Source organism: Colossoma macropomum, unplaced genomic scaffold (assembly GCF_904425465.1).
Source record: "Colossoma macropomum unplaced genomic scaffold, Colossoma_macropomum, whole genome shotgun sequence".
NCBI lineage: Eukaryota > Metazoa > Chordata > Actinopteri > Characiformes > Serrasalmidae > Colossoma > Colossoma macropomum.
Genome location: NW_023495870.1, coordinates 276247 through 564604, shown reverse-complemented (window position 1 = coordinate 564604; position 288358 = coordinate 276247). Strand labels below are relative to the sequence as shown.

General features: G+C 37.7%; 13 protein-coding genes and 1 long non-coding RNA gene across 21 annotated transcripts; 8 read left to right on the top strand and 6 right to left on the bottom strand.

Annotated features, from left to right (window-relative positions):
- Nucleotides 1-58512: 58512 nt before the first annotated feature.
- On the bottom strand, nucleotides 58513-67944 carry LOC118803171. 2 transcript variants are annotated; one of them, XR_005006834.1, is made up of 5 exons: nucleotides 67681-67944; nucleotides 63450-67240; nucleotides 62376-62441; nucleotides 61867-61942; nucleotides 58513-59282 (listed from the first exon to the last, which is right to left on the bottom strand). It is a non-coding gene; the product is annotated as an uncharacterized LOC118803171 (long non-coding RNA). The 2 variants fall into 2 exon arrangements; XR_005006833.1 differs by having other exon boundaries at nucleotides 63450-67944.
- Nucleotides 67945-68276: 332 nt separating this feature from the next.
- On the top strand, nucleotides 68277-91027 carry snx9a (sorting nexin 9a). Of its 2 annotated transcripts, XM_036563693.1 has the most exons (18): nucleotides 68279-68525; nucleotides 72835-72921; nucleotides 73504-73578; nucleotides 75326-75409; nucleotides 76875-76956; nucleotides 78505-78646; nucleotides 80694-80775; nucleotides 80869-80994; nucleotides 81083-81200; nucleotides 81887-82017; nucleotides 82963-83066; nucleotides 83163-83266; nucleotides 83708-83785; nucleotides 83983-84059; nucleotides 85238-85327; nucleotides 86731-86845; nucleotides 87540-87631; nucleotides 89498-91027. In XM_036563693.1, the coding sequence occupies exons 1-18, from the start codon at nucleotides 68514-68516 to the stop codon at nucleotides 89543-89545; spliced, it is 1647 nt and encodes a 548-aa protein (XP_036419586.1). In that variant the 5' UTR covers nucleotides 68279-68513; the 3' UTR covers nucleotides 89546-91027. The 2 variants fall into 2 exon arrangements, with proteins under 2 accessions (XP_036419587.1, XP_036419586.1); XM_036563694.1 differs by lacking the exon at nucleotides 75326-75409 and having other exon boundaries at nucleotides 68277-68525.
- A 1561-nt stretch (nucleotides 91028-92588) lies between these two features.
- On the bottom strand, nucleotides 92589-102560 carry LOC118803176 (angiopoietin-related protein 7). Its single transcript, XM_036563701.1, has 6 exons — nucleotides 102168-102560; nucleotides 99279-99513; nucleotides 98836-98973; nucleotides 94311-94527; nucleotides 93867-94062; nucleotides 92589-92824 (listed from the first exon to the last, which is right to left on the bottom strand). The coding sequence occupies exons 1-6, from the start codon at nucleotides 102558-102560 to the stop codon at nucleotides 92678-92680; spliced, it is 1326 nt and encodes a 441-aa protein (XP_036419594.1). The 3' UTR covers nucleotides 92589-92677.
- Nucleotides 102561-106857: 4297 nt separating this feature from the next.
- pomca (proopiomelanocortin a) lies at nucleotides 106858-109329 on the top strand. Its single transcript, XM_036563704.1, has 3 exons — nucleotides 106858-106949; nucleotides 107172-107319; nucleotides 108358-109329. Exons 2-3 carry the CDS (start codon nucleotides 107182-107184, stop codon nucleotides 108892-108894), a joined length of 675 nt encoding a protein of 224 aa, XP_036419597.1. The 5' UTR covers nucleotides 106858-106949; nucleotides 107172-107181; the 3' UTR covers nucleotides 108895-109329.
- efr3ba (EFR3 homolog Ba (S. cerevisiae)) lies at nucleotides 109035-145834 on the bottom strand. Its single transcript, XM_036563703.1, is given in 23 exon segments — nucleotides 109035-112159; nucleotides 114148-114197; nucleotides 114343-114449; nucleotides 114569-114617; nucleotides 114976-115067; nucleotides 115297-115424; nucleotides 116096-116163; nucleotides 117314-117442; nucleotides 117870-118107; nucleotides 118392-118564; nucleotides 118719-118770; nucleotides 122986-123097; nucleotides 123268-123429; nucleotides 123713-123848; nucleotides 125700-125778; nucleotides 126300-126327; nucleotides 126330-126424; nucleotides 128261-128410; nucleotides 128973-129094; nucleotides 134290-134440; nucleotides 134906-135033; nucleotides 136888-136964; nucleotides 145515-145834. Coding segments are annotated over 23 exon segments (2433 nt in total). The 5' UTR covers nucleotides 145522-145834; the 3' UTR covers nucleotides 109035-112059.
- Nucleotides 145835-147633: 1799 nt separating this feature from the next.
- On the top strand, nucleotides 147634-156228 carry dnajc27 (DnaJ (Hsp40) homolog, subfamily C, member 27). Its single transcript, XM_036563698.1, has 7 exons — nucleotides 147634-148255; nucleotides 148512-148594; nucleotides 148942-149011; nucleotides 149380-149544; nucleotides 150421-150543; nucleotides 150957-151117; nucleotides 153273-156228. The coding sequence occupies exons 1-7, from the start codon at nucleotides 148169-148171 to the stop codon at nucleotides 153403-153405; spliced, it is 822 nt and encodes a 273-aa protein (XP_036419591.1). The 5' UTR covers nucleotides 147634-148168; the 3' UTR covers nucleotides 153406-156228.
- A 320-nt stretch (nucleotides 156229-156548) lies between these two features.
- On the top strand, nucleotides 156549-176703 carry si:ch211-132f19.7 (adenylate cyclase type 8). 2 transcript variants are annotated; one of them, XM_036563695.1, is made up of 19 exons: nucleotides 156549-157995; nucleotides 158323-159225; nucleotides 160162-160311; nucleotides 161984-162114; nucleotides 162237-162348; nucleotides 163016-163143; nucleotides 164677-164835; nucleotides 165934-166165; nucleotides 166574-166762; nucleotides 167603-167703; nucleotides 167999-168200; nucleotides 168437-168535; nucleotides 172414-172586; nucleotides 172855-172936; nucleotides 173291-173449; nucleotides 173704-173850; nucleotides 173968-174060; nucleotides 174248-174362; nucleotides 175770-176176. In XM_036563695.1, the coding sequence occupies exons 2-19, from the start codon at nucleotides 158338-158340 to the stop codon at nucleotides 176174-176176; spliced, it is 3567 nt and encodes a 1188-aa protein (XP_036419588.1). In that variant the 5' UTR covers nucleotides 156549-157995; nucleotides 158323-158337. The 2 variants fall into 2 exon arrangements, with proteins under 2 accessions (XP_036419588.1, XP_036419589.1); XM_036563696.1 differs by lacking the exon at nucleotides 156549-157995 and having other exon boundaries at nucleotides 158338-159225; nucleotides 175770-176703.
- Nucleotides 176704-184222: 7519 nt separating this feature from the next.
- On the top strand, nucleotides 184223-211155 carry xdh (xanthine dehydrogenase). 2 transcript variants are annotated; one of them, XM_036563692.1, is made up of 36 exons: nucleotides 184223-184400; nucleotides 184616-184673; nucleotides 185490-185586; nucleotides 185811-185919; nucleotides 186159-186285; nucleotides 186430-186491; nucleotides 187617-187691; nucleotides 188094-188189; nucleotides 189233-189374; nucleotides 190091-190183; nucleotides 190530-190681; nucleotides 191370-191463; nucleotides 191795-191904; nucleotides 192110-192294; nucleotides 192417-192579; nucleotides 193343-193432; nucleotides 193549-193718; nucleotides 194555-194678; nucleotides 195740-195862; nucleotides 200697-200793; nucleotides 201726-201850; nucleotides 202195-202328; nucleotides 202952-203039; nucleotides 203252-203338; nucleotides 203537-203728; nucleotides 204725-204870; nucleotides 205058-205139; nucleotides 205236-205331; nucleotides 206275-206403; nucleotides 206979-207053; nucleotides 207475-207527; nucleotides 207652-207766; nucleotides 207980-208045; nucleotides 208129-208317; nucleotides 208472-208639; nucleotides 209394-211155. In XM_036563692.1, exons 1-36 carry the CDS (start codon nucleotides 184341-184343, stop codon nucleotides 209442-209444), a joined length of 4023 nt encoding a protein of 1340 aa, XP_036419585.1. In that variant the 5' UTR covers nucleotides 184223-184340; the 3' UTR covers nucleotides 209445-211155. The 2 variants fall into 2 exon arrangements, with proteins under 2 accessions (XP_036419585.1, XP_036419584.1); XM_036563691.1 differs by having other exon boundaries at nucleotides 184224-184400; nucleotides 187614-187691.
- A 1328-nt stretch (nucleotides 211156-212483) lies between these two features.
- LOC118803175 (adenosine receptor A1-like) lies at nucleotides 212484-213981 on the bottom strand. The gene has a single exon (XM_036563700.1). The coding sequence runs from the start codon at nucleotides 213979-213981 to the stop codon at nucleotides 212974-212976; it is 1008 nt and encodes a 335-aa protein (XP_036419593.1). The 3' UTR covers nucleotides 212484-212973.
- Nucleotides 213982-224963: 10982 nt separating this feature from the next.
- Nucleotides 224964-238072, top strand: LOC118803189 (protein lin-9 homolog). Of its 2 annotated transcripts, none has more exons than XM_036563716.1 (15): nucleotides 224964-225175; nucleotides 225932-225964; nucleotides 226053-226108; nucleotides 226198-226308; nucleotides 228338-228462; nucleotides 228546-228671; nucleotides 231204-231364; nucleotides 232382-232515; nucleotides 232697-232816; nucleotides 233345-233419; nucleotides 235271-235351; nucleotides 235521-235646; nucleotides 236301-236483; nucleotides 237550-237647; nucleotides 237772-238072. In XM_036563716.1, exons 1-15 carry the CDS (start codon nucleotides 225145-225147, stop codon nucleotides 237875-237877), a joined length of 1566 nt encoding a protein of 521 aa, XP_036419609.1. In that variant the 5' UTR covers nucleotides 224964-225144; the 3' UTR covers nucleotides 237878-238072. The 2 variants fall into 2 exon arrangements, with proteins under 2 accessions (XP_036419609.1, XP_036419610.1); XM_036563717.1 differs by having other exon boundaries at nucleotides 237602-237647; nucleotides 237772-237839.
- Nucleotides 238073-238945: 873 nt separating this feature from the next.
- zgc:162964 (uncharacterized protein LOC560569 homolog) lies at nucleotides 238946-248294 on the top strand. The gene is made up of 8 exons (XM_036563702.1): nucleotides 238946-239461; nucleotides 239848-239989; nucleotides 240257-240397; nucleotides 241100-241258; nucleotides 241965-242127; nucleotides 244390-244567; nucleotides 244897-245172; nucleotides 246017-248294. Exons 1-8 carry the CDS (start codon nucleotides 239260-239262, stop codon nucleotides 246235-246237), a joined length of 1482 nt encoding a protein of 493 aa, XP_036419595.1. The 5' UTR covers nucleotides 238946-239259; the 3' UTR covers nucleotides 246238-248294.
- A 563-nt stretch (nucleotides 248295-248857) lies between these two features.
- On the bottom strand, nucleotides 248858-269994 carry LOC118803174 (epithelial cell-transforming sequence 2 oncogene-like). Its single transcript, XM_036563699.1, has 21 exons — nucleotides 269643-269994; nucleotides 267007-267119; nucleotides 266734-266896; nucleotides 264530-264782; nucleotides 264261-264388; nucleotides 262982-263103; nucleotides 262755-262839; nucleotides 262269-262437; nucleotides 261638-261766; nucleotides 260438-260530; nucleotides 260137-260313; nucleotides 259858-259961; nucleotides 258108-258242; nucleotides 256744-256949; nucleotides 256328-256475; nucleotides 254780-254853; nucleotides 254529-254685; nucleotides 253222-253287; nucleotides 252973-253061; nucleotides 251684-251856; nucleotides 248858-249027 (listed from the first exon to the last, which is right to left on the bottom strand). Exons 1-21 carry the CDS (start codon nucleotides 269823-269825, stop codon nucleotides 248858-248860), a joined length of 2937 nt encoding a protein of 978 aa, XP_036419592.1. The 5' UTR covers nucleotides 269826-269994.
- A 2542-nt stretch (nucleotides 269995-272536) lies between these two features.
- ccdc28a (coiled-coil domain containing 28A) lies at nucleotides 272537-276285 on the bottom strand. Of its 2 annotated transcripts, none has more exons than XM_036563721.1 (6): nucleotides 276132-276285; nucleotides 275551-275726; nucleotides 274416-274579; nucleotides 274152-274306; nucleotides 273511-273533; nucleotides 272537-273340 (listed from the first exon to the last, which is right to left on the bottom strand). In XM_036563721.1, the coding sequence occupies exons 2-6, from the start codon at nucleotides 275718-275720 to the stop codon at nucleotides 273286-273288; spliced, it is 567 nt and encodes a 188-aa protein (XP_036419614.1). In that variant the 5' UTR covers nucleotides 275721-275726; nucleotides 276132-276285; the 3' UTR covers nucleotides 272537-273285. The 2 variants fall into 2 exon arrangements, with proteins under 2 accessions (XP_036419614.1, XP_036419613.1); XM_036563720.1 differs by having other exon boundaries at nucleotides 276137-276285.
- A 1032-nt stretch (nucleotides 276286-277317) lies between these two features.
- snap23.1 (synaptosome associated protein 23.1) lies at nucleotides 277318-286906 on the top strand. 2 transcript variants are annotated; one of them, XM_036563711.1, is made up of 9 exons: nucleotides 277318-277432; nucleotides 277629-277667; nucleotides 279297-279411; nucleotides 282202-282243; nucleotides 282426-282474; nucleotides 282631-282748; nucleotides 283657-283824; nucleotides 284651-284795; nucleotides 285969-286906. In XM_036563711.1, exons 2-9 carry the CDS (start codon nucleotides 277657-277659, stop codon nucleotides 286029-286031), a joined length of 711 nt encoding a protein of 236 aa, XP_036419604.1. In that variant the 5' UTR covers nucleotides 277318-277432; nucleotides 277629-277656; the 3' UTR covers nucleotides 286032-286906. The 2 variants fall into 2 exon arrangements, with proteins under 2 accessions (XP_036419604.1, XP_036419605.1); XM_036563712.1 differs by lacking the exon at nucleotides 277629-277667.
- Nucleotides 286907-288358: the final 1452 nt, after the last annotated feature.

The window sequence follows — 288358 nt, the reverse complement described above, 5'->3', positions numbered from 1 at the left end:
GGCCTGCTGGTGGGTCCTGGCCATTTAAGGAGTTAAAAGTAAGGTAAACTAAGCAGGCTACCTGTGATAATGACACTATGAGCTTGTTATCTTCTCCAGGCTGCAGTTCTCACCTTGATTAACCCCTTAAAATCCCAGGCTTATTATACACTAAGGTTTATTAAAGCAATAAGCCACGTGTTCCCTTCCTTATGATAAAATCACAGTAACGTATGGTCTCGAGTGGCTTATTGCTTTTGTAAAACGGCAGCCAACATGAAATATGATAAAATACCCAACTGAGAAAATAATTTGGGTTATTATTAATAATAATCAATATAAACAAGTATTCCGCTAAGAAATGTAGTTCCTTTAGAGTATGGTATCGATGCCATGCAACCACGGACCCCTGAATGAGGAGAACGTCCGGTCATCCATCGCTGTAAACTGTGCTCATTTCATGAATTTTTAAACTTTTTGTCATATAACAATAAACACATTATAACACAGCACTGTTTAATGCAAAAACGTTTGCTTCATAAGTATTCATTGGTCACCAAATTACCACAGCTAGTCTTATTTAGCACCAATCCAGCCCACTAGCACACTATTTAGGGAATACAGAGCCATTTGGAATTCAGCCTGGGTTTAACGCTACTTCTGACTGAAACGCGGACATTTGAAGCATGTAATCTATTCAAGCGACATTTTATTAAGACTTTTACATTGATGTTTTACCATAAGTGCTTTAATTCAAGCCTGTGATATTAATCTAATGAGTTGTTTAGCCTGTTAGCTAGCTGTCCAGCCAAGTTCTAGTTAGGAACCTAAGTTGCCAGCCCCTAAGTTTAAACAAAAAACAGGTTCTTACTTTATCAATATACTGAGTGGTCCATGCGAGCAGCATGAGAATCAAAGATTATTCCATTAACATCACAAAGTTTTTTTTTCATGCTGTGGCGCAGTAATACACTGCCTGAGCTATTCTTAGGTTATAGAAGTGTGTAATAAAACTTTAGGTCTGCCAATGGGGCCTGGCCATTTAAGGTAGTTAGTAGCTAGCCACCCAGTTAAGTAGGTCCAGCCAGGCCTTGTATCAGTGGGTCTTTTCGTTTAGACGCATATTTTGCGCAAAACACCACTACAGCAGCATGCAGATCCCGAGTTGAAAAATGTTCGACGATAAATTCTGCACATCAAGTGGCACTTTTCAGGAGAAAGCGGTCAATGAAGAGGATAGGTGAAACTGAATGGAAGATTACACAGGTGTGGCATTCCAGGTTAAAGTTGCTAATATTCACAAGGGCTGATTTGCCCTTGCAATTAGCCCTAAACGCAATAGGTGCTAATTGATTGAATATGACATGTTATATGGTCTAATTTCCTGCCAATAGAGATCTGCCCCAATCTGCCTTCTCTGCTTTGCAAAACTTGTCACAAATGGATTTCTTGTGGTTCAGACACTCTCTATTGGCTGTATTATAAGTATACGCTGTATGTTGTCGGCAGATTTCTTAAATGGGTAAATATTTGGTGATGTGCTGTAAATTTGGCTCCTTAGCCTTTTTGGTTGAATGAAATAACAGCTTTCTATTACCTCAAATGTAATTGGTCTGGCACAGGCCCAGATCATCCCATTTGTTTTATGAGTGAGTAACTGGTGGCCCAAGCCACTAGGGGGTCCATGTGAGAAATTATGACAAAATTAACAAAAGGACTGCTTTAACCCCTTTAAAATCCCAGGTTTATTACATGATAAAACTTATTATTCAGTAAATACATGGCCTACAATGCAAACGAGTTATTCTCATAGAACTATGTCGTAAAACTTTATTCAAACACTCTTCCCCTGCCTTTATGTAAAAAAAAAAAATCATTGAAAAAAAAAATCAGCTCTTGTCATTGTATTACAACCAATCAAATTCCTGCTGCAACTGTTCCACTATCGACCATTACCTCAGTCAAGCTTTTATTTATTTATTTTTTTAGCAACAAGCCAGCTGCAGACATATTTTGAATTTGAAGCTAGTTGAAGATGTGCCTGGGGTCCTGCAAAAGTGACACCCTATCTGAGGGTAAAGAATGCCAATGACTAAAGAAAAATTAGAGTTAAAAGAAAAGTTTCTGCGTAAATTACAGCAGTGGTCAGTGAACGAGTGAACTGTCTGCTTCTGCACATAAAGGTTAGATACAAAAGATTCATAAATATTTTTTGTGCCTGCTATGGCTGTAGGCTTTATCTTAGGATGCTTGATGGCTTAGGTTTTTAAGTTCTAAACATTTGAGTTTTTATTATGTGTCATCTTTACTGGGGTAAATATTGTGCTTCTCAAGAATGGATGCATGCTTTATAGAAGAGTGCTACATTGATGGTTTTTATGTAATCCTGTTTTCTTGATGTCTTCATAATCTCACTATTGTTTAGTTTTGTGCCACCATATAAGGTTTGATCTGCATGCATGCACATCTGGAGGCAGAAAGGGTTTTGGATCTAACTTGAAATTAATGGTAGTTAATGTATTTCTTGCTTTTTAGCATTTTTCACAAAACAAGGACATCTTAGTAATCTTTCATCATATACAATAATAAAGCCATGAGCCGATCTAAAAGGCAGCATTGGCTGAAGGCCATAAAACACACTGACTTGACAAATGAAATAACTAATAATTCTTGTTTATGCAGTGCTCACTTCAAATCAGGTGTATTTTCAAATTCTTTTCAGCATTTAAAAGGACAACAAAGCCCCCTGTCTTTATAATAACTATATGAGACCTTGTTGCACAGCAGTCTAGCATCTGGCTCAACATCTGAATGTTGCATGTTCCAATCATGTCCAGGTCATATAATTCTTTCTATTTAGCAAAACTGTGTGATCTGTGTCTTAACTGATGCCCATGACACTTAACTTTTGTTTTGGCCATGTACTCCAACTGGCTATAAACACCATCTTCTTTCAGCTTTAATTAGAGGGTGTTTACATCAAAATGGAGTAAACGGCGTAGGACTTACAACCATTTAATGCATAGCCTCCGCATTTTTAGGGACTCAAAAGTAATTGAACAAATAACAAAAATAAATTACATTGTCATTTTAAATACTTTATCGCAAATCTTTTACAGTCAGTGACTGCCTGAAGTCTGGAATCCACAGATCTCACCAGCCAATGGGTTTCTTCCCTAGTGATGATCTGCAGTTGTCTTCAGTTTCTGCTTGTTCTTGTGGCGTTTTACCTCCAGTAAATAAAATATGTGATCAACTGGATTGAAGTCAGCTGACGGACTTAGCCACTGCAGAACATTCCCCTTCGTGGCCTTAAAAAATTACTGGATTGCTTTTGTCAATGTCCAAATGTTTATGGACCTGACTGTATCATGAGAAATTACAGAGAAAAGTACCTACAGCTCTTTTTGAAGTATGTTCAATATGCCTTCTGCAGCAGTCTGTCTGTGTGTTTGAAAAGGTATGTTAAAAGCAAGAAACTCTGTAATTAATTCATGAAAGTGGTCATTTGAGTTTTGGTGTCCTTAAACTATAGTATGTTTAAGTTTTCATGAAATTGATTCATTTGCAATAATCAGTCAGAAGTACTACAGATTTTGCATGTTTTTATTCTTTCAACTTCAGCAAATAAAAGGGCAAAGACCCTGAAATAAAGAAAAGTCAAGCTTTTACGAAAAACTATCAACCTTTCAGTTCTTGACTTAAATAAAAAAACTCCAGTATTATATTATGTTCATGTATTTATCAGTTGATTACAAAATCATAAGGTATACTTCAATAACACAATTTAGCAAATGCTGTAATTCACAATTTAGTAGACGGCTCACTTTCTTTTAAATTTTTGTTACGTGTTAGCTTGTACTCGCACAACAGCTTGCTCTTCTAACTCACAAGAATGTAAATAAACTTATTTTGGATATATTTGACAATTTTAATATTGCCAGTGTAGCATTATGTGCTGTGCGTGTGTGTATACAGATAGCAAGTTGCATTGATAGCCCGAAAGTGGATATTGCTTTAAATAGTATGATACTGATGCCGGTCTTTCATGATTATGCCATACTTCTTGGATGTAGCCACTAAACAAGTAGTTATATGGATGTACAGAGTGATAAACCATGAGATTTCCACAGACAAGGAAATCCAACTCCTGATGCACTGCTACAAACTATTTTAAATTATTTAACTTAAGGGAGAGAATACATGGTGTTTTTCTGAAGGCTGAAATACACAATCCATTTTCTTGGCGGTTTACACTACATTCTTTTTGCAGAAACATTGAGCAAAACACATTCACTCGGGCTGACATGCACAATGTAACAGGAAGAAGCACAGTCAGAAGCAGCCTTCAAGAACTGCAGTTTGAACTCTCACATTTTTCTGCCTTCAGAAAAGGACAATAGGCTTGTTTGACTTAATGCCAGCCTGCGCAGAATGATCACCACTCAGATTCATGCGGTGCATTCCAGTTTATCTCGGTCTGTATGGTTAGACATTCCACCAACTAGAGGTATAGACTCAAGTCATATGACTTGGACTCGAGTCAGACTCAAGTCATGCATTTGATGACTTTGGATCTGATGTGAGACTTGACTGTCTTGTCTTGGGACTTGACTGGGGACTCAAGTGTGAAGACTTACTTGTTACTTGAAACTTTGTTCCCACCTCTGCCAACAACAATGCAGACACAAACTGTATTGAATACAGTCAAACCCAGATTATCCTATAATGTTTTATTTTTGCAAATAATAAACAATATTTGTACAATTTTTAAAATAAGGTTTGGTTAAATGTTTGTATTGTAACAAATTTTTGTGTTAAAAAATCTGCAGCCCACAGGTTGAAAACCACTGTTGTATATGTTTAAATTAAATTTTTTGTTTAAGGATATAATTGGTCTTTCCAGGAGGGCTTAACTGTGTAATATTTGTTTGTTGATGTTCATTGGTTCCAAAATTCAAGCAACACCTGAGGGCAGATTAGAATGTTATCACTACTATGTTTCCATTTAGTAGTATAAAAGGATGTAGTTCATGTAGTTTAGTTTTTTGTTCATTTGTCTTTAGGTGGTGAGCTTCTTCCATTCACAATGCAAAGTTGTACAAAAACATATATATAATATATATAATATAAAATATAATATTGCTGCTCTCAGAAGAAAACCTTGCATCTCCAAAATGAGAACTTTACAGGAGAAGGAAAACACCTGCTTTACTTTTAATGTAAGTCAATGAAACCAGACCTTTTTCCAAGTCATTTTGGGCCATTTCTTTTGGTCTATTCTTCATCAAATTTGCACACAATGTATCTATTTGCATTTTTATTTACATAGCTCTATAGCTTTATAAAGCTTTTAATTGCCTGTTTACAATTTTAAAACTGTACTGTTCTGGTTGTACCATTTGACTTACTGGTTGTGCCACCTGACTTTTCAGTCTAATTTAAAATTAAACAGGCTTCTACCTTTGTCCTTGAACTTGAGTTTATATTTATATTTTATTCAAATAAATAAACATTATTATAATAATTACATTACATTCTAACTGTGGCTCAAAAATCACGTTTTTTTTCCCAAAATTTGTGAAAGGGCATTTCACTATGAGGGTCACCTTGGGTCTTCTTTATGATGCAATACCCTGGCCCTTCTTTCGTAAAAGCATGTCAAAATAAAAGTTTTTGCCACCTGATGTTTAAGGAAGTTAAATATTTTTAAAGTTGCCTTATTTTGCAACATGGCTTTTATTTTAGTGTTTTGAAACGTAAAATCATGCCAAACTATTTTATTTTGAATTTTATTTAACAAAATTACCTTTTTTACTTACATGTTTAATTAATCAACATGTATGGGTGGACAGTTGCACCACCTAACATTTTCACACTTTTGGAGCCAAAAAGAATCAAATCAAAAGAAGCACATTTCCAACACTTCACGTCTTGGCTGATCGTATTGCGGTGAGCAGAAAACTGTGTGGCCTAAATTTAATTTTCAGACTAACTTTAACATAAAAATATTTTGGGTACATTTTTCAACCTTAATAATAATCAAGATATGTTGCTTAAAAATGTTCCTTAAAAATCTTTTATCTTTTATCAAAACGTCTATCAAAATTAATGTTTTCCACAAATGTAGAAATAAACTGAAGGAAATAATAATAAATGTAGGTATTTAAATGAAGGTGTATAAATGTGGGTGTTTAATTGTAGACAACAGTTTAGAATATAGTTTAGGCTGGGAGAGACAGAGCAAAGTATAGTGCTCTGTCTAGTGAGAGACAGAACAAATATATCTTTTATTATTTGCAAGTTGCATCACATGTTTATACTGATCTGACAGTCAATAAAAACAGTTGCCTGCTTTCTACTACTAAAAAACACAACACTGTGGACTGATAAATGCTCTCAGGTTTGCAGTTCAATCTGCAGCCCTCCATTTAAAACTGGCTTTAGGAGTGCTGGAAAAGAAAGAGAAGTTTCTAGGATTAAACTCAAGTGCTTCTCAGACTGCCAAGAAAATTCTCATTAGCAAAGAGTTTATATTAGATTATTGAAGAACATACAAACGCCCTGGATAGATCATCATGTGGTAACATAGTGTAGGTGCTGTGCAATGTTAAAACTGATATATGTCCATAATTTTATTGATTTGTTCAGCAAATTGAATCATTCCTGGACAACAAAACCAGGTAGTATATATAATCTAGACTTAGGTTGGTAGGTATAATCTGGAATATAAATTGTTCATGGGGAAAATATCCATTTATATCACATGTCACTTATTAAAGTGTTAAGCTGTAGACTTCTGTCTGGTCTGGTCTCTGGTGTAGTCACACACAAAAGCACACATATGCACTTATTTGCTAACACGAAACACCTGCACTGTAGGAGCACCTGGCGAGGGGAGCAGAAAGGGGGCCGCACCTTGTCTCATCATGTCTTATTGTTGGACAGAAGAGCTAGATAAGGGGAGAAAGAGGGAAGAGAGATAGAGAGAAACCACCTGTCCTCCTTCATTGCTCCCACTCCTTCAGCCTCCCTCGAAGTGATTTCGCCAGGTCTCCAACACTAATCTAATTATGCTGCTAAAAAGAAAGACAGAGAGTGAAGAGGAGCCTTAGTGTGTTCTAATTAAGGCAGTGCCAGAGGTTGGAGACAATGTGAGCAGGTTTGAGTGAGAGAGAGAGAGAACAGGACACACAGAGAGCGAGGTAGGGAGAGAGAGAGCTAGAGAGAGAGAGAGAGAGAGAGAAAGAGAGAGACAGAGTGAGAGAGAGAAAGAGTTTTGTTCCCACTTAAGGCAAGGCTATTGTGATATGTAGGACATCTAAAGGGAGTGGGGAAAAAGCCTAACCATCAGCAATCTGATGTTAAGGTCATGCAATGAGCGTGTGTGTGTGTGAATGTGCTGAAGAGAATGCATCTGAGAGAGAGAGAGAAATGGATAGAAAGTGCATTTGCACTAGGGCTATATGAATCATAAGTTTCTCCAAAGAGGTAGTGGCAGGGAGCAGTCTTTATGAGCAAGGTCGCAGTTCAGTGACGCGCCTCAGGACCTGCCCAAGCCTGCTGCTCTTAAGCAGCCTGGCCGCATTGTTCTCTCTCTGCCACGGAGGTTCTCTACGTCCAGCCGATTAGCCACTCCACGACCGTCCTTCACTGCAGCCTCACACACTGTTTACTGCAAGGGAGACCTTTGGTGGAGAGACAGATTGTTCACTTTGAAAGAGTCCTCTAGCCGGCCCGCAGCTCCATTTGTGCATGAGAGTCCTCCAGTCCTTCAGAAGACTCCCACACACAGCGCTCTCCACCAGTATACACTGAGAGAGGAGGGTTTGACTGAACAAATATATTGTTGTGTTGTTCCAGCATTGTTCGTGGCTAGTGACAAAGTAAAGCAACTGTATGGTGTTTAAAAGTCTTTTGGCTAAGTTTTGTTTTGAAAATTCAGACTTGCTATCTATTGGCTATCAAATCTGAACAGCACCACCCTTTCCTTCACTCTCTCTCTCTCTGTATGTATCAAGTGGTTGAAAATATAAAAACAGTGGGCTACTTTTAGGACCTCTCCTTCTTTTCATTTTTCACACTCAAAAATCTAGTAGGCAGTCTCTTGCGCCAGTCCGTCTCAGATGAGCATTAGCCCAGAGAAGTCAGCAGCGTTTCTAGATGTTAAAGAAATATGGCGTCTACTTTGCACAGTGGCATCTTAACTCCGAAGTATTCCCTAGCCCATGTGGTTATATTCAGAAGCATGCTGATTTTTAACCCAGTGCTGTCTGATATGTTGAAGGTCATGGGCATTCAGTATTGGTTTTTGGCCTTGCCCTTTACGCACATAGATTTGTCAAGATTTCCTGACATGTTTAATATTATGCACCATGTGTGTAATTAAATACCTGAAATTCTTGCAAATGCTGGTTATGGAATGTTATTCTTAAATTGTTAGATAATTGATACATTTTTTTGGTAAAATGGGCTTGACCCAGCCTTTCTCTCTCTGTGTTTCATGGATGCTCCTTTTATGCCGAAGCATGATTGCATCACCTGTTTGTGAACTTTTCACAATATTTCTAGCCTTCAACTGCCCCTGTTCCAACTTTTTTGGAACATTTCAGAATGCATGTATATTTACACAAAATAATGAAGCTCAAAAGATAAAACAGTATACTCTTTTCACTTAAATAATAATCAAAGTGAATTCATAAATCATTGCTTTCAGGTTTTGTTTGCAATATCTACTGTCCCAACCTGGGTTTGTAGAAGCAACAATACACTGATAATGTTTCCAACTGTACAGTTATCACACATACATTTTTGTCCTAAACTTTATTTATTTGTACATACATCTATGACATATAAAATTAATCTTCAGATAAAAATAAACAGTGTTCTGTGTCAATCAGGGGTATCATTCTGGGATTTGCGAACTCTGGCAGGTAGTTAATATAACACTTTTTCAAACTATTCATGTATTTTAATGAATTGAACATTTAGTTCAACAAATCACTGATTCAGAAGTCAAGTTTATTTATATCTCCTTCATGTATAATGAGATTCCATTCAGCGTGTGAGTCGCTACTTCTAGTTGTTCAACTTTATTGAAAAAAAAAGTAAAAAAAAATGTGTTTATAAGCCAGTCATTCAGACATTGCTTCTATATAGTACATATTGATATAGTTACTTCTTTCAGGGCATAAAATACAGTACAGAAATGACCTCCCCTAGGCTTCTATTGTGTGAATTATGTATTAATAATTTATTGTACTTACTCATAATATACTAAGATAAAATCATTACATTATTTACCATTAGCTTGATTACTAGCAGGATTCTCTGGAGGGACTGGGAGGGGTAGGGCCAAGTTCTCAAAGACTGTTGGCTTGCTTCCTTCCTATCTACAATGATAAAAAAGGTGAAATCAGAATAATTAGCCCGAATACAGAACAGAATTTTATCTTTCTAATTCTTTTAGAAAATGTAGACAGATTGTTCCATCGCCAACATCTATAAACCTCAAACACTCTTCCTGTACATACACAAAGTGTCTATAGTAGTACGCTATGCTGGCCATAAACCTTGAGATTTTGTCACTTTCATTCTGACTGGCTTTCAGTGATGTCTCTACATTAGGGGGCAGTGGGGCCCCACCAAATGTCACTGTGGAGCAGTGCATGACATGATCAATACTTCCGTATAACAACTTATATATATATATGATTTTCTTCATAACTAACATTGTTGCATGTTTATTACATAAGACAATCGGGCTGTCCAATATATTGCAAATGTCTTCCTGTAGGCTACCTATTTCTCCTAGCAGTTTTCGTTTGATGAGTGCCCTCAGCATTCGTCTAACCAAGTGAGCGGTTTAAAAAACACTGCGCATGTTCAACACGCTTTCGATAACTAGCCGTGGGGCACGATCATGTTGGCCCCATGCTGAGAGCAGCCAATAAAAAGTCATACATTTACATACGTCCAGATGTTTAGTAACGCCGTTTATGGTATGGGCGTTGCCACGCAACTACCCATTGTTCCTCATCAGTTATGGTAGCCATTCATAATAGCAAAACAATATAATGACTCAAGTCAAAAACATAATAAAAGTTAACTTAGGTACCCTGCCATTAGAGCAGATATTAGAGATTAAATGTTTGGGACACACCAGCCAGAGGATTTTAACATCATTCAGTTATGGAAAGGACAAAACTGCTCTTCAATCCAGAGTGGTTCAAGAGAAAAACATGGCTAACTGTGAGTGTAGCTAAATACACACTTCTGCTTTCCTTGCCTGCCCTTGCTATGCTATCATTAGAATTCATTCATGGATTGGTGGAGAGAAAAGTTTTTGCCAGGTTTGCCCAGATGAAACATCGTCATGCATCTTTTCGAGCTGTGAACATCACTCACTGGTGAGTCATTCTGCATTATTACAAGATGTGTTACTCCTAATGGCCTTAAAGTGTGTTTCCCTGCTCTGATGTGTTGCTTTGGATATGTAGTTGCAGACCACAGTGATCGTATACTGCTAGATAACCTTGGATTTGTAATGCGATGCTGTATAACAAGGTTTTGTGAGATCTAGTGTTGTGATCATATCACTCATATTCCTGCCTCCACTTTCACTAACTCCTGCACCTAATTACGTTACTTTGTATGGCGGTCAAAAAGCTTTCCTGTCAATGTAGGCAGTTCTTGGGCATCTTAAGCAAATAAATTCACCCTGATGTCCCTGATGACAGGCTTGTAAAACTAGGTGACCACCTCTCCCTCATTGCCAAGTCAACCTCAAAAATCAAGGATTTGTCCCATATGCAGAAATAAGACAATATTATGAATCTCATAGATCTTGGGGCAAAAGTTTAAATAATACTTTTCAGACCTGAAATGATTAAACCACAAGGGAAAGATATTTGTGCTCTTTTGTGCGCATCACTGAAAAATAACAAACTCACACCAGCAGGATCTCACAAATGCACATATGTGACTGTGAATTTAAGTAGAAGCATATATGAAGACATAGGCTGAACAGCTCACCAGACAGCTAATGGACTCCTCTAAAGTAAAGAATATGACACTTGAATGTCTGTTGCTACCTTCAAATGCTTCAAATTTTCATGTATAAGTAGAGCTGGCTTATGTAGTACTAAAACCAAGTACTACAAATCCCTATTTAACTCTGTTCTTCAATGGTCAGGGCCCCCACAAGACCACCACCGAGCAGTTATTATTTAGGTGGTGGATCATTCTCAGCACTCCAGTGACACTGATGTGATGGTGGCATATTAGTGTGTGTTGTGCTCATATGAATGGATCAGACACAGCAGTGCTACTGGAGTTTTTAAACACTGCTGGACTGAGAATAAACCACCAATGAAAAATATCCACCAAGCAGCATCCTGTGGGCAGTATCCTGTGACCACTGATGAAGGACTAGATGAGCAATTGTCTCTGACTTTACGTCTACAAGGTGGACCAGCAAGGTAGGAGTGTCTAATGGAGTGGACAGTGAGTGGACGCAGTGTTTAAAAACTCCAGCAGCACTACTATATTTGATCCACTTGTGCCAGCACAACACACACTAACACTCTACCACCAAGTCGGTGTCACTGCTGAGAATGACACACCACCCAAATAATACCTGCTCTGTGGTGGACCTATAGGGGTTGTGAATGTAAAGGGTGAAAAGGGTCCAGCAAAGTATGCAGAGAAACAGTTGGACAACAGTCTGTAATTGTAGAAATACAAAGTGCACCTATGTGGTAGGTGGAGCTGGTAAAAGTGTAGATACAAGGACTTAATGAACACTAGTTAGAAGTTCTACCATGGGCAATTGTTTCTAATGGGTTTAAAAGAGACACATTGTGGATAATAACACATTTATATATCCTTTATATATCCTTTTTTTCTTTTACAGCAACTTTAATTTTAGCTATTAGACCTAGCTACCACAACCACAGATAAAATTAATGTAACATTGACTAACATATAATTTAGCCTCAGATAAAGTGATATGTACTGTCTACACAATCTCTTATGGTGTAGCTACTGCACACCAAATACTTTGTATTGAACATATTTTTCATACTGTAACATGTAAAATCTCTGCTAAGCGCATTAAAAGGCACCATTACTCGAAACAACTCACTGATTTAAGGGTTAGGCAATATGGCAAAACATTATATCACGATACTGCAAAAAATAGTCATGATACACTATATGTCATGATCTGATAAGTTGGAATGGACAAAAAGGAGCCAACTCTAAAAAAAATTATCAAAAACTACAGTATGAATACAATGATTTTTATTCAAAATTTCACACACTGGACATTCCACATACGGCACTAAATACTGTTAAACAGTGTACTCTCTGTGTAATGGAGCATGCAGTTAGTCAGTGCTCTTTGTGTACTGACAATATCCACAACATATTCAGAAAAGCTTATTGTGGCTTATTGTGACATAATGTTTCACGATAATGATAAATATCATCATATTGCCCAGACCTACAACAACTACGTCAAATCCCTCCTCTGTGGTCCCTCAGAATCTTTTCACGCTAGTGTAAGACACAGACCTCCACAGGCCCTAGGTCACATGTTATGACCCATTAGTTTGCTTCACATGGCATGGCTGGCGCAGTTAGCTGACAGGTGCCAATGGCTGAGTTGCTGGTAGGACACTAGAGGGGCTGCGCATGTTGGAGCTGGGCTAGCCCTTGGCAGCCAGTGTCCAAGCCAAGCACCCTGCTCTACCAAAACAAGGCAGGAGGAGATGATACCACTAAAGTGCTCTTGTCAAAAGAGCTAAACATCAGAGTGGCAAGACAACAGAGAAACTGGGGAAAAATACCTACATGAGCCTTCTTGCTTGCTAATGGCCACATCCTGGCCTAAGATTGAATACTGGAATTACTCACTATTAGAAGGTTACACTAACATTCAGCAACATAGTTTTGAACTCTAAATCTTGTAAACAAAATGGGAACATGCTAAATCTCTTTTTTAGAGCATGAATGCATGCTAAGCTTTGTTAAGGTCAAGACTTCCTCTGTTACTGATGTTCCTGTACCAGCTGTAGCATGTGCAGTCCATGGACTGACCTCTGTGTCACTGAATCCAATTACAAAGCGAGTGTTTTTGCCTACCTAAAAACTGTCTACAGTTTCAGCACATCAGCAGCTCCTCACTGTTACACACTGACCGTGAGAGATTTTTCAGGTTTAAGTGTCTTTCAGGTGTTTTATGTGATTTCTTAAAAAAGCTGTTTTTTGCAGTAGATGAAACTTAAAAGATATGTGAAAGATATGTGGTTTCAGCACATCAGCAGCTCCTCACTGTTACACACTGACCGTGAGAGATTTTTCAGGTTTAAGTGTCTTTCAGGTGTTTTATGTGATTTCTTAAAAAAGCTGTTTTTTGCAGTAGATGAAACTTAAAAGATAGGTGAAAGATATGTGGCATCAACTGCTTGTTCAAAGCTTTAGACTATTTTCAAAGGTCTTTAAGGTCAACATCATAACCAGTTATACAATCTTTGTGCATAATCATGCTTAAACCTGAACATGCTGACACACACTGCATACATCATCTCAATGGCTGGTCCAAACATTAACACACTGTGTTAAAAAAAATGCTAATTGCTGTTTTAGCTTAAAAAAAGTAACTTGACTGCCAGTGTATTAACAGAACGATGATTGTTGTCTTACATTCAAAATGTGTGCGTAATTAAATTATTAAATTAAAAAAAAAAAGTCATTCAGAGTGGTTTGATGCGAACTGTGTCATTTTAGGTAAACTTGCAAAGTAACAATCATTAAGCGTGGTGGTGATAAGTACAAGACATCCAAAGCTTTTAATAACTCTGAAAGCTAAACAATGCTACTACATGAAATGCTTATACACAGCCTGATACCTGAGATTGTTTTAAAACACAGTTTGTGAAATTTTGGCTTACAATATCTTTTTAAGCCATTTGTGTTGGAGAGGTATTTACAAGGTCTTACAAGGCAAACCGTACCCAAAGAGAACATATATATTGTTTGGATTTAACACTATTTTACCATTATCAACATTACATATAACAACACAAAAGACACATGTAGGTCATTAGTCATTTTGGATGGCAATAAAATGTATTTATATACCTTGCAATCCCTGGATCTTTTTACCATCACTGCAAAAAACATGTAATTTAAAAAAGTTTCTGAGTGACTGTTTTACATGTCAGTGATTTAATTATGCATATATTTTACGAAATCAGTGGAATTCGTCTTTAACTAGTTATTTGAAGTTTAATGAAATGTTATGGCCTCCAGGTTACTTACGTTTTTAAGTTAAACACCAAATCATTTTTACAGTGAAGTTTATGACATACAGTACTTAGTTTAGTCAAGAACATTATTATAATTGTTACAAGTCTGCCCTGAAATCACTGTACAGACTCTGCTTATTACCATCCTGGGAGTCACATATCCAGCATCTACTGCGCACATTCACATTCACAAGCCACTGACCAAAAAAGATTATACCGCAAAGGATTCAGTGTAAATTTAAAAATGTGTGTTTTTCTTGCCATGAATCAATATGGACTTGGCAGTTGTGTGAGTGTGTGTTCTCCAGTCGTCCTCTGCCGATGATGATTGTTAAGTTGGCCCACGATGTGGTACTAAGCACCTATTCAAATAGTACAGCCTCTGGCTCTGGGCCACATTCAAATGTATGAGCAGTCTTCTGCAGTTGTGCACAGGTCCAAGTCTATTTCAAATAGTGTCCAATAAGGCAACATGCATCAAAGGTTAAAACTATTCAAAAATGTCTGAAAAACATTTTCCTTTCACTCATTTTCAATTTGGAGTCTAAGGAGTACCTTCCTTAAAAAAGGTGTTCTTTTTAAAAACCAAGTCAAAAATACTGTCCTCCCACAGCTTTTTAATTAAGATGGTGGAAATTAAGATAACTTTTCCCCCCATTCCTCAAAGCAGTCATTATGATTGTCTTTTGTAGGCCTTGAAATTTGTTTAGGCAAGGATCTTGGCTTTATTACAATATTTCCCAGCGTCTTTCAAGTGAAGAGTGTTTTGATGACGTGCTTTCACCCTATGTGCGACTCTTTTGAGAGCATTCTTTGCTTGCTAATGAGAGAGTCTCCCTTTCATTAGAACACAGCTTTCATTAGTTAAATGCCTGCTCCTTGGGGACGCAAGATTTTAATTACCAAGAGGCTGTTCATAATTCTGATTGCTTTGAGAGACATGCCTGGAATATTCATTTGCCATTCTTGTAGTTTTAAGAAGAACTTCATTGCTAGCTTCTCAAAGGGTAATTTACAAGAAGACTTCAAGGCTGTGCTGGGTATTTTATATGTATGCAGGTGTGTATGTGTGTATGCATGTAAGACCTCAGATTACTGCCAAATATTCCTTTATAGAGAAAAAACTCTTTTTGAGTAACATTTTATTTTTGCAAATGTATTGTATGTAAAAACCAGACAAGAGCTTCATTGCATTCCTGTTTTATTGGCATATGCTGTAATTTTGTAGCTACTGTGATAACCTGACTGTGTTAATTATATACTTAAGTAAAGTATATGGTAGAAGTCAAATCTTATTGTGAGATTCCCCATAAATCAAGCAAAAAAAATCCATTCTGCTTTGTATTAGCAAGCAGCCAATTAGTCCCAGAACATGAGTATCATGCACTGCCAGGAGTTGATGATTATCTACTCCAACATGATGTCCACTGTCTCTAGGCAGCACCAAAAAAGCAGGAAAGTGACTCCTAGCACTTAGCTTGTGATGCTAATTGCTTGTCTGGATCAGGGTGGGACAAAAGGGTGAAAGTGCGTTAAGGCGAGGAGAGCGGCGACAGGTCGTGTTAGTGCGCTGACAGCTGACTGGGCAGCCTGGAGGAGAGCGGCGGAACGAGTCTCCAATCTGCCGCTTCTCTCTGCTCTTCTAGCCAGAGCCCTCTCACAGGGAGCAAACATGATTCTGAGATGTGACCACACATGGTCAAACTGTAACCTCGTTGTCCTACTTATTTTCAATATGGAAGTAAGGCATCAGTCACAAACAGGATTTCATGTTGTCACATGCCTAAGCCTTCTGCTACTGATCTAGGGGAAGCACAATCTTGAAAATACAGATGCCCAAAAGTGCTTTTTGGGGCAATGCCATAGACAAACTATACTTTTGGGTCCCTAAAGAGCCTCACAGCTCAATGAGCTTTTTTGGTCCAGACCTGACTCTTTTTAAAGATCTAGCTTAAAGGGCTCATATCGTGGAAATGACTTTTCCTTGTTTTTTTTTAAAAAAAAAGAGTTTGATGTAGTATGCAATGCTCTGGTAAGGTTTCATAATGTACCATTTACTCAACAGGCCATACAGGCCGTATATAGGAACTAAGCTGCAGAAGGAAATGGCACGTTCTGAATGCATTGTTTTTGCAATGTCACGAATTTCAGTGCATTTGCATGTATCTGTCTATTCAGCCTACAGCAGTTCAACCCTGACCAGTCACACTGAGGTAATAAGAAGAGTTTAAGCTCAGAAATAGGCACAATACAGGGCACCCTGTCACAGCAGAGGTCATTTATATATACCAGTCTTAAAGGCACAGTAACAAAAACAGCCTTTTAAACTCTAAGGAATAAAGAGTGGTTGGAAACTGAATTGCTTGTGGTTTATAAAGCTGCACTAACATTATAAGTGGACCTCAGGGGAAAAAAATTTAAATGCCAAAAAAATGTAGAATGTGGGCCATTAACATGTAAAGAACTATATAACCACATTGTAGGTAGGTTTGTAGGTTCTATACCCATCCTAGACAAGAACCATTTAGGAGCTTCTCATTTTAAAAATGACCTTGGAATTGTGAAAGGCGCTGTATAAATGTAACTTATTATTATTATAAATGCGTAAGGATTTTAATAAGATTGGCCACACACACACAGAGAGATACACTAGAACACTAAAATGCCTCTCAATATGGCATCTACTATTCTCTACTATTAGTACTACTATCTACTATTATCATCTTAACAGACGTCTTTATTCAAATAATATGGCTTTTAGCTAGAAACACAAGGGCGCTTTGAATGATTATCGCAGGCGTGTTTATAATGCCTAGTAGCCATCAGCCTCTGACTCTGACAACATGTAAATACTTGAAAGGGAAGATAAAAAGAGGAAGAAACAAACTGACAGGCATGGTCGTTACAGCTGAATGGAGGGGGAAGGGAAGAAAAGGAAACCCCAAGTGTGGATGTTGGGTTTTGAGGGAATCCGCTAAGTGATTTTCTAGGCTATTACACATGCTGCATGGAGGGTATGGCGCCGTTCCCAGAGACAGTTAAGACTGCTCCAGGCTAGTTCTGCCTCGTTTTAAGGAGGAAGAAACATGACTCTGTAAATGTTTGCGTTTGACTGTCTACTTCTGGCAAAAAACTAAAGCTTCTCTGAGGAGTTATAGCAAATCAAGTAAGACATTTTTGAGGGTGTTTGTGCTGTGCAGCAGTTTGTGTTCTGGTTAAGAAATTAATGTAGAACATATGGGGTATGAACACCGGCCTTTTCCATTCACAGTAGTTGTGTCCACAGTAACTAACTGCAGGCTGCAGCTGAAGACTGGGCGTATAGAGGAGTGGGCACTGACCCTCTTAGGCCTCTTGCCCTAGCAGATGGAGGAGAAGGCAGAGTGGGCACGACGAGCTGGCACTGCACAAGCTGGCACCACTGGAAAGTGCCAAAGCGGAGCAGGAAGCCAAGATGTGTACCCTTTGTCTGTCTTCATAAACACTCATCCCCCTCCCGTCCAAAGAGTGACATTGTTTTCCTTGCCTCAGGCAAACCTTTTTCATTTGGGGACAATGGCTGGATTTAGGAGAAAGCAGTAGATTTTCAGATTTTGGGTTTAAATAGGATTTTGAAACAAGATTGCAAAAACCAAAACGTACAGCCTGGAATGAATGAATGCTCAGACAAATGCTTGTGAAACACTCAGCAGTGACCATCACACCACGAAGGTACATACAAAAAATATTAAAGGTCAAATTTGAAAGTTAGGTATGCCCATACACACCCACTCATTACTTTCATTTGATTCTTTTTTAAAATTTATATATTTATTTTCTTTGTTTGTTTGGTTGAGTTGTTTCACAGACTTTCCACTGTGTCAAACATATGTAAAGCATATGCTCAGCAAATACAATGCAAGTCCCAGTGCAACCGGCACTCCACTTCACAACACAACTAGCACTGAAAGAAAGAAAAAGAGAGAAGGTGGGAAAGAGAGGAGGGACTGCTTTTTTTCCAGGGCGTGCCAGCTCCTTTGGAGGGAGATCCTTGCCAGGCCACCTGTCTGTGTGAGTGCCAGCTGTACGCTTGTGTGTGCTGAGGAGTGTCACAAACGCGCCGCGCTTCCAGCAGCACGTTAGCCGCAGTTGGCACTTCTTCTCCCATGCGAAAGAAGAAGAGGCGCGAATCAGATGAATCCGTTCTTGCCGGGGGCAGCGAAGGTTGGGCGCTCGTCTGCCTTTTTTTCTTTTTTTTTCTCCTTGATTCTTCCCTCCGCTGGGCTTCGGGTTCGAGAGAAGGAATGCCAGTGGTAGGTAGAGACACCTGGTGCAGCCTTCGAGCTCACGCGGGCCTGTGGAGGAGGAGCAAGAGGAGAAAAGAAGGCCTTGGAAAGACTCAGCATTGTTCTTAAGCGCCTTCCTTCTGCTCAGTCCACCTTAAATGAGGAGTGTTCAGATGGTGAACGCTTGCCCAATTCTTTCTCTACTCTTTGCCACTGTCCTCCTTGCAAATTAGTCCAAATATTTAAATAAAGAAGGCCAGGCGAAGAAACCGAGCATAAGTGGGTCCAGTTGACAAAGCTTCTGCACGTGGGATTTAAATGGCGAGCTTTCAATAAAGCTTTTCTGATGCTTTTCTCGAGAAGCTCAAGCTGTTTTTTTTTCTCCTCTTTGGACAGAAACCCACACTTTGAAGTTGCCAATGCTTTGTTAAAGAGATAAACAAAATCTATATATTGTTGGATTGGAGGCAACGTCAGTGTTGCCATCCCAAAGACAAGGCAGCCTCCAAAAAATGTAATAATGTAACGGAAAAATAGAATACATTATCAGGCATTAGACACTGTAACTCCCCACCCCATCCCTGTTAGATATCCTTACCAGTCTGCCGCGAGGCCTGCTGCACTCATATGGGCAAATTAGCGACAATCACCTCCCCTCCCAGAGGAATTTGAGTAGTCAAGATAATTGAGGCAACATTTGCCAACAACTCTGACACAACCTGACATTTCCAGGGAAGGTAAATGGCTACGGCACATCTCGGGGAAGGAGAGGCACACTGATGAAAAGCCATTATGGGCACAATAATTGGCTAAATGGCCATCAAAGTTAAGAGTAAGATGGATGGCAGTGGGTATCGACCAAACAAATATTGGTAGGGCTTTTTAACACATGCACAAGTGTGAAAGATTTAATTGTTCTTTAAAATTGAAATAATGAGGTGGTTCATTTTCAAATGATATACATGCGATACTTGAAAAAAAATCATGTTTGACAATTTACATTAAGTGATAAAAATAATTCTATAATTAGACCAATTAGAGAGCAAAGTTAATCAGTCCGCTAATGTAATCTTGTACATTTTCAGAATGAAATCCTTCTGAATACTAGAAGTTTGAAGGAACATGGTGTCTTTGTACACAACTACAACCCTGTAAGTGCTGAAGCTGGTAAAATATATGCCATTTACACTGTACACATGCATTCAGCATAATGTTGCTATATTGTATGCTGTGCTTTTAGACTTGTGAAGAGTCACAAAATGATCAGCCATACTTCATGTATCTGCATCTCCTGGTGTGAAAATGGTGATGCAAATATTTCACACATTCCTGTGATGCAAAAATAAAGGGTGAATGTGTTTACAGAACAGTTGTTCATCATTTTCCCATGCTGACACACCCTCATTTATCCTTTTTAAATAGCTAAAAACATGTTATCTTTTCAGAAGGCTCACACTTTGCACACATTGATTAGAATGAGAACCTAGCTCATGTTTTAGCCCACTTGATTTTGTTCCATGAGCCAACAGGAAACACTGAAAAGACAGATTATTATTATATCAATATTATGTTATTATATGATATTATTATATTATTATATTGTATCAATATGGCCATTCCTTTCAAATAAACACACAAAATACAGTCTGTTAACATGCTATCTGGGCTATTGCCTACAGAGCAACATTTTATTTTGGTGGTCCCCTATAGATGATTTACAGATACTTAAATTATTAACTTTCTACTAGGTTTATTATCAACACCTTTATGGTAAATGTTAGGTTTAGGAGTGGGTGTAGGTCTTGTGTCGAAGTTAAGTTTAGTAGGGTTAGGATTCGATATAACGGAATCCATCACATTTAGCTTTGGGTTCAATTGCATTTAATAGATACTTAGTTAGTTAGTTAGGCTACGCATCTAAAAGCATCCATCAAAGTAAAGTGTAACCCTTTTTGGGTTAAACACTGCAGAAAGTCTTCTTCTCCCAGTGTTATAAGATGATAATGAAAAACTGTGAAGAAACTTTTTGTCTCAATCAGTCATTTGCTATGCATTCAGGTATTCCTAATGACTATACACTGAGGAAACTATAAGACACAATGTTAAAGCTCCTCTTATGAACATAAGATCTACAGAATTTATTAAGATACACTGAGTCACAAATTTAACGGTGAAAAACTATAAAGTATAGCAGAAATAAAATTTCTTTAAGTATGCATTCTTTTTTTTAAAGATGTTAGGAATCAGAAGAGCTTATTTTGTAATGGTGTAAATAACAATTTGCAGCTATTAATGGTTCTCAATAAGAATAAGAAATAAAGTTGTTAAAAAAAAACAATTATTGTCATTATGTACATCTTGATTACCGAGTAAAAACTGGATGCAAAGTAACAAAAGATATGATCGAGATGGCACGTGCACTCAGACAGAATGTTTAATAAGTTCCTTTCCTTCTTTCTTTGTTTATAAAATATAATAGATATGCTATGTTAAAAGAAGAGAAGAGGCCTTGAAGAAAGAAATCAAAATAAACAGCTGTCTCTTTCGCTCTCTTTCTGTCTGACACTCTCTTTCACTTTCTTTCTATCTGTCTCTTGCTCTCTCTCTTCCCCATGTTCTCTTTCACTATCTCTCCCTCACGCTCTCTCTCTCTCTCTCTTTCTCTCTCTCTCTCTCTCTCTCTCTCTCTCTCTCTTTCTCTCTCTCTCTCTCTCTCTCTCTCCCCCTCTCTCTCTCTCCTTTTTTCCCATGGTTTGCTTTTGTAAAGGTGAAACTGAGCCCTGGAGTCTGTCAGGTTTCGTTGTTGCGCGCTCTCCCAAGGTGAAAGGACGTGCCTCCCCTGGCCCGGCGCCGGTGGGTCCCTGCATCTCGCACAACCATTTAGGGAGGCGGGACGGACAGTGAGAGTGACAAGGAGGTCAGCTCTGCGGCTGCTGGCTCTAGCAGATGGCCCTCGGTGTGGGTTTTTTGTTTTTCCTTCCCCCTCTCTCTCTCGCTCTTTTTTCCAGAGGAATGGGCTGAGAATACAATGGCCTGAAGTGAGTAAGCGAGTGAGTGAGCAAGTGAGTGAGCTGGCCGGGTGGGGCGGTGGGGAGGGGGGGTCCACACAGGTCAGGGTGTGGGGTTGAAACTCTCGGTACCTCAGGGAGGGCACTGACAGCTCTTTTCCAGCCAAGGTTACTAAAGACTCCATCAGCTCCTGTTCTGCAACCTCTACCCAAAGGGAGAATAATAACCTGGCCTACTATGCAACATTTAGGACTTCCTAATGCATTACATTATGTGAACTTGATTTAAATGATGTCACACATTTCCATTCAATCACACTGAGTAGTGTCAGTAATTAGGAACTTTGTTACTGCAGCATAAAAAGCAACTGCAAATAAAATATAATTAAGTCAAAATATAATGAATACAAAACATTTTCAGTTTATAAGTCAAACAACCCATTGGGTGCATCTTTTTTGAGTGTATGTTCCCATGCCTGTTGTGTACTGGTTTCCCCTTAGCATTTCTTTTCTTATAATATATATTTTTTGCTCATACTGAATGGAATAGACCAGGTATTTAACACCTACCCTCTTACAAATAAAGGTGCCAATTTGGGTACTTTAGAGAGATGCCATAGAAGAACCACTTTTGCTTCCTAAAAAACATCTCATTTGATGGTTCTTTAAAGAACCATTTGTATGAGATATGCTGGTATGAAGAACCTTTTCGAAGTTGTAAGAACCTATATATAATATTAAGTTCTATATCTATAATAAGTTTTTCCTACAACACTATGCCCAGCCCAAGTACATATCTAATGCATGTCTAGATCTAATGCATTGTGTATCCAATGCTTTGTTTTAATTCTCAATGAGTTTCACTCGTATGTTGGCTAGCCTGATAGAAGTGATAAGACAGGTGCAGACGTGTGGGACTTTCTGGGGAAATGGTTAGGGTGTGTCTCTCTTCCAAACATCTGTGCACATCTCCTGCTGTGAAACAACAAACAATGGAGGTGAGCCTTAAGTCAACAAAATGACATGCCCTAAGGCAAATTAACATCCAATATTTACATGCTGTTGACACAAAGGCATTGACCATAAACAAAGAGAAATTGTCTCTGTTTGAACTGAAGAGATCTAATTTTTGACTGCTTATCAAAGGCCCATGTTTCAGTGCCTTCAATGTTCCTCTTTTTGGAAAAGGAGTTGAAGTCTTTGTGCAAAGCAGTCACCTCCATTAATTCAGACAGTGCGACTAAGTTGGAAGCCTTGAGAACAGAAAATTCACAAACACTGCAGGCTGGTTCTTGGACATGGACTAAACCTAGGTTAGGATTAAATTGCAATACCAGTGGTGTTTTTCCAAAGGGTCAGTTTCAAGGACAAGGATTGCCTAGTCGTGAACTACATAAAATACATAATGGAGATTCTCCATTGAAAGGAAAATGTAATCCAGGACTAGATTTAATCCCTGACCAAGAAACTGACCTTAAATGTTATGTTCAGCTTAGGCTTAATTTGGGTCTGCATCCATATATTTTGCGTAATTCTACTTTGGGGCACTTTGTGTTGCTAATGATAATAATAATAATAATAATAATAATAATAATTGCATGTGAGATCCAATCACGTCATAACCCTACTACTCTGATTTGAAATGGGAAGTCTTTCCTCATTCCTCATTGTTAGAAGTAGGCTTTTAGAGAGTGGCACTGCATATTAAAGGAAGCTCTCTGTAATTGAAAGGGGGAAATGGGAGAAGTGTCTATGAAGTGGTTCTTCTGATGGCTGTTTAGCTCCTCTTCTTTCGTGTGTGAAGGGGTTCCCCTTTGCCCTTTCAAGACTATGGAGATGAATAAGGAGAACCCGTGTTCTTCCCTGAGAACTTGCGTGGGTTTGACACTTCTCCAAAGCTGACCTCCAACCATAGTTCAACATCACCTTTCACTACAAGCATCAAAGAAGCAGGTAGAATAATTTGATGCAAAACTCAGAAGAACAGGTGTCATTATGAAAATGCTGCTCAATATTTCTATGTCTATGACTGCCATTGCTTGCAATTGACCACATGAACACGGATAAACAGCCATGTACTCTAGACTTACCACAGGGAAAAGGTTTAGTTACATGTTAAGTACAGCCTGGCTGGTCCAGCTGGGGATTGCAAAAAGAGCAATCATTATTGCAATGAAATACAGTATCTCACTGAGGGTACAATAACAAAGCCTCTCAAGGGAGCAAAGTCTGAAACACACACACAACACACACACATACTCCTGTATTTTACTACCACATCTGCCTTTGTACACTAAGGTACTATGTCCCATTCCTGGCCTGCTTCCCCCTATTCTTAATAAACAAGGAGGAGGCCTACACACACACACACACACACACACACATGCACATGAGCACACACGCATACACACCTTCACACATAGTTGCACTCCCAGAGGAGAAGATTCACTAAAGCTTAACAATGTGAGGGCACGTTACACGGAAAGATGGGTTGAAGTGTAATGAGCGTGTCCCTTTAGAGAGAGAGGGGGAGAGAGAGAAGGCAAGTGTAACTACATCCCTCAGAAAGGGCTCAGGTGTGGGCTGCCTGCACGGCTGCTGCATCCGCACAGACTCTCTCTCTCACACACACACACACACCGCCTTTGAAATCTGAGGCCCGTCCTCTCCACGAATCTTCTCTCGTAATCCTCTGAGCACTTTTGCTGAGGTAAACTTAATACAGGTTTGTGTTAATGCAGAAGTTGCAGTTATGGCCAGAAACATATGTTGTGTATGTATTTTTATTCTAATTATTTCTCATTGCAAGTACAGAAATTACATGAGAATTGCCGATTATAAACTTTCAATCAACATCACATTTTTGTTTGTTCATAGAAATGGAGATGGAGAAATTTTATTCTTATGAGACATTGTTCGTTATACATCTTGTTTTATGTCTTTACATTTTTGCCACATTTCTGTACTTTCTTCACATTGAAAAAAACAGAAAAAAGTCAGAAATGCAGACTCAAAGATGTTGATACAGAACATCTATTGAATCCAACTGCAATTTGCAGTATAACTTACCATGTAAGCAAATACGTAATTATGTAATGACATTTTAAATATATTGTATAGCAAAAGAGAATTAATCTCAAATTATAAGGGTTAAAAGTGAGGCAAAAGAGTTTATCTTCTCTCAAAAATGAGATCTGTGATAGAAGCCCATAATGAAGCCACAGCAGGCCTCTAATCTACCCCACAGGTCAAATATAATGAACCACTTCATTGTCGTCACCCACATCTTTAAGAAACAGAAAAATAACTATTAAAAAAACATAAATCTGGTACACAGAAATGCACTCAATGCTAATAGCATGCTTTTCTTTTGCAGCCAGCCTCCCTGCTCTTCACGTGAACATAAGTGGTCAGGCAGCTTAACAATGGTGACACACACCGTTAATATACCTTCATGCAGCCGCCCCGAAAGAACGGAGCTGCTCATCATGTGCTCTCCCCTCAGAGACACACAAAGAAACTCGCCAAAGTGGCAGGACAAGAATAAAAGGAAGAGAAAGACTGAAAAAAAGCACTGTCCCCGTGATCCCTGCTGCCCCTGGTGCCGCTCTGAAGTTTCTGTTTGGCTGAAAACATATTGTTCCAACTGCTTGTTATTTAAAGACTTGCTACAAAAGGGGAGCGCTGCTTGTTTTTTGGCACCAGCTCACAAATCTGTCAGTGGAAATAAAGTTGTTGGTGGAATATCTCTCTCTCTCTCTTTCTCTTTCTCTCTCTCTCTTTCTCTTTCTCTCTGTCTCTGTCTCTCTCTCACTATCTGTCTATCTATCTATCTATCTATCTATCTATCTCTCTATCTATCTATCTATCTATCACTGAAAAACACAGAAGATGTCTAATCTAACGTGTGAGAAAATGTTGCTGAGTTGATAAGAGGCCCAATTAGGGGCCAAGCAGGTGGGGCACTAACTGCCCCCTTGGGAGAGGGCAGGGCTGGGGAGGGGTCGCCACACTATGTGGGTAAGAGATCGAAATCCCACCCAGCTGAAATGGAAAGACTAAAGTGGAAAAATCATCATCAGACAAGGTTTCCAGGGACATTCTTAAAAATAAAGGTTAAATAGTTCTTGGTTTGCACGGTTCTAGGGGAAAGACTAATTTGTAGAGAACGTCTACATTATAAAATTCCCTCTCACTCTCATATCTCTTTTACAATTTTTTTTTCTTTAAAAAGTAATAAAAATGTTTGTTGGGAAGACAAAAGCACCTTTATTTTTAAGAGTGGTTAATGCTGATCTAGCAACACTTAATAAAACAGCCTTTTAAAAGTTTTCTTTACAAATCCAGGCTCCCTCAAGGGAACAGCACACACATTTTAGTAACTCTGTTCTCACGAACAGTTTGCCACACACTTTTTCTTTTGTATAACACTTGCTTATGGTCTGTTATTTCTTTATTGCTATATAATGTCCATTTGGAACATAATGTGCAAGTAGAAGAAGCATTTAAAGGTGATGAAATGTCAAGTTCAAGCAATAAATTGCCAAAACCTCCCTATACTTTGTCAATATGTGATCAATATGATAATATTCACCAATGTTATATAATAAATGAAGGACTTATTAATAATAGTCACAATAAAGAATTGACCCATTAGAAATTATGACTGATACTCTTTTCAACCAAACACAGTCATCTCTAAACATTCCTTCCCTTTGACAGTACTCCTCAAAATAAAGCTACAGTGATGGCAGTAAATTAGTCAGAATTATTAGACTAAGAAATGGTGGAAAGGTGTTAGTGAGGAATGTATAAAGAATGTGTAATGCCTGCCACCAATATTTAAAATATTTAATATAATGTCTAATGATAAATAATGTTACAGAAACATGTCAAGTTCAGTAAACTAACTAGTTATCTTTTCTTCACTTCTGATCAAATTAATTAAACAGGTCTGTACTCTGCTCGCATTTGTTACTGTGTGTAAAGATTAACATAAATGCACCGTATATATGCACTTTTTATTGTTTCATGAAAATTTGCTGAAAAACTTGATGAAAAAGATGCAAAAGATGATGAGTCCTCCTCAGCATCTACTGTTGCTCTGACTAGCTCCAGTGTTAGTTTAAGCATTAGCTCATCTGAAGGGGTAGTTTCCATTGCTAAAACCTTCTTCATATTAGACATGATAACCAGAGGTAGGTAGAGTAGCCCAAAGCCATACTCAAGAAGAAGTATTTCTTTAGTGAAATAATGACTCAAACAAAAGTAAACATACTTTTCCAAAAAAACAATTTGAGTAGAACTACAAAAGTAGCAGGTCAAAAAACTACTCATGTACTACTGAGTAACTAATAGAACTGTAGTGGAACTTATTATTATATCCAGCATCTATTAGCAACTAAAGTAAGTTTCTCTATTCTTTTTGATACACTTTCCATCTGAAATAAAAGGCAAAGCTGAAAAGTCTGAGGTATTGCGCATCACAAAGCATGACAGATGCTGTCACCAAAGTAACACAAAAAGGAGCTAGTAACTAAATGTTAATGACTAAAATGTAACTGAGTACAAAACAGAGTCCTTTCCTCAAAAACATACTTGAGGAGGAGTAAAAGTATTCTTAAAAAAGTTTCAGTGCTTGTGTATATGCAACTAGTAAGTGTACTTGTTACCACCCACCTCTGATGAAAACATATCGCTTTAACACTAAGTGATTTCCCTGGCTTGATTAATGTAAATATGGTTTCCAGAATCCATTTTTGTTTGCTGTAAATTGGCCTACGAGTCCATTTTGTCAGTTCTCAAACATATATCTGCACTGAACATCTTGTAAAACCAGATATAAAACCAAAAATTGTTTAAAATGTTTCTGTGTACATTTGTACATTTATATCGCTGAACCTTCTATTCTGTTAAGACAAGTGCAATGGATGTTTCCCAGGAGCGTGAACTGAAAGTTTGAAGAATATAGCAATATGCTCACTAAAGTAGATGGTAGTTTCTTAGATTTGGTAAATGGTAATTTCTTCTGCTCGTCAATGTAACTTGTTTATAATAGGATACAGCTGCCAAGCAACATAATTCTTTAAGAATCTACACAAGAATTATTTGTTTTTTGATAACTTGACATTCATTTCAATTGATGTATGCGGTCATGTGTGTATTTACTAAATATTGTACACTGGCTCTGAACATGGCTCAGCCAATCAGATTTGAGTACTATAACTGTCTGTTTTATAATACCAATTATATAACAACATCATGATTTAAGTTACATGCTCCAAGTTATTTTGCCTGTTCAAGGCTTTCAGAAGCATTTTGAAGAGGCTTTTCTACATTTTGGAAAATGCGTCATCTTTTCTTGTTTACTCTTCTCCCTTGTCTTGCCAAATGCACCCTACTGCAGACAGCGATAATGGCCCTCCACTCTCTTGTTTAAATTTTTGATCACAGTGTAATCAGTGTGTGTGAATCAGCGCTCCAAACACTGTGAGATAATCAGACATGTACACACAAACACACACACAGTGTCAGGGACATAGGCTACACACACACACACACACACACACTCACACAGCACACAGTGCTGCACAGGAGCCCCCTCACTGAGCTGTCAGGTTTGACAAACAGAAGAAGAGTTGAGCGCAGGTATAGTGTCATTACACAGCCATGACCCAGTGGCCCACATTGCTAGACTTTTATTACTGAACTAATTTTAGTTTTTTTTTAGTTTTACTCTACATACAACACTTCATTAATTAAATGGAAACTGTTACTGAATAGCTAATCACTTTGGTCACATGATCACATAAGCTTGAATTCAACCACTATAAGAAAACAATGTTTAAAAGTGTTTTGCAGCAGTTAAATGGATTTTTTAAACACTTCACTTTTCAATAGATTGCTGGGATGGGTGAAAGGTGTTAATAACCCTCATTTGCAGTCAGACTGTGATATTTAGCAAGCTTTTTTAGCTGTGACTTGTTTTGACAGGTAGAAGCAAAATTAGCTCATGACCAATTTGATGTGACATTCCACCCCACCCTTTCCCTTACGCAGGTTGCACACATTTTATGAGGGTGGTATCCCTCATTCTCCACAGGCCTACAAAACTCTGAGAGGCGAGGAGAGGAGAAGAGTGGCACTTTAAATGGTCCGTAAGTAGTGCGTAAACAGACACAGCACATGTCGCCCCCTCCTGGTAAACGATAGTCACTTCACTGGAAGTTACAAGACAGACACAGAGCCAGCCAGGACCCTGATAAGAAACTATAATTGTATCATCATTGCCATAATGAAACCAGGTAGATCAGAAATAGTAGCTTTGTAGGAGAAGGAAAGAGCACTAAATTTAGGTATAAAGATTTTATTCCAAGAAATTTTGGACTATTTCTATTCATCCGTTAATCATGAAATTCACACAGCGTTAAGGGAAGGTCATTTTCAAATAATGTAATTAAATAAATAAATGAATAGAAACTGGAGTAAAAGGAGTTCAGAGGTTTTGATATAACAGTGATGAGATGCAATATTAATGAATGCAGTGGCTTATTCCTCTGTAGATAGTCTCAGATTAAAAACAATCAACAAAGATTATCACACTAAGCGTATAAAATAAGCATATAAATTAAATTAAACGATTAGACCATGCTGTTACAAAACTATTTTGGGCTGTGGCTATGCTCCTTTTTTGACTATGTCCCCACAGAATCCCAACACAGATAAGTGATTTCAGATAAAAACAGTAATCATTAACAACATGTTGATTTCCAAACATAGGTGTTTCAAGTATTCTACAGGACAGTTTTAGGAAAGGTTTCCTAGAGTCAATCACTCTTCTAGTAAATCAGATAACTAAAGGGACAGGATCAAACACGAACTGTCTGTCAAAGCTTTTTTTCTGACATTCATCCTGAACTTAGACTTCAATTTCCAAACTCAACAGTGATGAACCTGAGATTATCTTTGAAATGCACTTCCAATTAATTTCATGCAAAATGGTGCAGAGCTTTTTATGACACTAAATCCATGAAATGTAGGTGTACATTTTAGGTAGAGTTGATTTAAATGATTTAAATAAAAAATATGGGAAGTTCTTTCTAACTCATTTGAAATATGTATATATATTCTGATCCAAAACATGTGTGCACTATATAGTATTGTGCAAAAGTCAGAGACTGCCTTTCAGTTATTTAATTTCCAAAATGGCCATTAAGTACAAGTGATTCATTTTCAGAATCAGGAATATTAGCCTTAACAACTAAATATAATATCAAAACAGCATTTAGTGTGGCCATCCTTTGCCTTTACTACAACTTTCATTCTTTTCAGGAGACTTGCATGCAGTTTTTCATAGAAAGCTGCAGCATATTTTTTCAAAATTCCCAAGTTCAGTCTTCAACGTTGGTTGCATTTTCTGCTTCTCACAAGCCAAATAATACCAAAAACGTTCTCCAATATTGAGGTCTGGACAGCAACAGCTTCTTTGTTTGAGTTGCAAATTTTCTTCTTTATGGTCGGTTTCCTTTTCTCAGTAATGGCTTCTTGACAGCTACACATCCTTTCAGACACAGACCGTTGAGTTGTCTTCTCACTGTGGAAAGATGTACAGAAATAGCTGTTGATTTTTTTCAGATCTGAAGCAAGAGTGGAGCTTGATTTTCTCCTATCTGTCAAAGATAAAAGCTTTAAGTGCTGTTTATCCAAGGCCACACTGGGACTTCTGTTCTGACTGGCAGTTACATGATGTAGATAAATGTCTTACCTGTGACGACTCAGTGCATCAAAGTAGATGTTTGGCCTTCTGTTTTCACAAAGCCCATTTGTGACATAATCTATGAGACAAAATCTCACTTTGAAATGTCCCCATTTGCATCTGGCAACCACAACTTGAGCTTCAAATTCAAACATGGGCATGCTGATAATGGACTAAAGGCTATAGGCTATATATGAAGCATTAGTAGATACTTGTAGTAGTAGATACTACATTCCTGTGATAATGTTAAAATGTAATGAACTCTTAAAACACTGCCTGTTGCAACAGCCATTACCACATTGGATATTGTAACCTCTTGAAGATGATGTTAGCTTAGAATTTCCACCTTAAATAGTCCGGCAGTTAAATGCTAGCACTCGTACAGACATCTGAACAAAAATAATACACAGTGTGCAAAATACTTGGTATCTGGGGGGTCCCACGATGGCTGGCTACTCCAGTGTTGGCTAACTGCTAACTTACTCACTTTACTTACTACTTCAACAATTCAAACGGTTCAACAATTCTTCTTTTGGAAAGGCTCTTGTATTCACTGTACAAGACTCAGTTACAATAAGCTTAGCAGGGCTGTATCACTTGAGGTGGGGGCTGCTAGTTTAACCTTTAAACTACTACAACATATACACTTAGATGTAACATGTACAGTTTGTCTGAGTGTTTGTGTGCTTATATGTTTATACACTAACTCACAGTAACCAGCCTAAAATACTACCGGCCCACTGGGAATTCTCCCATCTCTCCCAATTACCCACTCTGGCATTATATTTATCTAATGGTAACAGTTTTTGGTGCTCTACCCCATCTTGCATTGTTGCTAGGAGTCCCTTTTTGTCTATATTTTTTATTATTTTTTTAACTCCAATTTGTAATCTCCTGTTTTTCCACTTATTTTCCTTTTACTATTTTTTCTTTTACTTTCCCTTTTGCATGTGGAAATACTTTATGGCTGTTTTGGTCTCTAAGATGTAAGAAAAATAAATAAAAAACGGGGATTTACTAAAGTGGAGTTAAAAAAAAACATTAAAAAATATAGAGAAAATGTGAATCCTAACAACTGTGCAGGACCTTGTATACCAAAACATAAAGGTATCATCTTTAAGAAACAACTCTTGCTTCAGATGTAAAGAAATCCACAGGTGTTTCTGTCCATCCTTCCACTGTGTGAAGACAACTCAACACTATTGGTCTGAAAGGATGTGTAGCTGCCAAGAAGTTGTTACTGAGAAAAAGAAATAGAGGAAAAAGATGAAAAATTGCAAATTAAACAGAGAAGCTGCTTGTTTTCTCAGAACAATGGACTGGCCACCCAAGAGTCCAGACCTTAACATCACTGAACATGTTGAGATTACTTGGAGCAGAAAATACAGTCTACTTCTAAGACAGATCTTTAGAGGTGAGGAAAAACCCCTGCAGATTTCTTTGAAAAAGCAAAGCTCTTAGCAAGACAATTATTATTTTGTTTTGTTGTATTTGTTTCTTAACGCACCTTGACAGGGACACAGGAAGACTTTTTTAAGTCAGAGCTGCTGAAAAAATAGCATATATGTCACATTAACAACGATGTCATGCAAAATGATTTGCCTAGCCTATAACTATGCATAGCTGCATCTCATTGCATCTCAACCTGCAGGTGTTTTAGCCACATGCCCCCAAAGCGACGTACTGTTGTTGGCTCACTGTAATGAAAACAAGACATTGACTTAAACAGTACACAACTATTGCAGATTTTGAAAATTAAGGAATAAAATATAAAATACAAACTCCACTTTGAAACAAGCACATGTGGGTCTTTACTGCACTCAAATTATATTATATTATATTATATTATATTATATTATAAAGTTCAGACTGTTTAATTATTATTGTTATTGTGGTGTCAGAGCACACCTGATTCTGTTTAGTTTGAAAGTAATAGCCTAGTCAGTTCAAGTAATGTCTCTGCATTTATTCATAAGGTTTACTTTTGCTAGGGACTATTATTCTGAAGGGCAGGGCTATGTACGAGCAGTGTTGGGTATGATAGCAAGCTTCAGAAAGCTTAGGTGTAAACAAAGTAGAGCTAACACTTACAGTACAAACCTAAATCTAGCTCTAGAACTGTGTTTTACCTTTCTGTATGCTGTTCCTGTTAAACTTCGTTAAAACTGAATTATGGTCCAGAACCTTCACTCTCCCGACTTTCATGGGGAAATCCCCCATGCTACATTATTATTATTATTACTATTATTTTGAAAAGTTGCCATCCTGAGCACCCCCACGTTTTCTGTGTCCCTGCACCTTGAATACTTTGATAATCAGCACTCTACAGCCTTTTAGGACTGGCTGAGTTATGTTTGTTATGTTTGTAGATGGAACTGAATATAAAAGTGGACTGGCTGCATATCCCTGAGGACTGGATTGAAAACCTCTGGGTTAAAGCACGCACTTTTCTGTTTTTTATGAGGCCAAAATCAATCCTAAAGCAGCACTCTCTCTAAGATGTGTGATAGAAGATCTCACGCTAAGCATCAGTGATCTTAATGGAGTCGCTTGTAGCAGGGTCAATCTGGGGATGAATGCAGACTTAGAATGCCTACCTCAAAGCAGTACAAATCACACCCTAATCCCATCCCTGGAGGCGTTAGGCCTAAACTCTCTTAATCATCTGGTTTTCTCCACAGATTGAGCTTAGCATATGCCTCACAAAGCTATTAGGAGAGGTCTTTTAAGGAGCCGGCAAAACGGCAGCTATTTCACTTTTGTATCTAATCAGTCAGACTGGCAAGGAATGCCACATCAACTGGCAACACCAGTCAGACTTGACAGTGCCTGCTAACGTAATTAATATGTATCAGCATCATTAGTGTTGATTTGACACAGATTGCAGCTTTGGGTTTTTGACTCATGTGCTTCTTTTTCCCTTGACCCGGGATGTCTTCCTAAGACTCTGCCATATGTCTGAAAGTCTTTTATTAAATGATTGCACAGTTTGAGTGAGCTTTAACGCTTAAGGCTGTGTCCTATTTTTCTAAGTGTGCTTTCAGTGTAATAAAATGACATACGTTTGTCTGACACAAAAATCTTCTTAGCTTGAATCCAAAGATTTCTGTATGCTTTTCCCTTCTGCCAAAAGTTATTTTCATCACTGCAAGCAATCCCAGAAGTGCTTCTTTTAGGCGATTGGACAACCCTTTGTCTTCATGTCTCACTGTTAAGCTAGTTTTAGGGAAATTAGGAAAATGTCAGCATGCTCTTTCACTAAGATTCTTCTGCAATTTACAGAGAAATTTGATCAAAGAAAGAGCCCAAGCAGAGGATTTTAAAAATCTGAGTGACAATATTCAATTGGTGAAATGATCTACAATCACTTCATTTCATTTAGATAAAGCAGTCATGACACACAGGTTGTGCGCAGAATTTCAGAGAAAAGTGGCATTGACTTTTGCTAAGCCATGAGACATATATCTTCCATGTCTTCCATTTCGTAATATTTCCATTTAGAAATTACTAAAGACTCTGCAGTCTACTATAAAATTTAGACATAATTATATTTATTCTTTAGTGCTATTAGTTCTTGTCATTTTATGTAGTAGAAAGATCTGACAAAAAGAACCTTTATGAAGAGGTAAAACAGCTGGAAAGAGAAACTAGAACGCAGCAGAAGAGAGAAGGAAAAAAGTCAAGTTGTTGAGGATGAAGGGGAGCAGAGGAAAGAGCATTTTCTGTGGGATGGAGGGAATTGGAGGAGTGAAGGGGTGGAGGAGTTGGAGCCTCAGGTGCGAGTCAGCAGCTCCCTGAGCAGGACAGTGAGCCCATCACGCCGTGTTAGCCCTGGGTAGGTGAACAGACTGTCGCATCGCGTAAAGGAATGGACACTGTTTCCTGTGGTTCTAATGCCAGAACAAAGAGGGGTGTGTGAGAGTGTCAGTGAGAGACAGAAATGAGAGTGAGAGAGGGTGAGAGAGAAAGAGAGAGAGAGGGAGAGAGAGAAAAAGAGAGAGTTCAGCTCGAGCGGACAGATGGAAATTGCCCTGGCGTAGAATCAGAGGGAAGCGGCAACAAAGACCTTTGTCTAGTTGCTTTACAATTCCATGTTTTCACAAACCCATAAGATGACGATCATGCATATTCATTTATTCATTTCCATGCGAACTTTTGGTTTCATCCAGGACTGCAGTACATTTTCAAAAAACCCTTTCATGTTTTAAGAGATGCACTACCTGAGGCAGTCTCAAGCATCTTTTCAATTAAACCTGCAACAAAGTCCTTTTTCTCTGCCTTTTTAGTAAAAGATTCTGCTTTATTTGTTCTAAATCCTAGTTCATGCACAAATATGCATAACAGCCATGAGAAATAATAGGGTTATCATGCTGCCTTCCATATAAATCCTGAAGCAAATGACTTAAATGCTTTGGCTTTACATATTTAATTTGAATGCCGCAGTTGTAAATGCAGACTTATACGAAGTCACATCAGAGGAATGATGTCAGGCATTTTATCATTAAAGAGAGCCAGTTTGCCCCTAGGGTTTTACAATGTAAAGGCAAGTTTGGTGAACACACCAAAACACAACAAGCCATTTCACAATTAGTGATTGTAACAAATGTACTCTCAAAGCTCCATTAAAACTGCCTCTGGGTTTGGGAGCAGTCGTCAATTTAATAGCTTCTGAAATAGTCTCAGTTCCATCAAAACTGAGCAACATGATCACTGATACCTCTTCGTCCATAAAGACAGGGTGGTTTAATGTCTCGCCACTTTGTAGCATACTTGGACATCTGGTTACTGGGACATTTGAGAGTGGAGTTGGATCAGAATAGCAGACCACCTAGTCTTTCTGTCCAAAGTCAAACGAGTACTTATACTAAATTAATACAAGGCATAAAATGGCTGATTTTGCTCTCGTGTACAGCCTTATTCACAAAGTACTGACAGTGAGTCAACAAAGTGAGCTGAAAAAGGCTACTGGCATGGAAACAAAGAAACACCAAATTCATTTTCATTTTCCAGCTGCAACTTACAATGCAGCTGTCAATGTACTTCCTCTTTACAGTGTTTTGTTAGAATTTGAACTCAAATTTAATTGATCATTATTTCAAGCCACATATTATTTTACAGATAGAACTTCTACATTACTAACAAATGAATACATACTGTCAAGCACATTACACAGTTATACCACTGCCGACATTTTGATTTGAAAAAAAGAACAATTGCTAGAAAGATAAACAACGTGGTATTGTTTCTTTTAATTCATATATCAATGTGAGTGGTATATGGAAAGTACTGAACTGTTTTGACAATGAGAACAGCAGGGCAACTCTCTTTCCCTTACATCTCATTCTCTGTACTACTGTAATAAAAAAAAGTGATCATAGGAAACACTGTCCATCCTAAACTACCAAACTGACAGGACAAATCCAAACAGTTTTTCTCTGCACACGGTTCCAGCAGAAGTGAACTGTAATTATTCCTTTGTAGCTAAAAACAGTATCATTAAGAATAATGGCATCATTAAGTACTAGAAGCTATTACTGCGGGCAAATTTGTCGCATTGATAATGAGGCTTCAGACAGGAAATGAAGATACTAATTATGGGATAAAACGCCTACTCAGTTAATTGGAAGCAAAGAGCGAAGTGAAAAGAAATGCATTTGCAGAGAAAGAAAAAAAAACCGTACACGGTAAGTTCTCGACCTTTTCTAGCGGAGAGTGACGGTACACTGTAGATCACAGTATATGATTCAGCCCCATGCAGAGGCAGGCATTAGAGGGTGAGGACCTGATGCTACGCTTTTAGACCAGCTCTAAATACACTGCTGTTCTCAGCAAGACTAATCCACAATCCAAATTATCTTCAATTTTTTTTCTATTCATAGCTAAGGCTAGTTTGCCTGTAGCAATTTCAAGTATAGATTTGCTTGGAACTTTAGTGTCTTCATTCATTCAATCGTCTTCATGTCATTCATTTTGCTTTTTAACAGTTACAACACAGTTGTCTAAAATTTTAAGATTTCTTATTCCAGCCTGGTGATAAAGTCTCCTTATCATAGCCGTTCTTCATAATAACTTACAGCTGATTTTGTAGAGTCCAGTACACCATCTGTATCGTACTCCATGTCTTATGAGGAAGCCTAGCCTGTCCAGTATTCAGGGGCATTACATTCAAATGACACACATTTTTTTTTTTTCTCTAACAAGACTAGATGTACTCTTGTTTATTCAACTCATTGTTGACACCTGCAAAGCTAGAACTGGGCTAACTATAGCACTGTTTTAGCAAATTGGGCCAGTATAGTTTTGGGTGGGTCACTGTGGGCTAATAACATACACCAATGAGCCAAAACATTATGACATTATAATGTTGATTTTCTCTTAACAGTGATAACAATGTCAAGGTCTGGATATGGCAATAGTATTCGCCAGTGGCAGTGGCCTCTTTCAGTCGATAATGGGCCACTGCGCACGTTGTTCAGGAATGGTTTGAGGAGCATGATGAAGAGTTTGCCCATGATAAAGTCTGATACCTGCCCATACATGGACGTATTATAAAGAGTTGGGTGTATATTTCAAAATATATGTAAATGCATGTTGTGTATATTTATGTAAGTATAAAATATTGGGCTTATGTACATAATCAACCATGTATCAAATGTATCTGTATCTATATGATCCATAGATTATGCATATGTATTCACCTACCTATCAGACATATATATATATATATATATGTATACGTCTGATAGGTAGGTGAATACATATGCATAATCTATGGATCATATAGATACAGATACATTTGATACATGGTTGAATACATCCTAGTGCAGTTATAATTGTTACTATGTTATCTGTTTGCTTTTAAATATTACATTATTTAAATGTGTCAGGGAACAGTATGTTAATTTATTTTATGTTTTAATAATTTTATTACAAAGCTTACAATGTGCATGTTTTTAGTGTTTAGTCATGTAGCTATTATACTCATTTTAACTACATTAGAAAGTAACTTCTTAAGACCCACTTATGTAGTTTTTATAAAGATTCTGACTTTCATTAATGTTTTCTTATTTGGAATTTGTTCTTGGTAAAAACAGAATCTACACACACTCAAGAACACAAAGGTGAGAATAATTCTGTGGTTTAAGAACACGGCATGAATCTGATGTAGACGTTTTTCTTAGAATCTTTGTCAAGAACACATTTAAGAAAAACTTAGGAAGACATTGGTGAATAATATTTTCTATTAATATTCTATTATATCACTGCTGTCGGAAGAAAACTTTGTATCTCCATTTTTGGCGTTTTTCAGTTTTTGATATAATTTGAAAATGCCTGTTGCCCTTTACATTGTGTGTAAGTTTCATGAAGAATGGACCAAAGTGACATGGTCTGGTCCCATTGACTTACATTAAAAGTAAAGCATTTTTTCTCCTTTACCTGTAAAGTTGTCATTTTGGAGATACAAAGCTTTTCTTCCGACAACAGCGATAGATTGTCAGACAAATACGTTACGCCTCTATGTTTGTATATGCTGATATATGGCTGAAATATGTTCCATATTTAATTATGGCCAATTTCAAACAAGTTGGTAAATATGTCCCATATAAGTTTATATGTAATAAATCTAAGTTAGGAATATAAGGAAAATCCATACATGCAACTATGTCATATATGTAAAATCCATACACTGCAATATACTGCAAATTTCCATGAGGGTAAGGTGTTGCCCTGGCCCCCAAATTCCCCAGATCACAATTCATGGGATGTGCTGGAAGAAGTCCAATCCACCTCGCAACTTACAGGTCTTAAAGGATCTGCTGGTAATATGTTGGTGTCAGATACCATCGGTCAACTTCAGAAGTCTTGTAGAGCCCATGCTTTGATGGTATGAATGTGATATGAATGTGACAACAGATATCAGTACTTTCAGAATTACTGACAATGCAGCCAACTTCATATGTAAATTATATGAAGATAGACAACAACACAAAAAAGCAAGTGTTGTCCAAAAAAAAAGAAAAACAAAAGCTCCAAAATATGGCATTTAACATCATTTGAGCAGGTAAGCAATGAGGAATGTTGATCAAAATTAAGATAGCACACGTAATTATGTGATGTTTAAAGCTAAGCATTCTCTAGTTTGCATTTTATCACTGACTGATCAGCTTGGTAATCTCAGTTACCAGTAAACAATGAAAAAAAAGAAATTATCCAAATAATTTTTAGCAAAAGTAGTTTAATTTGAAGATTGTGGTTAGCTAGAATTCTGTGCTAAATTAGCTATTTGCTACTGTTTAATGTGTCAATTCATGGTCTGAAAAAGAGTTCCACTCCAGTCTTGACCAAAAAATCCATAGTTTTTGTACCCTATTTTTATGCTTGTTTATTGTATTTATACTGTACTTAAACACATTAATGGAATATACCTATTTCTGTGACAGAGCTCAGGTCTCTTCTTTCCATCTATGTCTCAACCATCCTTCAGGTGAACAGTCCTTCAGGCTATTGTCACAGTTCAAATCACAGGACTCTTGTGTCTCAGCTTGTCTGGCACTCATTATGTCTGTAAGGTCCAGATGTGACATGCACTTGAAGGCGATAGGTTCTAATTATCCTATACATTTTAAAATAAAGGTGCCAAAAAGAGTTTGTTTGAGCAATTTCATAGAAGAACCACTTTTAGTTCCCTAAAGAGCCGTTCAACTGATGGTTCTTTAAAGCATTGGTTCTCAAACTAGTCCTCAGGGATCTCAAACGGTCCACATTCTTGCTCTATGCCTATGTGTAGTTAATTGAAATTGAGCAAAAAAGTGGACTGTCCAGGGGTCCCTGAGGACCGGTTTGAGAGCCACTGCTTTAAAGAATCATTTTTGTAAATGAGATGTATGAGAGTGATGAACTTTTTATAAGTTTATCTCCTTAAAATTCCAGGCTTATTACATCTTAAAGATGTAACACATCCTAAGGAAAACTAGCTGAGTAATTCTTAAGTTACAGAACAGTTCTGCCCAATTAGAGGTTAAAGAACCTCCACAAATTGTAACAGTTCCATATCAATTAAAAGCTTTTCTAGAACCAAGCCCAGAACTTTTTGGGATTTTTTTTTTATTATTGAGAGTTGATTCTGTTTCTACAAGTTTATTAAAAGTGTCTTTTCTTCCATTAAACTGCACAATGTGAAAAAGAGTTACCACTTCAGCCCTGACCAAAAGATATACATTTAGAAGTGCTTTTGTATCCTATTTCTATGCTTGTTCATTGTATGGCTATCAGCAAAACAATAAAGAAGAAGGAAAAGGAACTATATTAATAAAAAGAACTTTTTTCATATGACAGTGATAACATGCAGTATGCATAAAGAGAAACAGGTTACTCTGTTGATAAAAGCAACCAAAAAACAATACATATTTGGTTGTGCATCCTTTTTTATTTTTATTCAGATTTTTGATGTTGATCATTGACCACTGACCATAGACTGTAATGCATTAAAAAACACTTACATCAACCTAAAATGTCCAATATTTCCACAATCAATTTACAACACAGATCTCAAAGGGATATTTAAAGCTGAATTCTGAGCAGACATTATGAAATGCCTGCAACTGTTAGTTATGTTCCAAACTTGCCTCAAACTGCTGCAAAGCATGGCATGTGAAATGGAATGTGAAAGCAAAACGAGAGAAGGTCAGCCAGGAATTCAAATGGAAGACATTTGCAGTTCCAACAAGAATGGGGAGTGTGAGTGCACATCTGAACCTCGGTCCTTGCTGGAATAATTGCGAGAGCACATCTGGTGCACTTTGAAAATGAATTGGCCCAGCACTGCTATGATAATGACGGCACGGTAGTCTAATAATTTAGGGAATGCTGCATTCCAAATGTCATCCTGGGTTGGTCCAACACTTAGTTAGTTCATTTACTTGCACAGAGTTTGAATCCAGTCCCTCAGTAGTGCTGGCAGTGATTTCAATGCATCTACACAAACACAGTGTGAGTTTATTGCTTTATGTGAAAGTGAGTGTAGCATGTGTTCTACATAACTGTTCATAATACCATTGAATGTGTAAATAAACTGTTACTTTATTGATGTGACATTTAACCTATAATTGTATGCCAATTTATTACTGCTTTTGACAATTAACCATTAAAACGTGCAGTTATGGATACAAACAACACAAGCATGGTGCAAGATGCTATTATTTATTTCTCTCTAATATTTTATTATGACTTACAGTTGATAAAAAATTACTGCTGTTCATACAGTCTTTTTCGGCAGAAAAAAATACACGTTTTTGTCATATGTTGTCATTGAAAAAGGTCTGTGTAGATTTGAATAGAATGTAAATTAAATGTAATTCATTGCATGACACTATGCAATTTAACATGCAGCTGTGCAATTAAATTTTAATAGCATATCAAAACAAAAGTAATATCTTTCGAGTTAGTGACATACGTCAGCTCTATGACTCACTTGAAAATGTGCTAAGATCCTTTTTTTAAACGTGTCTATAGCAGGACAGTGCTAGAAACTCTGAGAAATCACAGAACCCTGACGCCTGCCAGTCATGTCCACATTCCTTCAGCCATCCTCCTGAGTCACCATGCCAGTGAGAGGAAGCTAAAGAGGGATCTGTTCTGGCTTGAGGCCTACCACAGGGCCCCTTTCTTTCTTATAGTCTGCCATGGCCTAGTTATGCTGCAGCGACTGCCCTAAAGGCAGCTGCTGTGAGAAGCACCAGTCCCCCATGCCTTGCTTCGCCAGTCTCACAGGCATCTTCTAGCTCGGTCATTAGCCCAGCTACTGCTGCAGGTAATCTTGCAAGAAATCTTGTCAGGCACCTACCTGCCATCCAATTAGACAGCTGCACTCAGCCAGGTCTGTGGGTATGTAAGCAAGAAATGTGTGTGTGTGTGTGCTAATCACGACCCGCGGTGCCACCTGCTGTAGGGAGCTGTAGCCCTGTGTCACGACGCCTTCTCACTGCAACATCTGGTTGAGCCCAAGGCAAGGCGAGAGGAGTAATAGAGCGGAATAAGGAGAGAGAGGAAGAGACAGGACGAGAGAGGTAGGCCCCTAGCAGCAGTGCAGCCTGTGCTGGAACCCCTTCTGTCAGACTGCGCTGGCATTGATGTGCCATTCCCCCCTGTTGCCTTCTCGCTAGTCCATGCAGTAAATTAATACAATTAAGCACAGTTTTTCTCTGGGCCCACGTGGGTATTGTTCTGAATGTGTGCTCACCGAAACCTTAATCCCCCAAAGCTCATGTGTTTTACAAGGAGAGAGCACGATTGAGAGATAGAGAGGGGGGGGGGAGTGTAAGGTTATCCGAGGAGGCCAGCCGTTCGTTTTCAATGTGACACAGATGCGTTCATTTGCGAGATGAGCATTAAGGGCTCACTAATCTATCTGCATTCGTGTACATCTGGCAGACATCAAGCAAGGTAAATTAAACACCAAAGTTGCACTTGCAAACTTAGCAAAACGCTCACGCTTCATGTCGTACAGAGCCGTCCACCGGTGAGCAAAATGAGTCGTTAATTACGGGGGAATTTTCATCTTGACCTTCTCTCTCTTTCTACGGAATCGTTTATATGACATTCTTCCCAAAGTGTGAGCAAAACCATGAGCTGGCGGGAGGTCATCAGAAGCTGTTCTTCTATCAGCATGTGAAATTGACCAGGGGAAATGTTTGTTCCACCTTTGCCGCTTGACGTGAGAAGCTTAAAGCAATCAATGAGGAATAATAGCACCTGAGCTGTTTTTTTCCCGGCTCTGAGTCGATATCATTGGCTGCCGCTCCCTGGGTCCTTAGCAGATGTAAACTATCCCACAGTCAAGCTCACACCAGCCTTAACCTTCATTTGCGCAGTGTGCATTTAAGTATGTCTTTTTCCACCCCGCCAAGAACTATGGAAAGCAATAGTGGTCGACAAAAGACACAGTGTGAGGCACTTAAAGCAAGCGCTCCTTTCCAGGCGTGTGCTACTTCCCCTTTGGCTAAAAGCTGCCAAGACCCTGGAAGTATCAGGAGAAAGTGATGTAAATAAAAGCCCCCCTCCTCAGCCCCCCTTCAACCCTCAAGGCTTCAGCCCAGATCGCGCCACGCTGCTTCTCTGGGCCTATAATAGAGGTGTAATATCACCATCCCAGTGAACACAGGATCATGGAAAGACCTGATGATGCGTCATGAAGAGGCAATGAGAATGGAAAAAGGAAAAACAAAAGCAGGGGCAAATGAATTGGGCTACACACTGCCACACTAAGAGTGGCAAGGGGTCTTCTTAGACAATGTGGTGTTGCAGTGTGGACCGTGGACTGTGTTCGGGGGCTCTCGGTTGGGGAGGATGGTCTTTATGGTCTTTTCTGTCCCCTCCGCCCCTTCCCCGCAGCCTCCCCCTGCCCCTGACAGAGAACAAAAAGGTCAGTTGTACCCTCGGCTGCCTTTGGAGCCCGCTGCGCGCCGTGTTTATCAAGCACGCTAATCTATTCTTGTTACTCTTCACTTCAGAGGCAGGCGCTCATCTGTGCTCCCCCCCCCACACACACACCCCACCCATCCACACACACACAACCCACACCCACACCCCCATCCCCTCCTCACCCGGTCCCCCGGGGGCGGCGCTGATGGCATCTGGCCGGCGTCCAGCCAGCGCGGGAAAGATGGCACGGAGCTGCCATTAAAATCAATTACATGGGTCAATGTTTTTATTAGAGGATTTCTACTCAAACTAACTCATCAGGATGGCAATGCGACGACAGTACTCTACCCCCCCAACCTCTCTATGACCTTTATGCACCCGCCACTAAAGACTCAGAAACAGCCGAGGCCATCGAGGTTACAGTTTTTCTCCTTCTCTTCTTTCTTTCAGTTGTCGTTTATCAGGACGGTAACATTACAAACACACACATACAGGTATGTGATAAGTGTGATCATCAAGCCGTCTTTTGTCATCTACTCTTCTTGTAATATGCTGTTTTGTAGTAACCCTAACCCTAACCCTAAACCTAGTGCCATGCATCTAATTACTACAGATGGCTATATAATGAAACTGCAGAATGAACTGCAGTTATAAAATATATCCTTGCTGTCAAAACAAATCTCCCAAATGTTAACTTTATATGAGAAGGAGTAAAAGATTTTTACTATGTCACCATTTTGGACCATCCAGTTGGTCCACTTGTCATGATATAAGGTAAAGAATAACTGGTGTTTTAAAAGATCTAAAAAAATAAAAACAAAAAAATGGATTTTTTGAGAACATACAGTATATAAGGAAATTTTCTGTGTCTGGTATATTATTCTGTATCTTGATATGAGACAAACAACAGGGCCTTCAATATAAATCGACTACTGCCATTACAGCAACAACTGCTGTCTTTTTTTAAATTCTTTTCAAACGTGGAGAGGCAATTATTAATAGGAGAGTTTGAAGAGGCTTTACTGCCACTTTGGTATTGTGCTGCATACACACAAGTACGTCTGTGAGGTGTGAAACTAAAGAGAGAGGCTCTTTGACCATCAGAACACTCATCAGCCAATTTGTGTTCTGTCCCTCATTAGAGCATACTCCTGCTTCTTTAGTAGCATGGACAGGTAATGGTGAAACCACGGGTCGAATTCAGACCACACACTCATGCTGGCATGTCGAACATAGAGAAGGATCTGCAGATGCTGCAACCAAAATCCATCAAATATTACATGATATTATGGATCTCTTTCCCTGTTTAATGGCTAAATGGATCATTTTTACTGTTATAAAAAGAGAGACATGTATTAAGCAAATATTTAGTCTAGATTTCACTCTTTGCTCTTTTGCAAAAGAAACAACTTTTTGAAAAAATGAACTGAAAATTTCATTGTCAGATTTACTCTGACACTGTTCTATTGACTGTATAAAATAAAATAAGTACTATAATACCTAACTAAGTACTAGACCAGGGTGACAGGTTGATGCCAGAGATCTGAAATTTGTAGGAATCCATTTTCTGCACATACAGATACTCTCATTATTGATGATATCTTTTTTATTATTGTTTATTATAATTTTCTTTCTTCTCTCTCCATACTATTAAAAGCCATTCAGCAATGGTTGTTGGTGATTTGGATGAAAAAAAATATAGCAAATTATTCAAAGTAGCCCCTCATTTGTTTATAAAATGCTTATAAAATTCCAGAATAACACAAAGTTCAAAAATTCTTATGAACTGATCTGAGCACTGTAGTCACACTGATTATTCAGAAAATGTTGAGTGAGGAGGCTCAATCATTAGCATAAGAAATTTAGCATGTAAAATATCATCACTAGTTCTGAAATAGTAATTTTATGTTAGCAAGAAAAATACTCTTATCTTAATGAACGTTGCTATAGTATTTTCACACAAGGTAATGGGCAACAGGTGCTTTTAATAGTAACTAAAACCTTAATTCAATTCAATTTAGGGTATGACAAAAGCATGACAAATAACGCTACATTTGTACTGCGAATGCATGGGCTATAAACTTTGAGAATATTAAAGCGCAGCATCTCTAAGAAAAAAAAATGTTAAGCTAAAATATTAAACATTGCAACATTGCAATCTCTCCCTCTTTCTCACCCCAAACTAAGGATGGCAGGTTGGGGTTAAGGAGCTAAATAATTGACCTGGCTCGGGCCTTGCGGGGGCCGTCAAGGCCGATAGCCGGGGGAGCAGGAGTGCTCCCTCACCCTGCAGAGCTCACCCCACCCGCGTGGTGCGGAAGAGCATGCTTCAAACAGACCCACTCAGAGCCCTGACCTTTCAGAGAGAGCACGCAAGAGAGTGAAACAGAGTGAGAGGGAGGGAGAAGGGCAAGAGAGCCCCAACTGAAAGAGAGTCGAGTGCTTTGCTCCCTACGAGCTTGCTCAGCGGTGACAAAAATCCTGTCAATAACTCAACATGAGAAGTGCCGATAATGGCAGTTTTATACTAAAACCAAAAGCTTCCTCCGAGAGATATCAAAGCAAGCGAGCCACACAAATTTGTTTGTCCCTCTGGCCCTAGTCTCAGCCTCAGATGCTCCGATCACATAAGTACATGGACTGTCTGACTGAATATATTGCAAAGTAAAGATGGCAACAGCATTGTGAATTGAAAACATGAAGTGTGTACTCACTTCCATGCAGTGTTTTTTTGATAGCTAGTCACCAGTAGCAAGCAGTTGCCTGCTCTGCACAGATAATTCTTTCAGAAAAAGATGTAGGTGCTGCATAAGTGGGCATAGTGTTTCCTCACTTCTGTATTGCAAGTTATGAGGAAAACTTGCGAGAGCTCCCCCTACTGTGTGCAAACATCACACAAAAATGATGGCCCATGGTTGGTTGTGTCACATGTCAGTCAAATCGCCCCTTCCATTCAAAGTTGGTGAGTCTTGAGCAACACAACCCACCAGACTCCCATCAGTTGGTCAGAAGTCTTGCTTGTGAGATTACTCGTGTACTTTGTTTGGCACCACCATTGCTCACCTGGCCCTTAAACAGCTCACAGCATATGTGACTTTCACTGCTCTCCACACCTGGCCCCTGACCTGCTCTGTCTCTTTTTTTTCACCCCTCTGAAACAGGTGTTGGCTAAATGATTATAAATTGGCGGCTGAGTAAACATTCATCGTGGATCCATGCAGGGTCGGCGCTAACATAATTAGAACCCAAACATCAGGACAGTGAGGCCTCCCCATCTGTCCATTTTGTTCATCACCATGCAACTTTAAGGAAGCAACGGATGAAAAGATGGGGGGAGACAAGTGCCAGTCTCCAGGTGCTCTCTGCCAAGGTGCTGGACAGCATTCTCAACTTGGAAGAGAAGGCAGCTGGCCTATACCTTGAAGCATCTTGAGGAGGGACACTAATTGTCTGCAAGTGTATGTGTATGTGTGTAAGTGTGTGTGCTGCTATGGTACAGAGGACGTGCAGGGAAATAGTGAGGCCCTGAGGGAAGAGGAGGAGATCCATCTCAAGGACAGACAATGCTCATCCCAACCATGCCTCGCTTCCTCATTTCTCCTCCTCCATGCTTCACCTTGCCTGTGTTCAATTACACTTTGTCAAAAACTTATTTTGGGCCCAGTCTCCCAAAAGTACTCGGCTTTACGAGTGACTTTCACAGCGTAAGGGAATCTAATTCAAAATCATCAGGCCAATTTCAGAGATAAAATCACTTACCTTTTTCAGACAAGGACAATAAAAAACTGGCTGCTGAAAAAAAAAAAATCTCAAATGTATGTTTAATCAACAAGGAGAAAGATTAGTAAATAGTTGCATTAAAGAGGTTTTATCTGCAGATGGCCATTGATGCACTGAGGGCATTTCAGTGTCTGCTTCAATTTGCTTCTCTTGCCAAGCCACCAGTCTTGCTCCCTGCTACCCCTCCTCCCCCCTTTCTCTCATGCAGCAGAAGAAGGTCTTCTGCACTGCTGAGTCTTCATCTAAAACACTCAGGCAGAAAAAAGTTCGGAAATGAACACCAGCCTGACCAGCGGAGGCCTGAAGGTCCACCATCTGCCACGATGCCCGAGTCACCGCGGCCGCCACCTTCAGAACATATGCATCAAAACCCTGGGTGAGGGGGACCGAAGGAGTCGTACAGAAGGGCCAGCAGAAGGCTGGCCCCGGGGCCGAGGGCTGAGACCAAGCAGGCCGACAGAAGAGGAGCTGGTGGCTATCTCTCTCTTTCTCTCTCTCTCTCTCTCTCGTTCTCCAGCTAGGCCCACCAAGGTCGGAGAGGACAGCATGCCGGTAAGGGCCCAGCAGCAGAGAGCTTGGCCTGGCAATGATAGAGAAATGCTCAATCGCAAAGCTCTCTCTCTCTTTCCCCCCTCTGTCAGCAAGGGCCTCAGGCACTCTCCTTAACACAGCACTCACAGAGGGGGAAAAAACACAGGAACTCTTTTATCCCCCCAGCTCTCTCTCCCTCCCTCTCTCTCTCGCTATCCTAACTAGCAGAATGTTGAAGGAGGCACTGGGCAGGCCATGACAGCAGTAGGCCCATTTGTTTGAATTACAAAGGAATTATGCATATGTGCTGTCAACATGATGAACAAATAATCATCCCTCTTTCCTGCCTTGTACTGCTGAATATTTGTCCTTTTCCCTCAGTAAAGGCTATAGAATCACAATGACAGTGGTAGGAAAAAGTTAAGTTTGTTTAAGTTTGTTTAGTTTTTATGAACACTCTAAAACAATGTTTGCAAAAGAAAAAAAAACAAATGTAGGTGACTATAAAGCTACTAAGTAATAATTTCATATAATTTCTCTTTCTCTTTTTATGCCTCTCTCTTTTTGGAGCAGGTGACCGTGGTACTGTTGGAGTGTCTCCTGTGAGACAGATGGGGGTGTGTGGGTGGCAGGGCCGCGGGCAGTCTCTCCTGACTGAAGGGTTAATAGTCCGTCCAGAGGGTAGATCCACCTGCATGTTTTAAGTGCTCAGCCATCCATACTCGGTTGTCATTCAGCATTGATTCTGCTCTTGTTCTGTAATATTTTTTATATTTATAAAATATCTATAAATATATGTGTGTCATATGTATATATGTCATCAGATACATCAAAGGGTTTTTTTTCCTTCCTTAGGAATCCAAATTGGTTTTGAAGCTGTCAAGTAAAGATAAGGCCAGAAAAATCAGAATATATTTTTATTATTATAATTATTTGAATTACTTTAGTTGATACTCGCTTTCAGGATGACAGGATATTCTAGAGGAAGCCTTTTCATATGGTTGCCAGGAATCAAAAATGACTTGATGGCAATTAATAATAACACTCTTAGTTCAATTTCCAATGTTATTGGACAGTGTAGTGGTTAACATGGTTGTTGCCTATATGTGAGAGAGTAGGGTTCAAATCCTACCTCATGGCAGAAAAAGTGTGCATTTTACAACTTAAATACGTATGTGCCAATGTCTTAAAATATATGTACACATATGTAGATTATATAGATGTAATGATATCAATTTGTGCATATATGGCAGATACATATATACAATACAATACAGTACAATATTTGAAAAATGTATGAAAAAGGTAATGTTTGAGAAATATATTTCCTTTGTATATGGGATCACTCCTCTCTAAATCAACAGAAGATGCAAAGTAACTCTCTCTCTTCTCTCTCTCTCCTTTTTTTTCACTTTGCCCTTCACAGTAGTAGAGAGCAGGTGAAAACGTTTGCCCTATGTGGCACTAAATAAATCAGCACAACCTTTGGCTTGCCCTTTGCTCATCCTGCGAACTTTGCCTGACCTTACAAGACATGCTCGGATTAAAGGCTCCTTTCTTCTGGCTCACCAGTAACCCAGCACCTCCACCCCCCCCCCACAAAAGCCACCCCCCCGACTCTGCTGACTTCCCTCCCCTGTAGGCGGGTGAAGTTCAATCCGTCCGTGCTTTTGTTTCATATCCTTAAGATCTCTTGCTTCAAAAGCCCCGCGGCCCACGGCGGCCACCACTGAACACCCCAAGTGGCCACTCAAGACTCACCTCGATCAGCACCGCCGGGACCCCGAAGACCTTCAGCTCCTCGGTGGGGGCACCACCCTCTGCTAGCTACAGGAGGCCCCCTAAGCACCGTGGCCCCCAGGAGCCCAGTAAAGGATATCAAAGACGAAACATCAATGGGAGCCACTTGAAGGATGCGCAACAGAGGTGGAGGAAAGGCCACACCAAAAAGTATGACGTCTGAGCGCACATCAGGAAGCCCGCAGAGAGGTGAGAGGGTGAGATTATTGCTTTTGAAAAGAGAGATGAATGATAAGCGACAATGTTAAGGTTATGGCATTCGGTAAAGTAAAATGTTAAGGTTATGGCATTCTGTAAAGTAAAACATCAATTTAAGGCATGCTTTGTGTCTATAATATATATTACATTTTATGTGTGTTAGCAGTGTAACTGCATTCAAATATATCATTCAGAATGCACATATCCATTTTAAATATATATGAATAGATACAACAACATCACACCAGTGATGTGTTGAGTGAGGAATGAATTCCACCATGATGTGGTGGTACATTTAACATGAGACAGCAGAAGACAGGTAATACAAAAAATACAATAAATACAATAAACTGTACAAAACACCATACAACAAACAATACAATATAATACACTATAGACTGTACAACCATTAGGCACAAAACTGTGGAGACTAGAGAGTAAACTGTGAATAATGGTATAATAAGGTGGGGATCACACTGCAAAAAAGGCTTGTCAAGTGAATGTGATCTTAAATCTTCTCAATATTTCTAATATTTAGAGATATAAGATATCATCAGTTAAAGAAACTAGAAACTATTTTTGCAGTGTACTATGGTACGTGGATTATTTTCAGTGCACACTCATAATAATAATTAATAATAATAATAATTTTATTTATATAGCACTTTTCATGCCGGTGGCAGCTCAAAGTGCTTTACAGACAGGTGATAAAACATAGTTATAGAAGAGATCATTAGTACTTAATTAGAATCAGAAGAAAATGAAGAAGATTAAATTACAAGATAAACACCACGAGACATTCAGTTTTAGTTAAATGCTAATTTAAAGAGATACGTTTTTAGGTGCTTCTTAAAAGTGAGCACTGAGCTTGACTGTCTAATAAAAGGTGCAATTGAGTTCCACAGTTTAGAAGCATAATAACTGAAAGAGGCCTCTCCATGTTTTCTGTCTTTTACAGAGGGCATCTGTAGAAGGCCACTATCTGCAGATCTTAGATTACGTGCCGGAACATAAACAGACAGACACTCTGTGATGTAAGCAGGTGCTCGGTTGAAGACTAGCTTTAAAGACTAGTAGCAGAACCTTGAAATCTATCCTGAATGATACAGGTAGCCAGTGCAGTTCTTTCAAAACGGGAGTGATGTGATCTCTCTTTTTTGTTTTTGTTAGGATGCTGCTGCATTTTGTACAAGTTGTAAGTGATGTGTAGTTTTCTTAGGAAGTCCAGTAAGAAGAGCATTACAGTAGTCAAGTCTGCTTGTAACAAATGCATGAACAAGTTTCTGTGCGTCGCTCTGAGATAGAAAAGGCCGAACTTTAGCGATATTTCTTAAATGATGAAAAGCTACTTTAGTGACCGTGTTTACATGTGGGGTAAAACAGAGCTCAGAGTCTAAGATCACACCCAGGTTTCGTACTTCAGGTTTGGTAGATGAAGCTAAAGAACCAAATTTCTCAAAAATCATTTTTCTCTGAGTTTCTGTACCAACAATCAGTAATTCAGTTCATCACCTAGAGGTAGCATGTACAAAGAGAAAAGCAAATGCCCTAAGACTGAACCTTGGGGGACTCCACAAGAAATGGCAAATCGTTTTGATGAATGATTTTCAAGTGAAACCATGAACTGCCTATTACTTAAATATGATTTAAACCATTCTAAAACTGTGTCTGAGAGGCCGACCCAGTATTCAATATGCTGGAGTAAAATCCTGTGGTCAACAGTATCAAAGGCTGCACTAAGATCTAGTGAAACCAAAATAGAAGGATTTTGTGCATCAGTGCTGAGCCTGAGGTCATTCATAATGCGAATCAATGCTGTCTCTGTACTATGATTAGAACGAAAACCTGACTGAAACGTCTCATATAAATTGTTTGATATTAGATACGTATTTAGTTGTTTGAAAGCAACTTTTTCTAAGACTTTACTTAGAAAAGGTAGATTTGAAATCGGTCTAAAATTATTTAGTATGGAAGGATCCATGCTACTCTTTTTTAGCAGAGGCTTCACTAGGGCAGTTTTGAAAGCATCATAATTAGTAATAGTGATAGAACACTGACAGGGTGTAGTAGGTAGTGTAACAGCTGAAACAGAGAAACGGGCCTGAGGTAGTGTTTTGATCTACTGCACAGGCCCTTGCTGCAAATTTTGATCTGTAGGGAACAATATGTAAATTTTTCTCGTGGTGACACTTTATTTGGATGGTCCCCTATAGATGATCTACAGATACTTATGTTATTAACAAACTTTCTGGTGATACTTTAGTTGATTATCAACACCATTAAAGTTAGGATTAGGATTTGCAGTAGGTGTAGGTTTTGCCTTGAGGTTAGGATTAGGTTTAAGGTTAGAGTTAGATTTAATAGAACTTTTCACACACAATTTCAAGTTCAGTTGCATTTAATTGATATTAGTTTAATCGTAGTTAATGATAGACTGAGCATCTACAAAGCATCTACCGTGGACCAAATAAAGTGTTACCTTCCTGGGAACAACGCTACGTTTGTTACCTCTTTAACATAATTTGACACTCTGCATAAGTCACTCTGGATAAGGGTGTCTGCCAAATGGTATAACTGTAATGTATAATGCATTTGTGAGTCTTGTTCTCCAATAGGCCAATCTCTGTCCTGTTAAACCTGTTAATCTCTGTTAAACAGATTTACCAAGTAAAATATTTCTTTATTCACAGGTTCATTGATTGCAATATGATTTTATTTTAACATTTCTGTACATAGCCTACACAGGACATACGGTGCGTGTAGGGCAAAATTCTGCAGACTAAAATGCTGTAAAAGTTGGGCTTACTTCAGATTTACCCCAAATTTGGGATGGGTTTGTGATCCAAAACTAATTGTCCACCATCAGTACTTGACCACACTAATGCTTTTGTGACCGAATGCAAATAAATCCTAACATTAATATCACAACATCTAGTGTAAAGCCTTCTCAGAAGAGTAGAGGCTGCTAATGCAGGAAACTCCATATTAATATCATTAATGCAGTCAATTAAGTTAGTCTTTATCGATCTGTTTCACAATTGACGTGGTCTTGATTTTGACCAAAAAGCAGATGCTATCCAAATGTTTTTAATTGCACACTTCTTTTGTCGACACCTGTTCATCCAAAATCAAAGGTATTAGTAGGGAGGTTTTCCCCCAACTTTGCTGCAGTAACAGCATCTACTCTTTGGGAAGACTTTACACTACATACATCTCATCCAAATGGTATTTGATGGTGCTCCATCACTTCAGAGAACACGGTGATCATTTCTGTGTTGTGCATATGGGATCACCCATACTCATGTGTCAGTGATGGGTGCACATTAAAGTAGCTGAATCCACTATTTAGAAGGTCTGTCTGCATACGTTTGGACGTAATGCATTTAGCTCAAACATAAAATTAGGTACATTAGTTTCCACAAATGAGTGCTTAGTCACTTACACCCCAACAGCAAAGATTATTTATTGGGTAGGCTTGTGCCTAAGGGGTGAGTGTAAGAGCAATTCAAGAGAAAAACATCGGTTTGTTTGTTTGTTTGTTTGTTTGTTTGTTTAGGATGAGTAATTTTATGGCTGCTCCTCTAGGTAATTCCTTTCAGTAAATACTTTTGTATCACTTCAATAATCGCATCACTTGCTTTAGCGACTAATCATAGAAAAGCAGTGCCAAACAGCTTGCAGGCAAATGCACAAGTCTTCATTCTTAGTGATAATGATTATTTACCATCAGCACTATTTAAACATTACTGTGGAGTACATTTTCTTTCAAAGTAGTTTTGCATTATAGAAGTTTTAATTATATATCTAAACACCTGAGCTGGTACTGTATTACTGCAGAGAAATAAAGCTGTACCTCTTTTTATAAATACTGTCAAGACAAATGGATCTTTGTGTCATTTTTGTGTCAAAATGTAGTGTCATTTTCATGGTCTTTATAAGACATGTTTCAATAGAAGTTTAAGGATTAACTGTAAAAGAGGCTCATGCTTTGCATAGCCCCTGCAAGTAGGATTGCTTTGTTTTGTCGTCTGCAAGCACAAAGCAGAAGATGGCAGCCTCCTTTCATTGCAAAACAAAAGAACAAACAGAATGATAAATGGTTAAAAATGTGGATTACATCTTCCGGCAAGAAGAAGCGATTGTTCTGGTCTAACGCTGCAATCCTCTCAGTGCCTGGTGACGGCCTAGTTTGTCTCAAAAGTTCTCCCCAAGCAACAGCTAGAGGAGTCCGTCCAAGAGCTTGGAAAACAGCTAAAGGATGGGGGGCCTCTGATTACAATCCTTTCCCCCCTGTTCCACTCCAGTGTTCTGGGTCCTTCAGCTAGCTTCCTTTTATTTATTCATTGACTTGTTTATTTATTTTTGTTCATTTCAGCAGCAGAACAAAGAAGATAGCCAGCATTACAGATTAGCGCATACCTTTTCACCTGATTTGGATGTGTTCAGCAGGCTACTCTATCTGACAGAGCCTGCCCATTAATATGAACTGCTTTTGTTCTCCACAGCCTTATGTCCTATTTAACCCAGTGTGCTGGTGGTGTTTGAGGGGAAGGACAGGGTGATCTGCTTGGCTGGGTTTGACACCTCCCTGCAGCGCTGCGGAAGGTTCCGGAGGATCGCTGTAGAAATGCGCTGATGAGCCGATTGCTAACACCTTCAGGGGTGTCAGAGAAAGGATGAGGGGGGCTAGCGAAGAGCTGCTGCTTGCCCTGTAACGGCTCCCTGGAGCGCCTGTTAGCGTTGTGATAACATTGTTAGCCCTGCTGTTTGGGTAAATAAACCAACAGCTCCAAAAATTTGCACGTTGCTCAAACGTTCTCAGAGGCGTTTCTCAAAAAGCAGCTCATGATTTTTGTGAGGGAGAGAAGGGGGGGTGGGGGGTGTTGGGTAAGTGTGAGAGGACCATGTGTTTAAAGAGGGGGCTGATGGCTCCCTCTATACACGCACACTAGAGCCAGGGTGGACTGGCCAAGGCAAGCAGCTTGCTGGAGCCAAGAAAGAAAACATGGCACAATATGCTAGGAAGACTCGAGGTGACAGGAGAGAGGGCTGATAAAGGATGACCCATGAAATCCCATATTTGCAAACAAACACATGGCTGTTTGATAAAGCTTAGAGAAACACGAGTGGCAGAGGGAAGGAAAACAGATATCAGAATCGGGCCTCTCTTCTGCTTGCTCTTGTGATGTGAAGATAAAGCTGATACCATGCTGAAACTTGCAGCCAATGAGGGCAGGCTGCAGTCTTACATGCTGAAACTGACTATTGGTCATTAATTTTGACTGTGTAGAGTGTGTGTGTGTGTGTGGGTGTGTGTGTGTGTGTGTGTTTCCTGTGTAGGTAGGAAACTCAAAGAGAAAAACAGGGCTAGCTTACAGTAGAGTTTTTTTTTACAAAATGTTTCAACTGAAAAGGCAAAAAATGGTTAGGACTAGGTTTAGGGTTAAGATTACTAAAATTGAATAGCATTTTTATATAGTTATATATCGGTAGTTACATACTATTACATAAAACAACATGAAGCCATGTAATCACACTTGCATGCAAAAGTTTGGTTGCCCCAAACGTGGGGTCAAATGACATGTTTGTTGATTGTTCTTAGTGAAAATAAGTACACACCCTCAAGAGAGAGCACACTTCTGTACATTTTAATGTACAATTACTGTTCATTTGCTGAAAGAAATCAAAGTTTATTTTTTCCAATGTTAAACCCATGGAAACAAAAAACAAACAAAAAACAGGCAAACCAATAGAAACTGTGCACTATATTTACAGGAAAATTTCACATCTAAGCTTATTTCCTGTAAAGAATGAGTACACTTACTTTCACTTAGAAAATCAACAAAACATGCAATTTGTCAGGGAGTGTTCAAACTTTTTGCATACAACTATATATACAGTAGAAATCACAATTCAAAAGTTTGGAATCACTGTCACCTAATTAGTAGGAATCTGTAAAAAAAAAAAAGAGGAAAGTTTAGAATTTAGAACTATGAATTGAATTATACAATCCTTAATGACAGAGAAAGCTGTAAAACATTGAGAATAAAGTTATAATAAAGATAATATGCAGAATGCCTTGCAAATGTAAAATTTCAGACAAATAATTTACCAAGAAATTATAATGAAAGAGTAAATGAATGAATGAATGAATGAAGAAAGTGTATTATTTAAAATTTAATTACTTTTTAGTGTTCCCCAAAAACTTTAAATATTAAATAAAACATCTTGAAATACCTTCTGGTGTGTAGCTTATAGTATTTCAATATACACTGCATAATTTAAATTGAATACAGTAATAGCAGATATTAACATGACAAGTCATTACAAATTTTTTAACACTAGGGTATATCAATAATTTGTATAGGACATTACACTGAGCAGTTTTAATGTACAGGCTTACCAAAGCTCAAGTCTCAAGTCTGGCCCAATAAGCTGGGAAGGGCTCCAAATGATGCTAAAGTAAACAATGGGAAATAAATTATTTGATCACAGTTTGCAGCAATTTCCAACAAGGCAGTGTTATCAGTCTGTGCTGTGCTGCTCAGCTATCACTTTGTCAGGCTCAGAGTGTGATGACCTTTTTGTATCGCATCCTCTGTGTAATCTAATGAAAACATTTGCCAAAACAAAGCTTAGAAACAAGTTGAACGATCCAAATCTAAATGATTATTCAAATTCACTTTTAAAAAATGTAAAAACTTACAGAATAGTAACTGGATGTTCGACAGCAGCATTATGTTATGTTAGAGGACAAGAAGAACAATCTCCATCTCTACTAATTCTTGACAGGTTATCTTTCTTTAATGTTTGTCTGGATGTTAAATTACATTATTTTTGTGCAGCCATCAAATAAAAAGAGAACGAAAAGGTCAGCAGAAGAGTCACCTTACAGTAGGCTGGCTAATTACCTAGCGAATATGGCTAGCCTAAGCCTAGCTAACAGTTAGGGACAAATGTTAGATAACAAGTGCTAGCTAGCCAGCTAGTTCATCTACTAGCTCATTAGACAAGGAGGTGTGCGTGTGTGGCATTGAAGTTCAGTGGGACCACCTAAGTGATTTAGCTCCAGGGCCTATTGTAGTCTTAATGCAGTACTGGTCCTGACAAAGTATAAAAACAAAACATGCATGTGAGCATATTTAAGTGTGAAACTTGGTGCTGGCAGTGAGGCTAGGATAAGGCTTTCAGCTTCCTCTGCCTGGCACCTCAGCCAGCATGGCCGCTGCAGCGAGTGGGCGTAAGAGAGTGGCAACATTAGCATTCACTTAGACGCAGGCCACAATTACAGGCTCGCGCATGTGTGTGCGCCTGAATATTCCAGTGGGCCCCTTCAATGTGACCTTGTGCTCTCTCTTGGTAAATCACAAATGAATGCAAGGCACCTGCACCATTTTACACATCAACCTACCTTATGATTTTTTATCATCTTTTTTTTCATGCCATCCTTTTAATCACTTCACATTCAAAAAGAAAAAAAATGCATTCTCTCATCTGACATGAGGACATCTAAAAGGCTAAAAGGCACAGTCTATTTCCTTTTGTTAAGAGTAATGCAATAACAAAGAGGTGTAGAGGTGTTTGCCATCCAAAAGGGCCTCAAAAAAAAAACAGTTGTTTGCCTGCACTGCAATTAAGATCTCTTAAAAGAAGAGGATCAATAGGAAAAGCATTGCCACAACTGCAAGGTGGCATCAAGCGCCTACGATTTGCACAAATAAGCATAAAGAAAAACAACAAACAAACAAATAGTCCATTATCTCCTTTTGAAATCTATAATGTGTAATTTCTTTATCTTCCTGATTATGGTACTTTGTGCTGCTTGAATGGAAAGCCTTGCTACCTCCCCTTTCCTCGTTGTCACCAGACAGAGAGCAGCAACCAGCAGATAGAGAGATTGAATTCTATGTGGTAAAAAAAGAAAAGAAAAAATGAAGGGGTTAGAGATACGAACGAGGCCATAATAACAACCTAGTTGGGACAGTCCTTTTGCTTCGGTTCCATTTTCTCCAGCTGCATCGCACAGCTTCTCTCTGCATGAATGAAGGTGAATCTGCAAGAAACCTCCCACTTATTTTATTTTCAGCTCACTTTCCCATAATTACTCCCCCCCTAAACTGTTTGCACAACAATGCCGCAAAACATCTGCAAAAACAGGTAATTATTGTGTCAAGCCAAACTAATGCATTTTATATGGAGACTATGCTTCACCGGCAGCAATTATAACACATTTCCCTCTTGCGTAGCCCCTCACTCCCACCTCTCTCACCCTCCCCTCCTCTGTCTCTCTCTCTCTCTCTCTCTCACTATTTGTCCCTCTCGTTCTCTCTTTCTCTCTCTCAGAAATGATTACTTGTTGGATAATGCCTGGCATCACATGGAAACATAGAAGTGCTTATTGAAGTGTGTGTGCTTGGATGCATTTGCCACCTTGATAGCTTGCTGAGCAGAAAAGACACACTGGCCAAGCTTGTGCCTAATTCATTACAGATGAATACTTTCGGTTTACAAAATTCAGCATTAGGATAATACTAAGTGCAAAAAAGTTGTTTGTGAAAGAGCTTAACTCATCTACTGCATTCAAGCAATAAACTAGGCTGTAAACATATATTACAGCTTGAATGTGTGGTAGTGTTATTGGTGAAAAATATTATATTATTGTAAGTTTTAGTGCTCCTTCAAGACAACTTTATATTAAACTACACATACAATATTATCAATCCATTGTAAAATCTTTGTGACACAATGTGAAAGTTGATCTGCTCAGGGTGATCTATTCTTTCTCAGAGAAAATACTCAATTCACCCATGCATGCTCCGCACACAAATTTGCTAGCAACTGTTGCGAGATTGGACAAGCTTTACAGAACAATGGCAAAAAACCTAACCAAACTTATGAGAAATTGTACAACTGTCGAAATACAGAATTTTAGAGTGTGTTATATAAGGAAAAAAAAGAAAAAAAAACAATTTTACACAATATCCCCCTTACTTCAAAACATACTCAGTCAGTCAAGTAACAGAACTCCATGTCACCCAGAATGTCTTTGACTTTTACTACTTGTATTGCCTTTTTTTACTAAAGAAGGCATGTTTGGACACTAAACATACCTTGGTTGATCAACTACATTTGGGTTAGAGAGGAATTATATAAATTAGATTATTTTGTGAACCATTCCTTTAATGTCGAATGCTATTTATTTTTTTATGCATGTGAAAGGTGAAGCTGTCAGAACAGATACGTTTTTTGTTGTGTAATCGAGCACAGTGTTAATTTTGATTACTTTCAATTAGTGACAACAACTCACATAAACACACAGACACACACAGGCAGTGTTTACACCTGAGACTACTTCCATGTGCCAGTCGTGTTCTATACCAACGTTCTTTATGTGAATTGACAAATATTTGGCCGCTGTCCAAAAAAGTAAAAAAGTATCTCTGTTTTAACAAATTTATTTGCCCTTTTTATTGTGTAAAAATTCACGATGAATGAACCACTGTAAATGCTCCAAAATTGCTTATAATAAGATCTGTTTACTTTAAATTACATTAAAAGTACAGTTAACATTCCCATTTTGGAGACACTTTTTTTTTCCAATAGCAACGATATATAGCCATTATCACTAAACACATGCAGGTACATTAATAAGTCAGTAATACTCTGTACTGCACTTTTGAGTCTGAATCCAAATGCTATCATGACGGTGACAGACAAAGCAAAATCTATTTCACTTCACCTTCACCAACCTGAATCTGCATGCATAAATTTAGATTTAATAATCAGCCTTCAAATATCACTGCCGACAATGACGACACTATTGTAGTTCATGAATAGTAGTGTTCAACACAGCACTCAGCCTGTGTTCCCGGTGAGAGAGCCATTCGGCGTGTGGCGGAATGCGAGGCAGCCAGGTCCCTGGCGAGCCGTCCCTTTCACCTGGTCAGCGGGGAGGTGGCTGAGCGGGCCAGCATGCCAGTGGGGGGGAGCTCCTCCTGGGGTAAAAAGCAGCTCTAGTTGCCCCCCTGCTATCCGCCGTCGCCCCAGAGCCGAGGGTGGAATTGAGGGGGGAGGCGTCTTCCCCTACTCACAGACCTGCCGTTATCCAATGGTGAACGGTCGGGTGCCAGGGGCCTTATTTCCAAATACAGTCAGCTAATGCCGAGTGCAGAATCAATGCTGTAGTTTGTCTCCCTGCAAGTGGGATCCCATCTCCGCATCTGTCAATGTTGTGCTGGCACCAGTTCATATAATAAAGACACAAATAATAACAATTTATCATTAGTTTTTTCAGGTTTTAGTGAGTATTCTTTTCCATGCCATGCTTTTTCAGTGAAGTATCATATGAATGATTAATATAGGATAAATAAATTGATTAAAAAAGCAGGTGATGCTATTGGCCCAACACCACATTCTCTAGAGGAAACCTGTCCTCTGCAAAATGTTTTAGTGGTCTTTGAAGTTCACTGAGTGGGCAATTGTTGATGCCAACTGTTCAACTGAGAGACTAAGGAGGGCTTTTGTTCCTGCACCAATCAAATTAGGCCCATATTCTGAAAAAAAAACATACACAGAATACAACTACAATGTCACAAAAGAATTATATACATAGTTATTTTGTGACATCACAAAAACATTTAATTCAAAATAACTGATTTTGTCTGTCAACTGCCTACAGCAGTTTAGTCTCACTCTTTGACATTGAAGTTATAAGGAGTGTTTTAGCCTGAACTAGATTTTGAATGAGGCATAATACGAAGCCAACCAAACATTTAATTCCAATGGATAAAGAGAGGCAGGAAAAAAATAAATTATGAACAATTTCTGGCATATAAACCCACACGAATGCCATAAGTGGATTATCTATGTGTCTATCTGTCTATCTGTCTTCATTGAAACATTCAGGGGACACCATTTAGATACAGCCTGAGGTTGATAACAGTAAAATCGGGCAAATAATAGGACTCAACACTGACAAGCACATGTTTGCGTGTTCACAAGCATTTACACACAGTTTGCATTTCAGATCAGCTTGGTTTACATAAGGCATGGCAGGGCTGCTTCATAAAGCACTGCTCACACCATAAGATAAAGATACAACACTGTGTACCTCTGTTGACTCATTGCATACACTCTTCATGGCAGCAGCAGTGGAAAGAGAAATACTGAGAACATCCATTTGATCCTTGGCTCAAGTATAAGCACAGCATAAACACTACAATCTAACCTTGAAAACCTATGATAAACAACACATACTCCTATTTCTCCAGTCTTCTTCCCCTTGAACCAGACCCAGTCTGATAGGACGTGTCTCTTTATGCAGTTCACTGAGCTGTTTGTGTCATAAAATTGAGCTCTCGCAAGCCTCTAGTTCTCTCATCAGTAATTTCAATACTGTCAGTTAAATCAAAGAAGTAGGCTGTGTAGTCTATGTATGCAGTGCTTATCATTCACATGCATGTGTTAAATGAAATACTGATCATTATTTAACATTTCCATTTATAGGTGTGGAATAAAGACTGAATCGAGGCTTCAGATTGAGAGTTTAATAGGTCTTAAACATGATGCACCAAACCAAAAAGTGTAGTTTTGCAAGTATTGAATACATTTGCACAGTTACATTCTAATTCAACATGTGCCTCTGTGCAGTGAAATATATCATTTGTATTTGATATTGTAAACTGAAATTTCTTTTTATTTGAAGTCAATTAGTTTCCCTGAATTTTATTTGTAATCATTGGTGTCTTGTAATTCATATTCATTTTGAGGATTTTTTTTACTCCTCTTTGAAGAGTCTTTAAAATAGTTTTGGACTGTTGCTAAACTGCAGCTTTATGGCTAGGGTAACTCTTCATCTCAAATATTGAACATTAATCAGACCAATAACCATTAAAAGATCAAAAAGGCATCATACAACAAGACTCCAGACATGGACAATCTTGCATGCTTGTTAATGTAGCATAGTGCAGCTCCATACTGTATTTCACAGTTATTGTAGCAATCATCTGAACTGACTTTATTTAGTTCATGTTGCTGGTCATGTTAAAAATTACTTGTTATATCATACAATTTTAAAAGACTAAATTCTTCTTTTCTTGTAATCTTTGATTACAGTGTATTGATTTTTGCATTTTTGGAGTTTTAATTATATCACTATGCACCAGCAGGTGGGTAAAAATAATATTCACTAGTGAATATTCTATATTCACTCCTATAAACGTGTGAATATGCTCAGTTAGCTCAGAGACCCTCCCTGATACCATATTTTACTCAGAAATACGTCACAGCATCACTGTGAGAAAGCAAGGTAATGGCACAAGATACAAACAATAGTATCTCAAAGTATAAACAATGTAAATGTAACTTAAAAAGGTACAACGTGGTCTCAATTGTGTATCTTAAATGCGTTTTAAAGGTACTTCACATTCATGTTTCCACGGCAAAGGTGCATATTGTACCTCTTCCTAGCTCAACTGTTTTTTTAAACAGAAAAATAAAATAAAAAGCCTGGAGTCAAGACATAGCTAGAACACTATTTAAAGAAAGAATTGCAATAGCACCTGCTAACTAAAGGCACTGAAAACAGTACCACCCTAGTGATACCATGTGTACCCAAAAAATACTTCAGAACTTTTTTTGTGCAGAAGTAAAATGCACTATGATTTCCTATTTACATTGACTTTAAACAGTACCTCTATGTGGGTTTTCTTTACTCTCTCTGGCATTCTCTAAAGCATGTAATTTTTTTTTTAAAAATGCAATAGTTTTAACTGTGTTTTCAGCTCTAGCCATTCAGTGTGCTGGCATAATGAACTTACTGTGGATTCAGAGCGAAATCCCAGCATTCCCTTTAAAACAACACACACCGAGCACTCCATTCAAGAGTTCCAGCATCTATTAAATACACAAATATGGAGGTCAGAGGTCAATTAATGCAAAGAATGTTCTACACACAAATTACACGTTAGAGCATTACAGAGGAGGTCAACACAGAGAGAGACTTTGGATATTAATGCACTAATTGCTCTGTTAGTATAATGAAGTGGTGGAGTCTATTTAGTAGCACACAGAGAAACAATGTTAGTCAAAAGACAGCTATAAGATGCCTCAATAAAAGTAGAATGGGTCTTTTACAATCATGCTTAATGCTTGAATGGAGGGGAGAATTAATCAACAACACATAACTCACCATAAATACATAATGTAGAATTATACAGTCTCACCAGATGCCACTGACCACTCAGAGTGGGCGTTCATTTGAAGAGCAAATATCAGTCACCATTGACTTATTATTTTAGAAATACAGGTAGACATAAAATGTACTTACAATGTTTTCCCACAGACCTTATCGTATTTTGATCTTGGGCTGTAATCACTGTCTCAAATGAAATTCCTTGAACAGCCACAGGGAAAAAAAAGCACAGAAATAACTGAACACGTCAAAAGCCCGTTGTTCAAACTGATACAGTAATGGTTACTTCTGTGTTGTTCGTTCACACTACATGAACACTTCACTAAAGCAACCTGTAATCAGTAAATGTTTTAGAAACATGTTAGAGCATTTAATTAACTCACACTGAGGCACACAGCAGGACAGCAGAACGTTAAGGGATTATCGTAAACTGATTTGCTCTGGAAACAGCTAAAGCTGCAACGTTCAGTTCATCGAGTGGAGTGATTTGGTGGCCGTAATCATGGTTTAGTAAATTTAGAACACAGTCACATAAGAACGATGCTCATGGCCTTTGATTGAATTAGACATGCATATTACCAACACAGACAAATCTACAAACAGTACAAAGTAGCATGCAGTCCAAATGTATCATCTGTCATGGAAATATATAGAAAGAAATTAGCCACATATCTTCATCATTTACAATTGTACAGTGCTGTTAATTGTATTATTGCCATTTTGCAATACTATAAGTATTATCATTACTACACTGCAAATAATGGTATACTTTAGTACCAAGATGTGAGCAAATTGACTTATTTTAGAAATATAGCCCCCCCCCCGCCTTTTGTAACAAACTTAATATTTTGCAGTTTCCAGTGTATATTTTTGTCACTCAACCTTGGCAGCTTGGCACACATGGCTACTACATTTTATGTTCATTATGGATAGGTATATGTGTATATTTTTAGTTGTGTACTTTATTATTTTTAGGCTTTATTCTACTCTTTATATATTATTTTAACATTATCTTCAGCATAACAATCTCACTGCACTTTTATAAAGACAAATGTGTTTTGTTCTTTTTTATTCTATTCTACACTGCATTTGAATGCTCCATCTAAATTTTATCATGCTAAGGGCTATATTAAGGGACTGAATCTTTTAGTTCTAGTTGATCCTTCATAGTGGTGGGAACTGCCTGAGCTTCAGGATTAGGAACAATACCTCTATATGAACAGCGTTCTGGACTGTGGGCAACTCGCCACACCGCGACAAGACAACGGCCTTATTTCTGGGTCACAGCTGTCGCCGAACATATGCACACACACACACACACACACACACACACACACTCAAAACACAAATACACACACACAGAAACACACATCATCCTTCGCTCAATATCCACACTTACTGAATGCCCCAAAACCGCCACAGCTCCTGGGAACTACACATCTCTAAAGTGCATGTAGATAATAAAACAAAACATTTATTAAAGACATGAAACGCCAAATATATGTGTCATTTGTGGTAACACATACAGAAAAAAGTCTACTCACAAATGTAGTTGGTGAGACACATGAATTTTCTATTGTGAACTTTATAATGCTGTGACACCATAGAGGCTCTTAAACTGCTTTTTTTTCATTTTCAATTTTCATGTGTATAAAGAACAGCATAATTAAAATTACATTAAAATGTAATTAAAATATCTAATACGTAGTGAATTTGTTGTGAAATATTTTAGTCCAGATCTGATGAAACAATAATAAATAGAAAAGGTTTTACTTCTCACAAAATCTTGAACACTAATAGTAAGTGCAATAAAAAAGTAGTAATTTACATTGTCTTTCCATTTTTATTAAAAAAATTGTCCTGTAAAGTTCATAGAAAAAAAATGTATCATTAGCATTTAGCATCAGAGAGTATCCTCAGTTTGTTTTTAGTCAAAACATCACATTACATTCATTTCAACAAAATGCCAGCCTCTCAGTTACCCATTGGGGTGGTTTGATGTACTTAGGCATTTTTTGAATGCAATCAACTGAGAATGTTTTATTCTGGTTCACCTCCCAGTTATCAAAGGCACATCATTTTGGTAGGAACATAATTGTCTAGTTTGTCATGTTTTGCTTTTGTTGACAAAATGGGCATTAAGCAGTGTAACTATATGAAGGGTAGAATAAAGGTCTCCACCTGCATGTTTTGAAATTCAGTCAAGACCTATACATATCAAGTGGCTCAAAATAAAAGTACTGATCTAGTATCAATCCAACTCCTTCCCTAATCTCATATAATCACATCATATACGTACACAGAATCTTACATTAGATCATTTTAAGTAAATAAAGAACCCAAATAAGCACTCTGACCCTGAGAAGTCTGAGCTCAGAATTTCTGTATATTTAGATGTAGACAATTAAAAACAGAGCGACTATAAAACAAGAGTGATTTTAGTGATCTTGTTAACTCTTCAACATGACATCCAATTGTCTAATCCACAGTTGAAGACATTTTTTGATTGTTGCACTCAAGTCAACCATCTGGACACTGACATCCTTGGCAATGACAACACATTAATTAGCATGCCATGGCCAATTTGCTGATAAAGATCTTGATTAAGATTTGTTCGAGGCCCCTTTCAAGACACACTCCCCTCTGAATGTGAGATTGAGAATCAGTGGAATAATTTGCTGAATTCATGGATTTAGCTTTTGATATCTAAAGTCATTTCAGCTTGAGAGCACTGTTCAACTAACTGTCCATCCTTTATTTTGGATAATTTATTGTGATAATAGAGGTTAAGTGCCACGCTCCATGCTTTATTAATAAACAATATGCAGATAGTTACTGACACATTAAAAACTAGAAACAGTTCATTAAATCAAATTAAAGTGCATACTTCATCTGTTTTTGTGAGCTATTAACACCTCATAAATAAAACATATAACTGATATTTGACTCCACAGTTGTATGGGATATGATTTCCTTCCACAATGGATGCAATAAAACTGTGTTAGGGAGCCCTCTTCTGGACAAATGTTGAAAATGCAACATCAATATTTCTCAAAGTTGTTCCTTTCTTCAATGTATTCATTGTTGTACTCTAACCTGGATACAATATTGCTTGTTTCCAAAGCACAAAGTGTTCCTATTACGTATAGCTTAAAGTATAAAATCAGTGTCACATTTTAGCCTTTAGCAAAGGCAATGGTTCTATTCAGAACCATGGGTTCTATATAAACCCAAAAAGGGTTCTACCATTGTTATGATGTCAAGCTTGTTATAATAACTCTTTTTGGTGCTATATATGTACCACAATGGAAGTGTTTGTTTCAAATATAATAATTAGTTAAAATATATATGCGTATTAATGGGCTCCCATTTTCATTAACTTCAAAAGGAGTTGACAGATTTAATTATTTGACTCAATCACGTACAAAAGCTAAAAAAGCTTTTTACAAATGTTTCTTTAGCTATTTACGTGTACAACTGAAGTGCCAGCAGCTGCCTGTTCTATTCACATAAAAAAGTGCCGTTCATCATTTTTTTTACTCATTATTTTATTATTAGTTATCTTTCCCATATTCAAAATGCTTGAGAAAAAAATAAATAAAATAAAATGGACTCTCATGCATTCTCATACTTACTGAGGGTCTTAAAAAAGAACCACAAATTAATTCTACAATAAGCTGAAGGTTCATTCTCAATTTGGACAGAAGATGAATTTTATCAGACTGGCCTCCTTTTCAAGGCTATGTGGCCTTGCTTTCTGTATAGTTCAAGGGAGACATAAAGAGTAATATCAGTACTTTAATGTACAAATAAATCGCTTCTGCCTCAATGAAATGATCACTTTTCAGGAGAAGGACAAAAAATTCTTAACCTTAAGGAACGTTAACATAGTGAATTTTTTGTAGGAAGAAATCATTTTAGACCATTTTATTGGTCCATTCATCATGAAACGTTTACACAAATGTAAAGAGCAGCTAGAGTTTTCAAATTGTGTTAAAAAATCGAATTATGATATGGCATCATCAAAACATTACTTTTTATGCGCTGTAGTCTTCATTTTGTAAGTGGTCAGTAATGGAGTAACTGACATGGAAAAGTTTGAGAACCCTTTCATAGAGTGATGTCACACAAATACCTGAGGCTTAGAGATGCTAAAAGTACTTCAAATCTAAAATAAAATGACCAAAATTTTTTTTCAAGCGATGCTATAGAAGAACCACTTCTAGTCCTCTAAAGAACCTTCAATTAATAGTTCTTTACAGAACCATTTTTCTGTAAAAGAAATGTGCAAGCTGTTTTAAAGTTTAAAGAACATCCATATTATGTAAATTAAAGTTTTCTGTGTGTGAAGATTGCATGTCCAAGCTAAGAACCACTTATGTTTCAAATGTGTGATGTAATTTGTGCTATGTGTCATATCGCAAAATTATACTGACAGAATCTGAAAGAAAACATCCTGTATTTCTCTTTTTCTCTCTCCCTCTCTGACTTCCATGTCTCCTCACTCATCAGCCGACTGACACGAGAGGGCGTCTCTGTTTGGGTGCTCTCCCTGCTGCTTCTCCTCAGGCGGATGTAGAGGACAGAGAACAGAAGTGGAACACCATCAGTAGTGAGCAGCTGCTGGCACCCTGACCCCTCTCCCCTACACCCCCACCCCACCCACCCACACATACCCAGTGTCTTGCAAATGACCACATAACCTTCACCAAATTGGGAATCCCCCTCGGCTACTGAGGGTGCTCCATCCTAATGGGACAGTAAATCACCAGCGTGCACACAGAGAAAAACAGAAAGACACACAGGCGCATGTACACACTACATGCGCGCGCACACACACACACACACACACACACACCTACTTTCAAATGTTAATGATCACACTCTGTTCTCTCCTTGTATATTTCCATAAAGAGCTCGGAGGCCCCTTCAGAATAGAGCCATATGGACTGTGCAACAGGCCTTGCCTTAACCGACCCCTGAAAGGTTCTGCCAACAACCTAACACAAACTCACACAGACATTACAAAGCGACAGTCAGAAGTCAGGCAGCATTCTGTTGAAGAACAACAGTAAAATATTGTTAAACAGTACCTACAACATAATGGAGAAGGCACATGTGAAGTGAAAAAGTAAACAAAGAATTAATGTTAACATAAAAAAAACTTTACAGTACAATACAAATTGGAAATACAAGTGAATCAATGGGATGTTTAAACTAGATTTGGGTCTTTCCCCACTGACAGCAAAGCATAACCAGTACTTCAGAATATACTGCATGGAAGAATTATCCCTCACATATAGTTAAGCTATTACTGAAACAAATTAGAATTACTTATATCTAGGTCAAAAACTCTTCCCATATTGCAGTACGGAAATATATGCAGTATATGTACGTCTAACACAGTTAAATGTTTTGTGTTTTCCCTAATTTAACACACCTGGACAAGTACACGATGAGCTTGTTAATTAGTTAGTGAGCTGAGTCAGATGTGCTTGATGAGGGAAGACCACTAACGGGCAGCGTGTGGGAGCTCCCAGGACTGTAAGCCGTCTTGAAATGCCCGTCAGTGGGTGTAGTTACTCCTCAAAACCTGTAGATGGCGCCGTTGGCTCGATTGAAGCCCTGGGCTGGACAGACACTCCCTCCTGTGTTTACCTTTCCACACAGGCTGTCCCGAGATGGCACAGTAAACGACAGAATGATCTGTTTGTACAAGCTTCATTTTGCTTAAAATTACAGTCATCGATATGTAACACTTTGTGGACGGATAACCGTAGTTCTAGGCCTGTATTTCACCACAAAGATCCGCCACAATTCCGTAGTAGGCCTGTTTCTCGGTATAATTAGGTTTTTCCAAGAGGCTAATGTTCGCTTTAAGCGTTCAAAAACAGGCCTGTATAACGCATATGGAAACCCAAATAAAAGCGTAGCCGTTTACTTTGAGCAAGATCCCACCGAGGCGTGTAACGTTAACTCTGAGGGAGACACCCAACAAAGTTGTCATACATTTCTTGGCCAATGTGCTGTACTTTTCCGGTTCTGTGCGCGAGAAAGTGGGCGAGACATGTAGATCCATTCAACCTGCTTATAGCAAGGATCCGAAAATTGGATATCGACGCCTGTGTTTATCTAATCAGGTCAGCTGCATAGCTAACGTTGACTTGGAAAAACCGCCTTAGCAAATTAGCCCACATCAAGAAACGCCGTGTTTTCGCTGATGTTGGAGAGAGACTGCTAGATTCAGATATAAGCTAAATAAATGCTTCCACAATGGCAGTCAAGGTAAGTGTGTGTTAACGTCTAAATAATTGTTAACAGTACAAATTAGCCATCTTTCGTTCACTTTCTTACTCTCGAGGACGACACATCTAAACTTTTATCAGAATAACAGTATATTAGTAGGCTATGTGGACGTGGTTTGGGTGGTAGTAACGACTACGAAGTAAAGTGAAGCCGGAGAGATGTGCATCACAAACCGTAATTCCTTGTAAATGCTGTGAACGAATTTATCTAGGTTAGTTTACAACTAGTTGGAGTTGCAGTTGGGGTTCGTTCGTTGTTCTTGTCGATCTTGTAAACATTTAGGAAGCCTTTCCTGGTTCGTTTGAGTCATGTGAAGTAGGTCAGGTTTCCCCCTGGAGCAGTATTCTGTTTAGGTAATGTTTAACAAAGTGTGCCGATATGGGTAGGCCCAGTCTTAACAACAACAGTCATATTGTGAATTGTGACCCAGAGTCATTTCAGTTTTCCCGACATGTATAGTAGCTTGTTGTACCCAACACTTCATAATCCTCCCACTTATAGTATGCGCTCATCATTACATTGGCGTAAATGCACATTCCACTAGAGCCACACATTTTTTGGGAAGAAGGGGGCATATAGAAATATATTTTCAACCCCCTGTTGCTTTCAGCAGTAACAAAACTCATTTTTACAGGAATGGGAAGTGGGCAGTGTTGGGAACATACGCTACAGAACGAATAGAGAACACAACTATCAGCTGTGTAAAACCAGCAATCAGCATTTCCAGTTTAGGAGCACGTCACTGAACTGCTGTTGCAACATTTTGCGCTCAAAACAGAAGTATAAAAAGGCGTTGTAGATGGAAAGTGCTTGTTGAGATCAAGAGAAACCTGTTTGGTGTTTTGGTTATCATTTAGCTATTTGTTTAGGTGTCTTCTTTTTGCTGCAGGGGGAGTGTCATCAGGTGAATGTTTCTGATTTTAGGCCTACTTCATTGGCAGTTCTTATAGTAAAATGAAAACCCATTATTAACAAGTAAGTCTTAAACTGTTTTGACGAGTCAGATGTGCCAGGTATCTTCACTCAGTTTGAAAGAAAATGACCGATTATCAGAAGGATTGCTATGGGGAAAATCCCATAAGATACCAGCACCATTGTTTATGTTATGTTATTTTCTTTATTATTAAAAGCACAATTCCTGCTTTAAATCCACTTCACAAAATTAAACCCAGGGTCCCCTTGGCATTAGGTGAAAAATTAAGGTGAGGTTTATGAAGTCTGCAGAGTTAATGAACAGTTTGTGAAGTCTTGGGGCTGTCAGCTCAATAAATGTTGTATTTTTATATGTAATTTGATTATAAAAAACAAACATCTGTCACTCAAGATGGACAGAATTAGGAATGATAGAAGCCCCACTTAGAACAGTTAGCATTTATTAGAGATTTAATCTGTAAGAATGCAGCTCTTATTGACTTATATATCAGTTTGCTTCATCTCAGTTTCTTTCTGCAAGTCATACTTTTCAGTGGATTGGTTCTCCTTGAGAAATGAATAGAATAGCACTACATACTCACTGTCAGTATATATGTAAGATCTCTTTGTTGGTTTGCAATGACGTATTAAACATGTTGAATAGAATGCTGTTTAGATCTCACTATTGTCCTTTTAAAAACCTGCAAAACAGAACAGGTGACAAAAGTCTTTTCTTGGCTGTAGTGCCAAAAACCATGTATTTTAATACATTGCTGTGATGTCATCACTGATCAGTACTCAAACCTATCAGGGCCCAATTTCCCAAAAGCATCTTAGTGTTAAGATAATCTTAAATGATAGTGTTTAGTATGATGCTTTCACCACCACTTCAGAATCATCTTTGTGCTAAGATGCTTTCTGGAAATCCAGCCCAGATGCTTAAGTCATGTTAGTGGCAAAATATTTTTAATGTCATTTAACATTAGTTTGGAAAAGAAAACTGTCAAATCATTATTTAGGCAAGGAAGTATTGCAGAACATACCCGATGTATTATTAAATAGATGTTTATGCTAATAAAGGCTTTGCTTGTATTTATTTCTTCTAATCAAAACTTGTCTTTAGAACGCACTCACACCCAATAATTTTTTTAAGAATGTCTAATGATTAAAAAAAAAAAGACAAATCAAGACTGCAAAGGTGAAACAGGTACGCCTCTGTGCTTGTCACAATAATTACATATCAGCTGATCATAATTATTTGAGCTCATTGCAATTATTTAAGCTGACCGTGGTTATTTTCCACATTTGTTAACTTTCACGGTCAAGTGTTTACATCTCAACAAAAAATGTGAGTTAGGTGGGTTTTCATGGATTGAGCTGAGGCAAATGCATGTAAATAAAAGATAGCACAGAACACATTTACTGAGTTCATTTACGTCATGGGTCTTATGAAAACAACTTAAGTTTTATCTTCTGACAGGTTATGTAGCACCTTTAGAGGGCAGCATAAATAATGTTTGTTTATTTGATGTTTGTTGGGCAACAGTAAATAATGTTTATTCATTTGAGCTTGACTTGTGTCTTGCGTCAGTTGAAAGTTACTCATCGACAGCTACAAAGCAATATAGCTGATCCGCCAATTTGGCCACTTTTTAGACCTATACTTGCAACTTGTGTAGTTGCATGCAGAGAACAAAAAAGGCAATTGCATTGTTAATTGCAATAATAATTTTGCAAAGTTATTGCAGTAATAATCATTAGCTAAAAGTTTATGATCGTGATAGGCCTACTAGTAATGTAATTTCTTAGGTGACCAGCTCACTAATGTGTGTGCATGCTTTTTAGATATCAATAGGGCTCTATAAATAGCATATTTAATGGTATAAAACAAATGAAACACTAAAGATAAATTCTGCATTTCACAAAAGTCTAGTCACCTTTATTTCTATAGCACATTTAAAATACACCAGTGTTGGCCAAACTGCTGCACGATAATATAAATTAAAATATCCACTACTAACTAATCAAACTACACAATACATTCAACAAGGATAATAGCATGCATGGAAAAACAAATCAAATAAAAACAATAAAACAAAGTAGAAGAGCTACTTTGGAAAGACAAAAGAAACAAAGACAGAACAGATACTGCATAACGTAGTCATTAAAAGAACTCAGATGCAGCTACAAAAAGGCCCAAGCGCCTTTGAACCTCATCTGAGAGCATGGAATGACTGAGGGCAACTGGTTGGAAAATCGTAAGGCTGGCGAGGTGGAATGGAAACAGAGGAGGTCAGACATATAGCTCGGACCCAAGCCATGCAAACCTTTAAAAATGAATAATAAAACTTGAAATTCAATTCTATATTGTACTGGTAACCAGTGAAATGACGCAAGTACATAGGAAATGCTCTCCCTTTTTTTTGATAGCCATCAGGAGCCTCTCAGCTGCATTTTGGACCAGGTGTAGGCATGAAAACCTTGACTGATGGATTCCCAAATACAGCGAGTTGTAGTAGTCAATATGAGAAGAAATAAAAGCATGAACAGCTGTTTCCAGGCCCTTAAAAGACATGCTTTTAGAGGATGCTTTTAATTTTTGCTGTACTTCTAAGTTAAAAGAAGTTACCACTCACAACAGCGTTTATTTGCTTCTCATACTTAAGAGCAGAATCAAAAATAACACCAAGATTTTTTATGGCTATGTACAAAACAAGAAGTAAATGCATGTTCATGTGTGACTGACACAACAGTGTGTAAAACTGTGACGCTGTGAGAATCAGAGTCTTTGTGGACAGTTGTATTCTGTCTGTGCCATAGTTTTGAAATGTTTTAGGTGAATACAATAAGGAAATGAGTCCATATTATACTTTTTTTAGGACCTTTTTTTTTTTTAAGCTTTACATCTCACCCCATAACTGTTTTCTGGAGTGTACATTTTTTTCATACTGTATATACATATATATCTATTAAAATGTACCTTCTTGATAAATAAGCAATGATTATTTCCCAGTTGTGCATAATGATAATGCATATGTAGAAGTCTCTTCTTGCTCTCTGATCTTCTTTTTTTAAAAAAGTTAATTACATGATTATTCACCAGAGTAAATGACTAATTCCTAATATAATGAAACATGACAGCCTTAGCTCTTGGCTAGCAGTTGATAGAAACAAAATTTGATTAGGAGTTGTAAGGAGTTGTTTCTTTTTTGTTGCCGACTTGTGCAACTTGGGGAAAAATGCAAGAAATTAAATAAATTATTATTATCAAAGTAACATGTGATATTAACATAATATTAAAGTAATGTGTAATATGTATGCGTCTTATGCTGTGTGTTTAGTGTATAATAACATGTCGATGCTGTGGTTTGTTCAGGCTCAGGTACTGTATGACTTCACTGCTGAGCCAGGCAACAGTGAACTAAGTATCCGAGAGGGAGAAACACTCACCGTCTTAAATCAGGTGAGGATCAAGAGAGTCAACAGTCCTACACTACAGTGCCCGACATCCGTCACTGTAAACCTCCATCCTGTTTCTTTTTAGCATTTATTTCTGTAGCCTAGTTCTTTGGTTAGGATCTTACACTGGCACTTGTCTGAATACCAAAAAGTGGCAAATTTGTGTTCTTAACGGTCCAGCAGTGTATATTTTCAGGAGCTGTAAACTAAATAAAATTCTAGTTGATTTTCAGCTCAGTAAAAAATGACATACCTGGTATGTGCCAGTTATTTATTATGAGTGACTTTTTCTCCAAAAATGCCTGTGAATTTGGTCATTTCAGGGAAGAAAATGCTGCTTTCACTTCACACTGCTTTCACAGGAACTGATTACAGGAATCCAACTGTACTGTTTTTGATGTTGTAAGGCAGGATGTCACAGTGTTTTATGTATCAACATCTGAATAATTCTGAAGCAAGTTATCAGACTGTTCACAGCGTTGCACTTACTATGACTTGAATAAAGTTTAGCTATTTAGCTTTATATTACGCAGCCCTGTTTACTCTTCTAATATTTTCCTGCTTGGGCAATATTTTCTTTATGTAGAATGTGGGTGGAGGCTGGGTAGAAGCCCAGAACTCTAGAGGACAAACAGGTTTGGTGCCAGAGGATTATATACAGGTAAGAGGACAATACTTACATTTACAGCATTTGGCAGACGCTCTTATCCAGAGCGACTTACAATTTGATCATTTTTACACAGGTAGGCGAAGGTAGTGTTAGGAGTCTTGCCCAGGGACTCTTATTGGTAAAGCGTAGGGTGTTTGCCCAGGCGGGGATTGAACCCCAGCCTACAGCGTGGAAGGCAGAGATGTTACCCACTACGCTATACCAACCACATACTGCCACTATTCTTACCCCTATTAATTTTGTAATAGAGGGAGATTCACTCGAAAGAGGCTCCAAGTATTCTGTTGTAACTCTGTTCGTTAGGAAGAAGCAGTCTGAACCAAAAAAATACGCTACATACCTTGACGTATGTGTAATTGATTGCTTTACATGCGATGCTGTTTTTCTGCAAATCTCCCACAGTGCAAGGCTTTTTCTGATAGACTTTTCCTTTGAGCAGAAGTTGCAAACGAAGGTTAAATGTCGCAGTGGCTGTCCTGCGCCTCATTGCTCCAACGCGGGGGCATCCTGGCTTGTTTGAAGCTCCATATACTGAGGAGCACATTGCTGCAGTCTTAATAGTTGTCTGTTGCACAGTCCTGGTTATGTTATGCACTCACTGTAGCAAAGAATTCCACACTATAGTGGCTGAATTAATGATGGGGACTGACAGTTGTACATTTCTTATATACTTATTAACAAGGCATTTGATGAACATAAAGCTAATTGTTTAAAAAGGTAGTATTAGTAAATAGTTTTATGTTTGCCCAATCTTTGCGGGTGTTTTACCTAATTGAAAAGTAGCAAATATTACCTAGAATAAGTCAAAATGAATCCATGGTGTGCTGAAAATTTTAAGTCAATAAGAAAATTTTTAATCATAAAAGTATTGGTATAATGTTAACTATGTATTTACATCAGTAAAAACAAGAATGAGTTTTGTTTTTGATAACAATGGGCCTCATTCACCAACTATTTAAAAAAAAACTCTTCTTTCTTCTTTCACGCAGATTCTGACATTCACCAATGTTTTCTTATTTGGGATTTAGTCTTAGTTAAGAACAGAATCTAACCACACTCAAGAGCACAAAGGTGCGAACAATTCTGTGATTTAAGAACACACATAAATCTGATGTTGACTTTTTCTTAGGACCTTTTTCAAGAACAAATTTAAGAAAAAAAACTTAGATAGTGGTGAATGAGGCCCAGTGTCTTTGTTTTAAAGACAAAAGTTTTAGGAAAATTTCATCATGATTTAGTTAACTATTTTCTTACTTTCTAGTTTGAGTCAAACCCACAAATTCATTTGCAATTGAACAGGTAGCTGTGGAGAGAAGTTACTGTGATTAGTGGTTGAGAAGGCAGTGGCTATGCACATAGTCCAAGGTTAATTTGAGAAACCAGGAATCATGCTTCATAGTACACATCTGTGGTTAAAATTGGTGCAGTCATACGAGTCAAGCTAGAGCATTCTGGATGTAAGGTTCAGTAAAATAAACTAAAAATAAAATTCAATAAATTAGGCTTCAGGTACTTTTTTTTGGTTTGGAAGACCAGCATGTCCATTTTTTCCGGCTTGAGGCTTGATTGCTTAATGTAGTATGCCAGAATGTCAAGTTACAAGGTCCGCAATTTTATGTTAACTTTACCCACTTAACACTTGTTACGACAACTTTGATAAATATAGGTTATAATTAAAATTGCAACTCTTGAAATTTGAAAAATACACTCTTTAAATGTGACGTTACTGGCTTTGCAGACTAATTCAAGATCGGCAGCTTCTTCAGTGGGATCTTTTAATGATGCCTACAGTGCCACTTCCTACAGCACTGCAGCCCCTCAGGTATATTAAGGCCTCATTTATTACTCATTTGTTTGTTGTTTTAGCATAACATAGTCACCTCAAAGGAAAGTATCATTTGAGTGATTCCGTTTCCAAAACCCTCCAAAAAAAGTCTTTCGTTAGCAGAGCCAGTAAGCATCATTGCCTGATTGTCTGAATTTTGCTGTGGGACCCAGTGGAAATGAAATGTAAAGCAGTAGCATAAATTAGAGTGCAGCCCAGAACAACCTCTTCAGTTCCTCTTTCTAAATTTGTGTGTCCCCTTTTCTGTTACTAGAAGTCTCCATTAATTTAGCTAGCAGTACAATCAGTGGATACTTTATTAGGTACACCTACCTTTTATCTGCACTCACTGTTCAATTTTGCAGGTCCATTTACCATATAGGTACATTTTGTAGTACTACAATTACAGACTGTAGTCCTTCTATTTCTCGGTATAATTTGTTAGTCATTCTTTACCCTACAATGGTCAGGACCCCCCAAAGGACCTTCACTCAGCTGGATATTTGCGTGGCAAGTCATTTTTAGCACTGCAGTGACACTGACATTTGCATTTGATTATGATTTATGCCTTGACAGCAGTGTTCTTAGCTAGAAATATTAAAACATGAACTTAACAGTATTTTGAAGTTGATTAATAATCACACATATGGTAAAGCTCATGCAGTTTTTGCACAATGCAGTTGCTCTGCGGTACAGCGCTTCCTGCTGTGAAAAGTATGTGTTTGCAGAGGATGTTGCAAACAATGTATTTGCAGGACATGTCAAAGAATGCTGCAAATGGGCAAAAGACATATTTAAGGAAGCCACCAGCCATGATTCATTGACTTTAAGGGCGATCCTCACCATCAGAGTGCTTATAATAAACACTTGAGTAACTTTGTGTTCGGGATAAATTGGTATAAATGATTTTAATAGTTGGAGGCAGGAAGGAAGCCAAATGCTTTTGTGTAGTAATGGATCAGTGCTTTAGCTGATTCAAGGTCAAATCTATTGATAAAACAGGCCATTAAGGCTCAGACTGATGGACAGCACAGGAAGGAACTCAAGAGCCTTAAACCTTTTAGGTCCCCAGCACAGCCAGTCTGATTTTATATGTGGAATTATCAATGGGCATGGCAGAGGATTTTAGACTGCCTGGTCTTTGTACCATAGAATAAATCCATTTGCTGCTGACTATTGTTCACCATTTCAAGAGCAGACCATTATTATTGACTTTTATAGAAATGTGTGGTAATGGCTTAATTGAATTTTGGAGTGGATTTTGTATGCTTTATAGTCCTAACTGTAGACTTAAAAGATGTTTGAGAAGTAAATTGTCTACAGTATTTAGTTGCAAGCCAGTCATTACATTTTTTTGATACTACCAAAACATTTCAAATGGGCAAACTATTTGTTGTATCGTGTTTCTGAAAACAGATTGTTTCAGTATATATCAAAATAAATTCATTTAATATTTTTGTAGGGAGTTAATGGCAGTGATGCTTGGGCGGCTCACAGTACTGAGAATTGGGACTCTACTCAACAGCAAGCGCTAGCCTATCAAGGTAAGAAGATAATGCAGAGGAAAGCTTCCATTTCTGCTCTTTATATTGAATGTCAAACAAGGGTATATGCTCCATCCACGTTAGTTGTTTTAGTACATTGTATATCCAACAGAAAAGTATTGAGACAGTGAAGTCAATATTTCTATTTTATGTTCATGCGGTTATATTTCTGGATGGAAAATAGACAAAATCTTTATTGTGAAGTTTTTCAGGCACATGTGGTTTTATTCCTTTAGAATAATGTTACTTTTGTATTCCAACCATCTCATTTAGGTTAGTTTAACAACATTAAGTCTATGACCATCTTACTTTAAGATGGTTTGCTTCTGCACTTTCACTCTTCATACACAGAAGCCTGTGCATTCTTTTCCTTTCAGCTCATGCAGTGCATCCTTTAATTAGTACTTATTAGTACAGCAGATTTTTTTTTTCTTTGTTCATTAACAGTTGTTGTTAAAGTCAGAAACTTTCGATGTCACCGCCCATTCTCAATGCCCTTTACTGGCTGTATGGGATATCGAACCAGTAGTAATTGTCATACTATTTAAATTTTAGGTGCTTTGTTCTTTATTTAGAGAATTTGCATTGTTTTATCTGGAGATGACAGTGATCCAATACAAGGTATCAGTATAGAACAAATATCAGCAGAAAATGCTGGATAGGATATAAGAGAAAAACAAGAATGAATCCAGCGGTCCAGTCCTGTAACAAATCTAGCCTAAAATAGCACACACTCACATTGTGTAATGTGATGTTGATAGCTATGAAGCTCTTCTAATGGGAGAGTAGTTTCAATTAAAAATAGATAATTTCAAGGCTTAGCAGTTTTCAGAGAAAAAATAATTGGAATCAATTGGTAAAGTTTCAATATTGGTATCAGAAAAGAAAAGTAGTGTCAGGCCATCTCTGTGGAATTTGGTTTTCACATTAATAATTGCTGTTATTTTATTTAGTACTAACTTGTTCAGTGCCAATTCAATATCACATTTTTTCTGAAGAAACAGCAAAAGCTTATCTATTTACATTAATTTCTTGATTTATTTCTTCCACCTTAGATTTGATTTTCAAAGGGCATTAATGTTACTATAACATCTTTCTCAACATTGTACAGCTTTCTCAGTCATTTTGCCATCATCTAGGGCTCTTCATCATTCTGGACAAATATAAAATGTCTTGACGTTTTTCTGTGATTGGTTGAAGACTTTGAAGCTATAAAGTACTAGCATCATGAAGCAAACATTTTATACATGTATCTGCAACAATTTTTTTCTGTTATTGAAAACAGTAATTCCAAACTTTTAATCAGTAGTGTACTTAAGATTACTTAACTGCATCTTATTAGCAAAAATCTGTTTTGTGAGGAAATGTTTATTTATGTCTGGGGAGAAGTAATTCCACAGTTATATCACAGAGGATAGACATGAAGAAATGTTTCATAAACGCAGTTTTGCAACATTTAAGTGCTGCAAAGTCTTCATGTGGAGTGTTTATGAACTCCGTTTTGTAGCTTTAATATATTGATTGGTTGGTTATCTTTGTGCATGTAAGGTTCCATTGATGATGATGAGTGGGATGATGAGTCAGATGATGGCAAGTCCACAGGCGGCTACAGTTGGTCACAGAGTGAGGAGGGAGGAGGGACAATGCAGCGCGGCGCAGGCCATCACACTATGAAGATTTCTCTCAACAAGTAGGACATTAATGTGCACCATGGCTGCTTCCCCACCCATAGCAATAGAATTCTGGACAGTTGTTTGTTGACAAAATAGATTTGTTTTAACCAGGGACATGAACATAGCACAATGAATGTTATTGGTTCACTCCAATATGGTGTCCTTCCGTTTAGCAAGATACATCCCTGTATGAGGATTTACAGATCACTGGAAAATGGTATTATTATTTTTTTTATATGATTAATCAGTGAACAACAGGCATAATCTAAAAGACAAGATCAGCTTGTCAGGCTGAGGACATTCAGGGTCAGGGTCAGCACACAGTTACCCCCAAGGGTGCTGGCAGCAAACCCCAAAACTGAAACTCAGCTGGTTGAGAGTTGCAGATAATGGCAAGAGTGTACTATGTGTGGGGAGCATTTGAGCCGTCAAGCCTATGGAAGCTTGTATATTTTTGGAGATATGAGTTTTTTTTCTGACAACAGCCAGATATATATATATATATATATATATATATATATGTATATATATATATATATATATATATATATATTATATATATATATATATATATATATAGGGGTGCGGGAAAAACTCGACTCTTAGATACATCGCGATGTGGACGTGATCGATTCTGAATCGATTCATAAATGTCAAAAATTGATTTTCAAAATATTTAATTTATACCGTAATGTTCACGAAACGCAAAAGGCGGAACTGGAAGTGGGTAAGTGCAGCGCCTGGACAGTCTGTGGCGGCACATGACAAAAAACACAACTGGATGAGTGAGAAATCCGACCGGCTTACTCTGCATTAAAGCCAGGTTAGGTCAGGAGTCACAACCCGAATGTTAAGAAGAGCCATTTTGCCTTTCAACAAAGTCAAACCACCTTGGGAGCCACAACATTTTATGTCCTGTATGTCTCAGTATGTGCTGATGTCCTAGTATGGGCTAAAAATATAAACAAGAGCGCAGATTTACTTTGCTCTTCATTAAGCTTTAGCTATAGCCGCTTTCCTCCCATCTCCGACGAAAAACTTTTCTTCAAAACTAGAAGAGTTTCTTGTAAAATGTCTCAGCATCCAGCTGTTTTACGAGGCTGAAGTCGCTTCTCATTCGCTTCTCGTTCTAATTTTCCCATTCCACCTGAAATTCTGCCTTAGGCACCGAATGTAACTGCTGCGCCATTTAAGGTGGAACAGGAAAATTTGAAAGAGAAGCGAGTTCATTTTCGCAACTTTTTAGAGATAGACAGTCTGTTTGCTACTGGCGAGGCCAGACTTCGGTGCTGTGTGACCTGCTGTCTGCTGTCTGTTCTCAGTCGTTGAGAACCAGGGCTTTCACGCTATGCTGCACACTTTGGAGCTGAGATTCAGCGACCAGTCTCAAAAATACACCCCCCCCCAACACACACACACACACACACTCTCTTTACAACGAGACCAAAACCGTTGTAGTTATAAAATCACTAAAGAAAACGGGCAGGATGGCTGTAACGCGCTGCGTGGACACCCATTACCACTGGATCTTATTTCAGGGTAACAGCGCATTTGATCGCAGATGAGTGGCAGCAGCATCTCTGAATGAGAGTCTTCTAGTTCACTTGCCACATCACTTCCATTTGATTTATTAATAAAAGATATTTTAGATATTTAAAGCAAAGTATTTGTAATGATCCATAATTAATTTACATTATGGATCCTTACAAATACTTTGCTTTAAAACTACCAAGTCCTCAGACAGTAGGAAGATAGAGATCCTGTATAGAGAAAAAAGAGGTATCGAGATGAAGAAATATATAACATAATAAATATTTTAACATTTGTTGTGTGTAGTTATTTAAGAGTCCTTATCAAGATAACATGACAGTGCAGTTTAAATGCATAAATGTTGCTGTAGACACCTGTGTGACACAAATAGCATGTAGCGGATGGTGGTATACCCAGCTCTACTCAAGAGTCTGTATTGCTGAGGCTCTGAATGTGTTGTAGTGTTCTGTTTCTGTGGTACAGTCCTGCAGTGCCATTATGATGCAAATTCTGATTCTCTTAACTCCTTTTTAGAGTCTTTTCCAAGACACCAAATCCTGAAGTGTTTCTACTGACAAAACATATGGTCAAAGAAAATGACAGATTGCCAATATACGTAAGCATTATTATTATTATTATTATTATTATTATTATTATTAGCATCCTTGCTGTCAAAAGTACTGTTCCCTTTTCTCCGTTTGTATGCTAGATGGGTGAGGTGGGTCCAGTTTGGCTATATCCACAAGCTCAGCTTGACTGTGTGGTGGCAGATCCCAAAAAAGGGTCTAAAATGTACGGTCTGAAGAGTTATATTGAGTATCAGATTACACCTAATGTAAGTCGACCCCTTATTTGTCATCTGAGTTTTTTGAAGTTCCATGGTTTATGTTGATTGTAGTAATGTTTTAATTGTATTTTTTCAGAGTACAAACAGACCTGTCAATCACAGATACAAACACTTTGATTGGCTGTATGAGAGACTTATGGAAAAGTTTGGATGTGCTTTCCCCATTCCATGTCTTCCGGATAAGCAAGTCACAGGTCAGTGAAAACCAAAGAGTTCTCAATAGACAGGCCACAAAAACAAATCTTTGTAAAGCTGCTGAATTTCATCTGACATTTACTGTTCATATTGAGGTTGCCAGTAATTCTGGAGAACACTATGATAATATTTGTTAAATTAACGATTTAAAAATAAATGAACTAATCAAATATTATAGTATACTTGATGTGTACTAAAACTATGAACATTTTACATTTTTTCAGTCTTCTAAATGAATGTACAGCATGAATGTAAATATAAAGGAATATCAGAGTAATATTTAACACAAAAGATATTTTGCCTCAATAGCATAAGTATAATTACAATATAAGTTCAAACACAAGTCATTAATGTAACAAGGAAAACCCAACATGTCTTAACTTTGACTTCAGACCGAAAACTGCTTTGCTTTAGGGGATCCTTAATAATTAATATCTTTTATGCCATTTACTAATGATTATCTGCTCATACAGAAGGCTATCATATACATTTCATATGCGTAATAGTGGACAATGTATGCTTTTTAGGGCATGACAGTCATGAAAAACCTGGTTTCAAGGAGATGTGCTCAAACATCTGGCTCATACTGTATATTTGAATAAAAGTGCTTGCATAGTGGTCCTACCAACAGTTTAGACCTATAGTAACTGGCTGGACGATCTGTTTTGTTTTGTTTTTTGTGTAGGTCGTTTTGAAGATGAGTTTATTAAAATGCGAATGGAGCGCCTACAGGGCTGGATGTCTCGTATGTGCAGACACCCTGTAGTTGCAAACAGTGAAGTTTTTCAACTGTTCCTCACTTACGCAGATGAGAAGGTACGTATACCTCCTTAAAGTGCTTTATTTACATATATGAAGACTGTCCTGAATAAATTGAACACTCGAGTATTTGAGAGGGAGACAAACAGAGATAGCAAGCAAGTTTTGTCGATTTCTGTAAGTTATGACCAGCCCTAGGTTTATACAAATCTAGAATAAAACTTTGAAATAACCCGTCCTCAGTTCTCAGTTATGAAAGTGATGTATGTTTGCGTTTCAAAGTTATTTGAGAGAGAAAGTTGGGCAGGATACTTTGCAAAATCTTGTAAATTTGACTATAAATTGGACAGCTATATGATTTTCGGTTAATAACATGTATGTCATTTGCCTATACTAATGCTAAGCTTATTATTTGTGAACATCTCCACTACTGAGGAAACAATCATCCCTCGAAGGAGTTATGCTGAGATTAATAACTTACTCATCACATTGATGTTTTAATGTTCTCAGATTTTAGCAGAGCTCAGTAACACTGAGATTAATAGCTGGCTCATCATTGATTTGTCAGTCTACTCAGGCTTTAGTGGGAACTTCAGTGTTTGTAAACAAGCTGTTTTTTGAGTTCTTTTTTTCAGAGTACATCTTTACATGCTATGCACTGGTTTTAAAATAGTTAATAAACAAGCACTGTGGTGTTAAAGATGATTTGTATTTTTTTAATTAGTTGAAAGTCTAAAAATAGTGTGTGTATTAATGTTTGCATGTTGATAATGGTGTAATATATAACTGATCAAATGACCGTGACTTGCAATGGTAGGTGAAAGTTGTGTTATTGGACATAATGTTATTGCTTGTAATTATCAGCTGTAATAGCAAGATAAGATCAAAAACAATAATTATATTATCCCATTTAATGACAAATAACATATATTGGCCCACAATATTTCATGCACCCCTACTATCAATATTTATCAAGCTGTTATATTTCTTCGCCTCTATTAGGACTGGAAAATAGGCAAACGGAAAGCAGAGAAAGACGAGACAGTGGGAGTAATGGTCTTCTCCACAGTGGATCCTGAGATCCGAGAACTAGATCCTACAGAAGTGTGAGGCAGCTTTTCAATCCTTTACGCATATACTTCACTATATATGGAAACCTTTGAAACATTGTCTAAATGTGGTTCGTCTCTTTTTTCATATAGAGAGCAAAAGTGTGAAACATTTAGCCGTTTTACCAGATCCATGGATGATCGGGTTAAGGACCTTCTTTCTGTTGGCCATCTTCACTGGAAGAGATGTACAGGACGTGAGTTCACATCCTCCTTATGGAGGATGTCAGACATACACGTGTTGTCAGGGTCAATGCCACAGTGTTGATGAATGTTTGTCGTTGCATTCTTATCTGTCCCAGCTGTGGGTTTCAGTAGTGAGCTGGTTGTACTTCAGAGTTAATTCACTGGTAATTCACCAAAAGTGAATTTAATTATGTAAACGAGGTCCTACTAACTGGTTACTTGGCCGTTCAGCTGTGTTCCTTTTTACGCAAAGTAGTCCATCAAGAGCAAGTTCTGCATAGAGCCAGTATCTTAGAGCAGGAAATGTTTAGTTTCTCCAAAAAGAGTAGATACCTTATCGCCATTCTTCCTGTTGCCAGCATGTCTTGATCTAGAGGCCTAGAACCTTCTTTTGGTACTATACCGTAAGAAACTACTTAATTATTCCTTTTTCTTTTGTGTTTATTTTAAAGCCCTACAGAAAGAATACCAGCGGATTGGAAAAGCATTTCAGAACCTGTCTTCAGTTTTCAACACCAGTGGATACCAGGGTAAGAAGCCCGAGCATCTCACTTATTAATGTGAACTTCAGTAAACGAGCACCTTGTGAACTCCTCTATTTTATACTTTCAAGTTTCCATTAAGGATGAAAACCAAAAGTGAATAAGTAACATTCCTTTTCTTCTTTGCTGTCTCTTTCTCCCTCTTCTCCTTTGCCTTCTCCTTCTGCTTCTCCTTCTTATTATAGGGGAAGCGACTCTTACTGAAGCATTAACTGCAACAGGGAAGACATATGAAGAGATAGCAGAGATATGTGCTGGACAGGTATTGGCCTTCAGAATTCTTTTTCTTTAAGGTTACTTACTTTATTTCAACAGTTAATTAACTATTATTATACAACAGTTAGTTCTGGCCATGGAAGCTGATTTGGTTGAGAAGCGTTCTAACCATGCTGTTATTTTGCCATAACAGCACGTTTTTTTCACAAACACTATATCACTCCGCTGAGACGCAGTTGCTAAGCAATGACTTTGACAGCTGTAGGAGACCCTCAAGTGATTTGAACATTTTTACTTCTTACTTTGCGCACAAACAGAAAAGGATACTTTTAAGATTACATTTGACCGACAGCCGATTTGGTCAGACTCTGAAGATGAGACTACACTAAATTCCGAAACTGTCATTACCACGGAGCAAGCTTTTCAGCTTTAGGGCAAATGTCCGCTTTAGAGGGATATGAAATGGCCAAAAAGCCGATTAAAAAGTTAATTTTGATGATCATAAATGGTTCCAAATGTCTCTTGGGCAGTGGGAAAATAACCTAGAACTAGGACCAAAAGTTTACGTGGTTGATTTTTGAATGTGCAGTAGGAAAACACCCTTCTTCATTAAACTCTGAAATTAAATGTGTGGCTGCTGCAGTTTCACCTGCAAAAATGTAAACACACAGAGTCATGAAGTGATTGACCTGGGAAGATCAGTTTAAAAAAATGGTTCTGATTTTCCAATACCTTGGTTAAAAAAATTTCAGGATTAGTATAAAATAGCTAACCATAGCTAACATCAAATAAGGACATTTAAAGATTGCTTGCAACTGAAAGATTACAATTAATTAACAATTAATTAGCAACTCATTAGTCAACAAACAGTTAATAACATTTATAACATTTCTAAGCTTACAACATATTAGTTGTAAGTTATTGTTGGTCACTGTCAATGGCTTGCTTACAGTTAATTAATTGTTAAGAAACGAACTTAAAAATAAAGTGTTACCCGTGATTTGTATCAGTGCTTCCTCTGCTGCCCTCATGTAATATTTTTTGTCTCTCTGCACTTGTCCCTTTTTTTTCTCCTATTGTCTTAAAATAAGATTATTACCATAAAGGTTACTCTAAATTAGCCATGACCATGTCAGTGTATTTAGTCTTGCCTTGAAACTAAAGCCCAGTGGTTTACAAATGAATAAGGGAAATTGTTCTTCTTTTTGTTTTTGGTTTTATCAGCCAAAAAAAGACTTGCACTTCCTGATGGAAACAAACAGTGAATACAAAGGACTGCTTGGCTGCTTCCCTGACATAATAGGAGTCCACAAGGTAGGTATACAGTTTGTAGTTTAATGAATCACAGCTTTTTATATCATATGCACATTATTTTAAGGTTTACTACTTCCTCAGCATGCATGATGTACATACCGTGCAAATTTTTTTGTGCAAATATTTTGTTGTTTTGAATTGTTACCTCTCTGTACCTTTGGAGTCTTATTTGTCTATAAAATACCATTTGTTTTCCTCAGCCACCCTACTCACTGCTACACCATTTTATATCTGTTTCAAGATATAATTTTTCTTCTATTTTTCTGTACTCAAAGCCTTTGCCATTATACTGATACCTTGTTTTCTTTTCCTTTGTCAGCTTATTTTCTCAATTCATTTTTGTTGAAAGCTCTAGGATTCTATATGAATTTAATATTAATTTTCAAACAAAAAAACAACATTGGTCATTTTGATCAAAAGATTCTTGAACTTTCGTGTTTCCTCTGTTAGATTTGGTCTGGATGGGACCATGCTGGAAAAAGCTGACATGAAGTTTTTGTTTGTACCAACAATAATCATTAACATTTTTTAGTTGAGCTTGGGCAAGCTACTAGCTAGCTGGCATTTTGAGCATTTAATTGATTTGTACCATTTCTAATATTTCTCTTCTTTTTTCTCTTTCATCATCTGTTTTATGTGACATTCAAAGACAAAGAGCACAAGGAATCCTAAAGCAAGAGCAAATCCTACATGTCTTGATTGCCATCAAAGTTGTTAATTGCTTTAGAGTGACTCCTGGTTACCCCTTGTTGAGCGTAACTTTACCTCTGTAACCCAATATGTCACACAGGTTCAAAGCCTGACTTGTGCCAGAGAAAGGGAAACAAAATAGCTGCGTTTTTTTCTAGTCTTTTTACCTCTATGTAAATTATGGTTAGAGTTATATTTTTTCAAATCTGTTTTTAGTTTGCAACTAGTAAGATGCTTCTTTAGTTTTTTCTTTATTTTTTTTTCTAATTGCATTTTGATTATGCTTTCTGACTCTAAAGGCAGGCACCAAAGACAAGGGTGACTTATACACGTTCATAGGATGCAACTGCTGCTTAATCTTTAACTAAAGTGGAGGGTTTGGACAAAAAGTACTATAATTACTAAAGGATGAAGCATATAGATGCAGAACATTCAGAAAAAAGCTATTGTTTATTAAACATGGAATATCTTGAAACGGAATTAAATTGCAGTGCTTAAATAAAATGTATGTGAAGATAAGACTTCAAATGTAAGGAGGATAAAGAGTTAAAGGTGTATCATTATTATTATTATTATTATTATTATCATTATTATCATTATTATTATTATCATTATGATTATCATTATTGTGTTTTAAATTAATAAGGCTTACCTTTATTTACCTTTAAATAATATCCACTGAATCCATGAATATGCTCCATGTTTGTCCTTAGGCCGCTATTGAAAAAGTTAAAGAAGCAGATCGTCTCGTGGCAATGAATAAGATCGGACCCCAGGACAAGCACATCATGGCAAAGAATCTGAGTACAATGTCCTATGCACTGCAAGGTAACTCAGTCAGTGTTATTTTCTTTAACCATCACAATGAAGGTTAGAGGATGTATCAAATTGTGTTGTGTAGTATCTTTGCTTCTAAATGGTTCCATTCTTGTCTTAAAGTACATGTTTCTAATGCTGATATTATACAATATTCCTGGCTTTTATTTTTATAGAAACTTTTCAAAAGTTACTAAATGTGCTCAGTGGAGTCAGAAGTTTGTTAGTAATACTTGAATAATGCTGAGGAGCTACATTATACCAGATTTAATTTTCTTTCAGAACTTTCTTTCGTTTTTATGGTGTATTTTTAATTACTTAATGGTGGATTTTTTTTTTTTATTTCACGTCTTTTAATGTTTTTAAAGAATTGTCCGAACCTAGAGTCAAGTGGAATGTTGACTGTGCCTGCTTCTTTTTGTTTTGTTTTTGTTTTTTTTTTTAAGTATTTTTAAATGTTTTACGTGTATGTGCACCGTGAGTGGATTTCCAGTGCTCTATTTTTGTCCACAATGTTTATTTAGAGAATAATATTACATGCATCTTCTACAATGAAATGTCTGTGCATATATGCATGAGTTTGTCTGTTTTTATGTCTGAAAATCTGCATGTGTGGCTGTGTAAATATGTGTGATTGCATCTAATGTGGCTGCCCAGCTATGAGAAATGTAACCCTAGCCTCCTCTTTTGCCATCTGTGTCTTTAGCTGAGATGAACCACTTCCATAGCAACCGTATCTATGACTACAACAGAGTCATGCAACTCTACTTGCAAGAGCAGGTGCAATTCTATGAGACTGTAAGTAACCATTGTTTGTAGCATTTTACTTAGGGCAGAACGGGTTGCAACCTAGGACGAAGATTAACTTAACACATATGTTTTCTCAATAATATTTAAAAGTATTTGGACAAGATAAAAACATAATCTGAAATGTTCAGGCATCTGCACATCTCTGCTACAAATTAAAATGTAAACTTTGTTTCCAGCACCTATTATTTGTAAATAATTCAGCTGAAAATGGCGTGAGTTTGACTTAGTTTAAATGTGTAACTTAAGTGTAACTTAGTGTTAGGTGCCGTTAATTGTAACAGACAGAGAGACTAGTTGTAACAGTCGCTAAAGCATCTTGTACTTCGATGCAGATCATGGTTAATTCAATAGAGCTTTGTGTTGTTTGAACCAGTTTTTGACCCAAGTTCATTTTTTATATGTATCAAAAAAGCATAAACTGAATAAAGCAGGCTGTGTCGAGTGAGGCAAATTTGTTTTTGACTATAAAGTACCACATTTTGCCGGTGTGTTTCGGGTTGTTGTCTTGGTTAAATGTCTGATTTTCTCCCCAGAATCATTTTTTTGACCACTAAGATTAAATTCTATTCTAATATGTCCCTGTACATCACCCTATTCATGTTTCCATCGGAGATGTGTAATGCCCAAGTATCGTTCGCATAGGAGTAGTCTGATGATGCTCTCACCTCCATACTTCACTGATGATATGGTGTTTTAGGAATTACATCCAGTGTGTAGGACGGAGATGATTGCAGCGCAGTTCATTGCTTATTGTTCTTTGTGTAACTGTTGTATGTGCTGTGTTCAGGTCACTCTTCAGTCTTTTTTGACTGACTGTTAGCTTCTCTTTGTTACCTTCATCATGAGTAGGCGAGCGTGTAGTGAAATGTCAAGGGCTGATTAATAGGGGTTTCATGAACTTGCCAATTGCATATTATAAAATGAGTTGTACTGACAGGAATGTTTGAGACCTTTGCTGTGGCTCTGTGGCTTTTTCCATTTAAGTGTAGTTTAATTATATTGTCATTAAGAACTTCAGGAAGCTTGTTTACCTTCACTGTGATTGCTACTGTAATGTAATGCAATCTTACCAGCCAGTCTTTTATAATGAAACCAGTGTATTGTGACACATTCCTGTAACCATTATTAACAATTTCAGTGACTTGTGCCGCAGTAGCCCTTCTGTTCATTTGGACCAGACAGTAAAGCCTTTGTTGCCTTTGAGGTATCGATGAGCATTCGGTGCTCAACACATTGTCGCTGGTCCGGGATTTGTGTCTCCTTGGACCACTGTTGAGAGGTACTCTGCTTACCACTGCTGACCAGGAGCACCCCACAAGCCTTGCTGATTTGGAGATGCTTTGACGCAGTCGTCAGGCCATAACTATTGTCAAAGTTACTCAGGTCTTTACGCCTGCCCATTTTTCCTGTGTCCAACATGTCGACTTTGAGAACCAACTGTTTACTTACCATCTAATATAGCCAAGACCTTGACATGCACCAGTGTTAACAGATAATAATTATTGTTCGCTTCATCTGTGAGATGTTGCAGGTCTTTGTCTGACCAGTGTATATAATTTAATAGCATAATAAAAGTTTTGAATGTATTTTATCCTATTTTTTTAAAACATATCTTTGTTTAAGTTTATGAGTACGTATTTTTATCATATTTATTAGTGGAGTCAAGTGACATTATGTGTGTAAATTTGAAGTGGAAATATGCATTGGAAAACAAAAACAAATCTGTGTCTAAATACTTGTTCCACTGTATTGGTGTATATGGTGTATCAGCAAAGGGTGTTCAAAGCGTAATAAGTATTCAAGAACTCTACATGTGAGATAGTTGTTTATGGATCTTTTCTTCTGTCTGACTAGATTGTGGGGAAGCTGAAGCACGCTCTTAGTCAGTACACGACCTTCTGAGAACACCTGCCATCCCCTCACCCCACTACCAGCAACATCCCACCCTCCCCCTGCAATAAGAGGAACTCATTTTGCCCTCAACTGTGAAGTATGCAACACCTCCATACACATATGGTCATTCTTTTAATTTAATCAGTGTGTTTTTTTTTTTTATAAGGGGGAACTTCGTGTGTTAATGACAGTGAATGATAGTGAAAAGAGTTTTACAGTTATAGTCCAGAGCTATAGTAAACATTAGCCATTAGTTAAGGCTTGTTCCGATCAAGGAAACTGCAAACACATTAGCAGCAAACTGCTTCCCATGAAGCAAGCATTCCAAAGCATATTAACAGGTATCCTGCCATTGCACAGTAAAAAATGTATCTGATGCATTTTTTGTTTATGTATGAATTATACACCAATAACACCACTTTGAAGTCATCTTCCTAACAAAGTTGGGGTTAGGCATATTTCTGCTGCTGAGGCCATCTGCCTTTCTACCCAAATGTGGTGAACTAATGGGAAGTTGACATTTGTTTGCAAATGTACGTGAATGATTGAAACAAAGATCAATTTCAGCATATTGCTAATGTTTTGCTAATGGGTTTATTCTTTTGCTTGTGCAAGTCGTCCTTATACAGTGATTGGACATCCATGTTGTTTGATAAAGATTGGTCTCCAGCTCCTATTCCTCTGCATATCTCTTTAAATTTGTGCCTAATAAGATTTTTACACTGAGCCAGGGCCTTAAACTGTGTGACCAAATGCACGACTGTCTAAACTTTCTTGTATGTTTTAAGTTCAATAAGACATAATACAATTTATTTTAAATCACTATTTCTTAAATGTAATATACTCACTGTGACTTCAGGTTTTTCTATCATTAAACTGTGATAAAGAATATGTATTATATTATACAAAATCACAAATATTTTTAACTAAATCCTCCATAACCCTATATGAAATAAAGTTAAGATGAAAAAGAGTCCCAGTGGATAGAAATGCTCCACATTTTTGATTGGCTACCTCAAGATGACACATCTAACGAGACATTAGTAGGAATTATAGCGATGCAAAATATTGAGATTTTTGTGTTGGTGATGCACCTTAAATATACATTTATTGTGGATTTAATATTGTGAAGAATCTAAGACCCAATCTGAAGAATCTACCCAAACCTAATTAGCTGAAAACATGTTAGCTATTAATCACTGAAGTCAAACAGAACTGGATAAACACAGTATATAGTATTATGAGTATTAAAAAATGTCCAGTGACTGTTTTAATTTACAGATCAGAATTTATAAACATTAATATATTTAGTATCTGTATCTTTCCAGTGTTTATTAAAAAAAAAACTCCCAATAAACATTGTTACAGGTCTGTGTCTGCAGTGACCAGGATTTTTTGAATGATAAAATGTTATAAAATTTGCTATCATTAAGCAAAAATGGAAATGTTCCTTCTATAACCCTTTGTGAAATAAAGTCATATGTATATCTCTCCAAGTATGAAAAGTCCTAGTGATTGAAAATGTTCTACATTTTTTTGGGCTGCCTCATATTGACACAAAGAGTTTTCAGTTTTAATATAAAGACTGTCAAAGAAGGTCCATGCTTTCATACTGTGGTGCAGTTGTCACCAACCCTCCTCCTGGAGATCTTCCTTCTTGCAGGTTTCACCTCCAAACCAAATTCAGCAAAGACTTCTGAAGGCAATACTTATCGCTGGATCAGTGGGGTTGATTTGGAGTTGGAGCTATAGTCTGTAGAAAGGTGGATCTCCAGGAGCAGGGTTGGTGAGCAGTGCTATAGTGAACGACTTCTGCAAGAGTGACCACAAAGAGAGTTAGAGAAATCTGATATCAGAGCTTACCCCTCTCAGACCAGAGAACAGCTTTCGCTTTGCTTCCTGATTGCCCATGGATAGGGAATGCTTGTTCTAGTCACACTCTTTGGGACACTCTCTTTCCACAACTATGAAACAGGAAACACGCCACTGACATCAGAGGAAACGGTATATGGGGAACAAGCTGACTCCGCATGTCACTGTGCCGTGTGTGTGTGTGTGAGTGAGTGGGAGAGAGGGAAAGGGCTCCAGAGGAAGACCCTGAGCAAGAAAATACCAGTCTCAACCTGTGTCTGTTTCCTTTCCTGAAATATCTGCAGCAGGCTCAAGACTGTCTGTTGTTTTATAATATAGGATATTTATGTTCACTTATTGCTATGCCATTATAGTTGCTTGAATTTTGCTTTGGTGTGCTCAGAAGGTAAAAGCAATAGCAAGATCCATCAAAGACAGCGAAACCAATAAAACATTAAAAAAAAAGATAAAATGCTATAAAGTTCAATGTAATGAAAGATCGCTGTGCATTATATGTATATAAAATAAAAGACTTAAGAATATCAGCAGTTATTAATATATGAATCTCTATAACTGAATAGTCTACTTTAATAGTTTTTTTGTAAGTACTACAGAGAAATCAGGTGTTTTTTTTTTTTTAAATCTTTCATTTTATTAATGCATATTTTGTGGTGTCCTAATACTCCACAAGCAAACATATGCAAATAACAGACAATAATAACAAAAATGTAACCATATATCTCTGAATAAGTAATATGCGTCTTTAGAAAAACAAATACATCCATAATCAGGTTATATCTTGTAGCCATTTATCTCTTCCATCCTATTTGTATAGCTCTTCTGTTGTTGGTCCTTTGTGCCTCAGCAATACATATGAAATCAGGCTGTATTAACTAATGAGGTATATTTGTCTATAAAGAAAGATCTGCAGAAGAAACAGATTACACGTCAAATGGAACTTTGTATACAGCGTTTGTTATGTTGAGCACTGAACACGGTTCAGTGCCTGTTTTATCAAAATTACTTGACAGAATTTACAAAAATAAATCTCTTAATAGCAAGAAATTCTAATTTCCAGGCTGGAACTTTACAATTAAAATCTCCCTAATAACACTGCATACAGATGATTATAATTAACATCTGCAGTAATTAGAATTTTGAGTTTTTAGATTAATCTAAAAGTGATAAACACGCACTCGTTGATGTTTCCATCCAGCCATGCAGAATCAATATTCTCTATTGACATCATCACAGGTTGAGTTTCCATGATGTCTTGAGCAACGTCAGTTGTCAAGGAGAAGGACGGGGCTTGAAGGTCCGTGGGCGGATCATCATGCTCACTTTCTTCAGTGAGTAGTAATCCGAATCCTTCCAGGTGTACCACACAATGCCATCTGGTCCTAAAAGATTCTTCCCTTTGGCAGAGTAACGCCCCCCCTGGTGGTCAAGAAAAACATATACACAGAAGTTAGAAGGCCACAGTCGGGACTACTAAGCCCAGTCATGATTACTCTTATTAAAAAATCATTACAAATATTTGATTCAAATTTACATTAAAATGATCATGATAATACCTATTTTTAATTCTCGTTGTATCTCTTACAATAAGAAACAGAGCCTAATCGACACATCCATATATACAGTCATATCCAAAAGTTTGAATAACCAGTCAAATTACAGTTTTGTTGATTTCTGTTAATTTGCTAAATTGAACATTTTGGAAAAAGTAAAACATGACATATTAAATGTGCCATAATCTTAATGCATGCCCATTTTTTTCCCCCCCAATGTACAATGTACAGATTTGTGTTCTCTGTATGGGATGTGTATTTATTTTCACTTAGAAAATCAACAAAATATGTAATTTGGCTAGTAACCTGAACTACAATAAATTTCATCAAATTTAGCAAAGATATCTGAGGTATCTGAGTACCACAATGTGTCTAATCCGCATTACTTCCAACTCAGCTCAGTTATGTAACCATTTCAGATGGGATTGTTGGCTTTTTTCTTTCTTTCTTTCTAATTAAACAGATTTATAGCAGGTTTAAAACTTGACAGCACAAACAGCAAATCTGTTTATTTCGTTTTTACCACTGTATCAGAGAAGATTCTCCAGTACATCATTATTACAGCACAGGAGCTATTCTGCAACTGCCAAACTAGCCCGGTCATCACATTTAAGTACATTCATTTTAAATATAGTTTATAACAGTATAGAAAAATGTGAGCATGTAATTTGACTGTCATTTACACTTCACTAGTGAGCAAGTGAAAAAAAATAGGCGTGTTTTCACACTGGCTATGCTAGACATACAAAACACAAGCCTATTTTTTAAAAAAATTTTTTTATAAAATTACAAATCACACACTTATATTTGACATTGATTTTTAAGAATTTTAAGAAGTATTCGAAGACTAGTTCAGAAATATTTCTCAACACATGTTCGGACCAGCTCTACTTTTACAGATCTCTTACCTTATAATACACGCCATTCAGGTTAGCAAAGAAGCACTGGTGGTACCACCATCCTCCATGGGAGATCTCAGCACAGATGTTGCCTGTATCAGGTGTACTGAAGCTCTGCTTGTCATGGTACCAGCTGAACGAGTCCTCCACTGTTCCACTAAACCCAGATACATGGAGGCGATATTGGTTCTCCTCATCCTCAATCCTGAAGGGATACAACTCAAGCATGTTTGCTGTGGTTTATCTTTCATGATATTGCAAGAAAAGGATTTTTAAGCCCTAGAAAGAATCTCCAAGTAGAAACAGATCATAGAAGAGAAATCCAGCTCTAAGATGCTTACCAGCTCATATCTTTGTCTGTCTAAAAAATTATTTTTCTCTTCAGAAGATAATGTATTTAGGAGGGGGAAGTAGAGGGAAGCTGAGTAAAGATCTGTCAGAGGAAAGCCTCACCTGAAACTTTGGTAGAGAGCATGTTTGTGTTTGCCATTCCAGTCTTCCAGGTTGATGCGTAAGCAGTAATCCCCCTGGCTAGAAATGTCATGAATGTGGTCATTCCCCAACCAGAATTCACCATTCAGGTCTCCAAAGCCATCTCTGTATTCTGTCCACTTGCGATTGAAATTAACCTTGCCGTCCTGTCGACGCTGGAACATGGTCCAGCCACCACCTAATAGTAATGAAGAAACTTCTTTAACAAGGCCGTATGGTTCTTACAATTGTGGGGAAAAGCATATTTTTTAAGATACTTTTTTATGAGTGCTGTTGTCATATTTTGGCCAATCACAATCATAAAGCTCTCCATCATTGTTGAATGTGTGCAGTACAGTCTTATTAACCAATCCCAAGCTCCATCTTGTTTTCTCATCCCTCTAATCAATGCTTAGCAACAGTTGCTATCTGCCATTGCCTAAGCTTTCACTTCTTTATCAGCACACCAGTGTTTGCATTCAAAGCTCCAGCTGCAAACAAAAGATGTACCTGGGGGGCCTGTGAAAGTGAGATCCTGTCCCTGATTGAGAAGAGTATGTCATTTTCTACACATTTACAAAGACAGTTTAAAAAAAAACATTGTGCCTCATTCACCAACCGTTCTTAAGAAGAAAATTCTTCTTAAAACCCACTTATCCAGTTTTCACAAAGATTCTGACATTCACCAATATTTTCTCATTGGGATTTCTTTAGGCACATTCTTTATAGTGGTGAGTGCTGCATTATTGGTTGTGTTTTTGTGAATCTGCTATTCTAGGCGCAGCACAGCATTGGGGGAGTAGGGGGTTAAGTGCCTTGCCCAAAGGCACAACCAGATATACCTAGTCAGTCGTGGGATTTGAACCCACAACCTTCCGGTTGATGGCTCACTTCTCCTACCACTAGGCTATAGCCTGATATTATGATGATGTGGGATATGTGTTTGAGGAAGGCCCTTTCCTGTTTCACCATGGCAGCGTGCCTCTGCAGAAAGCAGACTCCATAAAGAAATGCTTTGCTAAGTTTGGTGTGGAATTTGACTGGAAATTGACTGGCCCGCTAAGATCCCTGACTTCAACCCCATCTAACAACTTTCGGGTAATATGGAATGCGAACTGTGAGCCAGGCCTTATCACCTAATATCAGTGCCAAATATCACAAATGCTCTTGTGGCCTAATAGAAGCGAATCCCCACAGCCATGCCTTTTCAGAAGAGTGGAGGCTATTATGGCGGCAAACGGAGGGCCAACTTCATATTATTGCCCACAGGTTTGGATTGAGATGTTCAACATACACATATGGATGAGATGTTAACATGTGCACATATCAATATGCACTTGCGGTCGTACCACTCTGAGAACGCCCAATCTCATCTGATCTCAAGAAGCTAAACAGGGTCGGGCCTGATTAGTACCTGGATGGGAGACCGCTGGGAATGCTCACCCACTGCTGTAAGACTTGGCCTCTTTACGATTCACCCTGTCTTTCCTTACATAGTAGCTAAAGCCCTAAACAGCACCACTAAAATAGGAGAGGATTTTTTTTAATCTGTCTATTTTATCAAGCAGAATTCTCAGTATCTGGAAAACAGAACATGTAATTTCACTCCACAAAGGAGGTGATGCCTCAGATCTTAATACTTTAAGACCCGTCTCAAAATTGCCATGCTTAGCCAAAGTCTTAGAATTCTTAGTGAATGATCAACTTAAGACATTCTCCATAGAAACTACCTCCACTACTACCTATCTTGTTTTGTTACACAGCAGGTAAAAGTGGTCCAAATCCGATCTTTTTCTTTATATGTGATACAGATGTGTCATCTGTGTGGCAGTGTGAACAGCAAAAAACACATTGGATCTCACATTTTCAATTCCGATTTGCGACGCTTTCATAATGATATTCGATACGTATCCGATATGCAGCAATGCGACTGAACAGCCAGATCGGAATTCATGCAGCTTTTACGCCAATCCAACTTAACATTCGTCATAATTTTGCATTGCTGAGACCTCATAAACATTCTCCTCCGTGTTCGAAGAGATTTAGAAAGAAATGGCTGAATGCGACCGTATGAGTACAAGGCTGCAGCGTCAAAGAACAGTTAAAGGTCTGAAAGCAAAGTTTAAAGAATCCAAGGACACGGGCATAGTACAATCTCTGCTGCTACACTCAGTCGATCTTTTCAGTGTCATCAATAGAAAGAAACATTGTGCAGTTATTTTCATTGATCTCTGTAAAGACGATGATACAATTGGTTATTCCCTACTTTTAAAACGTCTACAAAATATTGGTTTTGACTGCAGTGCTACCAAGTAGATTTTAAATTATCTCTTTCCTAGACAGCAATGTGTAGGACAAGGCAAATCAGAGCTACTACCAGTAACTAAGGTGGTCCCTCAAGGTTTCATCCTCAGACCAGTATTATTTAATATGTATATAAATGGCATTGCCACTTCCATTGTTGATTGTAAACAGTACATTGTAAGTACATTTATATTCTAGCAACACCATTCTATACTGCTTGACTGACTATATTGGTGCTGCAGTGGAAAAATTGCAGTATTCTTTTAAAGCCCTACAATCAGCCTTTTACGATCATAAACTAGACTTAAATTTTGAGAAGTCAATGCTGTTTTCCAAAGCCAAAAAAATCACAACCCTGAAGGGTTCTGACATTGAAAGAATAATAAGTACAAATACCTTGGCAAATGGCTAGACAACAAATGCACTGAAATACCTTCTGAACAAGCTTACACGTAAACTGAGGCAGAAACTTGGCTTTCTGTATCAAAACAAAGTATGTTTTCCAATGTACACATGGAAAAAGATTGTTGCAGCAAAGTTATTATCTACTCCAGGTTATACCACTCTCATTTAAGATTCATTTTTAGTGACAACTAAAATACCCATCACTGTATACTGTATGCCAAGTTTGGCTGGTCATCTCTGGCTGTGCATCAGAAGACACACTGGCTTCTTTTTATCTGTAAAGCGCTTACTGGCCATATGCCATCATACATCACGAAAAATTCTCAGTGTAAATAATGCAATTTATCAGACTTGTTCCAGTGATTGGATCACTCTTCAGGTGCCAAGAGTTTTTACTGAACTGGAAAAATCTGCTTTTAGCTACAGTGCACCAGTGAGCTGGAATTCATGACAGGAATCTCTAAAATTCTGGTCACTGGTGTCACATGAACATTTTTAGCTCTTAGTCTCTAACCACCTGCACTCGGCCTGCCACTGTTTTATTTGATTTTTAGTTAACTTTTAATATGATAGTGGTATGTTTTCATTATTGTTTTACATTTATTATTCTATTTATTTATTTTGTGAAATATGTTGTTTTTGTTGTTTTGTTACAATTTGACCTGTGCAGGGTGTTTCCTGCCTTCTGCCCATTGAGTGCTCAGATAAGCTCCAGTACCCCCCACAACCCAGGAGGATAAGCGGTTTAGATGTGTGCATGTGTGTGTATTACTATTTTATCCCTATTTGATCTGTCATTTATTTTACATGATTTCTGAATTCTGTTTTGGTTTGGCTACATTGTAAATGAGGGTCACCCTCAGTGTACTCTGAGTTTAGATAAAGGTTGATTGATGGATTCATTGATTGATATACACTGTATGGCCAAAAGCATGTGGACACCTGACCATCACACTTATTTAAGTTGAGGGACATCCTGTTCCTATAAAGGAGGCAAGGCAGCAGATCTGGGTAACTACAGACCTCAGATCTCAGAAACCATCATGTTTATCTAAAATTTTTAAATCTTTAGTGAATAGCCAACTCAAATAATTTCTTTATGAGATTTTTGTGCTGTTTAACTTTCAGTCTGGCTTTACAGAATGACATAGCACCACCTCTGCGACCACACTGGTTCTAAATGATCTTCACTTGGCCTTATACATGAACAAGCAAGAAGCACTGTGCTGCCATTTTCATTGATTTAACATAAGCTTTCGACACTGTCAACCACAGCCTTCTTTTGGGATACTCATAAATGACGCAATGCAATGGGCCCAAAATGACCTCTCATACAAAAAACAGTGTGTGGCACTGGGTAACAATTAATCAGATTTAAATCAGATAAATCATTCATTCCTAGATTATTCCATTTCATAATAATAGCTCTTACAGTTGACTGGGGCAGATCTACCAGGGGAGAAATTTCACAAATTGACATGTGGCATCCTATAACAGTGCCATGTTTAAAGTCACTGAGCTCATCAGTATAACCTATCGCAAATGTTTGTTTATGGGGATTGCATGACTATGTGCTTGATTTTATACATCTTTTAGCAATGGGTGCGACTGAAACATCTGAACTCAGTAATTTAAAAAAATTAAAAAACAAGAATAATGAGGATTGTAGATGACATGATGATAGTAGCTGCCTTATAATAATTACCTAAAAATATAGCAGTTTAAATAATATAGAAGTTAATCTCATCATCATAATGACCATAAATGACCATGTTTAAAGAAATAGAAAATAGAATACCATCAGTCTCCATGTCACAGTAGACCTCAACAGGTGTTGATCCTAGTGAAGGTACAACAGTAAAAATCCCAGATCTGTGGACTCCATTGTAGTACAAGGAAGCACAGTCGATTGGGCAGTTTCGTATATGCTGAACCTCTGAAGAGATCAACACGAAATTATACCAAACAATAGTGCACAGCACTAAATACAAAATTAGTTAATACTTGGTCATATTAGCAAAGTATTGTAATGTAATAATAATGAGGAATAACAAGTATAGCAACAGCAACAGCTCCAATCCTTATAATCCTTATAACGCTGACAGTGCAAATCAATATTATGCAACGTCTTCCAGCATGGGTAAGTTTTATCAAATCTGCAGTGACATTTGACTAACATTACGTCTAGTCAGTGACAGTAATTGGTGAAAGGAATTTTCAAAACCAGGGTTTAACACAGACCTGGATGCAGGGTTTCTTGTGCATTGAGGAGTGGACTTGTGCGGACGATGTTGATCATGCAGCCAGGGTTGCGTCGAACACGCTCCACAGACATGGTGAGGTTTCGGATCTGTGTCTGCATGTCATAGATGAGAGAACCATGAATGTGCAACAGTGTGTTGGCTTCTTCATAGATTTGCTCCAAAGCATGGAATCGCTGTTCCAATGAAGAGTTCTGACTGTTCTTCTCTTCATTCTGTCAACAAACATTGATTGACATAATTTAACGCAAACAGGTTATGCTCTTCTATCAGTCAAATTTGGTTCTCAAATTGATGTTACAAAATCTCACAATCCTTAGACAGATCTATGTACACATCACAAGCACCTTCACCTCTTCCCCTCTGCCCCAATGTCCACTTCTACTCAAGTAGGCATTAAAACCATCTCAATTATTGAGGCCAATAAATTGGTGGGGGGAAACCCAGGTCAAATGAATGCAATGTACAAAAACAGAATGCAGTGATCAGGAAATTGTATTGTATGACCTGTATTAAACTGAAAACAGTACAAAAACACAATATTTGATGTTTTACCTATTTAACATTATTGTTTGCTGGAAATATATGCTTATTCCAAATTCAATGCCTGCAACACATTCCAAAAAAGCTGAGACAAGAGCATGTTTATGATGTTACATCACCTTTCCCTTTAACAACATTTAGAGTCTTTAGCTGAGCAGCCTATATGGCCTTTGTTGTTATATTTTGAGCTTAATAAGACACACAGTTTCTTTGGGATTCGGGTTTGGACTGCAAGCAGGCCAGTGTAGCACCCACACTCTCTGATTACGCAGCCATGGCATTGTAATGTGCAGAATAAAATAACTGTGAACATCCCTGAATAAGACAGCGTCTAAAAGGCAGCATATGTTGCTCCAACATGTGTCCAGCGTTAGTGGTGCTTTCACAGATGTCCAAGTTACCTAGTAATACACCTACATACCATGACAGACCCCAACTTTTGAACTTTACGCTGGTACAGTCTGGGTGGCCCTTTACTTCTTTGGCCTGGAGAACACGACATGCATTATGTCCATTTATAACATGAAAGATTTACTCATCAGAACACGTTTCCACTGTGCTTCGGTCCATTTTAGACAAGCTCAAGCCTAAAAAAGTCAGCAGCATTTCTGGATACTTTTGGCATATGACTTCCACTGTGCATAGTACAGTCTTAAATTGCATTTGTGGATGCAGTGATGGACAGTGTTTATTGACAATGTTTTTTTTTGTTTTTTTTTCGGAATTGGGTTTGAGCAACAAGTTTATATACACTGTGTTATTTATCACTTGGTGAAAATAAGCTCCCTCAACCAAAACAGTACAAAATGCTCCAATAACAACAGGGCCAGATGTGCACTTTTCTGGTTCTAGATAACTGGAATTGTTCAGTGATTTCTCTGTCAGACTTAAGAAACTCGTAAGATAAAATCAGCTGTGTGTAAGCAGGTAAATGATCACACTGTGCTGGACACAGGTGTGTATCACACCTGTAGATTAACATAATTTAACTTATTGTTTCTAAGGGAATAATATCAAACCAATGTGAATTTACAGTAGAAATGCTGCAGGTCCTTAAATACAGTGGATTCTGAAAGATACAGGACAAGATTTTGTCAAAGATGTTAAAATGTCAGAGTTTCAGTAATTGGCTGTTGTTGCAGACCATATTGGTAAAGTGTGTGATACTTGTCTCTAATATTGTAGTGTTTCAGGTGGATCTTCCATTTGTTGCGGTTTTGTTAGTGTTTGTTAATTACGTTTTATTTCTTTATTTACAGTTTTTTTTTCACGTTATAACTACCCCAAAAAATACATTTGAATTCATTTTACATGTCTTGTTTTTACCACCATGTTGGTTTTGTATTTCACTTAACTAGTTTATTACATTATGTCATAATTTTAAGATATTTGGTTGCTGCCATCTTTTTAGTCTTATTGACTGGTATAAATGTGTGTAACTGCTGTACTGTGATAATCAGTTTGTGGTATTAATAAACAGTACTACACTGAAAGATATCATGTTTGGTTGTTTTACCATGTAACAGTACATATAAAGGTTTAAACATTTTCTACTGGCAGCTAGCTAGATAGATTTATGGTGTTTGTCTATATCTTTACATGTTGTACTACGTAATGTGGTAAAATGAGGGTCCTCAGACAACTGTGGGTGCACAATAGAGCAAAAATGAGGTGTACATTACAAATACAGGGGTGAGGGGAATAAACTGTACAAACACAGTAATAAACTGCATTTAGAAATGTCAAGGCTTTGTGCCGAGAGCAGCAATGTCTACAGGCCATGTGGTTGTGGTGCAGGTCTCAACCTTAATCCAGTTATTGTTCAGGGTTAAGGAGGCATTAGTGGGGAAACACTGGTGTGTTTGTACTGCAAGCGGAGACTACACACTGTATCTCATGGAAAGCACATTTACTACTTCCCTCTAATGACAGTAGGTTCATGATAAACTATGTAGTATGTGTCCTCAGGTGTATATGTTAGGTACTATACTACTTTCTGTTCACTCAGATCTGTAGCATGCACAAATGTAAGCTTTTACCTTGGTGTCTGTTGAATGCTGAATGGCACACCCTGTAAAAAATAGCTTGTCAAATCAACATAATAATTTTTTCAGCTAAAAAATACATTGAAAGAATCGTTCATTCAAAGTATTTGTTTAGTTTGAATAAAACTGGTTCATTTACTTGTTATCATGTGAAGTAATATTTTTAGGTTGATCTGACGAGCCATTTTTTACAGTGCTTTAAGCTTTGAGAAATTGTGTGCCTGACACAATGTCACATGGAAAACACTCTGAGTGAAATCAGTTGTGTTGTGCTGCCTCACCTGTAACTCCAGAACTTTGATGCGGTGCCTGTGATTCCGTAGCTCTTCCTGAAGCTCTGAGATGGTCTCCTTCAGGTCTTGCATTTGCTGTTTACGCTCTTCATTCTCATGCAGCCAATACGACACCTCGTCTGTGCAGCGAAACATGTCAGGACACCTCTGCTCTTCTAGCTGTGGCAACGTGGCCATCAAGCGACACTGTCCATTGGGCATCACCTCGTTGCTATATTCGCCACACTGCATTAGGCCACTGCTGATGCGGTGTGTGTCAGTTCGGTGTGAGTCTGATTCATTTGAATCTGTTTTCTGAGTGTCTGTGCCATTATCACTGTGAGCTAGTGACTGAGTCCATGCTGCCAGGATTAAGGACTTAAACAGCAGAAATAGCTTCATTCTGCACTAGAGGGGAATTTCTCAAACAGAGGATAAAAGAGTAAGGACCTCATGAGGAACTTGAGTCACTTTGGGCATCTAGTGATACCATCACTTTGGCTGTTTTCAAATATACAGACTTGTCTACATATTATGCAGCTGATGGGCGTGACTGCCAGCTCTGTGTAAAGAAATGGTAAAAGTGTAAATTATTTAAGTTTTTTCCTGTGTTTAAAGCTATTTCTTTCTTTTTTATTGTTTACTCTCCTGTGCTATTCTAATGGACTTGTTATGTTCATTTTTGTCTGTGTGCTTTGTGAAATGCTTGCATATGTGGATCTTACAAATAAAATATGTTGCTATTATTATTTTTTCATTATTATTATTATTATTATTATTATCATTGACTCCTGTGTAAGAAACTGATTAGGAGGCATTCCTAAGGGTCATCCCATAATTCAGGACAGCCTACGTTTCCAGTTTAGTCTTACAATTATCAAGAAGTGAGCTTATAGCTAAAATCCAACCTAGTGGTCACCTGCTCGTATGTCCACCTTGGTCTAGGGTTAGGAAGGGTTCTCGAAAGAAATCAATCATTAATTCGGTTCACAAGCAAAGCAGACAATGGAATTATAGGTAGGTAGTTATTTTTATTTAGGCTATTATTTAAGACTATTATAATCATGAGACAGCATTATTTACCTATGGAAGATCAAATTTGGTTTGATAACACAACAGAATACTTAATTACTTAAGTGCTTAAAAACATAATTATTTAAGAAGTTAATGATCCTCCTGCCTTCATGTGTACTGACTCACACCAGCTGTTGAGAACACTTTCATTGTTCTACATTTGTCATTACTGCTGAAACATATACATGAGGACTGCTTTGAACATGTTTATGTAAACAAAAATCTAGCTTGTTCAGCCCACAATTACTTACAGTTCCTAGCTTTTCACTGTTCCTTAGTAAACTGCCAGTTACTATGAATAAAAAAATATATATTTACACTACAAATACATGCATAATGTATATACAAGGAATTGTAAAACAAGAAATTCACATCACATCATGTGTTATATCTGAGGCACCATATATATATTTAATATTATGCATTTTGATTGTATTTGTGTATGGCTTAAAATTCCACACAATAGATTTAATATTACAAGTTTTTGAATATATTTCTGCATGATTTTAAATGATTTACATTGAGTTTTCGTATGTATTACATATTTCCTGATTTATTATAATGATTTTGCCATGTACAGTACTGTGCAAAAGTTTTAGGCACCTAAGCACCTTATTTAAAACCTTTTATCTTGGTGATAAGTGTGTGTTTGCTTGTAAAATCACCATATACACCGATCAGGCATAACATTATGACCACCATTTCATCAGCTCCACTTACTATATAAGTGCACTTTGTAGTTCTACAATTACAGACTGTAGTCCATCTGTTTCTCTGCATACTTTGTTAGCCCCCTTTTAACATGTTCTTCAGTGGTTAGGACCCCCATGGACCCTCACAGAGCAGGTACTATTTGGGTGGTGGATCATTCTCAGCACTGCAGTAACACTGATGTGGTGGTGGTGTGTTAGTGTGTGTTGCGCTGGTCTGAGTGTATCAGACACAGCAGTGCTGCTGGAGTTTTTAAACACCTCATTGTCACTGCTGGACTGAGAATAGTCCACCAACCAAAAATACCCAGCCAACAGCATCGTGTGGGCAGCATCCTGTGACCACTGATGAAGGACTAGAGGATGACCAACACAAACTGTGCAGCAGCAGATGAGCTATCGTCTCTGACTTTACATCTACAAGGTGGACCGACAAGGTAGGAGTGTCTAATAGAGTGGACAGTGAGTGGACACAGTGTTTAAAAACTCCAGCAGCACTGCTGTGCCTGATCCACTCAGACCAGCACAACACACACTAGCACACCACCACCACGTCAGTGTCACTGCAGTGCTGAGAATGATCCACCACCCAAATAGTACCTGCTCTGTGAGGGTCCATGGGGGTCCTAACCACTGAAGAACAGGGTAAAATGGGGCTAACAAAGTATGCAGTAAAAGAAAGTGCACCTATATAGTAAGTGGAGCTGATAAAATGGACAATGAGCGTAGAAACAAGGAGGTGGTCATAATGTTATGCCTGATTGGTGTATCATTAGAATAAATGCAACTAAATGTTAGTTAATGTTAATTGTATTTGTTGTAATATTGGTGGTTTTCTGAGAAAATAAATACTAACTGACCAGTTAATGAACTTTTATTTAAAAGTATTGTTTGCACAGTATTGTATGATAACATTTTTTCAATAAAAGTTATTAATGTCTAGAATGAATGGTTCACAAAAACTAAAAATCTTAGCTTAGTAGTACTTAGTAGCAGTTTGAAATGAGTAACTCAACCAGACATTGCAACAGTCTCAGTACAATTAACACATTTACTTATATCATTATTTTTAACCATAAACATGTGTGTAAAATTTGCATCAATTCATTCATATATTCCACAATTACACGACAAACCTTCTTCCTAAATGTCAAGGAGGTGAACCAGCAGCTTTATGCTGCAATGACAACTCACTCTCTATCAGTATGTTTCATTATTAAAATAAAATGGTCTAAACACAAGTAAAAAAACACTGAATTAACGCTACCTGCTTTCCAGCCCGAGGAATCTCTTCATCAGTAGAGCAAAACAATGTAAGAAGAGAATACATTTCTCTCTCTGTTTCCCTAACAAAGTAAGCCTGCAGAGTAGGAGAGTGTTATTCAGGGGTGACAGTCATCTTATCCCCATAATCCTCTTTAATAGGATTCGTAGAACAGCACTTGTGCAGCAGGGAAAGTGGGCAGTGAATGGGAAATATAGGTTTATTGTCTTATTTTCCCACACTCTGCATTTAGATTTGTTATTAATTTCCTGTGTCTTCTACTTTTAATTACTGTAAAAGAAATTAAAGCTATTCAATTTTTACCATGTCCTGCTGCAGCAACACCTTACTCTTTCTTTCTGTCTTCATCTTTAACATTTATGCATTATTAATTTAGAATTTGGCTCTTGTTTAAAGTGTGGTGGCTCAAAAAGGCTTTCTCAACAAATCAGTGGTACGCAACTAGAACAAATCTGAATGTTTAGTGAAATATAAGCCTTGTATTTGTAGAAAATGTTCAAAGTGATTGCCCATGGAAGAAGCTGCATGCAGCTCTGTAGGCTGAATGAAAAGTTATGCACTCTGGATGTTTGTCTGGATTTTCTCTTATGGTTCATCACTAAAAGCTTTTCCACTTGATGGACCACTCAAACGTAGCATTTCTTAGGACTTTATGACAAAGCTCCCGATACGAGGAACATGAAAGACCAGCAAGGTCAGAGCTCCAATACAATCATGTTGTTTTTTATAAAGATGCTTCACTCAACGCTCACTGAGTCAGCCAGTAGCCTTGATTACTACAGGCTTATTAATACAGTTGGTGATCTCTAAAGTCGTTGATCTCAAGCTTCTTTTCTTTCTCTCTGTGTTCCCTTTTTCTCTCTTTTACATTGTGTAGATAGAGGTCATACACCTTCAGGGATCCACTAGCACGCTGAATAATCACAATTGTATAAACTGTTTGCACCATTCAAGACATTCAAGACACTATTATAGTTCATACCTTTACCATATGGCTTGAGGATGCCTATTGCATCATGCTCCACATAAATGGATAAATGCCAGTCACTTCTGAATTAAGTTCAATCACATGTAATAATAAAAGCACAGCAATTTAAGGCTGTATCGAAAGTATTTTAAATAAGTTCTATGTAAATGTTAGCACTAACTGACTGCAACACTGATGTAATTCCATCTGAAACTAAACTTCAGCTTAAATATGAAGATTTCCTTTTTCCAATCCATCCTTTTTTCAAATAACTAAGACCCAGATTTAGCACCTGTATGCTGTCAGCCAAACAAAATGACAGACGTCATTGACTGGATATGGAATTTCAACCTTTAATAATTCCAAGCCATGTAAACTGACACTGCTGCCCTTAACATATTACAAAACAGCATCTTGATTTTGTCAGTGACAGCTATCTGATAATCCTCACTTGTCCAGCCGTCAATGCCTGGTGACATTTCGATGTTAGCTGGTAATTTGTCATGCATTATTCTTCTGTAAGGTTCAGGATACGCTGGGTTTTCCTACTATGTTCCATCTTGAGAGCTAGAGAAGAAATTTCGTAGTATTTGTCCTTGAAAGGTGTGTCACTTAGGTGGGCGTATAAAAGAAGAGCAGAGCGATGGTTCAGACATCAGAAATATACAGACTCACACGTGGTCGGACGTCTGTGTGGAGTGGAAGAACCTGGGGAGGAACATTCACAGACACTTCATCATCTTTCTTTGCAACAGGTGAGTAATCTCAAATGCAGAGTTTCCACTTTTGTATGACAAATATTGTCCAACTGCGATGTCTCTGTTTTGTTTAATCATTTTTTGCTTTTTTCTTTTAAAGAAATCACAATTTTGGATTCGATCAGAATCAACACTTATTTTCTCACTTATTCTTTAAGCTCTTACTTCTTGCTTACATGTTACTATTCATATTACCGAAGTTGTTATACTCTCCTGCAGCTCCCCTGTGATGATTAGGGGATTGAGAATGATGTGTCCTGTGTGGCTGTTGGCTCTGGCTGTGCTGTGTGCAAGCAGTGCAGAGGTGAAAGCTCAATGCTGGGAGAACACTCACTGCAGAGACCTCAGCTCTGAACAAAACATCCTGGTGAGTCTCTGCTTCTGCTGATGATTCTTTCCACCACTAGAGTAGCCACCACAAACTTTCAAAGAATATTTGTACAATAGTTAAATGGTTATAAAAAGTTGCTTTATTGTTCATTTAATACATAAACATTGTTAGCTTATTTTCAATAAGTGTAACTATACACATAATATATGCTATATGTTTGTAACCTGTAACTGCAGAACTTATATACCCTACTAAAAATTAAGAAAATGAATGTCACACTTATCATGGAAATCAAGACCTTTCCCAACAATACAGCCAAAAAAATGTATATTTCTTTGCAGCGTTTCTGTAACAGGACTACATACACATAACTTAAGTTTACAATTATTATGACTTAAATAAGATACTGATAAGGTTTTATTTTTAAGATTTGGTTCCTTTCAAGGTTTCGTGCCCTTTATCTTTTCACTTCCATGCTTGGCTTGTTTGCTAGGAGCCTGGATCTGGACTTCTGTAAAATGACTTTGTAACAGTGTCTTTTGTAAAAAAAAACACTAAACAAATATATTTAAATTTGAATTTAATAATGCAAAATAACATTTTCGCCAATAAAGGACACATATATCAACAAATTAATACAAAAAAGATACAAGATTAACTTTTACAACAGTGATAATTTTCCAATATTTGTGCATGTATTGTTTAAAAATGTATAGTGGGGCAAAAAAGATGCCATAGTTTTAGAATGTCTCTGCCAGTCTTCACTGAAAGTAAACCCACAAAAATAAGGATTGTTAAATGGTTCTTGACTTGGATGTGCAGTCAAGTGAGGTTTTTCTATGGTATTATTTCAAAGAACACATTTGTATTATATTTTTGTGTGCATCTCTAAATCTGTTCGTTTGTTTGTTTTGTTGTTTTGTGTTGTTTCTGGGAAACGTTAAACTATGCTAATTCTGTTAGTGTCAGACATGTAAAAACTGACTGCCAAGACATGTTCTACAAGAAACTTGCTGGATTATAGATTATAGATTTATTAGTTTATTGTACTGAGTTACTGTGCTTTCTCCCCAGGACTGCATCAATTTGTGCAAGTCTGATCTGACAGCAGAGTCTCCTCTTTATCCTGGAGATGGCCACCTCCAGCCTTTACTGAACCCCGAACCCAATGAGGTCCCTGCTGCACTGCCCGCTGTCGCCTTCTCGCCCACCCAAGAGGAAGAAGCTCCAGAGTTAGGCCCACTGCATGAAGACAAACGTTCCTACTCAATGGAACACTTCCGCTGGGGTAAGCCTGTTGGCCGCAAGCGCCGGCCCATCAAGGTCTACACCAATGGGGTGGAGGAGGAGTCAGCAGAAGCACTGCCAGCCGAGATGAGGCGTGAGTTGGTCACAAATGAGGCTGACTATCCTCTGGAGGACAGCTCCTTCAGCCAACAGGAGAAGAAAGATGGTTCCTACAAGATGAACCACTTCCGCTGGAGTGGCCCCCCAGCCAGCAAGCGCTATGGTGGCTTCATGAAGTCTTGGGACGAACGCAGTCAGAAGCCTCTGCTTACACTCTTCAAGAACGTCATCAATAAAGATGGACACCAGAAGAAAGATCACTAAGGGTACAGGAGAGGAACAATCACATTAAATGCGTTATATGAGAGAGAGAGAGAGAGAGAGAGAGAGAGAGAGAGAGAGAGAGAGAGAGAGAGAGAGAGTGAGAGAGAGAGAGAGGAAATAGTTTTTATTCACTGCAGATAACTTGCTTTTTTTCCCCTTAAATTCTTTGAAAAGTAGGCATATCAGACAGCAAAAGGTAGATTCAGAAGAAACTGGTGGGGCTTTGTCAACCAATAGCACTTCGTTCTTGTAGCCAGCAGTACATTTACAATGTAATCAACAATAAATACTTACTATTGTACATAGAAATGCTGTGGTGATTAAATGTTGGTCATAGCATTTTTAGGTGAAGCATTTTTATTTTATTTATGAACATGTACGATATTGTAAAATATGAAAATGCTGACCATAAAACAATTATATTTCAAGCACAAATCGACAATCTGATTCTTTGGAGTTGAAAAGATGCCAAAATATTTTACAATATTGACAATGTTTTTAACCACATGCCAGTTGCCAGTAAAATGCCAAACACACAAGCCAAGCCACTAATTTCATAAAATTAACATTTTAATTATTCATATATAGCCTTTACAACATGTATTTACATCAATATATTATACTCTTTAAGGAAACAAGTGTTCTCAAGAATTGTTTGGGACAGGTAATGCCTTTAACAGACAACATGGAACACAGCGAAATTACCCTTCACAGTGATTGAAATGCACTTCCAAATGCCCTGACAAATTAAGACAAAGACAAACAAGACTTTGGGCATGCAGCGATTGAAAAAGGCAAAAATAAAAGTGAACAAATACTTAGTTATACTGATATTTGTCTCATACATGCAAAACCACATTGGTCACCTCACATGTAAACAATTTGCAATATTTCGATTAACTTCACATTATACCCACCATGGACAAAATAGTGTCTGTGGGGAGAAATGTTCTGAATATTTTACTTTTTTAAAAACAATATTTTACAAAAGTAAGTCAATGTGCCACTTCAACAGAAAAGAAATTAATAATAATAATAATAATAATAATAATAATACCAAAAGACATTTAGGAATCATATGCCTTCAACATTTTGGCCAAACAGGTTACACTGACAGTGACAGGAACAGACTGACTGCCCCTTGGAAATTGACTGAACAACCAAAAATACAGTATACATATGTTTCACTATAGGAAAGCAAATTGTCATTTGGGTTAATAAGTGAGAGACATTAAAATTCACAAGTCACAAGTCAAAGTGGACAGTCATTAAACAGAGTGCATTTTGCAGCATACATACACACACAATGCTCAAGTTTGAATTCTGTATTGTGATCCAGGAAAGATAATCTACTATGTTGTAGTACCCTATACACAGTATGTGTACTGACACAGGAAAAAAAATAAAACAATATCAAGGCAAATACTGCACTGCAGGTGTAAAAGCACTAAGTAAGACTACTTTGACATGAATTTTGTTAAACTATGGTGCTAAATTACTTGGTGAACAGGGACGAAGGAAAAGTAATAGCCAGTTTCTGAGCTTATTTTCACACTGCTTTTCAACTTAGCAAAAACCAAAACTGTCATTGGTTACAGAAATAATATAATTTACACACATCCCCTTATTGTTTTTCTGTAGTTTTTGTCAGTATAGTAAAACTACCAGGTACAGTTGATGTCATGGTTCATGTTATCAGCTATCATTCTTTAATCAGTGTGGTTGATCAGAAACCACCAAACCACCAGAGTAACCAAAGAACACACATTTGTTTGGCCATTGGTTTGGCCTTAAGTCTTATTGCTTCTTAATACAAATTTTATTGCAGTGTGTAAAAAACATCGACATTTTAAATATGCATGAAAACATATGTGCCTGCCTACTCGCTGTAATGTGCCTTTTCATACAGTTCAAATAAAACTGACCCTTATTGACACATTGACAAATGTACCACACCTGTGGAAAAGACAAATTAAAACACACACATCTAACATATTACCACACAATAGTTGAATCTTCTTTAAGGCAGTCTCTTGTACAAATACCAACCAACAGCTTCTTCATTTGGTGTTCACGGCACAAGTAACTGCAGGCATACACACTAGAACTGCACTACTGTACCGCCACACCGTGTCTCTACCTGAGGGCAAACTACGAGCTGCCTGAGTCATTCCACATGATCATGGACACATTAACATTAATTTGAACATTTCAAAATTTTAAGAAATAATTACATTTATTATAAAAAAAAATTATCTATTTTGTTTGATGGGGTAGACATGTTGCTTGATGTACCCTGTCAAAGATGCAGAAAAAAACAACCAATTATCAATGCTAAATAAAAACAAAACCTATCAGCCTTTGAACGTACAGGCTTAAATGATTTCACTTAAAGTGCTAATCCATTATTTTCAAGGCTTAACATGGAGTGGATAGCAAAACTCATGGACACAAATAAAGTTTTACATATTTCTTAAAAATGTATGTATTCATATTTAACTACCATATTTTGTGATAATGTGAAAAGGTTACACATTTGGTTATGGCAAAGGTTTGATGGTAATAAATATTAACTTAAATATTTGAGACAGAACTTCAGTGGCTGTCAATGCAGACATGTAAAAATGCCTAAAACTATATATTTATATACAAATGTACATACAAATGGGACCTTTTTATGGAATGACTCAGCTACAGTCACTGCCCTCACTGAATTAGCAAAAGTAAGTGGTATTCTATTACATCAAGTAAATACAACAGCATAATGGAAATATCATCCACAAATCATCATCATCGTCATCATCATCATCATCCTAGCCTATTCTAGCTAGCCACTGAAGTGTCTGTTTCTCTTCTATCACAGTCAAGTGTATTGTCAATGGCTCTCAATGGATACTTATGAAAAAGTTTCAATGCAAGTCATTTCCATTGATTAGTGCATTTCTGTTTCCAGTGCAACCAAACACAGGCACATTCTGTCACATGGCTCGGGATTCATCTTCTTTCTTACTAAAAGCTTCAGGATACTGGACAAACATAACCACACTTGAACAAAAGTAGGCAAAATATATAATTCAGAATAAGAGTTTAGAAGACATCTTCGCCTGGGAAGGGAACACATGATAAAGATGATGAGTAGCGGCATGGGAAGATTTAGACGCAGCTTCAGTACACACAGAGGTCAGGGAACTTCATCTCGTAGACTGGTACAGAGCGACTCTGTCCATGCCCATTCCCGACAGAACCGGATGGACTAGGAGGAGGCCTATTTGTTTGAGCACGTGCACATGGGGGGGTGAAGAAGGAGAGAGGGAGAGGGGTCAATCACATGAAAAATACAATACAAGCTGTGTTCTTGAACTTTAATCACATTTTGTCCATTGTGCTCAAAGTTATATCAATTCAATTCAATTTTGTTTGTATAGCCTATTTACAACAGACACCATTACATAGAAACTTTGTCAAAGTAAATGTCTGAAGGTGCATGGCACATGAGCGGAATGGGAACCTCTTTTTATTTGTATACCACTTTTTACAGTCAATGTCACCAATCTGGGCTCAAATCCCTAAGAGACTGAGGAAGAAACACTAAAAGGAACTTCAAAAGAAAGGGCAACCCATTCTCCTGTGGGCTGCACTAGATAGTGAAATTATGATAAAAGTAGTACAAGTTAAGAGTTACATTGGCGCTGAGGATGTTGCAGAAGAAAGATCCATGAGATAGGGCATGATGAAAAGGGAGCACACAGATTAAACAAGGTTATACCAGCTCTTCTAGTTGCATATGGAAGGAAAGATCTGCAGACAGTTAATCTGTAACCAGATTCAATGTGGTGTACAGGAGGAGTCTGAAACTGATGTTCTCTGTAAAACTTTATAGCTTTAAAGTTAAAGCTAACATGATGGTGAGTCTTGGAGGCACAGTGTGAGCTGATTAAAAGGGTGGAGGTGGTATATACTGAAAGAAGGACTGAGGGTCTTTACAGCATCATTGTGTCAACTTTATCCTGGGTGCCATTACTTTTGTACAAATTTAAGTGTGTCATATAGAAAAATGTGTAATTTCTCATAAAATGACTTCTCCAGACATATCATATTAACACATCCTGTGCAGGGAACTTAAACTGACATTTTTCTGCAAATTTTAATGCACAATTTCTATTTATTTGCTCATTTTAACATATTGGAAAAATGATATCATAAAATATAAATGTGAAATAACTTTTACACAGGCCACATTTTATGCTTTATTTTTCCCAATATCTTACATTCAGCAAACAAACAGTAACTGTATGTACATGTAAGTTATATATATACTAAAAGGTTCTGCTGTCACGTCTTGTACGAACTGACAGACTGAAATGGACTTCATTTCCCAAGCTCCATTGAGAGATCACGTGACTAGGAACTTCCCTTCGGAATCGGAGTCCGATGTGGACTCCATTACCCAAGAGACACATGGGGGTCATGTGACTCCTGACACATTCCCACACACCTGTCAGAGATCTCAGTCTCCTAAGTACTAACTGGAGCCACCTGTGTGCCTAAATCATGTGTTTAGCTAGAGCAGTATTTAAGCCCGGGCTTTAGCTAGTATCAGTGCGAGGTATTGCTTCCCTGAGAACATACTGAGTGTTATTTTGCATTGCATTGCATTGCATTGCATTGCATTGCATTGCATTGCATTGCATTGCATTGCATTGCATTGCATTGCATTGCTCTGTTTTTGACCTTTGCTTACTTTTTGACTCTGCCTTTTGCCTGTTCCCTTTTGTATTGCTGCCTGGTATTTTGGATCTGTGTTTTGACTATTTTTGCCTGCTTTTTTGACCTCGTCTTTTGTCTTGCCCTATTAAGATCACTTTTGTGATCTTTTTGCACTTCTTGGTTTTGACCCACGCCTGTGTTTTGACTACGTTTTTGCCTAGTGTTAGTAAAACCATTCTTGTCAGTTTTATCCGCACGCGTCTGGATTCTGCTGAATGGTTACATCTGCACTGACTGCATTTACTTGTATTAGTAATGTAGTGAACTTCCGATGTGTAAATAATTTCTATATTAATAAAATATATTACAGATTTTAATCTAGTTATTTCCAAAAGTAAACTGAAAGACAAAACAATTTTGATGTAATATTTTATTCATGTTTTTGCTCTCAAATAATGCACATTTGAATCAAGTAATTTAAATGTATAAATTTTTCTGTGTTTAAAGCACTGTGTCTTGCTATTGCACATCTGTTACATTACATACCTGATTGTTATTTCGAAGATTTGGTTGAGTTTACTCTGTAACAGTGAAGCCTACAAGAGATACCGGCAGATGGACACAATAACAGTTATTCAAAATAACTGCTTAAAATAAAGCAAAAAAACACACTTAGAAAATGACTGTGCTATACAAAAAAACTATATATATATATATATATAGTATAGCCTGTGCACTAACCCTGGCCCCACAGTGAGCCGCAATCTCCTCAAATGGAGCTGTCTGAAATCTCTCCACGACCTGCCTCCTGCGCTCCCTCTCCTGCTCCTCCAAACTCACACTGTCTGCTGCACACACACACACACATACGCATGATGCACAAAATGAATACAGGATGTACATAGTTCTCTAACATCTTACATGTGTGGCCCATTATTCTGTGTTATTTTATGTATTATTTACTTACCAATGGCTTGTTTGAGGGTTTCAAACGTGATCTGCTCTGCTGGAGATTTCTGTAAAGACAAAATCTAACATTAGACTAGACCATAATTAGACCTTGATCACTCTTTTATCTGTTAAAACTAGGGCTATCATGTTTTAACCCAAGCAGCCCTAATTTTAACAGATAAGACATATATGTTTTACATTAAAATAATCTCAAGTACTTTGAAAGTGTAGATGGAAAGTAAAGTCTCCTGTGAAATGTAATTGAGTAACTATTCAACTTAAATAATACTTGGGTAAAGGACAAATCTACCAAAATAATACTCAAGTATAGTAACAAAGTACAATTACTTAAGCATTTTCCACCCCTGCACACACACACAGAAAATTACAGGCCTGTGGCTCATCTGAGAGACTCTCTCTCACCTGTTCTTTCTCTGGACTGAGTCTGGACTCTACCTCCAGCTGCAGAGAGATGGTGTCCCCAATACTCTTTCTCTTTGACAGTCTGTCTTCATCTGAATCACAAGGAACAGGCAACACTCTCTTAGAAAATGATACTGTATAGTTTTAGTCTGACTTATCTAGTTACTGAAATTTCTCATTTCCAGATGGTCTAAAGAAAGCTTAGACAAATATGGCAGAATAACACATTCTTTTGCATGCCAACTATACATCACTTTATGGTAGTACACCAAACAAAATGAAAATAAGACTTTAATCCTGAGACTCATCTGAAGGACAAACCTGTGAGCTGTGGGATGTATAGAGTGGCCAGTCTTTCAGAGTTATAGCCGCTTCCACCCAGCGTCTCCGCTATCTTAGCCTGCGAGAACAGCACCTCTCCTTCCACCTTCTCCAACTTCTCTGGAAGCCTAAAAGACCAGAACTAAAATCATCTCACCTCCAAGCACATACAACAATACTGTTATGGCCGGGAAAATTTACATTTCACAAGATAAATGTGTATTTAAGTTTTAGAAGTCACAGTTAACACCAGCAATAAAAAAGCATGGTATAATTTTACTCACAGTTCATGTAAACAAGTAATGAAATTCTGTTGAAAGTGCAAATTGAAAACTTTCAGTCCATATAATGTTTGTGATTGTAGGTAGAAGAGAAGATATTTTATAATGACTTGATGCAAAGTTATTGCTTTGTTTTGTAGAAAGAAAAATCATCACATCTTTACATTTTTGTCAGGTTTTGACATTTCTTATGAACATAATAGCTATTTTAAGGGATTAACAGAGGTGTTTGTATTTGGCAGGAATATTTACTCTATGAGCCCAAAATCACCTGCCAGATCTTTAAGTGACAGATGGACTATCAAGCACAGATTAATGCTGTACAGCAGAGAATGTTACTCCAAACATCAAAGAGCAGGACTTCAGAGGGACTAAGGGTATTGACCTATATAAATTTCCTTCACACTGCAGTTTGTTAGCCTTTTGGGGAAGTGAGGAGTGTATGTAGGAAATAAAAAAGGCTCAAAGTGAAAAGTGTATTGAAAGAGTTAAAGAGCAGTTTTCGACTTCTCTTTTACTTTGGAGTCTCAACAAAGACATCCTCTGGCAACAGGAAAGGAAGCTCTTTCTGTCTTGCTTCAATCACCTGTGGAGAAATAAGAAAGATGACACATTCTCTTAGTTTGTCTCAGAAAATATTATTCTGTCCCTTTAACTCATTAAATGGCCAGGAACGTTCACTCCTCATTCATCAGGTCCTTTCATCAACTGGCTGAATAACTCAGTCAGTTTACACTGCTTTCCATATACATAATGAGCCTGGGAATTTAAGGGGTTAATATTGTACACCAAAGACAATTTTCAGTTAATGTAAGCTTTTATTTACATTATAAAAAAGTCAGGTCAACTTAAAATGATTAGGTAGCTGATTTCACAGCTTTTTTGAGATCTCAAAAAGCAATAAACATGTTGCCTATAAGCAGATCACTCCATCTGCAGGTTAGGACAGTTATAAATTCCCCTATCATATGGTGCCTTTGGGATGGGGTGGGGGTGAGTGCTTCCCATTCTCAGACTTCTGACCATGGACCGCTGTGGCTTCACCAAGATCTGAACTTTTTGTATGTAGAAATGTATGGGCTTTCATAACTCTAGAGTGGTGCAACTGTCTAACTGCATATTCATCAAAAAATTAGTTTGGACCGCCCTTGAAGCCTCAGCATTCTATGTTGAGATGTCTGAGAGTAAGCAGTGCTTACCCCTAGCCTAGGGGCACAGGGGTGACTTGACTGAGATGCAGAAATAAAAAATTAAGTTGGTAGTACATATAGTAGTATATATCATTGGATATAGTAGTAGTATATATACTGTCGGAGGAAAACCTTGTATCTACATTTTTGCCGTTTTTTAGTTTTTGAAATAATTTGAAAATGCCTGTTGCCCTTTACATTGTGTGTAAATTTCATGATGAAAGAAACGGCCCAAAATGACTTGGAAAAATGCCTGGTTCCATTGACTTACATTAAAAGTAGGTTTTTTTCCTTCTCCTGTAAAGTTACCATTTTGGAGGTTTTCTTCCGACAACAGCGATACAGTTCTGTGTTTACCCTGTTCTAATTTCTAATACTGAACATCAGAATCAGATTAAATTAGGCATATTAAATTGGAGACTCCAGACTTTTCTGTGTTGTGGCTCTCCAGGACTGAAGTCTGACACCAAACACTCAGACACTACAGCACAAACGCTGCCTTATTCGAGACACATTTCTGACTATGCTCACTCAGCTCAAACTCACCTCATGGACATGTTGACAGAAGGTGGGCACGGTGGTCAGTTGACTGATGAGGTTCAAATATGCAGCTGAAAGGGCGTGAATGGCACAACGATTATAGACTGGAAGAGACTCGTCAGTCAAAGCCAGGTCCTGAGAAGAGAATGCAGCAGTTCAAATACAGTGTGAAATCACTAACTGACCTTCTGGTTTGGGGATTTAATGAAATTGAATCAGCATTTCTTTTCTGGGATTCTTTATGCATATGCGCTCATTTATACTTATCTAAATACACAATGAATAAGGAGTAAATAAATATTAATACTTCATAAGACATTCTAAGAATGGTGTAAATCTCCAATGTTTTGTCACTGGCTAATAGTCAGTTTCTGATATTCTGAAAAAGAGTTCACATAATGAACACCAGCAGAAACCCTATAAAATTGTAAAAAAAAATCAGATTTCTCTAACAAATTGTATGTGGATAATGAGACCATTAATGGATAATGTTAAGCACTCATGCAATAACCTGTCTTGGAATATTAGGAGATTTCATAAAGATACAAAAATCCAAAAGCACCTGCAGTGCTAGAGCCAGTCGAATCAGGTCCACCACCACCTCCTCATTGGCCAGCTCTACACAGATCAGCCCCAGTAGCATGTAGAGAGACTCGAAGTGCCCCTGGCTGCTGTTCTCCTCTTTAGAGGCCAGGAAGATGTGGCGGTACAGCCTCTGAGCGTGCTTCTTCATGAAGAGATTGTCCTGCCGTGAGCACTTGTCCATTTTCAGCTTCAACACGGAGATGTCAGTTAGCACCCTGTAAACGAACAGACATGAATGAATGAATAAGTAATGCATAATGTTAGGAATTATTTAAATGTATCATATTAATAGCTATAGAACAAAATTAAATAAGTTATTAGTAAAAAAATGGATTCATAAAATTGCTTTCACATCACTGTAACAAATTCATCCTTTAAAACATTACCCTAAACTTCCATTCCTTGATGCAAAAATGCAAGCATTTTTTGGAACTTTGTCAATTTCAAAAGAAAAAACACTCCTAGACTCCTGCAACATATCTCGAATAAACTTGCCGACCTAAGAGAGGAGAACTTTAGCTGGTTGTCATGGCGATCGATGAGGCTGATGAGGATGTCAAGCACGAGTAGACGGATCTCAGCATCCTCCATCAGCGTAAACGACAGCAGAGGATCCAGGAATGAGCTTGGCAGAGCTGTCAGCATGTTTGTAGTCTGGAAACCTGCTGTCACCTGGGAACAAGAAGAAAAAGAGAGACAGGGAGAGAAAGAGAGAGAGACAGAGAGAATTGATCCCCTTGCTGTGCCAATCAAAAATAACTGTTGTCATTGTGGTTAGAATATCTGCATGACACAAATTATAATCTAGTGACAGCAATCAACATACCTGCAGCAGAGATTTCAGCAGCATAATCTGGATCATCCTGCTTCCCTCAAACCTAAAATGAAAAACGACTTTGTTAAATCAAGGCCTATCCCCTATGTTATACAGAAATTTGTCCCACTAGTCACACATGCAACAGAAAAAGCAAAAAGGAGGGAAAATGAAAAAAACATTTACAAATAACAAAAGCAAAGTTGTCAACTTAAAGTATTTCAATTGATAATATAAAAGTATCTTCTAATAATGCCACATCTTTTAAACAGAATCATTTAAATGGCACATTATTTTTGAAATGATGCAAATAATGACTGTAAATTTAACCATGTACCACATATACATATACATACACACACACACACACACACACACACACATATATATATACATATATATATATATAAACACACATGGGTGCTTGAAAGTTCTGCAAAAATTTTACCTAAAAGTTCATCAGACTTTCACAGAATTACTAATAGTAGATAAAGAGAACCAAATTAAGCAAAGGAGACAAAAATATTAGATGTTTCCAGTAACTGTTGATTAGTCCTGCACATTGGCTTGATGGAATTTTAGCCCATTCCTCTGTACAAAACAGCTCCATTGTTATGTTGGTGAGTTTCTTCCCATGAACTGCTTGCTTTAGGTCCCTCCACAAAATTTCTATAGGATTAAGGTAAGGACTTTGACTTGGCCATTCCAAAACATTAACTTTATTCCTCTTTAGCCATTCTTTGGTAGAATGACTTGTGTGCTTAGGGTTGTTGTCTAGCTGTGTGACCCACATCCAGACATTTTCCTTTACAATTTGCTGGTATAATTCAGAGCTCATTGCTCCATCAATATTGGTAAGCCGTCCTGGCCCAGACGCAGCAAAAACTGATGCCCAAGTGCAGGACAAATCAACAGTTACCAGAAACGTTTAGTTGCAGTTATTGCTGCAAAAGTGGGTCACACCAGATACTGAAAGCAAATAAATGACCAGGTCTAATATTTTTGTCTCATTTGTTTAATTTGCATCTCTTTGTCTCCAATAACGTTTTAGATCAAATTTATGCAGAAATATAGAAAATTCTAAAGGGCATATATATATATATATATATATATATATAATATATATATATATATATATAATATATATATATATATACACACACACACACACACATTTTATGAAGTTAACTATTTCAAACTTTATCTGCAAATGTTAATGCATGGTTACTTTAAAAAATAGTAATTGTGGCATGTCTAAAGTTTGGACTCCAGTTGTAAAGTGTCAGACCTTACTTATCATTAGGCCTTAATTGACTCATGAGTAGGAAAAGGTCAACAACTGTCATTAGAAACTGTCAGCTAATGGCAGATATACTGTTCTATGTTCTGCTTTGCACAAATATTATCTGCATGGAAAGGCCATCAGAAGGATGATCACAAAAGTCAACATATGAAAAAAGTGCTGTAGTCTGAAGTAACAAAGGATCTCTTTGCTCACAATTACCAAAGGCATGTCTGGAGAAAAAAAGAAGCAGTATTTGATTAAAAGAACACCTTGCCAACTGTTAAACATGGGGGTGGATCTATAATGTTTTGGGAATTTGCGATAATCAGTGGTACAAGAGACATTGCATAGGTTGATGGAAGAATGAATTTCAATAAATATTAGCAAATTCTGAAAGCAAATGTGACACAGCCAGTCAAGAACCTGAGCTGAAAAGAGACTGGACTCTGCAACAGGAAGGTTATTCAAAACATACCTCAAAATCCACTCTGACCAACTTCAAAATCCGCCCTGACCTACTTTGGAATGACCTGTCAAAGTCCCTTGACTTAAATATTATTGAAAATATGTGGGTAGATTTTAAACATGCTGTGCATGCATGATAGCTCAAGAATATTGCAGAGCTAAAAGCGTTCTGCAGAAGGAGTGGCTGAAAATTCCTAAAGTTCCTGAAAGAATAGAAAGACTTCTAATTGTCTACAAAAAGTGTTTGCAAGTGGTGATCAGCCAAAGGGATTGTTACTAAATCCTGACCTAGAGTGTCCAAACTTCTGTTTTGCATAAAACATAAGGTAACTGTGCATTAACATTTGCATTACATTATTTTTATATAGTCTGCTTCAGAGGTTGTATTTCTCTTCATACCAGTAGGCTGTTTTTCTTTTCATACAAATTTGAAAATGCTAATTAAATAGTGTATTTACTATTGCAATTTCCATGTGAGAGTACATTATTTAAGACATAGTTCAAATTCAAATGCAAAATGTGCATTTGCGTTTGGATTTGTTTGTATAATGGTAGGAAAAACAACAAGGTGCTTCTGACATTTCATTTTCATTGTCTTAATGGTATGACTCTGAATAACAATACCCAATGTGCAATTGCATCTCCTCATCGTTGCGCTCCTCCTCTGACAAAATGAAAATGTATTTGCAACCGTTTGCAATTGCATCTTCACTTCAACAAGGTGTCTCGTTAGTCAAACACTGTGGGTGGGGCGTCGGGAGGATAAACCTGTCCAAAGTGATTTCCTGTTGCTTTGTGTGGAAGTTATTCTTGATTAAGCACAAGCACCAAAGTTAGCGACATTTGTGACTGTCGGGCAATGGCAAACAGGATTGCAAATACATTTTAATTCTGGAAGAGCTGGAGCCGGATGATGAGGAAATGCAATTGCAAATGGGTGATTGATATTCCGTTTTTAATATGTCATACCATAAAGACAATGAAAATAAATATCAAAAGCACGTTGCTTTTCAGTATTTACTTTTTCAGCCATTACACACAGAAATGCAAATGCACATTTTGCATTTTAAATAATGCACACTCACATGGGAAATGCAACTGTAAATACACAATCTAACTAGCATTTTCAAATTTGCATTTTGCAAATTACTGGCATCCCTGGTAAAGATGAATAAAAAGGGTTATATGAAATTCACCTGTTGGTAAATTAGCTTAATGTTACACTGAAAAATGAGACAAATCTGACCTTTAATTAAAGTAAATTTATTCTGAGAAAAAAAAATCTCTCATCAAGAAATAATTATTTTTAACAAAACTTTATGTGCCACAATTATTTGCACCCCTACATTTAGTACTTTGTACAACCTCACTTTGCCAATAAAATAGCACTTAGTCTTTTCCTATAACATCTTAAAAACTTGAAAAATACAGAGAGGATGTTTACCAGATCCTCCAGGGTCCCAGGTCCTTTCTTGTGCACTCTCCTCTTTCGCTCATCCCGCAGGTTTTCTATGGTGTTTAGATCTGGGGACTGAGATGGCCGTGGCAGAAGTTTGATTTTGTGTTCAATAAACCATTTTTGTGTTGATCTGGACATGTGTTATGAATCATTGCCCTGCTGAAAGATCCAATGACGACCTATTTTTAGTTTCTTGGCAGAGGCAGACAGATTTAGATTTAAAATGTCTTGGTATTTCATGGAGTCCATGATGCCTTGTACCCTAATGAGGATCCCAGAAGGAAAAACAGCCACACAACATCACAGACCCTCCACCAGGCTTAACAGTGGGCATCAGGTTCTTTTCAATGTAGTCATGCTTCTTTTTACACCAAACCCACCTTGAGTGTTTGTTGCCAAAAAGCTCAATTTTTGTTTCATCTGACCAAAGAACATGGTTTCAGTCAAAGTCCAGCAAACCTTTGTGGTTAGATGACAGGAAAGGCTTTTCCTGGCATTCCTTACAAATAATCGGTTGGCATGGAGGTGGCGTCTCATGGTAGTTTTGGAGACTTGGTGACCCCAAGAAGCTTTTCTTTTGTAATTCTCCAACAAGGATTCGTGGGGATTTTTTTTGTCTCTCTTTCCATCCTCCTCACAGTGCGTGAGGGCAAAATAAACTTGGGTCCTTGTCCAGGCAAGTTTGTCACAGTTCCAGTTGAACTTTTTAATTACTGCCCTAACTGTAGATATGGGCATTTTCAGACGAGTAACTGATTTTTATAGTAACTGAGTAACTGATATTTATAAATACTTTTTCATTTACATTTTGTTTCTAAGAATTTCTAGAGGTGCTAACATACGTGGCACATGTGGCTTTCTTAAAAATAATTATTTCTTGATGAGGGTTTTTTTTAATCTCAGAATAAATTTGTTTCAATTAAACGTTGGATTTTCCTCATTTCTTCAGTGTGAGATTCTAAATCATTAAATCACTAAAGATGAATCACTAAAGATGAATGTCTTTTAAACACTTTTCTACATGTAACTTTGATTACTTTTTACCAGATTTTTTTTTACTTTTTGCTTACCCTGTGTTGGCAGACCCTAGTGCAGGATACATCCCTGGCACAGGAATCTTGCCCATGATAAATAGCATGACCTCTGAGCGCTGATACGTGGGCAGAGTGTTGGCAAATGATCCTTCAGGCAAAGAGAACGAGCATAGGAACATGCACAGGGGGGCAGGTTAAAAAACAATGTGCTTATGTAGCCCACTCAAACTTTCAGCCAGACTCAAGGATCTTTTTGGAAATCTGTGTGAAAGCTATATCACAGGTGGTCACAATCACAAAACACACATCCATCCTCACCTATGGTCTTGATGACAGCTTCCTGGAGCTGCCTCTCCTCATGCACTTTGATGACCTTGCTTCCTGCACTGGAGCAGGACTCATAAGAGCCAGTGAGCTCGTAGTCTACACTGAGCCGAAGCTGCTTTAGGAGGGTGTTAAACACCTCTAGTACCGTCGGCCCTGCGGAGAACAAAAACCTCCACTAATAGCAGAAACAAACAAAATATATCCCATTCTAATAAACAGAGTCTACAAATATTGTCTATAATAATAATAATAATAATAAAAATTGTGCTAGCCATACTTTAGCAGGAAGTGAATTCCATCTCAGTAAATCAGTAATAACTGGATTAATAACTAAATAAATGAAAGAGGACTGAAGCTTTTATGTTCTGTGGCTTTGTTAGAAGGTTTATTAGTCCCTCTAGTGGCCTAACAGTGCAGAGTCAACCCAGACACACACCAATAGAGCCGCTGGCCTCTATGACTGCTGCTTCAGAGATCACCTCCACTATCCCAGCCCGCACTGTTGCTGAGTTCTTACTGTTGGCATCCAAATGACCAAGCAGCTGCTGGATGACCAGGTGTGAATGCTGAGACTATTAGGAAAAACCAGAGTAATGACTGATTGATTCACTTAAAATAATGATAGAAAACATTAGTTAGTACAACCTGATATGCATGTACAACCCGATTTCCAAAAAAGTTGGGACGCTGTGAAAAATGTAAATAAAAACAAAATGCAATGATGTGCAAATCATTTAAACCATATATTTCATTCAAAGCTTCAAAGACAACATATCAAATGTTGAAACTGAGAAATGTTACTGTTTTTTGAAAAATATATGCCCATTTTGAATTTGGGCATATAAAAAAAGTTGGGACGGGGGCAACAAAAGGCTGGTAAAGTTGTGTAATGCGTAAAAAAACACCTGGTGGTTAAATGGCAACAGGTCAATAACATGATTGGGTATAAAAACAGCATCCCAGAGAGGCTGAGCCTTTTAGAACTAAAGATGAGGAGGGGTTCACCACTCTGTGAAAGACTGTATGATCAAATAGTGCAACAAATCAAGAATAACATTTCTCAACGTAAAATAGCAAAGAACTTTTGTTTTTTATCATCTACAGTACAAAATAACATTAAAAGATTCAGAGAATCTGGAGAAATCTCTGTACGCAAGGGACAAGGCCAAAAACCAGTATTTGCTGGCAATGATCTCTGGGCCCTCAAGGGGCACTGCATTAAAAACAGACATGATTCTGTAGTGGAAATTACTGCACAGGCTCAGAAAAACTTCTGAAAAACAATGTCTATGAAAACAGTTCAGTGCTGCATCCACTAATGCTAATTAAAACTCAAAAAAGAAAGCATATATAAACAGGATCCAGGAATGCCGCCACCCTCTCTGGGCCTGAGCTCATTTAAAATGGACTGAGGGGAAGTGGAAAAGTGTCCTGTGGTCCGACAAATGAAAATTTGAATTTCTTTTCGGAAATCATGGACACTGTGTCCTCCGGGCTAAAAGACCATTCAGCTTGTTATCAGTGCACAGTTCAAAAGCCAGTATTCCTGATGGTATAGTGGTGCATTAGTGCACATGGCATGGGTGACGTGCACATCTATGAAGGCATCATTAATGCTGAATGATATATACTTGTTTTGGCAACATGTGCTGCCCTCCAGGCCACATCTTTTTCAGGGAAGGCCTTGCTTATTTCAGCAAGACAATGGCAAACCACATTCTGCATGTATTACAACAGCATGGCTCTGTATTAAAAGAGTCCAGCTGCTACACTGGCATGCCTGTAGTCCAGACCTGTCATCACTGAAAATATATGGCACATTATAAAATGAAAAATATGACAAAGGAAACTGTTGAGCAGCTGAAATCCTATGTTAAGCAAAAATGGAAAAACATTTCACTTTCATAACTACAGCAGTTGGTCTCCTCAGTTCCCAAATGCTTACGGAGTATTGTTAAAAAAAGAGGTGATGAAACACAGTGGTAAACATGCCCCCGTCCCAACTTTTTTGGAACGTGTTGTTGGCATCAAATTCAAAATGCATATATTTTTCAAAAAACAATAAAATTTCTCAGTTTCAACATTTGATTTGTTGTCTTTGTGCTATTTTTTAAATGATTTGCACATCATTGAATTTTGTTTTTATTTACATTTTGCACAGCGTCCCAACTTTTTTGGAAATAGGGATGTAAAATGTTTGTGACTAACATTTGCACACTAAATTGCATTGATTTGTGGGAAATGATGTCCAAAAGCAGTAGACATGATAACAGTGTCCTGAATCATTTATAACAGATAGGGAGAGCTGATCATGCGAGCTGATCATGCAAACTGTGACATCCTTCTCCACTCCTTGTTCCACTGTGTGTTCTGATGCTGGTTATCTGACACTCGTGCAAAAGAGTCTTAGCTGTAAATGCTACCTGAATAGAGTACATGATGATTTTGAAACAGCGCACAGCGAAGGTTTTTCCCTCCCACAGTGAATGATTATCAAGGTGCCTGGAAACATAAACAAGAGAATTAATGATTAGCCTTGACAAGCAGGAAATGGCAGCTAAAGCAGGTTACTGCACCCTTGCACAGCCATTATTGACACAAAATATTTCTCTCAAAAGCATACAGTACTTCACCTTACAACACTAACTTTGGGCCACCTCGTCCCTTTTGTTTGCACAAAAAAATTGAACGCAGTAAATTTTCATAAGTTTAACATGTATTTTTGTTTGTTTAGTTATTTTAATATAAACATCATTAATGTAAATATACTTAATGTATAGCTTATATTTTCTTTTAAATTTGAATATTTTAACCCAGAACATTACGTTTTTTTCCTTTATAAAGAATAACTAGTATTACTATTACTTACTACCAAGTAACTCGTATTAAATTATGACTCTTCCTAACATTCGTCAATAGGCTACTACTTCACATTTCAAATTTAATGAAAAAGACTTACTAATCGCAAACAGGCAAAAAATGGTCATGCACTCCATGCCACCCTCTTGTGGGAACATACTCACATAAGGACCGGTTTAACAGCATTTTTATGTTGCCATAGGCAGCACGACCAAGCAGCTCTCTGAAACACCTCTCAGTCAGCTCTACTGGACTCTCCTTTTCTTTCTCTGTCTCAGGAGAGGGTGATCTGAAAAAGCCAACACATTCACACACTTATCATCCTATTAGGCTATTCCTGGGAGTTGTATTTCAGGCCTACACTCATAATGAATCCCTTAGCTATAATTATTGCTCTGTGTCACTCTTCAGAGGCTTGTACACAGATGTCTATGAAGCTGCTCTGTGACGATGTCTTTTGTAAAATCTACTACAGAGATAAAATTAAATTAAACTGAATCTATTTCATGCATACAGAAAATTGGCTCACATACTGAGGCCATGACTGACTTTTCCCTGCCTGTATCCATTGACATCGTCAGTGTTCTAGAACAGTATTATCCTCTCCTGGTCCTTCAGGAGACTGCACTGCTCATTTTAGTGTTTGGCCTCTTCTAATGCAGTTGACTTCAGCCCTATTGATGGACTGGTTTTACCTGGGGAAAACTTAACTTATAATTTAACTGATTACTTACAAGATCTCTGATTTTACTCCAGTACAAGTCTCCAGTGTCCGTAGTTTTCACAAGTCTGACAGGTAATAATTCTAAAGCAAGGCTGTCATGACTGATTGATTAATTAAACTTAATAACTCAATTTAAAAAAAATCTTTTGAATCTGATGATGATGATATCATTGCATGATGATAATGCATATTTTAAATTCTCCTGCTGATCTCTCTTACAGAGCCTTATGCACAAACTCATATATGCATTTTTAAAAATTAATTACATCTTTTTGAAGACTTCCTCATCCCGGACTGGGAAAAACTATCCTAGAACAAGGTAAGTAGAATTCAGTGAATAAAAGCTCCTCTTAGTAATTCCACTCTTTTTAACAAATAGATGACCTTGATGTGTCATCTGAGATTTTCAATCACTCGTCATTCTTACGATTTCTTTAGTCTTTCTCAATTCAGAATAAACCTGCTGAGAACTTTTCTCAAGAGCATACTAACCGGTATTCTGGAAGCTAAGAGGATGAATTCTGTACTGTGTCCTTTCCGCCTTAAAAGCACAACAGTTGTATTTCATTTATAAGCATTCCACTAGGAGCTCATTAGCTTAATCAAAGTCATAGTGAGACAGATTTATTAGCAAGTCATTTGGTAATTAACAAGTCAAACATTTGCTCCCAGGTTTTTTTTCCAGGTAAGAGCACATTTTGTTTGCTAAATAATTTTAAAAGTATTCGAATAAAATTAATATTTTTGTACAATCACCGTACACATCTCACTACAAATGAAAACATCAAATTTGGAGGGGTTAATTGTAACAGATGGAGAGGCCAGCTATAATATTTGCTAAAAAAGTCTCATAAATCAAAGCAAAACGCAATTATTTCAGTACAGTTCTATGTTGATGAGCTTTCCAATCTAATTCTTATATATACATACATACATACATACATACATCATCTAAACCGCTTATCCTTCTGGGTCGCGGTGGGGCGCTGGAGCCTATCCCAGCTGTCATTGGGCGGAAGGCAGGATACACCCTGGACAGGTCGCCAGTCCATCGCAGGGCAGACAGACAGACATACACAGTCACACACATTCACACCTAGGGGCAATTTTAGCACGTCCGATCAGCCTGACTGCATGTCTTTGGACTGTGGGAGGAAACCGGAGTACCCGGAGGAAACCCACGCAGACACGGGGAGAACATGCAAACTCCACACAGAAATGACCCTGGTCGCCCGGCCGGGAATCGAACCCAGGCCATTCTTGCTGTGAGGCGACAGCGCTACTCACTGCACCACCGTGCCGCCCTTCTTATATATATAATATATATAATCTATATATATATATATATGTGTGTGTGTGTGTGTGTGTGTGTGTGTGTGTGTGTGTGTGTGTGAGTGTTACCTCTCTGTAATCTCTTCCTGCTGTAGATTGAACAGTAATGATGGCACAATCTTGTCCATGTGCTGTGGATCCCAGATGTTTGCCTGTAACTCATCATTCACCGTCTTCCTCACCACACCCTGCAGACCTCTGATTCCTGCCATGCGAATCCTTACACACATGCACACAGACACACGCACACACATACAAGCAGAAGGTAGATTTAAAGGCTACCTTTGCATAGGCATATTTTTCATACTCTCCCATGCTGCATTTTATTTGTCAAATACGGTCTTATAAATTGCAACTGAAACATAAATTATCATATGAAGATTACTTCTCACTGTTATGTACTAAGGTATAATTGAATTTCACTGAATTCAGCATTGGTAGATTATTCAGTGATTAATATACTCAAAATATTCAGCATTCTATAGTATGGTATGGCCTGCCTTGGGAATAATGGGAAGAAGGACTGAGCAAAGGAATAATGACTAGAGGACAATTAGCACTTTGTGAATGACATCATTATGCTTATTCCATATTAAGGCTTATTATTCAGTAACCGCAGGGACCTCAATGCAAACTGGCTGAGCTATTCTTAGGTTATAGAAGTGTATAAAAAAACTTTGGGCCTGCCAGCAGGTCTTGGCCATTTAAGGGGTTAAATTGGGCATTCATAAATTATTGTATATGTTCTGAGGTTTTGGTGAAGTGCTTCTTTAACACCCACTTGGTGCGAATATCTGGATCTTCGTAACTGGAGTGGCACATCTCACTGAAGCGGGAAACAAAGAAGTCATAGCTCCGGTGGTAAGACGGCGTGTCCTCTTCAATATTGGCAAACTTCACAAACTTTACAAATAAAGAAACAAACCAAAATCATCTACCAAGCAGAAACATTTCATGATGTTACACAGGGCTGAATTCATTAGGCACACCAGTGTTGATCAGATTTTGAACATGCTCTGGAGCAGTGGAAACACATTGGTCTAGGACCCTTTGTTCCAGTGAAGGGAATTCTTAATGCTACAGCATACCAAGACAATTTTGGACAATTTTAAGCTTCCAACTTCGTGGGAACAGTTTGGGGAAGGCCTTTTTCCATTCCAGCATAACCGTGCCCATAAAGGCATGGTTGGGTGACTTTAGTGTGGAAGAACTTGACTGGCCTGCACAGAGCCCTGACCTCAACCCTATCAAACACCTTTGGGGTGAACTAGAACAGAGATTGCGATGCAGGCCCTCTCGTCCAACATTAGTGTCTGATCTCACCACACAAATGCTCTTCTGGATTAATGGGCAAAAATTTTCACAGTATAGACACAATATATGTTGAAACTGAGAAATGTTACTGTTCTTTTAAAAATATATGCCCATTTTAAAATTAATGCTAGCAACACTTTCCAAAAATGTTGTGACGGGGCAAAAAACACTGGTAAAGTTGTGTAATGCTAAAATGCTAAAAAAAAACACCTGCTGGATACTTGACTAGTTATTGCTTTGTATGACAAACACACAAACATGGAAAACAATGTCCACAACCACTCCTGTTCCCTTGACTTGTATCAAACACTCATAAAGGCATAAGACAGTGTATTTAGAGTTCAATGCATTCCAGAGGCCTGAGGGGGGATGTATACATAGAGTGTGTGCGAAGAATGAATGATAAGGAAACATACATACTGTAATGATAGAAATTAACAATAAAAAAAGTGCTGAATCACACGTGAAGTCCTCACATGTTTTTCTTAAAGTGTGTACAGTGCCTTTCATATTCATAGGAAATGCAGTTTTAATCACTGGCCCATCTGGCCTAGATCTGGGAAAAGTAATCTCTCTTTAATCTTTAAGCCCTTATATTCCAGTCCCCATGGATAAGCAACAGTGCCAGCTTTAACAGATGTGATCACGCTATATATACACCCTCAGACCAAAGCAATGTGGACATGAACTTACTTAGGCCAGCACAGCACAGTTTACATTTTGCTGAAAAATGAGCCACCTTTTTTGTTTCTTTATTTATACAACCCCATTTCCAAAACAGCTGGGATTCTGAATGCAGAATGTAAATAACAACAGAATGCAATGTTATGCAAATCATGTAAACCATATTTTTAAAGGAAAATACTACAAATACAACATATCAAACGTTGAAACTGAGAAATGTTATTGTTTTTAAAAAAATATATGCCCATTTTGAATCTGATGCCAAAAACACACTCCAAAAAAGTTGGGACGGGGGCATGTTTACCACTGTGTTTTATCACCTCTTGTTTTAACAACACTCTGTAAGTGTTTCGGAACTTACAATTGCTGTAGTGTTGAAAGTGATTCTTGTTTGACATAGGATTTAAGCTACTCATCAGTTTGGGGTCTCCTTTGTCGTATTTTTCATTTCATAATACGCCAAAAGTGTTCAGTGGGTGGCAGGTCTGGACTACAGGCAGGCCATTTTAGCACCAGGACTCTTTTAATACAGAGCAATGTTGTTGTAATACATGCAGAATGTGGTTTGGCATTGTCTTGCTGAAATAATCAAAGTCTTCCCTGAAAAAGACATTGTCTGGATGGCAGCATATGTTACCAAAACATATATATATCCTTCAGCATTAATGATGCCTTCACAGATGTGCACGTCACCCATACCATACTGCAACAAACGACTAATTTGATAGTCGAATAATCTATCGATTACTGAAACGAATAATTGATTATTCGGATTATGAATCACTACATTGCCAAATAACTTTCATGCAGCCTTTAGCTTTTAAATTCAGCTTAAAGTTGTTTTATGCATTTGCTAATGAACAATGAAGGCAATAACGATCAATAACATTCAAGAATTCACTGTTTAAATTAACCTTCTTGCTAATACAAAAGATAAAAAAATAAAACTCCAATATATTTTTCCTATCAAAAGTTAAAACCAAGGATCTGCAAAGTAGCAGCAATAAAATCAGTTTTTCTTTAATCAAGTAAATAAGAAAATCTATCTAAATTTAAATGTTACATTTAAAACGTGCAGTCTGTGCTCTGTGCTCTGCTGTCTGTCTACTGCTGCAACTAATTCTACAGTCACAGGTCTTTACTGAAATGAGGAAAGTCATCATCCCTCCGTGCTCCTGTGAGAGTCTTCATCTCCTCCAAGAGCAGATAGGTTACTCCTCACAGCAGAGAAGATGCGCTCTGACGGAGCGGAGGGGAAAGTGGTGTATGTTTGTGGCGAACTTGTTCTATTGGAACAGTTAAATTTGAACGATTTTGTGTAAACATTTCATTTCAACGGTAACCCTTTGTCCAGCTAGCTAAACTGTTAGCGAGTGGTGCTAAACGTTCGCGGAGAACAGAAAACTGTTTGCAGTCGCTCTCCTGTGTTCGCTGAATTTGACCACACCGGTGGCCTCGACGCTAAGATGACGATGTAGTGTTTAAAAGTGTAAACGTTATCTGGAAAGTGAACAGAGTCGCTGTGAATAACAGTTACTTGCTTCTCTGTTCCAGCTCCATTAATGATACCAGACAACAGCATTTCAGCTCATAACATGAATAAGGACGGAATTTAACATTAGCTAGCTCGCTAGCACAACTATCGCCGCGTCCCAAAACACACACTTCTGTACTTCACATACTAGACTAATGAGTGCACTTCTAATGGTATATGCGCTATTTTTGCACACTACTTAGTGTGCTAGTAAGCGGTTTGGGACGGGGCGTATCTTACCGAGGTGAGGCGATGTGTTACCTGTTTAGATGCTCCATCAAGGTGGATGTGCTCCGTCCCAGCTAAGGTCGGCTTACAAATAGCACATCTGACAACCTTTTTTTCTGAGTTTAGCTCCTGCACTTGTGAGAATTTTGTTCTTGAGGCTGACATCGCGCTGTTGTTAACTCTCCAGTGAGCGGTAATGTTAAAACGTTCCTAGTGAGCGCGAGAAAGACGCGTAATGACGTCACCAACTAATCGACTACTAAATTAGTTGGCAACTAATTTGGTCGTCGATTTTAGTCGAAGTCGAAGAATAGTTGCACCCCTACTGTGCACTGATAACAAGTTGAGTGGTCTTTAGCCCAAAGGACACAGTGTTTCAAATTTTGATTGGCCAGACCACAGGACACTTTTCCACTTCGCCTCAGTCCATTTTAAATGAGCTCGGGCCCAGAGAAGGTGGCAGCATTTCTGGATTCTGTTTATGTACGGTTTCTTCTTTGCGTTTTAGAGTTTTAACTTGCATTTATGGATGCAGTAATGAACTGTTTTCACAGACAGTGGTTTTCAGAAGTGTTCCTGAGCCCACGCAGCGATTTCCACTACAGAATCATGTCTGTTTTTAATGCATTGCTGCCTGAGGGCCCAAAGATCACGGCCAGCAAATACTGTTTTTTATTATGTACTGTAGATGATGAAAAGCAAAAGTTCTTTGCTATTTTATGTTTAGAAACGTTATTCTTGAATTGTTGCTCTATTTGATCCTGCAGCCTTTTACCAAATGGTGAACTCATCTTTATTTCTGAAAGACTCCTGAAAGACTTTATACCCAGTCATGTTACTGACCTATTGCCAATCAACCACCACGTGTTTTTTTTTTTAGCATTATAAAACTTTACCGGCATTTTGTCGCCCCCGTCTCAACTTTTTTTGCAATGTGCTGTTGGCATCAAATCCAAAATGGGCAAATATTTTTCAAAAACCAATAAAACTTGCTCAGTTTCAACATTTGATATGTTGTGTTTGTACTATTTTCAATTGAATATAGGGTTTAAATGATTTGCATATCATTGTATTTTGTTTTTTTCATTGTACCATTGTTTTTATTTACATTTTGCACAGCGTCCCAACTTTTTTGGACATGGAGTTGTACTTTGAGCATACTTCAAACATGGAAAAATAAAAGTGATGGGTCAATCATTGGAGAGCTGAGAGTGGTCCATCAGAGGGCTACACTGAGTGACCAATGCTTGTTATTACCAAGGTCTCAAGCCTTTGTAACAGATTTATGTTTTTCACTGTGAACTACACAGTGAAAAAGAACTACAGTCTATTGTGAATGATCCATCTTAAGACAAATTAGGTTAAGACAGATAAAATATGTAAAGACAGTTACTACAACTCCACAAGACATTTATTGAACCATTTTTTACTGAGGCAAAAAGGAGATCTTTCTACCTGTTAATCTACTTCACTTGGGATAATCAATAGTTGCTTGTCCTTCAGTATTGTGATTCCTCAATCCTGTTATTGCATCTATTTTGATGGGTAAAGAAGTTGTGTAACTAATTCAGAAATCTTAAAAAAAATTAAAATGTTATTTGTGTCACGAACTACCATTTTAAGCAAACAAGCCGACGAATAGCAATATACTACATGCTTTAGTCACCTTTTATTTATTCTGCATCCAACAATAAAACAGCATTGTACTCCTTTGATATAGTGATAAATACAGTTGCGTACAGAAAGTTCTAAATCCATATGCAGATACATTTCAGTATGTCCAATGTGGTAATCCAACTGTCATAACTACTCTAGACGCACATTACGGAACAAAGCCTCTACAAGGTCTCTAGAAGTATTTGCAATGATGCATTAGGTAAGACAAAGTTAACTTCATTACTTGAAGGGTGGTTCAGCAAAGGTTGTGGATCTTTTGATTGCTGTGTGTGTTTCCCAAAACAATGATGAATCCACAGCATCTGCAATGAACCACTGAGACTGAATTGGCCCATCCAGGATATCTTTCTCTTGATAACTAGATATCTTTCAATTGCTTTCTCTTCCTCTTTACCACGACTGTCTCTATTAGGTGTAATAGGACTAAATCTATCTCTGAACTAACCTTTATTTTCAGTTAGATCTGCCCTGTCTGCCCTGCCCTCACACATTTTACAAGAACTGCTGAAGAATCAACAGCAGCATTCAGGTGACAACCATGTCCACCTCAACAAACAATCCACACAGTAAACAGATTTCCCAAAAAGAAAAACAAAATGGATTTTCTACTGGTTATTAAAGACCTCCAAGCACAAACAGCATACCAAAAAGTAGGACTCACAGAATTGGTACCAAGGATTTGTAGGTTGGGTTTGTCGGCCTCCAGTAGTTTGCGCACCATGGTGAGGAAGCTTTCCACAAACAGGTTAATGCTCTGGCAGTGACAGGCCATCAGCAGTTGATCCAAAGCCTCCATTGCGATGCACACATACCTGAAAAGCACACAGGGTCAGACAGAGATTAAGCCTAGTCCTGGACTACATGTTCCTTCAGAATGCTCTGTAGCCCAGGTCTAGGCTAAAACTGTCTCCAAGAAATCAACCCATAACATTATTACTGCTTTACTCAGTAAAATGTTAAGTCATTGTGATAGGAACTATCAGGAATAAAACATAGAGTACAGCTTGCTTCTTGTTGTTAACAATAAATGAAAGCTATGAGATATCAGATGCAAATGACTGCATGCAAACATGTCCTCACAAGCGTCCATTCATTGTTTGCAACATTAACTTTTTCATTATGGATGCAAAGTATTCCTTTCAACTCAAATCTCAAATCTCTGTACATAAGCAAGACCATCAACATGCCAATATTTTTGCAATCAATTCTTGTATCTGGATGTGTGCAAATCGTTGCCTTTGGCATGTTCTGACTGCTTTTCATTTTCTCTGTTTTACCCGTATCTGTGGCGGGCAACATCTCTGGAGAGTCTCTCTGACAGATAGGCGCCGATGCGGTCCAGCTTCTCTGGGGCAGATAGGGCGTAAAAGGTGAGCTTCTCCATGTTAGCCTTCACCAAGCCGTCCTTCAGAGAGAGAAGGAGACAGACAGATAGAGAGGAGAGAGACGCTCAAATATGAATGAAGAAGCTCAGAGAGACAGTGGGTAACAAACACTCCACTTTTAATCCACAGGCTCCTAACAATACAAAAATGTGTGTAAGTTAAATATATCTCATTGGCTTTTGTAATAATTACTTTTATAATTATTGTTGTTGTTATTGTCATTAATATTGTTGGTATTGTGGATATTGTTGATTTTGTTGTGATATCACTACTATTTGCTATTAGTATTTGGCAATACTGCACTCGATATAGCCATACGAGTAAAAGCCATTTGATCTAAACTACAGACACAGAGAGACTCATACAGGCAAAGAGAAATACATTCTCTAATTACCTTAGATTACATGAGTCACAAGCCCCTAAACTATACATATAACATAAATCTTTAAGATATAAATTATAAATTCCCTTCTAATCTCAGTATAATGTAGGCTCTTGCTCTGTACAGAAGACAGATTAGTAAACATTTATGCCATTATACAATCCATATTGGTGCCAAAAATAGCAAAGATCAATGCAGCTACTGGAATATATGGGTGTACTGTGGCTTGTTGAATGAGAGGAAATTACATTTGCTGCCAGAGTCAAGCAGAATAACACATGTGAGTCAGGCTGAGGGCTAAATCTAATCAGCCAGGCAGTAGTTCTGACAGTCAACAGATATACACATTGCAACTAATCCACTTCACTACAACATAACACAATGCAGAGTTTCTTTAGCATGACAGCAGAAGAAGGCATGTACAAGAACATTATTGTGCAACGTGCTTTCATATAGGGCTGTCATGATTACTCAATTTATCTTGATTACCCAATTCTAAAAATTATCAATTAAAATTTACTTCCTCTAGGAAGAGGAAGTAATTCCATTTAAAAACAGGAAAAATCACATGATTTCCATGGGTTGAATGCAGTTTTGAATAATTGGTCACCAGTAAGAGCAATAGTGGCTGTGTGTTCCAACCAGTGACTGTATATATCACATTTACAGTCAATGGCTTAACTCCTTCACAGTTGGAGGCTCTCACTCTGATTCTCGTTCATACAGTTTGTGGATCCTCTTCAGAGTGGAGGCTCTCGAGGGGAACTGTATTGTTCCACTTTCCTGTTGGTTTTGTTAGTGTGATGCTCGTTGAAAGGTCTCTCACGAGCACTGTCCAGCATAGTTTGCCGTATATTGCTGACAGCTGTGTTTTGACTTTGTAAATGATGCTTCAGACTCACTCTATTTTGGTGATAAATTTAAGACACCCATCAATGGAATTTGCCATTTGAAAGCTGCACTACTGTGGATAGTTTGAACGCTCAAACTAGTCAAATACATTAATGATGTTTGCTTTTACGGCACTTCTCGCAGAATCTGCAATGATTAATTGGCAATTGGCATGAGGGTAATGAATATTTAAAATCCCCATACTGATCTCTCTAATATGAAGAAATGATAGGCACATCTATTTATATGCATTTTTAGCATTTTTATATTTGTCCATTTTTTTAATTGTGTAAAATCTTTTTAATAATATTTTTCAATAAAAATAAAATATTTCAGAATCTTTGAAAGGCTCTGCACGGTTTGGTATTGTTCAGTTAAATCCACTTCTACTGTTTGGCCTTTTTTTAAAAAAAGGGAATAAAAAAAACTGACTACTTGATTCTTGATTACACCAACATAATTGTTAGATTGTTAGATTAATTGTTAGAGACACAATTACTAAAATAATTGCTGATGACAGCTCTACTTGCATACAACACATTTTTGGTAAATGCTAGGCTCTGAGGAGCTGTGTCTTATTGAAGTGTTGATCAGCTCTTACCTCTGGGTCTTCTGGAAAGATGTTATCCACCAGCCTTTTGTATCGGGGTCTCAATGCCCCGCAGCACCCACATACACCTAAAACACAAAAGAGAAACTGACTTGGAGATGCATCCATCAGAAAGGTGGTCTTAACTACCAGTCAAAGAATTGCAGGTCTCTCACACAAACGCACACGCAGTCAAAAGGAACCTAATTTCCCATCAGCACGGAACAAGAAAAAAGTGCACTGTCATCTTCATGCTGTGGTTCTCCATTGATTGAAAGTTCGTGTAATTACACTGCATGTAGGGCTTATTTATTGAGCCAACACATTAAACGAATGAGATTGGAGCACTGCAATCTCGTAAGTGACTGGGTCAATTAGAAAAAAGGAATTAGTCCAGGTCCAGTCCAGTGTGCAGCTTTGGGTAAAAAAAAACCATTGTAAAAATCAATAAGTTTCAGGATTTATGAAGTCATCTCAATGTTTCAAATGAATCATTTTAGGATGACAGAGAATCCTTGTTCTGAAAAAATCATTCACATGAGTTCTAACATGACCAACAGCTTTTGTTGGAAAAAATATCCTTACAGTCCATGCTGTGCAAAAGGTGCAAGAATACACACACACAAACACACATAGACCTCACCCCTCCACCTGTCCCGATGAGTCAATAATGAACACCTTGGCAGGACCCCTGGGACGGAGGGAGTTGTTGATTCCATTACCATAGTGAGAGAGACTGTCACCACAGTTGAGAATAAACAAGCACGAAGCAGCCAGAGTGATGAAACAGCCTGCTTCACCCACACAAACCTGCCATTACTGCCTCAATAATAAATGTTGTGTCCTGCCACACGTGTCCTACGCAAGTCTGCCAGGACTGCTACACTGAATTGCCAATTTATTAGACATAACTATCTTGTACCTACACTTATTGGCCATTTTATCAGGTGCACCTACGCTATAGGCGCACTTCATGTAAGTATACAGTCGCTTACTGTAGCCCATCTGTTGTTGCATAATTTGTCAGGTAGGGAACTAGGACTAGATATATGGCTGGTGGACCATTTATAGGACAGCAGTGACAGGAACAGCATTACTGGAGTTTTAAATACTGTGTACACTTACTGTCCACTTTATTAGATACATCTACCTTATCGCTACACCTTGTACTTGTTCATTTAGAGACTACAGCTTTATTTCCATGCTCACTTTGTATTATTAGTCATTCTCTAGCCCTTAATCAGTGGTCAGTTTCAGAGTTCCATAGGACCACTATTTTCAGACTATTTTCAACTCAACAGTGGCAGCAACCTAGTCACGCTGTTGCGCTTGATACATGTCTAGTACCGCAACACACACTAACATGCCACTATCACGCTTGTGTCACTGCTGTGCTGAGAATGCTCCACCAACCAAATAATTTCTGTCAAAGGTGGTTCTATAGCGATCTCTTTCCCTTGATGGATGGGATAGATGGCAGCTGACAAGTTATGCAACATGCATCAGAAAAGCTACAGACAGTAGCTGTAAACCTGTGAAGTGCATCTACAGTAATGTGCAAAAGCCAGAGGCCACCTTTCATTTATTTCTAGTCAATACAGGCATTAAGTAGAAGTTATTCACTTTTAGGGGATTTTTCAGAGGTGATTAGATATTAGATAATCCACTTGCATCATGAAGGGGGAAGTCAAAGGAAAATAAGAAAATCAGAAGTTTCCAAAACTACAGTTCAAAAATTATTAAAAAATATTGACAAATTGGGACTCCTAATAACTGCGCAATACCTGGTAGACCACCAAATCTGTCACCATCAGATAAGCAGTACTTAAATGATTCATCCTTGAGAAATAAGAGAAAATCAATTTCCACTGTTTCAAATGTGAAAAAAATCCTCAAGGATCCATCCTTCCACTGTGAGAAAACAACTCAATGCTATGAGTCTGAATGGATGTGTAGCTGTCGAGAAGCTGTCACTGAGTAAAGGAAATAGACATAATCAAGAAAACATAAATTTGCACATCAAACAAAGGAGCTGCTGATGTTCTCAGAACAATGCACTTTAACACATGTATATGGTAGGTATACCTGATAAAATGGCCAGTGAGTATAGGTACAAGGTAGGCGTACTTAATAAACTGGCAATTCAGTGTATAGTACATACAGTGGAGGGAAAATAAGGGCAAGTGAAATTACAGCCATTACAAATCCCTTCCATTCACCTTTGGATCATTACCCTAAATACTCAACTCTGAGAGTCCTGATATCCCTCTGCTGTGTGTACCATTCACATAAAATGATGGTCAACTATATCCTATAATCTACTTCACTGAGATTCAGGCCAAGTTTAATGGGAAAATAAGTACTCTGCCATCAGAGAAATGGCACGTTCTTGTGAAGGTCAGTGTAACTGTGCCTGTAATGAGTCATAAATCTCTGGCTGCAAAGCTTCCTGCAGAGTTGAACTGCATGATTGGCAATTGGGCTTTGACTGGCAGGCCTGAGGGGGAGGAGGTATAAGGTGGGGGAGGTGAGTGTGAGTCACGGATTTGGCTGCCTGCGAGTGTTTTCAGGCAGCGCAGTGTGACACTCTCTACCCCTAAACTGCAAAGAGTCTGGGCAGAAGAACTGACAGCCCGATGACTTCCACCACCCACTCCTCCAGTGCAGCTTTAAAGTGCTCTCTCTCTCTCCCTTCAAGCTCTGTCTCCCCTCCCATTTTGTTCAGATGGAAGCAAAAAAAAAGTAAGCCAGTCACGATGCACTTGCAAAAATGTGCTGCAAAGCAAACGGCTGTTCATTTCCAAAGAGAAAAAATGAAGACATTGTTTTAAGTAATTTCAATAGGCTTTTTCCTGCAAAATTGTTAAAACAGTTTTAAAGACTATATTCTTAGTCCTTTCAAAACTATAGGTTACACAAAGATATATTTTTAACTGTGTAAAAGAAGTAAAATGTCTAAATAGGACTGAACAGAGCCATGACCCTAAACACTAAGATGTCAGTTTATTAAGCATCTACCTTGTACCTATGCTCTTTGCATTTTTTTCAGGTACACCTAACATATAGGAATACAGCAACTGGCAGTAGCCCATTTGTTGCTTCACAATTTGTCAGCCACCTTCAAACTTGTGTTCACCAACTGAAAAAGACCACCATAGGACCACTGCTGACATGACATTAAGTGTGTTTAAACATCCCAACAATGCAGCTACACCTCTTGCGCTCATACCAACGCAACACATACTTTTGGTGTCACTGCTGTGCTGAGAATGGTCCACCACCCAAACAATATTTAAGTGGGGCTATGGTGTTGATTGATGGATGGGGTAGAGGGTGGCTGACAAGTTTTGCAGGCTATAGTAAGTAATTGTACACCTACAAAGTGAACCTATATGGTAGGTGTACCTGATAAAATGGCCACTGAAGGTAGACACAGGGTAGGTGTAGGCCTGTCAAGATCATGAAATTTTAAGTGATGATTAATTGCCACATAATTGTGATTAACAAATTAAATGTATTTTTTGGAAGACAATTAAATTGTATTAAAGTTAGGTAGCTCCCAACTGAAGACAAAAACAGTTTGAGTTCAAACTAACAAACATTACTCACTGCTGCCTTTTAAATGTGTTATAGCACCAAGTCAGAAGTTAGAACTTTTGTTGTTTTCATAAGATCAATGATGTACATAAGATCAATGATGTACAATAAATGCATTTTCTGGCTTAATTTACATGTATTTGCTTCACCCAACTGATAAAAAATGCATATGATTAAATTCTACTTGTTGTGACATAAACATATGATTGTGAAAGCTAACAACTATGAAAAACAATTGTTTGGCCAGCTCAAACGACTGCAACTGGGTGATTATGTAATAATTGTGACAGGCTTAGGTACACGTAGCTTACAAACTAGACAAGAATAGTATTTGTTTTCAAGGTAAAATAGCTTGCAAGGTGGTCATTTATCCCTAAAAGTTCAATGGGCATATGTTTATACCCATGAACAGAGAGAAGTCCCATAGTCTTTAAACAGTATCCATCTACCTAAAAGAGTGGACAAAAAAACAAAAAGCCAGAGCTCTTACAACCTCCATAAAAGGAGCTATTTTCTGTCTCTTGAGCAAAGAAGTGTTAATTTATATGTTCGTTTTACTTTTGTTTTTGCAATGCCAACTTTCTGACATGACCATAAACCATACCTCCACAGCTTCCTTCCATTCCCCCCCCTTCATAATTCTCTTATCACTGTATATTCATTCCCATCATGGGCCTCATAGATCCTGGTGACACGTGGAACACCAAGAGCCCTGGGCAGAAATATCTTCAGGCAGTTTTATCACTTCAAAGCATTTTCTTACAAGCTGTTCTTTTTTGTTGCTCTACCTTGTCTAGAAATGCCTCAGTATGTACAACAAGGACTGGCCTGTAACATTGAACTGAATTAGACTAATCTGCTGAATTAGAATAATAAGCTATTGCTTACGAAATAGTTAACTGGTTTAAACAGGAGAATTGCACCATTCAGATCTGCTTAGCAATGCAATCTCATGAAGAATACATAATTAAGTCTGAGAAACCTAGTAGTAACACCAGCACAGACCTTGTCCTCATTTTCCAAAGGCACCATAATTCTAACAGCAAGTACTACTGACACAAGCCCAGTTCTATATGTTCAAATGCATGCACTGAACCCTCAGTCTGAATTTTTACATCCTCAGCTAAGCTTTGGGAATATCCATTTACACAGCATATGTGCACTGAGAGAGCCTACCAAACCTCCCAGTGTTTTAGCATATAGATAACATTTTACATATGTAGAACAGCTCTGGTAGTCTAGAGGACTATAGTTAATCCGTATAGCACCTGAATTGTTCACATGATCACTCCAAATGGTATATTGTGCTACAGTTAGCAGCTTTTGTTGTTAGCATACTGGATGTTGCAGAGCGAGGCTGCCAAAAGCTGTACCATGTAAAAATGGCTTATCTTCTGTTTCTTCACTCATTTCATAGGTCCAAACTGCCTCTGGAAGAAACATCAACACAAGAACTGTGTTTTGTGAGCACAATTACATGTGCATGCTTAACTATGTGGCAGCATGATGGATGAATGGTCTTAGTTCCAGGGAAGGTTAATTTTAATGCTACAACATACAAAGACATTTTAAACATAGCATGCTTCCAACTTTGTGGCAACAGTTTGGGTAAGGCACAAAGGCACGAAGCGAGGTCCATAAAGATATGGTTTGATGAGTCTGGTGTGGATGAACTATGGTGGCCTGCACAGAGCCCTGATCACTGAACACCTTTGGGATTAATTGGAACAGTGTTTGCAAGCTAGACCTTCTTTTCCAACATAAGTATTCAACCTCATCAATGCTTTTTGCTTTGCGCTGAATGGGCAGAAATTCCCACAGACGCACTCCAAAATCTTGTGGAAACCCTTCCAAGAAGAGTGGATGCTATTATAGCCACAAAGAAGTGGTCAACTCCAAATTAATGCCTGTGGTTTTGGAAAGGGGTGTCCAAAATCTCATATAGGTGTGATGATCAGGTGTCTACATACTTTTGGTCATCTAGTGTATTTCTGATGCACCTTTGATGCACCCTTAGTAATTTTATTTCGAAATGATGCCTGCACAGTTTATATTTTATTAACACTACAGTTTCAGGAAACCCTGTCTGCATTCCTACACATACAAACATATGCAAAGCTCTGAACACCTTTAGTCAAATTACATGTTTTGCTGATTTACTACACAATCCTCTACAGGGAACAAACTTAAATATGGCATTTTTATGAAACTTTTAGTGCATAATATCTTTTTATTTGAAAAGTTCAACTTTGGATAAAAATACTGGAACTCTTTCTGGCACATTTATTTTTACAAGAATAATGCAAAACTGTGCATATCTGCCATGCAAAAGAAAAACTGTAATAATGAATTTGAGGCATGCCTTAACTAATACTGATACAAAACACAGAATGAACAAAAAGAGTAAAAAAAAAAAACAGGTGTCCAGCCTTGTTACAGTATTGTTCAATTTTACTACAGCCATTGCATTACACAACAAGCTGTGCAAATCCCTGTGCAGAGGAGCTACTGCTGCCTGGAAAATCTATCTGTCAATGCCTTTAGGCCCTGCACTCCCAATACTCCCCACAAAACAGTCCCTCTCTCTTTCACCCACTTTATTGTTCCCTATTGCTCATGATGCAGTTGCTCCACTGTTTCTCTGACTTATTAGGGATTCTTGAAACAGTGGCTAAATTTAGCATGCTTGTCATCACAGATGCAACATGCCTCTGATTTAGTCCCAAAACAAGCAAAATATCAAAGCCACTCAAAGTGACACCAAGGGCCCTTGCAACAAACAGTGACAAAGCAGAAGAGAAGTAATAATCCAGTCTGCATAAGGTATGACAATCATGCATGAGTGCATGAGTCATTCTCTTCATCATCCACAATCATTCTTCAATCTTGAATTGGATATCTTGCTCATAGCTTTTAATGGCCTTCATTTCATCACCTTTCACAGAAAGAGCACCTTCTTTGATCAGATATAAAAGCACAAGATCATTTCTGATAATGGGGTGCTTGTGAGGAAGTACTGCATCAAACTGTAAATTTAGTCTGGACAACATGAGGATTCTCCATTGACAATTCTTTTTTAGTTCAGGACTAGATTTCATATTTGTCTAGACTACTGTCTCTTTTGTAATGTCCTGCTCCATTACCTGAATCACCTTCTGTAAGTTAGTTGCTTCATGGATAGATATAAAGTTTAAACTTAGGCCACAACCAACATATCAGTTGGCTGACCATATCAGTCATAATTGATATTCTGTAGCTTTATCAGTATCTTTGAAACTCCTATTGGTAAATCACCAATAATGAATCTGTTTTTTTTACATTGTGATAAACAGACACGTCTGATTGAGTAAAACCATTTATGTCTTTTTTAGTTTCTCCTGATTATTTGAGTTTGAGAACGATGACAGTTGATAACTAATACTCATGTCAGCAAATCACTCTTCAGTGAAAACTATTGATGTACGTCTACCAGTCTTTGACCATATTCAATTATATTGGCTGACATTAGTAATCATCAAACTTTTAGCTCATGGAATTCATAAAGTTTCATATTGGTCATGTCCTATTTGTCTAATGCATTTGAAAAAGAAACATATCCTTATACCTTATAGACATGTTAAATATGTTTCTATCAAATTGTTCTCTCTAAACGTAAACTCTCGCTTTGGGAATCAGAGCAGAGAAAAACGGCAATGAAGTTGCCATTTCCTCCCAAGGTGCAGAACAAGTTTTAATTACAGGAAAAATCTGGGCTAAGCATCAGAGATGATTTATAAATAAACTTCACTTCACATGTGGGACAACTGAGTCAGTCTCACATCTCGAAGGCATTTCCGCACAAAGCCATCAAAGTCTAAGACTGACAGCCTATAATGTCCTTCTGCATCCTGAGCTGGGAGAGAAGCTGTCCTGTCTACATCTGTTTAAAGGAGGTGATGCATGTATTTATGCTGCTGATAATATATTCATAAGAGTAGGATGGGCAATATGATGTATGGTATCATTATTGTTATAAATTATGTCACTCTACAGTATATCATGGGTATCGTTAGTACACTGAACAACTGCATGTTAAAACACAAAGACGGATTTAGACCAATAATAGACAACTTATACACAAAAACAACACTGTGCGGCACTGTTAATTGGGGTATAATAATGTATCATGACATTGTGATAAAATGTGATAATGTACATTGTGGAGAATGGACATTCTATTAATTATACCATCTAATGAAACTGCATTGCTTGAACATTAAAGTTTTCAAACGAGTAGCACGAATTAACAGCTCACTCCACCACTCCTCCCGCCTTTCAGTTCTAGTGTTATTATAATAATTTGTGCAACAACATGATTAGAGTCAGCATTTTTCTTCATTTAAATTTTGCTCAAATTACTGTGAGAATACCGAATCATGAACCCAGTATCGTGAATCAAATTTAATAGTTGGTGAGTCCGTTGTTACACCCGTAATAGAAACTGCACAAACTTAGATATTATTATATATATTATTAAGTTTTATTTTATTTATTTATTTGTACCAATTTTTGGACATTATTGTTGTTTCTGCTTAAATGCTGAAAGGTTAAAAACGCTAGAGCATTTTGTTTATTCCAACATCAGACAAAGAAGAAATATTATAATACATATTATATAATGTGAAAATACATCTACATGATTTTATTTTTTATTTTTTTGCAGTGTTGTCGACCCTTACATAAAATATCATAATGCTTTTAGTGGTTAACGCCAAAACACTGCATTCTCCTAGAGATCACAAGCCCAAATAGGTGCACATTCACTCATAGCACAAGTGAATATAATATTGAAGAGATGCTGCATGCAATCTGTTGCTGCAGCATCATCCTGTACTCATCCTGTCTCATCCATATATCATCCTGTGCGCCATCATCTCTTGTAAACGCACATGAACACTCACTGCACAAGCACAGCGGGAATGATACCTAGAGACACGCATACACACGCATACACACAAGCACATGCACACAGGCATAGCACACACACATAGATTAGTCCTTACCATACATCGATGGAAACACTGATGAAATTCCCTGTTCTCTGCCTCAAGCGTCTCTTTCTGTCTCCCTCTCTCTCTCCCTGTCTCTGTCACATAGCCAGACACACACATTAATGCACGCTCAGCCTCACACACGCTCACTCACGGCACATGTGACCAAGCTCCAATGACCTTGGATTTTCCCAACACTGCCACACAGCTCTCTCCCTCTCCCTCTCTCTCTTTCTCTCAGAGCTGGTTTCATACACAGCTGCACAAATACACACATACACACTTACACGCACACATACTGTACAGACACATACGTATATGCGCACCCTCCTCATTCACACCCCCTTCTCATCACTGAGAAACACACGCCCCCTGACCACTCAGGCGAAACAAAGAGAGAAAAAAGGGGGAGGGTATAAGTCAGAGTGAGAGTCTGACGCAGCCTGAGGAAAGACAGAGAGAGGCAAAAGACCACTGGTGCAGGCAAACATCAATCACGCAACCCACCCACTCCCCTTACCCGGTCCTATTCTCTACGTAAAAGCAAAGGGTTTTTTTTATTTTATCCTTCTTCTTAAATAAGAAGTATTTATCTTCAATCATGTATCATGTAGCCATAATAATCTCAAGACATTTTGGATTACAGTTGACAAGGGCTGTCATGATTACTCAATTAAACTCGATTTAATTTTATTAAAATGAGTCATCCTACCCAACTGAATCTTAAATAAACAGTGGTCTCCATGATCGTAATGAACATTTTAAATTATTCAGCTGGTCTCTCTTACTGTAAGTAATAAAGGTCATGAACATACTTATTTCTATGCATTTTTTGGTCACGTGTTTATATTTCTCCCTCAATGCTTTGTTAAGTTAAATTTGTTGTACTGCTGATAGATTTGAACAAAACACATTTGATTGCTGTGGGAATCGATGTAAAGTCTGAAATGAAATCTAAAGTGTTTGTGGTTGTTCTGGGTACACCTCTGTCTTCATTTGTTTGTTTTTCTTTTTTTTTCTTTTAAGAATTATTTAATTTGTTTGTCAATGTTCAAACCAGATATCTCCAATACCATACTACTATAACTACTGAATGCTATACAGAGTGTTGCATTTTTGCTTACATTATTAAACTAAAGTCAAATGTAATTTATTTTTCATCTAAACTTGCTATGTAACCGCAACCTAAATCCATTTTCGGAGCCCTTGTGGACGCTGGATTACTCAGAGTACTGTAGCAGAGGCTCAAGCGCCTGATCCTTAACATGTGAAATGGCTCAGAGATAATCTGCATACAGTTTTAGACTCATAAGTGAGAATTTTCATCCTGCAGCAGCCATCTCTAGTACAGCCAAATCTATTTTGCAAGACCTACATTATGTTTCAAATTATGCTTCAGAATATGTTGTATAATATCTTTTATTTGACATAATCTTTTAAAATGAATTCCATTTTAAAATAGAAACACTGAAAATTAGAAACCTTATATTTCAGAATATAACAGGATGTTAAGGAAAGAAAACTCTTTATGTTTTCTCACCACCCCAGACTTGATGGTCCAAGAGAGTGCTGCAGTCCAGTAAGAGGGCACGAGGACCTGGAAGACTTGGAAGACCTGTAAAACGTGGAAGACCTGGAAGACTAGGCAGACTTGGCAGGCTTGGAAAACTTGGAAGATTTGGAAAATTTGGAAAACTCTGCAGTGGCATCTTCACAGCTGTAGGGCTATCAGTATAACTAAAATCTATAAGACGTTTGGTGTTAATGCTCCTATAAGCAAGTCCCTTTTTCTGTAGGGAGAGTGTGAGCACACTAGTCAGACCAACAAAACTGTTAACTTTTATCCAATGTAGATCCAGCCCACTTCTGCATCTCCCCTATGGCCACCCCTCCCCACCTAGTCTGACTGGCCTTAATTACGAGCTGACAAGAAAGAGCACAGAAAATAGATTTAAAATGTGAATTAGGTATATTTAAAATGTACATGGTGTTATTTTATGTAATTCTATGTTATTTTATATAATTATATTTTATTTTATTTTATTTTTGTCGAATGTGTTGCGCCAATTGCAAACGACTCGTTTGCTGCTGTTGCTATAGGAACGCCTTTCCGCTTTATGGATAGGTTTGCCTCGATTAGTTTGAAGTGAGCCTTCGCTGTTATTTTACATTTCAAGCTTTTGCAGTTGTTTTATGAAATGTCCTCTCTAATCATATAAGTCTTTGAAACTGTGAACAGGAGATACTTCGTTTTAATGTTTTATGTTTCGTGTGTGTTGAATCTGCTGAGTCAAATCTTAGAACTAAAATATGCTAGGTAGCTCGCTAGTTATTTATATGTTGTAAGGCGCAGCTGGGAAGTCTTTTTGTTTTATTGTCGCTAAGAGAATACCAGTAAATAATCACGGTGTTAAGTATTATTTATGTTTTAAATCGTTGACTAATCAGTGACAAGAAAATGTAGTAGACGTCCATTAGCTAGGTTTAGCGAAATGCCTTCCATTGCTTTAGCTAGTTGTTACATGCTCTCGTTGCCCTTTACTATTTACAGCTAGCTAGGATATGTGTACATACATGTAGCCTGTGGCTATCTGTGTATTAATAGCTGACAGTAACCGTCCTAGCTGCTAGTCTTAATAGATTAATAGTTACACTGTTTTGCGGAAATGGATACAAATGTGCAGAAAAGAAGAGAGAATAAAAAGTCGCTGCGGGTTAAGGTTATCAGCCTTGGGAATGCAGAGGTTGGAAAGGTAGGTTAGGTGTCTGGTTGGTTAGCGGATGATGCTATCCAGCTGACTCTTGTTTGCTGCTACAAAAACTGATACAAGAAGATATATAATGTAAATATGTGTCTGTCTGACTTGTCTAGCTAGCTAAGTGTTCCTTTTCTTAAGTGACAGTTTCTCGTAACCTTTTTTAACAGCTTTTGAACATTTTCCCGGTTCCGCATATGAATCATAACATGATAATAACAAGTAACATTATTTGTGTACTTTTTTCTTTTAGAGTTGCATTATTAAACGGTACTGCGAGAAGCGATTTGTACCCAAGTATCTGGCCACAATCGGTATAGATTATGGGGTGACCAAGTAAGTAGTGTTTTTGTTGTTGTTGTTGTTTGTTTGTTTGTTGTTGTTTTTTTTTGTAGTATCTACTTGTATCTGAGAATGATGTCTTTCTTTAGATTTCCTATAGATAGGTTCTTACAGTTTTTAAAAGTTTTGACTGTTGCTCGCCAACAGTGGTAAACGTAACTTAATACTCCTGGGATCTGTTTAATTAAACAGAACAACATATTTTTTTGTTACTCTGATAACAAAAAATACTAATAATAAATTGTGAGGTTATAGTTTATTTTCACATTTAGCAAACCCACCGCATTGTTTGAGAAATGCTTGATTTTTGACTTTCTTTCCTTTCCTTTTTTTCTTTCAAGGGTTCAAGTGCGAGACAGAGAAATAAAAGTAAACATTTTTGACATGGCAGGACATCCGTTCTTCTATGAGGTATTGATGTGATTCTTCATTAAAAAAAATAAAGAACAACTCTAAAAATTGTTAGCTTAGTTCTTCCCACATGGTGGTCAATATCATGGTGTTCCAGCATGCATTGTCAAGATTATTGTAATGAACAGTAAACTGACTGGCCACAGAGGGGTAGCTTTGAGCTGTTGTTTCTGTGTCACTGAGAGCTTGTCAGACTTTGACATGCAATAGTGGATGTTCATTACTGAATTTAAGTCAAAACATAGCATTGCATAAATTGGATTTGATGCTGATTTCCTGAATTGAAACTCATTATGTCGTTGATGACTCTGAAACTGTTTATTAGTGTGCCATGCTACTTTTAGTAATGTTGTGTTGTGGTTCTCCAGGTGCGTAATGAGTTCTATAAAGACTCACAAGGGGTGATCCTGGTGTACGACGTGGGACTGAGAGAGAGCTTTGATGCCCTGGACAGCTGGCTCACAGAGATGAAGCAAGAGATGGGCTCACAAGCCAACATGGAAAGCATTATTTTTGTTGTGTGTGCGAACAAGGTCAGCTTCTTCTTTCCAACATATTCTGAATTTGTTTACATTTTATAGGCAATTGCTTCATATGCAGTTATATTGTTTGGTATCAAAGCGTCCACTTTGGCTTCCCAACCTGGATCCCAGAGTAGCCCTGCCCATCACATTTTAGTATTTTCTCTGATCCAGATTATTTGAGTAGAGTGGATTGGAGTGGTAGACATTTCCATTCCTCGCTCAAAGCGTTCTGTAATCACTTTGCTAAAGCTCTGCACCGAGTTTTCTATTTCCTACTCCTCACCCATGTGAGAAAATAAAACCTGCTCAATGTCTGCTCCATATGATTTATTCTCATGATATTTATTGTATGCCTTGAACGACAAGACACTCTAGACACTAGACTTGAAACAACAGCCAAATCACAAGCTAGAAAACGTCGGAGTACAGTGCACATGCTTTTAATGCAGTTTGCTTTACCATTTGCACAGCAAAATGGATGACACAAGACTAATTGTGTTCAATATCTGTAGCACTCTGTTGCTATGATGTGCGAGCTGTAGCAGTCACGCTGATGCATCACTTATGTCACGCAGAGGTAGTCAGTGTAGAGGGGAAAAAGGACTGTCGGGCTCATAGGATGAAGCAGTATTGGAGCGATTTCGGGGAGAGAAAGGACACAGACGCTTTCTGAAAAAAAAAAAAAGGTCTACACAGGAAAATCATGTCACTTCGCTCTCGCTCTGCACCGCTCATGTACTCTGTTCTGATCCAATTACTCAGCTTATTTACTAGCCTTTTCTGAGGTGAAATGAGTGTTTTAGAACTAGGGTTGAGAAACTATTCTTGAAGTTTTTTGTGTGGTGTAGATAGAGCGATCTAAAATGCAGCCACTCATTCTTGCAGGTTGATTTGACTAAAAGACGTGTGGTGGATGAGAGTGAAGGCAGACTGTGGGCAGAAAGCAGAGGTTTCCACTACTTTGAGACATCTGCTCAGAGTGGTGAAGGCATTAGTGAAATGTTTCAGGTTTGTATTCTCAAAATGTTTATATGAGTAATACAGATACCATTATGCTGTGTATGCACGTTAAGTTATACTTTGTTGCATCTCAAGCTTGAGTTGAAAAATGGGATGTTTAATAACCCTGTCAGCATTGTCTAAATTGAGCATAGTTGTTTCTGATGGACAAGAATGGTACAAAGCACAACATGCAGACTTTGGGCCTATACACAAATATCCACTGATTCCAAGCTCATGTTGCTAACAGTACATGATATTAGCAGGTTTAGTACTTTGTACTTCTAAAAGCTATTGACAGAGTGCATCTCTGTTAATAACTTCTGTTAACAACCATCTTTTAAATGCAAAAAATAATTTGCATGCTAGTTAACACTAAGTTATTAATGGATTTCTAAAACTTTGTGATCATTGTTCAACAGGCCTTTTTCTCCTCCATAACTGATATGTGTGAGAATGGAGGGAAGAAGCCTGCACCAGAGGTGAGCATAGGCTTCACCAAAGAGCAAGCTGACACCATTCGACGTATTCGCAACAGTAAAGACAGCTGGGACATGCTGGGAGTTAAGCCTGGGGCAACAAGGTAAGAAAGAGGGACTAAATGTTTTGTGACATTCAATAACACCATTATCTTAGGGCTTTTTTTGGATTTAAAATGTGAATTTTGAAGATGTGTTTACAGTCTTATGTAATTCCACATTTCCTATTACTTAATGAATGTTTGGAATCTGGGGTTTTGTACTGCACGCTATGTGCTGTTGTGCAATAGTAAGGCTATTTTCTCACTGACTGGCGGATTCAATGTGCCCCTAATAATCTACAGAAATAGATGAAGTTATTCTGTACTACAGACTAATCTCTATTACTGCAACCAAAACTGTACTAACTATATGTTAACCTTGCTAAATTTATCTTTGAATTTAACCAATTTTTGTTAAATAATTCAGTTGTTAGTGGTAAAGAATTATTTAAAGTAAGTAATAATAATCATAATCATAGTAGTAGCCTATATTAAGCGTATTTATTTATGTCCAACTTTAATTTATTGCTTTGACCTAGTCCTCTTTTACCTGACATACTCTCACTACAGATACCAAAGACAATTTTTGTTCTTTAGCTAGTTACCTTTCTTATACTGTCCCACCACTTTTACCTGCTTTGTGCTTTGTGTTTTTAGCTGTGTTCTGATGCAAAATGGCCTTAAAGACTACACTGTACTGTTTAGAATGTTTAGAATGACATCATGGAAAATGTCTGGTGCTGAAATCCATGGCATATGTTTTGAATAATTCTACTCTTAATACTAATTTTTTTCATAAATCTGCCAAAATGATACAGATCAAATTAAGTTAAATACCAAAAAGACGTAGAATTTTAATTAAGCTTGATACATTTTCAAATGTTTTTTAAAAGTGTGCACAGAGCTTGGCTGTCTAATGAAACTTGACATTGAGTTTCACATTTTAAAAGCATAATCACCAAAAGAGGCCTTCCCTCATTTTTGGATGTTACCAGAGGTATTTGCAGAAGGCTGTTATCTACAGATCTAAGGTCATGTGTTGGAACAAAACAGGGACATTCTGTTATGTAAGCAGGTGCTAGGCCATTAGAGCCGTAAAATTAATAGCAGAGCTTTAAAATCTATCCTAAAAGATACAGGTAGCTAGTGCAGTTCTTTCAAAACAGGGGTGGTTTTTGTTTTTGTTAGGATGCGTGCTGCTGCATTTTGTACGAGTTGTAGAAGATGGGTAGTTTTCTTAGGAAGCCCAGTAAAAAAAAAGACCATCACCGTCATCAACTGTGCTCAAACAAATGCATAAACAAGTTTCTGTGCATTCTGGGATGGAAAAGGTTGAATTTTAGCAATATTTCTCAAATGATGAAAAGCTACTTTAGTGACTGCATTTGTATGCAGGATAAAACAGAGCTTAGAATCTATTATATAATAAGATTAATTATATAATATAAGAATAAGATTACACAAAAATTTCATACTTTAGGTTTGGAGTATGAAGCTAAAGAACATATCTTCTCATAAAACATTTTTCTCTGAATTTTATTACCAAGGTTAAGTTTCAGTTCTTTTCTTGATTTTTAATGTGAAATATATGACCTACAGCTGGTAAGCCTGTCAACAGAGTCTTGATTTTCAGGAGGTATAGAAATGTATAATTGCATATCATCAACATAGCTATGAAAATTGATATCCTAGTGACATCACCTAGTGGTAACATGTACAAAGAGAAAAGCAAAGGCCCTAAAACTGGATCTCATGGGACTCCCCAAAAAATGTTATTTTTTCAATGAACGATTTTTTAGTGAAACTAAGAACCATTAAATAAATATAATATAATGTATTCTAAAACTGTGTCTGAGAGGCCTACTCTTTATTCAAGATGGTAGATCAGAATCTTGTGATCAGCGGTATCAAAAGCACTAAGACCCAATAAGACCAAAATAGAAGGATTTTGTGCATCAACACTAAGCCTGAGGTCATTGACATCATGAACCAGTGCTGTTTTAGAACTATGGTTACAATGAAAACCTGATTGAAACTTCTCAAACTTCTCCTTTTTAAAGATGGCTCTCATCAGTGAACAGCGAAAATAAGGAGTCATTAATTGTGCTTTCCCTTTGTTTGTGATTTCATCAGCTGTTATTCAGAAGTGTAAGTTGGAAGTTCTCATATCAGATCTGATAGCAAATACTATGGCATAAATTTGTTGTTTAACTCATAGGGAGGAAGTCAACAAGGCATACAGGAAGCTAGCTGTGCTACTACACCCAGACAAATGTGTGGCACCAGGCAGTGAGGACGCCTTTAAAGCAGTGGTCAACGCTCGAACATCCCTGCTCAAGAATATCAAGTAGGAGCATATGCAAATAGACACATCCACATGCAGAAAAACATCACTTTACAAGTTATTCTCCCTCTGCCTTTACCAAAAGAAAGATCCTACCTGAGAATCATATCATGCATTTCCTATGCCACCTAAACGCTTTCACTGTTTGGTGAAAGTTTTTTTTTTCCCCTTCAAGTTTTTTCTTTTCTTTAACTTTTTGTGCTTAATAAACATGCAGTTAAAACCCCATTTGAATGCACACTTGTTACTAGATATTTAAATATTCATTTTTGGATTAAAAAGGCATAAATACCTCCAAAATTACCAACTTAACACAGAACTTTGTTTTATCCAAGAATAAGAAATGTCAGAAAACTATGGTTTATATCAGTTCTTCATCTAATTATACATCAATGAGTTTCTCTCTGCTATAAGAGGATCATCATCACGTTGCTGCTATAACTTCTTCTTCAGGCCTAATAAGTGAGAATTACACGAACACAGTATGTGAAAATGGACATATTACATTACTTATTCTCATAATGTGGCCTGTATGTTTGTGCCAGAAGTTGGCACAGGGATATGGAGAAGCAATGTCCTTATACTGCATTTACACTGCTCCGGCACGTCAACACCCATTTATCCTATTTGTTTTCAACGGGAAGCATTGTTTCCGTCAGACACAGCCACTTGGTGCATGATGGGTCCTACTTGTCAAGTATAGGGAAGCACTGAAAAGTTGAGCAGGGCTGAACTTTATGCAAATGAATCCGGCCAATGCAATGCATCTGTCCAATCAGGAGGCAGCTAGTGTTTGCATGATTCATGTCTGCAGCAAGGTATGCAACATTGGTTCCGTTTTTCAAATGTTGCTACACGGCACAAAATACCAGCAGTGAGAGCTAATGTATATTTAAACACGACTGTTTACCTCCAAAATTTTAAATCCGGTCGGAAAATGGTTGGTTGCATGTTAATAGACTGAAATACCTGATGTTGAATGCAAGTGGTAATCAGTGACTTAAATCCTAATTGGTCTTTAATGTTTTTAATTCTAACAAACTGAGGCGGAGAGGATGCGTTCACGTCCATCGACACACCAGAGCAGTGCAAATGCACCATTGGGGTTGCACCACTTGCCCTCTGTTAGGGCTTAGCTCTAATGTGTTAGATAGTGACAACACTAGACCAAGACTTGGTTATCATACTTGATTATCATAGATTGACAGATACAACAGGAAGACTGCTAGATCTCAGTCATTTTTATGATTTGCCCCCAGAATAACCCCAGAGAAAGTTTAGTTTTCCTGCTAATCTTCTTTATTTTATGTCCCTCCTAATTATATTAAAAGACCATCATTGCTTTGTCATCAAAAACATACATTTTAGATCATTAATGTTTTTTCTTACTGTATGAAAACATCCGAATCAGCTTTCCTGTTGCAGAACAGTGTGTAATATTTATTATAATTTGAGTCATGGGACATTTACTGAGTAAATATGCTTTTAAAAATCATTAAACTGCTGTTCAGAGACAATCTGATGATTGTTTTTGCAGATAATGTCATTTGTTATGCTTTTTTACTCATGGGGCAGATATTACAAGTTGTGGTGCCAAGTGTGATTTATTGTTATGTTTATGTATGAATGGACAGGCTAATGAAGCTTTACAATACACTGTGTTATATGTAGAGATGCTTAATGCAAAGTCTCTTTGCATGGATAGTATGATTTGTAACATGTAACATTTGTTTACACAGCTAAAAATTATAAAGTCACATCATTTGTAATGTCATATTTTAATACAGTATGGATTGTGGTTCCTCAGCCATTATACTAAGAGGCGAAAGAGTTTTGTTTACACAAACACATGCATGTAACATGATAAACCTACAATGGATTAGTTCTTAGAATGTTTAGGTTGTTGTAGAGGATGTGACCAGAGGAATTTATTCATCCAGGAACTGAATTTCATCTCCATGTTTTCATTGTGGATATTTACTAATATGTTTAAACTGAGTAATGTTTTACTATAGTTTCTTTAAATGTAAATTTTCTCTAAAAACGTGCGGGTTGTAGCTTTAATCGTCAGTTTTAAGATGGCAAAGATGTTCAGAAAAGTGTGTAGATGTGCCAACACTGGTTATGACAACAAATGTCAATTTACATCTAGGTTATCACTGTTACACAACTGTGTATCATATCTTGCATGATATTTAAGAACTTGTATTTTTATATGACTTGTGAGAGATATATAAACTATACTCCTTTGATGTGAGTGTTCATGTGCAATGTAACTGTAATGAATATTTTTACCACATGTATTTATTTGCATATACTTACCATTCATTTAGTTAAGTATTCATTTATTATGAGTACTTATTCTGAATTTTTAAGCATTTTGTGGGCATTGGATAATGTATTGCCTTGTTTGCCCTTTTGGAGTATTTGTGCTCTTGTTTCTATTCAGTATATTTAGCGTTTTAATACAAATGAAGTGTTGGTACCTATAAATGGTTGCTAACTTTCTGTGGTAGAACAAAATCTGAAGTTTATTAACTAAATTTGATTTCCTTATTGTTTTTGTCTGAAAACATCTACAGGCCTTTTTCTTTCACTTTCATTCACTTGACAACTGATTAGTAAGGATATTAAAGTGAATTAATAGCATGGGAGGACGGCATGCTTAATCAAATGTCTTTAATGATATAAAACTGGACAGTGCAAAACTATATTGCTTGAGATGAAATCTTATTTCGCTACTCTGTGGGAGAAGGTTTTCAGAACTTGTCTTTTTGCACCACATTCACTTTTTCCATTTGAATTTTATAATAAAAGAACAATTACAATGGGCTTGGATGTTTCCTTTAGATTTGAAAACAATGGCAATAATGGAAATATCACCTCTCTGTTTCCTCACTACTATAAAGGTGTTTGGATTGAGATTAGAGCATGGCCAATAAATCAGTTATTTGCTAGCATTGCCTGATGTGGACTTCCTGGTTTTGTAAACAGTTCCTCTGTTTGTTTTACATTGGAACAAATAGACACCCCTGATGTTAAGATGATTTTCTAGTTTTGTACTCATAGGCAAATCTTCATAGAGACTGCTAAGCCTACACTCACCACCTTATAGCCAGAAAGGCTAAACATAAAACACCATCATGGTTAAAATAAAACATGGAAAATACTTCTGCACATAACTTTTAGCATGAAGACAACATGTTATTGCACAAAAAGGATAAAAAAAGGAAGATAACAAAAAAAATACACATTCTGTGAAGCTCTGCTCCCTAGGCTAAATTGTTTGTAATGTTTGTTCTGAAGACGTGACAGCTGTACACATTTGACAACTGACCATTATAAACTAACAATAATATCAGTATGCAAAACTCTGTTTGACTAAAACTAGTGGAGTTCTTAAATGGTTGACTCTATTAAATTATATTGGCTGAAATTATTGGTTATCAGTTATATTCACTTCTGTCTCCTTAAAATTGACATCTGTGTAAGTGACAAAAAATTCATATTGGTCGGACTCTGATTTGAATTTTGTGAGCACACTAATTTTTTTGTGTAAATAAGTAAAGCCAGTGACCAAATGCAACCCACTTTCAGTCTTGTTTTGTACTTCAGGAATGAGCATGGCTGTGCTTGGATGCTGAACAGATGGCACAGTCACTTTCTGACCTGGCTCACATTGTTGGTAATTGACCAGATCAGTGAGAAGCACTTTATCCAGCTTACACCCCACATTCCCTGGATCAGCTGCCCAGCCTTGCGCAGTCATTGCCCACGGTCAGAAGTCAACCAATCACATCAAGCCAGCATATATATTTCCCTCCCTCTGCATATGTGCACCTAAATCCACCTGCAGAACAAAATCTACCTGTCAGGTGTTTAATAAATCACAACAATATCCACACTTTACATTGCTTAACATGCATTTACTTTCAACAAATAAGTTGTTCGGTCAAAGCTTTTCAGCTTGTTAGCATGTGTCTGTACAATGGCGCAGGTGCGCTACTGCTGAGTAGATAATCCCTTACATTTGTGTCGAGTGTGTGCATCCGAGTGAGTACTGAATCTTACTTTCTGCTCAGACCTGCTGCTAACTTAGAGGCAAGCCATTTTTTCTGCTTGTATACCATTTCTTTTTTATCAAGTCTGGTTAGGATTCATGGGATAAGCTGTAGCAGATTGCAACTGTCTACAATCAGAAAGGGTGAGGCCTTTTTAGACCATCTGGTCAGGAGCTGACTTCATTACCTGAGGACACCACTGCTTAATACCAATCCGTCACACAGAACACCCACTTCGGGCTAAAGAAGGAGGCTTGACTTTTCATCCATGTGGCTAACTAAAAGTGTTTTGAGGTGATGTTACGGAGATGATTTAACAGTTACACAGATACACTAGTCATTCCCATGGTGATGTTTTGGGTGACTGTGGAGAGACAACGGGAGCAAAGGGACCTAGTCTACTCCTAGGCATTGTGGATTTAAGAGAGGAATGCTGTTGGAGTACTTTTTTTCTCTCACTGGACTTGAGTACATGGATTAGAAGAACATGCACGTATCATTCATGTATCAAACAGAACTGCAACACTGCATCCAAGGCAAGTAAACTCACACTTCTTGTTTTCCCAGCTATAGTGTTCATTCATTGCAGTAAAATTAAATGTTAATCCATTATATGACCTGTATTAATTTTTTGCTTTTTACAGAACAGCTTGTTGTGCAAATTGTTATACAGCAGGTGGTGGTTTCATTTTGTCTTGCATTTAGTAAAGAGTACAATGTATTTGGTGACAGCACCCCATGTACATGTACAGTACTGCAATTTCAGAAATGTCTTATTAAAAAAGACTTAATGTCTCATGTTGCTCTATTAGTCTTTCATTGTTCTCTGTGAAGGTTTCATGAGGTGGTGTCGATTGTGACAGGTCCGAAGTGTTAGCATGGCTGTCTCTGAAGACATCTGCAGCACCAAAGATGTCACATTGCAGCCACCCACCTGTCCAGCTGAGAGCCCCTGTCCCAACCTGAAACGGAAGCAGCTCATGTGGCAGAATGCCGTGCGTCACATTATAGACCAGCGAGATATCCATGAAGATGTCCAAAATGCTTCTACGCACAAAATAGTAGTCACTGATTCCTACATTGATGACATTAACCGCCAGATCCGCAACAAGGCCACACGGGGCAACATTGGGCACTACAAACGCCGTTCATCAGCTACCCGTGTCCACCCTGTTCGAGAGCGTGAATCAACGGCCACACAGAAATCCACAGACTCCATGAGTGATGGTGACTTCATCAGTTGGGGCACCACAGTGCGAGGTGTCTTCCTCCCAACCCTCCACCACACATTTAAATCCCCCGACCTGGAGCGCCTGTACCAGCAGCACTCCTTGGCTCAGCGCCGCACCTCCCTGGTGGTCACCAATGTCATCGATATACTCACCAAGCTCCACATACTCTTCATCTACCTGGCCATGGCTCCTGAAATGGTAGACTGCTTGCGAGGCTGGTTGGCTGGGCTGTTCATGGCCATCGGTGCACTTTTGTGTTTTCTGGTCCTGACTTGCAAGGGGGCCATGTCTCCAGAGTACCTCCACTATGCAGGTTTGGCCAGCTGGTTGTCTCAGACTGTGCAGGCTCTGGGTGGGTTGGTTTATGGACTGGAGAAGGACCAGTCTTGGTATGTACTCTTCACACTCTTTGCCACTTACACATTGCTACCTCTGCCTCTGCTGTGGTCCATCTGCACCGGCTGTCTCACCGTATCCCTGCACCTGCTGGTTGAGGCCCTTGGAAACTACAATGAATCTGCCATTGTCAGTAAGGTAGTGAGACCTCTTTTTTGTTCTGTCCCCTTAGCCAACCAAGGAGATTTGTATACCCTGACATATTAGTATGTTTTTACACTTTTAATAAAACAAAGGTGCCCAGAAAGGGATCTTTGGAGTGAGGCCGTAGAAGAACCACTTCTGGTTCCCTAAAGAATGTTTGTTTCTTTAAGCGTTTTTGAAAATGAGATGTGGATTTTTTTTTTCCTCCTAGAACTGTACATCTAATTGAAGAACATTTAGGAACCCTTATGTTTAAGATCATAGACTTTATTTTAATAGCCTTTATTTTAAAAGGTTAGGGAATCAGTAGATGAGCTAGGTTATGCATGTGGATCACTAAGCCTATATATACATCTGCTTGCGGATAGCTCTGCTTCCCTAGTCGTTAAAGCACTGGGCTCTGTGCCCTGAAGCAGGAAACCCTTTCTTACAGCTTGTATCTTAATCTCTTTACCTTTTAGATCTATGGCTAAGAGGATATAGATCCAATACATCCAATGAGTAAAAAGCTTTTGTACAGTCCCATATATTTATGCAGGTATTCCTATAGCAAAGCCCTTCTCTTCAAACTTCTTAATGCTAATTGCCATCATTAAGTACAGCCTAAAATCTATATTATCATATATTATGTAAACATGAATCTTACTTAAAGGAATAGCTTACTCACATTTGATATAAAATAAAGTATATGATGAGAGTTTTCAGAAATTCAACCAACGTTGACCTCCATAGCTCAAAAACAAACTAGAGCTAACACACACCAGAGATGCAGTAAGATTCTTAAATATTGCACCTTTATCCTAGTTTCAGCTGTGTTTGAAGAGCTTGCTCATGGGACATCACGGATTGACAGAAACTTTTTTAAGATCTTTTGTTTTCACCTTTCTATGTAAACTTGCATCATCCTTGTCTATGATATATTTGTTTCAGCTGCTAGCCAAAGGTCTATTGTATCTGGGGATGAACACTGCAGGACTGTTCATCCATTACCTGTCAGATCGCACTCAGAGACAAGCCTTCCTTGAGACACGGCGCTGCATTGAGGGGAGGGTCAAATTGGAGCGAGAAAATCAGAGACAGGTCAGAAGACATTGATTTAGATATGTGTTAATGATTTGATTATATTAACATTCATTCAAAGGGCATTATTATCAAAGTGAAAACTAATTTTCCTCGCTTTTTTAAATAGAAGAGTTGGATGGGTGTATGTAAATGTTAAAGTTTCAAAATGTTCCATTCACTCTGCAGTCTATACAGTTCACACATGGAAACTAAGCTGCAAAAACTGCATGTTTTAAATTCAAAGTTTTGTGTAATGTGTAAAAACAAGCATATTTACTTACTATATATCCACCTATTCAAGCTACGGCTGGTTAGCCCTGCACATTAACACTGAAGTTACAAGAAATATTTTAGCCCAATCTGCTTTTTGAATGAAGCACAATACAGGGCAAATTGTATCATAATGAAGTTTATTTATACACCGATCAGGCGTAACACTATGACAACCTCCTTGTTTCTACGTTCATTGTCTATTTTATCAGCTCCACTTACAATATAGGTGCACTTTGTAGTTCTACAATTACAGACTGTAGTCCATCTGTTTCTCTGCATACTTTGTTAGCCCCCTTTTACCCTGTTCTTCAGTGGTCAGGACATGGACCCTCACAGAGCAGGTGCTATTTGGGTGGTGGATCATTCTCAGCACTGCAGTAACACTGACGTGGTGGTGGTGTGTTAGTGTGTGTTGTGCTGGTACGAGTGTATCAGACACAGTAGTATTGCTGGAGTTTTAAACACTGTGTCCACTCACTGTCCACTCTGTTAGATGCACCTGCATTGTCAGTCCACCCTGTAGATGTAAAGCCAGAGACGATAGCTTATCTCTTGCTGTATAGTATGAGCAAATCATTCTCTAGTCCTTCATCAGTGGTCACAGGACGCTGCCCACAGGACGCTGTTGACTGGATATTTTTGGTTAATGGACTATTCTCAGTCCAGCAGTGACAATGAGGTGTTTAAAAACTCCAGCAGCACTGCTGTGTCTAATCCACTTAGACCAGCACAACACACACTAACACACCACTTTAGTCAGTGTTACTGCAGTGCTGAGAATGATCCACCACCCAAATAGCACCTGCTCTGTGAGGGCCCATGGGGGTCCTGACCACTGAAGAACATGGTAAAAGGAGGCTAACAAAGTATGCAGAGAAACAGATGGACTACAGTCTGTAATTGTACAACTACAAAGTGCACCTATATAGTAAGTGGAGCTGATAAAATAGAAGTAGAAACAAGGAGGTTGTCATAGTGTTACGCCTGATCAGTGTATATATCAGTCTTAAAAGTGTGGGGAACAAAAACAGCCTGTTTAATTTATTTAAAAGCTCACAAATGTTATGCGGACAAAAATAAAATACAAGAAGAATGTAGGTTATGGGCCCATCTTAAGAGGTCTTGATACATAATATAGTCATCAGTACATGGACACTAGAACCTGTTCTTGATTTACTTGTATTAATTGTAAATTGTAAGGAGAATTTTCTAATTTACACATAATTTATACAGTACTCTGAGTGACTTTGTTTACATCTTTGGGAACATTTGCTTATATCCCATGAACCATTTTAAAAAATCATTGGAATTCCACTTTAAAGCTGGTTCCCAACTTGCCAAATTTTTCATACTGTGCTAATATGTGGAATGTCACTAGTCATACAAAATGTATGAGTATTTTGTAATTTCATGGCAGGAGCGCTTGGTAATGTCTATTCTACCTCGTTTCATTGCCTTGGAGATGATAGCTGACATGAGTGCAATGGGGGATGACTTACTACCTCAGCAATTCCACAAAATCTACATCCACCAGTACAAAAATGTCAGGTAGTCACACTACACCTGTCTTGCTGTATAAACGTTCCATTCACCACTACTGTCAGGTCTCATGTTTCCGCAACAGGTAGATGACATGATCTAATATTTTGTTTCTTTCTCGCCTCATTCAGTATCCTGTTTGCTGATATAAAAGGCTTCACCACGCTCTCAATGACAATGTCTGCTCAGGACCTCGTACGTACGCTGAATGAGTTGTTCGGTCGCTTTGATCGCCTTGCAGAGGTGAGGGAGGACAGAGATGTACTCTAGCTGATTTAAACAGTGTGCAATCTGTCACAAGCCACAAAAGAACTCTTGTTCTAATTTAATTATGGTCATACAGCTAGGCTCTATTGAAACACTTAGGAATTAAGTACTTATATTTCAGTATGTACATTTTTTGTACCAGAAAGTCATTACATAAGGGAAAATGGGGGAAACCACCCCTTAAGAATAAAGTCCTTTCACATAGCATGTACAAAAACTAAAAAGCGAATGTATTGTTTTCTCCTTTCCCTGCACCCCCATCATATACTTTGAACAACATTTCTTAATATAAATGTATATATCAGATATAAATTAGATCATCTAATAGAATAAATTAGAATTAATTGGGCCATAGCTCTTCAGGAAATATGTAGAGATTAGACTGTAGAGAGTGATTGTCAATCACTTGCTGCTCTTACTTAAGAAAGACAAGTAAGAGAATTTAAAATATGCATTGGCATTTAAATGGCCAGCTAATCAATGGTGATTCATTAAAAGGATGCAATTTAATAGACCAACGTTTTTTTTAATTTAATCGAGTAATCATTGCTTTTATATTGTCATTTAGACATTTATTTTTAGTTGTGTCATATGTTTATACAGTGTGACATATGTACTGAAAATGTCTGTGCTGAAATCTCAGGAGCACCACTGCATGAGGATAAAGATTTTGGGGGACTGTTATTACTGTGTTTCTGGAGTACCAGAGCCCCAGAGAGCCCATGCTCGCTGCTGTGTGGAGATGGGTCTGGCCATGATCAACACCATACGGTATGTGTGTGTAATTATGAAAAGGATTTTTAATCTTGTCAGACCAGCTGTCCCACTGGCACATTTCACATTGGTTTTATAGCATCACTGATTCTCAGTTCTTTTAGTGAGGAAGATGCATTTTTTGCAACAAAGCTAGAGATTGGCCTAAATAGCAAGCTGCAGTGTGGACCATTCCTTCCCTCATCAAACCACCCTGTAAATTTATAGAACAAACAGTTTGTCTTGCACTCTCAGGCATTGCTTGCTCTATTGTTTTGGTATATAGATTCGTTTCCACCATCTTTGTTGGTGACATTTCATATCTTCTATTCTAGTGATTTTGGGTGCCATATATCATTAGCTCATTACTGAATGCCCATATGTCATTAGCTGAGGTTGTGCTGAATCTGGAGATATAGCTACGATACTTGATGGGGATATACAGAGCTGTAAAAAAGTATTTGCCCCTTTCTTATTTTTTCAATTGTTGGATATTTGTTACATTACTTGTTTCAGATATTTAGAAAAAAAATAACATAAAATAAAGACAACCTGAGCAAACACAAAACACAGATTTTAAATCATCATTTCCTTTATTGGAGGTTATGCAACACCAACTGGCCTAATGTGAAAAAAATAATTGCCCCCTTAGATGCTCAATCAACCAAATAACCAAATTAGGTTGATAATTGAGTAGACTGGAAAGGTTTACAAAGCTATTTCGAAGGCTCTAGTACTCTAGCAAACCAAATGAAGTGGTGAATCTGCCCAAAAGTAGCCATTCTGCCAAAATTCCTCCAAGACCACAGCAACAAATCATCCAGGAAGTCTCAGAAGAACCCAGGCAAACATGTCTAAGGAAATGCAGATAAGGTTAGTGTTCATGATTCCACCTTTAGAAAAAGACTGAGCAAAAATACTGTCCACAGGGAGATGCAAGGTGAAAGCCACTAACCAAGAAGAACATGGAATACTGTTCTGTGGACTGATGGAACTTCTTGGAAGACAGAGGTCCCCTTACATCTGGTGTAAAGCTAACACAGCATTCCATAATAAGAACATCATACCAATAGTCAAACACACTGACAGTAATGTGATAGTGTGAGGATGTTTTGCTGCTTTAGGGCCTGGGCAACTGGACAGAACCATGAATTCTGCTCTCTACCAAAAAATCCTCCAAGAGAATGTCTGTTAATCAGTCGTTGATGTGAAGCTCAAGCACAGTTAGATTATGCAGCAAGATCTGAAGCACTAGAGCAAGTCCACCTTTAAATGACTCAAAATAAGCAAAATTTAGGTTTTGGGAGTGGTCTAGTTAAAGAAAAAAAAAATGATCATTTCAGTGTTTCCATGTGTGCTCCTCTTATTATATTCCATTTTGTATGAGGATCAGAAACCGTTTAGTGTAAAAACAAATGCCGAAATAGAGGAAATCAGGAGTGAGCAAATACTTTTCACAGCACTGTAGCTACAGTACTATAAAACAAAAATGACAACACAGTTTTAATGTTGAAAGGATTAATCTTTATACACTCTCCCTGACTTTCTCAGATATGTTCGCAACGAGTTAAAGCGAGATGTGGACATGCGCATTGGAATCCACTCTGGCTCAGTACTCTGTGGGGTTTTGGGTCTGCAGAAGTGGCAATTTGATGTGTGGTCCTGGGATGTTGATGTTGCCAACATGCTGGAGGCAGGAGGAATCCCTGGGTGAGTACACTTGTTTAAACAGATAGTGACAAAAAAAGAAAAAGACAACTGTGTGTAGTTCGGGGCCCCACCCTGTTGCCATGCAGTCACAGCTGTCCACAGTATGGACAGGGAAACCCTGTTGGCCAGTTAGGTTCAGCACCATGGAAAATTCTCAACTGTCTTAGAGGGCTTGGCAGTTTTATGTTGCAGGTGGAGGATAACCGTCCTACCGCCACAAAATGTAAGGGCTAAGCAAACGGCAAAGCACCTGAACGTTTTTAGGTCATCACAGATTAAAAACAAACATTTGAAGCTTGTGGAAACATTCTATATTCTTTATTTGAAGCTTGTAACAGAATATATTAACATATACGTGCATACATATATAGCGGTTTTACCTTGACGCTTTCAGTGAAGAGAGTGTAGAGCTGCTACCGCTGTTTTCCATTTCTAACAACTGACTGAAACCTATGCTTGCTTTGCTTGTATTCACAGTCAGTGACGCATCTAGGACTTCCAGAAGGACTGACATTTTTTTTCTTACAATATTGGTCCAGCCCAATGGAAATCAAAACTTGATTACATGATTCCTCTGTCAGTTCCTAAATATATTAGTGGTTTATCTGACACGTTAGGCTTTCAATACAGTGCCTTTTATGAAGGCCTAGAAGACCCTGAGGGTTTCACCAGTGTTACAGACCTATCAGTGCTGATTTTGAGAATAGGGCAGGAGTTCTGCCTCCAGATAACCATCGTTCAGAGGATTAGCTTTTGCTCACTAGTTAGCTTTCACTCACAAGGTCAGTGTTTCCCAACCCAGTCCTCAGGGGGCCCACAGACGGTCCACACTTTTGCTCCAACCTAACTCACAACCTAAGCATGAAGGGAAAATATGGAACAACTGGGGGGCCCTGAGGAGTGCATTGGAAAACACTGCACTAAGTTACTCAGACTGGAAGAGAGTATTCTGGCAAAGTACATGTAGAAAATGTTGGAGAAGTGTTCATAGGGTTGACTTTGAACATGTGTATTGTGTGCTCACAAGACTAGAATTAACCTAAGTAGAAAAGAGTTAGCTTTCCTATGGCTTTAAAGTTATGAAAAATGTTTCACCAGGCGAATTCATATCTCCCGGGCCACCCTGGACTGTTTGGAGGGAGTGTATGAGACGGAGGAAGGTCGTGGCCATGAGCGTAACGAGTTCCTGCGCAAACATAAGATCGATACATTCCTCATCTGCCACACACCACAGGAGGACATGGAGCCCCCTAAGGCCCGGAGACCCAGTCGGGAGGAGACATCCTGGAGTGCTGAGCTACCCTTCGACAACATCATTGGCATGAACTGTGTAGGTTTGCTCTCCCCACATTGATTTCAATATGTTTTTCTCTCCTCATTTGAAATGACATTCTTTCCTCACGACTGGTGTCAGGTTATTCAGAAAACAATTATTTGACAACAGTGAAAAGTATTGAATGACCACTCTCTAACACATCTGGTTCAATTTAGGTGATATGGTGGGTGATATCTGATGGGTCATTAAACTGTTGAGTTCTGCGGTCCTCCAGGTGTGAAAATGAAAAAACACTGCTTTGTTGAAGACCAATGAATGTTAACTAGTTAAAATGTTTTGTTAATGTGTCAGTTACTAAAACCTTACATGAATTTGTTTTCTCGTTGCTGTTGAGAAATTAGGCAAGATAGGCTTAATACAGAGTAATCTTTTATGTGTTCCTGTCATGTCCCTATGCGGCAGATCTTAGCCACTTTCACCAATGGCTCCTTGGTGCAACTACCTAATCCGATCGCTGCTCAGTGCTCCGGTTCCCGAGAGATCAACAAGAGGATCAAGCAAGCCATTGAAGTCCGCAGCAGTGAACGCATGCAGAAAGAACACATCACTCCCCTAACGCTGGTCTTTAAGGACAGTAATGTAGAGGAAAAGGTACGGATAAAAGAAGCCTGGATTTCTGCTAATAGTCTTGATGACAAATCCAAATTTTTCAGTGTTTTGAGCTATTACACATTGACTCACCTGGGACCTGACGTTATGCATTTTTGTGAAAAAAATTGACATTTTCTTCTATTTATTTCTTGCTCCAAATAGTTCTTTGGTTTATTTATGAACTTTGACCCATTTTTTTCTAAATTGCATCTTAAATATTTGGTTTAGACTTGTGTCACAAAAGTCAGAGTCAGATCAGGTCATTTTTCAGTTTACAAAATATATATTTTTTAGCTAAGTTTTATGTCTTGCAACCCTATGAATAACAGAGAAAATTGATTAATTCTTGACCACGACACAGAGTTCCTGAAGCATTATAAATATACATTTAGAAATCACGTTTTCTATTTTATTGTTCACTGCTTCCTTGTATTGTGTTAATCAAACACCTCATGACCAAAAAGTTATTATACCACGATGGGCACATAGCAAATCTGTCTTGCTTATTTGTTAATGTTAAGACAAAAATGAGACATTCTGTAGAAACTAATGCACAAAAATTTAATTTATCATGACAGTGAGTTGGTGTAGAAAAACCCTGTTTTTGTTACATTACGTCAGCCTAATCTGTTGTGAGCATTGCGAGCAGCTTCAGATATTCATGTGCCATACATCAAAAAATCTAACACTAATTGTCGAAGCGCAACATGGCACATATTCTAGAGGTTAAGCCTAGTTTTAGAGTAAAATATCTTTTTTTTAAGCTCTTTCAGTGTATTCTTCTTTATTCTATATTGTGTGTTCATAAGCTTGCCTTAAGTGCGTGTTGTTGTCTTTCAGTTTTCACAAATGAGAGATGAGATGTTCAAGTCCAATGTGGTCTGCTCCTTTCTCGTACTGCTCCTCAACATGACTGCCCAGTGTCTCATGCCTGCACCACAGTGAGCAATCACTCAATATTAATAACTTACTCTTAACATTATGTTCATAAAATGTCTGAGATGAATTACCAGTGATTCTAATGTGTCCTAGATCATGTGTGCCGTATTGTGCTTTATCACACTTGATACTACTTAGCTAACCAGCCCTTAATGATTGAAACAGCTACATTAGGGGAAGGAAAAGTCCAATCTGTGCACAATAGTAACTCTCCAGAACTGAAAACATTCAATAAAATAACCAATAATAAGTTTTTTTTTTTTCTTATTTTTTTTCTTTTGTATTTCTGTCACTCAGGATCAGCCCTATGGTGATCCAGTTCTTAATGTTCTTTGTGGCCTACTCACTGCTGTTGCTGGTCACTTTGGCTGAGGAGTTCAAGAGGTCACCAGCGTGTCTTCAGCACCTGTGCTGCTGGATCCATGAGACCAAGAGTATCCGCAATCTGCTCACACTCACCGCAATCGCCATCAACTTTGGGGTGGCATCTTCAGACATTGTGAGTGCATGGTGTTTGTAGTGAAGTTGATGCTGAAGTTTATTTATGTAACCTCAGATAATCAGACATGAGACCAACATGATCAACCATTATATCAGACATGTATTATAAGCTTTTCAAAAGTCCCCTGAACCATTGCTCTTTAAAAAAAAATGGACTTGGTTTATGTTGGCCAGATAGTTTATGACTGATGACTAACTATTGTGCGTTTTTTTCTGTCTGTTTTGATCTTTCAGTTGTGGTGCAGCACAGTTGAAGCAGAGGCTTCAAAGATCAATAAGAGCTCAGAACAGCAAGGAGCTCAGGGGCCAGTCAACATCTGCACCTATCCAGAGGTTTACTTCAGCACCATCATTGCACTAAATACACTTTAAGCAGGTGGCCTATGTACTCTAAATTGCCAGTTTATTAAGTGCACTTTCTGTTGCGTCACCATCTGTTGCTGCACAGTTTATCAACCACACTTTATCCCACTAATCAATGGACGGTTGTTACTGTAGGACCACTGTTGACTGAGTGTTATTTGGGTGGTGGACAATTCTCAGCAATGATACCATTTACCAGAGTTTCTACATGTCTTGTAAAACCTTGAAAATGTGGAAATTTTCCAGTCATGGAAGCACCCAGAAAATGTTTAAGAAAAGGCAGGATTAAACTCTAATAGGGGTAAAATCTTTTTAGAGAGGGAGGTGGGCTATGTTTAAATACTATAATTATCTATTTAAATTCTGGATGTTAATTTTATTGTATGTTAGTTTGAGTATAAAAAAGGCAGCTATGCTCTCCATAAGTCCATAAGAGCAGCAAAACGCGATGCTAAAGTGGAGAACCAGTTCAACACCACCAACACGAGAAGCCTGTGGGAGGGGTTAAAAACAATAACGGACTTTAAGAGGGAAACTCTTTCCGTGAGTAACATCAGCACTGTTCTTCCAGATGAGCTGAATGCTTTCTATGCCCGTTTCAAGGCAAATCACACCGCGCTCGCGGAAGGAGTCCGTGCCCCGCTACCGCCGCTTTCCGCGTGCTTCAAACTGGCCACCATTGTGCCAGTTCCAAAGTCAGCCAGGGTTAATACTCTAAATGACTGGCGCCCGGTTGCTATGACCTCCATCATAAGCAAGTAATTTGAGAAACTAGTCAGAGACTTTATCCGCTCCTCACTATCTGCCACTCTGGACCCACTGCAGTTTGCTTACAGATGGAACAGATCCACTGATGACGCAATAGCCCTGACTCTACACACTGCCCTCTCCAATCTGGACAAAAAGAACACGTATGTGAGAATGCGGTTTGTGGACTACAGCGCATCATTCAACACCATCATGCACTCAAGGCTCAACATTAAGCTTCGGGATCTGGGTGTGAACAGTTCTCTGTGCAGGTGGATCCTGAACTTCCTGACAGGCCGACGCCTGGTGGTAAGGATGGGCAACATCACCTCCTCCTCAGTGACCCTTAACACTGGGGCTACACATGTACTGTGGAGAGCATTCTAACAGGCTCCATCACCACCTGGTATGGAAACTGCACTGCCATTGAGCAGAAAGCTCTGCAGAGGGTGGTGCAGACAGCCCAGCACATCACCAGGGTCCAGGTCCCAAACCTCTTGGATTTATACACCAGCTGCTGCCTGAGGAAGACCAGGAGGATTCTAAATGACTCCACCCACCCAAGCCACTGTCTGTTCTCACAGCTGCTGAGCTGGAGGAGGTACAGAAGCATAAAGTCCAGAACCAGCCGGTTCCAAGACAGTTTTTTCCCCCAGGCCATCAGGCAGCTGAACAGCCAGTAGTGCGGGTGTATCGGTCTATAGGCCTCTCACTGCACCTCTGAGTCATCGTCTCCATGGACAATCTACACTTTATCCACATCTCATCAGACTCACTCTGGTCTTCTGCACCTTCAATCTAGCAAATCTGTACTTACACATATAGATTGACGTCTTGTACATCTTCTATCCATATCTTGTATAATCTGGAAGATTTCTATATCAATATTTTATTTCCTGTGTACAAGCATCCCATTTATTTATCTACCTCAGACTAACTGGACATACAGAATGTGTACAACAGTACATTTCATAGTTTTATTACATAACTTATCACTGTACAACTTTACATTGGAATAGTGCAATACTAGTGTATATTGTGTATATGTGTATATTCACAGTTGGTGTATACATATATATTTATATTTCTTTTTTCTTCTTAGATATATATATATATATATATATATATATATATATATGTATTTAAATTCTATAAGGGTGCTACGTACCTAAGATTTTCACTCACTTTCCACCTGTGTAAATGTGATGTGATAATAAACGTGATTTGATTTGATTTTGATTTGATTATTTGTGTTTTGTTATCAGTAAAGTGCCATTAAGGACTGTATTGTTGACTTTTATTTTAAAGCTGAAAGTAGTTCTAATATGACCTTCTATGGTAAACAGCTGTGATGTATCATGGAAAATCATGGAAAATGTCCTGGAAAATTATTTCCTAAAAAGAGTGGGAACCCTGATTGGTTGTCCTGAGTTAGCATGTATTGCATCTGTGTGAGTGTATCAGACACAGCAGCGCTGCTGGGGTTTTTAAATGCCTAACTGTCACTGCTGCGTTGAGAATAGTCCACCAACCAAAAATATTCAGCCAACAGTGGTCCTGTGGTCAGAAACGGGATGGCAATATGATGAAATGTTATAGTTCTCATGATAAATTAAGTCACTATATGCTTTTCTGCATATATTGTGGATATCATCAGTACTTCTAGAACACAGAGCAAACTGCATGTATCATCATCCAAAAAAATAATGCTGGATGATAACAGAAAAAAGAGATCTGAATAGCTGGGGTCAATCCAGAGGCCCCGGCTACATTACACATTTTGGCCGCTCAAAATGAGAACCTTTTTCCCTTATAACAAACCACCTGCCCAAGTAAACTTTAATACATTCACAAGTACATTCACATTAATAACATAGTTACTAATTTTCTCTCCTCCTCCTGCCCCAGCGCAAAATGCAGGGCTTGTTTGGTCAGACACAAAATTAACTACATCAATGCAGATTTTACAATAGTTCCCCAGCAGTAACCACCATGATGTGATGGTGATATTCTTGTTAATGTTATATGACTGTTTTTTTTGTTGCTAATGCATGTTTGTTAATTGTGTGTGTGTGTGTGTGTGTGTATATATATATATATATATATATATATATATATATATATATATATATATATATATAGATATATATAGATATATATAGATATGAGAGAGATGTTTTGGTCACAAGGTTCATTGGCCAGTGCACATTTTTATATCCATCCCTGATAGTAGGTGTACCTGATAAAATGGCCAATGGTAATAATAAACTGTCAATTTAGTGTAAGTTCAAAAACAGTTGAGTGCAAGTTTGCGTCCGCCTTAGATTACCTGTAAATAGTTCAAAATCTCCTTTAATAACTATTCAAGGTATTAAACTTGAATATGTAAAATTAGGTGTCCAGTCACATAGGTATCTGTGGCGAGAAAAAAGAACTATGCCTAGAGGAGCAGAACACCATTGCCACAGTAAAACATGGTAAAGGATCACTATTGTTTTAGGGATGTATGGCTGCATCAGGGACTGAAGTTCTGCAGAAGGTGGAAGGAAGAATGAAATGCAGGCCATTATCAACAGATTTTAGAGCAAAACCTCCTACCATCAGTCCCAAAGCTCAGAATGAAGCGTGGATGGATCCTGCAACAAGACAGTGATGCAAAGCATAAGGCAAAGTCAGGCAAAGCATAAGGCAAAGTTCAAAGAATCTGGAGAAATCTCTGTATGCTAGTGACCAAAACCAGTAGCGGCTGGCTGTGAACAGACACAATTCTGTAGTGGAAATTCCTGCATGGGCTCAGGAACACTTCTAAAAACCATTGTCTGTGAAATAGTTTGTTGCTGCATCCACAAATACAAGAAAAACTCTACCATGCAAAGAAGAAACCATTTCATTGAGTTCATTAAAATAACTTTCTTTGTCTTACTCCTTAAGTAAGTGGATACAAACACTCAACTGTATGTAGAACTGAAGACCAGGCAGAAATATGTACTGTTTTAAGTATGGCAAAGAAATGTTACATAATTATAGTTTATGTGTAGTGAAGCATACTTCATATGCAGTCTGGCAAATGTGCAACAACTAACTGTGATATATTTTTGCAGTTCTTTATTCTGAGTGGGGTGGTGGCTATGGTGACATGTGCCGTGTTCCTGAGGCTGAGTTGCCTTTTGAAGCTTGCAATGCTGATGCTGGTCATTGCTGTTTACACATACCTTATCGAAGTGGCCTTCCATGTGCTCTTTATTCGTGAACACCAAAATGGACAAATTCAAAGGTAAAGCTTTTTACGCTTCGTTTTCCAATGGAATGGTTTTTATTGCATCATCAAAAATGTATACTTTTTTTATTTTATCAATGACAGGTAATTTTAAATTTGTCTATTCATTTTCACAAATTACATAACAGAATGAGCAGCTCTAAAACAGGGTGCTGTTATACACATACAATTGCTTTCTTTCAGGTTATCTCTATGTAAGTTGAAACTGTGTTGATTTTATTCTTCTTTTGACCTAATTCCGTTCTTCTGGAACAAACTTACCTAGGTCTCAGTACTTGAGAAGAAAAGGCATCTCTGTGTTGTTGATGGCCATGTTCGTTGTTGTAGTACTTTACAACAGCAGAAAGGTGCGGTATTATCACTTTTCAATTAGATTAATATTTCTTCACATTCCTTAAGCCTATAAAGCTATATACACCAACATCACTTGCTCTGAATCCTATGTCCATGTTGTTATATGCTATACACAGTGATATATGCATTGCATAAGGCTTTATTACTTCCTGGTAGATGGCCTGGAAAACACATTTTAACATTACAGTAAAGACTTAAAGTAAGGTTACATAATGTTTATATGTTTATAACAACATTGTAGACTTCTTCCGGGAGCTGTTACAGTAAACTTGTAATTACCATGCCATGATATTTTATTCAAATTTGTGTCAAGCACTAATAGGCCCATTTTAATGGTTTTCCCTCAGTTAGAGACGACTGCCCGACTGGATTTCCTGTGGCGCCTACAAGCTAGACAGGAAGTGGAGGACATGAAGGAGCTGAGAGAACATAATGAGTGTCTGCTTTACAACATTCTCCCTGCTCATGTTGCCAGGCACTTCCTTGAAAGAGATAGGAATGATGAGGTACCTGGCTGCAAATCTGTCTCACAAATCAATAGATCACCTAACAAATGTTGCATTAGCCATCTTAAGACACATGGACAACCCAATTTTTTGGTATTACGGCCACAGATGGCTTAGAACCACACCAAGAACATGCTTACTGAACATATAACATTCTCTGCCCTTGGATATTCATGATTGTGTCTTAAATTTTTGATATTTGTGGCCCAGCATAAATTCAAGTTTGTTTCTCTCCGTATTGCTCTGGTTGCCAGGACCTATATTCTCAGTCTTATGAGAAAGTGGGGGTGATGTTTGCCTCTATCCCGGGTTTCACTGACTACTATGAGCAGAAGGAGTTGATTAATCAAGATGTGGAGTGTCTGCGCTTGCTTAATGAGATCATTGCCGATTTCGATGAGGTAAGCAGTTGGTCCAAAACATTTTCCCAGAAGTTCCCATTTTGAGGGTCACATGTGCAGATGAAATTTGTAAGCAGCGTTCTGTAAACAGATTCTAAATAACCTTTTCTTTCTTAGCTTTTGGGTGAGCCTTACTTCCACGACATTGAGAAAATCAAAACTGTAGGCAGTTGTTACATGGCTGCCTCTGGACTTTCTCCTGATAAACAGGTAAGCAGCTCCATTTTCTCAGAAAATTTGCAACAGCACCTCATTTTCTCATAGTTTGCATGTTTGGGCTCTCAATATTGTGCACATGTGCCTAGTATACACAGATAATACCTTTTTTCATTTAATATGTACTTAAGATGGGTTGTCATTATTACTGCATATTTAAAAGGTTGTGTTTGTGTTTAAGGAGCGAGAGGATGAATGGGCTCATCTCTGTGAGTTAGTACTTTTTGCTTTGGCCATGCAAGAAACACTAAAAGAAATAAACAAGCGCACATACAGCAACTTCAGACTACGAGTTGGTAAGAATGTAGAGAACTGATCTTAATACGATAACATACATGCTTTTAAATGGTGTCACAACAGATTGGTGGTTACAGTGAATCATTTGAATTAGTTTATTCCCCTGGTGACTACAAATACACTCAGCTGTCCAAGTTCAGACAAGTGCACAACATGCTAATTGGCTTAAAATGGATATCAGTTTGACCTTAAAGAAATTGGATTGGACAGTTAAGATGTTACACTAATATGCTGTGAAGCTGTGAGCTCCTGGAGATTTCTGATACTGTAGCTACAGCCCACATTTCATAAATCATTTTCTTTCAGATCTATTATTTTACATAAAGAGTGAAAAATACTGAAATTGACTTCATTCAAATATCAATTTAATATCAATTAGAAATTCAAAAAGCTTTATGGTATGTTTTGTTCCCACTGATGTAACAATGCACAATTGCATGAAAACAAAATATGTACCAGTAAACATCATCTTTTCAGAATACAGTACAGGGTACATAAGCAAACTGCTTAAATAATTTTTCTCAGCAATGTATCTTTTCACTAGTAAATATACCAAATTACATTAAAAATAAATACAGCCATACATTAATACAGTAAAAAAGTAAAAAGAATTCCTAGTTTTCAAAAAAGTAATTGATATCTTGTAAGCTGGGTAAAGAAAAATAAAGAGTTTCAGATATCTCCTCACAGCGCCCAGCCATTGCATGGATTTCTTAATTTTCATCACTAGCACACCTGATATAATGTATTAAGTATTGGATGATAACTATAATTAGCACTGTGTCAGTGTAAAGAGAGATTTGCTGATAGTTAAACAAGCATCTCAACATAGGTAAAATCTCTACTTAAAATATTGATGTTATTTGTATTTAATATTAATATTTTTTCTGGGCAATTAAATGGTTACTGCCCAACTAAAAGCTCTTAAAAGTTATTTTCTCAGGCAGCTAAAACTTTTGAACAGTACTGTACATTTATACCTACAATTACGGTCTGTAGTCTGCTATTAAAAAAAATTGTTGAAATTTAATTTGGATGGTAGCACTTTATTTTGATGATCTGCTGTAGGTGCTCTACAGATGCCCACGTTGTCTTCAACTTATGTTTAACATAATTATTAATACCTATTAAATCTAATTATTCTCTAACCCTAAATCTAACACTCTTTTCTTTAAACTGACACCTTAAGTTAACAATTATTATTATTATTTTAACAATTAAGGCGTTTGCAAAAAAGCAATGTAAATGAAGTGTGACCATCTGGACTATTTATGCTGGGTTAACTTATACATTAAAATCAACTTCTTTGCCAGTGGGACTTGGCAAGAAGGATAATAAGAGCACAAGATCAATGACATGATGATAAAAATTTCTTCAGTCTCATGAAACTCAAATGCTTCATGCAGGCATTGCCCATGGACCAGTAGTGGCAGGAGTCATCGGTGCCACCAAGCCGCAGTATGATATCTGGGGAATGACAGTCAATCTGGCTAGTCGGATGGACAGCACTGGGGTGAGCGGGAGCATCCAGGTCTCAGAGAGCACCAGCCACATCCTGGCTGACCGCGGCTTCGTTCTGGAGCTCCGGGGTGACATCTATGTCAAAGGGGTGAGTGAGCGGCAAGGAGGTGTCCGCACGTACTTTGTGAGCAGCAGGGAGCAGAGGTCCAGTCATGCTGAGAGGACGACCACTAGGAGGCTCTCTCTGGGAAGAAACACTTTGGCTGCAGTGGTCTTTGGTTTGGTGCAGGCACGCAAGAGGGAGACACTGCGTGAGGCTAACGGAGTCTTTCATCTAATGGAGATGACATGAAGTCAAATGGAAACCCAGATGTCACAAGTTTGTCCAATAGGACAGTTCCAGCAGTGTGACACACTGCTAAGAGTTATTGCTTCACAAGATTTTGAAATGAACTCTATATATCTCGCAAGTTTATGAATTGAAGTGTGTTGCTGGTACAGTATCACAGCCTCCTTAGGACTTAAAGGGAACTTATGTTTGTTGGTTACAGTGTTTTTCAGAACCTTCTGAAATTGGAGTATTTAACACCAACCCCCTCCCTCAACTACAACTATTCCTAATGAAATTTTGATGCACAAATCTAGAATACAAATCTATAATTCTAGTTAAAATTTGTGCAAGTCAGGCCAATAGGGCTGAGTTGTTTCGGCAGCTCCTCTCTGTGCCATTATTTTGTACAGAAAGCGTGGTGAAAGTGTATACACCAATAGCAAATATTGGGCTGTGTGATATAAGAGATGTTATTACATCCCATTGTTGGCAATAGGTCATTTGTGCCATGTATTTCAAAATTTTAAATAAATGTTACATGAGTTGAATGCCTTTTGTACAGAGCAGAGATGGTTTAAACATCTTTAGGTAAAAAAATGATAGCTAGCTTTGTTCCATATATGGACTGTATGGAATGGGGAATGAATTATATGTTTTGAAACTTTAACAATGTCTGCAGATTACATCTCTATTACTAAAAAAGCAAGAAGACTGAGTTTTATATGATATGCGCCCTTTAAGAATTATGTGTAAGCCACTTGTATATTGTGTTGTCTGAGTTTAGGGTAGCTAAAAACAGTTTCAGAATCTGCAATCAAAATGAATTCATTCAGATTGACAAAAATCTCTGTATGTAAATGTAGTCAGTGTGTCTGTTACCCTTTATCTTACCATCTTCTGTCTCTGTGAATGGAAAAAAAGCTTTATGCTTTCCACATAACAAGGGCATATCAAAGATGGACCATTTGGAAGAATGGTTCTGTTTACGCTAACAGTTTTGTCATAGAGCAGAATGTTTTTGGCTCGATAGTCACCCTGGTGCAGATGCAAGAGCAAGGAAGTGTATGTGTGGCTAGATGTGGGCCTATCATGATCATTAAATTTTAGCTGCCAGTTAATTAAGATTAATCAGTGATTCATGATCAATAATTGAGATTAACACCTTTGTGTTTATACATTGTATGCAACCACTGAATTACAATATGCAACTGAGAAGTTATTAAGTTTAAGCGTTAAAATAGACAGTTTGTGTCTAGCAGCTTTTGGACCAAGAAAAAGAACCTGTTTTTGTCTGAATTGAGTAGGAGGGAGTTACTTGACATCCAGTCTTTTATGTCTTTTACACAGTCCTTAATCTTAAGTTGAAGTTTAACTTCTGGTTTGGTTGATCTGTACAATCGTGTGTCATCAGCATGGCAGTGAAAATTGATGCCATGTTTACTGATATCCAGTGGTAGCATATATAATGTGAATAATAGAGGTCCTAAAACAGCCTTGTGGAACACCAGACTTTACTTTTGTACAAACAGATGATTTATCATTTGCATTTACAAACTGATAGTGATCAGTCAGGTAAGACCTAAATCAGGAAAGAACTATTCCTGTTACTCCTACAAGGTTTTCTAACCTATCTAACCAATCTAGTAAGATAGAGGGGTCTATTGTATCAAATGGCACACTAAGATCAAGCAGAACCAGACAAGATACATTTCCTTGGTCAGAGAATAAAAAGAGATTGTTTACAATTTTCACTAGTGCTGTCTCTGTACTACCGCGACCCAGAGGGATAAGACTGAATTTTTTTGTGTATGTGATTGCTATGCAAACAGGAACTTAGCTGTTGTACTACAGCTTTTTCCAAAATCTTTGACATAAAGGGAAGATGATTTGAGATAGGTCTACAATTTGATAGCTCACAGAGATCAAGATTAGGTTTCTTAATCAGAGGTCTAATTACTGCTATTTTAAGAGTTTTTAGGATATAGCCAAGGCTAAGAGATGAGTTTATTACTGACAGAATAGGCTTGGTTATTTCTGACAAAATTTCTTTGAGTAAACTTGTAGGAATTGGATCTAATATGCAAGTAGAAGATTTAGAAGCTCCCTTTTCACTCTAATTGTCTGACCATCTGTTTTAAAGCTTGAGTATGATCATTGTATTGTGGGGCAAGCTTTTTCTGCCTAATTCTTTTACTTTTTAATGGAGCTACACTGTCTAGAGCAGAACGAAAAGTCCTCTAAGCATTCAGTCATCTGATTTCGTAGGTTCCGACAGACAGCTGATAGAAGCTGATTGATCTGGGAGGTTTATGATAAAGCTACTAGCTGTGGATGGTGATATTTTGCTTTAAACATGACAGTGTGGTGATAGAAACATATATTGAATGGCTAAATGATCTCTGTTTACACCAAAGGTCAAAATTAAGTCGAGTGTGGCTGCAAGCCCCTTTATATTTTGAGTGAAACCAGCAGAGTCTAAGATAGATATAAATGCCTTACTTAGTGGATCCTGTGGTTTATCAAAGTGGATATTAAAATCTCTGACAATTATTGCTTTATTCGAAACCCTTAATACACTTGATTGAAAGCCAGCAAATTCCTGTAAGAGCACACAATATGGCCCTGTTGGCTTATTTGCTCTTATCTGCTCTTATTTGTTCTAAAAGAAGAGAATTTGTAGCCTGCTTTCTGGTTCACACCTAAAGCTTTTTTTTTAAAAGCAAGACAACAACCAGTGCATATAAGCAGCAAAGACTTCTTCAGCTGTGTCAACTGTGTCGCTTGGTGATGAGTCATTGCCTTACAAGTTGGTTTCATTATTTGTACCTGATGTAGCTGTAAACAAAACATTTAGTCATATCAGTTCCCATCTTACTGGAGGCCTAAACATTACAGTAAAATATTAAGGCAAATTAGAGAAAAATTATGTACATGTATTAGTTCCTGTGAATTCTAGTAAATGATTTTCATGAGATTATGTATCACAGCTGAAGCTGAAGGAGGTCTTGCCTAATACTTGTATGATTTAACACAGGATTGCAAAGTATTGTGCAATAAATGAAATCGTCAAAAATCATACAGACAAATACACCGATCAGGCATAACATTATGACCATTATGACCACAGCACTGCTGTGTCTGATCCACTCAGACCAGCACAACACACACTAACACACCACCACCACCTCAGTGTTACTGCAGTGCTGAAAATGACCCACCACCCAAATAGTACCTGCTCTGTGAGGGTCCATGGGGGTCCTGACCACTGAAGAACATGGTAAAAGGGGGCTAACAAAATACGCAGAGAAACAGATGGACTACAGTCTGTAATTGTAGAACTACATAGTGAACCTATATAGTAAGTGGAGCTGATAAAATGGACAATGAGCGTAGAAACAAGGAGGTGGTCATAATGTTATGCCTGAACGGTGTACATGCAAACTCAAGAAACAAAAACTTAAAGTACCTGGGTTTTCCAATTCTGCACCTGGATAATAATAATAGACTATTAATTAATCTATAGTGGGGCATAGTGCTGGACGGTAATTAAATTAAAATTCAATATCATGATATTTTCCAATTATATCACAGTACTAGATAATATTTAAATGTACATTAATAAAATTAATGAATCAATGTTTCCTGAGTACTGCTCCTCTAAGCTAAAAGACTGCTTTAAACACCTGATTGGACTGTTTTGTTTCGTTCTGATTCTCTTGAAGGGGCAGTCCAGCCAAAATGTGAAATACATCCATTAGCAGCAAACGTGCCTACTCGCCTCCTGCAACCACGGTAAAGTTAGTTTTATTTTCGATATTCGCCTTTTCGGCGCTGATAACGTGATCAGACTACGATAGTCAGTAAAGACTTACATATTCATGACTGTACGACCACAGAGAGTGATGCACACCTGTTCTTTTGCAGTTTGGGTGACATTTAACGTACCGCTATTTTGTGTTAATACCATAGAACTAAGACAAGTGTTTCAGTCGGAAGGAAAATCATGCACTTCTAGAACACACCTACATCCATGCACACGCCTCTGTTTTCCTCCAAAGCGTTTCAGTGCATTTAAATACATATTTTAATTGTTCATGCTAACAATAGACACCGCCAGACAATAAAACGTCAATAGCTCCATAAACACTGTGTCCATGCACATCTGATTAATTGTGTTATTTGCTCTAAATTATGGTTAGAAACCCACACCACTTTAATTTAGAAAAAGGACTTTGAATTAACCTGTAACTAAAATGTACTTGCCAATAATTGTCCTAACAGTACTGAGCATACCTTACCTGTAAAAACTGATATTACCTGTATACCAATATAGCTAGTTAGCTTGATGACGGAGGTTCAGTAATCGATTAGCAGTCTTGAAGGTTCAATAGATCCTTAACCATCTAAAATATTAGTTTAGAAAATGAGAGTGCAGAAAAGAAAACGTCTTATTTAAGTGGATCAAATTGCAAATCAAAAGTTTTTTAAATCCATCAAACACCAAGTGAGTCAGACTTAAGTTTTAAATCTTGTACATTTTTTTCATTTTGAATTTTGATAACATTTTAAACATTGAACATTTAAATCAGCAGTGTTTGGTGCAGATAAGTTTCAAACACACAAACTTTGAATTTTACTTGAGGATATAATGTAGCTAAAATACTGCTTAGATGCAGCATTCACTGAAATTAATGCAGCTGAAATGCTTTTGAAGGTTAAAATACAAATATTAATATAAAGTAATTATTGCAGTACATTCAAAACTCAAAAGTTGTGTATGATTGCCGTAACTTACCTGCACCATACACAATTGTTTGTAGTGTTGGGTGTAATACAGCTGAAATGCTACTGAAATTCTAAATTGATAAAAGTTAAATCAATATATCCAAAATTTAAAGGCGTTGCATCATTGCTGACACCTCACTGCACCATACACAGCTGTTTTTAATGTTGTATATAATTCAGCTGAAATATTATTGAAATTCAAAACACATAAAAATTAATAAAACATAGTTACAGCAATATATTCAAAATCCAAAAGCTGTGCATCATTGCTGATACCTCACTGAACTATACTCAACTGTTTTTAATGTTGTAAATAATGCAGCTGGAATATTATTGAAATTCAAAATACATAAAAATTAATAAAAAGTAATTACAGTAATATATCCAAAATCCAAAGGCTGTGCATCATTGCTGACACCTCACTGCACCATACACAGCTGTTTTTAATGTTGTATATAATTTAGCTGGAATATTATTGAAATTAAAATACATAAAAATTAATAAAAGGTAATTACAGCAATATATCAAAAATCCAAAGGCTGTGCGTCATTGCTGACACCTCACTGCACCATACACAACTGTTTTTAATGTTGTATATAATGCAGCTGAAATATTATTGAAATTCAAAATACATAAAAATTAATAAAAATAATTACAGTAATATATCCAAAATCCAAAGGCTGTGCATGATTGCTGACACCTCACTGCACTATACTCAACTGTTTTTAATGTTGTATATAATTTAGCTGGAATATTATTGAAATTAAAATACATAAAAATTAATAAAAGGTAGTTACAGCAATATATCAAGAATCCAAAGGCTGTGCATCATTGCTGACACTGCACTGCACCATACACAGTTATTTTTAGTGTTGTATGTAAGATGGCCAAAATATTATTGAAGTGCAAAATAAATTAAAATTAATATAAAGTAGTTATTGCATTATATCCAAAATCCAAAGGCTGTGCATCATTGCTGACACTGCACTGCACCATACACAGTAGTTTTTAGTGTTGTATGTAAGATGGGCAAAATACTATTGAAGTTCAAATTAAATAAAAAATATTATGTATTTATTGCATTATATCCAAAATCCAAAAGGTGTGTATGACTGCTGACACTTCACTGCACTGTACACACTTCTTTATAGTGCTGTATGTAATGTTACTGGAATATAATTGAAATTCAAAATATATAAAAAAATATTTAAATGAGATATTGCATTAGATCCAAAATCCAAAAAATGTGTATGATTGGTGATACCTAGCTGCACTATACATGGTTATTTTTGGTGTTGTATGTAATGTGGCTGAAATATTATTGAACTTTGAAATATTATGAAAATCCAAAACTTGTGTATGATTGCTGACATCTTGCTGAACCATATACAATGGTTTTAGTGATGTATGTAATGTGGTTGAAATTCTATTGAAATTCAAAATACATAAACATTAATATAAAGTAGAAAGCTATTTCAGCTAAATTATATACAACATTAAAAACAGCTGTGTATGGTGCAGTGCAGTGTCAGCAATGATGCACAGCCTTTAAATTTTGGATATATTGCTGTAACTAATTTTTATTAATTTTTATGTATTTTGAATTTCAATAATATTTTAGCTGCATTATTTACAACATTAAAAACAGCTGTTTATGGTGCACCAAGGTGTCAGCAATGATGCACAGCTTTTGGATTTTGAATATATTGCTGTAACAAATTTTTATTAATTTTTATGTATTTTGAATTTCAATAATATTTTAGCTGCATTATTTACAACATTAAAAACAGCTGTGTATGGTGCAGTGAGGTGTCAGCAATAATGCACAGCGTTTGGATTTTGAATATATTGCTGTAACTAATTTTTATTAATTTTTATGTATTTTGAATTTCAATAATATTTCAGCTGTATTACACCCGACACTACAAACAATTGTGTATGGTCCAGTTTGGTTTCAGCAATCATATACAACTTTTGAATTTTGAATGTACTGCAATAATTACTTTATATTCATATTTGTATTTTAAGCTTCAAAAGCATTTCAGCTGCATTAATTGCAGTGAATCCTGCACTTTGAATCTAAGCAGTATTTTAAATGTTCAATGTCTAAAATGTCGAAATTGAAAATGGAAAAATAACTTAAGTCTGACTCACTGAGTTTTTGATGGATTTAAAAAAGTTTTGAGTTGCAATTTAATCCACTTAAATAAGACGTTTTCTTTTCTGCACTCTCATTTTTTAAACTAATATTTTAGATGGTTAAGGATCTATTGAACCTTCAAGACTGCTAATCGATTCAAGCTAACTAGCTATATTGGTATACAGGTAATATCAGTTTTTACAGGTAAGGTATGCTCAGTACTGTTAGGACAATTATTAGCAAGTACATTTTAGTTACAGGTTAATTCAAAGTCCTTTTTCTAAATTAAAGTGGTGTGGGTTTCTAACCATAATTTAGAGCAAATAACACAATTAATCAGATGTGCATGGACACAGTGTTTATGGAGCTATTGACATTTTATTGTCTGGCGGTGTCTATTGTTAGCATGAACAATTAAAATATGTATTTAAATGCACTGAAACGCTTTGGAGGAAAACAGAGGCGTGTGCATGGATGTAGGTGTGTTCTAGAAGTGCATGATTTTCCTTCCGACTGAAAAACTTGTCTTAGTTCTATGGTATTAACACAAAATAGCGGTACGTTAAATGTCACCCAAAACTGCAAAAGAACAGGTGTGCATCACTCTCTGTGGTCGTACTGTCACGAATATTTAAGTCTTTACTGACTATCGTAGTCCGATTACATGTTATTAGCGCCGAAAAGACGAATATCGAAAATAAAAATAACTTTACCGTGGTTCTCTAGCTCTAGCAGGGGTGCCACAATATTCTCAAGAGTGAGACTTACTAGTTTAAAGATGAGGAAAGCCCCCTGCTGATGATGTATCTTGAAGGTGGGAGGATTTTTTGAAAACCGCTTTGGGGCATACATGGATGGTAGGCTGCCTGATTTGTTTCCCATTAGCTAGCAGGAAGTTAAATATCACGTCTGTATTTATTATATTCTGAAACGTTCTGAACGGTTGTTCATCTCTCTCTCTCTCTCTCTCTCTCTCTCTCTCTCTCTCTCTCTCTCTCTCTCTCTCTCTCTCTCTCTCTCTCTCTCTCTCTCTCTCTCTCTCTCTCTCTCTCTCTCTCTCTCTCTCTCTCTCTCTCTCTCTCTCTCTCTCTCTGCCCGTGTTTGATTGACCGCTGAAGAACTGTGCTGTTGCTCTGTTTGATAAAGATGTGTCACGTGTTGTTCGCTGAACTGTCCCAATCTCAAACTCTTTATTTCTGATCACACGGGTGATAGCTGGAGTTCTGCCACGCACTGCAGCGGGGTGCTGGGATCGAAATCATGGAGGAAATGAACCAAAATCATCACGATGACTTAGTTCTCTTTGTAAATGGCAAAAAGGTAACTTGAAAATGAATGATTTCGTTACATTTTTGCGTTCTCCCTTTAGCTAATGCAGTCTAGAAAAGAAACGCCAAACTGAATGTTCAGCTATTCAAGTGTTGATAGTTGTTTTCAGTGATGAGCTTCTCCAATATTTTATTATCAGTAGTTTTTTCCAGATGTCAAAATCTCCTGTTGTGCAGGGTGTTTCGTTTCTAATGCTCTCTCCGCAGGTCGTTCAGAGAAATGCTGATCCAGAAATGACGCTCCTGACCTTTCTCAGGAGAAAGTGTATCCTCACATCTCACACTGCTGCTCGCTTAAGCTTTTGGATTAAAATGTTCATTAGTATTTAGTAACGTTTTATAGACTGGTGTGTTTGAATAAAGTAGCGAATCAGTGTCACTGAACTGATTGTTATTTGATGGAGCCTCAGTCTATCGTAAGTATCTAATAACCTCTTTCTATGTCTGTTGTGTTCTGTGATACTTCTATAATATTATATTATCTACATTATTATCTGTATATTACCTATGATATTTTCACATCCCATAATAGTGCTGTAAGACTGTCTTATAGTGATCTATAATACGTGTGTAGTATCCTGTAGAAAACTATAGTAAGGTTGTAATATAATTTACTCCTGTAGGAGTCCGGTCGAAGTTCTTGTAGTATTACTATCGATTTTTTAAGGTGTGTGAACATCTTAGAAATTAAAGTCTGTCTGCTCGTTTTGACAAACAAAATGATTTCCTCCTCTTTTTTGCTGCTGGAATTTTATGGAAGTTGATCCGATGTGTTTTGAAAATCATACCTCTTGATTTGCAAAGTACAAAGTTTATGAAGTTTACTGTGAGTACAGAATGGGGGTTTGGCCCTCTGCTGTCTTTTTATTGTATAATGTGTTCTCTGCATTGGGTTTCTTGCTAAACAAGGGGAATGTCAGCATGTTTATTAAGGATGTTAAACATAGTTCAACCTGAATTTATGAGAAATAAGAGTAATGAAAAACTGATATTTTTGCTACATATTCCTTTATTTCCACCATACATGCATGAGAATATCCCAATCTGAGTGTTTTTCTGAGCTTTCCCTTAACACTGCCAGTGAGTCTGACAGGAACTAAGCTGGGATGTGCTGAAGGTGGCTGTGGTGCCTGCACTGTGATGGTGTCCAGGTTTAATTCACATCACAACCAGATTATGTATCCTTTTCACAAAGCCGCAACTTTCCTCATATTTATGTTAATGGATTACACTTAAACTTAACTTAAATTTACTTAAACAGATAACTGTATAGTGAATAGCAGGTATACACAATAAACTGTTGTCATACGTGGACTGTTTCTGATAGCTTCTGCTGTTCAATTGCATGTTAAGTCTGTCTTTGTTTCAGTTGTGAAGTATGTCCTTGATAGCTCTGTCTCAGTCACCATGCTGTTAATGCCTGCCTAGCCCCTCTGTGCTCTCTGCATCATTGTGCAGTCACTACAGTTGAAGGAATTGGCAGCGTAGCCAGCAAACTCCATCCTGTCCAGGTATGAGAACAACCATTAACATTTTCAAAGTTCTTTTACATGTGTGGCTTGTGACTTCATAGAGTGTATATGTCTCATGATGTAGCATATCAGTCTGAATGTTACAAAAGTGCTTTGTTTTCCTCTCAGAGTTACCTTTGTTATATTTGTGAATTTCAGTGTGTTCGCTATAAAGGGTGACATTTCTATATCTCTCGCAGTATTTTTACAATATGTTATGCAACATTGCACTCGTGCAGGAACGAATTGCAAAGGCTCATGGATCTCAGTGCGGTTTCTGCACTCCAGGAATTGTCATGTCCATGTATGCCCTGCTGAAGAACAGCCCACAGCCTTCAATGCAGGACATGGAGGAAGCCTTCCAAGGTACAATGATTATTCACTGGTTTAATGATGCGTTTTGTCCTTGCCAACTATTTTTCTACCATGTTGCTTAAACTAAGCTCCCTATGAACACATAGGGAATTTATTCAGTCAAATGCACTAATACAGTTTTGGTGGTGGTCATAGGTAATCTATGTCGCTGCACTGGCTATAGGGCCATTCTTGAGGGCTACAAGACCTTCGCAAAGGTAATACAGTGTCTAAAAACTAGTGTTGTAACTTTATGATTGAATGTACCCACGGGTTATGCTGCGCGTTAAATTGTATTATCTTGTATTTTCTGTTATTTGGTGTTCAGCTACTGACCCTCAGTTACCGTTTTTTTTTCTTGCTAACGTAATCACACTGATCACTGTCTATGATGCCATCATTGGCATCATCATAATCATGTGGTAGTGTTCCTCTTTTGATGCTCTCCAAATGGAAAAGAAGAAAAAATTGCAATAATGTAGAAATGTTTCTTAAATTATTATGTCTAAGTTTAATGTTTAAGTCGTGATTTATCTGGATGAGTCATGTAGCTATATTAGGTGCAATCACAAGTTAAGAGTTTTCACCACATCTAAACTGTTATAAACTGTGGATGCTTTTATTAGGTACTGAACAACACATTATTTCACTGATATAACTGGTTGATATCAGTATAATCAGTATCAGTGAAAATCCCACCAATATGGCACCAATATTTAGTATTTATTATTTAGTTTTGTATTATAATGAAAAAATGTATAAAGAAGTGCTAATTTCTGAGCATTTTGCTGCCTTTATGGTCTTATACCAGCCTTTTCAGAAGCTTCTCTTCATGATTTTTTTCTATTTTCCGTTATTAAAACAGTATGTGCTCAAATAGTAAACTTGAAAACAAAACACCAGTGTAGTTAAAGTAATAAAATGATGTAAATGTATCCAAATCTAACCTAACATGAGAATAATATAAAACCTTTGAAGAAGGTGAAGAGAACTGGTTAAAATGAATAAAAATATGAGGTAATTTACAGAAACCAACAAAGCCAACAGTAAGCTCTTCCCCTAGCACTGCGATTTATTGACTTTGAGACATTCTGTTTATTTGTTTATTTGAGATTAAGAAATGCGACAAGTGACAACTGACAATCATATCAGTCAGTAAATTAATGAATTAAAACCACTGGAGTCTATTTAACCTTTGGCCTTATTAAATTATATTGGACACCACAATTAGTTTTAGAATTGTTTAGCTCATTAAAATAAGTATTGGTGATAAAAGTTTCATATGAGTTGAGTCCTACTTTTTAGAGTGCATCTGACGATCTTCTCCCTTCTATGCACAGCAGGGAGGATGTTGTGGGGGCAGAAGAAAGGGCAACGGCTGTTGCATGACCAGTGCACATGAAGATGAGCATGTCAATGTGAGCACAACCAATGTGAACTGGTGCTACAGTCTCAATTCTCACGCATTAGTAATCGAGGCATCACCATTTTGTATCTGTGCCTACTCCTGGTGAACCTTTAGTGTTCCTTGCTGGAAATCAATGTCACGGCAGCCATGTCAGTCTCATAGAAAGGGAGTCACATGTTTGTACAGGAATTCATGAGGCCATGAGGTGAAAGATGCAGTCATTAAACTGGTCTAGCTCACTTGTTTCACAAGCTCTTATTCAGCCATAGTACTGTGCAACAAAGTACACAAACCTAATCTATAGATCGGTTTATCACAGATCTCATATCTCTGTAAAGGATTTTTCTTGAGTGCATTGGCCTCTGCTCTTTACTCTATATGCATTAGTTTGATGGATATTTCTGTTTTCTAGGGAGATTCAACTCATTCAGGTCAACAGCTGTTCGATCCATCAGAATTTATGCCACTGGATCCAACACAAGAGATCATTTTCCCTCCTGAACTGATAGTACGTTCACAAACATGAACTATAATGTATCTAGTTCCATTGCAGTACCCTCACACTCACATACACCTTATTAGGAACACCATTCTTATACTAGGTAGGGCCCCACATTTTCCCTTCAGGCTAAATTCTATGAGAAAGGGATTTAACAGAGAGCATTTTCTTAGAGATTCTAGTCCATATTGACATGACTCCATCATGTAATAGCTGCAGATTTGTCAGCGGCATATTCATGCTGCGAATCCCATTCTACCACATCCCAAATGTGCTCTGCTGGACTCAGATCTAGTAACTGGGCAGGCCACTGAAATACACTGAACTCATTGTCATGTTCATGGCGATTAGAAGATGGGTAAACTATATCCATAGAAGGATGCCTGTGGTCAGCAACAATGTTCTGCTGTTGCAACCCTTCCACCAGTTTGACGCTGTGCATTCAGAGATGCTTTTTTTATCACCACTGTTGTAAAGAGTGGTTATTCATGTTAATTTAACCTTCCTATCAGGTCAAAAAAGTTGTATCATTCGGTGTGAACTCTAGAAACTGTTGAAAATGAAAAGCCTAGGAGATCTGCAGGTTCTGAAACACTTAAACCACCCATCTGGCACCAACAACCATACTATGGTCAAAGTAACATTTTCTCCATTTTTATGTTTGATGTGATTATGAATTGAAATTCCCGACCCATATCTGCATGATTTTATGCATAGCGCAATAGTTAGTGATGTGTGCAAAAACCTCAGCAACTCATACCAACAACACACACACTACCAGTGTCAGTGTCACTGCTGTCCTGGGAGTGGTCCACTACTCAGACAATATATGGACAGCAGCAGTCGTGTTCTCAGAAATGGACCAATTATGAGTGGAGTAGAGAGAGCCTGAAAAATGTTCTGTGACAACTGTATGTGTACACCTGAATAACGGACCTACATGATAGGTGGACCTCAGGAAGTGGCCAGTGATTGTAAACACATGGTAGAAGCTTCTAAGAAAGTGAATAGCAAGAGAATAGCTAGTGTATAATTTTGATGTCACTCTACAGAGTCTTGGTAAACAGCCACCTAGGTCATTGAGATTCATCGGGGAGAGAGTACTGTGGATTCAGCCCAGCTCGCTGAATGAACTCCTGCAGCTCAAGGCAGTCTATCCAGCAGCCAAGCTGGTGGTGGGGAACACTGAAGTAGGTGAGGCCCTCAACTGAAAATGTTGTGTACTAAAATCATACAGAGAATATCGCTCCACAGGTCTGGATAGTGTTGTAGTCAAAAACGCTAGGTCCGAGTCCGAGTCAAGGCCATTTGTCTTCCTGCTCCTGCTGTCTGTAGGAATGCATGTGTATGGGTTTCAGCAACGCAGAAAAAGTAGCTCAGAGCAGAGAGTTAAGTACACAGGGAAAGCACTGTTTTACTCTGGTTTAATTGATATTCAATAATAATTCATCTTCCAGTTATCTCAGACGGAGGCATCGGAGCATGAGGTTGAGACTGAGACCGCTTGTTTATGGTCTCAGGAATGGACTACTACAACAACTCGAGTACTAGGTCTGGAATCTCAAATGAACGTGGACAAGTTTCCGAATGCCAAAAAGGCACCTTTTGGGGCGATACAAAAAAAATGTTTTTGGTTTTCTAAAGATCCTTTAATAACCGTTTCATGGTTCTTGAAAGAACTATCCTTGTAAATGAGATGTGCGAGAGCAAATAATCTTTTTAAAGTTTGAAGAACCTCCACATAATGTGTACGTTCTTTATTGATTAAAGGTATTTCCTGGAACTATACAAATCAAAAAACAAGTAGAGAATGTATGACATGTCAGTCACTTGACAGCAAGTTGAATTCAGTTGGTGATGAAAGATGTCGCTGGTTCTTCTTTCATTGTCGTCATCTTTGTGGCTTTAAGGTATTGAAATGAAATTCAAGAACCTCCTGTACCCTGTGATCCTGGCACCAGCATACATCCAAGAACTCAGCAGCATTCAATACACTGAAAATGGTCAGTATGTTGTTTTCTCTTAATGTACTAATATAAGGTGTAATTCCATACAGTCACTTCTTTGACCTGATATAGATTCACTGGTTACAACCCTAATCCAAAGCTTTTTCTTTGGATTTCTCTTTGGTTATATGTCCAGGCTCAAGAGCAAGATGGCTTCTTCAGTATTCATAAATATTTGACAAGTGATAGCATGCTTATCATATAAGGCATTGTGATAAACAGTAATATGCTATGCAAAAAAAGTTATGTGAAACACTGCTATTGTTATATGCATTTCAACTGTTGCAATTTCACCTTATCTTGGAGAACATTGCCCATGTCTGTCTGTATGTTTCTGCCTTAGGGATTGAATTTGGAGCATCTGTCACATTGACTGTGCTGGGGAAGAAATTGCGTGAAGAGGTAGACAAGTTGCCCAGCTACAAAACCGAAGTCTTCCAGGCCATACTGGAGCAGTTGCGCTGGTTCGCAGGACAGCAGATCCGAAATGTTGCTGTATGTCACTTCCCTTTTAGTGAAGTGCTGAACAGCATACCTTACCCCCTTTAGTCTTGAGAAAAAGTTTCTAGGTCATTAACAGTAGGCCAGCAGTAGTCAATTGTGTGCATATTGAGAATTCTATGACTTAGAATATGGCTCAGCCAATCAGATTCTCAGATCTCAGTATACACACAATTGTGAACCAAAAGTTTTCAGTGACACCTATCATATGCAAGCCATTATCACCAACAGTAAATAGTAAACACAATAAATTACATTACTTCAGATTGTGTACCTAATGTCTTGCTAATGTGACCTGCTACAGATGTATAAAAAGGCTGGGCGTACCGGTCATATTACATGTTTTGTTGATTTTGTAAGTGAAAATAAGAACACACTATACTGATGTACAAATACTATTTATTTGCAGCATGTAACATATTGTTAAAAAAAAAAAAGTGCAAAAGTTGTTGAATATTTTATATTGTATATGTTTTATTTTGTTCCAGTATGTTACACTCAGCAAATAGATTGATTTTCTGTAAGATTTAAAGGAAAAATACCATATTTAAGGTTAAATCAAGTATTTTAAAAAATAGGCATCTCAGAAATCACTGATGCCAGATTCACAAATGTCTGTGTTTGTGAGTGTTTCTGTATTTGTAAGGTGTGTGTGGGCTGACTGTCATGTGTGTGCTGTCAGGCTATTGGTGGGAATATTATGACAGCAAGTCCTATTTCAGACCTTAACCCTCTGTTTATGGCGGCGGGCTGTAAGCTAACTCTGATGTCCAAAGGTAAAATAACGATTTTTTTTTTCTTGTTGTTTTCTATTTAAGGATCAAAGGTTACTTGGATCTCTGCGTGTTCTGATACGGGGAGAGTGAATGCAAAGGACATAGTCTGAATGAAAATTGAGAAGGAAACGGAAATTGATAAGATGCCGTGTACTTGATCAACAATTAGTGTAGTTGTGATTTGTTGGTTAGAAAAATCAATAATGGATGATCTCATGATATGATTAAATAAGTAATTTAACCACACTATTCATTGAATACAAGATGTGTAATCACATTGCATACTTATTGTTTATCATAATGTATTAAACATCATATTGTTTGTTTGAAGAGGGGAAACGTGTCCTTCAGATGGATGACAAGTTCTTCAGTGGCTACAGGAAAACTGCTCTGAAACCTGAAGAGATTCTGCTGTCCATTGAGATTCCATACACAAAAAAGGTCTGATTTAGCACATCTTCAAAAGAAACAAAATAAATAAAACCAGTTTTGCTGCAGTTACAAAACAGAATGTTATTTGGTTTTATAGTGTGAAACGATTAACTACACTGTATACCAAAAAAACAAAACAAACATGCTTTAAGGTTATTTTGCTGTAAATGTAACAATTGCATCAGAATAAAAATGAGATTACACTGTTTTCTAGGGCCAGTATTTCTCAGCCTTTAAGCAGTCAACTCGCAAGGAGGACGACATCGCCACCGTCACTTGTGGAATGAATGTCATCTTCCAGCAGGGCTCCAACATCATTCAGGATATCCAACTCAGCTATGGAGGAATGGCCCCCACCACTGTTCTCACCACTGCTACGTGCAACCGGCTCATTGGCAGGTAATCTAGATGCTGTTTTTGTAAACTGAGTATAGATTACAAAGGTAATTGCCAAAAGCTTTAGAATGTATTGTTTAAATTGAACATTGATTATTACAATTGCCTTGTTTACATGGCTGTAGGAGGTGGGGTGAGGAGCTGATGGAGGATGCCTGTTCTTCCCTAGCTGAGGAGATGACACTGTCCCCCTCTGCTCCAGGTGGGATGGTGACATATAGACGCGCGCTGACCATCAGCCTGTTCTTCAAATTCTACCTCACCGTCCAGCAAAAACTGGCTCAGATGGTAAAACCGACTTATGTTTGCTTCAGTCATAGCCACGGTAAAAAAAAATATGAATAGTAGGTTAAATGATTGTATATGTGCAGTGCAGTTCTGTGCCAAACTTAGAGACCACTCATTCATTTATTTTCGGCCAAAACAACTATTAACATACTAGCAGAAAATATAATTAATAGAAAATAACACAGAAGCATCATCAATTAAATATTTCAGTATTTTCAGTATTTAGTGTGTCCACCCCTTACATTTATTACAGCTTCCATTGTTGTGGGAGACTTTCACTTCTTCAAAAAAATCGTGCTTCTTGTAAAGCTCTTTGCACTTTCTGCTACTCACAATCCAAGAAATCTCCTCATTAGATTCCTCATTCCATGAAACTGAGATGCTCCACATCTCAGGTGTCCAGTTTCAATATTCTAGTGTAAATTGTCTTTGTTTTTGTCTATTTACTTTTCTCAGGAATGGCTTGTTGAAAGCTAAACATTTTTTCAGACCTATATAATTGAATTGCCTTCTTACAGTGGAAGTTTGGATAGAAACACCTGTGGATTTTTTCAGATCTGAAGCAAGAGTGGAACTTGATTTTCTCCTGTCTCTCAAAGACAAAATCATGAAGTACTGTTTATGTGATGGTGATTTCAAGATTGGAAGGATAGAAAAATTAAAGTGGCAGTAGGGTGCGCGAAAGTAAAGAGTGGACAAATTACAAAAATTACTGGCTTCTGTGATGTACTGTGCCAGCTAATTGTTATCTGTGTCTCTACAGCATCTTTCTGTTGAAGATGTCAAACCTAATTATGCCAGTGCTATAGAGCTGTTCCACGTGGACTCTCCAACCAGTGTTCAGCTTTACCAGGTACACTGCCTCAAGGCTAGTTCTATCTTCTGCAAAAGCATTAAAATCTAATTACACAGCTGATGTTTTTTGTACATCTCTGCTAGATAAAACATTACGTCCATTACTTTTCGTAGACAGTTCCACCTGGTCAGAGCACAGATGATATGGTAGGTCGTCCTATCATGCATCTATCTGCCCTTAAGCAGGCCACAGGAGAGGCAGTGTACTGCGACGACATCCCTCAATATGAGAACGGGCTCTATTTGGCCCTGGTCACCAGCACTAAAGCTCACGCTTACATTAAGTAAGTATAAACTACTTATGTTAAATGCAGTATTTTTTTTCTTTGTTTTGTTGTGAAATGAGGTTAAGTGTGTAAAGGTGTATTTATACCATTTATATAAGCAATTATGAAATGTTGATAACACTCTTAAAAATAAAATTAAAGATTTGCTGTGGTGAAAAGTAATTTATTGCATTAGTTACTGTACATGTCCAGTGGATTGATCCAGGTATACATACAGTTTGAATATCTTACAAAATCATAGAAAAAAAAACTTTACCCATGTATTCAATTAAAGATTTGCTTTATTTAAAACAGATTTACATTTATATTCTCAAAGTAATGCAACTGTCACACTACCATTCAAAAATAAAGAACTACTTGTCATATTAATGACCTTTGTAATTTTACAATACAATTACAATAAACTAGACACCAAAATGTATTTTAAATGTTTATTAAACATTTCAAGAAGTGATTGAATGGTAAATACTATACTGTTTTGTTTTTTCTTTTCTCCTTTTTTTTGCCTAGATTTAATCACTACTTGACATTCTGGATGTTTATGTGTTAATTCAATTAAATTCTTAATGTTTTCTCAGTCATTTTAAAATCATATAATTGTATTGTACAGCTCTGTTCATCTTTCTGGACTCAAATTTCTTTTTTCCCTTTAATTTCCTACAAATTATTTGAGGCCTGTGAAGTTTAACAGTACTAGCACTTTACCTGCTTTAGAATCCTTGTATACATTTATCTATAACATAATTGATTTTCCATTTTTGCAAACATTGATTCCACACTTCTGATTCCACATTTTTTGAGCATTAGTCATGTGCGTGTATGTCTTTTGGCAGATCTATAGAAACTGATGATGCTATGGCAGTTCCAGGAGTAGTTACATTTGTCTCTGCCAAGGACCTCCCCGGGAGCAATGAGACTGGACCTGCTGTCTATGATGAGACTGTCTTCGCTGACAAGGTTACTTGTATAATATGTAAACACACACTATTACTAATAAATGATGGTATATGGAGTAATGGCAAATTGATTTATGTACCAAAAGGTTCATTTTCTGTCACTGGACATTTACATCATTGTATTGCATATGGTTTGTATGGTTATGGCTGTAACCTCTGAAAAAAAAGGGGCATGGAAATAAGGTCATCCTTGTGACATGTTTCTAGTCTAGTGTGTGAAATCTCTCACATGCACCTCACTTGACATCTGAGTGTTCTGTTGCACATTCAAGTAGCAGATCAGAGATTTCAGGGCTTTATTCATACTTATTGCACACTGGATAAACATCTAGTGATGTAAAAGCATAATGTAAGTTATGTAAGTAAGTAAGGCGTGCCTGTCAGTCTCTAGTTTGGGATGGTTGCAAATCATCTTTGGGGGACGTGCTAGTGACATGAGCAGTATAGACTACTGTCAGTAGTTCAGTGATTTAAACATCTTCTATTTGCATTCAAGTCTTCAAGCCTTCTACGTGAGATACACAAAAAACAATATTATATCACTCATTTTTGATAAAAAACATTAACATAACCATGCCATAAACACGCTATTGCAGATGACATATGCTGTCATGAGTGGTCATGACAGTTTTCTTTCAGTGATATAACAATGTATAACATTACAGATAATTGTCATGACAGATGCCATTATGTTTGATTTTGTGAGAGCTTATGTCACATGCTAACTTTTTGTTAAGCATACTCTAGTTAGCCATCATGGCACCAAACATTATGACATCTGTCATGACAATTAATGGTAATGGTAACATAGCACTGTTATATTCTGCTGTGGCACTGTGAAAAATGTAAATTAAAAATATTAATAGAAAAAAACCATAAAAATATTGAAAAATATATTCCCATTTTGAATTTGATGCCGGCAGTATGTTCCAAAAAAGTTGAGATGGGGACAACAAAAGACTGTTTATATGCACACAATGAACTAGGAAATTAATAGGTTTTGTTGGTATTATGTCAAGACAAATACAGAGTGTGTCACAGTGATGTGCCTCTTTTAATCAGGTCACATGTGTGGGACACATAGTGGGAGCCATTGTGGCAGACACGCAGGCTCATGCACAAAGAGCAGCCAAAGCTGTGAAGATTTCTTATGAGGAACTCCAGCCTGTGATTGTTACCATTCAGGTATGTTGATATTCCACATTTGTCTATCCCCAAATCCCCAATTGTGTTTACTAGCTTTACTAGTTGGGAGATCATGTAATTCTGGAGGTAAATGCAGGGATGGAAGTAAAGAGAAACTATCCTCTTCTGACTTGATTATAATACAAGCATGGAGAAAAGAATGTACCTGAGTGACAGTCAAAAAGTGTCTATTTAAACAGGTATTTAAACATACTGAAGTGCATAAAAAGGAAATGTTTTTGCAGATTAAATTAAGTGTCAGGAGTAATATTAAATAACTTTAATGCTGTACTCACCCAGACTAGTGAGGCTTGCTAATGGGCAATACTAGTCATTGCACGAAGATGAATTAGCACAGTTGTGAGCAAGTTTAATTCTACCTTGATATCTTAGTATCCATATTGGCCTCCTGATTTCTTCTGATTTTGCATATTTGTCAGACTTAATTGTTTCAGAACTTCAAACAAAATAAATATTTTTTAAAAATTAATATAAGACAAAGTCAACTTGAATAAACCCAAATGCAGTTCTTAAATGATTCATTTAACACCAACACCATTCATCACCAGCTGGACCTGTGTGAAAAAGTAACTGCCCTCTTAGTTACTCAACCAACCCTTTAAACTAATCAACAAATAATTGGGATAAATCAAATTAGACATACCCTAGTTTAATTACTACCACCCTGTTGAATCTGAACATCTCTTAATTTGAAACATTCCAGCAATATGAAGTAAGCTAAAAGGTCTCAACACGCAGCACACTCTGCCTCAATCAGATGAAATTCCAAAAGAGATGAGAAAGAAAGTTCTTGAAATACATTAGTCTGGAAAGGCTTACAAAGCCTGGCTTTCCGACTTCAGCGAACCACAAAAGGAGAATACTTTGATCAGCAGTGAACCTTCCCAGAAGTGGCCAGCTACCAAAATTCGTCCAAGAGCACAGAGAAGATCACATCAGGATCCACTATTGCCAGCCAAGAACAGAAAACTGAGGCTGCAGTGGGCACAGACTCACCAAAACTGGACAGTTGAAGACTGGAAAAACAGCCTGGACTAATGAATCTCAATTTATGCTGGGGCACACCGATGGTAGGGTCTGCATTTGGTGCCAACAGCATGGACCCAACCTGCATTGCGTAAACAGTCCATGCTGGCGGAGGTGGTGTAATACTTTGGGGCCCTATAATACCAATCAGTCATTGCTGTAATACCACAGGCTGTTTGAGTATTGTCGCTGACAATGTGCATCCCTCCATGGCCACAATTTACCCATTTTCTAATGGCTGCTTCAGGCTTTATAATGCACCTTGTCACAAAGCAAAATTACTCTTAAACTGGTTTCAGTAACATGGAAATGAATCCAATAGAACACCTTTGGGATGTGGTATAACGGGAGATTCACAGCATCGAAGTACACCTGAAAAATCTACAGGAATTTCATGATGCACTCATGTCAACATGGACCATAATAGCAAAGTAATGTTTCCTATATCTTGTGGAATCTATGCCATGAAGAATTGAGGCTGTTTTGAGAGCAAAGGCAAGCCCTACCCTGTAATAGTATAATGTTCCTAACAAAGTGTTCGGTGAGTGTAGGTGTTGCAAAACTTTTTTCCTGCAATAAATAAAATGCTCATTAACAAACTGTTTTGGGTTTCCTCAGGTTCTTGTCATTAATTTTTACATGATCCGAAAGCATATATTAATATTTACCTAATGCTTTCTACACAATTAAACACATCAGGGAATAACAAAGCATATGTGTTAATAAAAGACTGGGTAATATGTGAGTAGCCATTAATAATAGCAGTTGTTAAGCATTAACATATTGCTTACTCATTCTGTTAATTAATACATTAACTTGCTTTCTATACATTAAATTAATACATTAAAATGCTTCCTATAATGCATAATGTCTGTTTGGAAATGATGTAGATTAACAGGATAAAACATAAATAAACTATTAAATCTATAAATCTAATGAAAATAAATATATAATTTCAGTCACAAACAGAAGGCTCTCATTCCACAGACGTGCATTACAACCTTATCTACTATCTTTCTTTGTTATGTGTTTTTCATCCACCCAACATACCACTGAACCAAAATTTTCCCAAAGGCTAAAATCTTATTAATCGATAGTAAAGCAGTTAAATAATGTTGAAAGGTTTAATGGATTAGCACTAAAGTTTCTCTTATCCAGCAGAAACGTGGTTCCACAGAGGGCATGCGTCGTGTAAGAGCCCTCTAATTTCAGATGTCTTTCACTGAATTACACCAGAAAAACTGATGGCTGGCAAAAGAAAACATATATGGCTGACCCTGGTGTCCTACCGGATCATGAACACCAGTTAGGGCAACCTTTTTTTAATGACTCAGGCAAAGCAAACTGAAATCTTTTGTGCTTGTTCACAGGATCTTTAGAAACTCTGTAAAGAAAGCCATTTACCAATGTCAGTTTCTCCCAGTCCTTCAGCATTTTCAAAATCTGAGGGATTTCACTTAAGTGCTCGTGCTTCCCAGTCTGACTCAATAAGGTAGCAATAACACTGCCCAAGGAACCACTGGAAGTCTTCATATTGCTCACCTGGGGCTTGGCAGTATTTGGACACTCACTTGTGAAATGGCATGGCTTTTAGGCAGTGGCAACAAAGTTGATGAAGTTTACAATGATCAGATGTTGAGTGTTCTTGTTTTCCACTCACTCGACAAGGCTGGTGGGTTTGTCCCTGACAGCTGTAGGGTTGTTTGTGTTGCTCTTAACATTGAAAAAGAGAAGTTATGCAAAGTAAAAGAACTTTGTCAAGCATACTAACCACCTCTTTACAGCTTGGCTTTGGCCAATAGGATCAGAAGATGGATTAACTGAATTAGTGAAGCGCTGCAGGACTGTAAATGACTAGGGGTTTGAACAGGTTCTTGAGACTTGTGCTGTTTGATAATGGCTTAATTGGTGTGAGGCCCATCCTATGTTCCGTTACTAATGCCTGTGAAGTGTTCACTGTAGTTTTTGTCAAATCCAGGCAGATCACAGCTCTCTGAGTGGGCATGGCTATGTGTTGAGAAGACCTGTCACTCAAAATCAGTCTAATAGAAAGTGCAGGTGAACGCCTTCTTCGAAGTCCCACCCCCTGTTAAAATTTCAGAAGCAAAAGAGCAATTCCAGAATCAAAAAATATAATATATATACCAGCAAATATATACTAGCAAATAGAAAAAAAAAATAAAGCAAAAAGGTGAAATAAGTAATACATTTATATCAGACTGAGAGAAAATGAGTAGTAATCTTTTTTGAAAAATTAAGTTTGATTAAACTCTCATTATTTGTATTTGCAACATATTTTGGACATTTTGATACTTTATATTTTGCTTGTGAATTTAATTATTTTTTTGAAACTTTTGGCACAAAATTAACTTCATAATTTTATTCTGATAACAGAAATAATACAGCCTTTTAGTATTGGTTAGCGAGCCACTGCTTCCTCTCTCCTCTCCTCAACTCCTTATAGGAGGCAAAAGTCAAAAGGGCACAAAGCCTAGCAAAGGTAACAATATAATGTGCGACAATTCTAATTCAGAAACAACAGCTGATTAACAATAATAATTATTTAGCTTTGTAAACAGACAGATGGGCGCGTACACTTAACACTTAAACTCCGCTGTAGCGCTTAAAATAATATTTCAGGCTTTTACAACTTTATACATGAAATGCATACCTGATAAAATAAATAATACAGCCTTTTTTATTGGTTAGCAAGCCCCATGCTTGCTGACCAGTACATTGCATGGAACATGCAGTGTTATGTTAGCAAAATGTGCATGACCATAATTCACTCTAAAATTGACCATCAACAAAATATGACAATTGCTGATAATGATTAAGATTAGACATGAGGCATAATCTGATACCTACCTCCTTATATGAGACAAAAGTCAAAAGGGGAGGATGTAGGGGAAGGGAAGGAGAGTTAAGAGAGGAAAAAGGGGAAGGGGATGTCCCAGCATAAACTGTACCACACAAATACAGTCCATATTATAGAGAATTTTGTGTAATTATAACATTAAAAGATATATAGATTTTGAACTCATACAAGATATTGATTTCTGTATTGTTATTAGTCCATAATTTGTGTTTACACATCATCTTCAAACATACAGTATACATTATAAAAAGGATCTTAATTAATATAGCATTGTTGTATTCATTAACCAAATTAGTTAGCAATATGTTAATGTTTAACGATTACCAATATTAATGGCTATTCATATATGACTCCATTCTTTATTATATATGCTTCATTATTCACTAATGTGTTAAGTATTAGTCTATACATCATTGATTCATTGTGATGAAAGCACTAGTTAAATATGCTTATTTGTGGACCAGTATTGTAAAGTGTTACTCAACTACCTAAAACAGACACCTACATGCATGTGAACTCGCACACATACCAAATGAGAACTTTGAACTGTGTTGGCAGGTTTTCCAAGTACAGATAAACCAAGCTATACCCTTAGGGGTACAGTCTGTACAGTTTAAGTGATATTAAATAATGTTTCTTTCTTTTCTAATGTTTTTTTTAAAGCTATTCATAACAGAACACAAAATATGCTATATGGTATTCAAGAAATGTTTATGCTTTATCCAGTATTTCAACTGTCAGCATTACATAATATGGTTATACAGTCCGAGGGTTTCAGCGAAATGACCACAGCAGGTTAGAAAGTATACAGCAGAAGAAAGATAAGCTTGATTACATCGGTTCCCTATCAGCTTGTGTACATACAGTGCGTGCTTGGGTCGTTTGCTCTAATCTTTTTCTTTTGTACAGGATGCCATTGCCAATCAATCATTCTACCGGCCAGTGAGAATGATAGAGAAAGGAGATCTCGCTAAAGGGTTTCATGAGTCTGATAACATCCTGGAAGGTATTATACCCTCTGAATGTTTAAAAATAGAATCAGTAGCCTAGTTAATGTACTTTGCAATAGAGATGGCAGGATAAAACTTATATAAAGTATTATATAGTATTACTAATATATTAAATACCCATACTGAAAAACTTCGACTGATATCAGTCCAATATTTTTAAAAGAGCTATATTTAATTCCAACATTTCACTTAAGATAACAATCTAAAAGTAGGCCACCATATTCAAATCACTCAAAAACTACACCACAGGAAGAAATACACAGCTACATCACATGAGAAAATGTGAGTGTGTGTTATTTCAAAATAAATTTGTTTTACAAACAAATGTTTGTGCAAAAGTTTAAATATTCTCAAATTACCTGTTTTGTTGATTTCCTCAGTGAAAAGAATAACATCCTCTACAGGGAACAAACGTAAATAAGGCCTTTTTGATGTCCCATTTTTGTGTTTGTGTTTATGTGCCATAACTTTTGCACAGGCCACATTTTATATTTTATACATTTTTTTCCAAATATGTTAAATTCAGCAAATAAACACTAATTGTGACTAAAAATATGCAAAAAAATTGAAGAGGATGTGTGCTATTTTCTGTTCAGAAAATCAGCAAAACATAATTAGATCAGTGCCTTTAAGACTGTATATCAGTCTTAAAGGCACAGTAACAAAAACTGTTTTTGGACAAACATTTGTTTTAGATGAAACCAAACAAATGTTGTAAGTGGACTTGAGGGAAAGGAAAATGTGGGACATTTCAAGAAAAATGTGGGACCTGATCCTTTTTAATAGCTTAAATGAGTGTAATATGTAAAAGTTACTTTAAGTTTTGTATGCTGCTTGGTCTCTGAAATCACAGAAGCTGTTTGTTTGCAGTTATATGCTCAATTGTGACTGAATTAACTTCTGCCTGTTGTTTTGGATTGGTTCTTAGGTGAGATACACATAGGAGGGCAGGAACACTTTTACCTGGAAACAAACTGTACCCTGGCTGTCCCGCGAGGAGAGGACGGAGAGATGGAGCTGTTTGTGTCCACACAGTCGGCCTCCAAGACACAAGTAATCAAACATTTTGAGTAATCAAACAAAAACTGTTGTGAGGGAGGTTAAATGATTAAATGGTTTTCTGGTTAACATTCTCCTAAGCTCTGATTTTAAACGCTTAAAGTTGTTCAGAATTTTCTCTCATCATATCGATGATATTTTGTTGAAATAAATGTGAGAAAAGTGATGCAAATGCAAAATAAGGCATTTATACGGTATTTAGAATGAAATAAATACAAAAAATGCAATGGCAAAATAAGACTAAGCTGCAAAAGAAAGCTGCACTAAGCTGTTTGGAAGGTGTTAGAGAAATGCTACACCATGCTAGTACCCTGACAGTTTATGCTGCTTTGTTTCAGGCACTTGTAGCCAAAGCACTAGGAGTGCCGGCCAGTCATATAGTGTGTCGAGTGAAAAGAATGGGAGGAGGATTTGGTGGGAAAGAGAGCCGGAGCGCCATTCTCTCCACTGTCGTGGCTGTTGCTGCCCATAAGTAAGAAAACAAAATGCATGCCTCGTGCACAGACTCTAACTAGAACTATTCAATCTTAAACATTCAATGCGTCACACTATCCTGAGTTCTTTACATATTCACATTAACTTGTTGTCATGGTAGGCTGCTAACAGTAGTCATTGGTTTACGTGGATTGTATTCTCATTTTCACTGCTTCAATGCTTCCAACACTAGTCACAGCTTTCAATCTTTTTGTAGGTCTATTTCTCAGTTTTCTTTCTCTGATAGGTTCTAATAGTAGTCATTGGATAATGTAATCTATCATTTCTCTTCTTTAATCCATATTCTCTGTTGTGAACTCATTGCCAAATCTTATTCTTTATTTATATTGCTCATGTTGTATTACTGTTTTGCTCCCAGAGGAAGGTGGATTCGACTTTTGAGTCTTAAGTCTTCCTCTTGCTCTCAGGGAGTTTCTCCTTGCCACTCTCGCCCCTGGCTTGCTCATTTGGGACTTAGAGCCAGATTTTTTTTGTAGAGCTGCTTTGTGACAATGGCCATAGTAATAAGCGCTGTATAATACACATTTTGAATTTAATTGAAATTGAACGTGAGTTTGCAGATATTCAAAAGCACCTCACTTTTAAAATGTCTTTTTATAGAGTCAAAAGACCAGTTCGCTGCATGTTGGACCGTGATGAGGATATGCTAGTCTCAGGTGGCCGACATCCATTCTTTGGGCGTTATAAGGTAATACTACCTTATATATAATTTATTTAAAACTATGTTCCCTAATGCCTATAAAAAATCACTATTGGATAGACACATCAAATTAGTATCAAAGTAATATTCACCCCAAGCTATTAATGACAAATTTGCTACAATGCATGTAAGGAACTAAATATAGGTCTACATGATGTTTATGCTCAAGTGTAACACTATATTTCCTAAAAATTGTTTAGGTTGGATTCAAGAAAAATGGAAAAGTGATGGCTCTTGATGTGACTTACTACAGCAATGTAGGAAATTCAATGGACCTTTCTCTATCAGTGAGTATCAGAATTTGAGCTTTTTCACAGAGTCTGCTCAGTAGTGCCACTTGATGGCTTGAAAGAGAAATCACACACATTACACACACCAGACTTTGCATTTCACTTTTATGTAAAATTGCCTCACTCAGTTATTGAGTTTGAGTCTCAAAGTGGTGCATAGCGATATTTTTATTTATTTATTTTGGCTTTCTTTAGATTATGGAGCGGGCGCTCTTCCATATGGACAACTGCTATAACATCCCTCACATTCGTGGCACTGGTTATATGTGTAAGACCAATCTACCCTCCAACACTGCGTTCAGGGGCTTTGGCGGGCCGCAGGGAATGATGGTATCAGAAAGCTGGATAAGTGACGTTGCTCTGTGCTGTGGCATCCCTGCTGAACAGGTTTAGTTTGAACTTTCAGGATTCTCTCGTTTTCTGTAACATTGGCCTAATGTTATCAGTGTTGTGATCAGTAGAGTGGGTATCTAGCAAGTTACCAAGTGAAGCTAGTCAGCTTCATACCCACATTCTCTAGTGCCAAACAAAATTTGTAATTGTATCTTGTCTGAACAGATGTGTTTCAGCTCAGTCTTTCTTACATTAAACAAAACGTTCACACAAGCTGCAGTAAACGTTTATTTGGCAGTAGTGAGTGTGGGTTTGAGTCTCAATACCTGGCACTGATAAAGTGATTATCAAGTAGAGGATATAAGCCCATTCTGTCACTCTTTTTTGTCTTCATACTGCAAATATTCATCTGGGTGACATATATGGCTGCACTCTTGAAAAAGATGGTTCTTCAAGGGTTCTTTAGTACAGATGAATGGTTCTATGTAGAACCATGAACACTCAGGAAACCCTTTGCATGCTTAAAAGATTCTTTGCATTGTTAAATTGTTCTTAGGATTGATGGAGAATGTGTTGTATATGGTTCTTCATAAAACCTTTTTGAAAAGGATTCTATATAGGACCAAAAGAGGTTCTTCTATTGTTACAAGCTTGACATTGTAACAATAGAAGAACTTTTTTTGGTGCTATATAGAAACCTTTTCAAAAAAGGTTCTGTATAGACCCATATACAACACATTCTCCATCAATCTAAAGAACAATTTCGTGATGAAAAGAACTGTTCAAGCATGCAAATGGCTCTTTGATTGTTCATGGCTCTATATATAACCATTTGTCTGTACTAAAGAACCCTTGAAGAACATTTTTATATATTGCCTTCCTTAACTATTAGTATCTTTCTCTCTCTCTCTCTCTCTCTCTCTCTCTCTCTCACTCATTTGAATTATGGCATTTCTGCATGCTCTCATGTTCACAACTATCCAGCACAGCAAGCCAGCATTTTTGCTTGTTTAACAAAATGCTTATTATAGTATCTGCTTGCACTTGCAGGTGAGGGAAATAAATCTATACAAGCAGGGAGAATGCACCCCATTTAATCAGTGTCTGGAGCAGTTCACCATAGACCGCTGCTGGGAGGAGTGCATGAATATCTCAGACTTCCATCAGCGCAAGGCCAGAGTGGAGCTGTACAACAAGTAAGAGACATGATGCCAATTCAAGACCAAAAAGCTCATTCTTAACAATAACGCTTTTAGAATCATGGTTTATATGAAATATCATAAAGAGGAAGGGAATGATCTGGGCTAATCAGTTTTAAAGGCATTATTAAGCATCACGCTAGCTAGTAAATGTTACCAAACAGTTTGTGTGATATTTTGGCAGACAACATCGCTGGACCAAAAGAGGCCTGTCCATCATTCCCACCAAGTTTGGTATCAGCTTTACTGCCATCTTCCTCAACCAGGTCAGATCTCTTACAGCCTCTTATTCACCACTGTTTAACAGTGTGTGTGGGGGTTGATTTAGACTGATAATTGTTTTGTTTTGTTTTGTTTTGCAGGCAGGAGCGCTAGTTCATATCTACACAGATGGTTCAGTTCTTCTCACCCATGGAGGAACAGAAATGGGGCAAGGCCTTCATACTAAAATGATACAGGTAATGGATTGCAAAATGCATCCAGACATGCTTACTTGTCCTATGATAAAGTTATCAGTGTTTTACTTTAGAAACAATGTGCTGTTCATTAAGGACATACCAATATAGACCAATAATGGGCCAATAAGTATAATTAACATTGTTTGGCCATTGCTAATGCCTGTAACCAATGAAGTTTTCTTTTTGCATTTGGAATTTCACACTATAATTCATATTTGACGTGCAGCTTAACCCCTTGAAACATGCATACATACATATTAGAGTGTTAATCTGAAGACCTATCATTCAGTAACTTCTATGAATTATTCTGTAGCTATTATGAAACTAATAAACAAGTCACATAATTGTACAGGCCCTTAGGGTTTAAAGTCAGCCTGAAATCATAATGACCCTGGTCACATTAAACTCAATCTAGTAATTTAAAAGACAAAATTCTTGTTTCCCATAATCTTAGATTGTTATTGTCATGACTTTGGCCTGCCTCTAGATCAACTTCTGATTTTTGAATACATTATCCTGCACCAGCAGGTGGGGAAAACTAATATTAACCAGTAATATCATGTTTCACCTCCTACTCCTACTCCTACCATCCTAGCTGCTAATGTTCGCTGCCTCATACATAGATCGCTGGAACTGTGATCTTTCAAATGACTGATAAGATTCATGTTATTGAAAGTCTATAGTGCTGGGCATTGATTAAACATTTCTGTTATTTCTCTTGTCCTCTGCTGAAACCATGAAAAAAATCTTTGCCACTGCAGCATCAGAGTATAACTGCATGTGAGTGCAAATGGGAGCAGAAATACAAAGTTATTGGTTGTAATTATTAACTGTTATTCAATATCAGACACCCCAAATAATACATCGGTCATTGATAAATCATTGCACTCCTAGTAATTACATGTAATAGTATAAAAAAAGTACATGTGTTTTTGTTGCCTAGGTTGCCAGCAAAACTTTGGAAATCCCCACCTCAAAGATTCACATCAGTGAGACGTGTACTAACACAGTTCCAAACACAAGCCCTACTGCTGCCTCCGCTTCCTCAGACCTCAATGGCATGGCTGTCTATGTAAGATCCACTGAACCGATACCTATTTTACAATGTTATTTTCTTTCAGTATCTCATGTCTATGGAATACAGACCCTTTAAAAAACAGACTTATCACATCTTTAGCTCTATCATTCAGTAACTGTGTGGAAAGCAATGCATACTAGGCCAAGTTGTAAAATTGTAAAGTCAAAGGTCTGCCTTCACCTTTCCAGACTGGTGGTGTTTTTGTCAGTAGAGGAGCCATTACAAATTGACTGTTTACAGTGGCTCTCAACTACCGCCCTACACTTTTTAAATTTTTCCCAATTATTTCCAACACACTTGATCTAACCCTGATCCAACTCTTAAAGGACTTGCTAATTATCTGATGAGCTGTATCAGGTGTATTGGTCTGGGAGGTGCCAGATCCAGCTTATTCCGGCACAAATTAAGTCCTGAAACTCTATAGGGCTATAGGGTCTGGAGTTGAAAATTTCTGCATTAGGTGGTAATGGTAAAAATTAGTTTTAAAATGTGAAAGTTGTTGGTATGCTTGTGAATGTGTGAGCAATATAAATACATAAAACTATGTTTAATCTTCCAATATTGCACAGAATGCATGTCAGACATTGCTGCAGAGACTGGATCCATACAAAGCCAGGAACCCAAAGGGGAGCTGGGAGGATTGGGTGTGTAGATTCAGATATATATATATATCACTATAGGTATTCATTTATGTATGCACTTATTATTTCTCTTCCCACAAGAAAATCATATAGTGTAATATATTTAAAACAAGCTTTGATTTCTACAGAAGTACCGGATTACTGATTCTAGTTTAGTGGTGAAAAACATCACCGATGTAATATTGAAAAATCAAATTACTAACAAGGCTAGAGATTCGGTTTGTATCTTTGTGTGTTGTATTTGTTTTTTTTTGAGGCAGAATATCTCAACATCAGTTTTGTTGTGTGGTAAGCACGTCTAGTCTCACTGAAGTAGCAGCAGAATAAATCGCTTTTTAATTTGGAGCTGTATCAGCCTCCAGTGCTATGGAACAGTCTGTTTAATATGATAAGCTCACAATTTCTATGATTTCTTCTTTTGCAGGTGAAAGCAGCTTACTTTGACAGGGTGAACTTATCAGCCAATGGGTTTTATAGGTATGTCAATGCTTTTTGTGATCTTGGATGACATTGTCTTGTTTGAAAAGCTGCATAAATCATTGGTGTTACATTTTACATATATTGTCAGCATGCATTGTTCATCTATTGATTCTGATTGTAGGACTCCAGATCTTGGCTATGACTTTGAAACAAATTCAGGACGTCCATTTAACTACTTCAGTTATGGAGTAGCTGTCTCAGAGGTGGAGATAGACTGTCTGACTGGTAGTCACAAGGTAACAACAACAATAACTATAATTGAATTTAAAGGCATAATATACCTAACAGCAAAATATAGTAATGAGTCATAACGACTTAACTAGAATCAGTAATCAGTAACAGTTTACTTTACATGATTAGTTTGTGTGATGTCATTTGCAGTGATAACAAGATAGATCTTTTGCTGCTCATAATTTCTGTTTTTTTTTACCATCTTGTGGGCCCCTTAGAACCTACATACCTCTATTGTCATGGATGTGGGCAAAAGTCTGAATCCAGCGTTGGACATTGGTCAGGTATACTTTCTTTCAATTTCAATCACCTATTCTACTGATAGTTCTCTCTGATATATAGCATTTAATTTGCCATATCTGTGCAGGTGGAGGGTGCGTTCATGCAAGGTGTGGGTCTGTTCACACTGGAGGAACTACGCTACTCTCCCCAAGGTCATCTGTACACCCGTGGACCCGGCATGTATAAGATTCCTGCTTTTGGCGACATTCCAACTGAACTGAAGGTGTCGCTCCTTAGAGATGCCCCCAATGAGAAGGCCATCTTCTCCTCCAAGGTAAGATTGACTCATGATTTACAGCATGCTGCTGAAGGACACGTGATGTTACCTTTTTCACTCATAGTAGATCTAAACAAAACTGCTGTATATTAGTGCATTAAGTGTTGTAAATGTAAGAATGTAGAAATGTCTATATTTCTTATATGTTTAGGCTGTTGGAGAGCCTCCTCTCTTCCTGGCAGCTTCTGTCTTCTATGCCATTAAAGATGCCATTACTGCTGCCCGGGCTGAGTCTGGCCTTTCTGGACCTTTCAGATTGGATAGCCCTGCTACCCCTGAGAGAATACGCAATGCGTGCGAGGACAAATTCACCAAACTAGTATGTTGAAAAAGTGTCTCTTTAAATGAACAAGTTTACTTTATACCCACAGAATATAATAATAAGTCATATATAATAATAGAACTTATATAGTATGCTGAGATACATTAGTGCTGGGACAACAATAATAGCTACACATGAAATATGTTTATTGTTCATTTTTTGGCCAGCAATATTGCAGGTTTGTAAAAATACGATTGATGTAAAAACACTGAATTTTTTTTTCCTGTCACAATAAAACATCAAATAGTTGCAAACAGCAGTTTCAAAAAATGGATTAAAACAGATTAGTTTCAATACATGGTTATATATCGCTGTTGTTGGAAGAAAACCTCGTATCTCCATTTTTTATGTTTTTTAGTTTTGACATAATTTGAAAGTACCTGTTACCCTTTACATTGGGTATACATTTCATGAAGAATGGACTAAAAGTAACAGCCCAAAACGACTTGTACTGTTCCATTGACTTTAAAAGTAAAGTACTTTTTTTCCTTTTCCTGTAAAGTTATTATTTTTTTAAAATTCAAAGTTAAAATATAAATACATGTATAAATATATATATATATATATACAATTAATGGAAAACATCAACCGTTTTACCGATATATCACAGATTGGAATTTCCTTAATTACTGTTGTAAGTTTTATCACCTTACAACCAAGTATAAAAACAGAATCAAATCAAAGGAAAAATCTTTTTGTTTTACTCCAGAACACCAGTTACTGACCTTTGTGTATGTGTGTTTTGTTTCAGTGCCCTCCCCCAGAGCCAGGGACTTATACACCATGGGATGTGAGAGTCTAATACAGGGAAGACCAGGAGCACCTACTATTATCCTACCATTTAACTTTTAGCTACTTTTGCTGGTTGTATATGAACACACAAAACTCGTCATTGTTGAGATCATGTCATAGGAACTCTCATTTATGTACAAAGACTGCGAAAGAAAGAGGGATCCAGTATGTTGTTCATGCCTTAAAAGGTGGAGTTATACATCATAGAATAATTTAGGTATTGGCTTGTGGTAGAACATTGCATTGTTTAATTGCTTTAATGACTCCATATAAATATTTAATTAATGTGAATTTACTCAACAAAACTAATTTTAGTAATTTTATCTAACCACTATTGTACCAGTTGTAGCCTACAGCATACTCTGGCCACCATCCTCATCATCATCATCAGTATCATCATCATCATTATCAACCGCTTAGTCCAGTACTCTTGCCATCATGCTAATGACAATCATAAGCACATCAATTGTTGACAGAATATATTCTGAAATGATTATTGCCTTTATGAAAATATGTCTCTGTTTATAGTATGTAACCCCTTGAGGTCACCAGTTAAAGAGAATTTACTGTGCTGTTGGCAAGTGCTGTAGCCTAAAGCAAGGTTCTCTTTCAACAATCATTTGATATCTCACTATGGAAAACACCCGCTGCATGACCAACCACCAGCAAGAAAGGCACCACAACTGGCAGTGCCAACTAACAGACCAATCATGACCATGATTTGGGAGCCCCCACCTCCCCTTATAAATTGCGGCGGTGCTCACATCCATTAATTCTAGTTCTCTTCCCAGTGAAGACGCAGCAATAGTTGCTTGCTACTAAAGGTGTAGAGGTGGAAGGTGAAAAAGGGCATGGAGGTTTTTTCACGCTTGCTGCGTAAGGAGCCAGAGGATGACGATGAAAATTATGCCATCCTACCTTCAGCTCAGATGCCCTGGTCTGCTAGCTTCCTAAGTGAGCCTTCCTCCTATTACGACCTAATCAGATTTTGCAGACGAGCTGCAGCTAAGCTCCACATCGACTGGCCCACTTCCCTGAGCAGCCAGGGAGTGGAGCACTATATGTTCGATGGAAAAAGACTGCACGCTTGGCCTCTGGCTTAACAAGCTAATTCCCTCTCTGTGGAGATTAAATGGTTTTGGGACAAATTGTTTTTTCACCACATGCTTTTCTAGGCTGGACATCAGTGGTATGGACGAGCTTCGGCTCTCCAGCCCTCCTGTGGTGGAATCTTTGGTGGAATCTGCACCTGAAAAGGAAAGCTGCTTTCTCCGCAGCTGATCTCTCCCTTCTGAGAAAAACAGAGCAATGTACTGCCACCATTCCCAAGAAGATTTTTACGTCTTCAGCTCTGGCTGTCAGAGCCCTTGATGCTTCCACACTCCTCGCTGCCTACCAAGCTGAGCTCCTGGAAGAGATGGGCAAGCAGCTAACCCCATCCTATGGGAGAACACCTACATGGTCATGGTCTGCATGGACATCATCCTGCACACATCACATGGTGCATTCAGAGCTTCGAGTGCTTTATGGGCATGGCAGTAATAGGAGAGCACTTTAGCTGAATTTGTCTGAATGACAGGGAGAAATTGGAGATCTTGGATGCTCCCATGGACCCAAAGGAACAGTTTGATCCCAGCAATCGTGGCCAACTTCTGGTCTGGCTTGCCACAGACACTGCATGTCTCCTCATCCTGTGTTCACATTCTCTCAGGTGCTGCCTGACTGTTTAGCCTCTAGAAATTAGCCTCTGCCTATTAGGCCTGATGGCTTTCACCTTATTGGTAATTCTTCTTAGCCTGCTCAAAATGAAAGTTTTCCAGCACTTAATTTCCTGGACGGGCTCTCATAGCCATAGTTCAAGCATTCAAGATTGTGAAAACTAAAATTCTCTCTATTAAGATAGTTCTGCTACTCGCATTGGTGTCCACTAATTGAGTTAGTGAGCTGCGTATATTATTGATGCACCCTGCATGCTTGCACTTTGATGTGCATGACACAAAGGTCACTTTGCTCCCTAACCCTGCGTTTGTGCCAAAAGTGACTCTTCCAATACCTGCAGTGTTTTTGGAGCTGAAGGTTTTTCACGCTCCCACATTGTCCTCAGAAGAGGAGCAGAGATTACATTGTCTGTGTCCAGTCAGTGTTTTATGCAGCCACAAAGAGACTAAAAGCTTTAGGAAAACTTAACAGTTCTTCATGTCTTGGGCTGCCCCTCGCAGAGGGTTACCCATCTCATTCCAGTGCTTCTGCCATTGGATGGTGGAAGTGATAAGTCTGGCTAAAAGCCACCAGCCCCCACCAGTGGAGTGGATGCTTTGTGGACCCTCTTTAGGGGCATTTCCATACAGGACATTTGTGCTGGGCTTTGGTGGGCTTTATACATTCATCAAGATCTATCGACTAGATGTCACTGTGCCATCAGTGGCCCATACTGTCCTCAGTGTGGGCATCACACGGACACAATGTATATGGTTAAAGTTTATAACTAATATCGCCTTTTCATGCAGCCATTATGACACCCAGACGCACGTCTTCTGTCTTCTGTTGACTGTGGTCAGACTTGGAACTCTGGCTGCCTTTATCAGTGCCTGTCCAGACAGTGCATCATCACCCACTGTCTTAAATGAGGCACAGTGCAGTCACACTGGGCAGAACTGTAATGGATTTCAGTGCCCAGGTTGCTTACCTACCAGACCTCTCTTGCCAGTCAGTTTGGAAAGCATGCAGTATGGGAGCTGACTATATCTTTCCCATAGTGAGATGCTAAATGAATGTTGAAAGAAAACCTTGCTTGCATATCCCTGGTTCTCTGAAACAGGATTAAGGTATCTCACTACACATCCCACCTTGCATTTCACTTGGGGAGGACTATGCTTGACAGACCCAGAAAATGCCTCAATTTATAAGGGGAGGCGAGGGCTCCCAAATCACGGGTGTGATCGGCACTGCCAGACGTGGAGCCATTGGTGCTTCCATGATTGGACACAGGGGGCGCTCCCCATAATGAGATACCTCATTCCTGTTTCAGAGAACCAGGGTTACACAGGTAACCATATGGTACCCAACTCCATTACTGGAGAGCTGGAGTAAAGACACAGTTTGGCTCATTTTTCCTGCTGTAACAAGCCTGGAAATAAACAAGTCAAGGGTGACATTGGCAAGGAAAAAGTTCTCAAGAGAGCATAGAAAAGCAACTAGGATTACAAGATAGATGCTCAGATCTTGCAGGGTCTGTGCCATTTTTAGCTAGAAACAAATACATTGGCTTAGACACAAAATGTCAGCTGATCTCATTCAACATTAAAAACATTTAAGTCACAATCAGACAGGCCAGTTTTTAGTCTAACTTAACTGTACTGTGTACTTTTACCCAGGGCTGGGGTGTCTGTGGCATTGTTTGTTATTTACATATAACACTGCATCTAAAAGTAAATCTCACTCAGGGGGCCAGCAGGAAAAGCAATAACGATTACACAGGCTGTTACACATCGGTTGGAGTGAATGCACTCGAGATGGTGCCATTTCTTAAAGTAGTGCATTTATATGTGTCTTGAGGTCCCATTACTGTCTGTGCTATCAGGCAGTGGAGAAGTCATTCGACAGCAGAGAAAGATGGCTTTGAAGGCAACACGAAAGGATTTCAGTTTGAAGGCATAGAGCAGAGGGTTAATGGCTGAATGTGCATGTGAAAGGATGATGGTGGTCAAGGAGAGTGGCAGTGGTATTTTACAGTGTGGACAGAACAAATGTATGCAGTTCACTGTGTATAAGGGAATCCAGCAGAGCGCAAAGACAAAAACAAGCACAAAAATCGAGGTTGCCTTCCTTGCCTCACGCCGCATACCTGTGTTTTGCCTGGCCTGCAGCTCTAATGCAGTCTGCGTGGCTGCAATCCGCCTCACATGGCGCCTGACGGTTACAAAGATGTGTGCGTAAATGATAAACATGGTTACCAGAGGCACCAGAACACAGCCAAAGAAGTTAAAGTACACCATGTAGGTCATGTCCACCACACAGGAAAAGAAGCAGTAGTTCATCTGATCAGACCTGCCATGCCAGCCCATCAATGGCACTGAGCCCAAAAGGAAAGCTAGGAACCAGGTTAGCAGTATAACTAGCCTAGCATTCCTTGGCTTCAAAAGCCTTTGGTAGTGGAAAGGCAGTAGAATAGCCACATACTGTTCGATGGCCACTGCTAGCAGGCTGAAGATGGAGCTTTGGGTTAGCATGAGGAGCATATACAGAATGGCAATGCAAAGATATAGGTTGTGGTGGGGTAAACCTAGATCTGTCATTATAGCGCAGGGGATGGCCAAAGTGCCTACGAAGAAATCAGCTACTGACAGAGAGACCAGGAAGTAGTTGGTGACATTTTGGAGCTTCTTGTTGCGTCCTACTGCAAGGCAAACCAGTAGGTTACCAGAAGTGGAAATGATGGAAATCATTATTTCAGCAGCAATATATGGCCATTGAAAGAACTTGGGGCTGACTGGTTGAGTTGAGGCATTTGGATAAGCCATCCAGGTGCTGTTAATGTCTCTCGTCATGCTGGTAGAGTGGACCTCCTAAGGTCCAGTGTTGGATCATGGGTTCAAGGCACTGGAATAACAAAAAGAAATCAAAAGCAGTTAGATTCATTCTAACAACATAAGAGACTCATGGTTAGCTGGCAAGATGCTACCTAGGTTATAGTGGAGCTGATTAAATTTGCTGCTGTACTGAAAAAGTATACTGTCACTGTGTTATTGAATTACCCTGAAAGGGCAGAGAGTTTGTGTTCATTTCTCAGGATATTTGGTGTTTTCAGCTTGAAAACACTGAGCTTATGTGCTTGTTATTACTGTTAGCTGGCAGAAGGATAGATGCTGATAAGTTTATGAGAGTCTATCGTTCTATCCGCCAGCAATATTTACCTGACAAAATGTCAACTGTAGTGTTTGTTTATCCAACATCTAGTGCCTGCGTGTTCTTTCATGTCTCAATCTCTTTGCTCTATTGTGTAGGAATACAGGGACAGATAAATACCTGCCTAGAAACCTTGAGCATTTTACTTTGACAAATTAATGTTCAATAAATGTTATTCCAATAATATTGTAACATGAAGGTCTTCATTTCACAAAACAGTGGCTTACACTGAAAGAACAGCTGAAAGAGTTAATGCTACAAATTTCTTGCAGAACTAATTCAAGCACATTCAAATCTAACATCAACAGCAGTCAACTTTGTTTAAATATATACTGTTTATGTTCACTGAATTGATTTTTCAAATATGATGCAAATATGATATTTCATTTCCTTTAGGTTTTCATAAAATATTTATAACATTCATAAGCCATGTATAAACATTTAAAAATGCTTGTGTAAACATTTGTTGGCACAATATCTATGTGATGTGATATTAAAACTATTTAATAAAATACAGCAAGTCTCTTCTAGCTAAAGCTGACTTGGAGTAGACGCTACCTTAATGCAAAGTCCTGTTGGCCAGGACACTCCTGTAAAAGAGATTTTTAAATCTCAGTGACATTCTTCCTGGTTAAATAAAGGTAAAAACTCATGATGTAAATGCAAATGCAAAATGCAAGATGTAACATTTTGTGGTAACTAGTAGCTACTTACTTGTTACTATATTGCAATAATTGTTTATGGTCCTCAAAACTATTTACATAGCTCTTATTATGATACTATAAATGATAGACATTCCTCTGTTGGCCTTCATTTAAACAGATGATAAAATGTTAACTTACTAATATATACTGAATATTGTTACTGTGTTTTCAGCTGCTAAGGGAATTGACTAGTGGATTTGGTTTTACCATGCTAAGGTGCATAACGCATAGATAAAACTTTATGAACACATCTTTAATCTTACATTACACAGTTTATCTGTATATGGTATATACACCAATCAGGCATAACATTATGACCACCTCCTTGTGTCTACGCTCATTGTCCATTTTATCAGTGCCACTTACTATATAGGTGCACTTTGTAGTTCTACAATTACAGACTGTAGTCCATCTGTTTCTCTGCATACTTTGTTAGCCCCCTTCTACCCTCTTCTTCAGTGGTCAGGACCCCCATGAACCCTCACAGAGCAGGTACTATTTGGGTGGTAGTCATTCTCAGAACCGCAGTAACACTGATGTGGTGGTGGTGTGTTAGCGTGTGTTGCGCTGGTCTGAGTGGATCAGACACAGCAGTGCTGCTGGAGTTTTTAAACCATAGTGTGTCCACTCACTGTCCACTCTATTAGACACTCCTACCTTGTCGGTCCACCTTGTAGATGTAAAGTCAGAGACGACAGAAGGACGCCTGCCATGATCTAAAGTATTCATTTGAATGAATTCAGCAACTGGGTAAACTTTAAGACTCTGTTTACACATGAGTTTTCACAATGGTTTCATTATGACAGAAAATTGTAATTCGTGTTGTTGCAATATCTTCTAATCCTTAGTTAAAATTTCCACATATCCATTTTTGTAAATCCCAATAACCAAAGCTACTTACACGGTTTATGGAAAATAATTGTCTTAATTCACCATTTGAATTATTATTCTCAATGTTTTGCATCAGATAGAGATATCAACTGTTTTTCCTCAACAAAAGTTAGAAATCATATGTGGAATATCTTTGAACGGAACATAGACCAAGTAGATCATTCTGTATGTTTTATATGTGTAGTGTCCTAGTCCTACGCTTACTTCTAAAATGATCTTTTTTGTTTTAGTTTTATTTTTTTTAAATTAGGTGTTATGTATGTTTTTATGTAACCAACCAGTGCCAACCAGCAATGGAAATTGCCTCAAACCTGTTTTTCTAGGGAAAAAATAACCAAAAGTAAAGTGACTTTGCATTGACAATTAGTTAAGACAACTCTTCACAATGAAACACAGAACAATTGCAAAGCCAGTTTTTCCTAACACATCAGATATAAATTTTTTATATGGGCTGAGATTATCTCTTCAGTATACCTCAATATATCTGTATAGGTAATGTGACTACACTGATAAATCATAATGTAGATGTAATAAAATAAAACTCACCTATTTGGAGAAACAGTTCACACAGACCACTAGCTCTGCATGTAGATGTAATTATATGGATACTGGATTATTGCCAGAGATAGTGTGCAAGCACAGTGGATACTCCTTTTATATCAACAGTCACAAAGGGACATGTGTGACTCAGCAAGTAATGTAAACACCATGATCACATGGAAAATGTGAAACTTCTCATAGATTCTGATGACAGTTCTCATATCATCTGGAATTTATGCAACAACACTTGTAAGTAAAAGGCAAGTAACATTCTGTTTCATTACTACAAACCACCACATATTGTGTGAAGCACAGAGGATGACTAATAAGAACAGGACTCATCTAGGATAGTGCTGATGTAGGATTGCTGAGAGGAGGCAACACCAGAAGCAAGTCAATGTACAAGGCAAAGACCAAGTTGCCCCCAATTCAATTCAAGATTTATTTATATAGGTTTTACAATGGGCATTGTCACAAAGCAGATTTACAGAAGAATTGAGTCCAAGCCCAAAATAAACAAGCCAAGGGTGAGTGAGGCAAGGAAACTCCATAAGAAACATAAGAAAAAACCTTAAGAGGAACCCCATCTCAAAAGGGGACTGAATCCTTCTCTGGCTGACACCAGACAGCAAAACAATAATACAACAAGAGCAATATGAATGAAGAATAACATTTGACTACAATAGTGGATACAGAAACAAAAGAACAAAAATGAGATCGGACAGCAGTATTTAGATTAACCAATTATTGCTAATGACTACTGTTAGGAGCCTATCTGAGTAACAAATGAGAAATAGATCTATGAAAACCACTTACTGCAACTAACTACTAACAGTGTTACAATGTTACTGTCACTGTTACTGTCACTGACTACTGTTAGATGCCTACCAGAGTAATAGATGCATGAACACCAGTGACCACTGTTAGAAGAATATCACAGTGAAAATGACAGTACAGCGTGCATTCGCTTTGAACTGTTTTTCAAAACTGTAGTCTGTAGTTGCATTTCACTGTTGTCAAGACCTATAGATCTGGGATCAGAGTAGCTCAAAAAGTTATGTTTGTCGTGGCAAACATGTTATGAATGTTGTTATGAAAGGGGGAAGTGATTATCTTTGGTGCCAGTGGGGGACACCAGCAGGCTGCATACACAAATCAGGTAGGGGGAAGATTCCACTTTCAGCTCATTATACATGACCAGTTAAGTCACTACATTCCGTGTGGCAGGGTCATGACAGTGGGTGTGGCAGGAAGAGCATGATGGAGATTGTTCACTGGTGGTGCCATGGTCAAAATTGAGGGTACTGGTGGAAACCTGTTGATGACTGGACTCTCATGTCAGCATTCATCATTCCAGTGCCAGTCCAGATACCCCATGTAGATCTCTCATGCTTCTCTTCCAGGCAAAAAATAGGAGACCAATCACACTTGGTGACAGCCAATAATTGGAGAAGCCATCACTCTTTACTAATCAGTCAGTGTATATATATATATATATATATATATATATATATATATATATATATATATATATATATATATATATATATATATATTTATATATATATTATACAGAGGTCACGGAAATTACCAAAGGCAGTAAAATGACCAGGGATTAGCAAGCAAGTGTATTGATATAGCACTTTTTACAACAGGTGTTGTCACAAAGCAGCTTTACAAAACAAAACAAAATCAGCATTATAAAAAGAAATCCGGGTCCAAACCCCCATGAGCAAGCCAGTGGCGACAGTGGCAAGGAAAAACTCCCTAAGAGACAGGAAGAAACCTTGAGAGGAACCAAGACTCAGAAGGGGAACCCATCCTCCTCTGGTCAACACTGGATAGTAAACATTGCTAGTACAAAAACGGGGAAAACAGGTGGAGCAAATTATTAATTTGATTAGTTTATGTAGCAGCAGCATCAGTGGGGTCAGGATGTGAGGGTGAGGTTGCACAGCGTTGTACAGCTTGAAGCTAAATGGTGGTCAAGCCAGTCCAGAGGGCTGACAGCAGTGACACCCGATCAAGGCAGAAGAGGCAGTAGCATCAGACGCACAGGATGGGTAGCTGTTCAACTCGGCAAAAAGAGGAAAGAAAGGAAAAACACACAGAGAGTCAGTTCTGTAATGAGTGACTGATCACAGATTACAGTGTTAGCAGAGCAGCAGAGACTCTGGCAGGTATAGAACCGACAGGGAAAACTAATTACCAAAGGCTTGACTATACAAGTACGTTTTTAGCCTAGACTTAAACACTGAGGCTGTGTCTGAGTCCCGAACATTAACAGGAAGATTATTCCGAAGCTGGGGGGCTTTGTATGAGAATGCTCTCCCCCCTGACGTAACTTTATTAATTCTAGATACTAGTAAGCCAGCACCTTGTGATCTAAGTAGACGTGATGGTTCATAATGGGAGAGAAGTTCACTCAGGTACTGAGGGGCGAGTTCGTTTACAGCTTTATAAGTCAGTAAGAGAATTTTATAATCAATGTGAAAGTAGGTTAGTAGGGCCATTCTATCACTGCCATGGCAAACATGTTACAAATGTAAATGTTATAGCTTACTGCTACTGGTTTGTGCTGCTATGGGAGCATGGGAGGCCTGGCTATGGAAAGCGCCATGTACGCGATAGGAGAGAGATTTATTGTAAGAATTATTATATTATAGTTTTTATATAGTTTTTTTTGCTGTTAGCTTAATGATGTGTTTTTCTATGCTGGGTTATGGGGTAGTTTGTGTGGGTTTACTGTCTACCATGAAGTACAGCTGAATAGTTAGAAGTGACCTGCCTGCTATCTCGTCTGTCCATCTTGTCTTTTCAATAAAAGAGCAGTCGCCTTTAAAATGCAGTTTCCTGTGTCTTCATGTTTTTGCTGATACCACGATATACAACTCAAGTCTAAAATATAGTCTGTTATATTGACCAACATTAGTGACAATATTTCTAAGATCGGAGCTTCTCTAAAATATAGTCCACTGCCACCTTTGTTTCAAAGTTGCATTTTACATGTTGCATTCATGTTAATTTATTTCAATATTAAAATCATTTAATTCTTCCTCAGTTACACCACTGATGCATCTTTCTGCGACACATGAAGCTGCCAGTGTATTAGCCACATCACAAATATGAAAAGAGATTTCACTAACTGCGGACCTCTTCTTTTGACATAATGCAGTATCCATACAAGAAGTAATTTAAAAAGGAACATTCCTGTTTTGTTATTTTTTGCTTCTGTAATGTTTCTGTAATACCACAGGGACAAGATTTATTATTAAAATAAAACTGTATTTATATACTTTGAATAATTTTAACATAAGACAGACCATAATCTGAATGTTTCCAATTCAAAATTACAACCCAATTTCCAAAAAAGTTGAGACACTGCGCAGAATGTAGATAAAAATATAATGCCCTGAATGAGTACTTGAATGTTGGAGGCTGTTGGGTAAAGTAAATAACAGGGCTGGGTTTGGGCAAAAATGAATGGTACTGTATGGGAGGAACGAGGGATGAAAAAACGACACAGAGAGGAGTGTGGGCTAATATGGGTGTGGATTAGAGCTTAAGAACCTGTTCAGAGAGTACATGCATTTTGGTTTCTGTTGGACAAAGGAAATATTATGGCTTGGGCGAGGGCGAAAATTAATGGACTGTATAGGAGGAATGAGGGAAGAAAAAACGAAAGAGAGAGGAGTGCGGGTCAGTATGACTGTGGAATAGAGCTTGGGGATGTGCCCTGAGTGAGTACATCCATTTCAGTGTCTGTTGCACAATGGAAAAAACAGGACTATGGTTTCGCCAAAAATAAATGGGACTCTATGGGAGAAACGAGGGATGAAAAAAATGAGAAACAGAAGTGTGTGGGTCAGTATGGCTATGGATTAGAGCTTGGGGATGTGCCCTGATTGAGAACATGCATTTTGGTGGCTGTCGGGCAAAGAAGTAATAGAGTTTGAGTGCTGGCGAAAATGAATAGGACTCAGTGAGAGGAACGAGGGATGAAAAAATGACAAATAGAGGAGTGCAGGTCAATATGACTTTGGACTGGAGCTTGGGGACCTGCCTTGAATGAGTACATGTACTTTGGTAGCTGTCGGTAAAAAGACAGATTGAGGCTTTGCTGGGTTAGAAAATGAATGGGACTTTAGGGGAGGAATGAGGGATGAAAAAACGACAAATAGAGGAGTACGGGTGAGTATGGCTGTGGATTAGAGGTTGAGGACCTGCCCTGAATAAGTACACACATTTTGGTGACTGTCGGGCAAAGAAGTAATAGAGTTTGAGTGGTCTCAAACATGAATGGGACTCTATGGGAGAAACGAGGGATGGAATAAAACGACAAACGGATGAGTGCGGGTCAGAACAACTGTGAATTTGTGCTTGGGGGCCTGCCCTGAGACAGTGTATGCGAAACGGTGTCGTTCTGGCCAGCAGAAGTACCGTAGATTGGCATACATTTTTTTCATCCCATTCATTCTCTGTGGGGAAAAAAATTCCATTGCTACACGGAATCCGTCCATCAAAAAGCTGTATACAAGCACGCCTCACACAATCAGATCGGACAATCTGGAATTGGAACGGTGTTGATATCTCGAAAACTGCGGGACGAGTTACGCGGCAAAGAAACGGCAGAAAAATAAGAATAAACGAGAAGAAGAAGAAAAATATAAAACGGCCTCAAATGCCTCATTTTTTAGATGAAATTTGATTTGTTCTCTGTGAGCGCTATGGTCACTCAAAATCTGCCAAGCTCCGCGTTATTTTTCTCAACCCTCCAATCACCGCTTACTGAATGTTGCTGTCCACAATTACTTCAGTAATCAGCGCCTGTGATGTTCGTACCTAGCGTTAGGATTCCGAGAAGTCTCTCAGGGTTTTATGAGATTCAAAAAGCGATGAAACTACACAGCGAGCAGTGAGAGAGGTTCTCAGCTGACCTCAGTACAGCTGTGGCTCGGCCATAGACTGAACTGCCTGCTCTGTTTGTCTCTGTACGAGACGCTACACAGCCCAGAGAACCAGAGTAACTTTGAATTCTTGTGATGTTCAGGTATGCGGCACACCTACTATAAGCTAACACATAACATCGCTATGGCAAAAATGTAGCTAGCTGAGAGTTTATGAGCACAATTAACACATTAAGATTGCAAAATGAAAACCCTATATTTCATTTTTTTTTGCTTGGACTGCTCGTGATGTGGCTAGCCAAATCAGCATTCTTTAGTCTAGCTCCAGTAGCTGCTCAGTTTAGGCTACAGGCTCCATAGTAGGCTATATTACATTAGATGTGAAATTGTGGTTATATTGTGTTACCTACTCATAACATACTACAAGCAACATGAGAAAGTTCACTGTTAACCAGCATATTGAAGGTATAGTATCATGTAGCAAACATTAAGAAATCAGCAGGTACATTAGACTAGATTTTGTCTCATTAACTATGAGTAGCTGCCTTTCCCTTTAGCTGGGCTTTGGTACAGACAGCCTTTTTATAACATCTGTTTAATGTGTGCTTTTACAATAATCAGTGAGTACAGAGATGCAAGAGAGACAAGCAAAGATAGAGAGAGGTAAATGAAACAAAATCAATTTTAAACTATCGCCTGATTAGGTTTAATGTATTTTTTAGCTGAAAATAAACATAAATAAATAGTTAAATGATTAATTAAACCTAAACAGGGCAATTGAAGTCAAATAGGTTTATGGAACATTAATAGCAGTTTATGGAAGAACGGAGGGATGAAGAAGGAACAAATGAAAGAAAAAGGTGCATAACAGTTATAGATGGGTAAAAAAGGAGCAGTGATTGAATAAAAAAAAACAAAAGGAGAAACTTATTGTTGCTGTAATACTCATATTTGGTAGCTATTTTAAACACAATCAGATGTAAGTAACATTTCTGCAAAATGGACCTCACAAAAATGCTGATCCTAGTTATGGCCCTGTTAGCAGTTATACGTTAATTCCAGCGTTTAAGACCATTTATTGTTAAAACTGTGTTAGAACAATCAGCAGAGCTTTATTTTACTGCAAAGGATGATTGTTATTTTACCTAAAAATCAAGTTCTGCTGTGGAGCCGTAACAGGGCAGTAAAAGAGCCACGTGTTGCTGACCCCTGCCTCAGCTAAGGTGGAAAAAACATTTTCATAATAGACTATTATTAATAGTACTCCGCAGAGCCAGGGTCACTGATAAAAATTTTGAGGCTGAAGTGTTGCTGAAGTTTAACAAAGGACTCTGAATGTCATGTCTCTACATTTTTTGCTGAAATGTTTAAATTGGAGGTTTCTTTCAACAGTTGACAATGCTTTGCACAAAATTGTTTGGTTTGTATCCGGTTATTTTTGTTGAAAAACCTGGAATGATTGACTTTGCCTTTACTTAATCTACATTTTTGTTGGATATCACACATTTGGTTGTGTAAGTTTGATTGTTGGTTACACTTAAACTTACTTTTTGGTGATCTTTTTGTATATTTGCAGCTTTTCAATTGTATGTTTCTTTCTGGCGCATGATTAAATGCAGTGTCATGTTCACAGTATCAGTTGGGTTTGTTTGGTGTGTCAGGTGGAGATTCACAAACATTCTGACAGTCAAGCTTTGAAAGTAGCTAAAAAGTAGTGCACTACTTTTTGTGGAAAAGTAGCTAAATTGTAGCTAGCTACAAAGTTTGGGAAAGTAGCTACAAAGTAGCTAACTACAAATTTTTCAGTAGCTATCCCAACCCTGTTTTTAATGCCATGCCACTTGAGGGCCCCAAGATCATGGCCAGCAAATGGGTTTTTGGCCATGTCCCTTGCATACAGAGATTTCTCCAGATTCTTGGAATCTTTTAATGTTATAATGTACCATAGATGGTGAACAGCAAAAGTTCTTTGCTATTTTATGTTGAGAAACGTTATTCTTGAATTGTTGCACTATTTGCTCGTGCAGTCTTTCACAGAGTGGTGAACCCCTCCTCATCTTCACTTCTGAAAGGCTCAGCCTCTCTAGGATGCTTTTTTTATACCAATCATGTCACTAACCTGTTGTCAATCAACCACCAGGTGTAGCATTACACAACTTTACCAGCCCTTTTGTTCCAACTTTTTTGGAACATGCTGTTGGCATCAAATTCAAAATGGGCATATATTTTTCAAAAAACAATAAAGTTTCTCAGTTTCAACATAATATGTTGTCTTTGTACTATTTTCAATGAAATATAGAGTTTAAATGATTTGCACATCATTGCATTTTGTTTTTATTTACATTATGTACAGCATCCCAACTTTTTTGGAAATGGGGTTGTAGTATTTCACATAAAATACTTCAGATAATACTGGGATGTTGTTTTTTTCAACAGCATGACTAAAATCACTAAAATTAAAAAAAAAAATTAAAAATACATTTTTCTTAGGTTAGTTGATAAACAGAACAAAGGACACAGGCTTCAAATTTCTGTGGTTTATTCATTTCATTTCATTTTCCTATGGCTTCAAAGTTGGGTTCAAAATGTTGTGCTTTGTACCAATGACACTGTGTACCCATGTTTGGTCATAACACTTCAAATATGGTCACTTCAAATATTACTCATTTAAAATTCTGGATAATTGAATAACAATAATAGCTAAAAGGTTTATCCATAGTAAGAAAATACTTGAAATATAGAGTCACCACTGTGTGATGGCACTAGGTTAAAAGTGTACATTCAGGACAGACATCTGAGATGTACAGGCTATGTTTAACTTTGTTAGGCGACAACCGCAGAACAAGGAACCAACAAGGAAGAAAACTGATACATTGAACTCAGAAGTCATAACAGATCTTGTTTTTTTTGGATATTAAGCTGGGGAATCACCTGTGTATGTCAACACTTATGCACTTATGCAACACAATGAAAATATTCACTAAAAATTAATTAAAATATATTTTTCTCCTCCAACATTCACAGACATTTCATTAAATAGCTGCATGTCAATATTTTACATCTACTGAATCTAAGCCAGTTTTGAAAGGATGTCCAAAGTGTTTATACCTTCTCACACTGAAAGAAAATATGTTCCACAGTTTCAGTATTACAGAAACAACATGTACATGTATCTAAACTGAAAATTTCCCCTCAAAAACCAATAGAAGGATGAACATATTTTAAAATTGTAAAATTCACCCCTTTTGCATTTGGTAAAATTTGATAGAATTATCGTTTCTTATGAAATTCTCTTTGTAAAATTTTAGAACATATTTTTCTTCTCTGTTGACAAGGGTTTTTTTATTATTATTATTATTATTAGTTAACAAATTTGTTCTCATAAATGTATTGTTTGCCTTCTCTGACCTAAAATTCACACCTTCAATACACACAGAATTCTGGAGTTCTGTCTGGAGTGGGGTTAGAATTACTGTCGCTTTAAGGGAAATATCACATTCGTAATTGTCGAGTGTTGAAACGTAAACCTCAGATAAGTGCTTTTTGTGTAGATTTGCAAAGTACCTATGAATCTCGTGTAAAAATTGCAAACAAAAAGAGCTTGTAACTTTACCTGCACCACTCTTAATAACGTCTGAAACTTTCTACAGACTACTTCTTCAGGAAACTGAGCAGAGTAGGCCGGATCAGATCCCTTCACCTCTTCCTCTCTGTTCCCCACAATGCACCTCAGCGTCTGACAACACAGCGCGGCTGATTCAAGATGGCGGAGGTTGAGAGTTTGCTGGATGAGAGTGAGTAGTTCATCACCAATTGGTAATCAGACTGTTTAGATTGACTTTTATATCGACGTGTTACATTGATCGCAGCACACGACGTTCCGTACAGTATGATTTGTCTTATAGCTAGGTTTTCCTTAGTTTTGCCGAGCTGACTGGCTGGCTGCTGCAGATCTAACCCAACACATTGAGCTAACCTTAGTTCTTTATTTCGCTGTCTGTTCACGTTCTTCACCGTGTTCGTCTGAAGAATTGTCCCCTGACAGATTTGTGCACTGTAACACTGTAATTATGCGACATATAATAAGATAGTAATTTATACTTTCCTTAGCTATGGTTCTTAGAATAACTGTATTATGTCTGCTAGTGAAAATGGGACATCTTGTTGCAGCATACTAAGTTACCCGAACAGCCCGTTCTGTGTTCCAGCACAGGATCATTGTTTAAGTATAAAGTATTTTCTAGTTTACTTGTGCTCACTTGTATCATTGTTAATGAATATTTTAATGGAAATGCATTTCTCGAAATTAATGGCGTAAGCTACCTTTTTCTCCTGAAGCCTTCGTTTATCCATCCGCTAGCACTAGAACGAATGCGACAGATGTCTAACGATAAATAGGGCATGCTGTTTTCTGGTAGCTTGTTTTGTTCTTGCATTATGGCTGCCCAGTTAGCTTTCTTATTTAACAGGTAGACCTGCATTTGTTGCTCAGTTTCTGCATAGTTTATTTACTAACTGAAAAAATCCTGTTGCTTGTTTTTGTTCACTAGGATTATCAGCAAAAGCCCTTGTGAGCCTTAGAGGTATTGCATATCTTAAGTTATATATTTTTAGGAATTGAACTGAATTTCACCTGACTAGCTATAAAATAAATCTTAATCATGTTCTCAGAAGCAAGTTTAGCCAGCTGGAGTTCACCAAGGCAAAAGGATTCATCAGTGGGAAAAGTAAGGTGTAAATAATATATATTTTTCCCTACATCTTGTAAATTTTTTCACTTGCAGTCTTTTGAAAGTCCTTGTCTGATTAATTTTAGGCTGTGTGTTCCAAGAGAAATCTCCTGTTAAATGAAGATGAAGATGATGAAGATGAGAGGCTGTCTAATTCCAAATTAAGGAAAAAGAACAGGGTAACAACTACACCACAGGTACAGTTCTAATACAGATATAAGTTACACAGAATTGTTGTTTTCATTTTGTACTAGGGGTGTGGGGGGGTATCGATTCTTAGATGCATTGCGATGCCGACGTGGACGATTCTGAATCGATTCACAAATGTCAAAAAATTGATTTTCTAAATTTTAATTGATAACGTAACGTTGACAGAATGCAAAAGGCGGAATTTGGAAGTACGGAAGTGCAGCGCCCAGACATTCTGTGGTGAGCACATAACAAAAACACAAACGGATGAGTATGAAATCCAGCTGTCACCCTCTGCATTAACAGCTAGGTTACTTCAGGAGTCGACAGCCCAAATGCTGAGAAGAACCATTTTGTCCTTTCAACAAAAATCAAACCACCTTGGGAGCCGCAACATTTGATGTCCAGTATGTCTCAGTATGTGCTAATGTCCTAGCATAGGCAAAAAAATATAAACGAAAACGAAGACTTACTTTGCTCAGCTTTAACCTTTCCTATAGCCTCTTTCCTCCCATCACCAGCAAGAAACTTCCACAAAAGTAGAACAGTTTCTTGTAAAATGTCTCTCAGCGTTCGCTTGTTTTGCGAGGCTGAAGTCAGCTTCTCATTCGCCAGCTACTTGTTTGAATTTTCCTGTTCCACCTTAAATTCTGCCTGAATGTAAATGCGGCCCCATTTAAGGTGGAATGGGGAAATTCGAAAGAGAAGCTGACTTCAGCTTCGCAACTTCTTAGTGTTTAACATTTCTCGTTGCAGAATTAACGTACCAGGAAACCAACTGCAGTGCCTGTAAATGCAAACAAGTCCATTAGTCTCCAAACGTTCGTCTTAAATCTTTCTCTTTGCTGTTTCGTTAGCTGCTAGCTAGACTGTCTGCATTGCTATGCTACCTGCATTGCTATGCTGCCTGCATTGCTATGCTACCTGCAGTCTGCACGCCACCCTTCAGGGTTATAGGGCGAATTAGCAGCGTTTAAAGCCATCTATCATTAAAACAGTGTTTGAACTATCAGCAGAGCTTTATTTTACTGCAAAAGAGGATTATTTTATTTTTACCTAAAAATCCTATTCTGCTGTAGAGCCACAACAAGGCAGTAAAAGACATTTGTTGCTGACCCTAGTGTATGGAAGCACTTTGGCTTCTTGTAAGTTGAAGGGGAAAAGGGACCTGGGTGGGAGCCATACTATATGCAAGTTGTGTCACACTAAACTAAAATATTTTAGAAACGATAAACATGAGAAACCATATTACATGTTTCCACTTGTTCTCCGTCCGGTTGTACTTGCTACCAACCAGAGGACTATCGAGTAAGCTTTCACCCAGCTTGTAAAGGGTGAAGCGATTTACAAACTCTGTCGCAACTTTTATTGCCAAGGATTTGCGTCCGTACTCAGTCGTTGAGAACCAGGGCTTTGGCACTATGTTGCCCACTTTGGAGCCGAGATACAGCTTCCCGTCTCGAAGATATTTTACTGATACAACGACCCCCGCTCTCTACAGCGAGACCAAAACAAAGTCATGGAATCACTGAAGAAAAAGGGTAGGATAGCTGTACTGTGATGCTTAGACATCCTTAGCCACAGGATTTAATTTATCTTTATTTATCTTATTTCACTGTAACTGCACGTTTTATCACAGATGAGTGGCAGCCTGAGTCTCGTGCTCCAAACAAGAGCAGTGAATGAGAGTCTTCCACTTCCCACATCACCTCCACTTGTTTTATTAATAAAAGATATTGGAAGTAAATTCGTTATGGATCATTACAAGTACTTTGCTTTAAAAGTACCAAGTTGTCACACAGTGAGAAAAAAGAAATCCTGTATAGAAAAAAACATGCATCAAGATGCATCGATAATCGTTTATGATCGCATTGCAGCCCTGTGAATCATAATCGAATCGTGAGGTGCCTAGAGATTCCCACCCCTATTTTGTACTATGTTTAATTTGCCTTTCAAATAATTGTTTTGTTCAATTCCAGTGCACTGAAATGAGATCTCGTATAGCATTGATTTTATTTGTGTGATTTGTTCCTTCAGAAATTCTCAGCTTTTCTTGACAGAAAATCAACACAGGAGCTTGGTTTGAGACTGCGCAACTTGCTGAAACTACCCAAAGCACACAAGTGGTGCATATATGAATGGTTCTATTCAAACATTGACCGGTATGTGGCATCAAATATTTGTCTTCGTATCATTTCCTTGTCTTCAGGAGATATAATTAACACATTTTTTACTCTTCATACAGAGCTTTATTTGAGGGAGACAATGACTTCTGCCTCTGTCTAAATGAATCCTTCCCATATCTTAAAACAAGAAAGCTGACACGAGTTGAATGGTCAACAATCAGAAGACTTATGGGGAAGCCTAGGAGGTAGAAACTCTTAGTTCTTTTTTTATGTTATAGCATTATACTGACTTTCCTCTTATGTGTTTTTTTTTCAGTATGGGTATTATATCATGTTAAATCTTTCTTATTGTAGTTTGTCAGTTTTAAATTGTACATAGTTATGGCAATGTAAAAAGTACATCACAAGATTGGAACTATTTTAGATTTTGTCTTACATTACTTTTAGTATTTTATACACCAATCATCCATACTGTTAAAACCACTGCCTTGTATCTACACTCATTGTCTATTTTATCAGCTCCCCTTATATAGTTGCACTTTATAGTTCTGTAGTTACAGACTGTAGTCCATATGTTTCTCTTTGTTAGCCCCCTTCTTACTCTGTTCTTCATTGATCAGGACCCCACAGGATGACCACAGAGCAGGTATTATTTGGGTAGTGGATCATTCTCAGCAATGCAGTGACATTGACATGATGGTGGTGTGTTGGAGTGGCTGGAACTGGTATGAGTGTCTGATCCACTCGTACCACAACACTACAGGAGTTTAAACATCTCGGAGTCACTGCTGGACTGAGAATAGTCCACCAACCAAAAATATCCAGCCAGCAGCGTCCTGTGATGACGAAGCACTAAAAGATGACTAACACAAACTGTGCAGCAACAGATGAGCTATTGTCTCTGACTGTACGTCTTCAACACGTGTCAGGCTCCAGTCATCATGGGCAAAACACTACAGACTTCAGCACACTGCCTCATTAAACACACCTAATTCAGCTCATCAGCTAAATGCTAGTCTTCACAGCACTTTGGCCCTGAAGGTCCCCAGTTTGACATGCTAGATCTACAAGGTAGACCAGCAAAGTAGGTATATCTAATAGAGTGGACAATATATGGATACAGTGTTTAAAAACTCCATCAGCACTGCTGTCTGATCCACTCATACCAGTGCAGCACACATTAACACGCCACTGCCACGTCAATGTCACTGCAGTGCTGAGACCACCACCCAAAAAATACCTGCTCTGTGGTGGTCCTGTGGGGATCCTGACCATGGTAAAAGGAGGATAAAAGTATGCAGAGAAACAGATGGACTGCCTGTAACTGCAGATCTACAAAGTGCTCCTATATGGTAAGTGGAGCTGATAAAATGGACAGTGAGTGTAGAAACAAGGAGGTGGTTTTAATGTTATCGCTGATCTGTATATATACGTTACGAGATCCATCAGGAAACTCCCTATTTTCCACAGGATATTGACACTTTTCTGGGCTTGTCAGACAAGGCAGTGGCATATGCGATTGCTGCTACGTGTTGTAAGAATATAAGGGTGTATTTCTCTTACAAGTGCAGGTGCATCCGTACATGATAAGCACCAGACTGATGTGTTTTTCTGGGGCGATGCTGACACTTGTTATTAATAGACAAGGATACCTATAGCCGATTTTAAATTTACAGGAACAAAATTCCTGCAAACACACAGTAAACATACATTAAAAATGTTTAAGTACTAACACTAAACATTGGAATATAATAAGAATACAGTACGTGGAGTGTCCACACAGTATAAAAGCAGGATACATGGCTTAGCCAGCTAACTTTAAGCTTAGTTCAATCTAACACTGGATTTTCTGTCTCATAATGGTGGATCACTTTTTATCGAAGTACATCACCATGGCAACTTATACTGCATGCTTAACCTCCTCTAGAGCAGTTTAAGTTCAGGATTTCATATCACAAACAGCTCTTAGACCAGTCAGGGTGAGCTTCTGACCAATCAGGGACTGACGGAGGTGGAGGTGGTTTTGTCTTTGAAGTTTGTGGCATCAATCAGTTCTTCTTTGAAGGACTTCTTATGTTTCACATGATTAACTGTCATTAACATCACGCTTGTATGTGCATGCGCACAAGTACTCATTTATAACTAGAGTATCTAAACCTAGGTTAACAGAGAAGATAATTGTCTTCATTAAATGAGTTAACCGGCATTCTATTTGTTAGATTTTGTGAAGCTGAAACTTAGTGAGGAGCTCTGTCTCTGTTGAACTTGCTTCATGAGATGGGCTCCACATGAAAGCCTTTAATTCAGGCTATGATGTGTGACAAGTACAAGTATTTAGCTTGCATTGAAGTCTATATAATTTTTCTTATTATTATTCTCATCATTAAAATTCTAAAGATTTCCTTGTCAGTTACTTTAAAGACAGTCTCTCTTTCACAATAAATGTACTCTCATCAAATAAATGCGTTGTTTCAGGCAGGTACTGTTAATAGGCCACAGTAGACAGCACATTGCACCAAAATCTGTGCAGACTCTATTAAAGTCTACTGATGTAGATGTGTGCGCAAGAGTTAGGGAAGTTATGTTACCAAGTCAGTTGTGCTTTCGCCAAACGACTGCGCTGATCAACTCTGCTCTTAAGTCTTTTATCTAAATATCCTAAAATTAAAGCTGGAAGTGCTGCACTTTGAGCTTATCTTTGTTATTTAATTTCACGTCCAATATGCTGTGGTAAACAAATAAAATAACTGTCAACGTCCAAAAATTTCTTTGAGCAGGTGTTCCTCAGCTTTCCTGGAGGAAGAGAGGGCAGCTTTGAATCATCGACGACAAAAGATAAGGTTCCTGCAGCAGAGGAGGACATTTACAGACATATCTGACTGCAGTGACCTGCCTGACCACATTCCACTGCCTCTAGTCATTGGAACTAAAGTCACTGGTAAGTGCCTTAGTAGTCCTTAATTATCTCATTGAGGTGAGGTTTTATGTTGTTTTTCTCCCCATAAAACGTCACTTCAGATAATCAAGGACTTTTTTCCTTTGATCATCTAGATCAGGGGTGTCAAACTCAAGCTACATATAACTAGTAAACCTCTTGAAAAGTCCCTAGGAGGTAGGTATTTTAAACCTACCTGTGTGCTTGATCTAGACACCTGGCATTTTTCTTTGCTATAAGTTCATTAGTTCTGTTCATTAATTAAGTCAATTAGTTTCTGAGCTGCTCAGCTGAGTGTTTATATTGAAATGCAGCTGGTGGTGATATGACTGGTGTGGACTTGTGAAGAACTGTAAAGAATTGTGTAGAGTTGAGGTGTAACTGCTGTCCTATAGACGGTGTATGCTGTGGATTGTAGTGCAGTGCATTGTGAAATGGACTAATATTAAGAGAGAACATTCATTTTGCGGCCCGGATAGAATTGTGCTGCGGGCCTGATATGGCGCGCAGATCTTGTGTTTGATACATGGGATCTAGATTTTGGCTCAGCTGATTTGAGGGTTTGAAGCAATGGCAAAATAGTTCTTTGAGCATTTAGCTGAATATTTTTTTTGAATTCAAAGAAAATTATCAATTGTAAATCAATTAGCTGTCCAAAATTAAGTTTAAATTCCACTTTAATTCATTTATTCGTCAAACAGTTCTTTCAAACAACAAACTAAATGCGTTACAGTTTTTGAACATCCAGGGCAACATTTTGTCACTGCAGCTCTTGAAACTGTGTTTTGTTTTTTTTTGGGGTTTTTTTTTTTCCCCTTGCAGTTATCATGCTTTTAGTGCTCAGACCAAACAGTAAAGGATGATAATTCATTCTCTTGCAAGGCATCAAGAACATTTAGCTTTGCAATTCTGTTTGAAATGGTGGGTCCCCTTTATTCTCGTTAAAGAGAATCAGTGATCGGACACCTATTAAGTGAAAAGTGATTAAGCGTGTGCGTAAAAGAGCCTTTTGTGTTTTAGCTCGCCTAAGGGGATCCCTTGATGGTCTTTTCACTGGACAAATAGATGCAGTAGACACCAGTACTTCTACATACAGAGTAACTTTTGAGCGCAGTGGTTCAGGAACCCACACAATTCCAGATTATGAAGTGCTTGTAAGTATCTGGTAAACTTTTATCATTATTTTACCAATACCACAAATTATGTGTAATGTCAGTTGTATGTAATCGTAATGTTAAGTACTCATGTAAACTGCATAAATTGCAATTTCTTCAATGTTTTCTTGTTTAAATGTTTTTTTTTTTTCCTTTAAATCTGCCGTTTGGCCCATTTCAGAGCAGCGAGCCTCCTGAAACTATGCCACTCACAGCCTTTGCTGAGAAGCGAAGGCCTATTCAGAATAAAGTCCCACAGACCCCGACACAGACGCCTTATTCTACATCTGCAGAGTTCATGGTAGGACTGCCATAATCTTAGCACCGTCTTATATAGGGCTGTACGTGAAGTATTGAACAATTACTGATGGTGTTGTAGCACAAAATATTTTTTTAGCATAAAGATTAAAACTAAATTAAGTAAATAAAGTACATTGAATACAATAAATCTCTAAGTGGAAAAAAATTTCATTTTAACTGAAAAAACAATAATACACAATAATTTTGATTACCGATAAGGGGGCAATGGGGAGAGCACAGGGAAATCCACAAAAATAGTGCATGTGTAATTGGGGTCATAAATTACAGAAGAGAATGGAAATAGTTTATTAACTAAAGGTAAGGGTTGCTGTTATTTACTATATAATTTTTGAAGTAATCCGCTGATTATTATTATTATTATTATTATTACAAACTGGTTCAAGAGAATATAGGCTAAAGAGAGACAGATGAATGATATGTTGTCAATACTGGTTGAATATTTTGAGTGTTGATCTGAATGTTCTGTTTGTTTTTCACATACTATGGCTGTGACTCTGGGCTGGATCAGTCTCCATGGGGCAAATTATCAGGAACAGAGGATGACACTCTTGGTGGATTTCCTGTCAAATTTCTTGTCCAAGTTGTAAGCAAATACATGGTTCTTATGTCTAATACAACACAGTCCTTCGTAGCATTGCATGCCTACAACAGAGTTTTGAACTTTGTATGAATGTTACTTATTGCATTTAGAGCAGGGAACCTGTTCCCCCAAAACATCATGGGTTATACATATAAACCCCAGTTTCCTGAATAAAGACACAAACGCTGTGTCATATACTGATTCAGGTTTCCAGACTGTGCTTCCATACTGGTCTCAGAGTGATGACCTGTGAAGCCTATGTAGAACTGTGCCAGTTAATTGGCCATTGGCTTGCTGTGTACTGGTGCGGGGAACTGAGGGCTGACATAATTTGGAGTTTTCCCTGCTCTAATGTACCAGCTAAATATGGCAGTATGGCAGTGATATGTTGAATCAGGTGTGTCTGGCAAGACAAATCACCAAACTGTGCAGAAATTCGGCCCTAAAGGACAATGGTTCCCTACCCCTGCTGTATACACCCCCTCAGGTTCCACATGTGAGGCTACTGAGAGGTGTTAAATCCTTTTGCTTTTCTGTAAAGACGGTGTGTAAAAGCAACTGTGTATCTTGAAGAAGTGAATTTGAAATGGTAGTATTTAACTCCTCTGTAAAGTCCCCTGTATATCAGTCGTTTCAACACTATGTCAAAGCTACTGCCTATGGAAATGTATGGCTGCATTACACCGGCTGTTCTTTACTGGCAGCATAAAGCAGTTAAGGCCTCTATCTGAAGCAGTCTCAGAATTCACAGCCGTGGCCCTTCTTATTGTAGCTAATGATGAGAACACAAGTACAAACGTGTGGAGCTAAACTCCATCTGCTGCAGATAACCCCTGGGTAACAGGTGCAAAACTGACTGTATGTGTGTGGCTCAGCCTGACAGCGAACACATCCTTGGCCACTTATGCACTGCATTTGTTCGTAAAGATGCCTCTCGTGTGGGAAATGCACCCGAACCAAGCCAGAGAGAGTAAGGCCAAAAAAGCAGAACTTTGATCATTGTTGATAGGTTGTGTGGTAACGTGTCTTGCATAATTGTTCACCACAAACCAGTCCCTGGATGGATATGAAGCAAGGTCTGTTTTTGCACTTCCTGTTAATTAAATTCAGAGCAAAGAAATGGACAAAATAGGCATCAGAGGCCCAGAGCTCCACTTTTCCCTATGTAGCAACATCACCTAAGCCAAAGACTGGTGAGATGTAACACACTTTTTGGGCTTCAGATGAGACTGCACATAATTATTAGTTCTGAGCATCTCATTCAGTTGTGAGTGTTTTGTAGTTGTACCTACGGTCCACAAGTTGGTGCTGTGAGACCACAGACTGATGATGTGGTGCATAATGGAGAGCAGGCTGTGCAAGTCCCCAGTTAGATAACGCATATCATAGCGTATCAAGGCTACCAATGGGATTATTTAATCTGGCGTTCAGTTCAGTTGACGAGGACATTTGAGGTTGTACACCGTTCTAAGTAAGCATGCAAGTCTTGTATGGCTGTTAAGAAATAGCCTGTAGATGCTCTATGGAACGGTAAACAGAAGGTGGTGCATGTGTCCAACCTAATGACACCAGATAAGAGTTCTTTGGCAGTAGACTTCCCTTTTTTTAAAGGGTTCTCTAGTGTGCCTTTGTATAAAGAAATAACATGCTTTTGAAGTGAAATGGCCCCCTGGGTTGGGTTTTACTAGTAAGTGCCATCTTAGTGTGAAGCTCTTCTGTGCTCTGGCCATGAAGGTACCTGTGATGCAGTGTTAAAAGTGACTGATAAACGAGGGTTAGTTGGTGTCTTTCTGTTTTCTTAATCTAATTTGTGTTAAAATTAACAATGAAATTAACATATTTTTTCTCTCCTAGACTCGATTATCAAAAATCCTATCAATTAAGAAAGACCATATCAAGCAGTTAAGAGAGATGAACACAGAGGCGGAAAAACAGGTCAGAATGTGAACACACCAGCAGATGGTACAGAAAGCACACTTGATGTCAGTTTGTTTTCTCTATAACCTCATCTATTAAATGCCCTGCTGTTTGCTTCAGAACTCCTTTGGCAATGTAGTAGGATTATGTTTCAGCGTTTATTTATTAAGCTTTTTATTTTTAACAGAAATCCTACTCAGAGCCATTGAAGTTGGAATTTCAAAAGAAGTATGCCAGCATTGTGCTAGATGTGGAGCAGTTGAACAAAGCTCTTAATAAAGTCTTAAATGAGGTCCAGCAGTATTCATTTAAGGTAAGTTCCATAGCATTCTGTGTCTTATCTTATAATAACTTTGGGGAATGCAGAGTTTTGAACCTGACACAGTGGTTCTGTATGATGTTTTTTGATATTGCAATCATGTTTCTAGAGCCTGACCAATAAATTGGTCAGCCAATAAAATTTACAGATGCTAAGGTTCTGCATATCAATAAAAAGTGCTGCTATTGCTTTGAAGTTGCTTGTTTTATGTTAAAATGATACCTTCTGAAGTCAGGCAGATCACTCAGTTCTGAAGACTTCTTCACAACAACATAAGCTGAACTGGTGAACTTGAACACAAAACACCATCTTAAAATAACAAAAACATAAAATGCATTCAAACCTTACATTTAGTAGCTAGTGCTAGAATATTTGTTACTTAAGACTCTGAGTTTGATAGCTGACAGTCATCACAAGACCAATCACAGTTAACAACTGATAATCACATCAGTCACTAAAGCACAGATTAAGTAAAACTGCTTCATTTGAACCATATGATTTTGTATTGGAAGACATTTCTAATTATCTGTAATTATTTTATTACAGTTTATTAAAGTTGGTATTCATGACAAATGTCAGGGCTTACTGGTCCTTCCATAAATTTGTTACTCCATCTAAAGCTAGTGTTGCTATCTTTGTCTGGTTCAGCTACTTCCAGAGCAGTGTCCCTTTGCAAATGATCCATCCACAGCACTGAGGCGCCGCTGTGAGGGAGAGGCTCAGGAGATCGTCAGGCAAGCCAACGAGCTGCCCAGCGGCCAGCGCTATGTCCACAGCCAGAACTTGACCCAGCTCATCACCAACCTCACCACACTGCTGCTACAAATAAAGGTGAAGTGCAAACTTTGTAGATATAGACCTCTGGGTCAAAATTAAAAACTCATCATGCTTACCTCAGGTAAAAACAAAATTTAGAGAAATATTTGTGTACAGCTTGGGTAACAACAGGAAGTACATTTGGACAGTGCCAAGGAAGACTCAAAGGAGATATTGTTCCAAATAATTGGGTCTTTGCCAGGAAATGGGATCATGTGAAAAGTTAGGCACCAATATTTTATAGAGGTTTAATATTTGTTACCTTCTTTGAAACTGCAAGTCATCAAAATTTACATCCAAATTACAGGTCAAGTGACAATTTTTTTTTGGCTTTGTGACACTGTTTTTTTTTTCTGAACTGTTTGAACACCAAGATCTTTTCAAATAAGATTTAAACCACTTCGGCTTCATTTACATAATGAGCCTTGAGCCTACTCAATTCAGATTTTACTCAGATCTAGTCTTTTTCTCTGTTCATGGGTTACATTTATTTTTGTATGTTACCCATGTCTGTCTTTTGTGTGAACACCTGTACCCTAAAACAACCCTCTTGCACGCATCCGAAACAGTAACATCATACAAATGATCCACACCCTTTGTGCTTGCTGTGCATCTGCAGTGACAGCGGTCTCGTCAGAATGTGAACCATCAGTGCAGGCAGAATAGAACTGACTGAAATGATTGACAGGCTTGTAATGTCAGCATATCCAAAATATCTGCTAACTGTTCTTACCTTAATCAGTTCAGTGTCAAATGGAGGGAGAAACAAAGTGCGTTAAGCAGTAAGAGTTGTTAAAGTGAGATGCCATGAAGTAACAAAAACCCATGCACCTCAGAGAGGCTGCCAGATTATGTGTAGTAAATAAGACGGGGATTGTTAATCCGTTGAGTGCAAAAAAAAGATACCATGGCTATCCTCAGTATGTTAAGGTCATTATAATCTGTTTTAATAAACTGTTTAGACCCTTAACCAAAAAAGCTGTGTGAAATGACACAAAGCCACATTTAATGAATTGCTAATGTTTGTTCAACATGAATCAATTGTAATTCCAGTATTTCTTTCCCTTTCTTTCACTTGCAGTCCTTGGCAGAAGGAGATGATTTAAACTCATTTGAATTTAAATCCCTAACAGAATCGCTGAATGACATAAAGAGCTCCCTTGACAGCTCCAATGTCCGGTAAGTACATCTTCAAACCTGCCTCTGTTAGATTTCCATTGCAAACCTGTTCAGGCAGTTTGTTTGGGCAAGGTGACCAGTTACGCCTGGTTGTGATGTTAAAATGTTTTACTTTCTTGTCCAGCTGCTTTCAGAACAATGTGGAGATCCACGTAGCTCACATCCAGAGTGGTCTCTGTCAAACAGGAAACCTCCACGCCTTCACTGCTAATTGCACTGGGACAATCTGAGATGTGCCACCGAATCTGCAAGAACACTCATTGCTATTGCACTGCACTTCCTGCAGTGTAATGCTGATTTTTACTCAGCTGAATGTCATTTGATGATTTTTGTTATTTATTTATTTTTTCATGCTTTATGTTGGCTTTGTGCATTTTTCCAGTTCTGGGTTGTTGAGACTGATTGATTAAAAAGGCCATAACACACGTGAATTGTTTTGGATGGTTTTATTTCATGCAAATATACATTCTCAAAAAACCTACATAAGAGAAAAATCTCTATTTTGGTCACAGTTAAAAAGTTACCAATAACCCTTTTCCTTCAGTTTAACATTTGTAATAAAACGTTAGGAAATAAAAGGTCATTCAGAGTGGCAAAACTCTGTGGTAGAGAAACAAGAAAAAAACAAGTCAGAATAGTTCAATGCTAAGGTAATCGGAACCAGATTTCCAAACATTTAATGCCACTGAAAGCTAAATCACAGGAAGCTATTGCATGGAATAGTTATGTTTTATGATAGTTCAGAGCTAAGCTTTTGGCCTGAAACATCACCAGTTCAAAATAGTATTCAAAGGAAACCTACTTATTCAGAATTGCTACGATTTACCATTATCAACTTTACATATAGAAACTGGTTGTTCTTAGAAAAATGTCTATTTGCACTGTAGACATAAAAACCAGTGTTTTTTATCGCCATCGTAGTAAAGAAATCCGAGCCGCTAATTTTCGTTCCAATACAACGATTCAAAACAAACCACTCTAGTTAAGCAGATTTTTCGTGAAAAATCGGTAGTGTTCCCCCTTGAGCTGAGCACCGGTAGTGTATCCTCAATAAATTGCCCAAAAGACATTGCTGTTTTTAATGGGAAATTTAATAAAAGGCTGACATTTACATTTACAGCATTTAACAGACGCTCTTATCCAAAAGTGCTTTGTCTATCCAGAGAAAGTATCTTCGCTAGTTAACAATAGGTTAGAGAGAAAGCCAGTCCTGAGCTCAGATACTGCCGACATTTCCTGGGTCCATGCAACTTAGTGCACTGTCCCGTATTACCTGAGAACGCCTTACACGACCCCACGTGACTGCTGCCTGCGCTGTAAGTGTACACTGGGAGTACAATGTGGCTCATAAAGTTGAGATTGTTTGACGGACTGACAGAAGTGTTTAGTGAGCAGACGAACACAGATAACCTGCTGACACAGACTGCACAGATAAATCTAAGGACAAGTAAAGAACGTATATCCACTGACAAGTATCGTTTGTTTTTCCCTCTGCAAACACGGGCTGCTTAACGAGTAAATTATTAGTAAATATCGCGGAATTTCCGGTCGGGTAATACGGAAGAAGATTTTTCCTGCTCCGTTGGGCGACGTGGCCACCTGGAGCAGCGAGATGGCAACGGAGGAGTTCGGAGCTGCTGGCAGCAATGGACTCGGGCAAGTTTCTGAAAACAACAACACAGAGTTCCCCGCTGCGGGAAGTGAAAATGAAGAAGCGCCTGAGAAGGATGAGGATCAGAAAGAGTGGAACATGGAAAAGAACTGGGGATTCTCTTTAGAGGAAATATTCGGGCTGGCGCTTAAATTTTTTAAAGGTACAGCGAACTATGGGTGTCTTCTAACTGGTGTGACTAATTTACGACCAACTGTTGCGTTAAAAGACGTATTAAAGCAGTGAAGTGCCTTTTCTGTATATCACGATCTATTCACAGACCCCCTTCTGTCAGCTTGAGGATACAGTCTAACTCATAAGTGCATATGGTGCTTGTGTTCATTATATACTTAACACTATTCTTCTGCAGAGTACTGTTTTTGTGTGCTAAAAAAGTGTATGTAATGTAATGTAAAAATGTACACAAAACTCTGTGTTTATATATATATATATATATATATATATATATATATATATATATATATATATATTAAACTTAATTAACTCATTAATTAATAATTGTTTGTTTGTTTGTTTACCTCCTTGCAGAAATGAATGGAAAGGCTTTCAACCCAACATATGAAGAAAACCTGCGGTTGGTTGCACTTCATAAGCAGATCTCACTTGGCCCATATAACCCTAATGCTTGCCCAGAAGTTGGGTTCTTTGATGTACTGGGAAATGACCGAAGGTAACTTCTGAAAGAAGGATTCTTAGGTTATGACACGCTGGTAGTCCTCAGCTCACAGGCAACGTGAAGCATTTTTAAGTTTTTCCAATAAATAACATGATCATAACTACGTAAATGTGTCCGTTCTTGCACAACTGAAACAGAGAGAAAGTGTAAATGTTTCATAATGGTGTAAGATACCTATCCAAGCATACGTTTCTCTGCGATTAATTTTGTTGTTCACCCAATCAGAGACCCTATATTTTACTTATGATTTGAAAATAACAGGAAAGAATGGGCACGACTGGGCAGCATGGCCAAAGAGGATGCCATGGAGGATTTTGTGAAGCTTCTGAACTCCTGCTGTAGTCTGTTTTCACCATATGTCACCTCTCACAAGATTGAGAAAGAAGAACAAGAGAGAAGATTGTAAGTGTGACCTGCAGACATACATATAATCAATGTCTAGTCCACTTGTTAGCTATTGGGACAATGTAACTGTAAGAGGGAATGTGCATAAGGAACACATCCTGTCCTAAAATACCCTAAATAGATATGTGTGAATAACTGTTGTGAGGTATGACAAGCTTTATAGAATGATGACAAAGGTCCTTTTTTAATCTAATGAATTTAGGCAAGAGTCTACATAACATTGAATTTTCAGTGCCATGAAATTGTGGTGAACTATGTTGTTGTAGGTAGGAAGGTTAAAAACTACAACATATTTGCCACCATACTAGTGTTAGCATAAACATGATACAAATAAAGTATAAACAAAGTATAATTTGGAATGATTAACACACTCTAAATTTATGTATTATGACAAAAACTGATGTGCACACTACAGTTTCTCATTAGACTAAACACAATTTGCCAAGGTTCTGTAAAGCTTGTCTGACCTCATAATAGTAGCTATGAAAGAATCCATTTGGGGGCAGAGCACAGTCAGTTTCCCATTATGTTCATTTTGGACCAAACTCGTAACCCTCCAGATATTGGACAGTCACCCTAACCATAGACCTACCTGCTGCCTAAAGTAGCTTTATTGTTCGTTAGGACACTTTCCTAGGGCGCTAAGAAGGACTCACATGTCCTAAGACTGTGTGTGTGTATATATATGTCTGTGTGCAGAAGAGAAGAGGAGGAACGTCTCAGGGCAGAAAGAGAGGAGCAGGAGCGACAGAAACAAGAGGAAGAACAGCGTCAAAGAGAGGAGGAAGAGAGAAGGAAGCAGGAGGAGGAAGAGAGAAGGAAACAGGAAGCAGATCGGTTAATAATGGTGGAACAGAAGTAAGTACTACTGTCGTACATTTGCTCTCATCTGTGTAAAAACTGTTTTTTAAAGAGACTTCTGGGCTGCTAAACTCTCTGTAGTGATTAATTTGTCACAATTCTTATAGTGATTGTGTTGCATTGAAAAAAACATTACTGAAGTTAAATGCACATCCTGAAAAATCAGCATTGGTGAAAAAATGGCAGAAAAATATGTGGCAGTAGTTGTAACATTACTGTGCTGTTGTGTTCAACTGGTTCACAAAGTTGGTGCATTATGCATTAATGCATTAGTGACAATAGAACAGTGGCTTGTTATATCTGCCAGGCTGAGTAGTTTGTAGGGCTGAACGATGTAGACAAAAAAGTGTATTCTGATTATTTTGTTACATGTTGCACTCATGATGCATCTAGAGAATATATTTTGTGAAATACTGGTGAATAAATAATGTGACATGGTTAAAGTTGTGATTAAAGACTAGACATTTACTTTGTTATTATATGAATATCTTGATTCATTAAACATCCACAGAAAGTGAAGTGATTTGTCAAAATGCTCACAGTGCACAGTAAAAATGTGAAAAAAAAAAAGATTATTTATAGGGCTCATTTGAATATTGCAGCCTTCTGTGATATCAGTGTAGCAAAGACCAGTTTCACTGTAACAGTTAATAAACAATATACTGTGCAGTACTAGTCATTTGTAATGCATGCATGTTTGTAGGCAACAGATCATGGCTGCTCTGAATGCACAGACAGCCGTGCAATTCCAACAGTATGCACAGCGGCAGTTCCCTGACAGTCCAGAACAGCAGCAGTTGCTCATTCAACAGCTTCAGGAGCAGCACTTTCAACAGTACATCCAACAGGCCTACCAAGTTCAGCAGGTTTGAAATTTGCTTTTACGTGTGATTGGGCTGGGCCTAAGTAACTGAACCTGTTTTTCCACCAGCCAGCTGTTGCTATAAACTTTGTGGGGCTCTGTGGTTAAAGTATGAAACTGGTTTGCACTTCATTGAAAATGTAACTGCTCTGCCCACAAGACAAACAGTTAAGTGTGTTAAACAGTGATGATTGTGAAGGCAATCATTTTAGAGGACATTACTTGCCTGAATCAAATAATAATTAAATCAGGGTAAGATCTTGGTTAGAAAAGTATTTTTTTTTTTTTTGGTTTTGAAAAGAAGCTGTTTCAAAGCATGGTCTTACACTTGAACTCCTCAGGCCATTCTTTGGCCTGATCTAGTCTGTAGTAACAGCTCAATATTTTTTTGTATTTGGACTTTTGGTAAATCAAACACTTACGGCACGTCCTAATCTATTCATTTGCAGTTCTTTGTGTTTACTCCAAGTTAGAATTTCAGGTGCAGATTTTTCCCACATACAGTCCATTACAAAAGTCAGAGAGCACCCATCATTTATTTAATTTCCAGTCAAAATGGTCATTAAGATATTAATTTTTCAGTGTCAGGAAAAAAGTAGAAAACTTATATTTAACAAAAAATTACACAGAAGCCTCAGCAACTAAACACATTTTTCAATATTTAGTATGTCCACGCTTTACTGTTATTACAGTTTCCGTTCTTGCTTTCAGTTTTTCAAAGAAAAACACACCATCAAAGTTCACTCTTACAAGTTTGTTGCATTGCACAAAGAATGATGTTAAGGTTAGTGCTCTGAGAACACTGAGAACTGATTTGCATTTTTTCTTCTTTTTGGTCTATTTCATTTTCTCAATAACGGCTTTTTGACAATGGAAAGATGGACAGAAACACCTGTGGATTTTTTTAGATCTGAAACAAGAGTGGAGCTTTCTCCTACCACTAAAAGAATTAAAGTATTATTTATTTGATGGTGACAGTTTTGGTGGTTCTTTATTGAAGTATATTAGCATCAGAATTCAAATGACAATGTAATATGTAAAATGGCAATGCATGTTTAAATTTTAATTTCTCATTCATATATGCGTTGTTGAGCTCAAAATGAGAATTCAAATTAAGTACTGCGATTTTGCTGCAAAGATTTTGTATACTAGTATTGCCATTTCATGCTTTATGAGTAGCTTTATTTAAATTAAAATGTATTTCTAGAACTGCAGATTTTTTGCCTAATGTGATTATGCAATAACTGTATCAAAATGATAATTAGAATGTAATTTATCTTATATGGATTTTCACTCTCTAATTGATAATACATTATCAAAAAACACCAAGCATAGAAATACAAATGGAAAACAGGGCCTCTCTTCTATGGAAATATGTATTCTTGCCTACTGCCTCATTCTGAGGCAAAATGTCTTTGAAAATACATTGTCGAGATTACATTTTCATTTTCCCAATCTGTCCATCATCCCGTCAGGGAGGGGCCAACAGTATGGTTGGTAACAGATAAAGTGGCACACAGCAATGTATCCACATCTGATGTTCGCTGTGTACATTAGAAGATGCCCTCTATGCTGAATTAATCTCTGTCTATCACATCTGTATCCTATGGTCAGCTACCAGTGACAAATGTTTCAGACAGAAAACAGAAAAAACAGAAAGATCTGCCACATGTTTGATTAAGGATTCTTCATGTAATCATCATAAAATGACATATTACTCTGTTTTGCTTCATCTTCTAAAGGAAGATCAGTTGCCATGTTTTCAGATAAGGCCTATTCCGTTGAGCGTGCTGTTGGCCCCATCCTGATGGGATAATTGACAGGTTGGGAAGTCCTGGGAATGCTATCAGGTCAAATGCATTTTGAAAAGCATTTTGCCTCAGAATGAACACAGTAAGCAAGAATATGTAATTGTAAAGAGGAAAGGTGCTGTTTCCATTCCATTTTGAGCTCAACATTGCATTAATGGATGGGAAATTTACATATTACATTTTCATTTTAATTTTTAAACTGATATGCTTCCATACATGATGGCCATGGAAATTATGTAAATGGAGGGTGGTGTCTGACTTTTGCACAGTACCGTATTTTTGAACACTTTGCCTTCTACTGTTTGCACATTTTTATAAGTTGCTTTGCATAACATCGACCAGATGACTAGATGTATATATAAACAACCAAACTGAATCTAGGTGTAGGCCTAGAATTTAGTAGGGTTTCACTAATAAGTGCATGTGGGTATATGTGTCTCGGTGTGTGCATACAGAAGGCTTTGCAGAGACAGCAGGACTCAGCCATACGTCAGACTGCTCAGCTACCACCTCCTCATTCAAATGACCCTGCATCAGTCAAAAATACCAGCAGCCAGTCAGATTCTTCACAGAGTCAAGAGCATGAGGCAAACCCAAAACCATGTCACTTATTCATAGATGGCAAACCAGGAGGTATGTATCCTTTTAAAAATGTAACCTATTTTACAACATTAGGAACATGCTTTAGAAGTTTAAGGGTTTTTGAAGTTAAACATATCCTCACAACTCTTTGTAAATTCAAACATTTTAAGATGCTTTTTATGTAAAACTACCTAAACAGTCATTCCATTCTGAATTGAATGAATGCATACTGAATTCCTTGGCGAATAATGGATCAAATTAAATACCATTAAACAAGTGTAACCACGCAGTCTAATCCCCACTTACATGTATTCATTGTTGGCTCCATTTGAATTAAGTATTCCTTTAACCTCACTCATCATTCTTTCCATTCATTGCAGATGTGGCCATCCTGGCTCCCTCCATGTGGACAAGGCCTCAGATAAAGGAATTTAAGGAGAAGATGGTGCAGGATGCAGAATCTGTGATCACTGTGGGGAGAGGGGAGGTGCTGACTGTGCGGGTGCCCACTCACGAAGATGGCACTTACCTCTTCTGGGAATTTGCTACAGACTACTACGATATTGGCTTTGGCTTATACTTTGAGTGGCCCAACACAGCAAATGGAACAAGTACTGAGAAAACAGGGGAACTTGTTTCTGAAAACCAAGAGACAGGTAAGAGAAGAAACTGTTAATTACTTTTATAACTATATAACTATATAACTTTTATAACTTTTATAACATATAACTATTTTAATTACTAATTAAATTATAATGCATCAGCGTTAGCATTATACCTACAATTGTCTGAAAAGCCTTATGACTCATGAGAATAATAGCTGTTAAAAATTCACTTTATGTGATCTCATTGTCACAAAGCTGATATATTGTAACTGTTTTCTAACAGCTTGCAGCAGTCAGTAGGTGTTGTGACCTACAGATAACCTTTTTATTACAGTATTATAAAACGTAGCTTGTTATAAATCATGTGAAGTGTTGGATTCTCTAAACGGTACATTTTACTGATAAGTGATAGTGTTGCATATGTTTCCTTGGTAAGCAGCAGAAACTATAGAACATCACAACACTTGAAAACATTGTGATGACATTGTGTATCCAGATATTTACTTTAAGTGCAACAGCGAAAGAAGACTGCCCCATTTTACTGAAGCTATGAAAAACTTATGAGTAGAATGAGTTTTCTAATTAAATGTTTGCAAAAATAAACTTTAGGAGAGAATCAGAGGAAAAATCTGTGGTTAAAAATAAATTAATAAAATGACCTCATAATGGGCTTACATTTAATGCACTATTTGTAACTATGCATTTTATACAGTTACTATATACTGATAATTGATGCAGTTGTTCAGTGTTCTAGAAGTACTGACCTATAAAATAACCAGAGAAGTGCATTGTGATGTAATTTGTCACAATAACAATAAATATCATCATACTGCCCACTCCCAGCAGATACCATCTCAAAACTAATGCCAGCTGCATGTAATTCTTTCCAACACAGGCCAGACTGAAGAAGAGAAAGGAAATTCAGAGAGCCAAACAGGAAGCAGCCTCCCTCATGTGAACGAAGTGGTCCCCGTCTTTCGTCGGGACAGCCATGAGGAAGTGTACGCAGGCAGTCACCAGTACCCAGGCCACGGAGTTTACCTACTCAAATTCGACAATTCATACTCACTCTGGAGATCAAAGGTTGTGTATTACAGAGTCTACTACACAAGATAGACTTTGCAAAGACACGCCAAATCTCACAAAGCCTGGGTGCTGAACTCTTGGCACACAAATCTGCCTTTGAATCTGCTGTGTTTGGCTCTGAGTCATTGCAATAAGTATAGCTAGTTCTAAATGAGCTGATGAGGAGGTTTAATTTTAGTAAATGTTTTAAACACTACAGTGTAGTGTGCAGCTACTCAGAACAGTTCTTTTCTAACTAATGAAAAGCAGGGCAGGCACAGGGTTAGGAGCCAAGCTCTGCCCTGCTTAGTTTTCTAAAGGATAAATAAATTCTGCTCTGTATGTTGCTAGTGTAGTTTTGAAAGTTTATCTTAACGCTGACAGTTTTTCTACGCAATGAAAATGATCCATGCAGTGGAACTAAGGCATTCTTTAATGGTCTTGATTCATCTAATTGATTTATTAATGAAAGAAGTGATTATGTAAGTAGATTTGTAAATGGTGTGTTTGTGATAAGAACTTAAGAAATTCAGTGCTGTAGCAGATGAGTTCTAGACACCATTATTAAAAGAATCATTTTAATATTTAAATATTTAACTGCCATGTGCAGCAAAGTAGAAAGCAAAGAACACAGCATCTTCCTGAGTGTGCCTTGGATTTACTAGAGGGTTATCTGTATACGATACCACTAAAGTAGATATACTTGGAACACACTGCCTTGTTTTGACGCTTATCTTACATTCTTCCTGGATGTTGTTTACTTACTGGAGGTCACTGAAGCATGTGGATCTGTGAAATTTAATGAAGATTTAATGAAGGATGATTTGTGGGCAGGGGGTTGTTGAATTATAAGTCTTATGCAAGTTCATTTTATATATATATATATATATATATATATATATATATATATATATGTATATGTTAACAGTACTTACATTGTATATTCTTAAGAAAAATTGTACACTGGAAATTGATTCATATTTTTGGTGCAGAATCTTAAATGTATGTGGGATTTGCTGCAAAGATTGATTTATCTTTCACTTCTGAAATAAGTGAAAGTAGTACTTAGTCAGCAACATGGTTTGGTGTAATGACTTTAACACTTTTATTTAGGGATGCACTGATACAGGATTTGTATGCTGAAATAATATTTTTCATGCACGCATCTGCTGATAGCAATGTTCATACACAAACATTAAAAAGTGTATTTTTGTAGTGTTAAACTGCAGTAAAATGAATAAAACAAATATTTTAGAGTAGAAGCAGACTGTCACATAAACTTTGTGTTCTTAGAGTACTATAAATACATCTTTAAGTATCAGTGAAAGTTATTCTGATCTGTCTGATGCTAATAAGCAATTATCTACAAAGACCAATATGCTTCTGATGTCATCATGCATCCCTACTCTTATTATTTGTTCACAATAGAATGTAAAAAGCATGACATTAATTGGAAAGGATGATTATCTTAGCCCAGAAGTGTCTAAAAAGAATCATCTTCATAAAACACAAAATAACTAAAACAAAATAATGAACAAGATCACAATGTGTTTGTTAGTGACATCACATTTTACTGGCTTGCTGCTAGTCAGATGTTTGGCCACATGGGTTACCAACATTTTATAGAAAATGTGTGATTGGTTGAATTTACTGTATATATGAAGGCATATGGCTCTGACAAATACTAGTTAAGTAATGCTTACACTGACACATATTAGGCCTATTGGATTGGCTAGACTTATATTCCCTAACTTTCTTGTGGTTTGAAGAAAGGTTTGGGGGGGTTTGGTTTTGGTTTTTCTTTTTTGGGATGATATTCTGTACAAAGTACTGTAATTTTCCTTTTTTGTACCTGGATTATTTAAATTACTGTAATTAATTTGTTAAAGCTTTAGCTTTGGCTAACTTGGAGAGGGTCCTGAAAAAAAAGCAGAATAGTGATTTAGTGTTGCTCATGTAAAATATTTAAATGTGCCCATGAATTCTGCACATGCTGACCTGTAGAGTTTTCTCTTGTAGAGAAATCCTTTTGACTACTGCTGCTCTGCTACTCAGAATACCAGTGAAGACTGTACGCTATAAGTTGAATTAAATGGCATTATATCAGACATGCAGTTTGTGGTGTATAAGAACTTTTAAATGACATGAGAACAGTAATGTACACTTTGATGCATCTTTGAAAATTCTGACAGCTAAGTCTAGTTTTTCACTGTAGTCTTAAAGTATGTTTATTTTTTATATGTGTTGTTGCAAGTCTTACAGCTGTGGTCACCAACCCTGCTCTTGGAGCTCTACCTTCTTGTAGAATTCTGCTCCAGACCAAAACTAACATTCTTGATTCAACTAATTAGGTGGAGTGACGTTCTGAATCACATGTCTTCAGTCAGGGTTGGAAGTGAATTTGGTAGATCTCCAGGAGTAGGGTTGGTGACCACTGTCTTACAGTATGGCCTTTATATATTTTTTGCATTAATGTATTAGTACAGTGCAAAATGGTCACACTCATAAAATGATCGCAATCTTAGAGTGTTAACATGATCTAAACCAGCCAAGAAGGTCAATTTTGATTGCAGGTTGAATTATCAAAGCATTGTTGTATTGTATTGTTGTTGTTATTCAACGTTAAACATCCTCCAAGCTGTTAAAAGCTAATATATTCAGGTCGTTGTGCTCAATACCCTGCTGACATAAACTTTATTGACCCATTGCTGCCGTAATTGTGCTTGGCTGAATTTATAGCACTTCGTAAAGCACCCAGCCATCTGATCTTGTCCTCCTCTCTGTCCGTGGCACAGATCCACTGGCGCTTTGGGCTCTCCAAGCGAAAAGCATTCTGCACATCTGTGGAGGGAATTTGAAAACAACATTATTGAATTCCGGCTGCTATGCTTGCTCATTATCACATGATCAGAGGTCTACTGTAAGCTGCGGTCGCATAACCAGGCATCTTTTTCCTTCTGTATGAACTATGATCAGCAATCTATTCTTTCATATGATCAAGTATTGGTTTTCAACTATTGTTACAAATGTGTTCTTGTCACCAGGACAATTCCAATACAATCTGTAATGTCAAAGTAATAAGGTTCGTCGAAAAACACAGCACAATGACAATTCAAGATCATTCTCACAATACATGATATGCATCATGATATTTATTTTTTTCTGTGGTTTGATAAGTTGTAACAGAAAAAAAGAAACCCGCAGTGTCATACAATGGTTTTATTCAAAATGTTAAATATTGCATTGCTTTAAATCTGGTCCAGCAAAGCTAATGATGTTCTCTTTGTAATGAAACATGAAATTGATCAGTGTTCTTTAAGTGCTGACAATATCCTTGATATGCTCAGAAAAGCATATTATGATGTAATGTGAAGGGCATTTAGGTGAAGAAGTATACTCAATGAAATGTTTCAGCTTTTTTGACATATTTGGACACATCAGAGTTTGATCATCAGTTAAACAGTATGTATAGATAAACGTTACATAATGGAACAAAAACTAAGGAAAATTGACTTTGCAATCATTTATTTAAACAAAAATAATGGAGATATAATTTTTTAATCTGTTGAAAAAGTAAGTAAACCCTTGGCTTCAGTAACTGGTATTACCCCCTTTAGCAGAAACAACTTGTGGGCATTTTCTATAACTGTCTATCAGTTACTAACTTACTAAACTTACTAAATTTTTGCTCATTCTTCCATACAGAATTATTCCAACTGTGCAATGTTTTACTTGCATATACTTGCATGTACAGTCCATTTTAAAATCCCTCAGCAGCATTTGAATTCCAAAACACTAAAAGCCATAGTTGATCAAGGTTTGAAATTTGCATTTGATGAACTTCAAATTGAGCTCAAATGTGCTAGCTGAACTCAGTACAATCTGTCACGCGACACTTCTCCAGTGGCGTATGGTACAGTTTGTAAAACCATCAATCATCATAACAACTCAAGTCTACAACAAGCTATAGTCTATCAGTTGTTTCAGTGGCGTAGGCAGAAATAAACCATTGGGTAGACCTGTAAAACAATAGAGTAGGCCAGCTTGGTAGACACAAGACCCAAAGAACACGATATGACTGAGATTAAATCAGACAACAGATATGTGCAAAAACAAGGAAAAATGGCAACGATGATGGTAGAACTCAACATACTCTATGAGACAGAATCTCATGTTTACAGATACAGATTCAAACACTGGTACGCTGATAAAGAACTGAGCTTGAGGAAATGGCAGATAGCAAAAATTGCTGTACACTGACTGGAAAGCTGAGAAAAAAAGGTGGAGCTTGGACAAGTTGGCAGTGGTTGTAAATCTTTTCCACTTATAGGTAATCTTCCAGACCACGGAAACTAATATTTTGGAAAAAAGTTCTCAAACCCCCTCCCAGACCTATTTTGGTCTAGGCATGATGATACCCCAACTCCAATAACAAAGCAAATGAAACCAGATATAAGAGGTTTAAAGGTTAAGACAAGCTCCTCCAAGATATTCCCTAACCGTGTTCTAATCATTAGTACTCGATCGGGTGCACCTGATTTCAATTTGACGCGTTTGAAGAAGTAATATATAAAGAGGTGTACTTACTTTTTCCACATAAGGAAACTACATTCCTGTTTATTTTAATATATAAAGAATGATCAAATGTTCATTTTTTAAAACTTGATATCTGTATGTCCAAATATGCTGAACAAGTCTAAACTTCACAGGATGTACTTACTTCTTTACATGACTGTAATTTATCATGATATTACCCTAGTAATAAGCCATGAGAAGCTGTGCATTACAATAAATGTGTTATGGGTAAGGGGTAGTGTAAGGCTCGACATGGCATAAAATCACTGTAAAGCATGGCCTGAAGTTGCTTATTGCTTGTATAAAACGGCAACAAACAATGCCATTTCTAGAATTGATGGTTGCCAAGCAACATAATGATATTACATTCTGTTAGCACAAGTTGTTTTTTCCCCCCAGTTTTCTCCTGAATTTAATCATATCCAATTCCACCCACTAGCTAGGTCTCCCCCAATCACATGATACTACGTGAAGGACATGTGAAAGTGAAGGACAGCACAAGCTTCCTCCAAATAAACTGGTGCTAACACAACATCGTTGGACAGCTCAGCATGCTTGGAGGAGAACGTTAACTGACAATTCTGTTATGTTAGCTAACAGATGCCCATGAGGGGAAAAGGAGGGCGATCCTACCCACCCAGAGAAATGCGGTAAATTATGCTGTCCTAGACTCCCAGTCTTGAATGGCTGCGGGATCAGCACAATCTTTTTTAATAACTTGGTGCATTAGCACATTATTCACCTGATGTGTGTGGTCAAATGTGTTTAAATTAAATACTTTACAATGGCTTTGAACATGTCTCAGTTAATCAGAACTATTACTTGCATTTCTGATTCTCTCTCAGTATCAGATGTCAAACTAGTTCAGACTACCCAACAATCCAAGCAGAGAGATAATCTGTGTGGAGATTACTTTACTCACACTTTGTGTCCACTATCTCAGAGAGACTGAGGCTGTGCAGAGCTATGGAAGCCAGGAATGTGTGGGAGGTATTTACAGCCAACCTGAACGGCATGTGAGACACTCTCCTCTCAGTCAGCACCAGGGCATCATTAAAAAGGAACAGACCCAGCTCACTTACACACTCATACATCCTATAGAGAAGAGAGATTTTAGAGTAATACTTTTAGGGCTGGTCAATGTGATGTTAATATACTGGGCTGGGCACAAAACTTTGAAAAAGTAGTGATGACTGAATACCGAATACACCACCACCATAATTCTTATTTAATTCACACTGTACCTCACTGTTACTGGTTGTCAGTTTTGCTCATGTAATTCCTCTGTTAATATGTTTCATGAAAAAAATCAAATATTTAGAGGAATACAAAAATTAATACAAAATTCTCAACATTATTTTGGCTCTCATTGCCTGCTTCAGTCATTGCTGCTCCCACAATCCCACTGCCCTTTCATGACCTAAGCCGACAATTCACCTTATCCCAATAACAAGTTTGACTTTAAAGTGGGTAGGTATATGATTTTCAGGTAATGATAGTTATGTAACTTGCCACGGAACGCATGCGCAAGTTCAGTACAATACTAAAGCTAAGCTTATCACTGAGGAGACTGTTCAGTTCAGTCATCCCTCAAAAGAGTTTATTAAAACTCAGAATAACTGATCATCACAGTGATTTATCAGTTTACTCAGGCTTCTAAGATCAGTGTTTGTAAAGAAGCCATTTTTGAGTTCTTTTCAAAGTATGCCTTTACATGCTGAGTGCTGATTTTAAAATAGTTACTTAAGAAGCAGTGACATTTTTCTGAAAGATGATTCTCTAACTCTCTCTCTCTATAGATAAGTATTCTAAAAGTATTCTCCTAAAAATGCAAAAAGTAACTGTATTCTGAATACTGCCTTTACAAAATGTAACCTGGACTGAATACAGATACTTAATTTTTGTATTCTGAATACTTGCATTCCATTACATCCCAACCCTATTAATAGATTTGGTTGAATGTAATTTAATGCATTGCATCTACAGACTGTCCAAAAAGTTTTTTTGAATTTCTTGATTAGAAAATTGCTACGCTTTTATATAAAGTTGATAAAGTACATTGCATATGCTATTTGTGGCAAATTTGCTTTTTGCGCATTCCTACTCGTGAAGAAAAGGCCCGAGTCAAATCGACACCAGTAGTCTACTTGCTAGCATGGCTTACGGAAGTTATCTTATACTCAAACTGTGTACTATATTTGTCAGCAGTACCTGAGGGAGGGAACAATGTCTTCATTAAGGCAGCTCAGTAATGCTACGTCCTGTGTGGTGATCAGGTACCGGCCTCCTTCTTGCAGAGTCTGGCACAATAGAATATGTCAGTCAACCTTACTGTAGTGTATTGTGGGTGGGGTTCTGTGTGCTTGTCCAGTGATTTGACTTTTATGTGTTATTTGAATTACACAGCATTGGCACACATGACTTAATAGCTTCATAAATATTTGGAACAGTGGAACTCACTGGGCAGCTCTGGATGGTCCGCTGAGCCTCTAGCATTTTCAGGTCTCGGTCAGAAGTCTTTTTCAACTTGGGGGAAAAGCAAAAAGCCATTTTTTAAAAGAACGTTTTCAAAAATATTTAGGTGTTGCCCTTTTTTTTTCTTTCTTAGAAGTTTGTTTGCATTTTCTGCTTCTCAAAATCTAAGTAATCCCAATTAAAAATTTACATGCATGAATCCATAAAAACTTACTCCACATCTTAGATGTTCAGTGTTGATGTTCTAATGTAAATTTACTTTCCTTATGTCTTTTTTTTATTAACAGCTGTAACAACTGTCATGAGCTGTAACATCTTTCTCTCCAATAAACGTTTTAATTACTGTTTATCTGATGGTGATAGATTTGTTACTCAAATAATATCTGCTCAGTGGGGTCCTGTAGGGGTCCTGACCACCAATGAATGGGGTAAAGGGGATAACAAATTACGCAGAGAAACAGCTGGACTACAATCTGTAACCATACAGAATGCAGCTTTATGGTAAGTGGATCAGATAAGATGTACAATGAGTGTAGATACAATGTAGGTGTTCCTTATAAATTAACCAGTGAGTGTACATAGCGCTCAGTGTGAAATGAGTGACATGCATAGCTGTGTGAGGTTGTGTTATGAACAGTGTTGCATCTCTTGACGTCTTCATTAACCTAAGTTTAAATCAATCATGAGAAAGACCTGGAAATTTATCAAATTTGGCCACACTGGTGGTTTTAAAAAGATTAAACATCTTCAGACACACTGCACATTAATCCAAGACCAGTTCAATGTTTGTTACTTACAAATACAAGGAGTTTAATCTAAAATTCACAATGTGCAGTTTATCTAAAAACATTTATGTACACAAAATTACAGAGTTTCCAGTTTATATAGTTGACCACTAACTTGTCCACTGTGCGCTACTTCAAATATATATGCATTCAAGATAACAGTGGAAAAAGTCAATTGTAATGGAAACATGAGACTGCATTTAAACAGTGACATGCGGAAACATGCAAAAACGAAAAAGCAAAAGATCCACTGCACTGATTTAACGTCATTTGAAGTACTGCATGGTGGAAAAGTGTTTGTGTGCAATATATCATAATACGCTATTCATTTCAAGGTAGATTGTATTCAATTCTGACATGAATTCAGCATTTCGATTTTTAAATGCAAATTGTTATGTACTGTTTTTTTCCATAAAGAGGTTGCTTTTCATTTGGCATGTATTCCACTGGGAAAAGTAATGTCATAAAATGTTTGACTTGAAGCTGCAGCAAGTGTACAGTGGTTACCTTACGGATGAAGCTCCTGTAATTCACTAGTGTGTTGAATGCAGAGGACAAGTGTGTGTGATCAGGGTGTTCAGGTGGTGTGTGTAGCATTAAAGCCTCAAGCAAAGTCACATACTCCTCCACTCGTAAGGATGGACTCAGAAACAGCTCTTGGATGCTGGACATAGAAATGAACACTTGTTAAGGCAGTGCATGAAGGCTCCATGTTACCAGAAGGAGAAAATTAGACTAATTTGAGTATTGCGTATTACCTTAACATTCTAGTAGCAAGGGTCCTGTTGTGTCTCTTTAGAAAGGCTCGGAATGCAGGAAGAACCTCTCTACACTGGAAAGCAAGCAAAACTTTAAATGTTTCTGACATATGTCCAGTTACAAAAAAGTGATTTTAGACTAGATATCATGATATGTACTTCTACATTAGATACTTGCTTTATGACCAAAGGTCTCTATTGCTTGTACTGTAAATGTTTCAAAATGTCTGGTTTATCCTGCAGTTCATACAATCCATATATGAAAACCAAGCTGCAAAAACAACCTGTTTTGAATTCAACACGGTTGCCATGTTACAACCACGAACACATTTACATATGACTGCCCACTCAGCTTGCAGCACTTTAGCCTGCCCATGCTATCCCTGGCTGTCAGGAAACAAATGTATTATCACAGCTTTCCAAAGGGTCCAGAAATCTTTAGAAATCTTTTTATGATGTCTCTTAAGATTTCAATCTTAATAGCTTGTTCTGCACAGTTCAGACTGAATACAGGACACAATACAGGGCAGCCAATTATCAAGGGCACAACAACAAAACAGCTTGTTTTAAGTCAAGAGGTTGGAAAATGGTTGTGTAAACTGTTTTAGGAACATAATTTTAGGCAAACATTATAAGTGGATTTAAAATGCAACAAAAAATTTTAAAGTTGCCCCCTTAAAATATCTAAATCTGCACAATAAATTGGCCACAACTATCAGGGCTTTGCCAAGTGCATTTTAGTGCAGGCTATCTACATATTCATGTCTATGCACATCTGTGCACCGAGTTTTATTTGTTTGCAAAAACAAACTTTTGCTTATCATGTTGAATGCTAGCTAGCACCAGCAGCAAAAAGTTGTAGTTTCTTCAGGTTGTCAATGATTAGCCTGTCGGAGCAAGTTATGGTTGCTGAATTGAGGAAAAAAAAAACAGTTATGAAGTTCACAAAATAATTTTATAAATTTATTCAGGAGTTTTATTTGAAGCATTAATGTGACTTTGCCACATCTTGCCGGCAGGCATACCACCTTGTTTCTTACAGATCTGTTTTTGCTGCAATACCATTTTGAAAATCACCTACCATATAATCTAATAAACAAATGCCAATAAACAAATATAGCAAAAAGTACCATGTTTTTTTTTTTTTGTTTGTTTGAAGAACAAAGTTTGGTTTCACGTAATTCCTGGACACCTTGCATGTATTTGCTGAATTCCACCACCATCACCTTGATTTAACGTAAAGAGGTACTGTTTAGCCAAACTAAATACTGGATGATAACTGCAATTAATGCTGAGCTTCTTCAAGGAGATAATTTGGAAATGGTAAAACAAATACATGTAATACATATGATCACTATTTATTGTATTATAAGTAGTAGTATTTTTCTGAGTAAATAAACACTTACTGACCAGATAGATGGTTTTTCAAATCCAATGTAGATGTCTAAAACATCTTTGCAGTACTGTACATCACATAAAAATTACGGTCCTAACAAAAGCTACCAGAGGTCTGGTTTGCGAGACTGTGGTCACAGGGACCTTTTCTACCTTGTCAATGGTCCTGATGGCAGTGGGGTAGTTATTGAAGAAATTAGTGTAGGCCCGTAGCTTGGTGCAGAACCTGACACATGCACCACCCACACACTGCAGAAGACTCCATTCTTCCACCTTCTCTGTGAGGTCCTGCAGAAAAATACTGCAAAAAATTTCACACTCGCTGAAGCTTTCACATATTGACTACTATAATGCTCTACTACTGACATTCCCTGCTAGCTATATAATGCATCATCTGAATATTTTCTTGATTCTAAATTACTTAAACTTTGTCTAAACTAGCATCGTGCTTTATGAACAAGTACAGGCAGTGTTAGTCCAGACAAAATTAATGCCATATAAATATCCTAAATGTGGTTAAAGAGCACAACATTTCTATTAGAGAACTGTGGAGTGAAGGGTGTCTTTACTTGTTGCACTCCAAGATGTCCAGCAAAGGACTGAAGAGCATTAGAAGGTTGGCCGAGCTGATGATGGCTCGGTTGGAGTCCAAAGCCGCTCTGAGTGGAATGTAATACACTGTGTGTATGGCCTGCAGCAAACGCACATAAGCCCTCTCACTCTTCAGAAGCTCCCTACAGATGGCATCACGCCAGTCTGCATCACTTAACAGACCCTAATAAAAAAAAGAATCTGATTTAAAGGCATCAATACTGTAAAATTATTTAGTATTTTAAAAAGTGAGGAATCTGACTACCTTAAAATAAGTCAACAGTATGTAGTACACAGATTATTGTGTTGTTCACTTACTATTAGAGCATCAACAAACTCATTTTTTAGGCAGCCAGGTTACTTGGGGGAGAGCAAGGCACAATTTTTGTGTAAAATTCACGTTTTGTTTTTTGCAAAATCATTTTAAAATGATTTGAGCAATTTCATTCAGTTTCCACAAGCAACCTACACATTTCTGTAAACATAAACTTTTATGTTTTATGAACAATTCAGCAAAAGCTGAGTGAGCAACTTTTCCCATAGGTGGAGTTAGTTATAACTGACAGCAGGGCTAAAAAGTCAGGTAAATCCAGTCCAAAACACAAATAACTCAATATAATTCTATGCTGTTTGAACCAGCTTTAGAACCTAAATAAATTAAGAAATATTCATTAAAATAAATATTAGCAAAAGAGTCAAATATGTTTCAAATGTGGCAAATTTATTTTTAATTACAAAGCAGAAGAGCTAATATCAGTATCAGTACAATATAATACAATAAACACTGTTTTGTATTTACATGACAACTATAATATTTTTGATGAACGCCCAAAAATATTAAAAAATTGACTATTGTTTTATATGACTCATTGTTTACTTTGCTATGCTTAGTTGTAAAACAGTGTTAAAACTAATCTCTTCATGTGGAGGCCAGATATTAGCCTGTCTATTTCTCACTATGAGCTGTCTACATGCTTCAAGCATAGCTATATTTCAGCCACCAATGATGAGAATGATTAAAATAGTCAGGGTGAAAATATGTATGACTTACACACAATTCAACAATTTAAAAACACGTATGATAAAAAAGTTGCTTTTATAGCACAAAAAATGTCTGCCCAATTGCTGTGAAAATTCACAGAAGACATCGCTCTGGGAATATGAGATGATGAACAAAGGGACTATGTAAAACATCCATGTTATATATTACCATATGTTAGGCTGGGCCCTCCTCTCCCCTACTTACTAAAAAAATATTTTTTACAGTGTGGTGAAATATGTATTGTCCAACACAGACCACAATCTCTCTATCATACACACATTTATTTACAAGCATACACACCTCTGGCACCACTGGAATAGAGCTTGGGAGCCTGTTCGACACACTCTTTGTAACAGTGATGAGGTCATGTTTTTTCACAGCGCCTTCCGCACATATCTTCAATAGAAAAGTTCCCAGGAACTCCAGTGGATTATCCTACAGTATAACACAGGAGCTAATCAACACATCAGACTCATAAAAACTAAAGAAGATTTGAATGTACACTGACAGATGTAAAGACACAATATAACTGAGTGTCACTGCTATGCCGATGACACTCAGTTATATTTAGCAAGCGACCCGGATGATAAAATTAAACTTAGCAAGATTGAAGACTGTATAAAAGACATAAAGGACTGGATGTCAAGTAACTTTCTCCTTCTAAACTCGGATAAAACAGAGGTTCTGCTTCTTGGTCCAAAAGCAGCTAGAAACAAACTGTCTGATTTTACACTTAAACTTAACAATTTCTCAGTTGCATCAAGCTCATCTGTAAAAAGCCTTGGTGTCATTATAGACTCTGATCTGTCCTTCGACGCACATATAACTAATATTACTAGAACAGCCTTCCTGCATCTCCGCAATATTGCTAAATTGAGAAATGCATTATCTCTACAGAATGCAGAAAAGTTAGTTCATGCATTTATTACTTCAAGGCTAGACTACTGTAATGCCCTGCTGGCTGGATGTCCCAGCAAAAGCCTTAACAAGCTTCAGTTGGTCCAGAACGCTGCAGCCAGAGTCCTTACAAGAACCAGAAAGTTCGACCATATCAGCCCAGTTTTATCAACCTTACACTGGTTACCAGTTAAATTTCACATTGATTATAAAATTCTCTTACTGACTTACAAAGCACTAAACGGACTCGCCCCTCAGTACCTGAGTGAACTTCTCTCTCACTATAAACCATCACGCCTACTTAGATCACAAGGTGCTGGCTTACTATTAGTACCTAGAATTAATAAAGTTACATTAGGGGGGAGAGCATTCTCATACAAAGCCCCCCAGCTTTGGAATAGTCTTCCTGTTAATGTTCGGGACTCAGACACAGCCTCAGTGTTTAAGTCTAGGCTAAAATGTACTTGTATATTCAAGCCTTTGGTAATTAGTTCCCTGTCAGTTTTATACCTGCCAGAGTCTCTGCTAACACTGTAATTTGTGATCGGTCACCCAGTACAGAACTGACTCTCTGTGTGTTTTCCTTTCTTTGTTTCGCCGAGTTGAACAGCTGCCCATCCTGTACGTTCTGATGCTGCTGCCTCTTCTGCCTTGATCGAGTGCCACTGCTCGCCAGCCCTCTGGACCGGCTTACCAACATTAAGCCTCCTGCTGTACAACCCATTGCAGAACTGACTCGCTGCTGCCTCTTCTGCCTTGATCGGGTGCCACTGCTCGCCGTGCAAACCTCACCCTCACAGCCTGACCACACTGATGCTGATGCATGAACTAAACTATTCAAATTAATTGTTTGCTCCACCTCTTTCCCTGTTTTTGTACTATAATACTTTATACTAACAATGTTTACTATCCGGTGTCGACCAGAGGAGGATGGGTTCCCCTTCTGAGTCTTGGTTCCTCTCAAGGTTTCTTCCTGTTTCTTAGGGAGTTTTTCCTTGCCACTGTCGCCATTGGCTTGCTCATGGGGGCTTGGACCCGGATTTCTTTTTGTAATGCTCATTTCCTTGTAAAGCTGCTTTGTGACAACACCTGTTGTAAAAGCGTATATAAATAAACTTTACTTACTTACTTACTTACAACAGTCTTTACTTACTGATTTTTCTTTGATAAGTGCCACAAGACCCTCTATGAGAACTTGCGTAACTTCAGATTTGAGCGTGAACAAAGGCAAGGTTATATGATCCCAAAGGAACAGACCTGTAAAACCAAAAGACTGTTGTTATAATGGTAACAGGCTATTCTATATAATAACATCATCATTAGTAGACTTTAAAAAATGATTAAAATGCAGTGAGGTCACAAATGGAACAGTGTTCTTTTGGACATGCACTCATTTTTTTCCCTTCCATAGATCTTAGTTGATCAGACTTACCCAGTGTGCGGCCTCTGCTCTCTTGACTCAAGAGCTGCAGTTGTGGCCCCAGCTGTTTTCTTAGGTTTACCAGAGATTGCTCAATCCACTCTGCCTGTCTGCACCAGCTCAGCAAGGGCCCTTCTCTCAGATACAGCAGGGGTGGAAAGTCACCATTCCCTGACCAGTCACTCAGAACTGACACAAGATACAAAAATTACTTAACACCTTAATGGCTAACCAAGCCATTAATTAAGGGCTTTATAAAACATTCCTAGCATTTACACTGTCCTACTCCTGTGTATCACTTGAATTTACTCACTGTGTTGGTAGGAGCCAGTGCAGATTCCTGTGGGTGCCCTGACACTCAATCCACTCAGAGTGGCCAGTATGCTTATTAGCTCCACCCCTGCAACTGAGAAGATAAGAATAAAATGGATATAGTTCAAGTTCTAAAATCTGATTGGCTGAGCTATGTTTGAAGCTGTTGTACAATAGTTGATATACAGTGGCTCCAAAAAGCATTTGGAAAAACCTAACCAGTAATCAACAAAACATGCTTTAGGATATCTCATAAAATACTCTGAGTGAAGAAAGCATGAAGAATTCCTAACCAACTGCTCTAAGGCTACTTTAAAGCATAGAGGAGCAAATGTCAAAATCTGGGGCTGTTTCTCTGATAGTGGTGATGGTGAGTTTGATGGGATCATGAGCTCAGAAGTGTACAAAGACACTTTGGATCTAACTCTACAGAAGTCTGCAAAGAAACTACTCAAACAATAATGATTTAAAACATTTTAGCCACCTTTCTAAAAGGAATACTATTCTAAAAAGAAACCTAGAGTACTGGAATAATCTGTTTAAAATAAATGCCAATTGGTTTGACATTTTACTTCCTAACTTAAAAATTAAAATTAATGCATTTTTAAGTAACATATGAATATCCAAATGCTTTTTTATGTTACTGTACGCACACAAATATCACCGCACAGATCACATTACTTTATTGAACATTGGTGTATTTTTTAAAACACTGAAATATTTTTGACACAAAAGCCACTGCATTACAGTGGTTTTACCACAGGTAAATGTTGTTTGGCACAATGCAAATCAAACTATAACTCCATAGCATTAGCTCAGTAAGGTCGCAATCATATTAAATTCTTCACTGTTTACATGCTTGTCGTCATGACTGTGGATCTAAGTTTGCCTTGTCTGTGTCATGCTTGTCGTCATGACTGTGGATTTAAGTTTGCCTTGTCTGCTTGTCGTCATGACTGTGGATCTAAGTTTGCCTTGTCTGCACCAGCTCAGCAAGCCCTTCTGAACCAGCCTTAGACCATTTATGGAGTACTTTTGCACTATACAATTTAGTGTAGGCCCTGTTACAAAACACTTTATACAAAGTTTAATTCTTCAGTAATCAGTAATTTAAAAATCTTATGTGTGCACTTCAGGACAGGTATTTTAATACAGGAATCTAAATAGTTACTGCCTGTATAACATATACTTGTAGACTGACCAGAAGCAGCCAGAGGAGCAAAGACATCCAAAGTTCCGGTATCTGAGGCAGGGACCACCCAGCCACAAAGCCTTTTCCAGAATTCCCTTACACACGGCTTCAAAATAGTTTTCTCAGTAATGCTCAGGCCTACAGTGAAGGAAATCAAGAACCTGATTTATTCTCAAACTCAAATAACCCCAAGAAGTTTTATGTGATTGAGTAATACCAACCTATTTGTAAGATACTTAAGGTGCAATACTAACAGGACAAGGAAACATTGTTTTAATACAAGAGAACCACTCACTGTTGTCGGAAGAAAACCTTGTATCTCAACTTTTGTCCTTTTTCACTTTTTGACATATTTTGAAAATGCCTGTTACTCTTTACATTGTGTGTGAGTTTCATGATGAATGAACCAAAAGAAACAGCCAAAAATTACTTGGAAAAAGTCCAAAGTTCCATTGACTTACATTAAAAGCCAAGCATGTTTTTTCCTTCTCCTGTAAAGTTACCATTTTGGAGATACGAGGTTTTGTTCTGACAGCAGCGCACTGCATTACTGCATTGTTAAAAAAAAAAGCATTAGCTAACAGAGTTCAATAGTGAGCCATTGATCCCACATACTATGGACTTAATGAAGAACGGTCACCTTCTATAAGGCAAATCTCCTCAGTGCTTCCTTCGGCCATAATGCCGATACTCTGCACTGTTCTGCCTTCTATAGCCCTCTCAACCAGAGAGAGAAGAGCCTCCAAAGTCATTCCACTGTAGTCATACAACAATGGCACCACATGGACCAGAGCTCCACACAGCACCAGCTAGAAAGGTTATCCATGTAATGTAACATTATTTCACACACAATAGCTCATGTAAACAAGCAGAGAAATTCTGACAGACGTGAGGATTCTGAATTTTAAATCAATTTGCAGAATAAGTAGAAGACGAGATATTTTATTATGGTTTGAATGTGGTGAAAAATTACAGAAAGCAAAATCATCCTTTACATTTTTGCCACGTTATCTTTAACATTGCTGACATCAGAAGAAATGGGAAAAAGTCAGAAGCTGTTATTACAGACTGTACATTTGATCAGTATAGCAAAACAAAAGTAATCATTTTTAGAATACTTGTTTACCTCATATGCAGGAATTCTGGATGACACAAGTAGCAGGTGAACTGGAGGGTGATCATTGGACCTGATATGTGACTTTAATGGCAAGCTGTAAAAATTCAGCCAGTTACAGAAAGTCTCAAAGGTTTTGATTGTTTTGACTGAAGCTAAGTGTTACACTCACCTGAGACCACTGTATAAACAGTATAAATATAACCTTCTAACTGAAAGGGATTTACAAGTCAACTGACCTTATTGGTAGTGTTTTCATAGAGCTGGTGGCCCAAGTCTTCTTGACAGTCGAACTTAGAGTGGAATTCAGCTGAGCTCTGTGCTCTTTCATGCTGGATAAGTTCTCCGGGCGGTACTTATCCTAAATATGAACACAACAACAACTGCATTCACCAGTATCGATCTGTCCACTGTTCAATAATCAGGAAAACCATGAGTTCAGTATGTAAGCACTTACAGGAATACACCAACATTTTTTAACATAATTGTTTATCTGCTGCATTTGCATTATGTTGATAATAAATAATAATGTGTTTCCCAGTACTTGTAAGAACAGAAAACGTGTTGACTCAAATCACACTTACAGAAGTTAATGGACACCTGCTTTAGCTACTGAAACCAAAACAATTCTCCATGGCTAGGCCTGGGAAATATTTAAAAATAATTATCATGGTATTGATTAAATCATCAATCCTCCCTCTCCCACCCATGCAAAGAAATACACTTTACACAATATTAATCTGCTGCAGCTTAGACTTACTTTCTGTGCTATCTTTAGTTTGTATCTTCTTTAGCATTAACTCCCCTGCTGGTGTGGGTTTATGGCTGTTTCTTGTCTTCAAATGATGCACATTTAAATGTGGATAAACTTCAGCTTGCTAAACATATGTGTTTCAAAAGTCACATCCATGTGCTTAATTCAATGTTTTCCGTTGTAATAGCGGACAGGTTCCATATATCCAGCTTTATATATGTATTTTTATGAATTTACTCATGTCAATCATTCAAACCACTGGGACACTTTAAGAGCTCATATTCTATATGTTTCTCTTATTTTATATATATTTTTAAATGGGCTGTATGGAAATGCTTAGAATTTTTCTCTGACAGTATGATGACTCTTGGAAAACCTCTAGCAGGTGGGCAAATTTCTCTACAGTAAACAGATCATTAATGCCCTGTAAACACTTATTGTATAAACAGTAAAAGGGAAAAACATTAGAAGTATATATTGTTTAATATTATTTAACAAGATGTCCTATGTAATTCCCTTTACCAAGATATCAATTACCTTTGCACTGTCATCAGATTACTTGTCAATCATCGCTAATATCTGATTACACAACCCTCTCACACAGGTCTATCCATGGCAATCGACTATACACTAAAATGCTGAAGTATTTTTTTAAAAAACAGCAAAATGCCAGGATGACCACCTAAACTCACTGATCTAAGTTAGCACAATTGCCTTTGTTATATTCACTATACTTTTTTTAGTGTCTGATATTAAAGTCTTACCCCCAGTTGGAGAAGAGCAGTTGTAAGACTCAGCGGCAGCATGCTAGACTTCTGTCTGACACTGCTGGCATATGTTCCTCCAGATAAGCTGTTAGCTAACCAAGCTCTCCTGGTCTTTAAAGCAGCTCCTGTTGAAAAGTATTCACTAATTCACCAGATGGGTTTATATTCAGGGACAGCATTCACCTTTTCCTTTTCTGCATAAAATGTACTGAAGTATTGTATAAACATTACACTGCTTGGTTAAAGTTTACTGTAAGTAAGCTCACTTTTATGCTCCACTATCTTCTCCCGGATAGTTTGTCTGATGATGTTTTCTGTTTTTCTCTCCTTCTGCTCTTCAGGCTCAGTCAAAGTTTCATTCAGAGTACCATAGATGTCTGCTGCTTCACGTGGAGATAGAAAATCAAGGCTACCAGCACAGGCCACATAGTGTTTTTTCCAGGCACCGTACTCTTTATCTGATGGGCTGTAGGGAAGGAACCAACCTCGTCGAACACACTTTGGAGACCACAAGCAGTCCTGAGTAATCACATAGTGAGAGAAAATTAATGGACAGCTAAGTACAGATGTCACCACTATTCAGCAAGAGCAAATATGCACTGCTGCACAGGCCTATTTCTTGCTATAAGTGGTACAAGCAGAAGCTTATACTTGTATGTATGTACTGTTAAAAATGTATTCTGTTTCATTTTTCAAAAAACTGCAGTGAATTCTGAGATGTTCTTACTTTTTTCTGCTCAAAATTAAGTATTTCTGCAGACCCACTTGTGGCCATTCCCCCAGCAGAATGGAAAACGACATTATTTTGTTTTTAATTTATATAATCAGAAAAAATATTTTTATCCTGTAACTCTGTTAGCAGATTAACAAGGACACTATTGAAATGTTGTGACTCTGTGTTGAGCTGCTAGAGACCAATGGGGAGGGGGGTGAGAACCTTTCCACAAAGATGGCCATGCTTAGATAAATTGGACATCACAACTGCAGCTTTCTTAATCACCACAATGATAAAAACACTATATAACAAATAAATGTTGACTTGCTTACTCACCCACAGAGCCAAAAATTCAGTTCACTTCTGGTTTTGTAAATCATTCACAATTCCATCAAATTATATTCCATCAATATTATTGAAGAAAAGTATAGTACACCCAGAGGACCTCCAAAACAGGCAGAAACTGCATTTTATGGCTACTGGGAAGAGAGGTTAATTCTTTTCATTCATGCATACAAAAGAATATCACAGAACTGGATGGGGGGCCCCAAGCAGGATTATTTTAGAGCCCCTAAATGTTCATAAACGGCCCTGCAGCTATGTACAGCTATTAAGTAGGGGAAAATACAGTGAGGTGCAATATGCTTTACAGGCTACTAGTTAAGTCTGTGCTGTAAAATTTTATTTACATCCTTTAAATTTCAGACCAAGGATGGGAGAGTTCAATCAAGCATGTTTAAAAAGGGGCATGACCTAACTATGCTGGACCAGAGTCAGAGATGCCTGATTTTTTATTGATTTTAACTCAAGGTTGCAGTTATCACCAGCAATAAAAAATGATGTAATTCCATATTAATTATTTTACACTTGGCAAAATAGCTCATTGAAAGAGGCAAAAAATTATGCAGAATTTGCAGATTCTAAATGTTCATATATATATATATATATATATATATAGAGAGAGAGAGAGAGAGAGAGAGAGAGAGAGTATGTATATCACATGTAAATGTGTAACAGGGTTGTTATGTTCCTTGAGAAGGATGCTGTGACAAAAAATAAGGACTTGTTATGCCGATCTCGAATCTATCCTATCAGACCTGGCAACAGCCTATGGTACAGGAATCGGAGCTGGGTTTTTCCATTATTGCACAACTGGGAACTTTCAAGGCCTTGAGTCTGACTGAGAGCAACTCTCGCTGACGTCATTAAGATGCACATGAGGGATACTATCTTTGTTGACTGAATCTCATCAGTGACACTGTGTTTAGACAGGTTTCTAAACCAAGTCAAGTCCACATTAAACAGTTTGAGGAATCAGCAAATATATATGTAGATTGTCTATTTTACATATCATTTTCATAAAACTATAACTGCTTTAATCAAGTGTTTGGGAAGATGATGGGGAGGACACCTGTGGGTGCTCTCACCCTTACCACTTTCTCTCTCTCTTGACTCAGAGTTTTAGCATGCTGATTTCTTTCTTTAAGCTTTTGTCTTAGTTAAGTTAAACGTGAAAATGTTCAGATATTTTTCCTTGTTTTTATCCATTATTTTGATTATACATGTTCATAATCCTCAAAAATGATTTTTCATCAAAACTTGTCATTTATTTCACTTTTGAAATTTAGTGTGTGGTCTTTAAATTTAAATGTAAATTTTAATCTTAGTTACACTGTCATAAATTACCCAAAAACATTTACATAGTACAGCAAAAAGTTAACTCTTTACTAGGTGTAGGCAAGCAACCCTGCTCACCTGCTCTGCTAGAAACCTCCAGTGCCAGCAGACCTGGGCTGCAGCACACAAGTCCATGGGGTTCAGGAAGGATAGGATGTATATGGAGAGAAAGCGTGGCAGCGCAGTGGTGAAGTCCAGTCGAGTGATGGGGACTGCTTCCATGAAATAGTCACTGATGAATCTAAAGTTAAAAAAAGATGTTATAATTTTGTACCATATCATTATAGAGACAAAATATGCAAAAAAAAACAGCTATCATTAAGGATGTCATTTAAATCTGAATTGATTTACTTGAGCTGGGACTTAGAGCATCTTCTTAAGAGCTGATGAAGAACATATTTCCGCTGTTTGTCTGTCCATAGGTCAAACCAGTGAAGGATGAGGGTTGTTCTCTCCTGAAAAAGCTGTACACTTTCTGGTCATATTTTTAATTCTATCATCTAGTAACATATAGCCTTAAAGGCTCCATTTCCTACATTTGTCTTGTATTTTACTTTTTTTGCTGACGTCCACTTTTGACATTTTTGAAGGTCTGTGTACCAAAAACAGTCATAATCAATTTCAAATTACCAAAGACTGATATATGCTATATATAAATATACAATCCCATTTCCAAAAATGTTGGGACGCTATGCAGAATGTCAGTAAAAATAGGATGCAATGATATGCCTATCATGTAAACCATATTTTTAAAGGAAAATACTAGAAAGACAACATATCAAAAGTTGAAACTGAGAAATGTTATTGTTTTTTGCAAAATGTATGCCCATTTTGAATTTGTTGGGATGGGGCATGTTTACTACTGTGTTTCATCACCTTTTCTTTTAACAACACTCTGTACATGTTTGGGAACTGAGGAGACCCACTGCTGTAGTTTTGAAAGTTAAATGTTTTCTCATTCTTGTTTGATATAGGATTTCAGCTGCTCAACAGTTCGGGGTCTCCTTTGTCATATTTTTCACTTTGTAATGCGGCAAATGTTTTTAGTGGGTGACAGGTCTGGACTGCAGGCAGGCCAGTTTAGCACCCAGACTCTTTTAATACGGAGGAGTGCTGTTGTAATGCATGCAGAATGTGGTTTTACATTGTCTTGCTGACATAAACAAGGCCTTCCCTGAAAAAGATGTCATCTGGATGGCAGCATATGTTGCAAAAACATGTATATCATTCAGCATTAATGGTGCCTTTACAGATGTGCACGTCACCCATGCCATGTGCACTAATGTCCCCCTGTACCATTATGAATACTGGCTTTTGAACTGTGCACTGATAACAAGCTGAGTGGTCTTTAGCCTGGAGGACACAGTGTCCATGATTTCCAAAAAAATTTCAAATGTTCATTTGTCGGACCACAGAACACTTCGCCTCAGTCCATTTTAAATGAACTCCAGCCCAGAAAAGGTGGCAGCATTTCTGGATCTTGTTCATATACAGTTTCTTCTTTGAGTTTTAACTTACATTTGTGCATGCAGCAACAAACTGTGTTCACAGACAGTGGTTTTCAGAAGTGTTCCTGAGCCCATGCAGTGACTTCCACTACAGAATCATGTTTGTTTTTAATGCAGTGCTGCCTGAGGGCCCAAAGATCATGGCCAGCAAATACTGGTTTTTGGCCTTGTCCCTTGCATACAGAGATTTCTCCAGATTCTCGGAATCCTTTAATATTATTATGTACCGTAGATGAAGAAAAGCAAAAGTACTTTGCTATTTTATGTTGAGAAACGTTATTCTTGAATTGTTGCACTATTTGCTCGTGCAGTCTTTCACAGAGTGGTGAACCCCTACTTATCTTTACTTCTGAAAGACTCAGCCTCTCTGAGATGCTCTTTTTATACCCAATCACGTTACTGACCTGTTGCCACATTACATTTTTAGCATTACACAACTTTACCAGCCTTTTTTTGCCCCTGTTCCAACTTTTTTTGGAACATGTTGCTGGCATCAATTTCAAAATGTGCAAATATTTTTCAAAAAACAATAGAATTTCTCAGCTTCAACATATGTTGTCTTTGTACTATTTCCAATGAAACATAGGGTTTAAATGATTTCCACATCATTGCATTTTGTTTTCACTTACATTTTGCACAGCGTCCTAACTGTTTTGGAAATGGAGCTGTACACTGAGCAGGCAGAACATTATGACCACCTCCTTGATTCTACGCTCGTTGTCTATTTTATCAGCTCCACTTACTATATAGGTGCACTTTGTAGTTCTACAATTACAGACTGTAGTCCATCTGTTTCTCTGCATACTTTGTTAACCCCCTTTTACCCTGTTCTTCAGTGGTCAGGACCCCCATGAACCCTCACAGAGCAGGTACTATTTGAGTGGTGGATGATTCTCAGCACTGCAGTAACACTGACGTGGTGGTGGTCTGTTAATGTGTGTTGTGCTGGTCTGAGTGTATCAGACACAGCAGTGTTGCTGGAGTTTTTATGTCACATCAGTGTTACTGCAGTGCTGAGAATCATCCACCACCCAAATAGTACCTGCTCTGTGAGGGTCCATGGGGGTCCTGCCTGACCACTGAAGAACAGAGTAAAAGGGGGCTAACAAAGTATGCAGAGAAACAGATGGACTACAGTCTGTAACTGTAGAACTACAAAGTGCACCTATATAGTCAGAGTAGCTGATAAAATGGACAATGAGCATAGAAACGAGGAGGTGGTCATAATGTTATGCCTTATCGGTGTATATCTATCTATCTATATACACACACACACATACATATATATATATATATATATATATATACATATACATACACAGGAAGTATTACAGGAAGTCGCATAAAGAAACACTGTATACATTATATGGACTTGGGAGTGAGAAGTACGTTTTGAAACATCAAACACTTTTATTCAAAAGGAAGGAAATCTTTGTTTTCCGCGAAGTGAATATAAAGCGAAGTTATGTTTCATCTCACCTGTTGGTTGGACGACTTATTTGTTACAGGTGTCCAGGCACTAAACCGAGGGGTTGTAACTCCAGACCAAGACTCTTCTGCTGAAAATGGTGTGTGCTCTTTTCCGTTGAGCTGCCATTGTTTAATACTGTCAGGACTCGGACGGCTCCCTGGCTGGAGAGCGCTCCATTCCACGGATGTCATTTTGGCGCCACTTTACGTGCTGATGAAATCCAAATCCAAACTTAATGGGCAGTCCCAATTAGTGTCGAAATAATGTAGCCAAATGGCGTCGAGACTCTATTTAAAATATAATCTAACAATTAAGTTTAAAACAATGACAGAAGTTTGGCACCTTTAGACTGCAGCGACACTTAGGTGCACTTTACGTTGCCATAGAAACAGGAAAACAAAGCGCAGTCTGGGAATTCCTTCACTAGGAATGAAGGCGCAAAGTAGCTAACTGACAAAACAATGAACAAATGCTGATACATTCAGTTCTTAAATACCGTTTTCCAAGAAAAAATCTATGCCTTTCCAAATCTTTTCCAGTATTTTCATTTTTTTTATTTTCTACGTTCATTTTCTTAAGCTCATTAATTGCACAGGAGTGTGATATGCATTAGGGTCTTCACTTGCTGACACAGATTTGTGCAGTACATACAGGTGGGTGAAAAAGGGAAGAACCGGTATGAAGTGTCTTAGTAAGGTGTTGGACCACGACGAGCCGGCAGAACTGCTTCTAGACTCTGAAACTATAATGGAGGAATGGAACACAGTTATTCCAAAAGATAATCCCTCACTTAGTGTTTTGATAATGGTGGTGCAACTGAAGCTCCCATAAGTGTTCTGCTGCTTTGAGATCTGGTGACTCGCGTATGATTTACATCATTTCTTACTCATCAAACCATTCAGTGACCGTTCGTGCCTCCGTGGATGGGGCCATTGATGTTCTAGAAGAGATCTCATCAGGATAGAAATATTTTGTCACAGGATAATCAGGGTAATCAGTCAGAACTACTTCATAATGACTTGCAGTGACCCTCCCCTAAAAGGGGAGGAGTTGACCCACAATGCCCTCCACAGCATTCCAGAGCCACCATGAGCCCCTCACGTGTCAAGCATTCAGATATGTACTGTTCTCTTGATGTGTGCACCACACATGCACTCACCCACTTATGAAGAATATGGTGAAGACTGACTCATCTGACCACACAACTTTTTCCATGTTTCTGTAGTCCAATGTCTGTGGTTTTCGCACCACTGAACTCTCAAATGTGCATTCATCTTTGTAATAAATATCTGCATTGTGACACAACTGTAATATACTGTGGCTGAGAAGACCCAACAAACTGCAAATAAATGAGCTGCAAACACAGAAAACATTTTCATCATAATGACAACAGAGACGCTGCATTTCACAAACGCACTGCAAATACAGAAAACACATACATGTTCAGAAATGCTGAGTCACAACACAGTGAGGGTGTTTCTGGAGGACACTTAAAGAGACTTTAAAATTCTATGTAGCATAAACATTCACCAGTAAAAGTTAACTTTTATTTGAGCAGATTACTACTATCACTGTATTGTAATGGGAATTAGCTGTAGAGTGTAACTGCAAATGTTAACTGGTAATACCAATTAACCCCCACAGTACAGACATGTCAAATAGCAAACTAGCCAGCCATGCACTTGGGATTTGAGTGTCCACGGTCTTATCTACTTGGGTCAGTGATTTTCAAACATAGATATTCCATTCCCTTTGAGTCTTCCAGAAACATTTCTGTTGTGTTGTTGCAGGCTTTGCAGCATTTCTGGAGTTGCCTTTGTTTTCTTTATTTGCAGTATGTTTGTAAAACGTAGCTCTGATGTAGTCATGTTGATGAAAGTGTTTTCTGCATTTGTAGTGCGTTGATGAAATATAGTTTTGGTAGTCATTTAAATAAAAGTACTTTCTGTGTTTGCAGTGCGTTTATGACTTTGCAACGTGTTTTTAATTGTACCGTGAATAGGGTCTTGTTGGCCACCGTAATAATGTCCTTCTCTGTGTCAGTTGGATGAACTGTTCTTGCTGTAACTGTCTGATCACATCCTGCACATTCTCATTCACATTATTACTTAAAATTCATATTAATGCACAACCATAATGGCCATCCTATGTGCCCTTTTGACCACAATTTCACTTAACTTACAATTCCTACTGAAACAGTAGCCAGTTGAGCAGTCTTTGTGACTTAAGCTCTGGCAATCCGTGCCCCAAAAATGAACCCTCTTCCAAAGTTACTTAAATCTTCCTCTTGCCATCTTGATCAAGGTCAACTCAGCCTCCTCATTAGTTTTATACTTGCCACAGAGTGTGGAGAGAAGTTAATTTCTAAATTGTACCATTTAGTACAACCTGAAATTGTGGTGAAAAGTGCTAAAAAAATGTAATCCATGTTTTAAAATAGTTGCACACACTGCCCTAATGCAACGCCACACTGATATTTTGCAATTTGTATGCAAAATAATACTTTTATTGACTTAGGTGTCATATGCTTATTTTTTAACGTAGTGTAGCTATAGGCTAATATTTTGGTCATTTTATGCTAGCGGGAGCTGGAATGCCTATTACCTGACTGCAAGCATTTTAAAAACAGGTTACTAAGCAAAATGTGACTGAAGAATTGTGTTTAACAATAGAATATCTGTATCTTTCCAAAGTGTTTTCTGAATTTGCATAGTTTTCCATCTTTAAAAAGTGATACCCTAAAACAATGGTTCCCAAACTTGGTCCTGGAGTACCTCCTGCCCTACAACTTTTAGTACTTTCCCCTGCTTTAGAACACCTACTCTGTAAGGGTTTGATAATTAGCTAATTAGTTGGATCAGGAGTGTTGGGAACAGGAAAAACAAAAAAACAAGAATGCTGGTCACATTTTCGGCACAGGAAATGTTAGGGTCATTAACACGTGACCTTTATTGATGGCATTCTCAAATTCAAGTCACATAAACCATGAACATTCAAACAGTTATATTAGAAATGTAAATCATTTTTAAATAAAGTAGGTACATCTGCAATATACACAAGCTATTATAAAAAATAAGATTCCACCTCTCTGGTGCAAGAACCTTTTCTCTGCATACTATTATCCGAGGTTGTAACAATAAGGCAAATATTCATGGGGTTTACTTTTTGGGGTTATTTTTAAAAGGGGCTTGCTCCAAACCACCTACCCTTGCCTTTCTATTAAATCTCAAAACACAGTGATCAATTAAAGAAAAAAATAAAATATTCTGAATCTCAATAATGAAAAAATAGTTATTAGATAAAGTGAATTAGTGATATACATTGCAAATGTTCTCATATTGCACGACTCAAAAGGCAACAATCAAGTGATACATTGTTTAGATTGTTATAAACACATTAGAGCAAGCCTGCTCATGACCTCATACAACAAACCTACAGATGGGTAAGATGTGCATTTGATAATGTAATGAATTCATGAGTTTATTCTTTGATATTGCATTTAATACTAAACTGTGCAAGTGTGCCAGTTCTGTAGCTCCACAATTCCAGTGTTACTAATGGTTAGGAGTAATGCTGCTGGACATGCTGTTTCTCAGTGATAGATATGTACACACTCCACAATAGGCAGATCAGCATCTAGTCTCCACAAATTCACACGCTGGATGTTCTGGGGACATCTTGGCTATCAGCAAGGTTCAGTTTTTGTCTAGGGATTCATGGTTAAGAACTTGTACAACTCTGTCTGGGAGACATACCATACAATCAATTTACTTGCCTCTGGGTGAAGTAGGAGTTTGCGATCAGAGAAAAAAGCTGTTGTTTTTTTATTTAAATAATATGCCCAGATGGCAATTCTATAAAATTTTGAAAGGATACATTGAAGAACTCAACTCTTCCAGCTGCAGAACAACACAGTGAACAATTATTAAACTCATGGTAATGGTAAAACCCTTTCATTGAAAACCATTTCATGATGATTGTCAATACTTAATAGCTTCCAACTGACAACAGAAACAGCTCAACCTCAAATAAACAAACATTACTCACTACTAACCTCTAAAGGTCTTACATAACCAGTCAGAATTTAAAACTTTTTTGTTTTTATTAGGTTTAATAAATATGTTCTCTTATTTACGTTATTGTCTTATATGATGAAAATGCACCCAACTGACATTTTGTTTGCTGAAACATAAACATACGATTGTGAAAACTAAAAACGGTCAAAAATGATTTTGTTTAGCTTACATACATGTAAATTCAGTTAAGCAGTGGTCAGTAATGTCTTGTAGCATTAATTAGGTCTGTTTACCAGTATAGTATGTATAAAAATTGTATTTGTTGAACTTACTGTTAGTACCTTATACTTACTGTATGTAAATGAAAATGAACTTACAGTATGTAAATGACAAATCCACAAAAATGTTCAATCCTCCCAAACTTCACTAAACTGACTTCTAAATTTCAGCTATTTTAATTCTGGTTGTATTGGACTGCACAAGCCAATCAAAATTACTTACATTTAATAGAAGTTTGTCCATGTTGGTGTCACAGGCAAGCTTGCGCTGGTCCTCTGGCATTTCATCCACTTCTCCATAGAGGTCAAAGTGCAGTCGTGCCAGTTTCTCCTGCATCTCTCGCACATGCTCCATTTGATCAATGGAGCACTCATTACCTATTGTGCAACCAAAAAGATCTTCTGAGTCTTACAGGTTGTCTCATTTTTTAGGATAAGACAAAAGGCCACAACCAAGATACAGCTAAGAGTACAAGTGGCAGCTCACCAAAGGCCTGGAGCTTTCCAGAGTGGAAGTCATTGAGAAGGCTGAGGAGGCCTTTCTCCATCTCCTGCACATCAGACACGTCTGTAAGGAAGGAGTGCTGAATAGGGGCAGACTGGTTACTCTTACTCGACTGACTCTGTGGCCTAGGTTTATCTCTCACCCCTCTACAGAGCATCAAAAAGAAAAAAACAGTTAATCTTTTCTCTGTTTTAATTATTTTGCACTTTTTGCCCAGTTCTCCCATGTAACCAGAACTCCACGTCTCATAGGTCTGTCTATGAATGAAAGATGTGTCAAGTTGAAAGCTGTGACCCATCTCTGCTTAATTACTCTACTGCTTAATTACTTGTAGTTAAAGAACAGTTCCATTGATTTTTTTTTTTTTGAATATTTCAGTGTAAATCAATAATTAAGATGTAAACAAAATAATTCAGAGTGGTTTGAAAATGGAAAATGCACCATTTTAGGTAAAAGAAACCAGGCATCTAAAGCAATTAAAAAAAAAAAAACTACATCACAAAGTTATTACATGAGATAGTTACAGATAGGTTGCTTGACGTATGGGATATTGTTTTACAACAGTTTTTAAATTAGAGTTTTGAGATTCAGGTTTGTTTTTTATACAATACATTCAAGGCAGAAAGACACAGAGGGCACTGTATGACAAAACAGTACTGAAAAAAATCCTCACAAAATTAACATTATTATATTAAAACTAAGAAGATGAATGTAGATTCACTAGTCATATTGCAGAGTAAACAAAATGGCTATATTTGCTTTGTAGACATTGTGACTCTTGGTCCATCATCACTATTGCAAAGAAAATCAGAGCAAGCAAGTTTCTCTAGAATGTACCATCTGACATCAACCCATTCTGAATAACTTTGTTCACATCACATTGACTGAACTATGCAAACATTTTGAAAACTAGGTGGCATTCCACTTTAACACAAGTATTACTAGAACAAAATTCTGATAAGTGACTGGGTTGTTATAAATAACTGCTTGTGAGAAAATCATTACATACTCATACAGATATAACTGAGCTGTCAGGAGACATTAGCTCATATCCAGAGATTCTCGAGACAACTGATTTTGAGACCAAACTCATTTCTGTTAATTCTCCAAACTCCACCTGCGGTATCTACTCTTCTGATTTGAGTGTGTGCCCATGCCGGTGAACCCCAAAGCTCTACTGGAGGTGACGGTCTTTCGGGCGGCGACTGGAGGAGCAGGCTGGTTGGTCGATGGTCTTGGACTTTTTCGTTTGATCTTCCGCTCCTCCATGTTGCCAAAGTCTCGCATCCAACTCTAGAACAAGAGCACACCAAACAGTCTAACCATAAGGGTAAGGCTGCATTACGAGGTGATGAGCGAGGCTACAGCTAACAAGCTTTATTACAACAACATGAGTTTATCTTTAGTAATGATCGTCAAGTTATACAAGCCACAGCTGAGATATTTCAGTACCTTTATGTAACGTTAGATAAATCCAAAAATCTATCTAGCTACGTCACGGTCATAACTACCAAACAAGTGAGTACGATATTAAAAAGAACATAACGTTAGCTTTTAGCAAGCAAGCTAACTGGCTAGCTAGCTCATTTCAAGTCAGACAACGGGGTCTAACGCTGCCTGTGAAGCCAGCTAAGCTAACATAACTAGTTAGCTAGCAAATAATTCATGCCATGGCCGTAATAATAGAAACATATTTACTTTACCGCCAACTGTACCCGTCTGTTACACTGAATAAGTATCCTTTCTGAAAAACATTTTTTGTAAAGGGTAAGCCAATCTTTCTAGCTAAATATCATGCAGCCGAAAGCTGCCACTGCCTAAAAAGTTTACAAACCACACTTCCTAGTTGACTCTGTTGCGTACCGTGTCGTCATCACATCCTTTGTAAAGACGTAAATGCGAAAATATGCCCGCGGTAGAATGTATAGCAGCTTGTGAACAGTAGAATTTTGGGATAATTTATTATGTAGAGGCTGAATAATGTCAGCATTAAATGTGCGATGACTAAAGAAGAATGTAACCACTACTTGCTTAATGTTTATCATTTTGGATAAAAAAAAATCACACACAAATGTACTATATAAATACAGTATTTTGCTGCAGTAATCTTCCCCTTATTGTGATATTCTTTGACTCCTTTGTATAATTATTTTTCCCCTTGCTGTAAATAATCTAGCTACGTTTCCAGTTTATGCAATTCCCCAATGCCTTCTTCAATGTAATGATCTAATCTTGAATAATGTATATACCTCTTTTGTACCCTAATTGAATAAAAAATTTAATCAGACATAAAAAAGAAATAAATGCGGAAATATGCGTTTAGATTTATGGGACGGCATTTATTCTTTTCAGAAATTACTTCTGAGGAGTCAAACTGCCTATTTAAATTGAGTTGCAAACATTTATTCTAAATGCACTTGAACGCAGGACGTTCAAGTGGCATCTACAAGGTCACACCATAGTTACATCATTGCAATGTATCATTGTAATATATGAATGCCTTCATTTTTCATATAAAATAAATGTTCAAGGTAAGGGCCATTTTCGTCATTCTTATTAATGTTAATAAAATTGAGATACATCCCAACGATAATAAGTATGAGGGAGGATCCAAGAAAATTCTGCATGTGTTGCGAGCAAGCTTATTTCCATTTCGTCCTCGGGTAAGTTAAATATGACCGTCGAAATGGAAATGATTTTGCCATTTTTTGTTGTATGTTAACGCTTTATTAACTTACAATATAAACTCAGTCTTTATATTGGGTAGATTTTATAATTCAACTCTAAAATTATGTCTTTCCTATGGTTATAGCGCTCTCTAGTGTTCAAACTGAACTCCTTGTTTCTCGTTTGCGCATGCGCAGTCTTGTCTGTCATATGACTAGACATGCGCACCGTCGTTGTCGCTCTGAAGGAATTTCGGAAATCGTTGATGTCAGAAGATAGCAAACTTTACTTAACTCGAAGACTAAAAGGAATTCCTGTTTGATTCTACTCCAGTAAGTAGCGACCGAACAACTTTGTGCTACTTCCCACAACGTTCACCATATAAAATACAACAGGATGTTTGTATTTTGCTACTAAAAGTAAAGAGGAACTAACTTAACCTAGCTACGCTAGCCAGCTAGCATGCTCTGAGATACAGCCTGGCATTGGTTTGCTTTGACAGTGTAAATAAACAAATATTTTTGCCAGTTAGAACAAAAGACGACGGGGAAACACCATGAGTAAACAGTAAGTATGAAAGACGAACCGAGCAATCTAGGTGATGGGACGTTCGCACACTGGGAAAAAATAAGGTTTTTTTGCTACTAACATGTCGAACAGCTCCTGTGGGTAAGGCGCAGTTTTCTGCTGGGTGTGGGTTATGCTTAGCTTAAAGCCATGAACGTCGTAACGTCATTGCTGCTGTAAGCAGACCACTGGTGTATTGACATTGCACTTTTCCATTTCACATTGTGTTCGTATTGTATATGAATCACCATTTTATTGTGTGTGTATGTAGGAGTCATGTCTTGCTGTGAGACATTTTGACTCTGTGACCACTTTCCAGTAAGTAGTTATTTAGCAGTTAATTGGCTGTGTTCTATCATTAAATAATTGCTTTCTACCGTTTTCAAGTAGATAAATTGACTTGGTGTATAATCTGTAATTATTTAGAAGACGTTACACTATGTGCTTCACTCTGGCACTAAGATCGTCTGTGTTAGCCAGTGCCAGTGGGGGAAACATCTTGGAAAACCTGTTTATGGAGAAAAACTGGAAATGCGATTCCCTGTTTAGATCCAATGAAAGGCTTTTTGTGTTCGCGTACAATAAGCGAGTAAGTAATAATGCAATCTAAGTTAGTATGGCAAATCATGTAGGTTGTAGGTTAGCCAACTAAATTGTAGTAAAGGCTAAAAAAAATACAAGCTCTGTTTAAATCTCTGTAATTTTGCAGTTTTTTCTATACAAAGTTGGTGTTCAACAAAGTTAATATTCTCTCTTTGTATCTGTACAATGTGACTCTGCTCCATATGTCATTCAAAACAGGAAAAAGTGACAGGATTGAGATTTGTTGCACAGGAAAAGTGTCTCTCTTTCCTGTGAATCAGGGCTGCTTGATGAATTATCATATTATCTGATCATAATCTACTGTTTGTATTCTACATGTGAACTTGCCCGGACTTAAACAATTAGTACTTTTATGATACAAGTCAAGTGTGACATTGATTCATTTAAATAATAATGTTTTAGTTAATTTAGAACATTTATTTTCACGTTTTTCTTTTTTTTTTTTTGGTTGTAGCTGGTTTGCATCCCTTCTTTGAGTCCCCCTTATTCTTTGTTTTCACTGTATGGTATGGGCCAATGTATCTTATAACCAGAGAAATGTACTGTGTTTTTATTTTTACGGGTGAGCAGTATCATTCACACTGTCTTTCACACATAGACACACCACATAGAGCTTCTTGTTACATGTGTTTTAACCAGCCTGCCTTGACATTTTTATATGGTTTTGTATAGTTAACATGCACAATAAAGAAAGTATTTGGCCAAATGATACCCAAAAGGCAAACAACAAAAAATGTTGCTTTGTCTATGTTTGTCTATGTCAGAGAGGCTCTTATATCTTTGTTTCCTTTTTCCTGTCTCATTCCGGGGGAAAAACCTCTCCTTAATACTTTTACTTCTAAAAATTTGAACTAATTCTGCTTCCAGAGGTGGGTGATTGTTCATAAATGATAACATAAAACTGTCATCCAACATCTGAATTCATAGCATTCTAATCCTTTCACATGGAATAAGTTTGGTTTGAGGATTTGTGTTTATTTCTTATGAGTACCATATTGACTTTGACTTCTCTCCTCTGATCCTCAGACCCCAGAGTGTAGAGCTTAGTGTTGCAGACAGATCAGCCAATATTGACACCAGCAAGATGGCAGACATGTCGGTGGAAGAAATCACTGTGAGAGCCAACCAGTTGACTGATGAGGTATGCATGTCATCTGTTACCGTGTTACAAAGAACGGAGCTGCCCTTTTTTGAGCTTTGTGGTGCTGTTTAGATTTCCTGTGTTAATTTACGCCCACTACAATTAATGGCTTTCTTTTTTCTGTGTTGTGCCATTTTTTTCTTTCTAACTTTATTTTTTTTCTCTGTCTCTTTCGCTTACTGTCTTTTTCTCTGTGTGGCTCTGTTTACTCTTGGCATTAACTCCCAATTATCATTCAATCAAGACACAGCACTTTTATCTTTGTGCTTTTCAGAATGTCGCTTTTGCATCCTGATATAATTGGATCTCATTTTTTTTGTGCAATATTTCAGTTTTTAAAGGAGGTTGGTGGTGTCAGAGCAGAGTAGGCAGAGCCTCTATAGGCTAAGCAGTGTTTAATAGTGTGTTATGAAATGTTTTGCAATTGTCTGCCTTTTAAGTTACACAGAACGAGAAGACAGCAAGTTATGTGCATTTTGATTAGCAGCCACTTAAGCGCAACTGAAAGAAAAATCAGAGCCAGGAGTGGTGGGAGTGAAGTGAGAAAAGGCTTTTTAACTTTTGTATTTGTAAATTTATGTTTAAATACATGTGCAAACAGCTAAAAATAGCCTGTTTAACAAGAGAGGCAGCAATCATTTTGAAAGTCGTGGGTGCCTTGCATGTGATGTTAGGTCATCAGTGTAGCCACTGTGCATGCTTGACTACTTTGGTATCAGGACAGCTACATTCCAGTCACAAACACGGTTAAATGCAAATGTGGACATCCAGATATAAGGCGCATTTAATGGCAAGTGTAAAACGGCCTTTTTCTCCCTTAAGTAACTCTTTCTTCTGATCAGCAGTATCTAATATTTGTAGTTACATATTCTTTGCCAAAGAGTAACCACATTATGTCTGTTTCTTTTGATGCTTTTACTCTGATGTCATCTAATCTTTTTCTTCTGCTTTTCCTTTTCCTGCATTTTCTCTTTCTCTTTTTCTGTGCTGTGCATAACCCATGTTGGGTACTAACAGCATAAAAGACTTCCTCTGCCCATGAAGGACAGCACGGGCAACATGGGGTAAACTAATAACGCAACATTTCTACTACCACTAATGGAATTTTGCCTTGTTTGTAGCTTTTTATAGATTTCACCATAATGCACTACCACTTCTCAATTTTAAATGTATAACATAAGAACTGCATGCCTTTTTCCAGTACAAGGGTCAGGTCTGATTTGAGGCCAGGAAATGCTTTGTTTTTCCACTTCCTCATTAATAGTACTTGGTTACCCATACATTCTGACAGTTGGATTTTTAATTTAAAGTATTTAATATATTTACTTTGTATTTTGCCTCGCCAGTTTTCATTACTTTATATTTTTTAATGGCCATCCCATTCGGCTTTTCTGAGGAAAAGTTTTGATACCACTTGGTAAAAATCTTGTAGCCACAATACAAAGATTCACATTGATGTTTGATCAAAATCAGAGCCATTGTTAGGGAAATATTGATATTTAACGGGTGCCTGTAAGGACAGTACTGCCCAAAAGTCAGAGACCACCATTTGATTTATTTAATGTTGAGAAGTGTTGGCCATAAAGTACAAGTTGTTCATATTTTAATACAAGAAAAAAGCTGAAAACATACTTTACAGTAAATAACACAACTCAGCAATTAAATGTATTATTAAAATTTTAAGTGTTTAGTGTTTTCATTTCCTCTTAATTATTGGTTTAATACATAGTTCTGTAGTATATATGATTGATGCCATTTTTGTAGTATTTTTTCATGTTTTTCCCCATTTATGTGCTGCATGCGTAATAAATCTTATCTTTTCTAATATCATTATAGTGATAGGGAGACAAAAATTGGGACATTACATATTGTCACTGCCCAAAGAAAAACATGTATATCCATTTTCTTTTTTTTTATTTTTATTTTTTATTTTTTACTCGATTTTCTCCCCAATTTACTCGTCTCCAATTCCATCCGCTAGTTAGCACTCCCCCAATCACACGATACTATCAACGCTAGGAGGGTGAAGGCTAACACAGGCTTCCTCCGAGACCTGTGAAGCCAACCACCGCTTCTTTTCGAGCCAGAGGAAAGCGACAACCACCAGATCTGTTACGTCAGCTAACAGACGCCTGCGCTGACTAGCATTGCGCTGAGTGATGGGGGGAGAAGGAGGGGCCATCCTACCCACCCAGAGAGAGCGAGGCCAATTGTGCTCTCTCGGACTCCCGGCTACGGATGGCTGTAGCATCACCAGGGATCGAACTCGCGATCTCCTGATGATAGGGCCAACGCTTAGACGGTTGCGCCACTCGGGAGCTTATCCATTTTCTTTTCATTTTTACTCTGCTGCATCATTTAAGCACAACAGCTGTCCTTTACATTGAAAATTTCATGATGATTGGACCAACAGAAATGTTCTAAAATTACTTTAACTTACACTGGAAGTAAAGAATGTTTTTGCCCTCCTCTGTAGGTTTTTCTTGGGCAGTGACAATAAACAGATTCAATTTTGCTTCTGCTGTTTTGTTTTTTTTAAGCTAGTTAGCTTCCTGCCAAGCTCAGTACCAATGGTGGACTATTACATCAATGTGCCGACACACCTGTACATTTTTAGCTTTTTAAAACAATAATGCCGCCACACCAGCCTCCAGAGCTCTTTGTTTTGCACATCTCATCAACATAAGCCTGTATATGTTTTTTATATGTTGCCTAAAGATCTCCTCAGTAGAATTGATAGCACACTGACACTAATGATTCCTGAGAAAAATGGTTTTATTTTTCTTCTAGTCGCTGGAGAGCACCAGGCGAATGCTGCAGCTGGCAGAAGAGGTGAGAGCTTTTATATTTTGTACACAAGTCCAGCCATTCATTGGAACACTCTTATGAACCAAAATTGAGTACCTTTATCACTGTATTTCTATATATTGGTTTTCCATTAACATGAATTGTTAATAAGATCAAATAAAGCCAAGTCATCCTTTCACACATTTTTCAAAAATCTGTATTTTCAGAGTAAGGAGACAGGAGTTAAAACCATGACGATGCTGGAAGAGCAGGGAGGTAAGTCCAGCTATTCATTCAGCTTTAATTCACCATATCTCCTTCAACAGATCTTTCACATACTCTAAAGCCTTAGTATGAAATATTTTTACTAGGTGCATAGAGAGTGTTTCACACTTATTTACGCTTGTTCTGTTCATCATGTCATTTACTCAGAACAACTGCGGCGTGTGGAGCAGGGCATGGACCAAATCAATGAGGACATGAAACAGGCTGAGAAAAACTTGACTGATCTGTCCAAGTGCTGTGGCCTATGTGTCTGTCCCTGTGATAGGTAAGAACTTTGTCACTTGTTAAGGCAGTAAGCTATGAGAAGCTATGCGTTACATGTATGGTGTCACCATTAAGGGGGGGTGGTGTTACGTTTGATGCAAAGCAGAGTGCCTAAAACCCCCTGAACTGTAGTAAACCATGACCAAACAAAATACAGTACCATAAACTACAACCTTGTTCATTAGTAATAGACAACAGATGCCAAGCAGCATGAGAGGTTATTCTATAAACAGAAATCAATTGATGTGTCAGAGTATATGTATGCTTGGGAATGGGGCGATGTAGTCAGATGTTGACGATGACTGATGATGATGCTTCAAAGGTGATAAACTCACTTGGAACTCGCTCTTTTACTCTTTTACTTGTGGTAATCCGAAGTTCCTTGCGCATGTTTGCACTAACAACTTTCAAAGCAAGAGCTAAAATAGTTTATTAAAAAATATTACTGTGAGTTACTTGGTAACTTGGTAGTTATACAATATAGTTGTACGATTTTCATTAAATCATATAAGCATATAAGCTAAAAAAAAAAATAGATAGTAGGTCTAAACTACAGCAGCCCATGTGTGTTTTAGTGGTGGTTTTGTGGGCAATGTGTCACTAATGCATTTTTTTTTTAACAATAAAACATTGTGTTTATAGTTTTTAGATATCTCTTTGGCCTAGTCATTTGTGTTTATCCATCTCTTTATTTCAAATGTGGCTCAACAAATCAGATTTTAGAACCATAACTATTCATTTTACAAACACATTTGCATTTGCAGAAGTGCATTACATTCTACCTTCAAAGTGGACCTTTAGTAGAGTTAGGAATCTATATTTCAAAGTTAAGCAGTGCATATTATGTCTTGCTATACAAAATGAAGCACGGTTGCTTCTGAGTTAACTTTACTGTTGAATGCCTTTCAGGGTGAAGTCCATTGAGCATGATGGGCGGTATAAGCGGACTTGGGGCACTGGAAGTGACAACGCGAGCACAGAGGGAGGAGAGGGAGGTGTGGTGTCCAGCCAACCAAGCAGCATCCGCAATGGCCAGGCTGCTCCTGTGTCGTCATCCTCTGGTCCCTACATCAAGAGGCAATGCCAATTTGATTTCGTATGACTAATAAAAGCTGGTTAGCTAAACTAAAGTGCAGGGCATGTACAAAATAACTTAGTTAGTTAGATGCTCTGTTAAATTTGCTGAAACGATTTTCAGTCTTGTTTTCCCTGCTGATGTCTGACTATACTGTTCAGTTGAAAAGAGCTCATCACCTTCTCAGTGGAATGTTGTGACTAAGAAGGACATTACCGACTCTTGTGTTCAGAATAAGCAGTGTATGAGTTCTAGTCAGACCATTTGTGCAAGAAGTATTTTGAAATATGTTATTCCACTTTCTTTGCTGACAAAAAGAAGTCTGCCTTTGTCATACTTCCTGTCTTGGTTATTCTCAGTCATCTGTCATTCAAAGGCAGAGATAAGGTTTTTCTGTGCCCCATTTGGCATGCGTCTTTACCAGTATGCTATGAGTAGCCTGATACGATGTCTCAAACTTCCATTACCCTTTTTAGCCGTGATTCTAACTAGTTAAATAGCAAGTTAAGCTTGCTATTAAAAAGTTACTTTAACTTTTAACTATTATAGGAAAGTTATCATAGCTTACTATGAACAGCAAGGCTTGCTACTTCTGCTGATGTCCTCAAAAAGCACAGGTTCTGTCAAAAACTCCTACCAGTGTTTTAGATTTATGATTAACTTGGGATTACCTTTACTGCCTACAGGGCAGAATATCTTGACAACAACCTTTTCTCAAATGTTTGAAATGTTCCCTCCTTTTGGTTGTGTAGTAATATTGTTTTATTTGATTTTTGTTTTGATTTTATTTACCTGGTTATATTAGGGCTTTTTATTTCATTTTTTCAGGATAACAAATGATGATCGGGAGGTGGAGATGGAGGAGAACCTAGACCAGGTGGGCAGCATCATCGGGAATCTGAAGAACATGGCTCTGGATATGGGCAACGAGATTGACAAGCAGAACAAAACCATTGACCGCATTACAGACAAAGTAAGGCCACCCCACACACAATTTACATTTATTAAAGGAACACTAATCTGTCTGCTCTGTACGTACCATGCAGTCACTTGCCATAGAAAACAATTTTGATACATTTCCCAGCACCTGTTGACTTACAGTACGCTTGTAGTGAAAAATGCTATTTCTTTAAGGGATCATTACAACATTCGTTACGCTTAGCTTTTTGTGCTTTTTAAATACAAGTTTAAAATAATATTTAGACACTGTTTAAGTTTCGTAATTTTCTCTATACTCCTTATTCCACACAATCCATATATGGAAACGTGGCTGCAAAAACTGCCCATTTTGAATTCATTGTTGTGATGTCACAAAAAACAGTACATTTACATATATCTGCATATTCAGCCTGTAGCAGTTTAGCCCCACCTATTCAGGATGAAGTTATAAGAAGTCTTTTATCCTGCCCCCATTTTTTGAACGAGGCACAGTACAGGGCAGCCAGTAGGAACAGAGGTCATATACATATCCGTCTTAATGGAACAGTAATAGGGAGAGGTTGGAAAATGGTCATGTAAAAACAATTTATGACTGTTTTTCATTCATAAAACCACACAAATTTATAAGTGGACCTCAGGACAAAAATATATCATGCCAGAAGAATATAGGATATGGGCCCTTTAGGGCAGTGCCAGCCCCATAAGACTGGTGGAGAACTAAAGGATTCTTATTTTGTTCTGCCCAATAGTAGGAACTGGTTTCCTGGACTGTGATTGAGCCTAGTCCTGGACTATATTTTCGTTTTAGGATAATCTCCAGGCAGCATGGTGGCACAGTGGGAAGCACTGTCGCCTCACAGCAAGAAGGGCTTGGGTTCAATAATCTCCATTCAAAACCTTGTTCAGTCCAGAACTGGGTTGTGTGGGAAACTGGTCCTAGGTGTTATATCATCTGAAAAACTGTTAAATAAAGTTTCAGGGCACATATCTGTCAGAGAGAGGAGAAGCATACTAACCCTTCTACATGGGTGTACTGTTCTGTATCAAATTACGCTGAACAAAACTGGTAGTGGAAAATAAAATTATTTGTATTTTTTTGTTGTGACTATGCCACAAATCTGATTTCACAAGGTTAGCTTATTAGAATAAAAAGGATACATTGCTATCCAGTGTTTAACTGAAACATATTCTGTCTGTTTTTGCACAGGCTGACATGAATAAAGCACGCATTGATGAAGCCAACCAGCGAGCCAACAAACTTCTGAAGTGACTTTGCAGGTGTGAACGAAGAATTTGTCACAGCCTTATCTCTCTCTCTCTCTCTCTCTCTCTCTCTCTCTCTCTCTCTCTCTCTCTCTCACACACTCACACACACACACACACACACATACTTACACATTTTTATAAAGGGCAAAGTAATTAAGCTTTAGTGATCATGTTCTTCCAGTGCCACCTGTGCCTTTTTAATAGCTTAGATACTATTTTGTAAATAGAAATGGTCACACAAACACACTGCCTCTTGTACAATCAGGCATTTGCCTCTATATGTGATAAATGGATGCTGGACACACAGAGTGTAGTAGTACAAGAGGCTCTGGTCACTGCCGTCCTGTCTGTCTGTAATGTACACTCAGAGGGATGCTATTTTAATAGCTCCTTTTCCTCTTCTCTTAGTTTCTCTCCCTTGCGTAAAAGGCACCAGAGACGTGTGAATAATATTTCCACGTCTTTGGGTATTGCCCCCCTCGTACCCTGAGACCTGAGTTTATTCTTACTCTTTCTAGACTGGTTTATAATATAATTGTTTGTTTCTTTTTTGTGTTGTCTTTACCTGTTCACTATTGTATTCATATTTAATTATAAAAGGGTAATGAACTATTATTTGTGAATACCGTTTTGAATAATAAAGTCATGTTTAAAATGGTTGTTTTTCTCATCCCCTCCCTGGGCTGGTTGCAAAGAATAAGCTGAGTGCTGATGAGTAGATGAGTATGATATGGACTGAATGTGTGCACTTGTAATATTGGGTTAAACAGATATTTTATGGTATTTTCACCATAAAATCAATAGCTCTAGTATGCAGGAATGTGACTGTTAAATATCTATTTTATTTCTAATAAAGCCAATTTAATTGCTTTACACTGATATGCTTTTTCTTGATTTTAGGGCTATTTTGAACTGTTCAGATTTTACCAGCAGAGAGCACTGTTAGTCCTGGCTGTGTTTTTCAGTTGTGTAGTAGGGTGGAATGCCAATTAGGCTATGTGTACAAGGGCTCTAAAATTCTCAGATTATCTACCTGATAGTTTTCTGGGGAGTCTGTTCACTCAAGTGTAGTGTTTTCAATTTGAATTTGAACCACATTTATATGAGGAAATAAATCTTGGGGAAAACAGCATTGTAATCTGGTTTACTTTAAATGTTTACGTGTCAGTGCATGGAGTGAATAATAATAATAATAATAATAATAATGGTTAATAAGAGGTGTCCAGATTAAATCAAGCTGGGAGGTTGTGTTTTTAAGGTATGCAGATTTCCATTGATATGTGAACCAGAACACTTTTTGGTAGTGCGTAATGCAAATTATTTTTTTTGATATCCAGTTTATAAGCATAGTTTTCTTTCCACCTTTTGTACATTTGAAATGCAGGTTAATTGTTTCATACTCCATAGTTTAAAAACAACAGAGAAGAGAAGACTGAGCGATAAACTGTAGTCAATAGGTAAATGAGTCACAGCTGGTCATAATGTTGGATGGGAAGGCTAAAAAATAACACCTGTTAATAGCTCACGAGCTTTAGTATCACATTTGAAGGCCCTTTCCCAGCTACAGCAATGAAACAGTGAAATGAGCTGTCTAGCTAGCTGCTGGCTGCACTTAAACGTTGATGTGTGCTTAACAGCTTAACAAGAGAACTACCACATTATATTTCACAGCAGCACTTCACTTTTTCAACAACTACAGCATGAACAGAACTTAAATGATAAAAAAATTAAATGATAATGATTGTTCACCTTCAGCCTAAAAGCTCCGCTCATCATGTGTCACTTTTCACAAGGTAACCAATCAAAAAAAGAGGGTGGGTAAAATTGAACCAGAGAGTGAATGCGGAGCTGTACAGCAGGGCAGGTTTGCTAAAATGTGGGCTTAAAAAAGAATCCACTCAAAGATAAATATTAATTCACTGTTCATGGTTTGCAAAAAAACCTTGAAAATCAATCATAAGTATGCTTCACTACCATAGTTGTGACTTTAATGTAGATGTTTCTTAGTTGTGGTGTTCAGGGTACTTGCTCATGTTGCTTATGTTTACATGGACTGATTAGGAAGAATTAAACCTGGTGGACAGTTTTCTCCCTGTGCTTCTCCTCTAAAAAAGCACAATAAGTGTTAGTTTCCATATAGTGATGTGATGTGGCATTGAACTTCCCGCCCGTAACGATCCACTCAGTCCAGTGACACTTGGCTCTGTCCTTCTGCTGACTGGTTTTTAAACGAAATTTTCCTGCTAATAAAATTGAAAGTTGTGTTCATTTTTCATCTTGCATGCAGTCAATGCATAGACAGATCACAGATCAAACTGAAATTATCTTTTT

Coding starts and splice junctions, on each gene's coding strand:
- snx9a (XM_036563693.1), top strand. Junction 73,579..75,325: donor TGCCAGAGGATTATATACAG/GTAAGAGGACAA, acceptor CTGGCTTTGCAG/ACTAATTCAAGATCGGCAGC. Junction 87,632..89,497: donor AGGTGCAATTCTATGAGACT/GTAAGTAACCAT, acceptor CTGTCTGACTAG/ATTGTGGGGAAGCTGAAGCA.
- LOC118803176 (XM_036563701.1), bottom strand. CDS start 102,560: ATGAAGCTATTTCTGCTGTTTAAGTCCTTAATCCTGGCAGCATGGACT. Junction 99,514..102,167: donor TCAAAGTTCTGGAGTTACAG/GTGAGGCAGCAC, acceptor GTTTGTTGACAG/AATGAAGAGAAGAACAGTCA. Junction 92,825..93,866: donor TGAATGGCGTGTATTATAAG/GTAAGAGATCTG, acceptor CTTGACCACCAG/GGGGGGCGTTACTCTGCCAA.
- pomca (XM_036563704.1), top strand. CDS start 107,182: ATGATTAGGGGATTGAGAATGATGTGTCCTGTGTGGCTGTTGGCTCTG. Junction 107,320..108,357: donor GCTCTGAACAAAACATCCTG/GTGAGTCTCTGC, acceptor CTTTCTCCCCAG/GACTGCATCAATTTGTGCAA.
- dnajc27 (XM_036563698.1), top strand. CDS start 148,169: ATGGATACAAATGTGCAGAAAAGAAGAGAGAATAAAAAGTCGCTGCGG. Junction 148,595..148,941: donor ATAGATTATGGGGTGACCAA/GTAAGTAGTGTT, acceptor TTTTCTTTCAAG/GGTTCAAGTGCGAGACAGAG. Junction 150,544..150,956: donor GCATTAGTGAAATGTTTCAG/GTTTGTATTCTC, acceptor ATTGTTCAACAG/GCCTTTTTCTCCTCCATAAC.
- si:ch211-132f19.7 (XM_036563696.1), top strand. CDS start 158,338: ATGGCTGTCTCTGAAGACATCTGCAGCACCAAAGATGTCACATTGCAG. Junction 163,144..164,676: donor GCCATGATCAACACCATACG/GTATGTGTGTGT, acceptor TGACTTTCTCAG/ATATGTTCGCAACGAGTTAA. Junction 174,061..174,247: donor GACTTTCTCCTGATAAACAG/GTAAGCAGCTCC, acceptor TTTGTGTTTAAG/GAGCGAGAGGATGAATGGGC.
- xdh (XM_036563691.1), top strand. CDS start 184,341: ATGGAGGAAATGAACCAAAATCATCACGATGACTTAGTTCTCTTTGTA. Junction 191,905..192,109: donor AGATTCCATACACAAAAAAG/GTCTGATTTAGC, acceptor ACTGTTTTCTAG/GGCCAGTATTTCTCAGCCTT. Junction 203,040..203,251: donor CATTCTTTGGGCGTTATAAG/GTAATACTACCT, acceptor AAAATTGTTTAG/GTTGGATTCAAGAAAAATGG.
- LOC118803175 (XM_036563700.1), bottom strand. CDS start 213,981: ATGACGAGAGACATTAACAGCACCTGGATGGCTTATCCAAATGCCTCA.
- LOC118803189 (XM_036563716.1), top strand. CDS start 225,145: ATGGCGGAGGTTGAGAGTTTGCTGGATGAGA. Junction 228,463..228,545: donor TTCTATTCAAACATTGACCG/GTATGTGGCATC, acceptor CTCTTCATACAG/AGCTTTATTTGAGGGAGACA. Junction 232,516..232,696: donor TTCCAGATTATGAAGTGCTT/GTAAGTATCTGG, acceptor GGCCCATTTCAG/AGCAGCGAGCCTCCTGAAAC.
- zgc:162964 (XM_036563702.1), top strand. CDS start 239,260: ATGGCAACGGAGGAGTTCGGAGCTGCTGGCAGCAATGGACTCGGGCAA. Junction 241,259..241,964: donor TTAATAATGGTGGAACAGAA/GTAAGTACTACT, acceptor GCATGTTTGTAG/GCAACAGATCATGGCTGCTC. Junction 242,128..244,389: donor AGGCCTACCAAGTTCAGCAG/GTTTGAAATTTG, acceptor GTGTGCATACAG/AAGGCTTTGCAGAGACAGCA.
- LOC118803174 (XM_036563699.1), bottom strand. CDS start 269,825: ATGACATCCGTGGAATGGAGCGCTCTCCAGCCAGGGAGCCGTCCGAGT. Junction 258,243..259,857: donor CACTTATCAAAGAAAAATCA/GTAAGTAAAGAC, acceptor GTTATACTGTAG/GATAATCCACTGGAGTTCCT. Junction 249,028..251,683: donor TGAGATAGTGGACACAAAGT/GTGAGTAAAGTA, acceptor TTCCCTCCACAG/ATGTGCAGAATGCTTTTCGC.
- ccdc28a (XM_036563721.1), bottom strand. CDS start 275,720: ATGCGAGACTTTGGCAACATGGAGGAGCGGAAGATCAAACGAAAAAGT. Junction 274,307..274,415: donor TGGAAAGCTCCAGGCCTTTG/GTGAGCTGCCAC, acceptor GTTGCACAATAG/GTAATGAGTGCTCCATTGAT. Junction 273,341..273,510: donor GAAGAGTTGAGTTCTTCAAT/GTATCCTTTCAA, acceptor ATGAATCCCTAG/ACAAAAACTGAACCTTGCTG.
- snap23.1 (XM_036563711.1), top strand. Junction 282,244..282,425: donor TGCTGCAGCTGGCAGAAGAG/GTGAGAGCTTTT, acceptor CTGTATTTTCAG/AGTAAGGAGACAGGAGTTAA. Junction 284,796..285,968: donor TTGACCGCATTACAGACAAA/GTAAGGCCACCC, acceptor GTTTTTGCACAG/GCTGACATGAATAAAGCACG.